At 50.2% G+C, this 226,796-nt stretch overlaps 5 protein-coding genes and 1 pseudogene across 6 annotated transcripts; 3 read left to right on the top strand and 3 right to left on the bottom strand.

Annotated features, from left to right (window-relative positions):
• Nucleotides 1-16,739: 16,739 nt before the first annotated feature.
• Nucleotides 16,740-93,965, bottom strand: BCO1 (beta-carotene oxygenase 1). 2 transcript variants are annotated; one of them, XM_062175840.1, is made up of 11 exons: nt 93,920-93,965; nt 47,902-48,030; nt 42,129-42,258; nt 40,486-40,633; nt 37,937-38,084; nt 34,740-34,966; nt 32,949-33,206; nt 25,251-25,356; nt 21,226-21,320; nt 19,330-19,441; nt 16,740-17,454 (listed from the first exon to the last, which is right to left on the bottom strand). In XM_062175840.1, exons 2-11 carry the CDS (start codon nt 47,978-47,980, stop codon nt 17,243-17,245), a joined length of 1,515 nt encoding a protein of 504 aa, XP_062031824.1. In that variant the 5' UTR covers nt 47,981-48,030; nt 93,920-93,965; the 3' UTR covers nt 16,740-17,242. The 2 variants fall into 2 exon arrangements, with proteins under 2 accessions (XP_062031824.1, XP_062031823.1); XM_062175839.1 differs by lacking the exon at nt 93,920-93,965 and adding an exon at nt 50,185-50,283.
• On the top strand, nt 61,880-161,778 carry LOC133747744 (polycystin-1-like protein 2). Its single transcript, XM_062176041.1, has 43 exons — nt 61,880-62,180; nt 64,511-64,675; nt 65,199-65,384; nt 70,180-70,290; nt 75,240-75,387; nt 90,670-90,899; nt 93,537-93,941; nt 96,027-96,104; nt 97,758-97,807; nt 99,463-99,580; nt 101,616-101,823; nt 102,364-102,484; nt 103,043-103,184; nt 104,114-104,290; nt 105,902-106,047; nt 106,710-106,901; nt 108,006-108,137; nt 110,194-110,376; nt 111,794-111,918; nt 112,913-113,039; nt 114,254-114,385; nt 115,695-115,917; nt 116,424-116,617; nt 120,694-120,924; nt 122,413-122,514; nt 125,715-125,893; nt 127,525-127,671; nt 130,814-131,013; nt 131,621-131,838; nt 132,380-132,585; nt 135,551-135,775; nt 136,590-136,794; nt 138,068-138,164; nt 139,746-139,883; nt 140,934-141,119; nt 142,553-142,880; nt 144,594-144,727; nt 146,229-146,356; nt 148,878-149,038; nt 153,937-154,147; nt 155,664-155,765; nt 156,234-156,365; nt 161,617-161,778. Exons 1-43 carry the CDS (start codon nt 61,880-61,882, stop codon nt 161,776-161,778), a joined length of 7,386 nt encoding a protein of 2,461 aa, XP_062032025.1.
• On the bottom strand, nt 82,330-84,589 carry LOC133748603 (bromodomain and WD repeat-containing protein 3-like; annotated as a pseudogene).
• A 5,456-nt stretch (nt 161,779-167,234) lies between the features above and the next one.
• Nucleotides 167,235-186,100, top strand: GCSH (glycine cleavage system protein H). Its single transcript, XM_062175841.1, has 5 exons — nt 167,235-167,458; nt 171,480-171,559; nt 172,757-172,820; nt 180,764-180,895; nt 181,692-186,100. The coding sequence occupies exons 1-5, from the start codon at nt 167,311-167,313 to the stop codon at nt 181,787-181,789; spliced, it is 522 nt and encodes a 173-aa protein (XP_062031825.1). The 5' UTR covers nt 167,235-167,310; the 3' UTR covers nt 181,790-186,100.
• Nucleotides 186,101-189,542: 3,442 nt separating this feature from the next.
• C19H16orf46 (chromosome 19 C16orf46 homolog) lies at nt 189,543-202,986 on the top strand. The gene is given in 5 exon segments (XM_062176584.1): nt 189,543-189,710; nt 190,297-190,535; nt 196,011-196,614; nt 196,617-196,948; nt 202,523-202,986. Coding segments are annotated over 4 exon segments (1,236 nt in total). The 5' UTR covers nt 189,543-189,710; nt 190,297-190,334; the 3' UTR covers nt 202,622-202,986.
• A 5,133-nt stretch (nt 202,987-208,119) lies between these two features.
• On the bottom strand, nt 208,120-226,281 carry ATMIN (ATM interactor). Its single transcript, XM_062176409.1, has 4 exons — nt 225,949-226,281; nt 214,635-214,760; nt 213,831-214,030; nt 208,120-213,163 (listed from the first exon to the last, which is right to left on the bottom strand). The coding sequence occupies exons 1-4, from the start codon at nt 226,279-226,281 to the stop codon at nt 211,369-211,371; spliced, it is 2,454 nt and encodes an 817-aa protein (XP_062032393.1). The 3' UTR covers nt 208,120-211,368.
• Nucleotides 226,282-226,796: the final 515 nt, after the last annotated feature.

Genomic DNA, 226,796 nt, shown 5'->3' with positions numbered 1-226,796 from the left:
CAGAGTGAATAGGCAGGTGTGTCGGTGTTAACACATTCTATTTGGAGAGTGAAGAAGCATGGGCTGCAGACCGGCATTTGGCTTTAATTCACTGTGGAGGGAATCGGGAGCCATCTGCTTTGCCAGTAAGAAGTGTTGAGTTGGGTTCAGGTGCCCTGGGGAAGGAAGAGGGCCCAGGTGTGGGAGGGAAGATTTGGGAGGCAGAGCCGGCCTCCCACTGCTGCAGGAGCCACTCCCATGGAGCCTGGGACTGTTTTGAAGCCTTTCTTGATATTGCTCAAACCGAGCCGCCCTTGACATTATGGCCAAGAGAGTGAGGAATATCATGTTATTGTTCCCCCACATTCCACAGGTATCAGAAATCAGGTGCCATTGTGCAACGTCATCTAAGTGATGTGATAACATCTTGGCAGTTTCAGTCTCAGAGAAAGGGTTTTGTTTTATCTGAAGACCAAAAAGGATGTTTGCAAGAGATCAACAGTAATCATTCACTCAACAAGTGTTTAGACACCTGCCATCTGACACGCTGCGGGTACAGGGACGCTGACGCCACCATGCGAGTGGTATTAGAGACTTTTGCTACCTTTGCACTTTCCCCCATTTGTATTTTCTGCACGAGCCATGTGCCCTTTTTACAACCAGGAAAATAAAAAACAAGAAAGCAGTTTCCATTTGCAGAAAGAAGAAGGTTCTCTTGCTTTGAAAAATGAGTCAAGAGACGGACGCCCTTGGGGATTTGGACTTTTACAATGAGAGAGAGTCCAGTAAAAGCCGTACTGAACAGCAGGGCAACAACTCACAGTTTGAAAACCTTTTAGAACTCTCACCTCAAATCCAGCATCCATTTGCGTGAAACCTGAGTGTGAAGGTCGCACACGCGGCCCAGCAGGGCCCAAGCAGACCGAGGCGCAGCCCTTCTGCCTTCCAGCCCTGTAAGCTTTTCCATGACACCAACCTGACTCTTCGTAAACATTAATTTGGTCGAGACCGTCTCTTCTGATTCATCTTGAGGTAGTCCTCAGACATTTTATTGGGTAGCTCTGTCATGTGTCCAAATCTAAATATAGTTCTTTTGTTTCCGAAAAATCAAAGCGCTTCCAAATTGCTGAGTCAGAGGACCTCTCTGTACTTACAACGTTGGCCCTGTATACAGTCGTCAGAGAGGTGTCTTGGGCACCAGTGCACCAATTAAATGGAGTGACCATCTCCGTCCAGACCCACGCACCCAGCACGACACCGGACACACACAGTAGGGGCTCAGTAAGTACCTGCCGCATACAGGGAGGAAGGACTCCTCTCTCAGAGAGCACCTCAGACGCTGCTGTCCCCGATTCCCCGTGGACCCTCCAGCTGCTGTGCTGGCAGCCTGTTGGCATCCCCAGGCACGTGTCCATAGACACCAGGAAATCAACTCCTGACTACCCCTGGCATCTCACCATTCCCCAAGTAAGTGGGAGCTCCATCATTGCCCCACGAACAGGAACCTGGGGGCATCCAGCCTTCATCCCATTTAGCAGGCCCTCCGCAGTGTCCAGCTGCTTCTAGAAGCCTCCACCAGTATCCCTGACCTAGCACCATTCGACTCTCCTGCAGCAGCCTTATCCTGCCCTGCTCTTCTCTTGCCCCCTTGTGGATTCTTCCTCCCCGTAAGGCAATAAGTCAAGCTGCTTCCTCGTTCAAAACCCTCCATCAAAATCAAGGGGAAAAAAAAGCTAAAGCCCTTATTGTGGCCTACAAAGGCCTATGGAATGTGACCTCCGTCTCATCTGTGACCTCATTTCCTGCCACATCCCCCCTCTCAGTGTGCGCCAATCAAACTGGCCTTGCTCTTCCTTGAACAGGCCTGCCACGCACACACCTCAGGGCCTTTGCACTGCCTCGTTTCACAGCCTGGAAGCCGCTTTCCTCACTCTCACAGCTGGTCTTCACTCGGCTTCCTGCACGGGGCCGCCCTGAGCCTGCTTCATCCTTCATTACGTTGAGTCACTGCCTAGTTACCTACGCTTGCTGGGGACTGTGTGTCTCCTCTGACTCTAATACGGGTTTCCTGGGGCCTGGCAGTGTGGACATTGAGCATTCTGGTCACACCCATTTAAAACAGCCGAGAGGCCCTGGGAAAACACTGTCAGATCTCGAACAACTGTTTCAGAAACTTTCCTGTTTGGCCAATGCTGCAAAACCCCCTGTCTGGTCTTAAGGACTCTATTGTTGTTATTAGCGACTGGTGACGGAGGTATCAATATGACCTACACACTAGCTTTATGCCGTAGCTGCAGCCACTCTCCAGAGCTCGCCAGCCCCCAAGGCACTGGAAGTGCCAGTAAACTTGCTCTCTGACAACTTGCCCATGCTTGTGGGTCCCAGGCTGCAGTCCTCCTCTTTATTCCCCAAATAAAGTCTCCTTTGCTGTATCTCTGTTTAGCTTTGACAGTAGTGAGCTTAGGGTCCAGTGTCCTGGGCCCTAAGACAAGACCTAGCAGATAGTATGTGCTCAGTAAATAGGAGGGTGCTTCAAAAAATTCACAGCACATGGCAATAAAAGATAAGTGTATTTTGGTACAAAAAAATTGAAATCCTATCTATGACCATCAAAAAGTTCATGGAAAATGCATGTTGCAGGAAAGCCACGTGAATTTCAATTTTTTTTTTTTGCACCAAGATAAATTCATCTTTTAATTTCCATTTTCCGTGAACTTTTTGAAGTGTGCTTGTATTTACTTATTGAACTAGTGATTGAATGAGTGAATCAATGAGCAAATGTCTTGTTGGAGTTCTCATGTCTTCCTGCCTAATGAGTCTGTTCCACCGTGGAGGAAGATAAATTATGAATGCTTCAGAGGCCCTGACATGAAATTTCCAAACCTTAGGCATTCACACTGTAACAGTCTTAGCACTGGTTGCCCTGATAACTTTCGTCAGTCTAGGTCTAGGGCCAGAACCTTTTTTATCCTCTCCAGGTTCACTGAAGCTTAGCCCTTCTTACCCGTCACATGTAGCCTGGGTGTTTTTTTATATAAATATATGAAAGCATATGGGGAGTTACCAAACTTTGTGCTCCTCCTAGAATCCCAGCTGATCTCTTGCTGGCTGTTAGAGCTGAATGGCTGACTGGTTCGTTTGTTTTCTGTAGGATTTACATCATGTAATTTGCCTGAACCTTAGACCTGTTTAAGCATCTGTGAGGTCATCCAGATTCCTTTAATCCACCGGATTTCCTAGCGGCATTTCTCCAGGCCTCTTTGTCTCAGCCTTGGCAACTGAGTAGGTTACATCAAATCTTCAGTTTCTCCCGCTTGAACATTGGAGTGATCACAGCAGGTCCCACGGAGTAGTTGTGAGATGACACTGAGGGTGTGCTCACACGGGGCCTGGCACACAGTAGGTGCTCAGGAAATGCTATTTGTTATCTTTGTTGTCATTACTACCACCGCGCCACCGCTGTCCCTGCTCTTAACGGCACCCGTGCTCAGCACCCCCTGGATTTCCAAGTACATATCCAAGTACAGCCAGGGCCCCTCCAGCCTCCTCCCCCCCTCCAGTCCTGGAGCAGCCACCTCCCCTCTTCCCCTGTTTGCCTCTGACATGGATGGTGGGTTTATGTGAGTGCCACCTGTTCAACTCCACCCAGCATTTTCATTTTCCATCCCATTCTGCCCCTTTTACTTCCTGCAGCATGTCTGTAATTTACTTTTTTAAACATCTAGATCCATTCATCTGTTTTTCTGCAATACTCCAGACTGCTCTGGCAAGTTTTGAAAATATATGTTAACACATTGATGATCTCTAAAACCCTGTATACTGAGCTGCAGCACACAGGAGGCTGCACTGATCGTAAGCCACGGCTCAGTGGATTGTGCATTGGCTGCAGCGGTGAAATCGCCATGCTGGTTAGGATACAGCACATCTCCTGCGATCCAGAAGACTCCCTCAGGTCAGCTCCCAGGCAGTACCTCCCAGAGGACCCACTGCCCTGACTCCATTGACTTGATTTGTCTGTCTCTTCTCAAACCTCTGTGTTTGGCTTCTTTCGTTCAATATGATGGCTCTGAAATTCTTTCATTTTGTTGCTACAGCAATAGTTATTTCTTTAAAGCTGCAAGTATACCACTGTGTGAATATGCCACAAAGTTTTTTTTTTTTTTTTATTTGAAAGACACTGAGAAAGAAAGAGAAAGAGATTTTCTATCTGCTGCTTCAGTCCCCCCGTGCTTGCAATAGCCAGGGCTGGGCAGGCCAGGCAGAAGCCAGGAGCCCAGAACTCCATCTGGGTCTTCCAAGTGGGTGGGAGAGACCCAACTACTTGAGCCATCATCTGCTGCCTCCCAGGGTGCACACTAGCGGGAAGCTGGATTGGGAGCAGAGCCAGGACTCAAACCCAGCCACGATGATATGGGATATGTGTTCCAAGCAGCGTCTTAATGGCTGTACCAAAAACCTATCCCAATATACCACAGTTTATTTATCCATTTTCTTACTGGTGGATATTTCAATTGTTTCTAGTTTGGGGCTATTATAATAAAAGTGTAATGAACACTCTTAAATAAGTCCTTGATGGGATTGGATGTATATACTTTACTCTCTTTGAGGTGCGTCCAAGGGTTTGTTCAATTGCAGGAGCACAGAGCAAGCATAAGCTTGGCTTGAGTAGATCCCGACAGGTGTGCCCAGTGGCTGTGCTAAATTACACCTCCCCCAGCAAGGTGTGAGGGAGCGAGTCCTCCAGTGATTGATGGCATGTCTTATAATCACACCCATCTACTGAAAGCACACTGCTTCAATTCGTATTTCTCTATGAGTAATGACATTGAGCATCTTCTTATATGGTTTCTGATCACTTAGAGTGATTTTGTTGTTGTTAGGTGATTATTCAGGTACGGCTTCATTTTTAAAAACTGGATTTTTAAATTAATTTTAGGAGTTCTCTGTTATAAATACGTAAACATAAATTTCTTTTGTCTGTTCACTTTTTAAATACTGCCTGATGAACAGACATTTTAAATTTTAATGAAGTTCAATTTATCAATGTTTTCTTTTAAAAATTTTATTTCCATTAGAAATGCAGAGAGAGAGAGAGAGAGAGAGATCTTCCATCTGCTAGTTCATTCCCCAAATGCCCAAAACAGCCAGAAGTGGGCCAGGCTGAAGCCAGGAGTTTGGGACTCTGACTCTCCCAAGTGGACGGTAGGGACAGTAGGGACCCAAGAACTTGAGCCCTCACCTACTGCCTCTTGGGATCACATTAGCAGGAAGTTAAACCTGAAGCAGAGCCGCTGGGACTCGACCAGGTACTCCGAGACGGAAGGCGCCATCCCAAGCGGAGGCTCACACAGCTGCTCTCAGCGCCCAGCCCCCGTCTCTTCCTTTGCGGCTGACACTGTGTTCTGTCCCAGTGTCCCTGTGATCACGATGACGTTCTGCTATGCTTTCTTCCAGAAGCTTTGTTCTGTTTCCCTTTCACATTCAGGTCTGTGAGTCGCCTCTCAGACATGCGATTCTTCAAACGCTGGTGAACTTAGATGAGAAATTCACTCAGGATCTTAATCACGCACGTAACGAAGGTTTAAGCACCTGCCATATGCCAGGACACCACAAGCAACTAAGGTCATCGTTTAATTATCGGAGCGCTGGCTAGCAAGGGAGGCAGTAGGGCGTATATGCGAGCGAAGTCTGGGAGCTGTCGCCTCTGTTGGAAGATGGGATGTGGCCTGATCATCGGGATACACAGCCCAGAGTCATCTCTGAGCTCATCCCCTCACACTGGTAGTCTTGTCTTTAGCTCCTTCACTGGGGCTGCACCTCCTCCAGTGAAGGTCCACGTACGTCCCTGTGCTGGCCTCTGTGGTGTCCCATCACCTGCCCACCCCTTCCTGCCTCATCGCCTATACCCTCCTCCCCCGTCCCTAACCCCCTGCACGGACTCCCCTGTGTGCATCTCATCCTGCGTGCGTCATGCTTTTCCCTCCTGCCTGGCCTCTACCTCTTGTGACTTCGGTGCCTAAAATACTCTCTCCTCCCCAGCATCACTGCCGCGTAGCCTGCCCTGGCTCCTCTCTGTCTCACTGTTTGTGTCTTGAAATCTATGCCTGGAGCCAGACTGCCAAGTCAAATCCTGCCTCTGTCACTCTCCAGCGCTGTGACGCTGGCTGGGCCACTTAAACTGCCCGAGCCTGAGGCTCCTCAGTGGGAAGAGTTGCGGCTGCTGCTGTGTTCAGTTTCGTGCAGAATGAGTGAGATTATCCAGGTACATGGTCTGCTGCAGCGTCTGGCACACAGCAAGTGTTCAGTGAATGTTAGCCTGAAAAGCAGTCACACCCATGGTGCTAGCGCCACTTCCCTGCCAACATATTGGTCTTTTTACCAGACTAGAAGTTTCTTGAAATCAGAGATTATTCCCTTAATTCTCCTATATTCACCACTTCTGCCAGTGCCCATTTGTGGTTTTTCCTCTATGTCTTTCCGTGTGCTGGGAGCTTCAAGTCTATGCCCCAACCAGTTCTCACAGCCACCAGCAAGCCAAGTGCTGGGCTCTCCACATTATGGATTCAAAGACAGAGGCTCAGGGAGGCGAGAGCCTGTCCCCCACCGATGTCCTCAGCGAATTCACGAGCGGCCGGGACTGTGAGTCCCTGCTTCATTGCGAAGTTTCTGAGCTCTTCATCACACGTCACCACCCCCCTGCATGCCTGGCACCTGCACCGTGAGCTTCATAAATATTTGATGAGTGCAACTGAATTAGAGAAGCCCAGAGCTCCCCACGCGTGTCCGAAAGCATGGGTTTGTTTGAGCCACTACAGGTCTCAGCGTGACCCTCCATGTCCAATCGATCAGAGAGTGAAACTTTCTGACAAAGCAGATACCATCTAGGGCAGGTGAATGTTTTCAGCGTCTCCCTCTTGGGAAAGGGCGATTTCAACATCAGTAATTTGTGCTTTGCGACTTCAAGGTGTGCTCTTTAATCGACACAATGCTGCCTTTCCAGAGGAACGAGTTGTCACTTTTCACAAAATTCGTCCTATTTAGTGCAACTTTTTGTTTGGTGTCTAACGACCTACCGCTTCTTCTAGTGCTGTTATAGCCCTAAGCTTTCAAAATGGCGCATCGAGAGTCTTGGGAAGATCCTGCTCCTGCAGATCCCAGAAGCTTGGCCTCTCCAGCTCAGCTGAGAGCAGGGACCACGTTGTAACTGTCTGAATTTCCTGCGCCACCTGACTCAGGCAGGAAATCAGTCCGTCTTTGCCAGATTCATTATCTGTGTACCAGTTTCATCTTGGGCACAGGGCTTGGCCTTGGGAGGGAGAATGGAAGAAGCAGGTTGGATCTTGCCCTCTGGGAGCTTCCAGTCCAACCCAGGAGATTAAGCCTCAGACACAATGCACATCTGATCTGGAGCGATGGTGCGTGCAGGGAGCGTGGGTGTGTGCCCTTCCCAAAGCATCTCTGGTTTACGGGTTGGTGGGAAATCCTTTAAAACCAGCACGGTTATTGCAGGCCATCCAGTGAAGCACATGCGAAAGTACAGTGAAACACAAGTGGAAGGCCAGCATCTCAAGGTCTGTGCCGGTAGACTCTCCTCCTGCCCGCCCACCACCTTCCCTGCCGTGTGGACCGTTTAGGTGGGTGCTGCAGAGCAACACTGCTTTGGGCCTCAGACAGAACCACATCTCCAATTCACGCTCTGCTCTCTCACTTTCTGGCTGTGTGGATTTCATGCGGGGGCCTGAGCTTTCTGGATGTGAGTTTATCTACGATTTTTGGAGGATTAATATTTGACACAGAGATTTTTGTCCCGTGCGTGGTAACTTTGATACTTACTGTGAGGAAGTGCTTGTTTATGGGGTGGATGGATCCGTGGAAGGGTGGAGAGATGGATGGATGGACAAAGGAGGGAACAAGACGGCCTGTTACCACATAGCAAAAACTGCATACTTGTATATCCCATTTCTCATATCATTAATACTCTGTAATTCTATAGCATTTTGGCCTTTTGAAGCCCTTTCATACTCACAGAAAAATCAAAGAAACTACAACGACCCCTGTTTTCCCTATGAGAAAAACCAAATCCTCAAGAAATGCCCAGAGTCTTACAAAAGTGGTCAGTCAACTTGAGATTTAAGGAGAGTCTGCTCAGCACCTTCAACCTAAGAGCTTGGGGCTGTGTCGGGGGGCAGGGACGAGGGAGAACAGGGGGACCCCCTTTCCACCCAGCTGTGCCCAGTCTGTTCACTGCAGCCATGCATCGGGAGTCACAGGCCCACAGGGCCCTAGAGCTGGGGCAGCGTCGAAGTGCTCGCTTTCCCGGTGAAGATCAAGGCCCTGATGCAGTCTGTGACGTCTCTGCTCCTTGAGGACATACTGACACCAATGGGTTCCCACAGCTGCAGGGAGCCCGTGGACACCCGGGCCCCTTCCACCCACCTCCCCAGGAGCCCAAGGCCCGCTACAGCAAGTGCCCTGAGCCTAATCAAACTCACTGCCTCTGGGCAGAGTCAACCCAACACAATGAATGCCAGCACTGGCAGGCAGGGACAGCTTGCCATCCCAACTCTTGCAATGCTTCAGTTCTACAGTGTTTATCCTTCAATAAACATCCAATGCCAAACCACCCACTTCCACTCTAGGTTAAGAGATGGAAACGGCCAGTGTGTTAATGGAATGGGTGGAGACCAGTGGGTACCCAGAGTTGACAGAGTTCCCAGCAGGCAGTGCTTTCCTAACTATGAAATCTGAGCTCAACCACGAAAGAAAACAGGATAGACCTGCAGCTGAGAGCACCTCCCCGAGTCCATTCATCTCCTGGGTCTGTGTTGAGCATCTGCTGTGTACCAGGCAGAGTGCTAGACCCCGAGGATACAGGGAGACTAAAGTAGAGAAAAGTCCTTGCCCCCACAGAACCTACCCTAGAGCAAGAACCCAATACTAGTGGATGTGATAAGTAAGGAAATTCTGATGCATATTAGAAGAAAAAAGGCTACAGGAGGAAAAGAAAACTTGGGTAGGACAAGGAGATTTGGAGTGGGAGTTGAATTAAGGTCAGGAAATACTGACCGGTGCCGTGGCTTAACAGGCTAATCCTCCACCTTGCAGCGCCGGCACACTGGGTTCTAGTCCTGGTCAGGGCACCGGATTCTATCCCGGTTGCCCCTCTTCCAGGCCAGCTCACTGCTGTGGCCTGGGAAGGCAGTGGAGGATGGCCCAAGTGCTTGGGCCCTGCACCCGCATGGGAGACCAGGAGAAGCACCTGGCTCCTGGCTTCAGATCAGCGAGATGCGCCGTCCACAGTGGCCATTGGAGGGTGAACCAACGGCAAAAAGGAAGACCTTTCTCTCTGTCTCTCTCTCTCACTATCCACTCTGCCTGTCAAAAAACAAACAAACAAACAAAAACAAACAAACAAAAAAACTATAAGGTCAGGAAATCCTGACTGAAAGAGAGCACACACTCCTGAAAGAGAAGAGCCAAGATGTAGCCAGTAGCAGCCTCGGTCAATCACACTCACTGGTCCTCTCTGGGTGCATTAAGAGTTGTAGTCACCTGAGTGATAGCCCCCAAAATACCCAGGCTCTAATCTCTGGAGCCTGTGAATGCTCCCTTATTCTAGCAAAAGGAACTTCGCTGATGTGAACCATTAAGGACCCTGAGACGGGGGGGGGGGGGGGCTGGGGGGGGGTGGGGATATCTGGGTGGGCCCAGGGGAATCACAAAGGACCCCCCCCCCGAAGAGGAAGAAAGGGGGGCATTTGGCTCAGTGGCTAAGAGGCCACTTGAGATGCCTGGGGCTCCGTTCCCGGTCTCAGCTTTCCGCTCATACGCACCCTGGGGAGCAGCAGTGAGGGCTCAAGCAGTTGGGTCCCTGCCACCCATGTGGGAGACCCAGATTGAGCTCCTGGCTCCCACCTTGACTTGTCCCAGTCCTGGCCTTTGTGGCCTTTTGGGGGTGAGTCAGTAAATGGGAATGCTCTCTGTCTCCCTCCCTCTGCCTCTCAAATAAGACAAAATTAAAAAATAAACAAATAACAGGGAAGCAGAAGGAAATGAAGGATGTGAAGAGGGAAGCAGAGGGGAGACGGTGGTGGACTGCAGAGCCACACGCAGGGACTGAGGGCGTGGAGGAACCAGGGAGGAAGTGAGCCTGTCCACACCTTGTCAGAATGCTCATGCGTTCAACTTGGACTGCTGACCTCCAGCACACATCTGGGTTCCTTTAAGGCATCTTCAAGCCTGTGGTTAATCTGTTCCCATAGCAACAGGAAGTTCTTGCCCGTGGGAAGGGATGCAGCAGCACGTTTAGCTCAGTGTGCACTGTCAACATGCGCACTGTTACTGTTTTGTCATTGTTCCTGCCCTTCCGTGGAGAACAGGCCCCACTGCCCCTCCCACGTGGCTCCCGATGGCAATGTAAAGGGTGCCGGACTGGGCTAGGGCTTGCTGCTTGCCCAAACCCCAGTGACAAATTGAAGACAAAATCAGAACACCAAGATCACCTTCAAGTAGCCCACCCCTCACACAGGTCCCCAAGGCGCCCGCCAGCTCCCCCTAGGATCTTCAGGAACAGCCACCACCTCCACTCTTCCCATGACGCAGTGCAAGCACTGAGATAAGGAGAACAGTGAATCCCAGCAGACTGTGCGACTCTGAGCTGAGCACAGCCATCCTGAACGTAACTGAACCTCACCAGGATCCAGTGGGAAAGAGGGGAAGTGGTTAAAATCTCCTTAGAAGAGGGGCCAGCGCTGTGGTATAGCAGGTAAAGGTGCCGCTTGCAGTGCCAGCACCCCATGTGGGCACCGGTTCAAGTCCCGGCTGCTCCACTTCCAATCCAGCTCTCTGCTATGGCCTGGGAAGTTAGTAGAAGATGGCCCAAGTCCTTGGACCCTGTACCCACATGGGAGACCTAGAAGAGGCTCTTGGCTCCTGGCTTCGAATTGGTGCAGCTCAAGCCATCGCAGCCAACTGGGGAATCAACCAGTGGATGGAAGACCTCTCTCTCTCTCTCTGCTTCTCCTTCTCTCCCTGTGTAACTCTTTCAAATAAATAAATAAATAAATATCTTTTTTAAAAAAAGACTACCTTCTGAATGGGGGAAAGTATTTGAAAATCATATCTGCAATATATTAAGAGCTCTGGCAACTCAATAATAAAAAGACAAATACTCTAGTTTAAAGATGGCAAAGAATTTGAGCATATATTTCTCCAAAGTAAATAACCACCAACAAACGCATGAATGAGCCTCCACACCATTAGTCACGAGGGAAATTCAAATCAAGGCCACCGTGAGAAATTATTTCATGCCCAGTAGGATGGCTGAAACTGAAAAGGCACACAATACCAAGTGTCAGGGAAGATGTGGACACACGGAAACCCTCGTGCACTGCTGATGGAACGAGGAGACGGGGCAGCCACTGTGAAAAGTAGTTCAGCGCTTTCTCAAAATGTTAACCACAGGGGAGCCATGTGACGCTGCGATCCCACTTCCCCATGTGTACCGAGAGAAATGAGAACTTTGGTCTGTACGAAACCCTGTCCATGAGTGTTCCTAGCAGCGTGACTCATGATAGCCAAGAGGAGGAAACAGGGAAATGTTTACCACTGAGGTCTGAGCAGGTGACCTGTGCTATATTCACACCATAAACAGCAGCCGTAGCAAGCAAGGACTGATACGCGCTACAACACGAGCAAACCCTGAAAACATCATGCTAAGTGGAGGAAGCCAGTCACAAAGACCAAATTCCACTTATATGAGAAGTCCAGAATAGGAAAACCCTCAGAGAGAACAGCTTTGTGGTGACCTAGGTCTCAGGCCCAGGGGCAGCTATGAGGCTGGGGAGTGATGGTAACAGGTACAGTGTTCCTTTAGGGAACATGATGAACATGTCCTAAAACGAGGTAGCGATAACAGTCATACAACTCAGTTCACCAAAAATCACCGAGTTGCACACTTTAAATGAATGCATTTGTATGTAAATTTGGTCTCAAAAGAAGGGATTAAAAATGACTCAGCTCTTGACTCTCCTTGAAGCCCCCACTAAAGACTTCTCTTTAGTCAGCACCAATTCCACCTCTCACCTGGGTGCAGACTCACTGGGATCTGCCCGCAACGTGGTCCCCTGCTCCACAGCACAGGTTTCCTAACCCTACCCTGTTCTCCCTGGCTGCAGGCCCAGGAGCACGCCCCCTTTGCTCCGCATGGACTGCCTACTTCTCCCGGCCACCTGCTGCCACCCTTTCCGCACCCGCCACTCCCGGCTCCCAGAGCAGCGCCGGGTGCTCCCTCGACTCACCCCCATCCCACTCCGTGGTGGCGATCTGTTCACTGTGCCGCGTGCTCCCTGCGGACAGCCAAGACACTTGGTTTCTTCAGCTCTGCTTTCTACACGGTCTTGGTTATCACTGACTAAATGCATGAATAAACGTGTGAATATACGCCTGAAAAAGACCAGTTATCTGTAAGGATCTGGGGAGAAGGAAGGCCCCAGGAAAGAGGAAGAAGTGGGGGAAAGGAAGGAGGAAGGACTTGGCGAGAGCTGTATTACCGTGTACTGTTTTTTCCTGTCTCCTGAGAAATGTGTTTTCTTGGCCTTCTTGACTATTTCAAACTCCAACATCCAAGAACATCTCAGTTGCAGTTCTATGAATCAAACCCAAACCTTTGGCTTTTCAAAAGCAACCCCCAGACCCTGGTTTTACCCTCCTTGGCTCGGAAATCCCAGGTTGGGCATCCAAAGAAAACCACCACCATCGGCAGCACCTGAACCCAGGGCAGGGGCAAACTCTGGGATTTTCTTTACCCAGACTGTGACTCGGGATGTTACCTGTCAACAATGGAAGCAAGGCCAAGGTACTGTACGTGATGCCATGCTCCACACAGGCAATGAGTCCCTCATTAAAAACATTAATAACTTGGGACAACACATCAAATGCCAAGTGCAAAAAGCGGGTTATAAAGCGATCACTAATAGGTAGCCGTGTACTGGGGAAAAAAACTGGATAAAAATGCTGCAGGGGCCAGCACCATGGCTCACTAGGCTAATCCTCCGCCTGCGGCACTGGCACCCTGGGGTTCTAGTCCCGGTTGCTCCTCTTCCAGTCCAGCTCTCTGCTGTGGCCCGGGAAGGCAGTGGAGGATGGCTCAGGTCCTCGGGCCCTGCACCCGCATGGGAGAGCAGGAGGAAGCACCTGGCTCCTGGCTGCATAACGTATCTAGCGTGTCGGCCATAGCAGCCATTTGGGGGGTGAGCCAACGGAAAAAGGAAGACCTTTCTCTCTCTCTCTCTCTCTCTCTCTCACTGTCTAACTCTGCCTGTCAGAAAATAAAACAAAACTAAAACACTGCAGAGTGACTTCAGAGGCTTTCTTGGGGCAGTGGCTATGGAAGTTTTTCTCCTGTCTTTAACGCATCCAAGTGCTCTACAGTGAACATACATAATATTTACAACCCAAGAAAAAAAAAGATCCCCTAAGTCTCCCGCTCTGGCTACTGCTCTGGAGTTGGGAAATCCCCTACACACCTGCTTTGTTCTGTCAGCTCACACCTGCCGCTGAAGCCTTGTCCCAGCTGCACACTCAGCCTGGCACTCCCTCCAGCCACTCAGGCAGGTCCTCAAGTCCCATCCCTCTGGGAAGCCTTTCCTGATTACCAGGAAGAAGGAAGCCTTGCTCATCCCCACCTGCCCTGAACACCTCGTCCCTGCATCTCGGCTGCTTGTCCCCAAGAAAACATCCTCCTCCTTGCTGGGGCTGGACCTCAGCAGGTGTCGCGTGATGGTGGCTCGGGAGCAGGTGTGGGTGGCCCTGCACGATTCTGTACACGCTCTCCGAGTCTAAATGCCCAGAAGGAAGGTGAGGCTGCGAGGCCCCTGGCTCACCACTGTTGGGTGATGAACACAGTGGTGATGCCTTTTTGGTCTGCGTGTCCTGCTTGGCTGGGAGGAAAGCCTCTACCGGTCATTTAAAAACCACACAGATGACCTTGAAACAATGTAAGAAGTCATCAAAGGTGTTTGTGCTCAACCTGGACCAGCAACCATCTCAAAGCTGTTAGCCCAACTTCAGGAACTCTGATGGGGAGGGCATGAAGATGAAGAAATCTTGCAGCTGTAGCTCAAATGCACTTGGATTTTTCACACAGTAAATATCAGCTATAGCAAGCAATGCAGTACCGATCCAGGCTACAGTATGGATGCTAAGTGAATTTGGGTTAATTTGCTCGTGTATACATCCAGCTAACTGGAATCAGATCATAGAAACCTTTGGTGGAAAAGGTTAGTGAGTCAGCAAACACGTGAACGCCTGCCACGTAACTGACCCCTGCGTCCCGGCGTGCTTGGGAAGTGCTGTGACTTCATCAAGGCAACATCGAATCGAGGGTGGCTTTTCCTGCACGGCTTCCCGGTCATCTTTTACACTCAGGGGAAGTGTACCAAGGACAGCTCAGGAAATCAGATGGCCCACCTTGCGGTTCCCTCAAGAAAGGAGCATTTGTCACAACTCTTGGAGAGCTGTGAGCTAATTTCTCTGGCCCGGGGATGTAGACAATGTGATGGAATAGAGCAGCCAGATAAATCAACTCTCCTGGCATCAACCTCTGGCGTGTTTGAAACTGGGAAAGACCTGGTGTGCCAGCCTCCCTCATCAGTCATTGCACCTGTCACCTTAAACAAGGTCAACAAACTGTGGACATAGTTCTCTTCCCTGCAGAACTGCACCCTTTTTGTGATTAGGGCTGGTATGGTTTGTCAACTGGAACTGAGTAGAAGGGAGGTGTGGAGGCATTTTTTAGTTCCACCCACTTCTCAAGTATTTGAAGTAAAAGAGCAAGTAGGTGAGTGGCTGCCACACTTGTCAACCCTTTCCCATTCCGGCCACCCGGAATCATGCTTTTCCTGGGGCACTATGGCCTACATTTCCCCCTGGTCCATACTATCAAGACTGGGGGAACAGAGAGTCCCAGAGAAAGCTCTGAGGAAGAGTAGGTGGTCTTCGTTCTGCCCTTCCCGTGGTGTGTGTTTTTGTTGAATGGGGTGTGGGCCGAGGGTGAAGTGGAAATGCTGGTGGTTTCGAGGGGCCAGCAGGGGAGGGGAGAGAAGATTGGGGGTTGCAGGAGAGAGCAACCTTAGCAGGGAATGTTGTACGTTGCTCTTGGGGTCCACGTGAACTGTCGTCCCTATTCCTCCAGGAGGGCTGTTGATGTGTCTGCTGGGGGAACTCATCCCTTTACTGAGCCAACCTTCACTGAGTTCCTGTGTTACCCAGGCAGTGTTACAGGTGCCGAGGGTGAAGTTGTGAGTCAATCGTGCCCAACCCACAACAACTTGGATGAGTACACAACACCTGGGTGAATGTCCAATAAAATTGACTGTGGAAAAAGCCAGTCCTAAGGCCAATGTGACTGCAGTGTTTGGAAATGACAAACTTAACAGTCAGTGGTTTTCAAAAGCTAGGGGTAGGGCCTGGGGTTAGAAGGAGGCAGGTGTGGGGGCCAGCACCGTGGCACAGCGGGTAAAGCCACCACCTGCAGTGTCAGCACCCCATATGGGTACCAGTTGGAGTCCCAGCTGCTCCATTTCTGATCCAGCTCTCTGCTGTGTGTCCCTGCACCCACATGGGAGACCTGGAAGAAGCTCCTGGCTCCTGGCTTTGGATCAGTGCAGCTCCAGTCATTGCGGCCATTTGGGGGGTGAACCAGCAGATGGAAGACTTTCTCTCTCTCTCTCTGCACACACACACACACACAGAAATGAGTACAAGTGAAACTGACCAATCTGAGTCCGATGGGAAGATGGGACCCACGTCATGTCCTGGTTGTGGTGTTGTGCTGTGTAGTTCAGCTTAATGTTGCTGTTTGGAGGAAAAACTGGGTAAGGTTCACACAGTTCTGTGGGATGTCACAGAACTGCCAATGCATGTGCAGCTACCTCAATAAAACACAAGTAACCCCTGGCCTAATGGAGTCTACATTTTGGTAGAAGCAAACTTCATGGTGATCGTGGGGCCAAAGCCAAGATCGCGCTGGCTTCGGCCTGCTCCCTCCAGGGTATTTAACGCATTGCCACCAGCAGCTCCTTCCCACCCCTTAGACACATGTCAAACCCCAGGGGTGACTCAGGGGAAGGCACAAATGCAGAACAACAGTGGGAATCCCAACTCCCCTGGCCCCATGACGTGGGTACCTGGGAATTATCCAACCTACCTTTGATTATTTTAACCACACTCCAAACACCCACTAGACTATAAAGATGAGGCTCAGATGCCCACGGGGCTCCCACTAATCACATGGCACCCTGCTTGGCTCATTCCCAACTCCCTCCATCCCCATCACCTCCTGACTCAGAGACCATCAACTCCTTCACCTCTGTCCAGAACACCTGGTCTATTCCAGCAGCCACTGAGCAGAGCTTGGAGACTCTCCTTACCCCACAGACATGGGCCTGGGCACAGCGCATGCTCTGCCTCTCTGCAGCAGTGGGCAGGGCTCCTGGTGCCAGCCCTGGCTCCGGACTCCACCCTAGACTCTCGTCCCCGGCTGTGGGTAGCGAGGTCAGTGTCCAACAGTGCAATGCCCTCCTACAACACCAATCTCCCACTGACTGCAACCAGGCATCTTGCTGGCTGTGAGCCACCCAGCAACTCCCTTTTATTGCCTCAGAAAAGCTTCAGAGAAAGAAGCCACAAAAAAACAAAGTAAGCACTGAACAGACTTGAAAGTTTTTATTCTTTTCTATTACACCAAGCCTTGCATGGAATGGCCACAAAGCAACATGCCTTCCTGGTCCCCCGACTTACTACCAGGGCTCGGGTGAGGCAGCTGCAACTCTCAGACCCACAACTTAGTCCATTAGAGGGAGGGAGGGAGGGTGGGGAAGAGAGAGATGGAGGCGGGAGCATGATAAATGTTTACGCTGCCCTTCCCTAATATGTGAGCAGTGGCTTGTTCTCATCACAACGATAATGTGATTTAGCACAATGTCTGATTCCCGGTCAAGGTCTTTATCAGGAAGGGAATGGCTTTCTTAGAGGTACTGGAGCTAGTCAGTAAACATGACTTTCAAATAGGGTTTTCATGGCTAAAATGAAATAACAGAAAAGGTTCTGACACGCTCTGTCTCCAGGACCTCACCAAAACATCCAGAGAAAGCTGAAATGAAAAGCCAAACCAGGAACTTCCCCTCCACCCAGAGAGGCGTCACCTCCGAGTACCGCAGGTCCAACAGCTGAGCTACCCCCCAGGGCCCGCGCCCCAACACCATCAGGCCTGTGGGGCCCCTTCCTGCGGTCCCTGGGAGGGGACCTGCTTCCGCGTGACCCAGTCTTTGTCCGGGATGAACACCCCATGGAGGTCCAGGTGCATCTCCACGTCGACGGAGGCGCGAGCCAATTCTGTAAAGCTTTTGGCATCCAAAATAAGTAGAAAAGGCGGCTTTTGGGCATCAGTAGAGACAATGGCTGATAAGATAACTCCTTTGGGGACACAAAAAGAGACGCTCTGTAAAGTGCAGCCTGGAACCTCCTCCAGCCACAGGGATACATTTCTCAGCTGTGTTTCTGAGTCTTCTTTGCACTTAGGTGGCTAATCCAGACACAGGGAAGCGAATTCCACAGCCACCGTGAGCAGAAGGGGAAGGCTGGGAGCTAGAGGGTGGCCTCCCCTAAGCCTCTGCAATGTCTTGCTTGTCACAAGGCCTGGTCTTGGCCTGGCTGGGCCAGTGCTTCACCTCTCTGACCCTCAGTCTGCTCATCTGCATAGTGGGATGATCCCACCCATTCTTACAGGGTTACACGGTGGGTTGTTCTTACATGCGGGGCAAAAGGGCTATCGTCCCACTATATAAAAACCTACAGAGAATTAGCTTCCGAGCTGCACTGAGGCCAGCACACGTCTCTTGGACTCACTGCACCCACGTGGCACTAAATGAGCCGATTCACCCCTCCTGCATGCAGCCACACCAAGGACCTCTCCAGCACTCACTCTCAAGGGACAGTGGGTTAGACGGAACAACACACACACCTCCAGGTGGAGGAAGCGTCAGACAACACACTCGCAACTCCTCTGAGGTTCCCGGCTGCACAGAGGTTCAGCAGCTGATGTCAGACAGACCTGGATGCAAACCCTACCCCTGCACGTACTGGGTGTGTGACCTTTGGCAAGTTATCTCCCTCTCTGGGCCTCTCCTTGGTAAAATGAAGACAACGATACTCCCTGCCCACTGAGGGAAACACAGGAACCACTTGCGCAGCCAGAAGGTGATGCCAATACCTCCCTCCTGGGAGATGCCAGTGACACCAGGTCCCTGGCCTGCTGTGCCACACCACGATCAGTAAGAAGACAAGGGCCAGGTGGAAAACCACTCCCTTCTCACCTGAGGGAAGAAGCTGGCAGGCTCAGTGGGGCAGCCCGCCCTCCCCTGCAGGTGTGGGCGGCCCCACCCATGGTTCTTGTCACCTTCCTTGGCATGCCCACAGCATGGGTGGGTGTTTCTAAGACCAAGGCAGAATCAAGGAGGGAGAAGACCACTCGGTTTCACAGATACCTAGCAAAGGGTGGTGGGCCCCAGATAGGTCTCTCTCACACACTTCCACCTGGAAACTTGGATTCTAGCCACTGCCAGAGATTTTAAAAGCCAGATTCTACACTGGGAGATTCACCCAGTGGAAGGACAATGGGCTTGGCCCATGGAGAGGTCCTGCCTTGGCCCTTGGCTCCTGGGTGGCCTCCCCTAAGCCCTGCAACGCCTTGCTTGTCACGAGTGTCTTCATTCACCTGGGCACTGACCGCATAGTCAGTGCTCACGGTGTGATTGGCAGCGGGTCCTTGGGCCACGTGGTGCAGGTGGTCAGCCATGTCTGTGTGGCTGAGCCTCAGCAGAGCTCTGGAGTCTGAGGCTCGAGGGAGCTTCCCTGGCTCACATGATCAGAGCACCCTCCCTGTCCCACTTCGTCATCAGGAGAAGCTCCCACCATCCATGGCTCTCAGGGAGAAGACAACTGCAAGTTCACACCTGCTCTCTCCTGGACCCCCCCTCCCATCGCCACTTCCCTTGGCTGCACTGACCCACAACCGTAGGAATCATGGCTTTCAGTGAGATCAGTGAGCCCTCTTCACGAATTGTCCAACCTGAAGGTGGTCTGGGGACCCTTGAACTTGGAGTTGGTGTCAGAGGGAGAGTGGTCTTGGGGACACCTAAGCCTGCAGCTCAGACTCAGACAGACCTGGATTCCACAGCGTGGTTCCCCCAGCTGTGCGAGCCAGGACTCGGCTGCTGAGTGACGTCTGAGTCTGAAGGGCGCCCACAGAGCAGGTGTCGTGTGCACCGAGTGGCACCTGCTCGTTCTTACCGTCGTCCTCGTCCTGTGCACCCGGAGCAGGCACGAACAGGGGTTCTGCCGGCCAGCAGCCCTCCTCTTCCCATTTTAAGGATGACTTTGTGAGAATGTCATACTTTAGAATCTGCATGCAGAAGGGAGAGACATGGGCATGATTCGTTTGAGAGCAGGCTTTTTCCCACGTGAATCACCATGAAGAGAAGGGAGATTCAGTCCTCCAAATGTAGACTTTTAAATATGTTTGTTTGTTTGTTTATTTATTTATTTATTTGAAAAGCAGAACTATAGAGAGAGAGGAAAGAGAGAGGAATTGATCTTCCACCAACTGGTAAACTTCCCAAATGCCGGCAACAGCCAGGAACTCCAACTGGGTCGCCCATGCGAGTGGCAGGGACCCAAGCACCTAAGCCGTCACCTGCAGCCTCCCAAGGTGCACACCGGCAGCAATCTGGACTGGAAGTGGAGGTGGAACTCAAACCCAGGCATTCCAATATGGACTGCGGTATCCCCAGCAGGGGCTTAATCTGCCGTGCCTCAACACCCTCCCTCCAACACAGACTTCTGCCATCACTGTAGATGGCACCCCCTACTTTGTCAGCACAGCAGAAATGGAAGAAGCCAACCTTCCTCCTCTGGCTTTAGACATGGACCACCACAAATCTGGTACTGCAGGATGAATTCTTCAAAAGGTAAAAATCCCAAATTAATTGGCACTCTCTTGGAATTTGTATGTGTATGTGTTAAGTCAACTAATGTATTCAACGCAAACAGTTAGTATACACTACAGTTGCTATATTGCTTTACTAAGCACAAGTCCCCAAACCTGTCTTAATACTCACAGGTCTATTTCCCTTTAGGGCATGGGATTAGAGAGGAGTGGCTTGGGGTGTGTGTGTGTGGGGGGGGAGAATTCTAATTTTTTGGCTTTGTATATTTCTGCACTGCTTGCATTTAAAAAAAATATTTTTAGGTCAGGCATTTGGCCTAGTTTTAAGAAATCTGTCCCACATGGGAGCACATGGTTTGATACTCGACTCCAGCTCCTGACTCCAAATTCCTGTTAATGCAGACCCTGGGAGGCAGAGGTGTTGGCTCAAGAAATTAGGTTCCCTCCACCCACATGGGAGATGATCCGGTTTCCTGCTCTCAGCTTTGCCCTGGCCCAGCCCCAGACCTTGCAGGAACCTGGGGTGTGAACCAGCAATTCTCTCAGTCTCTCCCTCCCTGCCTCCCTCTCAAATAAATAAATGAACATAGATTTTCCCACTGAATTTAAAAATAAAGCTCTTAAAGAAAGTGATGGGGCCAGCATTGTGGTGTGCTGGGCAATGCCAGCATCCCATGTGGGCACCAGTTTGCGTCCTGGCTGCTGTGCTTCTGATCCAGCTCCCTGCACATGCACCTGAAAAAGCAGTGGAAAATGGCCTGAGTTCTAGGGCCCCTGAGCCACGTGGGAGACCTGGAAGAAGCTCCTGGCTTCAGCCTGGCCCATTGTGGCCATTTGGGGAGTGGGCCAGCAGACGGACTATCTCTGTATCTCTCTGTAACTCTGCATTTCAAATAAATAAGATGAATTAAAAATCATTTTTAAAAAAGCAATGTGTGCCATCACTCAGTGCCAGGACACAGTAAGCTGTGCCCTCCGTGCTGGAGAGGGCGCAGGATTTGGGAGGTCCCTTGTACTCGGTCCTACCACATTGTGGCACACAGCTAGTGCTCAACGAAGACATCAGTGGGTAAATTCCAGCCCTGGCCCCTTCCCCAAGCTGTACCACCTTAGGCACGGCTCCCTTCCTTGGACAGTCCATGACGACTTCCAATTTGTCTTGTCCCAAACTGGCCTCTCCCTCCTGACCTCCTATTTTCCCATCACGGTCACTCAGTCTCAAAACCTCCAGGGCTCAGTACCTTGGTTGGGATGGGACTCCACTGAACTTCGGCAGCAAACACATATCGGTAGGGCTTCCCGTTGTATGAGTAATTGATTCGCGGTAGCTCCAAGCCTGGGGGAGAAATGATACGGCAGATGAAGCCCCCGCTAAGAAGCTTTTCTTTTTCTTTTTCTTTTTTTTTTTTTAATTTTTATTTTTTTGACAGGCAGAGTGGATAGTGAGAGAGAGAGACAGAGAGAAAGGTCTTCCTTTTTGCCTTTGGTTCACCCTCCAATGGCCGCTGCAGCCGGCGCACCGTACTGATCCGAAGCCAGGAGCCAGGTGCTTTTTCCTTGTCTCCCATGCGGGTGCAGGGCTCAAGGACTTGGGCCATCCTCCACTGCCTTCCCGGGCCATAGCAGAGAGCTGGCCTGAAAGAGGGGCAACCGGGATAGAATCCAGCACCCTCACCGGAACTAGAACCCAGTGTGCCAGCGCCGCAAGGCGGAGGATTAGCCTGTTAAGCCACGGCGCCGGCCTAGGAAGCTTTTCCACAGAGATAATTCCCAAGCCAGGATCCCTGAACTTGATTCTGACCCTGGACTGCCTCAAGGGTGGTCAAGGTAGGGGAGGGAACCCCTAATGACTACCCAGCCATTTCAGGAGCCAGGGACCAGAGACCCAGATTGCCAAGTGTACAAACATCCCTAATTATCCAAGATAGGAATCACAGAGAATTACGCGATTAAAATCAGAGGCTACTGCAATTTTTCTTAAAGCTCTTTTTAAAAAAGTACTAAGGTGTCTGTATGTGCACCCATGTGTGTGGGTGTGAAGCGAAACTTTGGAAGCCATGAGAAAGACCATCAGGGGGAATAAATACAACTAGTGAATTATTAAATAACACGTAAAAATAATGTCCATGAAGGAGCTTAATAAAGTTGGCAAGAATCCATATCTCTGCCACTTGCAACGCCAGCATCCCATATGGGCACTGGTTCAAGTCCTGGCTGCTCCACTTTCGATCCACCTCCCTGCTAATGCCCCTGGGAAAGCAGTGGAAGATGGCCCAAGTACTTGCAGCCCTGCCACCCACGTGGAAGACCTGGAAGAAGCTCCTGGCTCCTCGCTTCGGCCTGAACCAGCCCCAACTATTGTGGTCATTTGGGGAGTGAACCAGAGGATGAAATCTCAATCTTAATCTCAATCCCTCTCTCTCCCTCCCTCTCTCTCCCCTGCCCCCCACCTCTCTACCTCTCTGACTCTTTCAAATGAATGAATAAATCTTAAAAAAAAAAAAAAAAGTCCATGTTGAAGGTTAAGTGGAAAAGGCTGGTGTTAGGATGAGCTCCACTACGTCACAAATGAAGAGCAGAGGTTTTAAGGCAGGGCTGGGGTGATGGCCAATGGTTTGCCTTTCCCACTGTGCATTCTAAGCTTCTCACTACGCACCATTTTCACTCTGCTTACTACTTTCATAGCCAAAAGTGCTACATTGCCCCCTCCAGTGTAAACACACGTGGGTTTCCACGTGGCTGTGTGGCAAGTGGAATTTCTAAGTCCGCATACTGAACTGAATGTCCACCCCCCCGTGCTTATGAAATAGTCTATGTAGTGGAGCCAACTGCTGGGGAAGATAGAATATTCAAGAAAACAAAGGAAGCAGAGGGAGAAAGGCTGACCACAAGAGGGCCTCGTGGAAAGGACTCCAGGGCTTGGGTGGCCACTGGGTTCCACGGTGAGTGAAAGGGGGATGGGAGGGACCTGCCCAATCCCAGGTGTGAGTAATCGAGAACCTTCCAAAAGACAGGTCAAAGTGAGCATGAGGAGGGAGGCCACTCACCTTTGTTGAGAAGAAGGTGCCCATAGCTGGCCCCACTCCTGGGGGCCCCCTCTAAAGCCTTACCTGTGTCCCCCTACTCCTGTAAGTGACCACCTACAAGTTAAGTGTGTGGTTAAGTGGGGTCTGATTTTCTTCTGTGGATTCCTTGCAGCCACACTATTGAACAATCTTCAGACTATGGGAAATACTCAAGTGGCATTCACTCAGTGAACCAAGCAGGTCTGGAACACTCCAGACGGTTTGGCGTGCATTTTGTTCAAGTGTAAGAGCAGGGGTTAAGGGCTATGGAGTCAGAGGAGCTGGGTTCTGACCCTGGCTCTGCGGCCTGCCTGGTGGCTCTCAGCCTGACCACAAGAACAGCGAAGTCCCAGCACCTGCCCCTACAGTGGCTACCCCTTGCTGGATCTCCCCCCTCACCAGCCAGGTCCAGATGTGCATGAACCCCTTGCATGTCGACGATAACAGCAGACCCTTGGGGTGAGATGGGAGGACATCTGAGAGGTGCTACTGAGGGCCCGGCATGCCCCGCATGCGCCACACAGGAAGGAAAGATGGGAGAGCTGTGCTGGGGGGCGTGGTGGCAGATGAGCAGCGACTGTCTGTGGTTGCCGTTTTCAGCATCACACAACATTGCTGCAACCACAATGGACCAGAACAATGCAAGCCACCAGATCTGCCACGGGATGGGCTGGTGAGAGGGCGTGGAGGCCGAGGACCGAAGACCTGAGCTAAGATCTCCACCTGCGTGTTCACTTTCACACACACCAAGGCAGAGGTGCCACACAGCTGGGTACTGGATGCAAGGGATGCTGTTCGTACAACTGGATTCTCAGGACAAATCTGAGGTCAGCCTGGATGAGTCCCAGATGCCTGAGCCCAGCGCTGGGAAGCTGGCTGAGCCAGCCTGTGAGTTTAAATCTCCAGCAGTGTCCTTGGGCCAGCCTGCCCATTCTGCATCTTTACATTTTACTTACTGAGAGAGAGAAAAAAATGAATGAATGAGCTTGCATTTGCCAGTTCTCTCCCCAGATGCCCACCACAGCCAGGAAAGGGCCAGACCAAAGCTGGGAACTCAATCCAGGTCTCCCATGTGGGTGACAGGGACCCAATTACTTGAGCCATCACCTGCTGCCTCCCAGGTCAGAAACAGAGCCAGGACTCAATTCCAGGCACTTCGATAAGTGATGTGGGCATCACTTATCTGCAAGGCCAAACCCTCACCCCCACTCTGTACTATGAAGTTCAAGCATAGCCCCCTCGGTGCCAGACCTTGTCTCAGGTGCTGCCAGGACACCAGAAACAGCAAAGCAGAGAAACAAGGTCCTTGCCCTGTGGACGTAGTTTCACGGCACTGGCACCTACCCCGGGACATGAGCAATATCTGGAGACGGTTTTGGATTTTCTAATTCAGGGCAGGGGTTGCCACTGGCAGCCAGAGGGTGGAGGGGGCCAGGGATGCTGCTCAACACCCCAGAAGGCACAGGACGGCCCCAGCATAAAGAGGGACTTGGCTACAAACGTCCATGATGCCTGCTGCCGTGGGTGGGGCTGCCGTTCTGGGGTCCCATTCTCTGTGCAGCTCTGCAGCTCCCATGTCCCTGTTTCTGTGTGACATGGAGCTCACAACACCTACTCTGCAGGTACTGAGTCAGTGCAGAGCTGCAAGTACCAAGGTTTCATTCCTGTTCAGTAAGCCAGTGTTCAGGAAGCTACAGTATTTGTGGAAGGCAACCGTGAGCGTTGTTTAAGATACAGGGAAGAGGGGCCAGCGCTGTGGCACAGTAGGTTAATCTTCTGCCTGTGGTTCGAATCTTGGCTGCTCTTCTTCCAATCCAGCTCTCTGCTATGGCCTGGGAAAGCAGTGGAAGATGACCCAAAAGCTTGGGCCCCTGAACTCGCTTGGGAGTCCCAGAAGAAGCTCCTGTCTCCTGGATTTGGATCAGCTCAGCTCTGGCAGTTGTGGCCATTTAGAGAATGAACCAATGGATGGAAGACCCTTCTCTGTCTCTCCCTCTCACTGTCTGTAACTCTATCTCTAAAATAAAATAAAATAAAATAAAATAAAATAAAATAAAATAGATACAGGAAGGAGAAATGTCCCTAGATGCTTTCATGGGGGCCCCCACAAGAGCCTCTGATCTTCATCTTGCTACATCAGAAGCTTGGGGTTGCCATGACAACGAGCCCCTCCCTACACACAGACAGAGGGTGCACTTCACCTTTATATAGGAATTCCGGCTGGCAGTACACTTGGTCATCTTTCTCCTTCAGGGCTCTCGCTGTAGTGGATGTCAGCTTGATCAAATTTGAGCCCACTTCTGCATTCTAAAAAGAAATCAGCACAAAAATAAACAAATAAAGGAACACTTGTTATCCAAAGCAAACCTTTGCTTTTCCATGTACATTTCCAAAACACATTAGAGCACGTCACCTTGCTGGGCCTCCCATGAACCAGAGCAAGTAGCTATCTTACTGCTGGTAGTATCAATTTTTTTTTTTTTAATGTGGATAGACAATTTGAAGCCACTGCCCCAAGGTCACATAGCTGGTGGGTGGTCGAAGCAAGGCTCTTAGAGCCACTGCTCATCACTGTCACTCTGTGCAAACTTCGCCCTCCCGGAGAAAATGCCTGTGCTTCTAAGAGTTGCTTCTTAAACACTGGATGATTCACCTGTGAAAGGCAGCATCAGTCATTAAAAGGGTGTTTATAAAGTTTTGAATAGCATCAGAAATGCTTATGATATAACACTCGGTAAAAAAAACATCAGGACAAATCACACAGGCAGGCTGGGCTCAACCACATGAAAAATTGCATAGAGAAGACCTATGAGGGTGCTTCAAAAGTTCATGGAATTAAAAGATAGCTTTATTTTGTTGCAAAATTCTTTGAAGTCCGTGCATAGGAAAGAACTTCAAAAGGCTCATGAGAAGCATATGCTATGTGAGATATTGCAGATGGTGGAGTTATGGGGACTTTAATTTCTTCTTCTGTGTTTCTCCATATTTTCAGCATTTTCTCCTATGAAAAGTTACCACTGTTGAAATGAAAACAAATGCGCAATAAAAATTATGTGGGAGAGAGACAACTTTCAAGCCCATTCTCTGGGATCAATTCATAAGCAGACTTGGCTGTTCGCTACCTGACTGTCATCCTAACCCAGGAGAGGGATCTACAATGAAGTGTTTACTGGGCAGCTCCTGCTCCCTCTCCATACACGCCCCCACTCCTGGCCAACTCTAACCTTGTAGTTCTGCTTCCTTATTTGCATAATGTGGATAATAATAGGGTATGCATCTTCCAGCATCTGGGCTGATTAAAAGAGATCAGATCATCCACACAAACGGGTTATGAGAGTGCCTGGTTCACAAAAAGTGCTAGAAAACTGTGGGCAGCTGCAGTTGATGATGCCATCTTCACTGACCCCCATCCACAGTGGGGTGCACACAAGACACAGAGGAATGCTTGAAACCACAGAGAGCACCGAACCCCTTATGTGAGCACTGTGAAGCCCCAGCAGCCGATCTGATAACCATGCTCCGAGGTGAGGGTAGCAGTGGGTGGCCTATGCAGTGGGGATCCGCTGAACAAGAGGTGAATCTTGCCCTGGGCGACAGAGAGAGAGATGATGCAAGCCTTCATCCTGCTCAGCACATGGTGTAAAAGTCATGGATTGTTTATTTGGGGGATTTTCCATTGAATAATTTTGGAGCATGCTTGTTTGTGGGTAACTGAATCCACAGGTCGGGGAACCACTGTGTTATTAGCCGCCACCACCATGATCCTAATTATTATTGCATGGCTGCCATGGCTAAGAGGATGGCTGAAGCCCTGGGAGACATTGAGGACCAAGGCGAAAAAAATCATGGTTAGGGGGGATTTTGCATTCACATTTTCCAAAAATGGCTTTCAGAATCAAAACCAAGCTATTTTAATCATCCTGGTTCTTTGCTGGGAAGGGGTCAAGTTGATCGCAGTTGAGATTTGCTGTAGTTCAAGCCCTCAATTCACAGAAGAGGAGACTGAGGCTAGAGAAAGAGACTTGCCCAAAGCCACACAGACAGAGCAGAGCCTGGGGCCAGGCCCTCACAGTACAATTCCCCTGCCCAGAAGCAAGAGTGCCAAGGACAGAGGTCAAAGCAGGTGCAGAGGCCCTGAGGCCAGCTCCGTGGGATCCAGCAAGTCCCAGCTCACACATCCCTAACGACTCAATCCAAATCTGCAAGGTCTCCCAGGCACTCGTCCCAGGCTACAATCATCCCCTTTAGGAAGCTGCTTCTTTCTTTTATGCCTGTCTTCCCCATGAAGGCAAGGACCAGATTTTGCACAGCACATAGCAACTGGCTCCCAGGGAGTAACTGCTAAGAGAATGAGGGGAAGCATGACCCCATGAGCTTTTCCATCAACTGTCGAGGGGCAAAACGCGTGTTTCGCAGGCTGGCTGTCGGAAGCAGTGGAGATGAGGTACATGAACAGAGCAACCCAGTGCCCAGGACATCGGCGGTGTCCTAGGAAGAAGCTCCAGCCCTTGCACCTGCATGGCACCGCAGCCAGCGGGAGGCCTGTCCCAGCCCTGATGCTGATGTCTTATAGCTCGGCCTGAAACCTGTCAGACTGGTTGAGGGAGACACCCTGAATGCTTCCACACCCAGCAGCCACCAACATGACTCGGCTGCTTTCCGAGGCCTTTGGGAAGGAATCGCTTTCCAGCCAGGATTCAACAAGACCTTGCAGGCTGCTCAGGCACGGCTTTGTTGGGAGAACTCCCAGGAGAAGCAGCACTCACAGCGATCCCCCAGAAGCTAGCTTGGGTGTGAAATCTGACTCCCCCCCGACAAGCTTGCTGGGTCTGCTTCCTCATCTATGCGTTGTTGGGGGGTGGGAGGGTGGCCTGGGGCTGAGTGTGTCACCCCAAGGCCCTGTATCTAAGGATTAAGTTAAATAATGGGTGTGAAAACACCCAGGCCAGGGCTAGCTAGACCCAGCATAGTACCTGGGAGCCAGAACAACTCACAATCAAATCCCAACTCAAACCTCGCAGGCAACTCTTCTAGGTCGAGCAGTTTCTTCGCTCTGCCATTTGTGGATATGGGCTGATAAATAATTCAGAGTGTTGGGATGTGGTTTAACAAAGCCTTTGCCAGTCCCTGAAATGTGCAGAACCCAGGATGAGAGTACAACTGAAGGTTCGCCAACAAAATATCTATCCGACCATAGCAACCAAATAGACAGAACACTCTCTCCCCACCTGACTCGACACACAGACCCTTGCAATGTTGTGTTGAACTGCAGTGCCCAATACAGCAACCACCAGCCATAGGTATGCATTCAGATTTAACCTTTAACTAAGGATAAGAAAAATAAAATCAGTTAATAAAAGCACACATCGTTAAGTGGCGACTGTACTGCACAGAGAGAATGTTCCAGCAACATGGCAGGTGGTCTGGAAGGATGAGTGAACATGAAATCCTAGGACACCTTGGGGGTGAGCTGGAATAGTGTGGCTAGAAGTGGTCTCTGGCCCCTGGCTCTCTTTCTTTCTCACCCCAGGCTCTGCCCCCAATTCTATGGGTGATCCAGCCAGCACAGCCAAGACTTCAGCCAGCCCTGGCCACTGCATGGGCCCAGGGTGGGCACTCCAGTGGCTGAGTCTGGCCCTGGGAGAGCAGAAGCAGACATCAAAGCAGGACTGGGGTCCAGAGTACATTTAGGGGGGCAATGGGATACCCTTCTGGCTGGGCAGGATCCACAGGTCCTATGGACTCTCCACCTGAGGAGGAGGAGGGGACGTGCTGCAGACCAAAAGGGCAGAGCAGGGCCTCCTGAGTGCCGAGCCCAGGGCCGGGGTCCCTCTTTCCAGGGTCTAAGAGCAGAAGAGGCATTGGACACATGGCCCGGAACATCGTGATAAACCATGGCTTCTCTCTGCATCGGGAGACAAAACTCTAATGATGCAGGAGTTGGAAGTTCAAATTGCATCCTCTCACAGCCCCTCACGCATGGCTGGGAAGTGCTTCTGATCCCTGCTTCAAGGCAGCCAGGAAGACTGTAGGACAGCTGTCCCCTGCTGTCTGTACATGTCAGATGTCTCCCAGCCACGCCCCCTCCCCTGCCGAGCCCTGCCCTAGACACCCGCAGTCCCACATAAACAGGCCCAGCAGCCGAGAGGCCCTGACGGCCCTGCCTTCCTTTGACCCCAGTTGGCCCAAAGACCAGGGACTCTGGGGCAGTCTGGGGCTTTAAATCCAGCTCACTGCTGCTCACTCTACTGGACAGCACTCTCACCAGCACAGGTTCTGATGCCACGGGAGGACTTTGTGTCTTTTTTTTTTTTTTTTTTTTAAGACTTGTTTATTTAGTTGAGTGTCAGAATTACAGAGAGTGAGCAAGAGACAGAGAGAGGTCCTCCATCTGCTGGTTCACTCCCCCATACGGCTGCAATGGCCAGCACTGGGTCAGGCCGAAGCCAGGAGCTTCATCCAGGTCTCCCACTGGGTAGCCTGGGTCTAAGCACTTGGGCCATCTTCCGCTGCTCTTCCCAGGCTGTTAGAAGGGAGTTGGATTGGAAGTGGAGCAGTCAGGACAGGAGCTGGTGCCCATATGGGATGCCAGCATCAAAGGTGCAGCTTTACCGGCTGTGCCACAACACTGGCCGGCTTTGTGCCCTATTTAGAGACCCTGCTAAACTCTTTAATTAATCCATTACCAGTATTTAAGAGCTTAACAAGTGCCCTCCAAGTGCAACGGATGAAGTCACACGACAGAGTCTTGGCATCAAGGGACAAGGGGACTGAGATGGTGCCTGACACTTGAAAGAGAGGCGAGCAAATGGCTCCAGAGTGTGCCCTCACCCCAGGCCAGTAAGGAGGGACGAACTGAGGTGCTGAGACACAGGCCACCCAGCCAGGGAGTCGCAGCTGCGCTGGGACAGGACGGCAGGAGAGGGGACAGAGGGCAAAGGCCCCAGACGTGCAGGCCGTCTGACGAAGGGCAGCACCTGCTCGAGCTGGCCTCACAGTGGCCTTGGGGCAGGAGGGAGCCGGAGCTGGGGCTCTGCACACGGAAGGCGGTGTCTGCCTCCTTGACTGTGCAATTTCCAAAGGCAGGTGTAGCAACTTGAAAGTGAAGAGGACATGTTTAAGGGACCATAAACAGCCATCCAGTGGCGTGGTCAGAGCTGCCCAGCCCAGGCTCTGCTGACCTTTGCTATTTCAAAGCACTGGATAGCTCACACGACGGCTTTTACAAATACACACTCAACTTCCTCGCATGGCTCCATGGAAACCAGCCACCCCCCGAGGAGGGTAAAGGTGGTAAAAGCTCATGGTGTGTAGGCCGTGGGAGGGAGCGTGCACCACCATGCACATCACACATGGGCTGAGCTCAGCCTGAGATTTGCCTCCCTGCCCCCAACCCCGCCCCACCAAGCTGCTTCCTGGGCGAGGGTTCAGGGGCCAGAGGCTTGGGTGTAGCTCTATGGGGGGGGGGGTTGTCACGTGGAGAGAAAGTAACCCTGATTTTTCTCTCAATCCTTTCAAATGGTCACGGAAAGCATCTTGGATGCCATGAAGTCTTTAACACTTCATGCTTTCAGAAATTGCTTTTTCAGGGCCAGTGCTGTGGCGTAGCAGGTAAAGCTGCTGCCTGCAGTGCTGGCATCCCCTAAGGGCGCCAGTTCAAGACCTGGCTGCTCTACTTCTGATCCAGCTCTCTCCGATGGCCTGGGAAAGCAGCAGAGGATGGCTCAAGTCCTTGGGCCCCTGCACCCACGTTGGAGACCAGGAAGAAGCTCCTGGCTCCTGGCTTTGGATCAGCACAGCTTCAGCCATTGTGGCCATCTGGGGAGTGAACCAGCAGATGGAAGACCTCTCTCTCTTTGCCTTTCCTTCTCTCTCTGTGTAACTCTGACTTTCAAATAAATAAATCCTTTTTTAAAAATTGCTTTTTCACAAACTTTGGTCGTGGCTTGGCAGGCCACAGCCCCTGGTCCCAGGCTGAGGACCCCTGCTGCCCGGCCCTGCCTTCTCACCCTTGCCTTCTCTGTGCAGCAGGCAAGGCTGCTTCCACCGGGGAGCCAGACGCTCCCTCTCACCTGAGTCAAGAAAGCAGCCGGTTCACGGAAAGCAAAAGATGGCTTTGGAAACGTGAAGCAGAGGTGATGTGAGACGTGGTAAAAGCCACGGCAGAGACACCAGACAGACAAGAGAATCCAGCTGTGGCATCAGATAAACCTGGGAGCAAATGCTCACTGCTGGGAACCTGGCTGAACCCTGCCCCAAGGATGGGGCAGGAAGGGTGGGACTGAACACCCCCCCCCGCCCCGCCCGGGGCACTGCTGGAGTCCCTGTGACCCATCTGCGCTCCATCCAGGAGGCCCGCTGGGGGAGCAGCGGCCATACTACCCCTTAGCAGTTACAAACGTGGGTTTAAAGACCATTCCGACCTTGGCTCTGCCACTCTGGGCTGTGTGACCTGGGGCACGGTCATTAACCTCTCTGAGCTTCCATTTCTTTCATCTCTAAAATGAGGCTAATTTGGGGACCTCTCCCACAGGTTGTTTAGTTCATTACATGAGGTAAGGAAAATAAAACGCTTAGCAAAGTACCTGGCACACGCATGCAGCTGGTAAATGCGAGCTATCAAAACTTAATTGAATCAAATTTGATTTGATTTAAATTAATTAAGGCATGAAGTCAGTGGGATCTGGAGCCTCACTCGGAGCCCAGAGCCGCAGTAGATCTACAGTGACCACATGGAGCATCGCATGCAGGAACACAGCTGCCCAGCATCGGGGGACCATGGGGGCAGACGGCGACAGACTCCTGCCACTAGGCGGGTACTTAAACTGACGCCGTCGCAGGATGCTTAATACTAGGGAGAGATGTGCAGACGACACATGGGTTAGAAGAGTGTTTACTTAGAGGCAGACAGAGAGAGCGCGAGACACAGCCCCCATCTGCTGGTTCACTCTCTGAATGTCCACAATAGCCCCAGGCCAGGGCTGAAGCCAGGAGCCAGGAGCCTAATCCAGGTCTCCCACATGGGTTGCTGAGGCCCAATCACTTGAGCTACCACCGCTGCCTCCCAGGGTCTGCATTAGCAGGGAGCTGGAGTCGGGAGCCAGAGGTGGGAATTGAACTTGGGTACCCCAGTGTGGGCTGTGGACACCTTTACTGCTGGACAAACATCTGCCCCCTGCTTTGTTGACTTTGGTGCAAGAAGCTTTGAAATCCTTGCGTAGTTTTCTTATAAAAACACTTTCTAAGACCCTTTTGAATCCTCTGAGACAGAAGGTAGATTAGGAGCTGCTCGGGAGGTGATGCGGGGAGGAGCAGGGGGCCATGAAGAGGTGATGGTGAGGGTGTGGAATTCCTTTTTGGGTGATGAAATATTCAAAGTTGACTGTGGGGTGGGCATGTGGCACAGCAGCTAAGATGCTGGGTTCGAGTCCCAGCTCCCAGCTTCCTGGCAATGCATCCTGGAGAGGCAGCAGTGGTGGATGGAGCACTTGGGGTCTCTATGGATCTATGTGGATGTCCCAGCTCGTGGCTCCAGCCTGGCCCAGCCCCAGCTTTTGTGGGCATTTGGAGTATGAACCAGCAGATGTGAGATCTGTCTCTCTCTGCCTTCCAAATAAAATAAATAAAAATTAAAAAAAAAACCACTTTTTTTTTTTAAACAAAACTAATTGTGGTGGTAGTGGCATAGCTCGGGGAATTTTACTTTTTCCTTTGCCTCGACTTTCTAAAGATTCTGCCACTCATCTGGACCACTTTTGGCAAAATCATGAAGATGTTTTTGGTTTTTCCGTAAATACAGTTCACTCTGGATTGTGATGCCAATCAAATGAGCGCCCGCAGAACTTCCTGCCTGGGCTCAGGTCTCCGGATGGGAAACGGGCCTTCTGGGAAGCCCTTACCTGGTCCCCGTGGAGGGGCAGGGCAAACCTCCGGAGGGTGGGGGCCGAGGTGAGCCTGGCATTTTGCTCGAAGGCCTGGTTCAGGTTGGCCAGGTAGAAGAGCTGGTAGAGGCTGCTGTCGTCATAGGCGATGATGTCAAACACGACGCAGCCGTCCTCCTCGTAGGCGTTGACATGGTGGAAGACCACCAGGGGGTCCGTGTAGAACTTGATGGGCACGGGCTTCCGGGTCCTCTGGTCGATGATGTGAATGTAGGTCTGAAAGCAGACGCGCAGTTGGCACTGGGCTCTCCCTGTCAGGGCCAGCGCTGTGCCCCCACGGGCCAGCCAGCACCCCATCTGGCGGGTACTAGCCTGGGCCTACTGTGTGTCTGCTCACAACAGCGCTCGGTAAGCGGAGCTGTCTAGGATGGGCAGGAGGGACGCTCGCTGCCAAGGCCTCTGCAGCCACCAGGGGGACGCTGCTTGTGGGGCTGCTGAGGCTGCACCGCGCCCTCATCCCGCTGCCTCCTGGGCCTGCTTCGCCTCTTGCTCCCCCTTCCCCATCATCAGACTTTGGAAATCAAGAGGGGAGCCAGGAAGGGGGCTTCAGCGGTGTGGTGGGGGGCTCGATGCAGGAGGCAAAGACAGGGGTGAACATCCAAGGCCCTCTCTTCCCTCAGGACCCCAACCCTGAGCCAGCCACATGGAGTCTTCCAGAAGTCCTCTTCCAAACGCATCCATGAGCCTGTCCCAGGGCTCCAAGTCTTCTCACTTTCTAAATGCCAGGGAATCCCTGGAGGTCTGGATTGGAGGCCACAACACCCCCTCCACTCCCCGCTACCTGGAGTTCCCTCCCCCTACCCAGCTTCCCACACTGGGAGGCTCTGCTGCAGGGCAAGCTCCAGTTCAGCCGCCCACCCCTGCTGTGCATCAGGCACCGCTTTGGGAACCCGGAAAGACAAAGGAATGCCACTCCCTGCTCTCATGGACCTTACATGCCAGCAGGGGTGAGGCCAACAATAAATACCAGGCATGTGAGATGTCAGGGACGATGGGCTCTCCTGGGAAATGAGCAGCACGGGAGAGGGAGCCAATGCCTTCACTCCTTCAGCCACCTTGCTCTCCTCCCAGAGGAGAGACGGCCACAGCAGGACCATCTGTGCGAACGCACAGAGAACATGGAGGGATGTCCACTGGGAAGCGGTGGCTCCCTCCAGAGTGGGGAGTGGGCAGGGCACGGGAGGAGAGTGGCGGGGTTAGGGAGGAGACTTTATTATACACGTGTGTTACCTGAAAACAAAACACTGTTCCAAAGGTAACAACAGGAACTCAGTAACTCTAGTCACGCACACACATCCATATGGGAGTGTATGCACACACAGTGCACGTGTGCACACACACACCTGCACACACGTGCTGGGAGCACCCAGGCATAGCTGAATTACAGGAGATGTTTCTGCTGGACCTCTGGGTGGAAGTCTCTAGCATCATGACGTGGAAGGAGCCTCCCGCCCACCTCCTCTTGCCCCTGCCCCTCCCCGCCCCGTCTTTGGTGGCAACAGAGAGGCTGGAGGTGTGAGGAGCCCTGCTCGCCCTGGGGACTGAGGACAGGGCCCCTTTGCTGCTGGGCCAGTGAGGACTGCCTTAGCTGCTGAGGTTACCCAAGGTCACACCCCTTCCTGGGACTGTGTCCAGCGACGTGCAGACAAGGGGCTACACAGGCAGGGGCCACTGTGAAGGACCGCCCAGCTTCAGACACCTTGGGGAGGCTGATGGCTGCCCTTCCCTTAACCCTCCCCCAAGCCGCACCTTGTCCTCGGGGTGGAAAGCCATGCAGGACGCCCAGCTCACGCCCCGGATGTACGCCGTTGCCATCTTGAGGATATCCAGCTTGAAAGGCTGCTCCAGGAACACGAGGTAGTTCTCGGTGATGCCGAAGCTGTGGTAGTAGCTCGGGGAGAGCAGGGAGCGCGAGGGCATGGAGCAGAACACCTCGGCCCGTGTCAAGGGGCTCCGCTTCCCCTTCCCCTTGGCTTCTGCAGGAAAGCAAGGGCCGGGAATCGCACAGGAGCTGGGCCCCCAACACCACCACCACCCCTAGAACCAACGTTGTTGCTAGCGAGATGAAATTTTCAACAGCGGCCAAGAAGGAGACCAGACAAGGATCTTACTGCCAAGGTCAGTGCAGGGCCCGACACCAGCCCCTGCAGGTGCAGCTGCCACAGCCCACACTGGCTGCCCGAACTGAAAACCATGGAACCACAGAGAAAGCCTCTAGGCCAGGGGTCTATGACACAGCCTGGGAGCTAGACCCAGCAGCCACCTGCTTTTGTGAATAAAGTTTTATTTGGGACATGGCCTGGCTCACTCCTCTTTGTGTTGGCCACGGCTGGCTTTGTCTTCCAGTTCCGGGGTGACTTGAGCCACTGCGACAGAGATTGCGTGTTCTGCAAAGCCCTAACTCATGCCATCTGGCCATTTGAAGGAAAAGGATTGCTGATTCCCATTCTGCACTGGTGCCTCTCACACTTTTACGAGTGAGGACCAGCTAGGGATGGATGGAAGGTGCAGTCTGACTCCGTGTACTGGGACAGGGCCTGGGGTTCTGCATGTCAAGCTGTCTACACAGGCTTAAGCTCTGCTCTTGTGTCAGAACCATCACTGGACATATGTGTCACAGTCTTTCCTTGAGGTTCTCTTGATACTGTCCATTCTGAAACACCTGGGCGAACGGGGCCAGCTTTGTGGCATGGCGAGTAAAGCCACTGCCTGTGACACCGGCATCCCACATAGGCACTGGTGAGTGTCCCAGCTGCTCCACTTCCCATCCAGCTCCCTACTTGTGTGCCTGGGAAAGCAGTGGAAGATGGCCTGAGTGTGTGGGTCCCTGTACCTACATGGGAGACCCAGAAGAAGCTCCTGGCTTTGGCCTGGCCCAGCCCTGGCCACTGTGGCCATTTGGGGAGTGAACAAGCAGATGGAAGACCTCTCTCTCCCCACCACCCCACACCCCCCTCTAACTCTGCCTTCCAAATAAATAAACCAATCTTTAAAATAACAAGCAAAACCCAAAACACCTGGACATGGGGCCGAGCACCTACAGTGACAAGGGGCTTTTACACAGATCTTGAGAAGGAAGTGAGGATGTGGGGTGCCCATGTGACCAATGGGAAGCTGAGGCTTGATAGAACATTCTAACACCGTAGCCAAAGCCACAGGGTTATGCTGAGAAAACACACGGCCCCCGAGCCTTGACTTCCTCCTCTGGTAGCGAAGGCAGAGATCGGAATGAGACCGCGCAGCTCGGCAAGCAGCTTACCCGGCACCCGGATGCCAACGGTGCTCAGCACACGTGGGCCCTTCCCGTCCTCTGTGGGGATGAGTCAGGCCCTGGCCGAAAGGCCTCCGCACCCATGCCTGGGGCTGCTCCACCATGAGCTGTCTGCAAACATCCCCGCCCCTCTGGAGGCCACCTGTGCACACTGTAATCAGCTGGCTGGAGGGAGGGACGCTCTGGGGTTATGGGATGGTTCCTTTCTTCACAAAACAAATGGAGCACAACGCACACTGAAACAAAAGCACCCTGGCCGGGGAGCGGGAGGCGCTCCAGTGTGGAGTCGGTACTCAGAACGGCCACCTCCGTGTCAGTGGCTCCTGTAAACTTGGGACCATGGCCATGTCCCCTTGGGCCCCACAGTCCTCCTCTGGAACATGAGAGGGCAAACTCGGATGCCCAGACGGTCCCCAAGTCTGACCTTCCTGGATTCTGAACTTGACCCTCGATCCTCCTATTGGCCTAACTACCGGGAGTTCCATTTAACAAGGACACTCATTGTATATTCTGACCTCAGGGGCTCCCAGATCCTGGCAGAGCCTGGCGATTCATTCGGGAGTTTCCACAGGACAGTGGGGGAAGGGGACCGGCAGGGAGCCCAGATGCAAACAGCAGTCCTAAACCAGAAAGGCAGGTCCGCGAGCACTCTTGTGGCTTCTTGCGGCCTCCTAAGCCCTGTGCAGCTGCCCTCTGAGGCCTGGTCTCCTGGGTGTGGTTCCCAGGAGGGTCCTGGACAAACATGGCCTGGTCTCCTGGGTGTGGTTCCCAGGAGGGTCCTGGACAAACGTGGGCTGGGAACCTCACCCTCTTCCCCCTCGAGAACACGCAATCTCAGCCGGCCTGGGCTGTGCTCCAGGAGCCTGGCCCAAGCAGAGGAGGCTCAGAAAGCTCAGGGAGCAGGGTGGGGCTCTGGAGTGGATCCCAACAGGCCAAGCTCCCTGACCAACCCTGGGAGTCTGGCTGCAGGGGCTGGGGAACATGTGGGTGGCACAGCCGTGGTCTGCAAAAGTTTGTCCTAAGGTGAAGAAATGGATGGAAGGCTAGGGATGGGGTGATGGATAAATGAATGCAATAAAGTACTAGAGCCTAAAGAAAAGGCTAGAATAGATGGATGGCTGGATGGGTAGGTGGCTGGCTGTCTGGACAGATGGATAGATGGTTGAGTGGACGGGTGAATGGATGGATGGATGGATAGGTGAGTAGGTGGGTGGGTGGGTGGACAGATGGATGGATGGATGGATAGGTGAATAGGTGGGTGGGTGGGTGGGTGGATGGATGGATGGGTAGGTGGGTGGGTAGAAGGGTAGATGGGTGGGTAGGTGGATGAGTGGGTGGATAGATTGTTGGGTGGATGGATAGGTGGATGGTGACTCAGTGGATGGGTTGGATGGTTGGATGGGTGGATGGAAGGATGATGGGTAGATGGGTGAGTTAATAAATATATAAACTGGGACCTAAAAATGGGGGATTAGGTTAGAATAAAGGGAGACCCTTCGTCCAAGAGAACTCCCAGCAACTCTTCCTTTCTTCTGCAGGAGAAAGCTGAGTTTATGGTCACCTGAACAACCTGTGGGGGAAGCGTCACCCTGAGTGTTGTCATTAATGAGTTGAGGGTGTTAGGAGGAGCCACACTCAGCTGTTGTGCTTGGTGGCATTCCTGGGGATGACCCACCTGGTACCTCGGCAGGGATCCTAAACATCACATATTTTGTCTTCCCTTTGTCCACGATGGATGTGCCCATGTTGAAAACATTTCCAGCCGCGTCATAGTGAGGATGTGCCGTTGCCATATTCACCGCCACATATTTACGATAATCAACCTGCAGAACACAGCAGCCACATGGTACCAAACAGCGGGGAGGGAGAGGTTCTGAGAAGACCCGACTCGCTCCAGGTTCAGAGAGAGGAAGGATGTTTTCAGCACATTGCCTGATTGGAAACTACGGCAGAAGTTGCACCTCCAAGGTTTGCTCTGGGGACCTCACACCTCGCACTGGGTGGGGTGGGGGATCCTGGAGTGAGCAGGCTGCAGGGAGTTGGTGAGCTGCGTCGTTTTCTGTGGCTGTTGCCCCCGTCCTGTTGCCTGGCCCTGCCACGTGTCTTAGGCCTGGAGGTTGATGCCTCACTACAGAAAGCTCTGAGTTATGACCCGGGCAGAGGGAGCCAGAGAGTGGCTCTTGGTCTCTGCCCTGTGAAGTTCTGGTTAAGTCCTTTAACTATGTTGTGTTTGCACTCCACAAAGCCCTAGAGCTCAAGACCCCTCTCATAGGATTCTTCTAGGGACTGGGAGATTTCAAAACCATTTGGTCAAAGTGAGACTCCAATAACAAGTGGGAAAATTAGCCCCTCTCCCCGTGGAAATACAGGGTGGCTAGAAACCAACTAGATGCCCTTCGTCCCCCAGGACAACACAAGCTCCAGTCAAGAGCCAAGGAATGCTCTGCTCTGTCCCAGTGTTTTCTCTTTTGTGGAAAGCATACATCAGTTGGACCTATGCCTCCTAGCTTAAAAGGAGCTGGACATCATTTCCCAGCTAAGAAAAGCACTGCCTTTACCAGATCGTTAGAGGGCATTGCCAAGGCTTCAGGTTTTGAATGCCAGCTGCAGAAAATTGCAAGTGGGTCTATCGATTTTCATGCAAACGTTCACTGAGCCTCCCCAGGAGTGGCATCTGTGAGGGCCTTGCTATCTGCCTCATGCCTCCCTCTTCAGGCCAATACAGGGTAGGACTGCTAGGAATTGCAAGTGCTCCAACTCATTCATTCATCCACCATCCAAATACTCACTGAGGTCCCGCAGGGCCAAGAACATACTTATGGGTAGAACTGTGTATTCAAATATATATATATATATATATATATATATATATATATATGTATATATAAATACATATATACATATATATGCTGAAGTCCTAATCCTGAGACTTACAAACACGAACTCATTTGGAAATATGGGTTTTACAAATGTAATTAAGATGAGGTCATGGGACCAGCACCGTGGTGCAGTGAGTTAAGCTGCTGCCTGCAATGCTGGCATCCCATACCAGAGCACTAGTTCAAGTCTAGCTCTCTGCTAGTGTGCCTGGGAAAGCAGTGGAAGATGGCCCAAGTACTTGGACCTCTGCCATTCATGTGGGAGACCAGGATGGAGTTCCAGCCTCCTGGCTTTGGCCTAGCCCAGCCCTGACTGTCGCAGCCATTTGAGGAATGAATCAGCACATGGAAAATATTTCTCTTTCTCTCTCTCTCTCTCTGGCTTTCAAATAAATAAGAATTTTTTTTAAAAGATGAGGTCACAATGCATTAGAGCAGTCTCCCATCCAACCACCTGTGCCTTTACAAAGATGGGGAGTTGGCAGGCATCGCGGCTCAATAGGCTAATCCTCCGCCTTGCGGCGCCGGCACACCAGGTTCTAGTCCTGGTCGGGGCGCTGGATTCTGTCCCGGTTGCCCCTCTTCCAGGCCAGCTCTCTGCTGTGGCCCGGGAGTGCAGTGGAGGATGGCCCAAGCCCTTGGGCCCTGCACCGCATGGGAGACCAGGAGAAGCACCTGGCTCCTGCCTTCGGATCAGTGCAGTGCGCCGGCCACGTCGGCCATTGGAGGGTGAACCAACAGCAAAGGAAAACCTTTCTCTCTGTCTCTCTCTCTCTCACTCTCTCACTGTCCACTCTGCCTGTCCAAAAAAAAAAGACGGGGAGTTGGACACACAGACCCACAGGAAGAATGCCACGTGGTGATGGAGGCAGAAGTTGAAGTGGCATGTCTCCAAGCCGAGGGGACACCAAGGATCGCTGGCAGCACCCGAAACCAGAAGAGCAAAATGTGTCATCAGGTGGTTTGTCACTGTGTGGACCTCGTCAAGGAACTTGTGCACACTGAGAGCTTTGGTGGCTGCCACCAGGCAGTCCCATCTCACGGGACACCAGCATGTCCTCAGGCCACCAACCATCAAAAGGCCGTTATACAGCGGCAGCTTTGTTACCAGAGCACAAGAAAGCAACAGTCACAGTGAGGAAAACGACTCAACCCCCACCCTCAAAGGAGCCTGGAGTTTAGTTCCACGGGCTGTGCTAGGGGAAGCCTGGGATGGAACTGCATTAGAGGAGGGGACCCTCTGGGGAGCTCCCTGCAGGCAACACGGCCACACACACACACACCCCCCCCCCATGAGGTCCCTTTCTTGAGTTGGGAACGATGCTGGTCATAGATTCGCCCAAACCTTCTCCAGGGTTTCCAGGGTCTCTGGGTTGATTTTCCTGATGTAATTTGTCTCGGAGGTCGCGTAGAAGTCTTCCCCACACTTCATGATGTTGATCAGGCAGTTGTCTGTGAAGTCGGGGATGGTATGAGACAAGTAGGAGAAAGCTCTGTGGAGAAAGCAGATTGGCAGGGTGCATGGCCATGTCTCTCCAGAAAGTTCTGCCCTAGGGTTTCCTACCACTCCAAATGTTAGGAAACTAAAAGTGTCGGTCCCAGGGGGTCACTTGAGGAATTCTGGGGACTTGGGCATCAGGTTCCCCAAAGATACGACCATGTTGAGTCCCCAGGACAATACGGGTGACAACTGACCCCTCCTGGACTCACAGATCCCCATGTCTCCCCCCTCCCCAGAGCCAGCAGGCGTTCGGGGGTGGCTTTAAAGCAGCTCTTTGGAAACCTGCCTGCTACACTTCATGGCCCCCAAAGCCCAGCAAACTCCCAGTCCCTACTATGGCAGTAATGTGAGCCCACCCTGGTTATCTCACATTTGTCCAAGAAAGTAGTTCTTTCCAAAAAGGAAAACAAACCATGGATGAGTGCACCCATTCAACCTGAAGGCAAAGTCAGAGTAAGAGGAAAGAAAACCCAAAGGCTTTTGGTGAAATCAGCAGACAGGATTGAGTACTGAGCAGTACTCCCCCTACTGACCAATTCTGTAACTACAAGGGTGCTCCCCTGGTTGAGGTTTTTAGTTCATGGCCCTCCCCCACTTTCTCACTGGCTCCTCCCCTGTTCCCCATCTGCAAGAGAGTTCAGGGCTCGCCCTGTGCCAGCCCTAGGCCCAGATACCGGAATAGGCAAGGATGTCAGTTCTGGAAAAGCAGGAGTAATCTTCCATCCCTGGGCCAGTCCTCCCTAACCCTTTCAGAACCCTTCTACGTCTAAAGAGGAGAGAACAGACATATTGCAGAAGCTCCAAGTCCCGGCTGAGAATTTAATTGTTGGATCACAACCAAGATGATTTATAATGGATACAGTGAAAGATCTCTCCTCTCCTTGTCCTGCCAGCTTCCCACCGCCTCAAAGCATCCTTTCGCAATCTCTGTGCCTACATAAGCAAATACGAATCCAGAGTTTCTGTTGGTTTTCTGCACAAAACAGAGTAGATAAATGCTCTTTCTACACCTTTCTCTTCTTCCTACTTAATAGTTTATCTTGCAAATATTTGCATTCAGGTCAGAGAGCACCCTTGTTCCTTCTTACTTCTGCATGGCAGATTCTTGCACACTTTTAGTGTTATTTATTAGGCTGTTTTCAGTTTCTTCTTCTGACAAATGATGCCGCCAGGAACACCCTGGCACGTCTGCCATCTCAGACACGAGTGACTGTGTCTGTAGACCGAAGGGACCATGCGTCTGTAATTTTGATAGAAAATTCCAAACCGTCCTCCCACCAGCCACACGGGAGGGCATCTAATAATTTGTCAAACGCCCTTTGCCTCTCTTGCTGTGAGCCACCAAGATTTGCCTGACATCTGGGGTCGGAGCCCAGGCCCGGGGGCTTCTGCTTTGCCGCTCTGAGAAAATCGTCAGAGGACTGCTTTGACCGTCACAGACATCAAAAAGCACGGGATGCAGTTTCAGATGAAAAATGAGCAGTTACTTGGAAAAGATGTTTTTGCAGGGGTCCGGGTAGGCCATTGTTCCGAACTCCGACACCACGATCCTGTTTGCCTCGATGTTGGTGTTGTACGTGTCACTTCTCAGGTATTTGCTCCTGTAAGAGACTTCCCCTGGAAAAGAAGCAGCAGATCAGCCCCGGCCTGACACCTTCGCGGGCTTTAAAGCCCACTTTCCAGGGGCCTGGGTGCAGGAGGGGGGAGGTTAGTTTGCTAGGACAGGTGCCACTGATGTGTGTGTGCATGTGGAATACGACATCACATGGATTTTGCACTCGAGATGAGTGTGCCCTTCTTAACCCCATTGTCCATATGTGGGAACGGAGGCTTAGAAATACATTCAGTCGTCTTGCTCATTAGTGCTTGCTAACAGAGGCAGGCCCAGGCCATCGGCCGTATCTTCCACCACACTGGTGGCCCTTGGGGAAGGCCCTTGGAGTGCTGGGCCAGAAGCACTGGGCCACACTGCCTATGTGGGCTGGGTTCCCTCAGGGTTCCAGTTAGTTCGGTGAGCCCCTCCTCAGCACCTCATTGACAGTGCCAGCCCCCTGGTTTCAAATTTCTCACCAGAAGAAATGCAAAGGGCTTAGGTACTCGTGGCCCTTGCACACCCATTTCTGACCTAATAAAAGTGAGCTGCAGAGAGGTTAAGTATCTAGCACAGTGATCAGTAATCTTGATTCAAAGGCCGGCAAGGGAAGTGGGCTCTCTTAACCAGGAAAAATGATCAGTTTCACTCTCCTGTCCGTTCCTCAAAACATGCCAGCACAACCCTCTGGCCTGACTGCATTTCCCAAGTTCCCAAGTTGGACTGAGTTATGTCAACCACATCATATCAAGAAGCAGAAGTCTTTGGGGTGGACGTTGGGAGCCACTGCTAAGACTCCACTTAGGTGCCAGCATTGTGGCACAGAGGGTTAAACTGCTGCCTGCAGTGCCAGCATCCCATATGGGTACTGGTTCAAATCCTAGTAGCTCTGCTTCCAATCCAGCTTCCTGCTAACATGCCTGGGAAAGCAGCAAAAGATGGCCCGAGTCCTTGAGCCCCTGCACCCATGTCGTTCTTGGCTCCTTGCTTTGGCTGAGCCCAGCCCCAGGTCACTCCCCAGCTGTTATGACCATTTGGGGAATGAACTAGCAGATGGAAGATCTCTCTCTCCCTCTCTCTCTCCCTCTCTCTCTCTCTGATTCTGCCTTTCACCCACATGGGAGACTGGGAAGAGGCACCTGGATCCTGGCTTTGGATTGGTGCAGCTCCAGCTGTTACAGCCATTTGGGGAGTGAACCAACAATGGCAGACCATTCTCTCTGTCTCTCTCTCATTGTCTGTAACTCTACCTCTCAAATAAATAAATAAAATCTAAAAATAAATAAATAAATAAAAATAAATAATATGTAGGAAAGAGAACACGAGCAGCCCCTGGAAGCCCCTTCATATGTTCGTCTGTCACTGCCTCTACCTCTGGGCAGGGGTGGGAACTTTTTCTGCCAAGGGCCTTTGGGATATTTATAGCATCATACAAAATCATCACCTTAAAAATTAGCTTGCTACCCACTAAACTAGGGTCTTTTTGCTTTTTACTTGTTAAACTTTTTTTTTTTTTTTTTTTGGACAGGCCTAGTAGACATTGAGAGAGAGAGACAGAGAGAAAGGTCTTCCTTTGCTGTTGGTTCACCCTCCAATGGCCGCTGCGGCCGGTGCACCGCGCTGATCTGAAGCCAGGAGCCAGGTGCTTCTCCTGGTCTCCCATGGGGTACAGGGCCCAAGCACTTGGGCCATCCTCCACTGCACTCCCGGGCCACAGCAGAGAGCTGGCCTGGAAGAGGGGCAACCGGAACAGAATCTGGCACCCTGACCGGGACTAGAACCCAGTGTGCTGGCGCCGCAAGGCGGAGGATTAGCCTATTGAGCCACGGTGCCCGCCAAACTTTTTTTTAAAGATTCTTTTATTTATTTGAAAGTAAGAGCTACACACAGAGAGAAGGAGAGGCAGAGAGAGAGAGAGAGAGAGAGAGAGAGGTCTTCCATCCGCTGGTTCATTCCCCCAGTTGGCTACAATGGCTGGAGCTGCACTGATCTGAAGCCAGGAGCCAGGGGCTTCCTCCAGGTCTCCCACAAAAACGGGTGCAGGGTCCCAAGGACTTGGGCCATCTTGTACTGCTTTGCCAGGCCATAGCAGAGAGCTGTATTGGAAGTAGAGTAGCCAGGTCTTAAACTGGCACCCATACGGGACGCCAGCACCACAGGCAGTGGCTTTATCTGCTACACCACAGCGCCAGCCCCATTGTTAAGCTTCTTATCCAGTGAAGTATTAAGCCTTTTCATGGTAATATAAAATATGTTATCTCAAATACTAGAAAAAGACAGACAGGGAGAAGGAAGGAAGGAGGTAGGAAGAAAGGGGGAGGGAAGAAGGGAAGATTATAATGTTCTTCAAAATTACATCATAATGAATCTGTTAAACTAATTAAAAATTTAAAAAACAAATAAATCTTATAAATAACTAAATATTACCTCTATTAAAAATTAGCCTGCTATAGATTTATTGAATTTCAAGTCCCTTCTGCGGTTGCCTTGGCAGGGCTGGACCAAATGATTTTGCAGCTAGTTGTGGCCTGCGGGCCGGAACTTCCCCACCCCTGCTGGAGTCACCACTGTGTTGACTTCTTTTTTTTAATATCTTGGTTAGGTATTTTTTTTAAGATTTATTTATTTACTTGAAAGTCAGAGTTACACAGAGAAGGAGAGGCAGAGAGAGAAAGGTCCTCCATCTGCTGGTTTACCTCCCAGTTGGCCACAAGAAATAAGTTGGAGCAAGAAATAAAATCCACGTGGAAACCTGAGTCTCCCCGGGGTGGGGACCTGGCTGCTGGGCTCCCTCCTTGCCCCCCACCTCCTGGCCCTGGTGGGGTTTAATGAATACCGATTAAGGCACAAACTCAGGACCTAGTCAACCGGAAGTGCAGACTGCTACCCCTTCCTCTGTTTTCTGCCTGGTGCCCTCAGAACGGATCTCCCCCAGCCGAGCTGGCTCAGTGACACCTGTTCTCACAGTTGGTACCCAGGTCGGGACACACAGTTCACCTCCCGGAGCCTGGGGAGGAGCGAGCAGGTCTTCAGTGGTCTCCTGCAATTTTATTATGAGTCGAGTCACTGGCAGTGTCATTTTTTCCACCTAAGTGCATGGGGAGGGGACATCTTGAATGTTGAAACACGCACTCATCCTCGGAGTTGGACAGGAAAACACAGCGCTGCCGTTAGAAGTCAACACAGCTGGGGCTGGCACTGTGGCCTTGTGGGTGAGGCTGCCGGCTACAGTGCCAGCATCCCATATGGGCGCCAGTTCTAGTACCAGCCACTTCACTTCCAATCCAGCTCTCTGCTTTGGCCTGGGAGAGCAGTGGAAGATGGCCCAAGTCCTTGGGCCCCTGCACCCACTTTGGAGACCTGGAAGAAGCTCCCGGCTCCTGGCTTTTGACAGGCCCAGTTCCAGCCATTGTGGCCATTTGGAGAGTGAACCAGGATGGAAGAATTCTCTCTCTCTGTAACTCTGTCTCTCAAGTAAATAAAAAAATCTTTTAAAAAGAAAGAATGAAAGGAAGGGAAGGGAAGGGAAGGGGAGGGGAGGGGAGGGGAGGGGAGGGAAGGGAAGGAGAGGCAGGGAGGGAGGGAGGGAAGGAAGGAGAGGGAGGGAGGGAGGGAAGGAGGAAAGGGAGGGAGGGAAGGGAGGGAGGGAGGAAAAAAGATGGCTTCTGAGACTCCGGATGGTCCAACAAAATCTGAAGGCAGAGAGACTCCTGGGGTGGCTGAGCCCACACACACTGTTGCCCAGCTACATGCCTCATGGAAGTGCCACCATGGTGTCCCCGCAGCTAGCCTGTCCTCTACCGGCCACCCTTCTGGGGAGTCACCACCCTGAAAGCATTGGCTAAGTGCTTTGCACCCCAAATGCTGAATGTTGTTCCCTTGAAAAGTAAGCAGGCAGCCCAGGCTGGCCGTGCACAGGCCTCCCGCTCCTGCTGCACACCCAGTCCCAGAGCCCGGGAAGCTGTCTCTGGAATCACTCACAGCTGACACCCGGCTTTGAGACTACGGTTAAAGGAGGGGCCCCCAGGCGGTCTCCATCCCCTGCCTCCTCCCCCCTGCAGAGACCCGGTGAACAGGCGTGCTCCTGCCCCAGGGACTCCGAGGATGGTGAACAGGACGGTGAACAGGCGCGCTCCTGCCCCAGGGACTCCAAGGATGGTGAACAGGACGGTGAACAGGCACGCTCCTGCCCCAGGGACTCCGAGGACGGGGCCAAGCGTGATGGTTTTGGGGGCAGGGCAGCAAGCGAGGACAGGCACACAGAGATCTGTCTGGAAGCCTTCAGACCCTGCCCTTCACCCAGCTCCCTCCCCTCGGCTCTGCTCTTAGCCTTGCTGCCATTTTAAAGCCTTGGTTTCTGCCTCTGGGCTTTCTTGCCCTGGGCTGTGCACCAGACTCACCCCGAGCCTGTGAGAAATGACAGAAGGCTGTGGCCCAGCTGTGGCCTCTCTGATGCGCTCGGTCCTGGGGCCACCTGGGCAGCTCGGCAGGGGTCTGGCGTGGAGGGATTCTCATCCCACAACGGGAAACAAGTCAGAAGCATGGTGCTCTGTCACACTCACTCAAACCCTGGGTGTGCCATGGGTTTTACAGATTTAATGGGTGGGCCAGGGGATCTTGCTGGGTTTTTCATGTACTGAGCATGCACTGGGTGTCAGGAGGAGGAAGAAGCCCATTTTACTGGTGAGGAAACTAAGGCTGGCTTGGCCACAGTTCACCATGCCAAGCCTGGAGCATCCAGTCCAAATTCTTCGTCCTGGGACCCAGCCCCACTGATGTCACCTACAACCCAGCAGACTTCCTTAGGAACCCACCTTGTGCAAGTCTCAAGAGTGACAAGAGACAGCCCAGGGGCCAACAGAGGCTTTGCAGCCCTTCTCCTAAGCCAAAATGTTGCCTCATTTGTGGAATTCCCACATTCTGCCCTAGATCCAGCTTTCTGATCCTGCCCTGGGCGACCTGCCCAATTTACTGCTCGCCCCTGCCGGGACCACACACTCAGCTGCGTTCTTTTCAGCCCTGTGGTCTCCCTGCTTTCACTGTGTCTGACTCCACAGTCCGTGTGCTGCCACCCGCCCTTGCCTACCTTCTTGAGGACACGTGTCACTCTGCAAGGCGAACCCCCTGAAAAAGAGCCAGGGACACCTTTCCTGGGAGGTTTGTGCCCAAGACAGGCTGCATGGTGCCTCCTCCCCACATCCAGAGATGTCCACGACCTGATCCCTGGAACCTGTCACCTGACGTGGCAAAGGGACTTCGCAGATCTGGAGATGGGGAGATCGCTCTGGATGACTAACGTCCCCACCAAGGTCCTGATGAGAGGGAGGCAGGAGGGTCTGAGTTAGGGAAGGAGGTGTGAGGATGCAGAGAGAGACAGGCAGGGATTATAGGAAGCTACGCTGTTGGCTTTGAGAACAGAGATGGAGCCACAGGCCAAGGAAGGCAGACGACTTCGAGGAGCTAGAGAGGCATGGAGTCAGATTCTCCACTGGATCCTCCAGCGGGAAGGCAGCCCTGTCAGAGCTTTGATTTTAGCACAGTGAAAAACCCGTCGTAGACTCGTGACCTCTGGTCCGGCAAGAGAAGAGCCGTGTGTGGTGCTAGCCCCTGAGACCCGTGGTTGTGAGCCACAGTGGCCTCAGTGGACCCCCCCAACCCCTTGCTCTCACCGTCCCTGATGGTGAAGCTGTGCAGGAGTGCCAGGCCGTCGAACCAGTGGTTGTATCTGCTCTCCCCGATCGTGTGCATGCCGGGCCCGTTGCGCAGCAGGGTACCCTGCAGCCATGGGGGAATCTGGCCTGTTGGGAGAAAGAATCTTTAGTCGCCAATTCCACATCCAAACCTGAGAAAGGGAAGATGCCACCATGGAGAGGATTGGGGCTGTGGAGGGAGCCCCAGCACCACTGGCTGCACCATTGGTCCACACTGGCTTGTTTCTACACGATGTATAATCCGCCTGGCATTTTGCAGGCACCGAACAGCTGTCCCCCAGCTGTTCATGTCCATGAGGAGAGAGAGGACAACAGGCACTCGGCACACACTGTGATGGAAGCTACGATCCAGACTCAGCCAAGGGGGCCGCAGAGAACAGAACCTCACTCCCATGTGGGCTGACAACAAGAACATGAGGTAGCTTCCTGGAGGAGGATACCTGGCCAAGTTTCTTTTTTCTTTTTTAAAGATTGATTTTTTTTTTTGAAAGGCAGAGTTACAGAGAGAGAGAGAGAGAAGGAGGGAGGGAGAGAGAGAAATCTTCCATCCGCTGGTTCACTCCCCAAATGGCTGCAACAACCAGAGCTGGGCCAGGCTGAAGGCAGGCACCAGGAGCTTCTTTCAGGTCTCCCTCGTGGGTGCAGGGGCCAAGCACTTGGACCATCCTCCACTACTTTCCCAGGTACATTATTAGGGAGCTGAATCAGAAGTGGAGCTGCCGGGACTTGAACTGGCATCCATATGAGATGGTGGCTTAACCATTTCACATGCCACAATGCCAGCCCCGGGCTGAGTCTTGAAGGAGAGTGGGTTCTTGCTTCACAGAGCAGTAAGGCAAGAGCAGGCCAGAGCTGCACTAGGCAGCGAGGTGGCCAGCAGGGCCTCGTGGTGACTGAGCACCTGCAACATGGCTGTCAGAAATGACTTGAACCAGAGGAGCGATACTCAAACACACAGCCGATTTCAAAGACTGAGTAGGGAAAAGTAAAATATTCCTGAGCAACTGCTAACATGGGTAATATTCTGGAGATGTTGTATGAAAGGAAACACACTTTGGAGATTAAGTTTGCCTGTTCCTTCCTTCTTTTTTGAACGTGCCTAGCAGAAAATTTAAAAATACACAAGAAGTGGGGGAGGGGACATTTTGCCCAGCAGTTGATGTGCCCATGGCCCACATCAGAGAACCTGGGTTCATTTCCTGGCAGCACCTTCTGATTCCAGCTCCCTGGTGGTTCAAGTCACTGGGCCCCTGCCATCCACAAGGGAGACCTGGGTTGAGTTCTAGGCTCCTGGCTTTGGCCTGGCCCAACTGTCTGGACATTTGCAGAGTGAACCAGCAGGTTCTCGCCCTCTCTTCCCAGTAAAGATGAATTTTTTGTAAGTACACAAGTGGCACACACTATGTTTCTGCTGGAGAGCTCTGGCCTGAGATGGGACTGGAGCAGACACCGTGGTCCCCTCCGCGTCCCCTCAGCGTTCGTGCCTCCCTGCAGGCTCCTTGCTGCTTTCCTGTACAGCCAGACCCCAGCCTGGCCTCCCTGGACAGACATGTCAACACACACACAATCAGCGCCTGGCACCTGAGCTTTATCCAAAATCAGAAACACCTGTGGGCCCGAGCAGACTCGTGAGCAGTTCTCAGACCGGGCGAGGGCGGCTCCGGGAACCAAAGAGCTCAGGGCCTGTGACTGCCCGCTGGAGCCTAAACTGGACAGTGACAGGAAGGAGTCCACCCCAACCAGGAGAAAGCAAGAGAAATCGACGGAAGAAACGAAGCCGGAAGCCGGCTAACGGATTGTGCCTGAAGAGAGGCTGCTCTGGTCCAGCTCATTGGCCCTGCAGGTGTTTGTGAGCCGGAATCACACCTGCGGGCACCTGAGAGAAACCCACGTGCACCGTTCCACGCCCCGGCAAGCATGCATGAGCATACTAATATTGAATTTACCATGCACACATTTGAACAAATACATCCTACATTTGCAGTGGGCTGCCTCTGCACACAGTTTCATTGTCCAGGAGGTACCAGTGGTGGCACTGGTGACACCGTCCTCCCATGAACAGGGACAACTGATGTCTCCCTGGTGAAGTGACAGCTTCACAGCAGATGTGTCTACATCACGGGTCACTCCCCCCTCTCCCTCCCCCGACAATAATGAGCAGCAAGCGTGGCTTCTGTCATCAGAAAGAGGGTGTCCGTCTCAGCATGGAGGAAGAGCCCGCCTTCCATACCAAGTGCTCACCTCTGACTTTGGCCTTCACCGGCTCCAGCTGCTCTTTCTTATTCCTGCCGAATAGGACGTCCATTGCTGGGGTGCAGAGTGACAGTGGGAGCAGCCGCAAACTCGCACGGCTCCGCCTTCTCGGGAGCTGCCCCTCTCCCCACGCCTCTCTCTAAGCTGGTCACAGGGCGATTCTCAGGACTGGCTAATCTTTAATCCCCTGCACTCTCAGGTTTCACTTTGGGCATAACCAACTGAAGCTCCTTCCTGAGGTAGTGGAGAGAACTCGGAGCCTTTTGCTTGGGCGTCCATTTCAGGCACTGCAGACGCTCACGATCAGAGCACACAGGGAAGACAGACGGGACTGTGACAGGTGCCCGGAGCCGGGGGAGCCTGGAGCTCACGCCCCCGTGAGCGGCCCTGCACCTCGCAGGGACAATGTCTGTGGTGACAGGCAGCGTTTTATGTTTTATGTGTCCTAAACATCAAATGTAAAAAGCAACTGAATTCATTTTCTTCCTTCCTTCCTTTAGCTGTTAACACCCACGTGGGTGCAGGGACCCAAGCACTTGGGCCATCTTCTCCTGCTTCCCCAGGCCACAGCAGAGAGCTGGACTGGAAGAGCAGCAGCTGGGCATGAACTGGCCGGGATGCTGTACGGGATGCTGGTGTTGGAAGTGGTGGTTTAACCCACTATACCACAATGCTGGCCCCATTTGTTCCTTTTTGGGAGAAGGAAACATAAAATGTTTCATGTACCCACTTGGGAAAAAAAATAGGGAGAGGAGTGGGCATTTGGTGCAGTGGTTAAGATGCCACTTGGGAACAACCGAATCCCCCACTAGGCACCACGCACCTCGAGTCCCCAGCTCCACTCTGGATTTCAGCGTCCTGCTAAGGCTCACCTGGTGGGCAGCAGGCTCAAGTACTTGGGGTCCTAGCACCGTGAGGGGTGCCTGGATTGAGTTCTAGGTTCCTGGCTCGAGTATGACCCAGCACCAGCTACTGCAGGCATATGGAGGGTGAACCAGGGAGTGGAAGATCTCTCTCTCTCTCTCTCTCTGCCTTTCAGATAAATAAAATTAAAAATAAATAAATAGCAGGAGCCCAGACTTTTCTCAGGAACTCTGGAGAGTAGTGAAAAACAAACTTTTAGTTCAACTTCCTGGCTGAACAAGAGGGCAAAATGGTGGCTGCCTTTGGTGAGAGGGCTCCCCAGGATTCTCGTGTTAGGGGAGGTCAGTGCCCGAGACCCACACTCAATCTGCCAAGGGAGTGCGGTGAAACGCTCATGAAGGCATCACGTCTCACGCCACGGGAACAACAGGGTGGCCGTTCTCTATGGGGGAGGAGGAGGGAGAGGCTGTGGTGAGGTCTGGGTGCAGGCCAGCTGAGCACAATGACTGTCAGCTCTGGGCTGCGCCCACGTTCCAGAATCTCAGAGCTGCTTAACAGGCTGTACGCCCACCCCAGCTGCTCACTGGAGCCACCTGGTGAGGGCCAACGTTCCAGACCCAAATCTCTGTCAGTGGAGTTCAGCCACCAGTACCTCCAGAAGATTCTGCCGTGGGCGGCAGGTGCCAAGAGGCCCAGACCCAGGGCAAAGAGCTCTGTGTTTGAGTCGATATCAGATTCAAATTCCAGCTCGTCCGTCTCTGTGCCTGCCCTTGGTTACCCCCTTCCTCACCTGCACATGGAATGACAAAATCAGACCCTAAGGCTGTGGCTATAAGGGGCTGGCAAAGGACCTGGCTCCAGACAGGCACCCACCAAGGTCACTACCCTCTCCGTTTCCACAGAGGGCACTTCCCTTTGACCCAAATTTCCTGGAAGCCCTCCCCCCAGTCTATCCACTGTCTGGTGTAAACACGTGTATCCACATTGGGGTTACGTATTCTCAGCTGTGCGATCTGTGTCCTTGTGAGGATTAAATAAGAATGTCTGGCATACACGAAGGCTTGGGAAAAAAAGTGACACCACCTGGGGTGGGAGCGAGCGCTCAGGGCTTAGACATCAGAGACTTGAGTCTGAGGCTTAACAACCCTGGGCCTGTTGTCCCCTGAGCCGTTGGTCACTGGTGGGGACGGCACCAAGTCAGGGGGTTTGCGGGGTCATGGGCTGGTCCTTGTGATGCCAGCATCCTGTATTGGAGCATCCACTAGAGTCCTGGCTGCTCTGCTTTTGACAGATTCCGGCTAATGTGACGGGAAGGCAGCAGCAGATGGCCCAAGTCCCCAGGCCTCTGCCACCCACGTGAGAGTCCAGGATGGAGTTCCTGGCTGCTGGCTTGAGCCTGGCCTGGACCTGGTTGTTGTGGCCATCTGGGGAGCGAGCCACTGGATGGAAGATATCTCTGTGTGTGTCTTTTTCCACTGCTTCGGCAGCACATAGACTAAAATTTTTCCATTGCTCTGCTTTCAAAATAAATGAATACTTTAAAAAAATCCACTACGCCTGGATGCTTGATCTGTCCAAGCACCATGCCCAGCGCTGTGTCAGCAGTGTCTGGTCAGTCCCTCTTCATCCCTGTAAGGAAGTCGTTTGCATCTTGCATTCCCCCAGGCTCAGAGATGTGGGGGGGTGGTCAAGGCCAACAATGAATCAGTGCACGTCTTCCCCGCTGCACGATGCAGAACTGCTGGTGGGAAGAACAGTAGGTAGCAGAGCAGAAGTGCGTGTTTGGCAGACAATTTCAACAGCACACCCACTGCCTCAAAATCAGACGGAAGCCGGCCAGTGTGTGAGACGGGGGAACTCTGGGAAGGCAAAGGACAACATGAGTGGTATTAGGAAAAAACTGCATGGATTTCGATTGCACAAAACCAAACATCTCTTAGTTCCATTTTCCCACAACCTTTGTGTTCTTGAAAGGCACAGAAAATGGTAGGGGAGAAAGAGAAAGGGCAGCGAGAGAGCTCTCATCTGCTGGTTTACTCCCCAAAGGCCCACAATGGCCTGGATGGGGCCAAGCTGAGGCCAAGAGCTGGGGACCCAGCCCAGGTCTCCCACGTGGGTGGCAGGAACCCAGCCACTTGAGCCATCACTGCTGCCTCCCAGAAGCTGAGACTGAGCTCGGAGCTGAGCCTCAAACCCAGGGGCTCTACAGTGTGAGATGTGGGCACCCCAGCCTGAGTCGCAATCATTAGACCAGACGCTCTCCCACGCATCATCCCTTTCAACTCTCATGCACACAGTGTTTCATGAATACTGTTATTATCTCCATTTTATTTCAAATGCTTTTTTTTTTATTTGAAAAGCAGAGCAACAGAGAGAGAGAGAGAGAGAGAGAGAGAGAGAGAGAGAGAAAGAAAGAAACAGACCTTGCAACCACTGGTTCACTCTCCAAAAGCCTGCAACAACCAGGGCTGGGCCAGGAAGCAGCCAGGAGCCAGGAGCCAGGACTCCATCTGGGTCTCCCACGTGGGTGACGGGGACTCAGGGACTTGGGCTGGATTGGAAGCAGGGGTGGGACTCATCCCAGGCACTCCCACATGGCATGCAGGCAGCCCAAGGCTTACCCCGTTGTGCCAGACCGTGCTCCCATTCCCATTTTACAGATAAGGCCACTGAAAATGGGTGACGTTGGGCCACATGTGGTAGGAGTAGAACATGTGACCACAGAATCTTCCTACTTTGGTAATGTGGGGAAGGGGCAGGGAAAAGTCAGCGCCCCTTCCACAAGGGCCCTGGATCCATAGAATCAACTGATCCTAAAAAAACAGTCACGAGGGGCTGGTGTTGTGGTGTAGCAGGCAGAGTGACTGCCTGCAATGTTGGCATCCCATGTAGGCATGAGTTTGTGTGCCGGCTGCTCCACTTCCAATTCAGCTTCTTGCTGACGGCCAGGGAAGAGCACCAGATGATGACCCAAGTGCTTGGGCCCTGTCACCTGTGTGGGAGACCTGGAAGAAGCTCCTAGCTCTTGGCTTCAGGCTGGCCCAGGGCTGGCCATTGTGACCATCAGGGGAAGGAACCAGTGGATGAAAATCTCTCTCTTTTTGTGTATAACTCTAACTTTCAAATAAATAAATAAATCTAAAAAAAAAATCAGTTGTGAGATTAAGAAGTAAAAGCTGAAAAGGGGGATATTTTTATGCTAGAAAAAAAAAAAAAGAGATGGACATTTGGCACAGTTGTTAAGTCACCGCTTGGGCCACCCACATCTCATGTGAGTGCCTGGTTTGAGTCCCAGATCCTCAGCTTCCAATCCAGCATCTTGTTAATGTGCATCCTGGGAGGCAGCAGGCAGTGGCTCTAGCACCTGGGTCCCTGCCACCACAAGGGAGACCCAGATGGAGTTCTTGGCACCAGGCTTTGGCCTGGCCCAGGCCTAGCTGTTGTGGGCTTTTGGGGAGTGAACCAGTGGACAGAAGATCTCTCTCTCTCTCTTTGAAATAAAATGAAAATACACAAAAACTTTAAAAACCTGCCAGCACCGCAGCTCACTTGGCTAATCCTTGGCCTGCGGCACTGGCACCCCAGGTTCTAGTCCCAGTTGGGGTGCCGGATTCTGTCCTGGTTGCTTCTCTTCCAGTCCAGCTCTCTGCTGTGGGCTGGGAAGGCAGTGGAGGGTGGCCCAAGTGCTTGGGCCCTGCACCCGCATGGGAGAGCAGGAGAAGCACCTGGCTCCTGGCTTCGGATCAGCGCAGTGTGCCAGCCATAGCAGCCATTTGGGAAGTGAACCAACAGAAAAGGAAGACCTTTCTCTCTGTCTCTCTCTCTAACTCTGCCTGTCAAAAACAAACAAACAAACAAACAAACAAAAAACTTTAAAAACCTAACAGCCTTATTTTGTAATTCTTTATCTCCAATGACAAAGTTATTGCCTAAGATAATATTTCCCTTTTGGAGAAAATGTCATCCTATCTAAATTACTTTGCAGTTTTCCAATTAAACTCACTTCTAAACGATGCCTCTAATTAGCCCAGCTGATAAGTGGGGCAGATAAGGTTGAAATCTCTGCTCACAGGGTTCAAGATGATGGGCAAAGTCTGTATGGAGGAGGGAACAGCCACCCCAGCCAAGAGTGAGCAGCATCGGTGGCCAGAAAGCCCCGCTGGGGCTCCTGCAGGGGAAACGTCACCACTCAGTGAAAGACCATGGGTGCCACTGCTAACATCCCAGTGGATGCACCCACACCACACGGCGCTCCGAGCACACAGGCCAGTGTCTAGCAGAGACGGCGAACGCGCAATCAGGGCCCAGAGGAAGTGATGAAGCTGAGACACAGGGGGCCTTCGTGGCAGAAAAACAAGTGTCTTCTAATGCCTGAGCTGGGAGAGTTCAAGTTTCCTCCACAGAGGCCAGTGCTGTGGCGCAATGGGTAAAGCCATCGCCTGGGATATGAGCATCCCATATGGGCGCTGGTTTGAGTCCCAGCTGCTCCACTTCCAATCCAGCTTCCTGCTGAAGCACCTGGGAAAGCAGTGGAAGACGTCCCAAGCACTTGCAACCCTGCACGCACATGGGAGACCCAGATGAAAGCTCCTGGCTCCTGGCTTGGACCTGGCCCAGTTCCTGCTGTTGAGGCCATTTGGGGAGTGAACCAGCAGAACGAAAGATCTCTCTCTATCTCTGTAACTCTGCCTTTCAAATAAATAAATACATAAATTTCATGATAGTAGAATGTATCTTATTTTTCTTTATATTCTTTTTTTTTTTTAAGATTTATTTATTTGAAAGGCAGAGTTACAGAGAGGTAGAGACAGAGAGAGGTCTTCCATCCACTGGTTCACTTCCCAGATGGCTGCAATGGCCAGAGCTGTGCTGATCTGAAGCCCGGAACCAGGAGCTTCTTCCGGGTCTCCCACATGAGTGCTGGAGCCCAAGGCCTTGGGCCATCTTCCACTGCTTTCCCAGGCCATAGCAGAGAGCTGGATTAGAAGTAGAGCAGCTGGGACTAGAACTGGCATCCTTATAGGATGATGGCACTGCAGGTGGCAGCTTTACCCACTACGCCACAGCACCAGCCCCTAAATAAATCTTCTTAAAGATTTATTTATTTATTTGAAAGACAGAGATAGAGAGGTAGAGCCAGAGAGAGAGAGAGAGAGAGAGAGAGAGAGAGAGGTCTTCCAGCTGCCAGTTCACTCCACAAATGACCACGACGGCCAGAGCTGAGCTGACCCCCTGATAGTCACTAAGCCAAACGATTTAGAAATGGGAACAGAAACGTCTAGAAAGGGATGCATTTTTCACAACCGAGTACTTATGCTTCCTCTTGCCTCATCTCTTATTCTCTTTGTAATGCTTATGGCTACCTTTCCATGGTGCCACAATGGAGGGAGACGAAACTGCTGTGAGGCTGCAGCCGGTGTGGCCGTTAACTCCTGGAGGAGCCAAGAAAGTAATACGCGAGCTATTCACAAAAACACAAACGCACAATAAGCAAGTACAGGAGAGAAGGCATTCCCGGGGCAGGAAATAGCACGTGTGTGAGTATGGAGGTGCGACCAGGCTGATGGCCACTCAGCAGAGCACATCAGCGGTGGTTGCAACAAGAGTCCCAATGCACACGTCCTGTGGCCTCAAAGCAAAAAGTTTCTGGGGGAGGTGAATCTAAGAAATGCCAGCCAGGGAATGCGAAAGTGACTCAAGGGAGACAGGAATGATGGCATAACAAAAGGACATTATGAGATGATACATAACCCTCGTAGGATGGGATACAGAAGACTATACGGACAAGACACCATGCAGACCGGCTGAAGACTTGTATGACTGGGTCACTCCAGAAGACAGAGTGAACAGCCCTGAGCTGTCTTGAGGGAGGAGGGTATTGGCCAAGCAGGGTTGAGTTTCTCCTGAGAGGCGCTAACTTCTGGGCACTCCCTCCTGTGGCACATCTGCAGAGGGTGACGCAAAGCCATAGGAGCTTGCATTTAAAGGCCCAGCACGGTCAGTAGGAGGGCTGGGGGTGGGGCCTGGCAGTGTCTACTATAATCCCCCAGAGATAATTCAGCCCGGGCAAAAGGGGACTTGTGAGATGTTCAGAGGGGCAGGTGGGGTGCTACAGTGGGTTAGACCATTGCTGGGGACACCTGCATCCCGTATCAGAGTGCCAGTTTGAGTCTCAGACACTCTACACGTTCCCATACAGCTTCCTGTTAACATGCCTGGGAGGCAACAAATGGTGGCCCAAGTCCTGGAGTCTTTGCCACCCATATAGGAGATCCGGATGCAGTTCAGTTCCTAGCTTCTGACTTCAACTTGACTCAGCCCCAGCTGTTGTGGGCATTTGGGGAGTGACTCAGCAGATGGAAGATCTCCCCCACACACACACCGCTCCCTTTCCCTCTCCCTCTCCCTCTCCCTATCTTCCTTTCAATTAAACAAATAAATCTTTCAAAAACCAAAAATCACTCACAGCAGTGTTAAACAGATTAAGTAAAAACCACACAACATGGGAATAGTTTGGAAAATGTCCATTCAGGAACAGGAGGCTAAGCCACTCCCACGCCAATTCCAAAGCCCACTGGTGACATGGAGAAGTTTCACCATGTGCACTAAGTGCAAATGTGGGCACAACATGATCTGCTTAAATACACACCCAACCACTGTGCCTGGGAAGGCCCGTCTGCTTGCCCACGAGCCCATGAAGGACCCACGAATGTGTACGGGGGACGGGGTTCACAGAGCTTTCACTTGGTCGTCTTGCCCACATAAAGGAGGAAAAGACTGGGTAAGACCAGTAGAGACGGCATTTCCTGCAGAGCGATGTGCCCCCTCCCTGCCAGTGTTCCCTGGAGCCCCTCCCAGATGGCCACCTGGCACTGAACTTTGTTTCCATCAGCTTCTGCCTGGCCCAGACTGAAACGTCTGGGCCACAGGGTATCAATATCCTGTGTGGCTCCATCCACGGGCCCCAGGCCCTTTATTTCAGCCGAACTTGCTGCCTTTCTGCTCTCGCACTGCCTACCCCACAGGGAGGCTCGGCTCGGCCAGCTGGGTCAGCTCACCGGGAACACACTCTCTCGGGGAGCAGTCTGCAGTATCAGAACAAGAATGCCAAAGTGGAATTTGGCCTGCAGATTTGCTCTCATTATCAAACGTCTCCAAGCACGTCCCACAAGGGACATGAATTAAGTCTTTACCCAGGAGATACCTTATCTCCACGTGCTTCTTCCACGGGGCTTTCCAATGGAAGCCAGGAGAAGTTTGGCCTCTTGAGATAACAGCCTGGCTCTGCCCAGCCTGTGAGTCAGCGTCCTGCCCAGGCTCTCCTCTGTCAGACAAGGGCACTCTGGATGGTTCAGAGGGACTTCCAGGAAAAGGCCGGAGGCCACGGGGTCAGCCCCAGGGACCAGGGAGCGGGGCTGGACAGGCCAATGTTGCTGAATCCTACTGTGACCTAGCTGTGGAGCAGACAGAGCTTGAGATACTGTTTTTCCCCACTACAAGAAACTCATGGAGCAAAACAGCCCAAGTGCCGAGAGATGATGGGTAAATAAAATGTGGTCTGTCCATCTGACGGGATGTTTGGCAACAAAGAGGAGTGAAGTACATGCTACAGTGTGAGTGAGCCTTGAAAACACTGGCACAACCGAAGAAGCCAGACCCAGAAAGGCCGCCAGTTGTATGATTCTGCCCATATAGGAAGTGTCCAGAATAGACAAATCCGTAGACAGAAAATAGATTAGTGGGCTCTGGTAGGGAAATGGGTGCACATGTGAGTAAGAGTGTGTCAGAGGAAGTCAACAAATTAAAACAACAGAGGGTAGGGCCAGCACTGTAGCACACTAGGCTAAGCCTCCATCTGTGGCACCAGCATCCCATATAGGCACCAGTTCATGTCCCGGCTGCTCCTCTTCCAAGCCAGCTCTCTGCTTATGGCCTGGGAAAGCAGTGGAAGATGGCTCAAGTGCCTGAACCCCTGCACCCACGTGTAAGACCTGGAGGAATCTCCTGGCTCCTGGCTTCGGATCAGCTCAACTCTGGCCATTGCGGCAGAGAACCAGCAGATGGAAGACCTTTCCCTCTCTCTGTCTGTAACTCTAACTCTCACATAAATAAATAAAATTAAAAAAATAAAAAACAGATAGTAGACAGGATGCCACAGGAAATTATTTACCTGACACTTTTAAATACATATATTTATATATATATACACACACACACACACACACACGCACACACACACATGTATTTCTTTCTTTATTCGAAAGGCAGAGTTACAGAGAGGGAGGGAGAGACAGAGATCTTCCATCTGCTGGTTCACTCCTCAAATGGCTAAAATGGTTGGGGCTGGGCCGGGATGAAGCCGAAACCAAGAGCCAGGAGCTTCATCCAGGTCTCCCACATGGGTGCAGGGGCCCAAGTACTTGGGCCGTCTTCCACTGCTTTCCCAGGCGCATTATCAGGGAGCTGGATCAGAAGTGGAGCAGCTGGGCCTTGAAGCAGCGCTCATATGGGAAGCTGGCTCTGCAGATGACACTTGACCCAATGCACCACAGCATACCAGCCCTTACCTGACACTTTTTATGAAGGTCCCACACTGCGTGAGATCAAACCTCAAAATACATGCTAACTTCTTCTTTAAAAAACTTTTTATTTTTATTTTATTTGAAAGGCACAAAGATAGGGATACAGACATAAAGAAATCTTTTGTCCACTAGTTTGCTTCCCAAATGCCTGCAACAGCCAGGGCTGGGCCAGGCTGAAGCCAGGAGCCCAGGGCTCCATTCAGGTCTCTCACGTTGATGTTAGAGACCCAAGTACTTGAGCCATGACCTGCTGTCTCCCAGGGTGTGAGTCAGCAAAAGCTAGAATCAGAAATGGAGCCAGGACTAAAACCAGGGATGGGGGTGTCCCAGGTGGTGACTTAACTGCTGTGTCAAACATGTACCCCAAATACTAACATCTCATGCGCCCTTTCATCCGGCTCTGGGCTTTAATTGTATAAAACACGCTCTTAAGTGTCTGCCCCATCCCAATTCAAATGAGCTATAGAGGTATTTCTCTAAAGAGAAAGTTTTCTTAAGAGGAACAGTAGTGCTAGCAGTTAGAAGGATGTTTTCCCACCATTAAAGTAGCCTAGTCAAATTTAATTACTTTTAAAATCTATCATGAACAACTACATTTTTCAAACAGGCAAATAAAGACCTAAGGTGGGCATGTGTGAGTTCTATAAAACCCTTTGCTTGAATTCTAGTCAATGAGCTCTTATCGATGGCACACATGGTACCGAGTGGAGGTCCCTGGCAGAAGGCTACAAGGTCAAGGGCACAGAGAGGTGATGGAAGGCCCCCAGAAAGAGTTACGAGGAGCAGGAAGAGCTGTGATACTGAGCTTGTGGCGGGGGGGTGGTGGTGGTGTGTGTGATGGAACCCTGAGATTTAAAAAAACAATAATAACTTATGATTTTTGAACTGGTATTAGGTTCACGTGGTACAAAAGGGAAAAGGTGCAAAAGGTGAGGGTGCCCCAAAAAACTAAAGTCTTCCTCCTTCCTCTGTCTCCCAGTTCCCTTGTTCCTCTCCCAATCACTCTTGCCACTCTCTTGGACGATCTTTATGGGCTAGATTATACACACACAAATCAGTATTTGCATGCATTTTATGCAGATGGGACTGGACCACACATCACGTCTTGTCCTTTTAACAACAGCGAGAGTCTCAGCAATCCTTCCAAATTCGTGGAGGAAGAATCTGCTGATTATTTTGTGTGTAGGTGGGTTGTGCCACATCCAGGTTCCTACCAACAGACATTGAGGTTGTTTTATCACGAAATTCTGCAATGAGTTTCCTTGTACATAGGACATTCTGTGCGATTATTAACGTATCTGTCAATAAAATTCCTACAAGTTCAACTGATATCCTATAGTTTGTGCTTTTGATTCTGATAGATATTGTCACATTGCCCACAATGGAGGTTGTGCCAGTTTACACTCTCATATGCGTGGAGTGAGACAGCCTGTTCCCCCAAATATGGGGGATCTACTTGGAAGTACTCTTAGGGGTCAAACTACACAGAGCCCTGCATACAAAGCTTAAAAGTCTGAACTTGAACCACAGACCACGGACACCCACCTGAAGGTTTAGGTACTGGGTAAAGATAGCCAGGTCCGAGTTTCGAAAGAAAGCTTCTTTTTATGATGACATCAGATCAATTTTGTAGGGAGCCTTTATTCCCCAGCAGGCATGAATGATAATGGGATGAATCAGTGAGGGGAGCAGATGTCCACCAGGATTCCAGCCATGCTGGGGACAGAATGATTACCAATGGGCCATGGCTGCCAGCTCCATTGTGTAGGACCGGACATGTGTGGAACTCAGCTGCTCCAGCATCCCATAACTCTAACTTTCCTGACAGTTTGGTCTTATCACACCCTTCCCATATGCTGATGACTTCTCACAAAGCATTTCGGCCTCAGGGTAATAATATAAAATCAGCAAGGACTTTTTATCGGATGCTAACAGTTGACCAGAAGACAAGCAGCTTTATCTCACTTCTGAAGACCAATTCAAGAATGAATTGGCTTTGGAACAGGCACTGAACAAAGAGCTGGGTGAAGCAAAAACACAGACACATTCACCCTGAGCCTTGCATTTCTTAAACAAAAGGGTGATGCTATTATTTGATGCAAAGAGAGAAAGGAAGATGAATGGCAGATGGATGGATGGATGGATGGTGGATGGATGGATGGGGGAGGGGTGAAGTCACCAGTATATGGAGGACCTGAGAGCAAGCTTCCTCCAGAGGCTCCAGCTGTGGTTCGAGGATGAACGCAGTGGTGCTGGCACTCTTGGTGCTCTCCCTGAGGTCTGGAGCCACCGTGGCTAAGCCAGTGGAGGGCAGCATTTGCCCGAAGAGCCAGGTGGCCTTCAGAGATGCTTGCTATGAGTTTGTATCACTTGGACACACCTTCCGTGATGCCCAGAGCTGGTGTGAGGGCCAAGGAGGCCATCTGGTCTTCATTCGCGATGAAGACACCCAGCGGTTTCTACAGAGGCATATCTCCCAGGACACGGAATGGTGGATTGGACTCAAAGGGAGCTTGGAGCAGAATGGGACCTCAGAAGGTAGGTGCTGGGACAGCCATGCATGATTTATGGGAAACTTGTGAGTGTAGTTCTCACCCAGAGCTCTACGGAACAAATTCCTGTGTCCCAATCCTCATGGCAGTAATGATCTCCGTTTGGGTGTGTCTATGAATCAAATGAAATAATTCATGTACAATCCCTGGCACACAACTTGGAACACAGCTGGCATTCTAGAACTGTCCATTGCTTTGCAAGGACCTAATGATAACACCAGCTGGGATTTCTTTCATTCTTGCTGGAATAGTACCAGGCACCATTCTGAGTGCCTCCTGGCCATTATCGCGTTCATCCTTACAGCAACCAATGAGAAAACGGAGTCTCATAAAAGCATGACTAAGCTGTTTCCAAAGCATGTCCCCATGTCTTTCTGCACTTGTTAGGAGATAAATGCAGATCAAGTGCTTAGCGCAGCCCCAGTGACATTAGACACTCTCATTTTAATGATCTTCCTGGAAACCCCGACTTACCCTTGCCTCTTCCCCCAACCCAGCACAGCCAGATGAGCCCTTCTGCACCCAGGGGGCTCCAGCCATACCTCCATTTATGCAAGGCTCTTTCCTCCCATGTGGACTGTGAACCCTCCAAGGCAGAACCATATCCACACCTCTGTTTCCCTGGTGTCTACACACAAGGGAGAACAGCCAGCACTTGTATTTAATTCTCATGCCGACCCCACAAGCTAGGCACGGCCACTCTTATTTTGCGGATGAGGAAAATGCAGAGAGGAGCCGGCTTGCTCAAGGTGAGGTAGCTAGGGAAGTGCAGTGAAACATTGGGTCCACTGAGAACAATTCTCCAGCCTGACACTTGCCATGTCACAGTGGTCCCAGGGGTTCTCACTGTCCCTGTAGAAGCTACCAGGTTTCAGAAATGAGTAGCTCGGTGTGAACTGAGCTCCACAGAAATCTGCCAGAGTGGATGGGGATGTCTTAATGAACAGGCATTTGGGGAAGCACATTTAAGGCAGCTCACAGCCAAGGGAATTTGAATTCTTATGATGCCTCTTCAAGCAATGTCTGTTGAACGCTTTCCAGACTAGTTGAGGTGACAGCATCAAATTTTGGCATATGGAGCATCTGCCTGTGCACAGCTAAAGGATTTCGGTCTATCAACACCTCCCCTTGGATGCTGTGCAGCCGTTACAGAAAACGAGGCAGGTCTAAGCTGGCTGATATATAGAAGCCTTTGATATTTAATGGTTTTTAAGAAGCAAGAGCCAGAATAGTACTCAATTAACAAAGCATTTGTGTTAATAGATTTCGGGCAGTCATAAATACTGGTATATGGAGGGCAACTGTTGTGGTGCCACGGGTTAAGTGGCCACTTTGGATGCCCATGTCCTATGTTGCAATTCTGACTTGAGCCCCAGATCCTCCACTTCTGATCCAGCTCCCTGCTAAGGTATTCTGGGAGGCAGCAGAAGATGGCCCAACTGCCTGGGCCCCTGCCACACATGTGGGACATCCAGATGGAGTTTCTGGCTCATACCTTTGGCCTGGATCAACCCTGGCTATTGTGGGCATGTGGGGAGTGAACTAACAGATGAATGATCCCTGCCTCTCTTTCGTTCTTTCAAGTAGATGAAAATAAACCAAAAAAAATTTTTCAAAATGCTGGTATGTGCATAAAAGTCAGCCTGGAGCAATTTACAGAAAATACAGCAGAAGGGGAACAGCTTAAAGTTTGAGAGAATTCAGAGGAGGTTTCCATTCTATACACTTTTGCACCATTTGAATTTTTAAAAACATTTGCATAAATTTCTTCTTGTAAAAAAAAGTACGAATTATTTTTCCAGTCCCAACCATGCATTTGTATGTCAGGTGTCTTCCAGCTCCCTGCTGCCCCTGAAATGCTGCACACACAGGCACGTGCGCACACTCTCTCCACCTCTTCAAAAGTGACGTCCTGGGCTTTCGGGGGTCTGAAGGGGCCTGAAGCAAGGGGAGCTGCTCGCATCTCAGCTCCCCACTTGTGTGTGACAAAGACCCCTGTTCATGGGTGGAGGCCTTCCAAGAGCCCATGACCCATTTCTGGTTCTGGTTCTGCGTGGACACAGTTGGAAGGGTCATCTCTTTAATCCAGACACCCTCTAGGGCTCTCTGACTTGGGGTCCCAGTCTTCATATTTGGGCATTTAAAGACAATGGTAGGAAGGGCTCCTTCGCTGGTGTGCAAGAGAGAGGCCTTCAGCCCCTCAACACTGGTTAAGCACCTAGTGCACACTGGGGGCAGAGCTGAGCCAAGCCTCACGTTTCTATAAAAGGGGTAGAAAGAGAGTTGCCAGGTCCTGGGGGAGTGTTCCCATCCCAGGGCCAGGGACCTGGTTGGACACCTCGAATGTGAGCTACAGCAACTGGCACAGCGGACATGCAGCACCTGCCCCCAACACCTGCGGCTACATCGGGAGAGGCCCTGATTCCCAGTGGGCTGCCTCGGGGGACTGTACACAGGCCTTCGCCTTCATCTGCGAGTTTGGTGAGCCGGCCCATCTCAGGGCCTCCTCTCCCTGCCTGCCTACCTGCCCCACCTCCCCCACTCTGCCTCTCGCCTTTTTCTGTTTCCATCACTCCATCACTTTCCCTTTCTGTCCCTCTCCCTCTCTTTCCATTTTCTCTTGATCTTTCCTCCCTCTTTCTGGTTCTTTCAGTCTCTCTCTCTCCCCCTGCATGGCTCTCTGTCCATGTCTGTCTCCCTCCCCTCCCTCTATCTGTGACTCTGTTCACGTCTCCGTTTCTTGCTCAGTCTATGTGTCTCTCCCCGACCACGTGATGCTGTCTCTCTGTCTCTCCCTCTCTCCCTCTTCCCCTCTCCCTCTCTTTCCCTCCCTCTCCTCCTCCCCTTCTCCTCCCTCTCTCTCTCTGGTTCCCATCCCCTCTTCCCTGCCACGTTCTTGCATCTCACAACCCTGAAACCTATGGCCACTCTGCTTCCTGCCAGTGGGGCACCTGCCCAGCTGTACCCGTGAGCCCCCTAAGGTGTCGCCTTCCCTTGTGCACAGGGGTCGGCTGGCACCTGGCCTGTGAGGGCCTCAATGCCACCCTGCACTGTGGTTCCGGGGAGGTCATCCAGATTCAGGCGGCCCTCTACGGGCGCCAGACCCCGCACTACTGCACTCGGAACACCAGGCGGCCCTCGCCTCTCGAAGAGGAATGCACCTGGCTCAGCGTCAAGGACGAGGTGGCAGGTGGGCCCCAGGGCTCCGCGGCTCGGGCTGGGACGAGAGGTCGGTGTGGGAGTGCTGGGCCCAGCAGAGTGTTCTGGAAGGCCCTCACCATCGTCAGGTCTGACCTCAGTGCTCCAGCCTGCAGGGAAGTTGGCCTGGCTCTGCCCACAGCAGCACACAGGGATCCAAGAGGCTGAGCCTACCCCACCAGCCAGCATCAAACCCACCCTGGGTAGGGGGCCTTCAGCTCCCCACCCTACTAGGGTGTAGGAAACATTGCTTTGAATTTTTTCTTAAAATTATGAAATATTTCAAACCTAGAGACAGGAATAAAAATACTGCATGGACCCATGGACCCATTGCTTAACTCTATCCAGTCTCAACATTACACAGCGTTCGCTTAAAGGTCCCTCATTTTAAAAGTGAACCTGTGACCGGCGCCGCGGCTCACTAGGCTAATCCTCTGCCTTGCGGCGCCAGCACACCGGGTTCTAGTCCCGGTCGGGGCACCGGATTCTGTCCCGGTTGCCCCTCTTCCAGGCCAGCTCTCTGCTGTGGCCCGGGAGTGCAGTGGAGGATGGCCCAAATGCTTGGGCCCTGCACCCGCATGGGAGATCAGGAGAAGCACCTGGCTCCTGGCTTCGGATCAGCATGGTGCACCGGACGCGGCGGCCATTGGAGGGTGAACCAATGGCAAAAAGGAAGACCTGTCTCTCTCTCTCTCACTGTCCACTCTGCCTGTCAAAAAAAAAAAAAAAAGTGAATCCGTGACGAGGCTCCAGCGCAGCCCCTTGGGGTCCTGTGCCTGTCAGGGATGCAGCGTCCGCGGGTCGTGTGCCCCGCTTTCTGATGCTGCCCTATTTCTGTGCACAGCCCTAGCATCACATGTGCTGCTTTGCAGGGTTTTCACGTGGATGAAAACGGCACGTGTGTGTCATTCTGCAGTGTGGTTTTTTTTTCTCTCTGTTTTGCTGTTGGTTTCTGTGCTTTGCTCTGCATGATATTTTTGAGACGTATTATCCGTCTTGACACGCGCTGTTCCGATTCACTGGTTTGGCCTATTGTATGCCTGCACAGTCATTTGTGTCCTCTCCCGGTGGGAGACGGATGAGTTGTTCCCCAGTGCCTGCTGTCTGAGTGATGCTGAGGCAGACAGTGCCGGTGGCAGCTCCTGTTCACGGGCGAAGACTCTCTCCAGGGCTTGTTTTTCTAAATCAGGTCAAATCTGCCCCCCAAGCCCAGAGTGCAGGATTTACTTTCAAGGGGTGGAGGAGGGGGTCCCTGCACTCTCCTAGGAAGTGCACAGCCCTCTGAGACTCCCATCATCCTGGACACTGGAGAGTCCTCTCCCCTTGGCGACAGTGACCACTGTCCAGCCTGCAGGGTTCTGGGAAGGGTGGTGCACAGCTTCTCAGCTAAACAAGGACATAGCAGTCTGGGCCCAGCCTCCCACACAGGGCTTTTGGGATTTCTCCTTGCAGGCTCAGCCTCTGCCCTCTGACTCTTCAGGGAGGAGTGTCTAGTACTCCAGAACCTTCTATCTGCCTCCCCCACTTGGGGAAGCATGTCTCATCTTGCACATGTTGCCCTGGCTCCCTGGAAGCATGCATGAGGCATCAGCTGGCTGTTCTTTCCCACTCTCCCCAGGGCTCCTGTGACCCTAAGCTGTGGCCATGGAGGAAGGAGGGCCTGGGCTGGACAAGTCTGGATCCTGGGCCGGCTGAGTCTCCATCACTGAGGAGTGCTGGGGCTGTAAGGCTCAGCTTCAGGTGTCAGAGCCATGGCAGCCACAGCCCCAGAGAGCACACAGAGGGGAGCCCTGCCCCCACTGGGTGGGATCAGAGGAGCATATGTGGGAGTGGAACCCTGGGACCACTCATTCATTCAGTCGGCCAACAGACATTGATTGAGCACCAACAGTGTGCTGGGCCTTGTGACTCCATCCGACACCGGAGGGGAGTCAGAACTACAACTTCACCGTGCAAAACTAATATTGCACCTACTGTGTGCAGGGCAGAGTTCTGTGCTGGGCTGGAGATGCACCCGTGAGATTGTTTTAAACTCTTCCACCATTTTGGAGATTATAGGCTAGTGCTATGGAGCACTTAGTAGGAATACACAATCAGGAAACAACACTAAGTCTTTCAACAGAGAGAATTTAAGGCAGGGGATTGGTTTCCCACGTCTGGGAAGAGCTGAGAAAAATAAGGGGTGCAGCTGCAGCCCCAAGACGAGCAGTGATAGGAAGTCACCACACCCCTAAGCACAAGAGGAGACGATCATATCAAAACCAGAAGTCAGAGCCATTCAGTGGGTGCCAGAACCATGGCAGAGGTTGTCCTGTGGGAGACAGGAACAAGGTGGGGGGCCTGCCCAGAGGCAGCTGGAGCTACAGAGGAGCTGCTGGGAGAGACAAGATGAGGGCATATGTGGCATCCACCTCTTCCTGTAGGGGTGGGCAGGCCTATGGCATCCAAGCTTCCTCCCCCTAATCCCTAGCCCAGGGGTGTGATGAGATGCCACGCCCCTGTATTAACTCCCATGGTGCAAGGCACCCTGCAGGTGTAACGGAGGATGCCAGTCAGCTGGCTTTAGAATAGGGAGATTATCTGGGATTATCCGTCTGAGCACAATCTAAACATACGATCTCTTAGAGACAGAAAACTTTCTCTGGCTAAAAGCAGAAGAGATGTGGGAGGGAAGTCAGAGAGATTGCCAGGGTGAGACAGGTTCCATGCGCTGACTCTGACACGCAGGGGCCACAGGCAAGGAGCTGAGAGCTGAATTCTGCCAATAATGGGAATGAGATGGGAGGCAGATTCTTCTCTGAAGTCTCCAGGAAGGAGGGCAGCCCTGCCAACTGCCTGACTCCAGCCCTGGGGTACCCTGAGCAGAGCCCGGTCCAACCCAGCCAGACTCCTGACCTCCAGAGCTGTGAGATTATATATCCACACTGCTTTTAGGTCCCTGAGTGTGTGGTTGTGGGTTACAGCAGTGATTGGAAAGCAGCACACTGCCCTCCTGTCTTCTGCCAGTGCCTACCTGAGAGCCAGGGGACAAGGGAGCTTGAGGAACCCAAGTCCTTGCAGGGCCGAGTAGAGCATGGGCTGATGATCCCACGGTGGCCAACTTCTCCGAGAGGGGAGTGAGGAGGCAACCAGGGAAAGCACAGAGGTGTTCCGGAAAGCAGGAAGGACCTGTGCAAAGTCCCCAAGGTGAGAAAGAGCCTGGAGGAGAGGGAAACAGCCCAGCACTCGGAGCGGCTCCTTTGCCCATGGAGCAAGGGAAGGTCCCCGTGACCTGGACTTTATCCTAAGTAACTGGAGGGTTTGAGCATGAGAGAGACCTGGCCATACTCAGGCTGCTATGAGTCCAGCCTGGGGCTGAAAGACAACTGGGAGGCTGGCATCCGGGACCCAGGTGGGAGACACTAGTGGTGCAGTGGTGGAGAGAAGTGGGAGGGTTCCAGAGGCAGAGGAAGGCTGGTCGGACTCAGTGACTGGGGAGGGTGCAGGAGGTGCAGGTGCTGAGACAGCAGCGGCAGAGCAAGAGCAGCTACCGGGGTGGAGGGCACACGAGTGTCCCAAGGCTGCCGTGATACAGCCCTGTGAGCTGGGTGCTTTACACAACAAAACAGCCTTCTCTCACAGTCTGGGAGGCCAGAGTCCAAGATGCAGGGGGGCATGGTCAGAGAACCTTCCCTTGCCTCCTCGAGCTCCTAGGGTTGGCCAGCTCAGTGCCCCAGGGTTGTGGATGCAGCGCTGGTATCTCTGCTCCACCTGACACCTATCAGGCTGGATTAATGACCTCATCTTAACTTGATGTCACCTGCAAAGATCCTATTTCCAAGTAAGGCATGCTCACAGGTACCCGGTAGGATTTCAACATATCTTTTGGGAGGGACAAAATGTAGCTCAGATCAGAAAGCAAGACCTCAGTTTAGAGCACAAGGAACCTGGGGCACCCAGTGATATCTATGGCAGATAAACAATCGGACAGGTAGGAACTCCAGAGTGAGCTGGAGAGGAGGCGAAAACTGTGGAATTACCAGCATCTGCGTAATAACAGGAAGTAGGGAACAGAGACGGTGGGGAGGAATCTAGTCCTGGAGGTTTTCAGGGGTGGGGTGGAGGCCTTGTCTGGCTAAGCAGCCACACAGGAACATTGAAATTGATCCAAGAGGAAGTCTGGTTTGCTGAGAGGTGAAGGAGAATAGAGACCATGATGTCCAGGTGCTGTGGGCAGAGCCATGAGGATGCTCTGAGGCCACTTCCCTGGGCGCCTTCACAGCAGACGGGTAGAGGGAGGGGGTTGGGTGGCTCTGAAGCCTCTGGGTCTCCACGTTCCTCCCTGCTGGGGGCACCTGGCAGCCTTGAGAGATGCAGGATTCCTCCGCTTGCCCCCTTTTGCTGGTTCGGAGGGTGCAGGTTTCCCCTGCAGTCATTTGAGTGGATGCTCTGTGCCCGTGGTTCTCAAAGTGGGGTCTCTGGAAGATTGAGAGACAGGCTCTCGGCTGCTGCTTGCACCCACTGAACTGGACCAGCCCCGCTGAGGTGCGTGTGGAGCCCTGCGTCTTCACAAGCCCTCCAGGGGAGCTGGTGCATGCTGTGGCTGGAGGACCAAGTGCTAGACCCGGAGCTACTGAGGGCAGAAGTCCCACTTCCCCATCCCCTTACTGCCTAGTCCAGAGCCTGGTCCTTGGTGGTGGGTGGACAGTGGACAAATGAGGGAGGGCTCGTCCCTGAGCAGCTCTGCTAAACGTGTCTTCTTTTGTCCTGCACATCGCTCCTGCTTCCCCTGGTGTGGGGCTCTCCAGGCCAGTGCCAGGGACTGCAGGCGTGCCAGGTGGCAGCAGATGGGAGCTACTTCGGAGACCTGTGCCCGACTCGGGGCAGCTACCTGTGGGTGCAGTACCAGTGCCGGGAAGGTGAGTCCCCAGTTTGCTTGGGCCTTGGGATTCCCTTGTTGTTTCTGCCAGCCTTCCCAGGAGCAGGGCAGCAGCCGCCCAGGTACCCAGCCACTCTGTGCTGAAGCTCTCGGCAGCCTGGCCTCCCACCCACGTAGCCTCCTGGGGTTAAGAGTTTGAAGTTCCTACTGCAGAAGTTGAGCCAGAGAGAGGGTAAAAGAAAATCTGTTTAACCCTAGCCCCTTCACATTAAATTTCATGGGGCTGACCTGATGCACATAGCAGCAACAGCCAGGTCACCCAAATGGGAGAAAACACAAGACTGCTTACCCTCCCCTACTGCCGCTCACCACTGGGGACACACAGAGGCTTCAAAAAACACAAATCTTACAAGTCATAAAAATAACCATTACTGCAATTTATAAAAGTTTTATGGGGGGATGGGGAGGTGTCGTGGTGTAGCAGGTTAAGCGGCTGCTGGCAGCACTACAGCCCACGTTGGAGTGTTGGTTCAAATCCTGGCTGCTCGGTTAATGACCCAGATTCCTGCTACTATGCCTGGAAAGGCAGTAGAAGATGACCCAAGTACTTTGGCCCTGCCACCCACAGGGAGAAAAGGATGGCATTCTGGGTTCCTGGCTTCATACTGCCCCAGCCCAGGCCACTGGGGCCATTTGGGGAGTGAACCACCACTGGAAGTTTTGTTTTGTTTTACTTTTCAAAGGCAGAGTCACTGAAAGAGAAAGGGAAAGGGAAAGACAGAGGCGGGCAGCAGGGGAGAGAGAGAACTGATCTCCCATTGGTTGGTTCACTTCCCAAATGGCCACAATGGCCACGGCTGAGACAGGCCGAAGGCAGGAGCCTGGAACTCCATCTGGGTCTCCCATGTAGGTGACAGGGGTTCAAGGACTTGGGCCATCCTCTGCTGCTTTTCCCAGGCACAGTATCAGGGAGCTAGATCTGAAAAGGAGCAGCCAGGACTTGAACTAGCACCCATACAGGATGCTGGCAACACAGACAGTGGCTTAACCTACAGTGCCACAATGCCAGCCCCACACATGCTCTCTCTTTAACTAAATCTGTAAAATGTTCTGTAGATTAAGAAAGGTACTTCCCTTTAATTCAATAATTCTATTCCGTATAAGGAAACATTTATTCTGCCTTTTAAAATGCTTGCATAGACATGCCTATGTGTGAAATATATATTATTTATAAAATTATGGTCATATTAAACACATTGGTCTACATCTGAACTTCCTTGTCACTTACAAATATATCCTGGACATCTTCCCAAGTCAGTATGTTACTCTTTCAATGACTACAACATATCCTGTTAGAAAGTATTTAAAATCTAATTAAAAATGAATTTTTTTTTTGACAGGCAGAGTGGATAGTGAGAGAGAGAGAGACAGAGAGAAAGGTCTTCCTTTTTGCCATTGGTTCACCTTCCAATGGCCGCTGTGGCCAGCGCACCGTGCTGATCCGAAGCCAGGAGCCAGGCGCTTCTCCTGGTCTCCCATGCGGGTGCAGGGCCCAAGGACTTGGGCCATCCTCCACTGCCTTCCCAGGCCAGAGCAGAGAGCTGGCCTGGAAGAGGGGCAACCAGGATAGAATCCGGCACCCCAACCTGGACTAGAACCTGGTGTGCTGGCGCCACAAGGTGGAGGATTAGTCTGTTAAGCCATGGCGCTGGCCAAAAATGAATCTTAATAAAGAATGGGATGGGAGAGGGGGTAGGAGATGGGATGGTTTGTAGATGGGAGGGTGGTTATGGGGGGAAAAACCGCTATAATCCAAAAGTTGTACTTTCGAAATTTATATTAAATAAAATTTTTCTAAAAAAAAAAAAAAAAAGAAAGTATCTAAGATCTATTGAACCAGTTCCTTACTGATGGACATTTAGGTTGCTTCGCATTTGCCTTCGTTACATCTCACTCTACAGTGTTCATTCTTGAGCATGTATCTTTCTAAAAATGTTTTTATTTGTCTGAAAGGCTGGTTCATTGCCCAAAGACTCACAATGGCCAGGTCTGGGTCAGGCTGAAGTCAGGAGCTTAAACCTCAATCCAGGTCTAACACAGTGGGTTACAGGGACCCAACTACTGGAGCCGTCACCTGAGCTTCCCAGGTGTGTACACTAGCAGGAAGCTGGACTCAGAAGAGGACCCGGGACTCAAACCCAGGCACTCTGCGGAGGGATGCAGGCATCCCCGGTGGCACTGGGATCGCTGCCCAAATGCCTGCCTCTTGGGCATCTGTCTTGACAAATGCCTGGGATTATTTTTAGAGGCGAGATCCCTAGCTGTGGAAACACTGCGTCACAGGCTGTGTGCGTGTTGAATGTTAACAGACAGTGCCAGATTGCCCTCCAAACTAATGCATCCAAGTGCCCTCCTACGAACAGCACCCAAGTCCCCGTAAGGCTGTGAAACCGCACTGTGTTGGCATCTGGCAAACTGCTCAGAACAGCAACTTCCACTGAGGTCGTGAGCAATAGGGCCAGGCAGCTCCGCAGGAAAAAAGATGAGTCAGGGAACGCTGGGATCCCCAAGGCCATCGGAGAGAGCAGGATCCAGGGATCCTGGGGAGGATGCTCAGAGGACGGCGTGCAGGAGGGGGAGGGTGGCGGCAGGCACAAGCTTGACCACTGGCTTTACCGTGCTGGACGTGCCTGGACTAAGGAAGCGCCAGCAGGCCCTGCGTTCTGGGCAGCGATTTCTATTTTGTGATTTTGCCAGTGGCCAAGGGGAGCTCTGGAGATCTGCCACCCCTAGTGCAGATGTCTCTAGGCAAAGGGGCTTGGTGTCCACTGGGACTGGATTTCCCGCTGCTTGTGAGCCTGTGTGCTCTGAAGGAGGGGCTTACCCAGCCCCTGTGGGCTGTGCCAGAAGCCGCCTAAGTGCCCAGGCACCCAGAGGCAGCTGGGAAGGCTTTCCAGCTAGCTCCAGAAAGGTTTTTCCATTTGTATTCAGCACCTCACAGTACTTCAAAAAGTTAGCAGGAACATGGGATTAAAAGGTAAGCTTATTTTGCTACCAAAAAAAAAAAAGAAAGAAAGAAAGAAAGAAAGAAAGAAAGAAAGAAAGAAAGAAAGAAAGAAATCTATGTACTTTTTCGTAATACCCACTTTCCAGGAACCTTTTGAAGATCCTTACTCAGTATGCACACATTTCAAATTTTTTTGCACAAAAACAAACTTTCAATTCCATTTTCCACAAAGCTTTTGAAGACCCCTTACATCTTTTCCCTTCTGATTTGTGCTTGGAAACTGAAGGATGGTGCTGCACAGTTGAGCCCAGGGCTGTGTGAAGACCCAGAAGATTCTACTTCTCTCACTTCGCCCTTCAACTCCTGAAGTTCAAGGTCACGATTTTGTAGACTTTAATGGACCCTAAGAGGATTACAGTGATTCACCACACTGTAGTCCAACAGAGTTTCTTAAAGTTTTGCCTTTTGTCTTTTTAACTACAATAAAACTATACTTGAATAATCAGTAGAACCCTGGCTAAATAAATGAGGTCAAAGTCAACAGCTACTAAAAATAACAGTAGAAATATTATTGGATTTAATATTGCTGTTCAATATCTTTTATTTTTGTTCCTTTATTCTAACTAATCTGTTATAGTTACCCATTGTTATGAAAAGTATGTAAATAAAGATGAGCCCTCCCTGCAATCCTAAAAAAAATAAAATAACAAAGCTTGGTGCTTTGTAGCACAGCAGGCTAGGAGATCAGCGACACCAGCACCCCACATGAGCCCTCATTCAAGTCCTAGCTGCTCCATTTCCAATCCAGCTCCCTGCTAATGCACCTAGGAAGGCAGTGGATGATGGACCAAGTGCTTGGGCCTCTGCCACTCACATCGGAGACCTGGATGGAATTCCCAGTTCCTTTGGCCTGGCCCTGAAGCCATTTGGGGAGTGAACCATTGGATGGAAGAATTACATAGAGAGGTAGAGACTGAAAGAGAAAGGTCTTCCATCCTCTGGTTCATTCTCCAAATGACTGCAACGGCCAGAGCTGAGTTGATCTGAAGACAGGAGCCAGGAGTTTCTTCCGGGTCTCCCACATGGGTGCAGGAGCCCAAGGACTTGAGCCATCCTCTACCACTTTCCCAGGTAGGTTAGCAGGGAGCTGGATCGGAAGGGGAGCAACCCAGACTGGGATCAATGCCCATATGGGATGCCAGTGCTGCAAGCTGGGGGTTTAATCTGCTGTGCCACAGTGCCAGCACCTAAATAAATCCTAAAATAATAAAAATATGGGCTGGTGTTGTGGACTAGTAGTTAAACATCTGCCTGTGGCACCAGCATCCCATATTGGCACTGGTTCAAGTCCTGGCTGCACCACTTCTGATCCAGCTCCCTGTTGAGGGCCTAGGAAAGCAGTGGAGGATGGCCCTGTACCCACATGAGAGATCTTAAAGAAGCTGCTCCTGGCTCCTGGCTTAGGATTGGCCCAGCTCCAGCTGTTACAGTTATTTGGGGAGTAACCAGCAAATGAAAGGCCTTTCTCTCTGTCTCCCTCTCTCTGTATCTGTCTCTCAAGTAAACAAATAAATCTTTAAAAAAAAAAAAAAGGATAAAAATAACAAGGAAATTCTAATTCTAGTCTTATAAAGCGATACCCAAGATAAGCAAAGTGCCTATGGCGAATGTAGCACGCACCATTTGTGTAAACAAAAAGGCACCTCTGTGCTTGTGTGTGGTAGAAAGTTCTGGAAGGGGACCAGGCTATGGTGACAATGGCAGGTTCTACGCAAAACTAGGGAAGGGGAGGAGGCTGCTTGTCACTCCAAACCCTTTTGGACTCTAAATTTTGTATCATGGTTGTGTATTACCTACGAGTGAAAAATAAAATTCCAAAGAACTTAAAAAGTAAAATTTTAAAGGCTTGGAAAGGCCCACATAAAAACACTGGCCAGGAGAGCAAAGGAGCTAAAAAGAAACGTGCCACTGTGTTTCTCCAGGCCTGCAGCTGGCCGTGCCCCCTGAGAGTGTCGTGTTTGACAATGTCACCATCTCCCTGACATGGCTCCTCACTCCTTACGTCGGAAACCTGTCGTGTATCATTAGCATGGGAGATGGCCACACTGTGGATCCCTACTACCCCACCAGGTAAGAGGCATCTCTGAGGCCTGAGTGGCGTTACCTCGGTGCTGCCGCGTAAGAAGCCGCCCTACAATCGCGTCATAGCGTGATTCCTCATGGTTCTCTGCAGAGCGGGGTGGCTTTTCGTGTCTGGATTGACCCAGCTGGGCTTGCTGGTCTAGGAAGTCCCTGGGGCTCAGCTGGGGACACTGTGCTGGCTCATTACCCAACAGGTGGGGGCTGAGGCTTATCCGCAGGGTGGCAGAAGGGTGCCTAGCATGAGAGTGAGGCCCCCATGTGAAACCCTTCTCCAGTATCTACTTGCATAGCGTTTTCTAGTATCTCGTTGGCCAAAGGAAGAGGTAGAGAAGCAGACTCCACCTGTTGATGGAAGCAGCCTGGAGCCACAAGGCCGAGGGGCCCACATGCACAGGTGGGAGGGACGATGGCTGCTGCTTTTGCAGACACTCTGCACACAGGCTGTCTCCTCCTGGAGGCCACAGAGAGCATCAGGACACAAGAGTCGGCTCCTTCTGACCTGGCTCTGCAAGGAATCTCAGCTCAGGGTGTTGCTCCCACAAGAGGGCAGGAAGGAGGCAAGAAAGGTGCCCATGTGGGCGTGGGGGACATTTTTGTTGCTGAGAATAAAAATGGTAGTAGTAGTATTGATAACTGTCCAGCTATGCAGTGTACACACATAACCCACCCAAACCCTCACAACAGCCCTCTGGGCTGTTGTCCAAGGCAAGGGGGGACTGCAAACAATTCATGGAAAATGAAATTAAAAAGTAAGTGTGTTTTAGTGCAATACATTTTTTGAAATCCATGCATAGTTTTCCCATGACGCATTGTCCATGAGTTGTTTGTAGACCTCTTATAGCAACCATGAGCCACTGAGCCATGGAGCACCTGAAATGTGGCTGCTCCCAGCTGAGATCTGTGGGTATCAAACACACAGGAAGGGAAAGTTTACTCCCCACCCCCCAAAAGTAAAAATGTGAATATCGCACAATTTTTAACATTGATTATATGTTGAAATAATATGTTTGAAATATTGGGTTAAGGAAATCATTAAAATTGGTTGTACCTGTTTCTCCCAACTTTGATGTGGCTGAGAAACTTTAAAATGACACATGTGGCTCCTGCTGCATTTCCATCAGATGGTTCTGCCCTAGGTAATTATCACCTAGGTTTTACAGACAAAGCAACTGAAGCACAAAAGGGTTAGGGCAGTGTTGCCAAAATCACACCACCAGGGTAACGAGTGGCAGGGAGGTCACTCAGGTCAGGACTACCTGGAAGTCAAGGCCAGGTGCTTGGGCCCTGGATGGACATAGCATAGGCACCCTTGGGGCCTGGGGACACTGTCACTGGTATCTTCCAGAGATCAGAGTGACCACCCATCCTCAGAGATGCTCACCCCAATTCACAACGTTTCAGAGCCCTCCCTGAGCCTGCAGCAAACCCCATTCTGTCCTGCTGGATGCCCCAGCATCCCTGTGTCTCCAGCCCTCCTTGGGTTTTGGAGAGAAGAGATATGCATTGGGTTGATGAACTGGTAGAAAACTGGAAGAAACATGCAGAACAATGCCACAGGCATATGCATCATATCAGCATTTGCTCCCCAATTCAGTATGAATCTGCAGGGATGTCAGGGTACCCAGGTAGGATGCTCCTCTCCCAACCTCACACACCTCCAATCCTCTCCTGCAGGAGCTGTAGACTCTGAATCCAGCCCCATGGGAGCCCAGCACCAGGCAGGGTGGGGCACACAGGAGCCACCCTGGCCCAGCCCAAGTTGCCCCAGTGAGTGCAGGTCTCAACCTCAGCAGCCCTCTGAGGCTGCAGCTGCATTGACTCCAGATATTGTGGGCTCCCACCCGAGGTCCAGAGGCCAGGGTTCCAGTCCAGGCTGCTGCCCTGAGACAGCCCTGGCCTTCCTGTTTCTCTCCCTGCCACACCTAAGCAAGTGCTGCCTTGACTGCTTCATGCAGTAAACTGAGAAATGGTAAGAGGTGATGCTTTACAGGGAAAACATCTAAGTGACCCAGACACCCCTGGCATTGTCCCACACCTTTCTGTTTGCTATCATCTTGTGAGGAAAGCAATGAGTGCTAAGTTGCTCAGTCTCGCAGCCCCCAAAATCTCATGCAACTTGAATTTGGCGTGAGTCAAAATTGAGAGTGGGTAGCTTTGCCTTAGTGACATCAGGACTTTCCAGTGATAAACTCTGCTCTAAGCCAGAAGTAAACGGAACAAAGGCTAACACTTGTCCATTCTTATGGTGAGTCAGTGGGATTTGTTTGGCATGTTACTCTCTGGAACCGTCTGTGATTAACACCCGAGAGAATGATAAGCGAGGCTTTACATTTTCAAACTCTCTGGACGTTCATCCTAAGCCCCTAGCATTTTATTTCCCTCTTTCAAAAGAAACAGATGGGGCCGGCGCCGTGGCTTAACAGGCTAATCCTCCGCCTTGCGGCACTGGCACACCGGGTTCTAGTCCCGGTTGGGGTGCCGGATTCTATCCCGGTTGCCCCTCTTCCAGGCCAGCACTCTGCTGTGGCCCGGGAGTGCAGTGGAGGATGGCCCAAGTGCTTGGGCCCTGCACCCGCAAGGGAGACCAGGAGAAGCACCTGGCTCCTGGCTTCGGATGAGCGTGATGCGCCGGCCGCAGCGGCCATTGGAGGGTGAACCAATGGCAAAAAGGAAGACCTTCCTCTCTGTCTATCTCTCTTTATCCACTCTGCCTGTCAAAAAAAAAAAAAAAAAAAGAAACAGATGGTATCATTCCCCTGCCCAAATTATCCGATTTTGCTTAAAAAATTGTTGCTCTATTAAAAAAACACCAGAAGATAGGATTTTGGATGTTTTCACTATGAAGAAATGTTAACTACTTAAAAGGATAAATGTTTACCCCAAGTGGGCAGTATACAATGTATTCATATAATGCAGTATCACACAATACCCACAAATATGCACCATTTCTATATGTCTGCTAATGCTTCCAATGCTGCCTTCCAATGCTGCCTTCCCAACCCCAGAAGACCCAGTTCTCAATCTGTAATACAGAAAATGGCATGAGTTTTGAGTATACAGAAGACAAAGCTTTTGTGCAAATATCACTGTGCTTTTCTTATAGGCCTACAGGTGGCATTTTTTCCTATCTCCTCATTACTCTAAGAGGTAGAGATTTTTAAGCTGGACCCTCCACGTCCATCCTAGGTAAATGCCATGAGCAGATGGGGGAGAAACCAAGGTCCAGGGACTCTCCCTTCGCAGCTCCTTCTCACCCTGTTTCCTCCTTGCCTTGTGTTTGTTTGCACGGTGAGCTATTTTGCTTCTCTGACCTGGGAAACTTTCTATTATGGGCCCCATGGGATGATTTACACAGGGTGAAGTTTATCTAGGCCTGGCGTTGGGTGACTAAGCGCCCCCTGCTGGCAGATCTGGGGACTGCGTCACTGTTGCATCATTCACAGCTGCTTCTGTGCAGTCAAGTCCTGGAGGCGGGGCTTGCTGAAGACCAAGGAATCACAAAAAGACCTGGACATACCCAGGCTGCCAGGAGGCACAGAGAGGACTGGGCCGGAGGTGCTGGTCAGAAAGGAGCCTAGAGCACAGGCCCTTACAGGGGTCACTGGAGGGACAGGGCAGGGACCCAGGGAAAAGGGAGCAGCCGGGCAGAGCCTGCTGTCCTTGGATGACTGTGCACACCTGGGTGCGTCTGCAGTTCAGGGGTCTATGGGAAAATGAGATGCTGGCGAGCTCAGTGGTGGCCTGGTCAAGAAGAGTCCGATGCCAGTCAGTGGGAGGAGACTCTGCTAGGGAGAGTGCTCCTAGTGGGAGCTGGGAACAGACCCTGGTGGCAGAGGGAGAAGTGGAGGAGGGTGCATCTGTCAGCTATTCACCTGTCACCTGTCACCTGCTCAGCTGTCCAGAAGGGAGGCCAGAGGGTGGGACCTTCGGACCCCAGCACCGAGCACCATCAAATGTGGGATGTCCCTGGGCCGGGGTTGTGGCCTTGGAGGAAGAGCTCCCTTTGGCTCAATTCCTGGGTATGGACTCAGCTGTGAGCCTCAGCCACCACCAGGTGCTTCAGTCTTGCAGGGTGGAACCTGGGAGAGGCTCCACAGCGCCCACTACAGAGAACCAGACTCTCGGGCCAAGGGTTTCCATGGTCTGTGTTGATTACCTTTCTGCTCGTACTACTGCTAATGTTACTAATACCTGTTGAATGGTTTTAAGGAGTATGAGAGCCTACAAAGGAGAAAATAACTGTCTCTGAATTGCCTCTAAAAAATTAGGAATTAATATTTATATAGAAGTATGAGAATATTTCAAAAAGTTTGTGGTGAAAAATGGAATGAAAAGATAAGCTTATTTTGGTGCAAAAACATTTTGAAATCCATGCACAGGCTTTTCTGTAATGTGATTTGTTTGTTTGTTTCTTGTTTTAATTCGAGGCAGTCTACTGAAATGTCCTGAAAACACTGTATCAAATTCATCTTCTGCAACTCGGGCTCCTTTGGCTCTGGTGGCTCCTGTAGAAGCACCTCTTCCTCTTCTGCCTCTCCCTTGCCCCCTGGTGCCACCCCCACCTCTTCCTCAACCCCCTCGTCCCCTGCCTCCTCTCCCTCCGCCTCCTCCACCCCATCCTCTCCATCTGCCTGTTCCTCCTGTGCCTCCTGTCTTCCAGTTTCTATTTCCATTGGCATGTTGTTTTCTGAGTTTTCTTTTGAGGTCTGGTTTCTATGAATGTGCTATAGTCATGATCTCCATCTACATAATCTTGGTTTGTTCTGGAAGTTGATTTGGATTCAGGATCAGCACCACAGGTACGTTCAGAATTTGAACTGGATCCCAACTCTTCGCTCTCTGAGGAGGACAAGTGTGATTTTTCTCTTGTTTCTTTTCTCTCTTTCTCTTCTCCTCCCACACTTTCATCTTCTTCTGATGCACTGAGTAGTTTTCTCTTGATCCCTGTCTGGGGCTCCCTTCCAGATGAAGTCCCTGGGCCTTCTGAATCTAAATCAGCCAGTTCTGTATCCCGCTCTGCATCAGTGCTGTTGAGCTCTTTATTAGAAGTGTCCAGTGCATCAGTACAGCTCTGATCTCCAATAAATCAAAGGGAGGCATCAGTCACAATGTTAGCTGCTTTAACTGTAGGACTGCCTGGCTCACTGAAAGTCCTAGCATTGTGCTCAATACAGCATACTTCCCTCAATAATACTGATATTCTGTAAAAACTATTTTCAAATCTTTGCCTGATGGTACTGAGGTCAGCTGGATAAGCAACTACAGTACAGTACAAGGGGTGGGCACTGACATCTATTGGAACAGCAGAAGGGCCGGCAGAATCCAGGCAAAGGTGGTGGATGCCCTGAATAACCCGTTCACATTCCTCATCTCTGGAATGAGCCCCCACTCTCCTTCCTGGGGTTCGTATAGCAAAGCAGTCAGTTCCTCCTGGGATACCGGAACGGCACCAACTTCATCTGGAAAGGCAGTCCCTTGTGGACTCGGCTCCATATCCCAGGGGCTCATCTTTTCTCTCATTATTGTCCCAGTGAACACTGTAACACTGCAAAGAACTATCTGGACACTCTGGTTGAAAAGCCTGCTGACTCTTCACAGTCTTGAACCAACAGGCATCATCTATTATTCTGCAGAATCCATCACCAATCTGCCAGTTCCTTTCTTTAGCTTCATTATAAAACTGATGCAGTACTAGCAAATCAATGGCATCTGGCATGCCATAATACTTAATAGAAAAAGATTCTCCAGTCATTTTGCCTGAAATCAGGTCGAGAAATGCAAGCTTCAAGAAGTATAGCGTAGGTGGTCTAACCTCATATCTGACTCCTACATTCTTTTTTAAAAGATTTATTTATTTATTTGAAAGTCAGAGTTACACAGAGGAGAAAGAGGAGAGAGAGGAGAGAGAGAGGGGGGAGAGAGGGGAAAGAGGGGAAAGAGGGGAAGGAGGAGAGGGAGGGGAGGGAGGAGAGGAGAGGGAGGGAGAGAAAGAGAGATCTTCCATCCATTGGTTCACTCCCCAATTAACTGCAATGGCCAGAGCTGTGCCAATCCGAAGCCAGGAGACAGGTGCCTCCTCCAGGTCTCCCATGCGGGTGCAGGGGCCCAAAGACTTGGGCCATCTTCTACTGTTTTCCCAGGCCACAGCAGGAGCAGCTGGGTCTCGAACTGGTGCCCATATGGGATGCCAGCGCTTCAGGCCAGGGCGTTAACCCTCTGTGCCACAGCACTGGCCCAGATTCCTACATTCTTAACAAACTCTTATTCCCTGAGATCCACTTTGTTCCATGGCTGTTTCTGTAAATTAATGCTGTATATTTTAGATTTCCTTACAGCCCGCATGTAAGCTTCATGTCCTTGCCTAAAATAAATAAGCTCATCTCCCGTCTGTGGAACAAATGGAGGATGTTGAGATATGGTATCTAAGATCCACTGAGGGCAAACCATTCTTCACCAAGCTCACCTGCCATAGAAACCAGTCCATTCTTCTTTCTAGTCTGTTTAGGTTTCTTCTTTTATCTAGTGACTTCAAATTCTCTTCCTCAGAATTGGTGCAAAATTTCCATGTTGCCTGTCTGGTTTGTCTTTTTGGAGGTTGCAAATTTATACCAGCATCTGCTATCCACTCAGAATATTCACTTGTTGAATCTGTGGAAGAACTTTCACTTTGCCATTCGTTAACAGGATCTTCTACAGAAGCATCACTTGAGCCAACAGTTTTGAATCTTTCCGTACACCTGAATTTTGACATGATGCTTGTGAATTATGTTCCACGTTGGAACGTGTTTGATAAGTATGCTGACGCTTGCGCTGTGTTCTTCGTAAAGATCACCCACAGCTAGGCTGATAATCATTCCTTTGAGTAGTCTAAGATGGCATTTTCTTCTTTTCAACTGCATATAGACTAATTTCTATGTCACCTTTTGTAGTTCAACATTCTCCTTGTACCCTACTAATCCCATTATTTAGTTTGTTGACCACCATTCTTCTGCCCCATGCCATGAGATCTCTTTCAGTGGCCACCTGGCTCTGGGGAGCATTACTATGCATTTTCTGGACATTTTCAATTTGGCCACTGTGTCGGAGCCCAGTATTTGAGGAAGAAGATGTGTCTATATTTGGACTTCTCAGAGCACCATTAACAGAATATGATTAACTGGAAAATGTGGAACATCACTTTCATTATTTAGTCTCAGATCTTGTTCTCTCTGTAGCTCCCTTATTATTCCATCAAGAATGCTTTCATCTTGGTCACTAGTTTGCTGTCCATGACCTGTTCTAGGACCTCACCATCACCAATAGCCACATATCCCAGCTATGGTCTAAGTTGTTCATATTTACAATTTTCTCATCCCAGTACTAGCCATTGAAATTTGGCAGGATGAGGATTCCCATCAACATCCACCAAGAATGGGGGAGGCATAAGGTGAGGAGCCTGTAGGGTCTGTTCATCCAATACATAGTTATGGGCATCACAGATAAGAGAACAATGATCCATGTAGAAGAACATCTGATCTGGAATCTTTTCATTATATGTACTTCATCCAAAACCAAAAAGCAGCAAATGCCCATAAGAATCTATGCAGGCAAAATGGTTTCCATCTGGTGAAGATTTACAATCAAACGCTGCACCATGGCCTTGGCCTTCAATCATGTTAAAATAATTTCTAACTTTGGTCCCTTTGTCAAGGTCCTAAATAAAAACATTCCCATCATGACCTGCTAAAGGTATGATCCTTTGATAATGGATGTGCTTCCAAAACAAATACTCCATCATCATGTCCAGATGAAGCACGAAGAAGCTGCCCCGTGAAACAGCTCCATACTTTCAAAAGGAAATTGTCCACTGCATAATGATCCCAGGCCACCACAGTCACCTTCAGTTCAGTGACCTTGTCTTCTGCAGATGGCATATTATTCCCAGTCATTTTAGTAGCCATATCTAGCACTATAGTCTTCCATTCTTGCTACTAATTTTGCCAAATTCTTGCTGTTCCATCTCTACTTCGACTAACAAATCTTAAACTGTTACAGAACTGAGCAGTAACGACTTTATCTGCACATGATTCTAGTTCAGCAATTTTCTCAGGGATGTCAGAACCCAAATAATATATTCTGATCACATGGTCAGTGCTACCTGTCATACCAGCAGAGCTTAAAGATGGACAAGACATCTGAAGTCCAGGGCTGGACCTCTCAGTAGATTTTACTGGGCGAGCCCTAAATTTCACTGTTTTTACATGCCATGCCAGAAACAAATTGTTCCATCAGTGCCACCAGAAGTGAGGTGTCTGGTTGTACCTTTAGATGGTGGACAAAATTGTCTGGAAGTAATAGAAGCTGGATGTCCCTAAAGGACTGTAACTAGTGCACAAGTTCGAAGACAGCATACTCTCACAACCTTATCACAGCTCCTGCAGCTATGGGAGTGTTTTCATGGCTAACATCCATGTCAGAAATCTCAGCAGTGTCCTCGAACTGTAGTCAGAAGGCATCCATCATCTGTAGCCCAGATTTTCACCAATCAGTCATCTGAACCTGTAAAAATTCTTCTCCCACTTCAGTCAAATGCTACACAGTATACAGATGACAAGGGTCCCAGAATTCTCCTATGCATCTTACTGTGCTGGTATGCAGACGAAGGAAAAATATGGCTGAAGCCACTCCATCTGGTTAATTGCCTGGCAGAGGTGATATTCACCACATTTGGAGGTTTCACATAATTTACAGGTAGCTCTGGAGGTCTGCCTCTAAGCAGACCCACTCCATAGTGTACTCTAACCGGCTTTGGCATCCCGGGACAGAGACTGCCGACTGACACCTGGGAATGTCTGTACTCCAGCAATACTCTGAGGGATTTCCTTATCTAGGAAGGGATCAACCCACTCGCAAATTTTAAGGAGGTAGTCTGGAAGAATGTACATTGGCCACCTTAATATTCTTAATTATTATTCATTCTTAATATTCTTAATATTCTGGGCACATGAGGTTAAGCAGTACAGTCAATTCAAAGGGAAATACGCAGATCCTCCAAGCTTCTTTGTGCTCTTTCCCTCCCAATCTAAGTGGCGCGGAATCACCAGATGCCCCTGCACAAGCACTGAGCAGATTTGTTACAAGGTCCAAGCTGCAAGAACCTGGCGATTATGTAGTACAGCTCGGCTTCTATCTGAGTAGGTGCTGCCGCCATCCTTTTCCCGAGAGGATTTGGGAGCTTCACTCTGGAGAGGCTGGGAGGGAGGCGGTTGGGGGCACTGCCTCCATTGTAGTAGAGCCCCCATGCCCAGGAGTCCCGCCGCTTCCGCCGCCCTCCCCGTCCCAGGTTCAGTCTCTGGGATTCATCGCATCACGTTTCTACCATAGCTATTCTAGCCCAAGAGCCGAGGAGGCAGAGGAAGGAGAGCCAGAGAGAAGAGGAGGGAGGAACAAGGAGCCGAAGCTGTAATGTGCATTTTCCATGAACTTTTTGAAGACCCTTAAGATGCAGAGATTTTTTTTTTTAAGATTTTATTTATTTATTTGAAAGTCAGAGACACAGAGACAGGAGAGGCAGAGAGAGAGAGAGGTCTTCCATCCAATGGTTCACTCCCCAACTGGCCGCAACGACCAGAGCTGTGCCGATTCAAAGCCAGGAGCCAGGAGCTTCTTCCAGGTCTCCCATGAGGGGGCAGGGGCCCACGGACTTAGGCCATCTTCTACTGCTTTCTCAGGCCATAGTAGAGAGCTGGATTGGAAGTGGAGCAGCCAGGTCTCGAACCGGCACCCATATGGGATGCCAGCGCTTCAGGACAGGGTGTTAACCCACTGTGCCACAGCGCCGGCCCCAGATGCAGAGATTTTAAAAAAATAAAAAAATAAATTCTATACCAAAACAAACTTTCTAAATTCCATTTTCCATGAACTTTTTTGCAGTACTCTCATATATCAATGCTCGTATTTCAACAGACTAAATGGCACACTGCATCATCCTATTAGAAAAGCTACAAGATTTGGGTTTATGGTACACCAGATACTCCCTGAGCTGTTGTCTCATTTAAACCATCCAAGGTTGGAGAGGCTTTTGTCCAAGGGCTATTTCGATATTTATGACATCATTTGCAGGCTATACAAAAATGATCAACTTAAAAAACGAGCCTGCTATGGATGCATTTCGAATCCTGCCTACAGCTGCCTTGGCAGGGCCAGACCGAATGATTTCAGGGGTCCCCCACCCCTGCAACAACTCCGACTGCCAACACTGGGGCTGCCCTCATCGTGTGGAAGGGAAATAAGGCAGAGAGAGCTCCGCGGAGAACTTGGATCGTGCAAGTAACCAGAGGATCCCCGGGAGACGAGCTCTCCGGTTTCCTGAAGCCCTGCTCAGTCTGAGGTTTCATCACACAGCTGGCTGGCCCCTCATGAGTGGCAGAACAAAGTGACACAGGCATTCCCGATGGCCGGACTTTATGAGAGAAGACCAGCAACATGAGCTTTCCCTTTAAGGAAAATGTGCAGCAAATGGAAGTCAAATATCAAAGCCATGAGGGCGGATCAGCGGGTGATGGAGTCCGGGACTAACTTTAAACCTTTTTATCGAAGGATAATGCATGGACAGAAAAGTGCAAAAAAAAAAAAAAAAAAAAAAAAAAAAGCTCAACAGATTTTTACACAACGAATTCACATACATACCAGCAGTGCACAGCTGAGCAATAAAACATGAGCAGCCGTACAGAGACACCCCCCCCCCCAAGCCCCTTCAGCACCTGTGACGGAACTGCCAGACTGATCTAGCATCATGGGATTAAAACCCCCAGTTTGAGAGCCTTTACCCTTCCCTTCAATACCATCCCCTGGCTAAAGTTCATTCCAGAGGGGATGCAGATTTGGATGTAATCTCTCTGCCCCAGGCATTGCAGAAAACTGCTGGCTCTGCTTACACCAGGGACCCTCCCCCCCCCCCTTGCTGTTTTCCTGCCGCTTAATGATACCCTTGGGTTTAATAGCTCTGTTAATTGCCCTCCCGTACAGCCTTTCCCTGTCCTTCCTGTTCCAATGACCTAAAAATGATTCCTTTAACATTAATATGGCCTATACCATTTTACCGGCAAATTGGACTAGTAGCTGTGCAGATGCTATGCTTCTGCCCAATGTAGACATTATTAATGGAGATACCCCTGTCCTGATTCCTTCCTTCGATTATATTGCAGGAAGACAAAAACGAGCTGTACAATTCTTTCCTATATTGGCTACGTTGGGAATTTCCACAGCTATGGTTACAGGATCCGCAGGACCTGTAACAGGTCTGGGAGTTGCGGTCCAAAACTATAAAGATTTGTCCCAACAACTTATTAATGATGTACAATCCCTATCTTCCACCCTTCAGGACCTCCAAGACCAAATCGATTCCCTAGCGGAAGAGGTCTTACAAAACTGTAGGGGCTTAGACTTGCTTGCCGCCGAACAAGGAGGTATTTGTTTGGCTTTGTAGGAAAAGTGCTGTTTTTTTTTTTTTTTTTTTTTGACAGGCAGAGTGGACAGTGAGAGAGAGAGACAGAGAGAAAGGTCTTCCTTTGCCGTTGGTTCACCCTCCAATGGCCGCCGCGGCTGGCGCGCTGCGGCCAGCGCACCGCGCTGATCCAATGGCAGGAGCCAGGTGCCTATCCTGGTCTCCCATGGGGTGCAGGGCCCAATCACTTGGGCCATCCTCCACTGCACTCCCTGGCCACAGCAGAGAGCTGGCCTGGAAGAGGGGCAGTCGGGACAGAACTGGCACCCCGACCGGGACTAGAACCAGGTGTGCCAGCGCTGCAAGGCGGAGGATTAGCATAGTGAGCCACGGCGCCGGCTGGAAAAGTGCTGTTTTTATGCTAACAAATCTGGCATAGTTCGCAACGATCTGAAGCGTAGCCGCCATGCCATGGCTAAAAACCCCCTGTGGACAGGATTCAATGGACTGCTTCCTTACTTGCTACCACTTCTAGGCCCCATTGCTGGTTTGCTTGTTACACTATCTGTGGGTCCTTGTATTTTTAATAAGCTGATGTGGTTTGTTCGTGAACACCTTTCAACCGTTCAGGCTCAGAGCGCTAAAAACCGCGGAATCTAGCCTGTAAATTTTAGGATTAAAATTTGTACAAAAACAAAAAGGGGGGAATGAAGGACTTCTGAAAATTTACCTGCTAAAAAAAACTAGGAAGTTTCAAGAAAGGTCAGTTAGTTTCTGGGAAACTGCAACTTAGCAGATAACAGGGAATAGCAGTTTGGAAACCCCCCTTGTGCAATGGTTAAGATAAGTAAAACTGATGTGTACTGAGATAAGCAGGAATGCTGTATACTAAGATAAGTGAAATTACTGTAAACAAAAACCCCCTTCCCCTTTGTATTCACTTGCTTAAGATAACTTTGTGGTTTTTGCCTTTAAATACTGCCTGTAACCCTTGTCCAGTACCTCACTCTCTCAGGAGGGAGGGGTCCGTTTTGCGCAAAACGTAAATAAAGCTGCCTCTTGCATTTGCAAAAATAAATAAATAAATAAATAAATAAAACCCCCAGAAATGGCACCATAAACTATATGCTCTGGATACCTGACTTATGCTTGAGTTGCTGGGTCTTGGGGTCATAGAATGGGTTTTTAACTTGTTCTCTCTCATTCTCTCTCTCTCTCTCTCTCTCTCTCTCTCTCTCTCTCGTTCTGCTGTGAGTATATCTCTCCTTTGCTGGTATGGTTTGTAAAACTACTTTTCAGTCTTTTCCCTTGGGTGAGATGCCTGGGACAGAAACCAGCAAAGAACCATTTCTCTGCCTGTTGGTCCTGGGCGATTTCATTTGGCACAGAGTTGCAATTGCCTCTTCCAGAGATCTCTGGGAGACAGATCGAATTTTGCTATTTCCTTAGAGAATGACTATTCCCTTGTTCTGTAATCTACATGGTCTGATTTGACAATGCCCACTCCAACTTTCCTTTGGTAACTGTTTGCTGCTATATCTCCACTCTTTAAATCTGACTATATCTCTATATTTAAGGTGGTGCTTTGATAGGGTTTTAGTTATTTAAATGCAGGCTGGCATAATCATTGATGTGTTTAAACCACTTATAATTAATGCAGTTGTTAACATAGCTAGATGTGGGTCTACCGTTTTGTTATGTTTTGTTTGCCTCCTCCATGTATTTTCCCTCTGCTCCCTTTTCCTACCTTCTTTTACATTATGTGAATGTCTTTAATCTTGAGTTTCACCTGATGCATTGGTTTGGGCTGTGCCCCTTAGCATTCTCTCTCGGGATTCGCTGCACGGATTATAACCCATGTCCTCAGCTTTTCAGTCTGGGCAGAGGTGAGGTTGTGCCACTTCAGTGAAATAAAATCCTGAAGGCTGACCTGCATCCAGGTTCCTTTATCGCCAGCTGTGTGTTACGACTGTCACACACAGTCATGTGCGGTATTCACGTGCCTCGTAAAGCCCTTCTCAAAGTCATACAGATTTTACAGAATTCAACGAGAGTTTACCCACAAATCTGCTTTCTCCTGCTCTTCCTGCATGTCCAGAGCTCCAAGATTCCTTCACGTTTGTTTCATTTCTCCTCGGTTCGAAGAATTTCCTTTAGCATTTTTTCCGGAGTTTTTCTAGCTACAGATTCTTCTAATTTTCCTGAGAACATCTTTATTTTGCCTTAACTCCCAGAAGACATTTTTGCTGGGTCTAGAATTCAGGGCTGATGTTCCTTTCGCAATGTGGAAATGAGTGATGTTTCACTGTCTCCCGACCTCCGTGCTATCTGGTGAGAAAGCTACAGTGGTTCAGATAACTGTTTTCCTGATGTGTCATTTATTTCTCCCTAATTTTAACCTTTTTTTTTTTTTACTTCAGCTTGGGTTTTCAGCAGTTTGATCTGGTGTGGTTTTAAGATTTTTCCTCCCTGTTTAGGGGATCTCTGAGCTTCTTAAATCTGTTCTAAATTTGTGTATTTTGTCAAATTTCATAAGTTTTTAGCCATTGTTTCCTGAAGTATATTTTTCTATACCAACCTCTTTCCTCTCTCTAATGCTCCATTACGTCTTTTCCTTTTAATATTGCAGCTGAAATTCTGTTCCTTTTATTATTTTGATATTTTTATTCCGATTCTCCAGGCAGGTAATTTGATCTATCTTCAAGTTCACTATCTTTTCCCCCACCATCTCTATTCTGCTATTGAACCCATCCAATCAATGTTTTATTTCAGGTACTGTGTTGTTAATTTTTTTTTTTTAATTTGGGAGACTGATTTCTCACTTTTTATTTTTAAGAACTATTTATTTATTTCAAAGCAGTTACAGAGAGAGAAAGAGAGAGACAGAGAGAGAGAGAGACAGAGAGAGATAGAGGGAGAGAGATCATCCATTTGCTGGTTTACTCCTCAAATGGCCACAATGGCCGGAGCTGGGCTAGTCTGAAGCCAGGAGCTTTTTCTGGGTCTTCCATGTGGGTGCAGGGGCCCAAGCACCTGGGCCATCTGCTGCTGCTTTCCCAGGCACACTATTGGGGAGCTGGATTGGAAGTAGAGCAGCCAGGACTCGAGAGGGTTTATTTTTACTTTATGAAGTATCGTTATCACCAACTTAAAGTCTTCAATAATTCTAACATCTGAGTCATCTCAAGGCTGAATTTTATGAACTATATTTTCCCTTGACATTTGGTATATCAAGAAGTTTGGATGGTGTTTAGACATCTTGAATAATATGTTCTGAAGGTTCTGGGCCTTGTTAAAATCCTCCAGAAAAATGTGGGATTTTTAATGAATTGATTTTTTTTAACAGGTGACCAGCCCAGTCAGATTGGCAGCAGGTGCTCTGACTTGCCGTCTTTGAGCACGGCTCCTGGTGTCAGTTCAGTCTTCAGAGCTGCCTGTGTGCCATTCAGGGTCACAGCACGTGTGGCAGTTTAGTGCACAAAGCCTTTGCCATGTTAAAAATGATCCCATTTTGCAGAGGGGGAAATACGGCTGAGAAAGATAGTACTTTACAGATGGAGCACGAAGGTACAGAGAGGGGAGGCTGTGTGGGCCCCAGAGCGAGAAAATGGCAGAAAAGGGACTTGGAGCCAGTATGTGCTCGCCTGGCTGATGGGTGCTGTTTCTACCAGTCCCCATCTGCTCCCGCCCGCTCTGTGCAAGCCTCACTGTGGGGAGAGCTGGGTGTGTCTTTTCCTTCATCTCTTCAGCTTTGCACAGCCTGGGAGGTGGGAGGGGTGTGTGTGTGTGTGTGTGTGTGTCTGCATGTCCCTAACACTGGCCTTGCTTCTCACTGTGGCCCACAGTCTGTCCAGCAGCGTGACCCACCAGTTCACATCTCCTGGGGAATTCACAGTGTTTGCCGAGTGCACAACCAGTGAGTGGCACGTGACAGCTGAGAAGCAGGTGATCCTGAGAGACACGACCGGGAGGCTCAGGGTCACGGGCTGTTCTGGCCTGTCTGAGTCAGGAGCCGTTCCTGTCTGCAGGACTGTCTTTGGGGACCCTCTGTGGATCCAGGTGGAGCTTGATGGAGGTGAGTATGTGGAACTGGGCCACCTGTCTCTGAAACCCCTGGGCTTTCGTCAGTAATAACGGGGATCTCTTACTGAGTTGGTTTTTTAGCTACCATTGATTCATTTATTTAGCATCTAGTGTGTGGCAGACTCTGTTGTAAATGTTTTATATCTACAGACCCACTCAGTACATACAAAGGTACTTCCAAAAGATCATGCAAATGGAATTTAAAGGCAACTTTAGTGTTTAACATGTGGCCAGTGGGTTAGGCTGCTGCTTGGAATGCCAGCATCCCATATTAACGTGCCAGTTTGAGTCCTGGCTACTCTGCTTCCAATCTGGCTTCCAGCTAGTGTACCTGGGGAGGTAGTGCAAGATGGCCCAAGTACTTGGGTCCCTGCCACCCACAAGGGAAACCTAGATGGAGTTCCTGGCTAATAGCTACAGCCTGGTCTAGATGGGACTGTTGTGACCATTTAGGGGGTAAACCAACAGATAGAAGCGCTCGCTCTCTCGCTCTCTCTCTCTCTCTCTCCATTCCCCCCTTAAAATAAATACATTTTATTTTATAAATAAATAAATTTTATAAATAAATACATTTTATTTTATAAAATGTATTTATTTACCTATTTGAGAAGTACAGAGACAGAAAGAGAAAGAGAAAGAAAGACATGGCTAGAGAGAGACAGTGGGCTCCCATCTGCTCATTGATCACTCCCCAGTGTGTGCAACACTCCTGGTCCAGGGGCTGAAGCCGGGAGCTGGAAATTCAATCCACATCTCCCACATGGGTGGCGGGAACCCAATCCCAAGTTAGCACCACTGACTCCATGATTCACACCAGCAGGAATTGAGAGACGGAAGCAAAGCCACGTGTCAAACACAGGCACTCCAACACAGGATACAGGCAACCCAACAGCTGGGCCACACACCTGCCCCCTACTTTTCCATAAGACTCATTCTCTGTGAACTTCTTGAAATTCCCTTTGTACACATGAATTTCAAAGTTTTTCGCACAAAATAAACTTATCTTTTCATTCCAGTTTCCATGAACTTTTTGAAAAACACTTACACCAATTCCCAGTTCATTGATGAAGACATGGAGGCACAGGAAGGTTCAGAGGTATTCTCAAAGTCACAAGGTCAGCAGCTTATAGTAAGAGCTCCTGGCTTTCCCAAGGCCCTATTGTGTATGCCCCCAGTACCATCTCAAGGATCTGCTTGTGGGAGGAGTTTGAACAGAATGAGGGAGTCCAGGAGTGCCACCAGGGAGGCCTGAGCTTTTCTTAGAGCAGCCGGTGGCAACCAGCTTGGCATAGCCATGGTGTCCCAGTAAGGGCTGATATTGGGCTAAACACACTGGTATAGCTGTACCAGCTCTTATGGTGAGGGGTCATTCTGATTGGCCACAGTGTCCTTTCTGATTGGTCATGGCATCTTTTTGATTGGTCAGTGTCCATTCTGACTGGCCAACAGTGTTCATTCTCATTTCATTAGAACCTCCATTCTGACAGTTGTTGCCCTGCCATCTCCATTGTTATTTTAAAAACCACCCCCTCTCTCAGTGGAGACCCTCCTGGCTAAGAGCCATCCTCACCCAGCACAGCATCTTTCAGTGAGGCAGAGGTCCAGTTTGAGATCTGGACAGAGGCCTGTTGATGTCAGAGGTACAGCACAGAGCTGTGGAGTCGAGGATGAGACTCAGTTGACCTCACTCACCACTGGGAGCCTCACTCTGGCACCGACTTAATGGAGCCATAATTGTTGTTTCACCTGGTGCTTATGGGACTTTTGTCTGTTCCCACCAGCTGACACATGCATCTGGGGTAATATAAAATAGTCCTCTGGTTATTTATTCCTGCTGCAAATATAATTGAAACAGGAAAGTCAAGGTTTCTGACCTCAAGGGGCTAATACCATCATCACCATCACCACCATCACCATCATCACCATCATCATCATCATCATCATCACTGTCATCATCACCCCCATCATCATCCAAACAAGAAATATTATCATCATGGATCTATTTGAGAGAGTCCTAATTTGCTGGTTTAAATCAATCTTCAAGAGTCAACCACAATAGCTGGCCTCCAGTTAGACCAACCATTTCCAAACTATGACGTAGGCCCCATCCTAAAGTGGATGGCGGGTGGGGAGAATGTTGCTCATGCTAGCGGGGTCTCGGCAGTCACCAGCATGGGGTGAGGAAAACAGCTTCCCCTGCAGCCCCACTAAAATGAGGTGGGGGTTAATTCCTGGGCATCGTGTCAGCCCCCGCCCCCATCCACAAGGGTGGTGCCTTTCCCAACTCTCCCCCAGCCTCCCACACCTGCATTGCAGGATAGCCCTGCCAACCAAAAGCTTTGTTTTTAACACAAACTTTTAGGTTCACCAGAGATACATGACCTGTATAAATAAACTGCAATACGCAAAGAAACAGAGGTGATCCCAGGAAGAAAAAAAAAAAAAAAAAGTCCTTCATTAACTCGATCTTCAGAGATGCTCACTGTTAATGCCTGGGCAGAGGCTCAGTAAGCGCTTACATATTGCCCGATATCTGTGGCCGCATCCAAGTCTACCTCCGGAATCTGCACCAGCACAATCAGCGCCAGGACTGTTACTACCATTCTTACGTTTTTCTTATCCCACCTAGGAACAGAAATGACTTTCGCTGTGCTTCTGGGTAACGAAACCCTGGCTGAATCCAGCACCCAGAGCGGCTCACTACCCTACAACCTGACCCTGGACAGGGACGCCCAGGCGCTGCTGGGCCCTGGGGTGCACCACCTGGAGCTCCGAGCCACCAGCAATGCCACCACCTCTGCACCCTCTAGAAACATCACTGTCCACCTCCTGGAGCCGCTGTCGGGGCTGCAGGCCTCCTGGACTTCCGACCACCTGGAGCTCGGACAGGACCTAGTGATCAACGTCTCCGTGGCTCGTGGCACCCCCGAGGAGGTGACCTTGGAGGTGGCAGGACCCAGTGCCACCTTCTCCCATGAGGAAGAGAGCTTCGGGGAGCCACATGGCACTTACCGTGTAGCAGTTCCTACGGCAGGTACTTGGGACTGGCCGCTCCCCTTCCAAATCTCCCTCCTCTTCCCGTTCGGGCTTTATGTCTGTCCATTACCTAGTGTGTCCCAGACACGCACATGGCTCACAGCATCCAGCCTGGGTCACAAAAGAGGAAGAATCAGAGATGGCTTCCTCCATGGGACTTACAGTGTCCAGGGTTCTCAGCTTCCGCACTTCTGGCATTGGTGGCTGGATGATTCCTTGTTCCAGTGGGGCAGTCCTGGGCACTGGAGGACATGGGCTCTTACCTATTAGATACCACTAGCACCAATGCCCCAAGTCATGAGAGCCCAAATGTCTCCAGACCTTACCAAATATCCCTGGGGGGCGTGGGGGTTGCAAACCACCCACTGAGAACCAGTGGGAGAAAGCAGGTGTGTTCCGATTTCCCCCAACATCTCTAGAGGAGAGTGGTAAGGGAACTGCAGTCCTTGCCCTGGGTGAAGAGAGAGGTGAAGACAGAAGGGTGAGGGAGAGAAAGACAGAGTCCCCAGTGCTGGCTGGGGACAGACTGACTGGCACTGCCAGGGGAGGAGGTCCCAGTGCACATGTACATTTTATCTGGAAGGACCAGTGTGATGGCGTCAGTGGGCAGGAAGGTGGAGAGGGTCTCCAGCCTGCTCAGGGCTCTGCTGACAGATCCCCTGCCTCTCACAGGTGTGTCAGAAGGGGAGTAAGACTGGGCAGGTGTGGGCATCCCATGCTCTCAGCAGGGACCTGGACAAAAGACACAGCAGCAGGGATAACGGATGTGAGGAGAAAACCATGGGACCTTTGCCAAGTACCAGTGGGTCCAGCTTGGGGCAGGGAGAATACAGAGGTGACCAAAACTGGACAGCCCACACACCATGGAGGCCATAACCCATGTGTGGACGGCTTTGTCTCCCACTGCTCAGATAATGGTAAGGGGATGCCCTTGCTACTGGCTTCTTTGCTCACTCTTGGATGATAAGCAGACGCTACCCCTTATCCCCTGAGACCCAGAGATTTGAATTACTCCAGGGGCCAAGGAGTGGAGAGAGGGAAGGAAAAAGATGGGCCAGGATTGTTTGCACTTGGTGGTTTGCACTTGGCTCCCGGGGCCAGCAGGTGTTTGAAGCTGCCTCTCCATAGCAGCTTCTACCGGTTCCTGAGGCCCCCTACTGGGGCTCTTAAACAACAGCCCTTGGGATAGGGATGGCGTCTCTCTTCAGCTGCCTACTGCCTTCCAGATGCTGCTTCTCTTGGACCACCTCCCACTCAGTGGGAGTCCCATTTTCCCCAAACCTTCTCTCTCCAAGGCCTCCATCTGGTCCATAGAAAACTCTCACCCATCCCTAGGCTTACAACCAACCAACTCTCATTCTCCCAGGTGCAGAAATGCAGCTCTTTGCTCCCTCAGGCTCTTTGTCCCCATCCTCCACCTCCCAAGCCCCCAGCCCCTGGCCCTAGATCATTCCTTCAAGGGTAGGCGTTAAGTGACCTGGCCACGGAACTCCGCAACCTTGAACTCACACCAAGCTTCCCAAGGAAGGGTCTCCTCTGAGGCCCTTCTCTGGGCTTGAGACAGAAGAAGGCAGTGCCCGCCCACTACTGCTTTGCCACAGGGGAGAAGGGAAGGGAGACCTAGGTATTAGCAGCACCTGCAGAGGGACCTTCTAACCACGCGTCCCCCTCCCTCTCCACTCTCTTCATCCTTTTACAGATCTGACCTTGTCTTGCCCTCTGCTGGAATCCCCAATCTGATCTGATTCCTAGCTCTTAAATTTAGTTCTAGCCCCAGCTCCAGCCAATGAACGGTTGAAGTGAGCCCACCCCTGGCCACAATGCCAGGGTTCAGCACTTACTGTCCTATGTGTCCATGTGTGTCTACTGGACAACAAGACCAGGACAGGGGACAGGGACAATGCTCCTTCACCTCTGTAGCCCCAGTCTTGCCCTGAGCCTGGCATACAGTGGGGGCTCATTAAGTGCTGAGGGTGGAAGGTCCAGACCCTGGCATCAGGGACCTGGAGAAGCAGAAGCCAGGCGACTGGTCTCAGTACAGGTTGGACAGCAAGGCCCTAATCGTCTGCCTTTTGCCCTACAGGCACCTTCCTGGTCACTGTGCTGGTGAGGAATGCCTTCTCGAACTTGAGTTTGGAAGTCGGGAACGTCACGGTCACAGGCAAGGTGTTTCTGCAAGGGGCATAAAACCTCTCCCCAGGATTCCAGGGCCTTACTCTCACTTGGGACCTAGTGAGGGGCCCATCAAACAGGGCTTTGAAGATGTGCCTTGCTCCCTGGTTATTCTAAGGGGGAACAATGCATGCAGTGAAATTATGCTGACCTTCTGTATCTGTCAGCCTTTCATTACTTTAAAATACCCGAGAGGGACTTCTTAGGAAGGAAGAAGGTTTATTGCAGATTATGGTTTGGAAGTCCACAGGACAAGGTCAGGTGCCCCATTAGTCTGGGGGCAGAACACAGCAGATGGAGGCCTGCAGGGCTCATCCATCCAGCCCTGTTGTGAGCATCACTTTCCAAGTGCAAGGCCCCAGCGACTTCAAAACTTCCCAAGGGCCCCGGCTTCCAGATGCCCAGATCAACTCTCCACCTTCAATCCATCATCATGAATCCATCAACTGTGACGTAGGCTTTAGCATTTAAATGTCTGCAGGAGTTTGGAAAGCCAAATCCTATTCAAGCCATAATACCTTCAAAGTTACAGTGTGCATGAGAATTCACTGGGAAAGCATTCTTTAAAACTCAGTGGTAGGCCGGCGCCATGGCTTAACAGGCTAATCCTCTGCCTTGCGGTGCCAGCACACCAGGTTCTAGTCCCGGTTGGGGTGCCGGATTCTATCCCGGTTGCCCCTCTTCCAGGCCAGCTCTCTGCTATGGCCCGGGAAGGCAGTGGAGGATGGCCCAAGTGCGTGGGCCCTGCACCCCATGGGAGACCAGGAGAAGCGCCTGGCTCCTGGCTTTGGATCAGCGAGATGCGCCGGCCGCAGTGGCCATTGGAGGGTGAACCAACAGCAAAAAGGAAGACCTTTCTCTTTCTCTCTCTCTCTCTCTCTCTCTCTCTCTCTCTCACTATCCACTCTGCCTGTCAAAAAAAAAAAAAAAACAACTCTGGTACCCAGATCTTAACACATCCAATTCACTAGGCCCTAGTGACTCACATGGAACACCTCTAAGAGCCAACTTAATCGAAGCACTTTAATTAGACACTAATCATACAACTTAAATATCTTAATATCTTCAGAGCATATCAACTGAGTGTGCCTTTCCCTTATTTCTTGGCACACTCCCACTCTTCCCAGACGCATAGTTTACAGAGCAATAGTGCACATGGCACAGCAGGTGCTCCTCCAGAAGCTGAGAAACAGAGACAGCCTGCCATCTTTCACACAGATGAGGCAACTCACTCAGAAAGAATCATCGTAACTCTTCTCCCCTACATTCGGCTACACAGGCAGCTTGCTGTCCACCTGGGAATATTTACACCATGGGAATTACAAATGCTGCCCGCTGGGGCTCTTAGCTCACCCCTCAGTCTGCAGTCAACATGAGCAGCACACAGGTGCACCTGCCTGACCCCAGCCTTGTGTTTTCCCTGCAGCAGCTGCCACTTCCTCAGCTATTAATGAGCTCTCTGTTTAGCCCTGGCGGTGGACGTGTTGGTTTTGCTTCTGACTCATTCCCTATGACCTAAATATGCCCTCTGTTCCCCCTAAGCCATTTCCAAAGACAGGCTGAGACTCCTGGGGCACCCTCAGTATGACTGCTGGCTCTGCCTCTTGATGACTTTTCTAACTCATTCTCACTGTGTTCACAGCGCCATCCGGTCTCCAAGAACCATCTCGAATAAGTACCAAAGAAGAGAGTGTGAGTATCTTTCTTAAACATTTACCGTCACAAGCGCAAGATATGCAAGCGCTCTGGTTTAGCTTTGAGTCCTGGTGTGTCTGTACTGATAGCCAGGGCACTAGGAACTCCCAAGGCTTCTTCCACTTGAAAAGAAGCCCAAAAGGATTGAAGTGAAACAAAACACATTCTCTACCTGTAACAGGATTGTAAGTCGATAACAAGCCATCAGCTTATGCAGTCAGCTCTTAGTCATTGTGCAAATGAAACAGCACATTAAAAAAAAAAAAAAAAAGTGAGTCAAAGAGGAGAAAATTGGAAAATATTTCTAGCTAAATGATGACAGGACAAGCTATTGACATTTGCTGCAGGCAGCTCAAACAGTGCTGAGATGGAACCATGTAGCCCTTAGTGCTCATGGGAAACCTGCACAAGTACTTTCGTTTTTAAAACACAACTGAGTCCTTAGCACTTTGCTGTTGAAATTGTCCATGCGTGCATTATTCAATGACAGAGACCTACTCTGCACCTACTGCACTCACAGTGTGGTCTTAGGGCTGGGAATTCAATGGTAAATAACCAGACGTGGTCCTGTTTCTGGGAGCTCAGTGGGTGAGGTTAAACAAGCAAATTAGCATAAAGCAAGCATGTCTTCTCAGTATCTAACAGAAACCAAAAAGATAGTGCAGGGATAGCAACTTACAGAGGGTGGCCTGGCAGATGTGGTCTCAAGAGGTGACCTGTATATGGGGACTTGAAGATAAAACAGAATGAGAGCTTCCTGGCTGGACAGGATGAGAAGGGCCTGTGGCTAAAAACCGCCCAGACTGGAGCCTGCTGGAGGCCCAGTTACATGGCTTTCAGGTTTGCATTTTTGGGGAAGCCATTTCAGGTTGAGTTTGCATTATTGCAGGCCAGGCCCTGCAGGCTCGAGCAGTAGGCCTGAGCTGCTTGATGGGTCCCAGCAGAAGAGTCTCCGGTGTATACCACCACTCCCTCTTCCTAGAGCCTGCGGGCTCTCTGCTGTCCCCCAGCTAACCCTTGCTCCCCTCTGGTCTCAAGACCATCCTCTGCGGGAGCTTCCCGACTCTGCCATCCCATTTGTGAGACACACAGCTCTGCTCCCTGCCTCTTCAAGATACTGCCTTAAGCAGATTGAATCCACAGCATCTCCAGGCACCAGATGCTCTCCAACCCTGGGAGCCACAGTTTAGAGGCCCAGGAAGTGGCTAGAGGTTACAGAGTGTGGAATGTGGGTGGCCCCAGGCTTACATTCCTCACCTTCTGCCTCTCTGTTCCTGTTCTCATAAGTCTCCTCACTCCCTGGGTCCCCCTCTGCTGTAGCAGTTAACACCTTTGGCTCCTGGGCCTGTCTTCCCTATAGAACCTCAGGGCAGGGTCTGGGTCTCTATTCCTGTATCTGTAAGCATCACGCACAGGGCCTGGCCCCAGATGACCTCTATTGGTGCACTTGAATGCACGGTGGACCCTGAGCCACACTTGGTATAAAGTTACTCATGTAGAGATCCTGATTCCACAGCCCAGGAAGGGGAGTCAGGTGGATCAGCAAGGGTCTGTCTCCTCCAGGCCTTGTGCTGTGGCCACTATTGATGCCCCCCTGCTCTACAGCTGAGTTAGCCCTGGAGGGTGTCTCACCAGTGCATGATTTTCTGCAGAATGGCAAGGAGGGCATGGAGGTGTATGTTCAACCTGGTGTATACGTGGATCCTTTCACAACAGTGACCCTGGGCTGGCCTGACAATGCGGAGGATTTACACTTCCAGTGGTCATGTGGTAGGTGTGTGGGAGTTCTCGGCATGTCCTGTCTCATAGGGGATCAGATTTTGCAGTTTTCTTAATCTTCACAATGACGTGACTTAAGCCTGGCACTTTGTGTAGCTTGCACCTGCCATGGCATGGCAGGTGCCATGGAAACAAGAGGATGCCAACCACGGGGGCAGGGTGGCCCTGAGCTTGGGAGACAAGGGATTATAGAGAATTTTTAAAAATAAGAAAACTTTAAAAGTCAGCCTGCTTTTTTATGACCATCATGCGCTGGTAATTCCAACAATGCCAGCTATCAAATGCACCACTCTGGGGTGGCTTCCTCCCTTCCCCCACCCTGTGATCCATCACTGGGGTGAGCAGAAGAAGCAAGGGGCCGGGCACTTTCCAGTGACCAACATGGCAGCACTGCTGCTCCTCTTTTAGAAACAGGTGTCCTGCTTGTTATAGGGATACATCCTGGCTACACACACAACTTTGGGAAATAAAATGTCATACACACAAAAAATGTCATACACACTACATATTATTTTTGTTATCCTTTTTTTTTTTTTAGTTTATTTATTTGAAAGGTAGAGAGGGAGGGAGAGGATGAGCTGGAGCAGGGCCTAGCCAGAGCCAGGATCCAGGAACTCTCTCCTGGTTTCTCACATTGAGTGGCAGGGGCCCAAGCACTTGGGCCATCATCCACTGCTTCCCAGACACACTAAAGACAGCTGAATAGGAAGTGGAGGAGTTGGGACTTGAACCTGCACTCTGATATGATATGGGATGCACACATCTCCAGTAGAGGATTTACCAGCTGTACCACAATACCCCCCCCCTTTTTTTCATTTGCACACTAAGAGTACTTTTAAAAGTTCGTGGGAAAATGGTATTAAAAGATACACATTTTTCATTAACTTGTTGAAAATACCTCATATATCCTGCATATTTTATTGTCACGGTGTATTTGATTTTCATGATTGCTGCATAACAGACCATCGGGGATGTATGATCTTTAATTTATGTGTGTCGTCTTCCTGGATACTTGTTTGTTTGCCTTTATAAACAATACTGTCATGGACATCCTTACAGTTCAATCTTTATTTCTATCTGTGGTTACTTTCACAAATAAATTTCCAGAGACAGTGTGTCACAAGTCATACAAAATTTCAGGGCTTGTGACATTAACTGCTGCATGGTGATGACATTTCTGAATATTAGTTCTTATTATCTGAATACAGAGAACACAAGAGCAGAGTTTAGGGCTGGGCATTTTGCACTGCAGTTAAGGTGCCATATCAGAATGGCTGGGCTGAAGGCCCAGCTCTGCTTCAGCTCCCAGTGTCCTGCTAATGCACACCCTGGGGGTCAGCAAGTGGTGGACACAACGTGGGTGCCTGCCACCCACACGCAAGACCCAGATTCAGTTTCCAGTTCCTGGCTTCAGCCCAGCCTGGCCCAGCTCCAACTGGTGTAGGCACTTGGGGAATGAACTAGCAGATAGGTAATCAGTCTCTCTCCACCACCCTTCATGACTTCTTTTTCCCTCTCTCTGCCTTTCAAATACATAAAAATAGGAATAATTTGTTTAAAAAAAAGCTGTGTTTAGGTGACTGAGCTGATGGGCCTGACTCCTGACATACCTTGGAGGTGGTAAGGAGTGAGGTGTTAGTGGATAAATATCAACTAATAGAGTTGTAGAAATTTGTGGAGCTGCTAACATAAGCAGGGGATGACCTTGTAGTAGCCCTCAGGGACACGGGACCCTAGACAGAGAGGCAGTGGCACCAGGCTGAGAAGCCGCATGGAGCTCTCTCCTGCTACAAGGCCGCCCCAGCACCAGTGCCAGTCACCAGCCAAGCCCCCCTGCAGGTTCTCCCTGAACAGCGACCTGCCCCCAGGGATCCTCTCCCAGCACTCCTTAGAAATCAAGATATCCATTTATAGCTCCTTTTGGTATTTCTGACCCCTGTCCTCTAAAGCTCCCGAACCAGAAGGTAGCCACGCATGCAAAACCTGGGTTCCTGATGAGAATGGTGTTTGCCCGTCTCCCTCTCAGGGAACTGCTGGGCTCAGTGGAGAGACTGCATGAAGAAGCGCCTGCTCCATGTGGACCAGAGGGAGCTGGTGGTCCCGCCGCCCTGCCTGCCACCACCTGGCTCAGCTGTCACCCTACACCTGGCCATCCAGAGGGGCCAGGAGGTGAAGCACAAGGTGGAGCAGTGCCTCTACGTGTCTGCTCCCCTGGAGCTAAGGCCTCAGATCAGGTGGGGCACAGGACACAGTCCTCTGGGGTTACTGCCATTTGCAGAATGGGCAGAGCAGCCCCATCTCTGTAACCGCAGGGCTCCTCCCTGGGGATCAGTGACGATGCACAAACGAATGAAGGGAGAGAGCTTGCTCCTGGGCCCCTGTCCAGAGAAGACTCCCCTCTGGTGCTGGGCTCAGCAAAGATGGGGGGGGGGGTAGTGGAGAGGGAACAGAGGGAGCAAAGGGGACGGGCAGCGTAACCAGGAAGTGAGGGCATCCCGGAGGATGAAGGAGGAGAGGGGCAGGAAGGAGCTGGAAGCGTGGGCAGGGCCTAGAAGTGAGTAGGACGGGAACTTAGGGCACAGCTCACACCCTGGTCACGGCCAAGGCTACACCCAGCTTTGGCTGGAGCAGGAATAGTGGTTTTTACTCCATCTTCCGTTTAGGAAAAGGACATGTCCTGCTCTCTCACAGGACTTAGAGGAACAGACAGAGGGCCAGGCAGTGGTCCCCACACCCGAGAGAGATTCCTCACTCTGTCCTCTGCCCCCTCGCAGCTGCGAGCACAACTGTGGGCCAGTGGATGCCAACGATGACCTTCTGCTCAGGGTCACCGTGGGAGATGACGCCCCGGTGGTCACGTTCAGCTGGTATTTAGACCGCACCTCGTTGGAGCAGGTGAGGACATGCACAGCCACTCAGAATCAGAAACCTTCTCCTCTTTAGGGCCCAGCTATGTCATGTGCCCAGTATTGAGCCAGGGACAGGTCAACTCCCCTCTGAGCCGTGCCCTGGGGGTGGGGACTGGGGTCCTGCCACAGAGGAAGGGAGCAGGGTCCATAGGGAGCCACTGCAGCTGATGCTGTTGGTGGCCCAGCCGAGTCCCCCAAACCCCTTGAGTGGCCATTGGCCAGCAACCGATGGACATGGCGGTCTGGGAGCCTAGACGCCTTGCTCCTGTGTCAGCCGAGTTCTGTGGTGTGACATACACTCCAGGGCTCCCCAAGGCAGGCTAGACACCTCTCCAACCCACCTCTTTGCCTTCCCTCGCTCCCCTAATGAGCCCGCTCACCTCTCACACGCACCTTAAAGAGGCTGGAGATGTGCTGTTCCAGCCGACCTACAGGGAAGTACGTGTTGCCTTCCTGTCGCTTGTCTGTCAGAGTCCATCTGAATGGTCGGCTAAGAGGTCGGCAGCCCGGTCCTGCTGAGGCCCTGGGCCATGTTCTCTTTCAGGCCAAGCCCCTCCCCGCCGCCTGCAGACTGCGAGGATTTTGGCCGAGATCATTAACCCTCCTTCAGAGCAACACCTCCACACTGCAGCTCAACAGCTCGGTCCTGCAAACCTGGGGAGAGGTCATCCGGGTCAGAGCCACAGGTGGGAGCCGAGACATCGCGTGGGGACAGGGGCAGCCCTGGCCTGACTCCTACCCCTTCCACTCTCCACCAGGGAGACTGTAAGCACAGGGGTTATGCTCTCTGTGCCTCTCATGGGGTATAACAGACACCTGCCGCAGAACCGTTATTAACGCGGGATGAGGAACACCGGGGCAGAGGCCCACACCTGCGCCTCCTGCCGGGCTGACTCGGCACTTCTCATTTAATGCAAGCTCTGCTTTGGGGAAGGATTGCCTCTCTGTCCCAGAGTGGCCCTAGGCCACCCCCCACCGCGATAACTGACTAGTTCAGCTCACTCCTAGGTCCACCCCAAACCTTCTGAGTCTCTGCCACAGAATTAACTATAACTGATGGAGATTCTCTTTATTCCTGGCTCTTCCAGGCACCCATGCCTCTTGAAAACCCAGGTGATTTGGGTGCTGTGCGGGTCACCTGTGGGCTCACCCCAGGGTTGGAGGGGCCTAGAAAGATAAGTTTATTTTGGTGCAAAAAATTTTTGAAACCCATGCATATGAGGGGTCTTCAGAATGTTCGTGGGAAATATACAGTATTTTAAAAATTTTCCACCAAATTAAACTTTTAATTCCATTTCCCACCAAGTTTTTTAAGTACCCCCGTACTGCCTCCTCAGGACGTTATTCTCAGCCCTGTGTCACAGATGAGGAACTGACTCTCAAAAAGGTCAAGTGTGAGGTGAAGGCAGACCTGGGATTCAGGCTGGACTCTGATTCTCTTCTTTGTCACTTTCTCAGAGACCCAGGGGCCCTCTGCATGGGGGTGTTGCATATGCAGATGTCTGGGCCTGCCTCAGAGCTCCCAGAGAGGTTTGAGGTTCCAGGGCTGGCTAAGGGCCTGGGAATCTGCACTGAGCAAACAGCTCGCCCAGCTTGACCTGCCTTCTTGCCCCAGCACTGAGCAGGAGCGCCTATGGGGAGGACACCTACGTGATCAGCACTCTGCCTGCCCCCGGGGTGCCCGCCTGTGCCATCGTCCCAGAGGAGGGCACCGTTCTGACAAGCTTCGCCATCCTCTGCAATGCCTCCGTAGCCCGGGGCCGCCTGGAGTACTGCTTCTGCCTGGAATCAGGTACCGGCTGAGGACTCTGCTCTCCTCAGCTCCTGGGCATGTCCCACCCTCTCTGGAGCCGCAGAGAATGTGTTCTATACATGGGCGAGGGTCCAGGACGGGGGCTCCCCAGCCCTCACACCCTAGACAGGAGAGGTAGGTCCTAGCAGCTCCTCCACAGCTGGAAGCCAATTGAGGGACGTTGTAAGGGTGAAAGAGGCGAGAGTGCCTAGCAGGATCATATGGGCCACTGCAGGACAGCATCCCCCATGCACGCACTTGGAGTGACCTTGACCCTCAGAAGTCTGGAGCTGCCCAGGGAGATGGAGATGGGTCTGGTTCATAGAGCCTTCAACAATTTGATGGGCCCTGCTTTGCCGGGAATGGGCAGTCTCAAAAGTGGAAAACATGAAAGACCACATTCACGTAGCACAAAACCCTGCAGTCTTCTCCACATACACACACATCCCGTCCCTGTAACAACACACAGCCCAGGAGAGCACTGGGGCACAGGCGGGAGGCGGGGCAGTAGCCCGCATGGTGTTTAGTCTCCTGTGTGGTGGTGGCAAGGACCTGGAGGGCTTGTGGGAGTCTCTCCCTCCTCCTGCAGGCTTGGGCGTGTGGTGACCCTCACGCAGGCTCTGATGGGTTCTGGCCTGATCAGAACTCTCCTCCAAACCTTGGCACCAGGGGTGCTGCCGGGAGTCCCAGGATCCAGCCTCAAACCCCACCAGGACTGGGCACCTTGAGCAGAGCAGGGAGGACGGAAGCTGTTCTGAGACCCGAGGGAGTGCAGTTGCCGTGGGGGACCCTGTGAAGGAGATGTGGAGAGGAGTAGGAGCCTGGCAGGAGAAGGCTGAGGCAGAGAGAGCAGCGAGCAGCTTCCACTTCAGACCTGCAGGGCCTGGGGGAGAGGCTGCGGCAGCTGCCTCAACTCCAGCTGGCCATTTCCCCTTCAGTAACCCCACCCCAGGCCAGCCCGAAGCGCTCGTGTGACCACAGAAAACCGAGTTTTCCACTGCAGACCAGTCCCTGCAGCATTGCTGCACACTCCAATCACGGATGGCTTCCGCTTAAAGACGCACAAGATAGTCACCCACTCACTCATTAATACTCACAGAGATGTACTGAGTGGCAGGCTCTGTGCTGTGCGCCTGCCCTTGACCCTGTGGAGCAGTCTAGAGACAGAGACAACTGGTAAACAAAGACAGAGATGTCAGGGCTCTGATTTAGCCAGCGCAGCCTGGGAAGGGCTTTGCAGGAACCTGGCTGTGTTTCAAGTGGATTTTTCGGTTGTTTTTGTTGTTGCCCTGTAGTTTCCTTCTCCTCCCCCCACCCTGTCTTTTTCTTCTTTTGGTAACATGTTTTTGCTTTTTTTAATCTGCAAATGTGGGGAAGAGGGTTCTCTCTGCAGTTCTCCATGGATTTTAGTAGAATTATTCTGAAGTTCCAGCCCGGCCTGTTACTTAGGGAGGACAGTGGGTCAGGCCCCGTGACTGTCTTCTCACTGAGAGTTTGGAAGCCCCTAGTGCCTGCCACACCTGGAAGAGCCGACCTGGCTCTATCTGTGTGGGCTGCAGTCTGCCTGGGGCGTGGAGATGCCGCCTCACTGCTCGGTTTCCATTTTGCCAGGTTCCTGTCTCCACTGCGGCCCTGACCCCACCCTCCCATCAGTGTATCTGCCACTTGGAAAAGAAGACAATGGCTTTGTGCTGACAGTGGTCATTTCTGTCGCCAATCAGGCTGGGGAGAGACAACAGACACGTGCCACAGTTAAGGTGGGTGATGACAATGGCCACTGTTTCTTGACAGAGGGAACTTCTCAACCCATCTGAACTTTCCCAGAAAGATGCCTGAGTGGAAGAAAAGCAAAGCCATGGCCAGATACACCAGTGAGTCATTCAACAAACACTTGTAGAGCAATCTACTACGTGCCTAGTCCTGGAGCTACAGCCATGAATACAAGGGACACAGTTTTTACCTTCAGACCCTGTGACTCAGTAGCTAGAGTAGGAGTAGGGAGCTAGGCTCGGGGAGGAGGACTTGGGGCAGAGCAGGAGGACCCTGCCCTGATTAGTGTCACATCTTCAGAGAGCCCAGGAAAAGAGGACCAAGATCAGTCAACAGGAACGCCAGACAGAACCTGGATAAAACCCCGGGCAAACGCCATGGGGCAGAAAGCAAGCAAATGTAGACAGGGCTGAGAACAAGCTGAGAAGGGCAGTGAGGGGGGGCGGCCACAGATCACCCAAGGCACGGTTTTGGTGGCCATGGGGGCCTGGTGCCGACAGGTCCAGCGGCCCCCTGGCCTCTGGATGCTCTGAGAGCCACTGTGCCAGGTCCAAGGCTTCTAGCCCCCTCTGGCTCACTGAGAAGACCCCCAAGTTCAGGCAGCAGGGTCTGGAGTATATTTCTGAGCATATTTCTGCTTCCCCATCAGGTGGGTCTCCGAGACACACGGGTAGAGGAGGACGTGGCTTTCCCGGCTGCTGTGTCGGAGAGAATCACTGCCACTCTCCAAGACGAGGGCGCCCCTGAGCAGCTTCTCCACCTGGCCAAGTCCGTGTCCTCTGTGCTGAACCACGAGGGCCAGGGCTCTGGGCAGCTGCTGAGAAGGGACGCCAGACACAAGGTGCTGAGGCGGCTCCCCTCCTGCTCTTCCCCTGGGCCCCGGGGTCTGCCTGCCGCCGTGGGGGAAGGGGGAACGGGGCAGGCGTGTGGATGGTGGTGAAGCCTTTAGTGTCTCCCAAGTGCTCAAGATCATCGTCCTCACAGTGAGTGACACACAGAAAATGCCTTCTTTGTTGATAACCTGCTTCCTCTGCTCATCCACATCCCATCACAGGCTTCTGGGGCTGGAAGGAATTTAGAAGATGTCAGTCTGGCCTCTTCCTATTTTTGGAAAAGATTTATTTATTTGAAGGGGGAGGAGAGGAGAGAGAAAGAGATTGACCTTCCATTCACTCCCCCAAATGGCCACAATGGCTGAGGCTGGCCCAGGCCAAAGCCAGGAGCCTAGAGCTCCATCTGGGTCTCCCACATGGGTGGCAGGGGCCCAAGCACTTGAGTCATATGCTGTTACTTTCCCTGGTGCGTTAACAGTGAGCTGGATCTCAAGTGGAGCAGCTGGGGATGGAGCCAGCACTCGGATGCAGGATGCCCGCAGTGCAGGTGGCAGCTTAGCTCACTGTGCCACAATATCAGCTCCTGGCCTCTTCCTGTTAAAGATGATGAAACCAGGACTCAGAGGGGGGAAAAGTGACTTGGCCTAGGTCAAGGGTGCCTGGGCAAGGCTGTGAGAGGGCTGGGGGCTCTCGGGAAGAATCACCTCCTGCTTTTCCAGTGTTTAGGGGCCACCTGCCTTCCTTGACCCTTGGCCCCTTGCTCCATATTCCATATTCCCTCTTATAAAGATGCTTGGATTACATGGTGGGTTATGCTGGCCTCACCACGTTAATCCAGGACAATCTCCCCATCTCAGGATCCTTAACACAATGAAATCTGCAAAGTGGTTTTACCACCTGCATAGCCACAGTTTGGGGGGATTAAGACAGGGGCATCTTCGGGAGGCCATGACTCTGCTTCCCATGCATCCTTTGAGGCAAATGGATACCTACGGAGCTTGGGAAAACCCCAGAAGAGCCCAGCACTCCTCTGACCCAAATCTTTCTGCGATGACTTCCCTGAGACATTGTAATTACATTTCCTCTCTCTGCCTTTCTCTCCCTATGCCAAGGTCAGAGAGAGTGTGCTGAGGTCACTGTCCACGGTCACGGCCAGCCTGGAGGACATGCAGAGGGTGCAGGGGCTGGCTGAGGCCCTGAGAGAGGTGACCCACCATAGTGAGGAGCTCACACCTGCAGCCCAGGTGAGTAGTTCCCAGCCACTGAGCCAGGCCATAGGTTATGCAACTCCCAGTGGGTGGGTAACAGCCCAGCTGGGCTTGGATCAAAGGGCCACACAGTCAGAGACCAATGCCAAATACCTCTGCCACCTTTGTTCCAAGGGTCCTGTGTGAGTGGTGCAGGGAAGGTGCCCTTCCAGCTGCTCCTTGTCTCCTGCTAAATGTGACAGCCTCTCTGCCCACACCCCCTCATTCCCCCAGGAGTGTACTCCAGGGAGTAACTGAATCTAATTAATCCTCTGTAGCCAAGTATGTGTCCAGACCTTCCCATGCACACCCTACCCCCTCCTCCAATTCAGTGCATCCCGGCCTGTTCTTCAGCTGCCAGCTCCTGCCTTTGTTTCTTTCTGGGGGTTTCCTCTGACCCTCAGGGGTCACTCTACCTGCCTAATTGACCCAATGCTCAGTGACAAATGGGGCTGCAGTACCTATACCCCAGCTCCTAAGCAGGATTGAGCCCTAGCAAAAGACCTGATCCTTCTCTCTGTGTTGGCTTCTTGCCCCTCCGTTACTCTCTCCCCTACTCCCTGCCAACATTTCCTGGAATCAGCTCCAAATAAACAACTTTCTCTCAAATCCTTGACTCAACCTCTGCTTCTTGGAGAACTCAAATTAAAACACTGCATTCGTGGGCTTACGGTAGCAAGGATTAGAAAGGAAAGCCATAATGACAGGAGGAGGGGAGAACTGCCCTCTATCCACACCCCCAGGCTGGCAGGAGGTTATACCCCTCAAGTCCTCCCATCGGAAGCCAGGGACCATGGTGCTGTTGATGACATCTCTGTTGTACCCACTTGCTCACCTGTTTCACCTGCAGACCTACTGCCTGTACCTGTATATACCCTCACCTCAGTCCTTCCATTTCTTTATTCATTCATGCAACAAATGTTTCCTGGATATGCTGTTTGTGCCAGGGGCTGTGCTGCTCATGGAGAACTCAGCAGGAAGACACTCAGTCTCTGTCCTCAGGGAACTTTCAGACAACTGGGGCAGCCACACATTAAACAAATAATGACACAAGTACATATATGCTCACAAAGTTGGAGTCAGTGCTGTGTCCATCCACCCTGCATCCATCTGTTTGTATTAGTTAACCTTTCATCACTCTAATAAATACCTGATAGAAGCTACTTAGCAAGAAAGAAAATGTTTCCATTCACGGTTTTGGAGATTCACAGTCCAAGGTCGGCAGCCCCATTGGTCAGGTGTTGATGAGGGCCAAGAGTGGCAGAATGTGTGTGGAGGAAGAACAGGGAGGTGAGACAGGAAGCACAGTCCTCCCTGTGGTATCTCCTGATGAAGCCACCATGAGTTGGTCATAGAGCTCGACCCTAGCAATCTAACCCAGTCTAATCACTTCCCAAAAGCCCTACCATCATTGCCTTAATTCAATTACATTTCTACCCTCACAGTACCATTAACATAAGACTTTGGAGTTTAAACATCTCTGTCAGCAGGGGAGTTCATGTTCAAAGTGTAGCACCATTCATCCACCCTCCACCCACCCACCCAACTACCCTCTATTCACCCATCCACTTATCCATCTACCCACATACCCTCTATTCACCAATTCACTTATCCATCTACCCACATACCCACCATTCATCCATCCACCATCCACCTATCCATCCTCCATTCACCCATCTGTTCACCTACCCTTCAATCCATCCATCCTCCATCCACCTGTCCACCCATCCATTCATCTACCTGCCCATCCATCCCTCCAATCAGCAAATGCTATTGAATCCCTACTATATGCAGGGCACTGCACAAGGCACTCTGGAATAGATTCAGAGATGGCCAGGCTGCCCTCTGGAAGGCAATTAGAACTTTGTAATGGGGGGACTCTGACCTCAAGTCAGGGACGCAGGCAGCCTGTGTGACGGCTCTGGCCCAGTCTTCTTTGGCATGCGTCCCTGTCCTGCTCCCCTACACTGCAGCCCCTGTCCCTTGACTGAGACAGGCAACCCCAATCCCAGGCAGGGGCTCACGTTGTTTTTCCTTCTTTGGGCGAATCCAGCGGGAGGCCAGCTGGGCTCTGCAGCAGGCCACTGAGGCCCTGTTGATGGTGAGTGCCAAGGCCCATGCTGAGGACCAGAGGCGCCAGGCAGCCATCCAGGACCTGTTTCAGGTGGTGGGCAGTGTTCTGGAAGCTTCCCTGAGCAACAGACCGGAAGAGACCACAGCATTCACCAGCAGCCAGGTCAGTGTCCCAGGTGCAGACCCCACCCCACCCCACCCCCATTTCTCAGTGTTTCCAGATGGATCTTTGTCTCATCTTGTAGGCGAGGAAACTGAGGCACAGAGGTTAAAGTGTTGCCTGGAGAGCTGGAAAAAGTTGCTGAGACCAGAGCTTCCGGAGGCAGTGTGGTAGAGCAGGTAGCTCGTGCCCTGGAACGAGTCAGCCTGAGTTCAAACCCTGCTGCTGTCACTTGCGAGCCTGTGACTTGGGCAGGTCACACAACTTCCCTAGCCTCATGTTCTGATCTGCAAAGTGGCACTTTCTGCCTCATCCCAGATCGGCCAGCAGTCGGAGGGGTCTCACGTACCCCCTTCAAGGCTGGGTACCCCTGTTTCACTCAGCCAGGAACACAGAACATTGTTAGAAAAGAGGTGACCACAAGGGCAGCACAGCCCCAAGCAGCCCCAGCACCCGGTGGGGCCCAAGGACGCGGCATCCTGGGACAACATCATGTTGGAGCCCAAACCCACTTCTAGATGCCACTTTATCACGGGGCCACTGTCTATTTGGGAAGAACTAAGGGCACACGGGATTGAAGACACGTGGGTGCACACTCACATAGTCACATGGCCACATGTGGCCACACTCACCCACTTGTACCCTCCCTCAAGCACATTCACACACTCAATCACAGACACTCCCATACAAACAACACACTCAGATGCACACACATACAATCGCAGGCACACCCTTGCACACTCACACTGTGCCCTGATTACACACCTCAGAGTCCCCTACACACACTCATACATGCTCAACACTCATGCTCCCGACCTCAACTCACATTCACATTCATTCATACACACTTTCATGCACTCAAGTTCACTCACATGCACACACATACAGTCATACACTCACATCAACACACTCACAGTCACACACACACACAAACACTAACTGTGCCCGGAGAGCAGCTCTGAGCAAACATCCACCCTTCCTGGGTCCTCATAGCAGCCCTGGCAATCCCAGCGATGTATCTTACCTGGGGCTTTAGACGGGCTAGGGAGCAGAGTCCAGGGCAGGTGACGCCTCCAGAGCAGCCTTGCTTGGCCATTTCCCCTGGAATCAGACGTGGGCCAAGGGAGGACATCAGCTCAGGGCACAGACCCAGCTGTGACCTTCATCAGCATAGCATCCCTGGTCACCCATCCTCCATGCTGCCACTTCCCCGTCTGCCAAGGGCGATAATGAAGACCCACCCCATGGGTTTGTCATGAGAACGACAAGGTTGGCAAGAGGCAGGCGTCTGACTTTGCAAGTGCCCGCTCTTCATGCTCCCACCAGGGCTGTGTTCCGCCTCACTCCCCTGATCCCCCTGAAGGCCCCACGTTGGCCTGGTGTCAGCACCCACAGCATTGTTTCCTGTCTCCCTTTCCAGGCTGCCACAGTACCCGAGCTGCTCGGGGTCACAGAGCGTATGCAGACTGCCCTCCTGCTGGGGACGCTGCCCGGGGGCCTTCCCGCCATGCTGGCCACCCACTCCATCTCCGTGTATACAAACAGGTAACTGGCTGCATGGGTGCACCCAAGGAGGCTCCTCCCCCAGCCTTGCACATCCACACCCACATCCCGTAACCCTGGGACAGGCAGAGCCCAGGTGCCTACTGTGGGAATCAGAGAAGGGAAGAGACCTAAAGCTGGGAAGGACTGCCCACCCGGGGAAGTCCCCCGCCACACACACAAACACAACATGATGGCAGTTTACACAGAATAGTCGAAAGCCAAGCCCAGTGTCAGAGCCACCTGCGAGACCCGGAGTGACAGACAGTGTCACAGCCGTGCAGAGGCTGAGTGATTGGGATCAGCCCACAGCAGGCCATGCCCTGGTGTGTTTGCTCAGCCCATTGCTCCATGGGCCTGAGGATTCAAGACACACTGGCCAGGGGACTTTCCCTCCCAGAGGGCTTCTCCCTGGCTGAGCACTCACCCAGCACCTAGAGATGTCATCCTCCCACCACCCCTCCACCTGACCACCAGGGGCTGGACTGTGCTGCAGGCACTGTGGGACCCCCTCTCCACCCCCACCCCAAGTCTCAGTCCCCGGCTCCTCATGCCAGGGTTGCCCTCTGCAGCCCTCGGGCAGTTTTCCAAAGTGGCATCTTGATCAGAACTAGGCCCTGAAAGCAGGTCCCCACACTCATCAGATAGGACAAGGTCAAAGGCCAGAGAAGGTGGGGCTGTGACACCAGAGGTCGAGTGGAGAGAGATCAGCCTGGAGAAATGTCTTCGCCCAAGCTCACTTATTCACTCAGCACCTGTTGAGTGGGCAGCTGTCCTGTGGTGTCTGGATGATCCAGAGATACAGCTGTTTGAGCAGAAGCAGCACTGAGGGCAGTGGATGCCCTGTGCTGCCCCGGAGGCTCCGTGAGGACAGCATTTTCCAGCTTTGTTCACCGCTGTACCTCCTCTGGTGGCAAAACCAGGACTCCCTGTAGTGCGGGGGTACAGCTCTTCCTCCAGCTCTGACTTTCTTCTCTCTGTCTTATCCCATGGCCAGAATACAGCCACAGAGTTGGCGAGGCTGCTCCGTGCACATTGCTCCTGCTGGCTCTGCGACCTTCACTCTGCCTGCCACCTTGTCCCTTGGCTCTGCAGAGGACGGCCAGGAGCCTGTGGACATCAGGGTAACAGCAGTGATCACCTCTGCAGGGACAGCCCTTCACAGTTTGCAAAGCACTGTCCCATGTATTTGCTCATTTCTGCTGATAGCATTTCTGCTGACCACATGGTATTGCTGTGCCCATTTTACAGATTAGGTTCACTGACTTAGCCAAAGCCACGGTTAAGTGGCACTCCTGACATCCAAACCTGTCCTATTCATACTGAGTTGCAAAACCTCTCCAGCAGCCTTGAATCTACTGGGCAGTAGATGGAAAGCTCTTTCTATCAGTTCCATGACCAGGAAATGGAAACTCAGGCTCTTTCCACCCTCAGATAAAGGCACATTTTTTTAAAAGATATATTTACTTATGTGAAAGGCAGAGTTACAGAGAGGCATAGGCAGAGAGAGAAAGAAGGAGATGCAGAGAGAGAGAGGTCTTCCATCCACTGATTCACTCCCCAACCAGGGCTGGGCCTGTCCAAAGCCAGGAGCCAGGAGCTTCTTCCAGGTCTCCCAAATGGGTGCAGGGGTCCAAGGACTTGGACCATCTTCTACTGCTTTCCCAGGCCATAGGAGAGAGCTGGATCGGAAGTGCAGCAGCTGGGTCTTGAACTGGTGAAAGGAACATTTTTGACTATTGATTCCTTGAGCCCAAATAAAAGTGACAAACATCTTTCTCTTGGAGACTTAAGGTCAGTCCTCAGCATCCATGGGGAATTCATTCCAGGACTCTCCCAGACACCACAGCCCCAGGTGCTCAGGGGCCTGTGTTTGCACGTGGCCTGCCACGTACTTTAAGTCCTCTTGAGGACCCTCACAATGCCTGATGTGGAGTAAAGGACATGTGAATAGTTGTTACGTGCTATTCTTCATGGAACAATGACAAGAAAAACTCCCACGTTCAGTGTAGATGCAGTTTTTTCCCAAGTGTTCTCCATCAGCAGTTGGTTGCATCCATCCATGTGGAGCCACATCGGCTCATTGCACAGAGACATTTGCACAGTTGCACCATCCTGTAGGTGCTCAGCCAAAGCAAGGCTGACTTGGGTTCCACAGGGCCCATTCTCTGAGGCCCAAGGGTGGAAATGCCAGGAAAACCAGCAGCAGCTGAGAGTCTGTCCCACCCTCCTTCTAGCAAGGCTCCTCACCCACCCCTCTTAGGACCTGTCATTCATCCGGGCACCTGTCCACTTCCAGCCCCAGGGGTCCGGCCAACACTCCCTGCTCTTGTTGCAGATGATGAGTTTCCCAAAGAGCCCTTTCCCAGCTGGGAGCCACTTTGATGTCAGTGGAACCATTGGTGGCCTCCGTCTGACCCATGCTGATGGACAGCTCATCCCTGTGAGGAACCTGTCGGAGAATATCGAGGTAGCATCTGAGTGTTGTCAGAAGTCGGGGTGCTTCTGGCCTCCTTTTCAAGTTGGTTGGTACAACAGTCAGTCATGCATCGGTCCTGACTCTGCCTTATACATTGCATTTCATGTAGAACTATACATGTGTCAGTTTAACCAATCTCTGGGTGCTTAACTGAGAAGCTTTCCTTGTTATATTATAATTCTGTCAGTTGGACTTTTAATCATCTTCATTGTGTAAACCAACCCATGATGCAGCCTCTAAATGTGCAGTTGAATTTTCTCTATATATTTCTTTAAAAAAAAAAAGATGTATTTATTTGGAATGCAGAGTTAAGGAAAAAGGGAGAGAGAGAGATCTTCCATTTGCTGGTTTCCTCCCCAAATGGCTGCCATGGTTGAATCTGGCCTAGGCTGAAGCCAAGAGCCTGGAGCTCCATCCTGGTGTTCTACTTGGGTGGCAGGGGCCCAAATACTTGGGCCATCATCTGCTGCCCTCCTAGTCACATTAATGGGGAACTGGATTGGAAGTGGAGCATCAGGGACTCCAACCGGTGCTCATATGGCCACAGCCAGTGGCTTAACCTACTACGCCAAATTGCCAGCCACAGATTTCCTTTAAAATTAAGCAAAAACAGAAGGAAGAATGGGGGGGGGGCAGGAAAAGACAAGGTATTTTCATTTAAAAAAAAAAGTTAAGCTAGGACATGAGCTCACAGGTGCACATGTGCCCACATGCTTTCATGGCTTTAATGAGTGTTCTAGCCTTCTCCAGTTTTCTCTCCAAGGACCGACTCAATGACAGCTTCCGCTGCTGTCTGTGTCCTTGTCCTGGAGCTGATGAATGTCTCCTTAAATACAAAAAGAGATTTTGCAGCTGTGGTTGAATGAGGGTCTGCAGATGGTCCTGGATGATCCAATGGGCCTGTTGCAGTCACAAGGGTCCTTATAAGAAGGAGGCAGAGAGTGACCACGAAGGAAGGTGATTTGATGCCAGAAGCAAGAAGTTAGAGTGGTGTGAGGAAGGGGCCGTGAGCTGAGGACTGCAGGTGGCCCCCAAAACAGGGAGAGGCAAGGAAGCAGGTTCTCCCAGGGATTCCAGAAGGAACCAGCCCTGTTGATGTTAGCCCTCTGACCTGGCTCTGGACTCCTGGATTCCAGAGCCACCCAGTGAGAGGGTGTCACTTACAGAGGCCGCAGGCAAGCAACACAGGAGCAAAGCTCAGCTCCCAGCACTTGCCTTGGATGGCTCTCGGCAGCAGCTGGACACTGCCCAGTGGCATCTGCTTCCTGGCACACCTCTGACTTGATTGTTCTGATGACAGATCCTGCTGCCCCGGCTTTCTGAAGGAAACAGCGAGCCGACGGTGTTGAGCCTGATCAGTCCTGGGGCCTTGTGGGTGAACGTGACCTCAGGGGAGGCGGCCCTGGGGATCCAGCTGCACTGGCATCCTGGCATCCCACTCACGCTCAGCCTGGGCTACGGCTTCCACCCCAACACGACCCATTATGATGTCCAAACTCGCCTCCTGCCAACACCTGCTCCAGGTAGCCCTGATCCCCAGCCTCTTTCTTGAGCTGCCTCCTGGGGTGTGACCCGCTTCAAACTTGAGAATCAGAAGCCATAGGAAGAAAATCAAAGGAAAAAACCACCTGCCACACGCAGTCGCTTCTTTTTGTTGGTGTTACTAGCACTAATATTTGCCAATCTTATTTGAGCACCTGCTGTATGCATGCCCTGACGAAGCTGATAAGCACTTAGGGAACTGACCCCATTGTGGTCTTCATAGCCCTCGAGGGTAGGAAGTGTTGAAATCTCCACTTTCCAGGTGAGAAGACAGAGGTTAAGAAACAGCCTGAGATCACAGAGCCAGTAAAGGGGTAGAATCCACCTTTGAGCCCTGTCTGGTACACTCTGCATGCTGACTGAGTCGTGGCACTTCTGTGTCCCTGGGTCCCGGGGGAGAGGGCACTCCTAGCATGTCGGAGTCTGCTTCCCTGCCAAGCCACCTCAGTCCCCGTTTCCCAACTGACCTGGTGCCCGCTCCTTGCAGAGGAGCTGTTCACGTGGATCCTAGGCCCCGAGGACCTGCGCTTCGGGGAAGGTGTCTACTGCTTGACTGTGGCCCCCGAGTCGGACCTGGAGCTGGCCCCCCGGGGGAACCTCACAGTCGGCATCACCACCTTCCTCTCCCACTGTGTGTTCTGGGATGAGGTCCAGGAAACCTGGGACAACTCTGGGTGCCAGGTAAGGAGAGGGACGAGAACGGGAAGTCAGGGCAGTGTAGTGGTCGTGACCGGTTCCTGTGGAGTCCCCTCTTGGTATCTCTGGGTCAGCATCTGTGTCACTTAAAGGGCCTTTGCATATGCTGTTCCCTGTGCCTGGAACATCCCTCCTCCCCCTGCCCCAGCCTTAGCAACACTTCCAACTCGGTCAGACTCCCAGCTGTAAACCCCAGAGCACACATGCCCCCTGCACAGCACTGACCTCTCTACAGAACGCTTAAATGGTGGCTGCTCTCGGGCATACTGAGGGCCCTCAAGGCAGGGACTGTGTGCTTTGTTGCTATTGGAGCCCACGATCATTCCACGAGTGGACAAATGACTAGGAAGCCCTGCGGACTCCAGTGGCTGAGGAGGCCGGGGCGTCACTGCCAGGGAGGTGAACTCACCGTGGGTCTGTCATGCTAGGATGGGTGCAGCATTCTCTGCTGGATTTGTGCTTTCTTTATAAACCCACACCATGGTCTCCAGGGTAGCTGTCTTCCCGCATTTTACAGGTGGTAAAACAAAGGCTCAGGAAACTCAACTAACTTGTCCCAAGTCCCACACCTAGTAAGATGGGGAGCTAGAACTTGAAGCCAGGTCTGTTTTGTGTCTAGAACAAAACCACTATGCTAGGTGGCTGCCTCTGCAGAGCCTGGTACTGTCCCACTGAACCCTGGAATGCCTCTTGGCTCTGTTCATTGCAATCAAAGCCATCTCAGGTCAGCTCAGCTCTGCCCCCAAGGAGCCAAAGCTTACGGTAGCATCCTACAGACAGACATTGGCCTGGAGGTCATCAGACCCCACTCTAGGGCATCACTGTCCCTTCCCCTTCCTTACCTTTGCCAAGTGCCATCTCTTTCCAACACCCTTCTTATACCCCCAACTTGTAAAACTCCTGCTCCCCTCTAGTAAAACTCTCTTGCTCTTCTCAGGGAGCTCCCACACATCTGGGGTCCTGGGGTCTCCCTCCATTGGATTTGTCCTACATTTTCCCCTCCCTCTTCTTCCTCCTGCACCAGCCTCCACTTGGAATTGAAGTCTCTCTCCCATCTGTCTCCTCCTAGCCCATTTATTTATTTTACACATCTTCACCGTGTGCCTGGTGATGGGGACAGAGCACTGAGAAAACCCAGTGTGCTCTCAGCCTAGCAGAGGACCAGACAGGAAGCAAATGGCACACAATGGTCCCAAGGCACTGGGAGAAGCCAGGTTCCAGCAGAGCCAGAGGAAGAGGAGACTCAGAGCTGGCTCCCTCTGTGTTCACTTCTGCAGCTGCCTCTGTTGTCTGGTCAGGTCACGCCCTGGCTTCTGGCTGCCACACACAGGGAACTCCCCCAAGTGCTGGGAAGACTCACCTGGGTGTGTGGAGGCAGCCAGGAGACAGCGAGTTCCCCACACTTGCAGCACCAGCCTTTGTACCTCGGGAACAAAAACCCTGGGTGTGTGGTCTCCCTCTCCTGCTCTGCTCTCCCGGAAGCCCTCTTATTCCCAGGCTCCTGGCACAGAATGTCCCCAAGGTCTACTCAGCAAGTGTCAGGGTGGCATCAGGCTGGTTCATCCCATTTCATCAAATGGTGGCCAAGTCGCCCCACCTCTCTGAGCCTCCTCATCCTACCATGGGGATACAGGATGGCTACCACAGATAATACAGGGGGTCTTGGATGAGGATGAAGTACTTAGCCTGGAGCCTGGCAAGTGGGTGCTCTTTAGGCTAAAACCATGCACCTACGAATGCAGACACATGTAAGTGTAGGATGTGCAGAGCTCATAGGCAGGAATGCATCAGGGACCAAAATCTATGGCTAGCCCAGACTTGTGCACTGTATACTCATCACAGGTACAGGTATAGGTGCAGGTACAGATACACTATGGACACATAGAAATTGCTGAGGAGCCATCCACAAGTAAATAAAATCATCTGGCCTAGATGGAAAACCACCACTCCATTCCCTACACAGCAAAAGTCCCAGGTCTCTGGACCACAGATTCTTATCAAAGAGCAAAGTAGGAATTATTGCAAGAAGTCTGAGAACCCATATTCTTGCATATGTTTTTTTCTCCAAGAATGCTGAAGGTACAACTACTGTCAAGGTGGATCCACAGGTTAATTCTCAATATTCAGAGGACCCCCCCCCAGGCTACAAAAGGTTGGGAAAGCCACTGAAGCTCATCATTGTGAAAGTCCAGGAAGACACAGGTGTTGGGTCTACATCCAGATTGGCCTGAGCCCCAGCACTCGGTCTTGTTACAGGCACCTACTTAGGTCTCTTGTCTGAACCAGCCCTACTCTTCCAGGCATGCCTGGTGTTCCAGGAAGCTCCCCAGCTGTGTAATGAACCACTGGCCCCATGCCCGGGGGTGGAGCGGGGGGAATGGATGTGTATGTGTGTGTTTGTGCTTGTGCATATATGTGATGGGGGAGCCTTGCTGAACAGCTCAATAGGGTAAACAGTTACCTGCTGGGACATGACTGGGCTCCCTGAGGTTCTTCCCCAGCAGGTGCTAGACCAGAGAACTTTCCAGAATTCTCAGAATTTCTTTGCTGCTCCATCCATCCTTACTGCCTCGAAGTGGACCCTGGAATGGAAAGGCAATGCTGGGTTATGGGATTGAATTAAATCTCCTTTACCCACCAACTGTCCCTGGGAGATGACTGTTGGCTGGCTTCAGGGCTTGGAGATGGCCTGCCTGACCACATGGGGGTAAAGCAAGGCACAGGTGGAGGTTCTGGTTCTGGTCCACCAGTCTCTTTCCTATCCCAGTGTATCCCCTTCCTGGTGTTGAGACACCAGCCTGGGGTTTAAATCATTAATTTATGAGGCAGACACACACAGAGAGAGAATAGAGAGAAATCTCCCATTTGCTGGTTCATTCCCTAAATGGCTATGACAGCCAGGGCTGAGCCAGGGCTAGAGCCAGGAGCTAGGAGCTCCATCCAGGTCTCCCACATGGGTGTCAGGGACCCAACCACTTTAGCTGCCACCTGCTGTCTCTCAGGATGTACAATCCCATGAAGCTGGGATCAGAAATGCAGCTGAGACTCAAACACAGGTAGTCTAATCTGGGATGCTGGCATCTTTTTTTTTTTTTTTTATCTTATTTATTTGAAAGACAGAGTTAAAAAGAAAAAGAGAGAGGTCTTCCATCCACTGGTTCACTCCCCAGATGGCTGCAATGGCTGCAGCATGGCTGATCTGAAGCCGGGAGCCAGGAGCTTCCTCCAAGTCTCCCCTGTGGGTACAGGGACCCAAGAACTTGGGACATTTTCCACTGCTTTCCCAGGCCATAGCAAAGAGCTGGATCATAAGTGGAGCAGCCAGGACTTGAACTGGTGCCCATGTGGGATGCTGGCGCTGCAGGCTGGGGCTTTAACCTTCTGTACCACAGCGCTGGCCCCTGGAAGCCGACATCTTGACCACCAGGCCAAATGGTCACTCCCAGTTTAGGATTTAAACACTTGTTCTTCTCTTTTTACCCCTGTGACTCCCCAGATGGTATTTTGCTCTTTGGTATAAGTTGACTAACATCCAGTTTGCCTGGTACTGAGGGAATTTCTGGCACTCAGGACTTGCTGTTTGAAAAACAGGGAAGTCCCAGGCAAACTGAGATGGGCTGGTTGCCCTGGGTGTCCTCTGGCATCTGGCCCATTGTGGGGCACAGAGTTAGTGTCACACAAATGCTTGCCCTGTGAGTGGGCCTTAGGCGTGCAATGGACACATTGAGTCTAGGGCAGTGCATGATTCAGGAGTAGAACCAACAGGACCCCAGCATTACTCTGCACACTTCTCTAAAACTGGCGAGGCCAACCACCAAGATACACAGAGGTGCCCACTAAGAACGATGGGTAGGATGTTGGCTAGAAATAACTTCCTCTGCATTTTAAAATTCATGCTTAATTAAATGAAAAAGCTCAAAGGGGCCCCCTGCCAAGGCTGGCCTCCCAGCAACCTCCCAGCGCACCACAGGGCAGCGCAGCCAATGTCACTCTCCTGCCTTGGGCTCAGGGAGGTGGGACGTGCCCCAGAGCATTTCCACCTGGCTTCTCTGGGGTTGCAGGTGGGGCCGCGGACCACCCCCTCCCAGACCCACTGCCTCTGCGACCACCTCACCTTCTTCGGAAGCACGTTCCTAGTGATGCCCAATGCTGTTGACGTTGGCCAGACTGCCGAGCTCTTTGCCACCTTTGAGGACAACCCCGTTGTGGTGACCACTGTGGGCTGCCTGTGTGTGATCTACGTGTTGGTGGTGATCTGGGCGAGGAGGAAGGACGTGCAGGATCGGGCCAAGGTGAGCTTGCATGGCCAAGGGGGTGGGGAAGAGAGGACCATGGGAAGTCCCCTTGCAGGGGCTACAGGGACCAGAGCCAGGCTGGGCAGCAGAGAGGCCAGCTGCCAGTTCAGGCCTGGACCCTGGATGCTGGGACCTGTCTCAGGAAAAATGTCTCTTTTCATATAATTATCAGGAGGCTTGTGCCACTGACCACTTTCTAAGAACTTATTATAGGCCAGGAGTTATCCCACTTAACAGGGCTCACAGCAGCCCTCAGGGACCAGTCCAGAGGGTGCCCCAAACCACCCTCAGGTTCAGTAATTGGCTGGAAGGACTCACAGAGCTCGGGAAGGCGGTCAGCCTCGTGGTTATAGTTATAGTCCTCAAAAGGACGCAGGTTAAATTCAGCAAAGGAAAGAGAAGAGGCCTGGAGCAAGCCTCTGGCTTTCTCCCCAGTGGAGTCGCTTAATCCTCCAGCCACAGTGAGTGACAGCTCACAGGACCAGCATCTGACTGGGCCTCATCACACAGGTGCGGCTTGCAAGGTGTGATGTGCCCGCCTGTCTTCCAGTGCCTCTGTCTCCAGGCTCCCCAGTGTGCCTGGGGCTCCCATCGTAAGTCAGCAAGGCCCAAGGCCCCGGGTCTACAGATTCTCAACACATGGGATATTCCCAGGCCTTAGAGGCTGCCTCCCAGGACCTAGCCAGCAGCCAGGATTTCGCAGGCACATGCAGGGTTTGGACCCCCATGCTTGCTGAGTTTTCCCTTTCCTGCACAGTACTTCTGAAGTCTTAAATAGGAGGCAGCCCAGGACCCAGAGGGCCACTGACTGGCCTCAGGCCCTCTAGACAGAGCAGGAATTCAATGCCAGGTGTGCCTGAGCATATGACCACTCTGAAGCTGCACGTTTTGATTTTTCTGAAACATGCCCCATGGCTGACACACAGAAGGCCTTCAGCAAGTGCCTAGGAAAGTTGGAGGGAACACACGTGCCAGGCTGCACAGCCACAGGGCCCTGGCACGCCCTCCCACTCTCACCCTCACCTCTCAGGATGTCAACACGGGATGAAGCTCCGGGAGGCTGCCTTGGATACTGCAGAGCCTCAGCCAGACTTTGGCTCCTTGGGAGCCCCTGACCAAGCCCTGACAACTGACATTATCCCAGCACTTCATTCCTTCCAATTCCCTCATAAGCACTGTCTAGTTATGGATCTTAATCCAGGTCAACAGCGTTTGTGTGGCTCGCCATGTCCATCAACAAACACCAAGTCTATTTCCAACATAATAGCAGAGTCATGTTTAACAGACAATGCATTTGTGCTTTTGTCAATAGTTTTTATCCAAAATGCTTTTTTTAAAGAGCAGTTTTCACCAACAAAATGAATAGGTCGCATATATAATTTTGCTTTTGCCCTTTAATTATCTTAAATGCCCCTGTTGTTCTTGGCTGGTGTGATGGGTGAACGCACTGAGCAGGGCCCTCCCTAATGCTGTCCCTCTGTCCAGGTCAAGGTCACAGTGCTGGAGGACAACGATCCCTTTGCCCAATACCACTACCTGGTGACAGTCTACACAGGACACCGGCGAGGGGCAGCCACGTCCTCGAAGGTATCTGTGCAACACCCTTTGGTTGATCAGCACATTCCCCCTCCCCCCACAGTGAAGCACTGCTCTGCCACTGGGGACTCACTTAGTGGATTCTGTGCTGTTCAAGTTGTTGTTGTTTTTTTTTTTTTTAATTATTATCTATTTTGAAAGACGAAGTTACAGAGAGAGGTAGAGACAGAGAGAGAGGTCTTCCATCTGATGGTTCACTCTCCAGATGGCCGCAATGGCTGGAGCTGCGCCGATCCGAAGCCAGGAGCTTCTTCTGGGTCTCCCACATGAGTGCAGGGGCCCAAGGACTTGGGCCATCTTATACTGCTTTCCCAAGCCATAGCAGAGAGCTGGATGGGAAGTAGAGCAGCCGGGACTAGAACCGGCGCCCATACGGGATGCCAGTGCTTCAGGCCAGGGTGTTAACCCGCTGCGCCACAGCACCGGCTCCAATGCTGTTTAAGTTTTATTTCTCTTCTGGTTTTTGTGTTTTAGGGAGTCTTTTCATCAAACAAAAGAGGACTGTAATCTCAGTATCACTGAGGTAAAGGAAGAGCAGTTCAAAGAGGGTTAGGGCCAGCCTCGTGCCCGTCGGTCATCTCTCTTCTCACCAAAGAGTATCACACACATTTAGAGCACTGCCCACAGCAGGTGTGCTCACAGGTACAGCAGAGCCTTCAGGAAGCTGCTAATACTGAAAAATGGGGACAACAGAATTGATAGGAGAGGGAGGAAAGAAAAAGACCATTTGAAAACAAAGAGTCCTGGCCGGCGCTGTGGCTCATTTGGCTAATCCTCCGCTTGTGGCGCTGGCACCCCAGGTTCTATTCCCGGTTGGGGCGCCGGGTTCTAGTCCCGGTTGCTCCTCTTCCAGTCCAGCTCTCTGCTGTGGCCCAGGAAGGCAGTGGAGGACGGCCCAAGTGCTTGGGCCCTGCACCTGCATGGGAGACCAGGAGGAAGCACCTGGCTCCTGGCTTCGGATTGGCGCAGTGCACCGGCAGCCGGCCATGGCAGCCATTTCGGGGGTGAACCAATGGAAAAAGGAAGACCTTTCTCTCTCTCACTGTCTAACTCTGTCTGTCCAAAAAAAAAAAAAAAAAAAAGAAAGAAAAGAAAAAGAGAGACCATTTGAAAACAGAATCTTGAGTTAGATTTTCTGGTGGACTGATTCGCAGAATCTGGCTAAGAAGTCAGGTAACGCCGTCTGTGCTTAAACAGGTTGACCAGATGGACTGAAGGCAATACTTCAGTTTTAGACCCTCTGAGATCCATGAACATTTCTCTGTGGAGCACAGCAGGACATCTCTATGGTATCTTGTGCATGCTACATCCCTCATCAGGATACACGAGAGTCGTCCCTTGAAGCAGCCTCCCTTATTGAAGCCAAGGGCTCCATGGAACACAGTTTGTCTTTTTTTTTTTTTTTTTAATAGGCAGAGTGGACAGTGAGAGAGAGAGACAGAGAGAAAGGTCTTCCTTTGCCGTTGGTTCACCCTCCAATGGCCACCGCAGCTGGCGCGCTGCAGCCGGTGCACTGCGCTGATCCAATGGCAGGAGCCAGGTGCTTCTCCTGGTCTCCCTTGCGGGTGCAGGGCCCAAGCACTTGGGCCATCCTCCACTGCACTCCCTTGCCACAGCAGAGAGCTGGCCTGGAAGAGGGGCAACCGGGACAGAATCCGATGCCCCAACTGGGACTAGAACCCCGTATGCCGGCGCCACAGGCGGAGGATTAGCCTAGTGAGCCACAGCGCCGGCAACAGTTTGAGAACCATCTGTGCTTTTACCAGTCCAGAAGAAAATTCCATTGTTATCCAAAACAACATCAGGCTTCTCAAGAACAGGGCATTCGTCTGTTCCTTTTTTATTATGTTACTTATGCATATTATTTTTTAATTGAACATTTTAATTTAATTATCACCATGTCATAGGCCCTAGGCACCTGCTAACCCAGAGTAAGTCCTTGGTAACCATTTGTTGGATAAATGAGGGTATCACTTTTCTCCATCCAATGCAACACCTCACTCACTCCCATTTGACACTGAAGAGCCAATGACTACAGGAAAGGAGTGGGACACTGATCCCAGCCTTGCCGTCACATTTCACTTGATCTTGAGAGGTTCTCAGCTAGGCCCAGTGTTAGCACCTCTGCAGACAGTTGGCCAAGATGCAGGCATATCTGGAGGTCACAGATGGGGCAGGCGGTGCCTTTGGCATGTGGCAGGTCGAGCCCAGAGATGCCAGAAAAACAGCCCCAGTGCATGGGACAGACCTGCCCACAAAGAATGACCTGGTCATTCAGCATCAGCCGTGGAGCTGGAGAAATCCTGCTAGAGCTGACGTTGGAACAAGGATTTGAGCACAAGGGTTGATCCGAGATGGGACCCCTGGAAACCCCTGCAGGAGGGTAGGGAAGCCAGACAGGGACAGGAAGGTGCAACAAAGTGAACATGATCAAACTGGTTACCCCCAGGAGCTCAACAGCAGAAACGCGTGCCTCGAAGTCGTCCAGGCTGAGGGGTGAGGGAGCTGGGGTAGGCATCCACCGCTGGCTTAGAACAGCAGGCTGGAGCCGTCAGTTCTCTGGCACTTCCAGCCTGCTGCTCCAGCAGCCAAAGAGAGCTCCCAGGGCAGGAGCTGTGGTGGCCGGCAGCTGGACACGGATGCCAGGAGCACTGTAGTGGTGAGGCAGAGGGGTGCAGGCGGAGCTCAGAATCTGCCACACAAATGCTGCTGTTGACTCAGAAAATCAGGTGTGTCTATCATCACCACGGGAACAGAATCAGAACAACAGGTTCCTGGACCTGATTCCCAACATTCTTACTTGGAAGAGCTAGGGTGCACCCTTGGGATATGAGGGGATATCAAAAAGTTCACAGGAAAATGGAATTTAAGGGTAAGTTTATCTTGCTGCAAACACTTTTGAAATCCATACATGGTTCACATAATATACGTTTTCCATGCACTTTTTGAAAACCCCTAGTATTTTCAAGGTAACAACTGTTCATTATTCAGTGCCAACCACCGTGTGAGGCCCTGGAAATGAGGTTGTTAGTGGGGGTGCAGATGGTGTCACCCTAAACCTGCACATGACAGAAAAAATAACAGCAAATAACCTCCAAGATGCGAGGTGATGGTTTTGTCTGTTTCTGGCCCCCTCCAATGGAGCAAGGCTAGTGGGGCTCAGTAGGTCACTTGTGGTCTCTGGATTGCAGGTGACCATCACCCTGTATGGATTAGATGGAGAGAGTGAACCCCACCACCTGTCAGACCCCAACAGTCCAGTTTTCGAGCGAGGAGGAGTGGATGTCTTCCTGCTTTCTACCCTGTTCCCCCTAGGGGAGCTGCAGAGCCTCAGGCTGTGGCATGACAACTCAGGGGACCAGCCATCCTGGTGAGTCGGGGCCAGACCCTGGGCTGGGCATTGCACATCTGCTACTTCCTGATCCTCATGATTGCAAGGTATGTGGAACGGACCTCCATCTCTCAGATGAGGAAACCAAGGGTCAGAGAGGGCGCCTGGTTGATGGTCTACACAGACAGGTCAGTAGCGAGGAGAAGGACTGGAAGTCGCAACCATGGGTCCAGGGCCAGCCCCACCATTGGTTTCTTTGTAGCACTGACCTGTCACTTGCCCACAGTCACACAGCTGGCAAGTTCAGAGCCTCTGTATTCTGAGACCAAAGCTAGTGATCTAAATGAGCGGTGTCCAGACTGGTCATGCATTAGCAGCTGGCCGCTTTGAAAAATAAATCACAGCATTTATGTGCATCTTTAATTCTTCGGGAGTTGCACTTTTGTACTGTAAGTGCCTCAGATGCAGGCTGTGCCCAGGAAGCAGACTCCAGGAGGGTGGGAAGCAGAGGAAGGTTTACTGTGAGCCCTGGTAAGGGAGGACGGGAGGGAGCACAGGCAGAGGGAGGCAGCCAGCCGCACAGCAGCCCACTGGCCCTTGGCAGGGGCTCTGGGGCTGGACTGAGCTGCCCAGGTTTCCATGAGCACATCAGGCACCACATCACTGGGTGTCAGCCACCCCAGGAGGGCCCGTGACCTCGACAGAGGTGGCTTTTTCATCCTGAGGGACCGCCCGCCCTGAAATAAGGACATGCACATCAAGCATGTTTCCACTTGACAGCATGGCGCATGCTCAGTGAAGAGCAGCTGTTGACTCTGCGGCTGTTCTTACTGGTTGTAGAGGGATGGGGAATCGGCTGCAGCGTAGGAAAGAGGGTTTCCCCTTTGCCCAGGTCTCGAGGACCCAAATTAGGTTAGGTGGCACCCTAAATCCCAAGCCCCACATCAGTGATGGCCTCACTGGCTGGGAAATAAAAGAGGGTCCTGCTCTGTGGACTCCGGCCTGCACCTGCTAGAGCACACACACTTTCCACAACCCGGCTTCACTCACTTTTGACTGGATACTGGCCCTGGGCTCGGAACTTGGGGGCGGGGAGCCTTCCATAGCTGGCTTTGTTAAAGATTTTTTAAGTTAGTTGAAAGGCAGAGTTACAGAGAAAAGAGAGAGAAATGAGAAAAGAGGTAGAGGAGGAGGAGGAGGAGGAGAGGGAGATAGAGATCGTCCATCTACTGGTTCATTTCCCAAATGGCCAAATGGCCATGGCTGGGCCAGGCTGAAGCCGGGAGCCTGGAACTCCATCTGGATCTCCCATGTGGGTGGCAAGGGCTCAAGGACTTGGCCTACACCTGCTGCCTTCTCACGTGCATTCACAGGGAGCTGCATCCCAAGCAGAGCATCCAGGACTGGAACTGGTGCTCAGGGCATGCCAGCAACACAGGTATTGCTCCACAGTGCCGGCCCCAGAGCTGACTTTCTGACAAATTAAATTCCACCACGGGAGACAAATTTTGACCAGGGACCCAGGAACAATGAAGAAAATACTCATAGAAGTCTGTTTTCCGGGAGTACTTGTTCTTGGGGTTCAGGTTTGCAAAGATGTTACCTCCATGTGCCCAAGAAAATCTCTCCTCTCCCACAGCCTATTCTCAAAATCATGGTCCCTTCCCCAGGTACGTGAGCCGAGTGCTGGTCTATGAGCCGGCAATGGACCGGAAGTGGTATTTCCTCTGCAATTCGTGGCTGTCCGTCGATGTTGCAGACTGTGTTCTCGACAGGGTGTTTCCTGTGGCCACCGAACAGGACCGAAAACAATTCAGGTGCTTCTTCTCCTCTTTTTAAGCAAATGCTTTTTACTTTCTTCTTTGTGCGATCACGATCCAAACAGAAGCCCATTTCAGCAAGCAGGCCTGGGCAGCCCTGGGTGGGGGCAGCCACAGCAGATCACCTTGTCCTGTTGGGACTCAGGGTCCCAGCTGGGGAGACGTGGCAGGCCATGACAGAATCATCTGCTGGGGGGTGGGAGTGGTGGCAAGTTACCCTATTTACTTATGAAGGTTGCAGAACGGTGTGTTGTTTTTCTGTATCAATGCACAGACCGAATAAGTGAAAATTCAATACCCGGCCACTGGGGCTCCTCTTTCATGCTGTTTTACCCTCCAGGGTTTTTCAGTATACGCTGCCCTTGACTTACTCATTCCCTGTCCCCTTGCCTGTTGTATGGCCTGCTCTCTTAGTGGTCTGCAAACACATATGAGCAGGTACAACATACACATGCATGCATACACTCAGACACACCCTCAGGGCCAGCACTGTGGCACAGTGGGTTAAGTCACCACTTGCAAGGCCGGCACCCCTTAAAGTCCTGTGTGATCCACTTCCAATCCAGCTCCCTGCTAATGCACATAGTAAAACAGTGTAAGATGGCCCAACTGCTTGGGCCCCTGCAGCCACGTGGAGAGCAGAATGAACCTCCAGGCTCCTACCTTTGGTCTGGCCCCGCCGTGGCCATGTGGGGAGTAAACCAGTGGAAGTGGAAGACTTCTCTCTCTCTGCCTCTGCCTCTCCTCTGTAACTCCGCCTTTCAAATAAATAAATATTTTTTAAAAATATTTATTGATTTATTTCAAAGTCAGAGTTACACAGAGAGAGGACAGGCAGAGAGAGAGAGGTCTTCCATCCTCTGGTTCACTCCCCAGCTGGCTGCAATGGCCGGAGCTGCACCGATCCAAAACCAGGAGTCAGGAGCTTGTTCCAGGTCTCCCACGTGGGTGCAGGGGCCCAAGGACTTAGGCCATCCTCCACTGCTTTCCTAGGCCATAGCAGAGAGCTGGACCAGAAGAGCAGCAGCCAGGACTAGAACCGGTGCCCATGTAGGATGCTGGTGCTTCAGGCCAAGGCGTTAATCTGCTGTGCCACAGTGCCACCTCAATAAATAAAATCCTTTAAAAAAAAAAAAAGACACAGATACCCACAATCTCACACGTGCACCGCACACTCACAGTCACACACATGTGTGCATACACACACACAGTCATACACACACAAGCACACACACACATAGTCAATCTCACACACACTCACAGATGCGTGAACATGCATGCACACATACTCAACACCATAGATGCTTATATCTTTCTAAAAGCTAACCTACTATAAATGTGTTGCTTTTCTTCTGTTTTTTAAATTTTTATTTTATTCAAAAGGCAGAGAGAGAGAGACATCTTCCATCTATTGGTTTTCTCCCCAGAGCAGTCAGGGCTGCTACAAGCTGAAACCAGGAGCCTGGAACTCCATCCAGGTCTCCCAAATGGGTGACAAAGACCCAAACTTGAGCCATCACCTGCAGCCTCCTGCAGTGCGTGCTAGCAGGAAGCTGGATTGGAAGCAAAGCCGGGACTTGAACCCAGGCACTCTGATTTGGCATTCCAAGCAACAGCTTAACTACCGCATCACAGTGCTTGCCCTGCCTTTCTTCTTTAACAATATATCACGAGCATCCTGTTGGGAGAGTGTGTTTGAGTCATACCATTTCCTTGTTGGTTTTCAAATATTTCATAGAATGGATATCACACTACAAATCCCACCATTCTCCTACTGATGGGCACTAGGCCTATATCCAGCGCATTTATTCAGAAGATCTGGGCCTCCAAGAGGGAAAAAGTGTCCATCAGAAAGACATGGACCCTACAAGAGGTTGAACACAGATATGGGCAGGGAACTGTGGGTCTCACACACCTGCCACTGACTTGCTGCATCACCCTGGATCTTCAAAGGCTTAGCATGTGCATCTGAAAATGAGTTATTTGGTGTCCCCTACCCCCAAAGGTCACTGAAGCAAACTCCATGAAATGACATCCGTAACACTCTCGGCATGGGACATGGCTCAGAGTCGGGAGCAAACATTGTCACCAAGTGCATCAGAACGTGGGCTGCCTGCAAACAGCAGGGAGCTCCCTGAAGGCGGGGTGTGTCTTCCCCTGTGAGTCCCTGGTGCCCATCAGAGCATGTGGTGTGAAAAGGGCAACGTGGAAAGTCACTGTTGCTGGCAACCTTTACTCTAAGGCCTGCCTCCAGCTCCCGGTGCTCCAGAGCAGCCGTCAGAGCATGGGACAGCCCTGGAGGGTGCTGGGCTTGACCAAGCAGAACAGGTGCCAGTGAGGAATCTCAGCTCTGCATGCCCTCTGGAGAATCAGAGCCCTTATTCAGATTATTCTAACATTACATTTATATTAATGTATTAAAATACATTACTACAATGACAGCAAAAGGAGTGCCGGCTCGCCCAGTTGTTAAGAGCGTTATGTCCCACACTGGAGTGCCTGGGTTCGATTCCCAGCTTTGGCTCCTGTCTCCAGCTTCCTGCTGAAGCAGATCCTGGCAGGCAGCAGTAACAGCTCAAATGACTGCGTTCCTCCCGCACACTGCGCAAAAGCTGGACTGTGGCCACGGCTCCCACCTCTGGCCCAGCCTTGGCTACTGCAGGCATTTGGAGAGGGGACCAGTAGATAGCAGTTCTCAAATCAATAATAAAATTTCTTTTAATCCCAGCAAAAACAATACTGCTAATACCCATTGACAACTCATCTATTGCCAGCTACTGTCCCAAGTGCTTTACAAAACGTTATCACTTTTAATCCTTGCAATAATCCAATGGGGTAGGCTGCTCCCCATCTTCCAGACAAGTAAACTGAGGTACAAAGACTACAGTCACTTACCTGGGGTCAGAGCGCTAGGAAGAGGGCAGTCCAGGGTCTCAACCCAGCTCTTTCCAGGGTGGCCATTTCCACAGCTGCTATGATGCAGTGTCTCTTTTGCAACATTAAAAATATGTATGACAATCCTGAGAAACAAATCCTTCCCTCTCCTCCTCCTCCTTATCCCGGGCTGGCTCCACAGAGGCCAGTGTCTCTCCATTCCTGTCTCCCTAATGCCTGCCCCTCACTCTCTGCCCGCTCACAGCCACCTGTTTTTCATGAAGACCTCTGCGGGCTTCCAGGAGGGACATCTCTGGTATTCCATCTTCAGCTGCTCGGCTCGGAGCAACTTCACCCGTGTGCAGCGGGTGTCCTGCTGCTTCTCCCTGCTCCTGTGCACCATGCTAACCAGCATCATGTTTTGGGGCATCCCCAAGGACCCAGCGGAGCAAAAGATGGACTTGGGTAATTCTCAGTGTCGCGGTGGCTGGGGCTTTCACCTCCCTTGCACTGTTACTGCCATTCCAGAGCCCCCAGGACCACTCTCAGCTTTAATCAGCCACAGAAGAACTCACATAACTAAGAAAGTGCATGGTACTCACAACCATGGCTTATTGCAGCAAAAGAACATAGGTGAAAATCAGCCACAGACAGAGGTGCGGGAGCCAGGGCCCAGGGGAGGCCAGGCATGGAGCTTCTGGTTGTCACCTCCCAGGGTGGCCAGGGACAGCACTAACTACTCCTGACAAGGTAGGGCAGCAAACGAGAAGTACTGCCAGCCAGGAAAGCCTGCCCAAGCCTTAGTGTCTAGGGCCAGCATGGCTGACCAGCCACCCCAGAGGTCAAGTTGACACCATAAGACCCTAGACCCCACAATAAGTTACACAGTCCATACAGATCATCCGTGTGGCCCACGGCCCCCGATAAACAAATAGATAGTCTTATCAAGCAGCACAACCCAAGGGGTCAGAGGTGAGCTCCCAGGTGCTGGGCCAGATGCATGCTTCAAGGCACAGCCACCTCCTGGAAGGGTGACTGCCCCTCCCCGTGACCTGCTTCCTGCCTTTCCCAGGTAAAGTTGAATTCACCTGGCAGGAAGTGGTGATTGGGCTGGAGAGCTCTGTCCTCATGTTTCCCATCAACCTCCTGATCGTTCAGATCTTTCGGCACACCCGTCCTCGGGCCACGCAGGCGCAGAGCCCTGGGAAACGAGACAGCGTGACCCCCAACCTGACTTCTACACCCCAACCCGTGGAGGATGGCTTCCTGACACCCGAAGCGGTGACCAAGGCATGTCTTCAACCTCAGCCCGTGTGGGGGTGGCTGTAGCCATGCAGACGTGGGTGCACAGCCTGGGACTTGGGGCCCTGCAGCCCTGTTTTGTCTGACAGTATCAGTTGCCAAAATTCATGAACTGAGTATAATCACACACATGCATACATCCATGTACATGTACACATGTACAAGCATGTATATACATTTTTTAGTACATACTGCATGCAAAATAGTCCACCCTCACTGTAATCTCCTAGACTGGAATCTGCTCATAGAAAAGATTCCCTCTTCTATGTTCACGAACTTTACAAGCTTTTATTGAGCACCTATTATGAACCACACTTCCAAAAACACAGCCTGGAATGAATCAGTTCAAACCATCAAAGAGGGATTTTAGAGGTAACAGGACAAATGCTCGGGAGGTCAATATCACATCTCAGTGGGCAGAGCTGGGCTTCAAATGAGTCTACCCAGGGCAGGGCATATACTGTTGACCCCTAAACCGCACCCATTACCCATGGCTCACGTTCTGTTACCGACCTGGGCTGCCTTGCAGGATATGAGGAGACTGGTCAGCTCACTGTTTAAAGCTCTGAGGGTGCCATCCCCTGCCTCCAGCTGCGACTCCATGAGCCTGATGGACATCAACAATCTCCTGGCCTTGGTGGAAGACCTCATATGTCCACAGAACGTGACAGGCCAGGAGTTTGGGGAGGAAGCCAAAAAGCCACTCGCTCTTGGATCTGTACAGGTGGAAGGTAAGTCCTGGACATTTCAGAGCCATTTTGGATCCAGGTTTGTATTACTAGGGGGTCAAGAGGCTGTGCTGGGGTCTCCCTCACTAGCTTCTGCCTCAGCCACTCATTACCCCCTCTCTGTACCACTTGCACCTGTTGTCTACATGGCCCCCAAGTTCTCACTGCAACATGCAGAGGCCCCTGCTGACCTGGGGTCTCGTCTCTTACTCCACTCCTCCTGCTCTGAAGGATGTGCCCCAGAGAGCCAAGTATGTGCCATGCATAGAGGTCATCCAAGTGCCTATCCTATGGACGCGTGGAACCACATTTGGCGCCTTGGCACTCACCATGGACGTGCTAGAAGGGGCTGACTTGAAGACCACAAACTCTGGAGTCGGCCATACTCTGGGGCTCTTCAGGCTGCAGTAACAGCTGTGCAAGTTGCTCAACCTCTCTGAAACTTAGTTTCTTCCTCTATGGATCCACCTAGCTCTTTGGCCTATCATGAGGACTGAATGAGATCGTAAGATAGGTGCAAAGCTGAGGTCCCAGCCAGGCACAAGGCAGGTGTTCAGTGAGTGGTGTTATAACTGGCCATGATGGTATCTTCCAGAAACATGAGCAAAAGCCTTGCAGCACGAGGGTGTCGACACTGGGATCTTTAGTGGAGGGAGGCACAGTCAGGAGGGTGAGGGAGGAGGCTGCCAGTCAGAGGGAGGTGGGGTTGACGTTGCCCCAGGGGCATACCCTGCCTCCTGGCCTGGTCTGCAGCAGGGGCAATGATATCACAGTCATAGCCTTCTCCCCATGGAAGTGATGTTTCCTTACTCTGGTGACCAGTGAGAGAGCACAGGGCAGAGGGACTCCACTTTGCCACTCACATACCCATCTGCACGCCCCATGAGGAGATGGGCACTGCTCAGGGCCAGGAGAACATGTCCCTGGATGCCGCCACCTCCCAGCTCAGGCCCAGGGACCAAGGCCTGGCTCTTCCTCTCTAGAAGCCAAGTGTCTCATTAAAAGGCAAAGGGAGGGGCTGGCATCATGATGTAATGCATTAAGACACTGCTTGCAATGCTGGCATCCCATACGAGCATTGGTTTGAGTCCTGGCTGCTCCACCAATGCAGTTGCCTGCTAATGCACCTGGGAAAGCAGCAGAAAATGACCCATGTCCTCAGGCCCCTACACCCACATGGGAGACCCAGATGGAGTTCCAGGCCTGGCCATTGTGACCATCTGGGGTGTAAGCCAGTAGATGGAAGCTCTTTTCTCTCTCTCTGCCTCTCTAACTCAGCCTTTCAAATAAACAAATAAAATTTTTTAAAAGGCACAGGGAATAGTGGAAATGTTCAAATTTTGTTTCTTCTTACAATGAATGTGTTACCTCTGTAATTTAAGAAAAAAGACATTTAAAAAATTTTTTTTAGAACTCTGAAATTCGAACTATAGAAAAACATTCAGAAGGTAAATCAGAGGAAACTTGACCACTGATGGGATATTTAGTGCTGTGCAGAAGTTATTTGTTGATTATTCATCATTATCATTAATCATTTTTTTTTTTTTGGACAGGCAGAGTTAGACAGTGAGAGAGAAAGACATTGAGAAAGATCTTCCTTCTGTTGGTTCACCCCCTAAATGGCTGTTACGGCCGGTGCGCTGCGCCGATCCAAAGCCAGGAGCCAGGTGCTTCCTCCTGGTCTCCCATGCGGGTGCAGGGCCCATGGACTTGGGCCATCCTCCACTGCCTTCCCGGGCCACAGCAGAGAGCTGGACTGGAAGAGGAGCAACTGGGACAAAATCCCGCGCCCCAACTGGGACTAGAACCAGGGGTGCTGGCACCGCAGGTGGAGGATTAGCCTAGTGAGCTGTGGTGCCGGTCTATCATTAATCATTTTAAAGATTGATAATGGGTGGCAGCATTTTAAGCTGCCACCAGCAATATCAGCATCCCATATCAGATCGCTGGTTTGAGTCCTGGCTTCTCCACTTCCAATCCAGCTCCCTACTAATATACCTGAGAAGGCAGGGGAAGATGGCCCAAGTACCTGGACCCCTGCCACCCACATTGGAGACCCAGATGGAGCTCTAGGCTATTGGCTTTGGCTCAGACCAGCTGTGGCTGTTGTGACCATTTGGGGAGTGAACCAGTAGATGGAAGAGCTCTGTCTCTCTATCCCCTCCAAATAAATCAACCAATCTTTCTTAATTAAAAAAAATTTGATAATGCCATCAGGATTATCTTCTTAAAAAAAGATTCTTTATCTTCTATAGAAATGCTCTGTCTTTTTCAAATGATCCACGTGGAGAGAGTGGGAAGGCACTGGCAAAGACATCAGGAGCTGTTAGGTTTAAAGCCAGGGCAGTGGGTGCCTGTGACTCCACCTCATCACCCCCTTTATTTCTGTGTGTTTGAGAGGGCTCATAACCTAAAGACAGCTAAACTATGGCTCTATATTAAGTGGACTGTCTGCTTTTGGTGGAGCCTTAGAGGCTTGAGATGAGTGTGGACTGAGAGCTGTGTTTGGTTCCTCAGGGCTGAGGGTGTGTCAAAGATGACACTCCCCCTAAAGACAGCTAAAAATGTAGGATGCTATCTTTAGCGCTAGGCTAAGCAGGATTTCTGTCCGCATCTCACTGTGTTAAAGTATGTGCAGATGAGACGGTACCACGTCTAGGACTCGCTTTACAATCCTCCAGGAGGGCAAAACGCTGGGGCCGAGATGAGGCAAGGTTAGCCAAATGCTGGTAAGTGTCCAGCAGTGTGGCGGGGGTGGCGTGAATGTCTGTGAGAAAGGCTGAAAGAGAAACTTCCAGATCCTGGCTGGCTGGGCAACCCAAGAACCTGCCCCCATGGGTTAACCCCAGACTTCTCACCTGGCAATGGCAAGTGCTTGCTACCCAAGGTGCCTGCTGTTCCTGTTTGTTCTCCTTGGCTGGTTTGCTGTCGTTCTGCCCCAGCTGATCACTCTCCCCTGGTTCCCCAGGGAGAAGGCAGCGCCCCGAGCCTGAGATGGCCCTGAGAGAGCCTTGGAAGGACGGCCTCTATAGGCAGTGTCTCTACCTTCAGCTGGAGCACGTGGAGCAAGCACTGAGGCTGGTTGGGCCCTGGAGCTTCCCCCAGCGCCACAGCCACGCCCGGGCACTCAGGCAGCTGCAGACCCTGAAGGGCTGCCTGGGGGGACAGCAGGACCTCCTGGTCCCAGCATGCACCAGGTAAGCCAGTATGCTGGGGCCTGTGGGAGAACATCCCCAGGCCTCCCCAAGCAGAAGTGACTCAGGATTCCACACACACTCAGGGAAGTGGGTTCGCACAGAGCTATTTGCTGACAGATGCTTATAGCCCTTGATATAGCACTTCACAGGTCATAACCGTTTTCATATGGGCTGCCTCCTCACTGTGCACCCTCCAAACAGTCCCTCACCCTCTCTGCACCTCTGTTTCTCCATCCGTAAAGCAGGAACGATGTCTATCTCCTGGCTCAAATTTACAAGACACACTTCAAGATGACCCGAGAAAGGTGAACACAGACAGGTTTTAGATGGCATTAAGGAATTACCACTAGCTTCTTAGGTTTGTCCCTAAGTGAGAAAGAAATTTGATCAGAGCATGACCATCTGAGGCGTGCGTTCTGAAGTGGTTCGGAATGACTGATGTTGTGTCTGCGATCTATTTTTAAATATTCCAGCAGCCCCTGCCCTGACAAGGAGGGTGACAAGGTAACAATGGCTGTTGAAGTCCAGGGGTTGATGAGTGTCTTGAGTTTCCTTCTGCTCGCTTGCTTTTGTATCATGACACATTTTCATACTGAAAACAAAAAGCTGACGCAGTGCCAGCCTTCTCGGCTCTCCGTAAGGAATAATGGAGCCAGGCCGTGCAGCTGGTGCTGCAGCTGAGCATGGCTGCTAGACCCAGGTCACAGACGAGATGAGAGAGGCCTGAGAGCTCAAGAGCTCGGCCAAGGTTGTGCAGGTGGTGGGGTGGAGTGGGATTTGAACTCTGACTGTGTCCCTCCACTTTCCTCGGCAGCGCCCTGCGGGCCAGCAGGCCTCCACGTGGCCTGCCTTGGTGGTGCGTCCTGGTGGGCTGGCTCCTGGTGGCGGCTACCAGTGGCGTGGCAGCCTTCTTCACCATGCTCTACGGCCTGCACTACGGGCGGGCCAGCTCCATCAGGTGGCTCCTCTCCATGGCAGTCTCCTTCGTGGAGAGTGTGTTCATCACCCAGCCCTTGAAGGTCAGCACCCCACCCCCACGTGGCTGCCCTCCTCCCTGCTGCCAACGCTTGCCTTGCTTGGGCTACAACCATTCCTTCCTTTATTCACTCAACAAACCTACAGGGAGCACCACCTCTGTGTGGGCCCTGGGGCAGGAGGGCTGACACAGTAATAGCCCTGGTCACTGGGCACTCACTGGGCCAGGCTTAGTGCTGTGCTAAGACGCTTGTGTTTCTTCATCACAATCACCAGAGGAGGGTTCACACCCCCATTTTACAGGTGAGAAACCTTGAGGCAGTGTTAAAGTCACAAGCAAGTACAAGGGTACTCCAAAAGTTCCTAGAAAAATGGAACCAACAGATACTTTATTCTGGTGGAAAAAACTGTGAAATCCATGCATAGTTTCTTCATGCTACATTTTCCATGATGTTTTTGAACATCCCTTGTGTAGATCAATGTGGATAATACTCTATCTACTGGGTTTTCATTGACAATGTATGTGTACATCAATTAGAAGCTACACTCCTAGCTCTGAAATGTAAAATCACATATAGAACATGGGAGAGTCAAAGAGAGGCTGAGCCCAGGCCAGGAGCTTCCCCTGGGAGGCGTCAGGTGGAGGTCAATCCCTGGGGGCCCCCTGGAAGAAGCAGCGCTGAGTGTGGGAAGCTACAGACAGGACAGGGAGGAGGGGGACATTCAAAGTGAATCTGGTTGCCTATGGGATGCCACCACATCCTGCGCCCCCACCCCCACCCCTCTTCGCCCACTCTGCCCTTTGGTTTCCCCCATTCCACCTTGATCAGCCTTTAGCATACGAGCAAAACAAACCACACAAAACTTGCGACCCTCCCCCAGACCAGGCTCAGAGAGTATCATGAACAGACAAGTGTCCCTGTCCCCAGCCCTTGTGTTCCCACCCCAACTGCAGACTCCTGCGTAGTAGGTGCAGGGCGAGCTGCGTGTTTCACCTAGCACCAGAGGGCAGGCATGGAGGGAGGCAGGAGCTGTAACCCAGGGAGGAGTGACTGCCCACCTGAGAGGTGAGAGACCCGTCAGGTAGGCAAGCAACGGGTGAGACGGCGCCAGTGCATGCAAGCATTCCCTCTGCTTGGAGGAGGCCCTCACTCCTCACAAGCCCCCACCCTCCTGCAGAGGAGGGAATAGGAGCCATCCCACTTTCCCAGAGCCTGGCCCCGCGCCCAGAACAGAAATGTGGCCCCAGTCCTGGACCGGACCCTGGCAGTGACCAGCACAGGCACAAGGCCAACACTCAACACTCGTGTCTTCCAGGTGCTGGGCTTCGCTGCTTTCTTCGCACTGGTGCTGAAGAGAGTAGAGGACGAGGAGGAGGCCATGCCCCCACTGCTGGGACATCTGTCTGGCCCAGGTAACGGGATCTCGGTGGGTAGAGGCAGGGGCCTGGTCTCCTGGTGGTGCTCAGGAGCCCTCAGGGATTCCTGGGCTCCCCCACCAGCCTTCCACCCAGGAATACCATCCCTGTCTCCTGTTGCTCCTCTCCTTGCAGCTCCCCACCAGAAGAGGCACTGGGCTCTTCCCTGGCTGTCCTCTGTGTAACCCAAGCAGGCAACTTCCTTCCCCCAGGCTCAGGGCCCTGGGCTTGAGAACAAACTAAATGAAGGAAGAGAAATAAATAAGTAAATGCAGCAGCAGGTTGCAGGCAGGCTGTAGATTAGACTTCTAGGACCAAGGTCTGCAAACCTGAGCAGACAGGCAGAGCTAGCCCACCAGCCATGTCTGCAAATAGTTTTATTGGAACACGGCCGTGCTGACCCCTGGCCTAGGTGGCCGCTGATCAATCCCTTCCTGCCAACCTGACCTCTTGTTTCCCACCCCAAGCTTCTAAGGGCACTGACAGTAAGAGAATTAGACAAAACAAGCAAGGCAGCCAAATAAAATCAAGCTGCTACTGCCTGCTGCAGAGAGCTCGACTTTCTCGGAAAATAACCGAGGAACAAACAAACCACGCCCCTGGGCGCGCATTGCTGTACAGCACGGCTACTGCGTCACGGCCCTCAAGTCTTCTATTCCAGGACAGGGTTTTGGCCTTGAGATCCAAAAAGTCCATTAAAATATTCTCTCAAGACAACAGAGACGCCAGCCCCCAGAGCAGTTAAACAGTCATTCCCCTGGCAGTTCCCCAGAGAGGGCGGGCCCTGCGCCAGGCAGTGACAGCGCAGGAACATAAGTGACATGAAATCTACCCATTGAGAGTGCACTGTGTGTTGACTGTTGTAACCATCACCACAATCCAGATGCAAACACCACCCTACAGGGATGCCTCCCCCCTCAGCCAACACGGCCTTGAGCGGGCGCGTGGAACAGGCTGCTCACTTCCCCCGGGGTGAACGGCCCATTTGCAGAAATGACAGTAAAAGCACAGGTAGCCATCCAGGTGTGATCTGTGCAGAGACCCAGAGGTGGGGCAGAACGAGAGAGTGCAGACTTAACTGAGGTACTGCCCAGGCTTGCTCCTGAGGGATGGAAGGAAGGGATTGCACACGGGGCTTGTGCAAAGGCCCTGAGGCAGGACAGAGCTTGTCGTTTTGTGGCAGTTATTGTCAGAGTGGATGGAGCGTGGCGAGCTGGGGATCAGAGAGCGTGGTTCAAGATGAGGGGAGAGAGAGGGGTGGGAAGCAAGTCGTGCTGGGATTCACGGAGGCTTTGAATGGGAGAGTGGCATGGTCTGTTTGGTGAAAGATGTCTGGTGTTGCTCTTAGGGGCTGGAGGAACTGGGTCAAAGTTGCAAATGGGGAGACCAAGTAGGGAGGCCCGGTGGAGTAGACAGAGGGACGGATCCGCAAGACCGTTGGGTCAGTGCACACCTATCAGAATAGCTAGAGGGAAACAATACAGTAACACCTGGTGAGAGAGGGGTCTCCTGGTTGCCAACAGAGAGCCTGGAACCCTGCCTGCTTGGGGCACAGCCCTGGTGTTCTTGCTTCCACAGGTCCCTGTGCCTTGTACCGGGCACGAAGACGCAGCAGCAGGGACATCTACCACCCGCCTCTCGCCGCCACTGTTGAGAAGCTGAAAACCACCCGCCTCCAGGAACAGAAAGCATTTGCCCTCATCAGAGAGATCCTGGGTAGGCGGCCTTGTCCCAGGTCTGAGGGCAGGTAGCTGGCCTGGGAAAGATCTGAGGAAAGCCAACAAAGCCATCCCTAATCTCAAAATCTGAAATCCGAAATGCTCCCAAATCTGAAAATTTTGATCCATGCACAGTTACTGAAGACATTGTACAGTGATGCCTTCAGGCTAGGTGCACAGGTGTACACAAAACAACAGCACATTTCCTGGTCGGACTCAGATCCCATCCCCAACATATCTCATTATGCATATGCAAATACCCCAACGTCCAAATAATCCAAAATCCCAAACAATTCCGGTCCCAAACATCTCAAACAAAGGGCACTCAGCCTGCATAAAGTGTGACCAGTGAGTTCCATGTGAGCAGTTCAGATGGTCCTGCCAGAGACCTCAGGGACAGTGCAGTCAGCAGCCGCAAGCTGGCCCACCTCTGCTCAGCATCCATCCCTGTGTCCTCCAGTGGGCAGCTCTTGGAATGCAGATCCTCAGGCCCCAGCGCCCAAGGTTCTGGTTCAGGAGGAACGTGCATCTACCGCATGTGGTGTGCAGACCCCTAAACTAAGTCTTCTACACTCAGGGGACCCTTCCAGTGCTCTCACCTGTCTGTCTCCCTCACTGTTATAGCCTCAGCCATTCGACGTGGCAGCTGCTTCACTTGTTAAACTCTGCTTTCTAATGGAATCTGCCCAGGCACTGTTAAGTGCTTTGTAGGTACCAATGGGCCCCCCAATACAACCCAGCATCACAGAATTATCCCCATTTCACAGATGATGAGAGTGAGCCAGAGAGAGACAGAGTCACTTGCAAAGGGCACATGGGTGGGAAATGGCAAAGCTGAAATGTGAACCCAGACAGGAAGCCCCATGGTCCGTGATCTGCACTTCTCCCTGTTGTGTCTGTAAGGATTGGTTCTACTGTCACCACAGGGGCGAGGGGCTGGGCTGAAGCCTCAACTGTTCCAGGCCATCCACCACCATTCCATCTCCTGCCCTGGACTTGGTGGGAGTCAGGGATCCTGCCTGACCCAGGGCTGTGCATCCCCTCCCAGCAAATGTAGGCTTCCTGTGGATGCTACTGCTAGCTGCCTATGGCCAAAGGGACCCCAACGCCTACCACTTCAACAGACACCTCGAGCACAGCTTCACCCAAGGCTTTTCAGCTGTGCTGAGCTTCCAAGAGTTCTTCAAGTGGGCCAATACCACCCTCATGAACAACCTGTTCACTCATCACTCAGGTACAGTCCCGGACCCCAGGACTGGGCTTCAGCCCCCAAGCGTGTGCTCCTACCTAGGAAGAGATACAGGTCACAGTCAACATCAGCCGAATGCCTGGAACCAGGCACAGGAGGCTGTGCATGCCCAAGGAAAGGGCCCCCACCCTCCCCTGGTGCGTGCTGCAGGATGTCCCAAGTGACAGACAATGGGGCAAGAATCCACTGGGCAATGGCAGTGTGCCAGGTGGAAGGAACAATGTAAGAAAAGCCTGGCACACCACATCATGTGTACCAGGAACCACAAGCACTGGGCACGGCTACAGCATAGGCTCAAGGAGCAATGAAGAGCAGAGCAGGAAAGATCAACAGGGGCCACATGATGAAGGAGCTCCCCAGTTAAGATTTTCCCTGGAGGAAATGGGGCACCTTGGGGTTTTCCTCACTAGGGAGGAACGTATCTCTGTTAAGAAAGACCCCCCTGGGGCCAGCGCCACAGCTCACTAAGCTAATCCTCCGCCTGCAGCGCTGGCACTCCGGGTTCTGTCCCGGTTGCTCCTCTTCCAGTCCAGCTCTCTGCTGTGGCCCGGGAGGGCAGTGCTTGGGCCCTGCACCTGCGTGGGAGACCGGGAGGAAGCACCTGGCTCCTGGCTTTGGATCGGCACAGTGTGCTGGCTGTACCGGCCATTTGTGGGGTGAACCAACAGAAGAAAGACCTTTCTCTCTGTCTCTCTCTCTCACTGTCTAACTCTGCCTGTCAAAAAAAAAAAAAAAAAAAAAAAAGACCCCTCTGTAAGAATGTGGCAAGTGGAGTGGTGGGTGGGCAAGTTAGGATGCTGGGGCAATAGGATGGAAGCTGATACAGGGACAGGGGACAGCAGTGAATGGGAGAAGGGGACAGATGCAAAACAAAACATGAAGAGGTAGGGTGGATGGGACATGGTGACCATTAGGAAGTGAGGGTTGTACGTGGGAGACCCGGAAGAAGCTCCTGGCTTCAGATGGACTCAGCTCCGACTGTTGGCAGCCATTTAGGGAGTGAACCAATGGAGGAAGATCTTTCTATCTGTCTCGCCCTCTCACCATCTGTAACTCTACCTCTCAAATAAATAAATAAAATCTTAGGAAAAAAAAAAAGATAGGAGTTTGGAAGAAATGAGAGAAAGGGAATATAACTAAAAACCAACCAAACAAAAAGGGTTGAGGTCAAAGGGAACAGATGATGTCCCGGTCCATGAAGGAGTGTAGGAGCGGCACTCCCCGAGGGAGCAGAGCGGTCTGTGAGGGTAGAGAGGCAGCTCAGGTGGGTGATGGAGGCCTGTGGCTGTCCAGAAGCTTCTCTTGGCAGTCTCTGAAATGGGTGCACTGGCGTTCACATTAGCACTGGGACCAGGCAGCTGGGAATGCGTTACGATCACTCCGAGTTCCAACTTCACCCACGTGGTTTTCCTCTTTAGGCTTTATCACCGATGGGAACTCCAAACTGGTCGGCAGTGCCCAGATTCGCCAAGTGAGGGTGCGCCAAGGCTCGTGCCCCCTTGCTCAGCAGTTGCAGGCTTCTCTCGATGGATGCCGTGCGCCATATTCCCTGGATGTTGAAGACCTGACAGACTATGGGGAAGGCTGGAATGCCTCTGCCCTCAATAACAGCAACAGCTTTCCCCAGGCTTGGCAGTACCTGAGCCAGAGCCAGCGTCAAGGGTATCCCACGTGGGGGAAGCTCGCTGTGTATGGAGGAGGGGGCTATGTGGTCTCCTTGAGCTCTGATCGCCAGAAAGCATCAAGGTAAGTCTCACTTGACTCGTTTGAGGCTTTAGGAAAGTCATTTTCTGGAGTCTGTGTCTGACCCGATGATGTATCTTCAAAATGGGGCTAAGCCATGTTCATTCGCCATCGTGGGAGGGGCTGAGGGACTCAGAATCAGGTCATATTTCTGGATGCTTGGAAACCGTGCCATCTCAGAGTAGGAAGGGAAGTCCCTTTCCGGCATTCTCAGCCTGGTGCTCTGAGCTCAGTCTCCTCTGCCAGAGCCGGCCCAGGGACGGGGAGCTCACTACCACATGGAGCAGTCCATCACCAGGCAAGAGGCAAGTGCTTAGGGCTCAGCAGGACTTGTACAAGATCTGAAGTTTACCCTACTTGTAAGCTGACAAGCTAGCCTGTTCCTGTTCCCTGGATGCTCACAGAAGATGCGAGCCTCCTGTGTCACTTTACAGCAAAAGCCGCCGTGGAACATCATGCTGGTCTGAGTCAGTTTCCTGCTGAGGGCTGTGACAGATGCCGGCCAATGCCTGCAACGCTGAACTTGCTCTCACCACTTTTACAGCAGTACAAACCAGTCTTCTCTTTGTTGGCAGGAAGACACCCCTCACCCCTCGTGGCAGCTCACTGCAAACAGCCCTAAGAAATGGCCTGGGCCTTGTGTCCCTGGAGCACAGAGTGAATGTGCAGGGATGCTCGGGGCCCTGGTGTTCTGGGGTCTAGGGGTGCTCTAGGGTCTCTGCCAGCACATACCCTAGAAGCAGGGAACCAGTGTATGTGTCCCAGGCAAATGAGAGAGCCCACCAGAGCGTCAGCTTCCTCCTTTGTAGAACTGTAACACCAAGGCTCCAGGTGCAGCCTGCACCCTGCCTACAAGTAGGGTTCCTTTTCTCAAAGGGAAGCAATGGGCAGGGGCCTCCTGGGCCCAGGCTGGAACCTCTCTGTTATGCTGTAGGCGTGTTTTCCCTGCCACTTGGGGTGACTGAGACATTCTCTCATTCTGCTTCTGGCAAGAAGCAGGATGCAGGCCCACTGGGGATTCCACATCCTTTAAAACAGGCCCATTCTTACTGCTGGTGGTGGTAACAGCTGTCATGACTACACTCACACACACACACACACACACACACTAATACACTCTTCCACCTTCTCTTGACAATGAACCGTTGTGAACAAGGAAGCCAAGGCTAGAGACATTATGAGCAGCCAGGATTTGAAGCCATTTCCCTCCCAGGCACACGCTGTCGCCACACCAGGCTGGGACTCCAGGAGCTGGTCTCATGTGAGCTGCCAGCCCCAGAAAGACTTTCATAGCTGCACCTGCCACCTAAGCCCCGGATGTTTTATGAGGACATGTATTTTATAACACCACGGTTTGCAGACTGAAAAAGCACCAGACTCCCATGGAGGGCTCATCAAAATGTACCACCCTGGACCCCAGCCACTGAGTTTCTGATTCAGAAGGCCTGGGGCCTGAGAATCTGCATTTCCAACAAGTTCCCAGATGATGTTGCTATTGTTGGTCTGGAAGCCCAGCTTCGTAATATCCTGGAGACTGTGGGAACCAAGATACTGCCCTGAGAGCTAACGGGGGTGACCACTCCTCAGACCTGCCCTGCTGGCCCTGGGAGCAGAGCAGAGGCAGGGGAAGTTCAGTCAGGTGGCCCCAACCCTGTCAGGGGAGTGAGGGGTCAGGGAGCCTGCTGGGATGGACCCTCAAAAGCCCCTCTTTTCCAGAGTTCTCCAGTACCTCTTCGACAACACCTGGCTGGACACACAGACCAGAGCTGTGTTTGTGGAGTTCACCGTGTACAACGCCAACGTCAACCTGTTCTGCATTGTCACGCTGACCCTGGAGACCAGCGCCCTGGGTGTGCCACCTTGCCTCAGAGCCTCTTCCATCCGGGCCCAGCTGTCCCAGGGCCAGAGCTGCCTGGGAAATCTAGGCCTGGGTCTTTGTTCTCCCTGCAGCTGTTCATCCCTTGCCTTCCCAGTTCTCCTAAAGGAACCCCTTGGGGTCTAAAGGTGGCTCACCCCCTCTCCTGGGCATTGGGGTGGGAGCTGGCAGGGAGGGGCTGGAGAGAGCGTGACTTGGTAATGGGTGATGCCACCTAAAGCAAGAGTTTTCAACTTGTACATCAACCAGAGTGTGAAGTCCATTTTACATCACAATCCAATGCACACACACACAACTGGGGTGAGTCTCGCAGACACCACTGTCCTTAGCTATGTATTCTGTGTTCTCTTTCTATCCCTAAAAAAAAAAAAAAAAAAAAAGGGCTAATCCCAAACAATTCAAGATCAAGAACACTAGAGCCTGCTCAGTTAATAATCAACTAATAATCAATCTGCCTAAAACTTGACCTCTTCTCCTTTAAATACTAAACACCTAGAAAATATTGTTTCATATCTAATTATGAAAGGGACTATATAAGGTGAAAGGCAGGTCTTCCATTTCCGTTGGCATTCTCCACTGGTATCAGGTCCTTTCAAGTTCTTTGACATTTATTTGTAGATCTTTGGTTCTATTTCCTTTTGCCACTTTTTGGGTTAGGGGGCGGGGCTTCTGGCCTGGGCAATCAGCAGCTCCTGGAGTGGTCAGGCACTCTCTGTTCTGTCATCCCTGGGGCTGACTTGGGACACAGAAGACTTACTAGTCAAATTGGCTTACAATATTGTTGCTCAAAAATCATTACAATGCAAAAAAGAGGGGGGCGGGCAAAGAAAAAGCAAAACAGAGAAACAACTCAGAAGAAGGCTGAGGGATGGACATGTAGCCTCATGGTTTAGGATGCTGGTTAGAACACCTGTGTCCCACATCCAAGTACCTGGATTTAATCCCCAACTCAGGCTCCTGACTCCAGCTTCCTGCTAATGCACACCCTAGGAGGCAACAGTGATGGCTCAAGTAGTCAGGTCCCTGCCACCCACAAGGAAAACCTTGTTTGAGTTCTTAGCTACCAGTTTTGCTCCTGGCCCAGCCCGGCTTTTGTAGGCTTTAGGGGACAGTGAACCAAGGGATGAGCTGCTTATCTGCCTCTCAAATAAGTATCTTAAAAGAAAGGTAGAATATTAGGCACATTGGCCATCAGGTGAGCTGATCTTCAGTGTAGTGTCTTTAGAGAAAGGGCATTCATTGAGCCACTTTGGGGTCAGTTGATGTTCAGTGGGTGGATGTGCTCTGGCTGGAGGTTACTGTTGCCCAATGGCCCACAGCAGTGCAGGATAAGGACTGGGTCCATTGTCTTTGGTGTCCACAGGCTTTGAGGGACCTCTGCCTTTTCCCTGGCCCCACCAGCATTTGGGAGGGCTGGAAGCACCCCCCTGAGCAGGCAGGTGGCTGTGCTGAACAGGTCGTGTTTTGCTTCCCAGGAACCTTCTTTGCACACGCGGCCCTGCAGAGCCTCCGCCTGTACCCCTTCACGGATGGCTGGCACCCCTTCGTGGTGGCGGCAGAGCTCATCTACTTCCTCTTCCTCCTCTACTACATGATAGAGCAGGTGAGGGGTGGACCTGTGGCCGCATGGGCAGGGATGGAGGTTGTGTGAGTAGGGTGTGGGGTGGTCCTGGGACAGGGCCTGAAGAAGAGGGAGGAGAAAGACTTTGTCTTGGCTGTTTGTGTGGCTCGATTTGGTCTATAGCAGTGATCTAGGCTGCTGTGGACAGCCTCAGCCATGGCAGGGCCCAGCTGGGCACTTCTGGGGACAAAAGGTAAAACCTCTACTGAGCTGAAACCTTCCAGAAGGCCAGGGTTGGGGGTAGACAGGGGTGCCATCTCCTCGACTGGGGGTTCTCTGAACTTAGACTGTAGGGGTTCTTAACATCTTGGTGTCATTGGTGGACTATTTGTGGCTTTTGCTGCCACTGCTGCCCTTGAAGGGTGCAGGTGCTGGTAACGATAAAGCCTGAAGATGCTGGGAACCCAACTGAAGCAGGTTGGCGCCCCTCTCGTCCCCCCAAGAAAGGCCAACCAGATACCTAGAAGGGGTCCTCTGCTCCAGCCATCTCTTTGAAGGAAGAGGGTGATATTTTCACATACTCCCACACAGCAGGCCTCCTGCTAAAAATCTTACGGAGGCTTTCCTTGGCAGGACAAAGGCCTGGTGAGCTCCATTTTGCAGAGTAGGAGAGTCAAGTCCAAAGGTGCTAAATAACGTATCCAAGGTCACAATTTGAACCCAGGGAGTCTGACATGTTCACCCTCAACTCCTATGCTACAGGGTCAGCCTTGCAAAGCAGGGGACCTGAGTGGTCACCCTGAGCATGGCCTGTTCACGCTCAGCCAGGATGGCCCTCTTGACGAACACCACCAGGGCGCTCCAGATTCAGGCCCCAGAATCAGTCGTTGTCCAATAGCATCTCCAGTCATTGTATTTGTCTGAGAACCTCCCAGGAGAGCTGTCCACCACCTACTTCCATGCTTCACTCCTCTCCTCCCAGTTCAGAATGCCACACTCCCAATTAAATCTCTCAAAACTTTGTTCTTGCTCCGCAGGTTTGAAAAACCTTCCTCTCGCCATCCCTTTGCAATGGAGGTGGACCTAGCCTTTTAACCAGGCAAACCAGCAAGCCCTTCCTCCCTAAGAATGCCCGGAGGGAAACTGAACAAACCTTAGACAGTTCTCTTGGCGGGGTGGGGGTGTGGGGTGTGTGTGTGTGTGTGTCCCAGCACCTGCCCAGAATGATTCTCTTTAATCTGCGGCACCTGTTGGGGAAGTAGAATTTAAACACCTGCCAATCCAGATAACCTCTCCACGATAATAGGAAAGAAAGAAAATAACTTTTTTTTTTTTAAGAAATTTTTAAAATTGTGGTGACTAGACAGAGCGTTTACCATGTGGGCCACGGGTCAGAGCAAACTCATTACCTGAACACCCCTCTGCAGCTGTTGCCACCACCCCTCTCAGAACTTTCTCATCTCGCATCACCCAAACGACGTACATTAAACAATTCCCCAGAACTCCTTATGAGAACCACTTTTATTATTGGGAGCATTAAACTGGAAGGTGATGTGCACCACAGATGACAAAGCTAGGACTCCAGTCCTCTTGGGGAGCCGAGTAGGTGGCACCTGGCTACACCTGTTCTTAATAGGAAGTGCTGGATTCTTTAAGTGAGAGGACGCCACCACACCCACTCATTACCCTGTCCTTCCTAAATTCACCTGGCCATTGGGGTGGCCACCTTTGTTAATTGGCTTTGTCAAAAGGAAAAATAAACTTTGATCTTTATGACAGGAGTTTTGCAACTTGGAGCCAGGTGCCTACAGAAGAAAGAAGGCATGCTATCTTCCCTGACAATTACATTTCAGACAGGACTAGGGGGAGAGGTCAAGGTGTCTTTGAGAAAAGTATTCCCAAAACCCGCTAAAAGTTACTTTTTCAAAAGACTTATCTACATCTCAGAGGCTGAGAAAGACCTCACAATTGCAGGCTTTTTTTTTTTATTTTTTTATTTTTTTTTATTTTTGACAGGCAGAGTGGACAGTGAGAGAGAGAGAGACAGAGAGAAAGGTCTTCCTTTTTGCCGTTGGTTCACCCTCCAATGGCCGCCACGGTAGCGCGCTGCGGCCGGCGCACCGCGCTGATCCGATGGCAGGAGCCAGGTGCTTATCCTGGTCTCCCCTGGGGTGCAGTGCCCAAGGACTTGGGCTATCCTCCACTGCACTCCCTTGCCACAGCAGAGAGCTGGCCTGGAAGAGGGGCAACCGGACAATTGCAGGCTTTCTCAAGTGAGGCGGGTGGGGGAGAGTCTCTGATCTTGCCTGCTTTTAACTAATTTTCTTTTCTTACTACTTCTACAGACAGTATTTACTCTTATAAGCACTGCAGCTGGGGTCAGTGGTGGGGGCAGATGGAAGCATCTACCCCCAAGCCCCTCACTGCACTCCCTGCACACGAGGGCATGAGGAGGCTCCTGCTGGGGGTGGAGGGCCCGTGGTGGGCAGGGAGCAGCCATGGGGCCAGGTGATGGGGCGGTTGTCACCACAGCCTTTGGCAGAACCTTGCTCTCCTTCCCCAGGGCAAGCTCCTGAGGAAGCAGAAGTGGGGCTATTTCAGCAGCAAGTGGAACCTCCTGGAGCTGGGCATCATCCTGGCCAGCTGGAGCGCCCTGGTGGTGTTCGTCAAGAGGGCCATCCTGGCTGAGCGTGATCTCCGGCGCTGCCGGAAGCACAGGGAGGAGTAAGTGGCCGCCGTCTGAGATCTGGGGTCAGAGGGAGGCTCTGGAAACCTTACTGACCCTTCGGCAGGTCAAAGTGCAATTCCAGCAGAAGTGATAGCAGGGTTGGGGTCGAAAGCAGACACAATTGGAGAGGGTTCGTGAAGACAAAATGGAATATTTTCCTGCTTTTGCAAGTCTCACCAAAACAGAGGGCTACCTGGTACCTGCTCAGGGCTCTCTCAGTGTTTTGGGGGAGACCTTTGCAAATGTCAGCGACCACCTGTATTAGTGAAATTGGAAGTGACCCCCTAAAATCTACACGAAAATGTGGCCCTTTAGAGATCCCCAGAAGTGCTTTCTGGGGTGCCACATATGCTACCAGAATTTGGGGTGCCATCCAATATCACTATAGGCTTATTAATAAATCCCCAACATTAATAAGCATGAGAGGATCCTTGCCTAATATTAAGAGAAGAATTCTAACTAACGGCACAGATAAACAAGGCAGCATGGTACATTTTAGGCTTCTATTTAGTGTAAAAGGTGCATAGGAAAGTGAGGGCTTTAGTTCAATTTAAAGAGAGGGGAAAATCTAGAAACCAGGGTAGCATCTATGCCAAGCAGAGAGCAGGCCAAAAGCTACATGCAACAAGCACCTTGAGCTGCTATCCACCGCTTATCACCGGCAGTAAAGCAGAGGCAGAGAGCCTTTTGGGACGCTCCTTGCATGCCTACTTCATTAGCACTGACCGAGGGTCCACTGAGTGCCGGACTCAGTGAGTCCTCCTGGAACCGCTGAAGGTGGAGGTCACCATCGCCCTGACTTAACAAGAAACTGAGGCCCAGGGATGAGATGTGACTTCCCCAAGGCCCCACAGCTGCAATGTGGTAGAGAAGTCATTTAAATCCAGCTGGTATGGCTCCAGGTTCCTCTCCTTCACTCTGAGTGCTTGTGTGTCTCTGTTGTAAAGATGCAACTAACATATGTACGCTATTGCTGGCTGTCATACAACACCCCCTTTTAAAGCACTATTTCCCCTACTTGAATCTTGCAACCTCTAGGAGATGGTGTTAAAAATTTTTAATGTCATTTTACTTGATAGGCAGAATGAGAGAGAAAATAAATGTCTTCATCCGTCGGTTCACTCACTCCCCCTCAAGGCCCCCATCAGCCAGGCCTGGGCCAGGGTGAAGCCAGAGATGACATGATCATCATTCCTTTTTCACAGATGAAGAAAAATCTTTTTTTTTTTTTTTAATTTTTTTGACAGGCAGAGTGGACAGTGAGAGAGACAGAGAGAAAGGTCCTCCTTTTTCCGTTGGTTCACCCCCCCAATGGCCACCACGGCCGGCACACCGCACCAATCCGAAGCCAGGAGCCAGGTGCTTCTCCTGGTCTCCCATGCGGGTTCAGGGCCCAAGCACTCAGGCCATCCTCCACTGCACTCCCAGGCCACAGCAGAGAGCTGGACTGGAAGAGGAGCAACCGGGACTAGAACCCAGGGTGCAGGCGCCGCAGGCTATTAGCCTATTGAGTAACGGTGCCGGCCCCAAGAAAAATCTTTTGTAGTAGGCTCAGAGAGGCTGTTTGTAGGGGTCACACAGCAAGTTCATGCAGCACTCGGAATGTGAACCCTATTTCTAACCTCTACCATGGGTCTCACTCAGTCTACAAACCAGCAGAAGCTCTACCCTCTCTGTAAGTTCCCCTTAATAACAGTGTCTCAGTATCAGCACAGCTCTTTGAGTTCAGAAACTGTCAGAAGCACTTCTATTTTTATTTGAGCTGACTGTAAATACGAAAAGCATTGATTTCAAACACTGAAAAGTGCTTCGGCTCTGGAAGGGGTGGCACATCCAGAGCTCTTGCTGTTTGTAAATTCAGTTTCACTGCGACACTGCCATGCCACTTCGCTGATGTGTTGCCCAGGGCGACTTTTCTGTGCCACTGTGAAGCAGCAGTGGAGAAAGATGACATCAGTTCTTTGTCTCACATGAAAGAAGAATTTCCATGTGGACAAGGCAGAGAGAAAGCAACAATGGAGGGGGAGGGGAGTGCCTCCAAGAAAGGCAAGCCCCCAGGACTATAGTCTTTTAAACACAGTTTTGGGAGGAAGAAAAAAAAAAAAAAAAAAAAGCAGTGGCTAACAATCAAAAGGCCTGATTTTTAATCTTGTCTGTCCAGTCTAGTTTGCCCATAATAAAACAAACAAACAAAATCATCAGAAGGGTGGAATCTGTTTTCATGCTAAGCTGGGAACTCAGAAGAATGAAAAGCCACTTGGTTGCTATTCTCAGGATAAAACTAGAAGCTTCTGAGGAGTGGGATAGGCACTTTTGTCTTGCTAAAGGCAGCTTTTGGAGAGAAACCTGCAGTGGAATTCAGCACTTTGATCTTGCTAAAGATAAGTTTTGGGTTTTGCACCCTCTTGGAGGAACTTCTCTTTCCCTCTTTATAACTGGGAGCACCTAACTGCCTATTAGCCTGTGTGACAGTCACACTACAGTGGCAGAGCTGAGTCACGTGACAGCAAGCGTCTGGCCCACAAAGCCTCAAATGCGTAGCCTCTGGCCCTTCACAGCAAGAGCCTGTGGATTTCTGCTTAGAGGACAAAGGCTGAGCTCTGGGCGGGAACAATGGGGAGCTGTTCCAGGTCAGACGGGACTGAGGTCACTGGCAGACCCCAGGCTAGCCAGGCCTTCTGATTCCTCACAGTGATCCAACACAGACTTCATTCTTGACATCCACACAGACGGGGTCTTGTTTTTATCAAACAATTTTAATTTCGTCAAACAAGAGAGCTCTCTCTTTACACGGAACGTCAGAAAACAGAAAAGCAATCTGCCACTTTGATAGACATCCAAGCATAGTTAAATCTGAAACTTCACTTGAGTCTCTCAGTTGAATTTGATGAATCAATTAACCAAAATTCTGTGTTTGCTTTAGAAACTTGTATATCTCACTTTCTTGTTGAAATAAGTCATTCTGACAGCTAGGCCCTGGGTTTAAAAAATGCCTTGTAAGCCCAAATGATTTAGCTCACAGTGGCTTTAACCCAGTGGTTCTCAGCCTGGGTCAGAGGCAGAATGGCCGGGCAGAGGACACGCCCCTTTGGCCACATCCACATCCCAGACCTACATTGCTGGTGCCCCACACAAGCTGAAAACCTTGCTTAATTAGAGCTGACTGCCATTACAAAGGAGGGTTTACTCATTGTTATTGTTTCCACATACAAGAGCAATTGAATGGCTCCAGAGTGGATGCGGTATTTTTAAAGAAAGGAAAAGGGGGCTGCAGGAGCCCAAGGAGGAACTGCCAACCATCCCAGCAGCTCCAAAGGGGAGGAAGGTTCTGGAAGGCAAGAGGTTTGGATAGAAAGGTAATTATCTCTTTGGCGTGGCCAGGACCTGTGGTGCCCAGTGAGCCCAGTGTCTGCTCCCTTGGAGTAGTCCTGCAGAGAGCTGACCTGCAGGATGGGTACCTGGCAAGTTCTCAAGGCCAGAGGGCTTTGGGGAAGGTGCTCTATCCTCCGGCCTGTTCTGACAGGCTTCTCCTGCAGACTGGAAGGCAGACCTCACAAACCTTTCAATTCACAAGAAACATGTCTGCATTAGAAGGGAAAACCTTGAGTCCAGTAAATATCCCTGAGAAAATCACATGTTGGTCTTCTTAGGAACATATACACGTATGTGTGTTTATGATTATGACTGTATTGGTCAGCTTTTTGTTACTATAACAGAATACCTGAGGCAACTTGCCTCTAAAGAGGGTTATTTTGGTTCATGGTTCTGGAGGTTCACAGCCCCAAGACTGGGCAACCCCCAAAGGTTCAGCCCCTGTGTGGGCAGCTGATGGCAACGGCAGAGCAGAAATGGAGGAGGAACCATACGGTGAGCCAGGAAGCAGAGAGTGGGTAGGCCCAAATGCAGGCTTTGATAACAGCCCTCTCACAGGATGCTCCCAAAATTCCATAGCTACCTCCATTTCCTCCTAGTTAGGACCACCCTGGGAATCAAGCTTTGAACATATAGGCTTTTGGGGGACATCCAACATCCAAATTAGTATACAAATCGGAGCAATTATATTTATATTTCTTATACTTACATTACATCCATATTACGTATGCATCTCTGTATCACATTTATTTATCATGTGACATTAATGGTATTGCCACTTACAAGGAAATACACTTGTATTTGGGATGGGATGGTGGGCAGAGACTCTGAAATCACACACACCTGGATTCTAGCTCTCACTCTTGCACTCATGAGTCAGATCACTGCTAATGTCACTGGCCGTGTGCCCTCCCACCAACTCTCTGTGAAACAGAGCTGGCCAGGCTTACCTCATCTAGACGTTCAAATGAGACCATGCAAATCAGGTTCCCACTTAAACAGCACCTTCCATTCTCCCTTCAAATACAAGCGTACTTCCAATAGTCTCTGCAAAAAAGGAATTAAAAGAAATCTCTGCATAGTTTTGTCATAATTCTCATCTTTCATGAACTGTTTGAAGTGCCTGCACCTTAAGCAGCACTGGATGTAGCAGACAAGTGTGCTGGGACAGGTAGCACCAGTGAGCCCAGTTCAGGAAGAGGAAGACTCACAGAAGCCCCTGGCTCTATCATCTTCCCGTTGTCCACAGCTCCGCAGCCATTAATTAGGAGTGCTAGTTAGTCGCATGAACTAGCCACCGAGGCCCCATAACCGTGTTGTCTTTGTCACCATCACCATCATTCTCACCATCGCCATCACAGGACTATCATCACCATCACCCGGCTGTGGGCATTAGCCACAGCTCTGTCTCCCAGACCCATTTCTGGACATGATGGCCTCCGAGTGGCTGATGAGCCTAAGCCTGCCTGTATGAGCTCCAGCTGGACTGCTCACCGTCTCTGAACTCATATCTGTCCCATAGGGCCATCAGTTTCAGTGAGACAGCAGCCGCCGACGCTGCCCTGGGCTACATCATCGCGTTCCTAGTTCTCCTGTCCACAGTGAAGCTCTGGCACCTGCTCAGGCTGAATCCCAAAATGAACATGATCACCGCAGCCCTGCGCCGTGCCTGGGGTGACATTTCGGGCTTTGGCGGCGTCGTCCTCATCATGCTTGTGGCTTATTCTGTCGCGGTGAGTGGCTCCTTTGGGAAGATCTCAGGGCTGGACTCTGGAAGCCAAGGCTACTCAGTGTTGGGAAGCAGATGGTGAGGAGGCATTGGGTCTAGGACGAACAAGACCCAGCTCCCCTCAGTGAAGGATCCCTTCCTGCATTAGACCCTACTTGGTTGTGTGGTTCTCCTGATGTCCCCACTGCTCAGAGCCTCGGGGCCAGTGTCCAGACAAGCACAGAATCAGGGGATGAATTGGGTCACCCTGTTCCTGAGCCAGGGCATAGGAGGGGGCATGAGGGTAGGTATGCCCACAGGCCGACACTTGGTGCCCTAGACATGAGGCATGATTCATTCACTCAGCCCCTCAACACACAGCATTCTGGCCATCACATGCCTTTTGTGACGGGGGGTGGTGGGTGTGGAATCTAAAATATTAAACTTTCAACTCTTTATTATCAAGTAACAAGAGGATCAAAGAGTCTCTTCCACTGTGGCTCATCTGCCACATCTTGATCTCCAACCAAATATGCACCCCATGCAGGTGCTCAAGTTCATGGTTCCTACGAACCCTGGACCCCACTCATCTGTACCCTCTCCCCACCCCTCCCCATTCTCACCATGGCCCCCTCCAGGCTCTCACTCCTCCACTCTCTGATCACACCATCTGGCAGCCCATCACCAGTCACCTCCATCCCTAACCCTCACCCATCCTCTATCCCTCTCACCTCAGCCCTGACCCCCTTCCATCTCTAGCCCCACCCCAGCCTCCTGCTCTCCCACCCTGGAGTGCTTTGATGGAGTGAGGTGGGAGACTATGTGCTGAAAAGTCACAGTCTGTGGGTTTGTTGAAAACTCTCTGTCCCAACACCCTGATTTATGTAGATCCATGCAGTACTTGGGCTGTGGGGATAATGCAGTGTCCTCTGGGACCACAAGTCACCCACTCAGAGCCAAAGGTGCTGGGTCTCCCTGTCATACCACATCTCTAGGAAAGTCTTGGGAGGGGGATTGTGGTGTGGTGAGGGGAATTGTGGTGGTGGTGGGAGGAGATCCCTGCCCAGGCAGAAGCAGCCCATTGTCCATCCACCCCAACTTCTCCAGAGCAAAAAGGCTGTGGCCTCCGACACCCAGTTTCATAACTGAGTTTTTGAGCAGCCACCTGGTGAGTGCAGCAGTGGCTGGGCGGGTGGGTACCTGAGCTGCAGAAGTGTACTGAGCTCTCCCTTGTGCTGGTAGAGGCACATACAGATACCATCGGAGCCTGTGGACACAGCCATGGTCCTGGACAAGGTCACTGGGCAGGCACTTGTAATGCATAACACACACGCATATACACATGTGCGTGCGTGTGCAGATGCTGATGGCCACAGGTGCACACACGCACAGGCATGGGGAGAGAAACGCATCCTGTACAGACCCAGCTTGTGCGCACACCCACTTTCAGGGCCCTGTACACAGACCACCTACTCTATAACAGTGGGCTCTGTGGGGCTTCACAGTTTCCTCTCTGTTCATGAGGACTCTTTCCACAACAGTCAAACTTGATATTTGGTTGGAAACTCCGTTCCTACAAAACTCTCTTTGATGCGGCAGAAACGATGATCAGCCTTCAGCTGGGAATCTTCAACTATGAGGAGGTAACAGGGCTGGGGGAGAGGGGCATGGACACGGCCATCCACGCTAAGCCTGTAGGAAAACTAGAAAATGCACCCTGCACCCCCCATACCCCTCTCAGGTCCATGGCCTGGCGAGCGCTGGGCCACTTTGCACAAATACAAAGTTCCCCTTCCTCCAGACAGACAACCTCATGTTAGAGCCCACAGCATCCCCCTGCAGATCCCTACTCTGGGAACATCGCAGGTCCTGCTGACTCAGGAGAGCATCTCCTAGCCTTGCCAGAAATGGCACCCATCTTTCAAGGGGGTTATACTGAGGGGCCAGGGTGCTGGCCATTCCCTTTCCAGGCTGGCTCTGAGCACTTCTTGCACACTCTCAGCCCCCACCCCCCCAACAGAGGGGACCCTCAGGCTCCAGGCTCTGCCCAACTCTGAGGGGTGGCCTTTTGGACACAGGACACAGGGACGACTCTGGCTTTCCTCCTGCAGGTCCTGGACTACAGCCCTGTGCTCGGCTCCTTCCTAATCGGGTCCTGCATTGTGTTCATGACGTTTGTGGTGCTGAATCTGTTCATCTCTGTCATCCTGGTGGCCTTCAGCGAGGAGCAAAAATGCAATCAGGTGAGTCCCTCTGGACTATTCTACATCCATGGTTGACCCTGAACCATGAAGAGGCTGGCTGAGTAGCCTGTGACGTTAGGTGGACCTGAGATTTCCATTTGTAACCTAAAGCCCTCGTTTTGTAGGAGAGGAAACTGAGGGAGGAAATCACAAGTGAGGCGCAGAGCTGAGACTAGACTGGGTCCTCGAGAGCTCCGTTCACTGCCCTGTGATCTTCCACCCTGTCTGCACTTTAGAATCACCCCCAGCCTTCTAGAAACTACCACTGCCACACCGGAGACCAACAAAAACAGAATCTCTGGGGCAGGACCCAGGCACTGGTACTTCTGTCGTCCCCTCAGCTGAGGCTGAGAGGCCCTGCACTACGCCCCACCACCTCGACCCCCATCACACAGGCACAGAGAGGAGCCAGGGGGAGGGCAGTCAACTTCCTCCCCTAGGGAAGACGGTCTGCTTGCCATGCTCCCGGCAAGAAGTGGAAGTTTAAACGTAGACTCCGCACAGAACAAAGCACCCCACCTCTTGCAGAATGCTTCCTTCACGACACTTGTGGCACTAAAAGCTTCACACATTTTTATTTTATTTAATCCTAAAGACAGCTCGCTGGAACAGGTGTACTGCACTGTGGTTTGGAGTGGAAGTCATTTACTGTGGATCACAGAGCTAGAAAGTAGGAAAAGTGGAACTGGATCCCAGGTCTGCCTGATTCGGGTATGAGTGGTTTACCTAGTGCTTCTGGAGCTGCAGTTGTGTTAAGGGAGAGCCTAATGGGAGCTCACCTGTCTCTTCCAGGCTGGAAGATGCCTTAAAATCTGCACGCCTAACAAACCCTATGATGCTGTTGTTTTTGTTCCTTCCCAGCACCTTCACCTGCTTGGCAGCCAGGAAACTCATCATCAGATCTTGTGATTCCAGGCACCCTCCAGTCCCCTCCCCCAGGTAGAGTTTAGGTGCTTAGGCAGAAGGTTCCAGTCCACTGGGTCTTTCTGGTGATCAGCCCCAATCAGAAGCTATCTAGATGCCCCAACTTAAGTTGTTTCATTAGCATAAACTCAAGTGTCTTTTTTTTTTTTTTTAAGCTCATTACCAAATAGCGAAAGACACCCCTGTTACACAGGGCATTTCAATGGTTTAGGAGCTTTAGAACAGGAAGCGGTGACAAAAACCAACTCTACTTCCTATTGTACCACAGTGCCCTTGGTATACTGAAAACAGTTTTGTAGTGTTTAGGAAGCACATTTTTCATGTTAGCACAGAAGCAGAGAATATTGCTAGGTTTGACCCAGGTACTCAAATTCCATCAGTTAGACACTCTTAACTGAAGTTAGAGCTCCTGCAGGCTTCACAGCAGACTAAACCCATCCATCTACAAATGAAGGTGCAGTCCACATACTGTAAAATCCACCACTTGAACATGACCAAGGCCATGTTTTTAGTATATCTGCAGGGCTGTGCATCCACTGCTACTACCTAACTGCAGAACATTTCCATTGTTCCAAAAAGAATCTATACCCACTCATAATCATTCCTCACACTCCGTATCTCCAGCCTCTGGAAAGCACTACTCTACTTTATGCTTCTCTTGATTTCCCTGCCTATTCTGGACATTTCATATAAATGGTATCATACACCATGTGGCCTTTGGTAAATGGCTCATGTCACTTAGCATCATCCACATCATAGAGTTATAGGTCAACCGGCAGTGGAGAAAATATTACCTTGGTTCTTTGTCTCACATGGAAGAATTTAGAAGCAGACAAGGCAAAGAGAAAAGCGAGATTTAAAGGTTTAAAAGCAAGGTTTATTAGTCAGAGATCTCCAGCCACAGTGACCTGGAGGGGGGCTCCAGGAAAGGAAAACTCAAAGGGGCTGGTGGTAGTGGGGTTTTAGGCACATTTTAGAAAAAAACTTGACAATCAAATTGACATTGAGTTATAAGGCGGGGACAAAACTCCTCAAAAGACCTGATTCGTAATCTCTTATCCCATCTGACTTGTTCATGATAAGACAAATAGCCATCAGAAGGGTGAGATAGGTAAGTTGTTTACAGAAAACTGTGAGCTCAGGAGTCTGGAATCACCACTCCTTGCTATTCTTGTGATAAAACTGGAAGCTCCCAAGAAGTGGGCAATCAGGTGCTTTTGAACTTGCTAAAGACAACCCTTGGGGGAAAGCAAACACTCTGCACCGCCTCTTAACCCATCTGACTCCTCACAATAGTGTGTATCAAGACTTGTTTCCTTTTGATGGCTGAATAATATTCCATTGTGTGTATAAGACACAAATGTGGTAATCCAAACATCAGTTGATGGCCATTTGGGTTGTTTCCATATTTTAGCTATTGTGAATGATAATGAGCCTCAGGTACAGATTTTTGCATGGACCCAGGCTTTCATTTCTCCAGGCATATTCCTAGAGGTGAAATTTCAGGGTCATAAGGTAACTGTGTCTCACAGTTTGAGGAACGGCCCATTGCTTTCCAAAGAGTTGCACTATTATATACTCCTAGCAGCGACTTCAGGCATGTAAAGTCTTGTACCCGAACCTGAGATCAGGCACTTGTTGCAAGAGAAGCCAGTGACTCAGGAGATGACAGTCTGGGGGAAAGTAGGGGAGAAAGATGCTAGCAGCCAGGGATGTGGTAGGCTAGTGCCTCAACATCCAACTTCTCTACCAAAGGGAATCGGGTCAAGTTTACACAGGGAAACACAGATTTAGCTACCTGGCTATAATCATGCAACGGGTACTTAGCAGGTGAGGTCTTCCATATGCCCCATTGCTAGCTGGGTCCCTATCTTGCTGCCCCAGAAACCTGGGGTGGGGCCGGCACCTCGGCTCACTTGGCTAATCCTACGCCTGTGGTGCTGGCACTCGGGGTTCTAGTCCTGGTCAGGGCGCCGGATTCTTTCCCGGTTGCTCCTCTTCCAGGCCAGCTCATTGCTGTGGCCTGGGAAGGCAGTGGAGGATGGCCCAAGTGCTTGGACCCTGCACCCCATGGGAGACCAGGAGGAAGCACCTGGCTCCTGGCTTCGGATCGGTGCAGTGCGCAGACCGTAGCGGCCATTTGGGGGGTGAACCAACGGCAAAGGAAGACCTTTCTCTCTGTCTCTCTCTCACTAACTCTGCCTGTCAAAAAAAAAAGAAGAAAAAAAGAAAGAAAGAGAGAGAGAGAGAGAGAGAGAGAGAGAGAAAGAAAGAAAGAAAGGAAGGAAGGAAGGAAGGAAGGAAGGAAGGAAGGAAGGAAGGAAGGAAGGAAGGAAGGAAGGAAGGAAGAAAGAAAGGAAGAAAAAAGAAATCTGGGGTGGGAACACTCCCTGCGTTCAAGCAGGCACCGGAGACAGTGGAAGATTGAAGCAGTTTAGTAACACCAGCGGGCTCAGCTGGAAATGATTCCAGAAGACTGGGCAACAATCCCAAGTTTCTTACAATATCTACAGGTTCATCAGCATCACACCTTAGCTGCTACAGCTCTGGGGTTTAAATTGCAGCCTATGTGACTTAGGACCACACTTCTAACAGTCCATGGGTCCGGTATGTTTTTAAAAGAGATGCTAGGGGTAGATTCGTTAGGACAGATGTATGACTGGAGTTTACAGAAGCAGAACTTAGGACTTCTTTCCTCCCTAGACAAGATCACAGTGGGCAGCTGCTTCACTAGTTAATTGTGAGCAGCCACTTTTCAAGGTTAGTGCTGGGGAGGTCCCCTTTTCTTTCTCTGTCTCTGGTTGAGGCTGTGATTCCTCGACATTGTGGCCAGGGAAGTGCAAACAAAATCATCAGTGAAAGAGTGGGTGGGGGTCCCAGGTCAGTTCCGGGTCACTCAGGTCTCTGAGTCCCCGAAATGTTGTGTTGTTGGCCTCTGCTGCAGTCCTCTGGGTGGCCAAGGACACTTTCTGACCGTTTACTGAGTGGGACTCTTTGGTAGCTGCACTCTGCCTTCCCTCCTTCAGAGAAATTGTTTTTTCTTTGCTTTGAGTTGTTTATGAAATACATGTAGGTGGTTGTGTTACAGGTGAAATGGCAACGGAAAAAGATTTATCTCAGTTCTATGTCTCACGTGAAAGAATTTCCATGTAGACAAGGCAGAGAGAAAAGCAAGATTTATTTAAATCAGGAACTGCCTGCCAAAACTCTACAAGTGGGGCTCCAACAGAGGCAAAACCTGAGGGGCTGGTGGTAGTGCGGTTTTAAGGACTAATTTTTTGGGGAAAACTGATAATCAGCTAACAGTCAGTTGCAAGGCAGGGGACATAACCCATCGAAAGGTCTGATTTGTATTTGCCTTTTTAGCTTGCTGCCTGAAAGAGGGCATAGGTAACTTCTGTGTTCACTGTAAACTGGGAACTCAGAAGGGTGGACTCACCTCTCCCTTGCTGTTCTCATGATAAAACTGGAAGCTCCAAGGACTGGGACAGGCACTTTTGTCTTGCCAAAGGCAGATTTTGGGGAGAAACTTGCAGTGGGAGTCAGCACTTTGATCTTGCTAAAGATTACTTTTGGGACCTGCGCTGTGGCTCACTTGGTTAACCCTCCACCTGCGGTGCTGGCATCCCATATGGGCACCAGGTTCTAGTCCTGGCTGCTCCTCTTCCAGTCCAGCTTTCTGCTGTGGCCCGGGAGGGCAGTGGAGGTGCCAGGAGGAAGCACCTGGCTCCTGGCTTCGGATCGGCGTAGCGGCCATTTGGGGGGTGAACCAACGGAAGGAAGACCTTTCTCTCTGTCTCTCTCTCTTTCTGTCTATAACTCTACGTGTCAAAAAAAAAATTACTTTTGGAGGAAGCAAGCCTTCTGCACCCTCTTAGGGGGACTCCTCTTGCCTCATTTTGCACTGGGACCAATCTGACTGTCTATTGACCACCTGACTCTTCACTAAGTGCAATGTGAGGTAAACAGCACAAGCAGAAACCATAAAGCATGCAGAGTCATTATCAAATCTGCCCTAGAGGGAAATGGGTGACAGCTGGCTCAGAAGTGGCCCACGTGCTGCCAGTGCTGCTGAAATTCAGGTTCAGTGCCAGCCCAGGCTTTTCTGCTCCAGTTTGGGGATTTAAAATTCTGCCAGGAAAACCCAGGCATGCTCAGGCATGGGAAGCAGGAACACAGGTCACCCCAACCCCTCAAACAACTTTAGGTAGCAAAGTGACCTCCCACTGGGGCCAAACTGGATGATAAAACTGTGGTTTCCCCTTAGAAAGAAAAGCCCCAAAGAAGGTGATATTATGTATATCACTCTGTTCTTTTTTCCTTGCAGCTGTCAGAGGAAGAAGAGATTATGGATTTGCTGCTGATGAAAACACTCAGTTTCTTGGGCATTAAAGGCAAAAGGGAGGAGCTTCGGGGCAGCTGTGAGCAACCTGAGTCGCTGCCCAAGGCTGCAGCCTCTCACCCAGTACAAGCCCCCTCCAGGGTTTAAGCTGTTCGTTCCTCTCCACATGCCATCATCTTGGAGGCCAGAACTTTGGGCTGTGCTTATCAAGGACTGCTGTAGTCTCACCAGGGTGTTGTTGCTTCTGTGCATAGGAAAGTTACCAAGCTCAACAAGTAAGCAAAACTGCCACTACTGTGAAAACCTGTGTTCAAATGTATATCTTCCCAGAAATTGAATAGATATTGGATGGAGTTCAGTTACAAAAATTAAAAAAAAAAATTCCTTGTAACTGGCACTATGCCCCTGCACCCATGTGGGAGAACCAGAAGAAGCTCCTGGCTCCTGGCTTTGGATTGGCCCAGCTCCGGCCGTTGTGGCCATTTGGGGATTGAACCAGTAGTAGATATAAGACCTTTCTCTCTGTCTCTCCCTCTCTCTGCTCTCTCTGCAGTGACTTTAGTGACTTTGCCTCTCAAATAAATAAATAAACCTTTAAAAAAAATCATCTAAAGTTTCATCTCCTTGGTTGGCCAGGGGTTGCCTTTGAATGACGTTTCACAAGGTCTGAAAGATGCTCATTGGCAGTGTGTTAGCGTCCCTGGGCTGCAGAACAAAGTGTCTGAGCCTGAGGCCTGAGATCAAGATGCCGGCAGAGCTGTGCTCCCTCCATGGGCTAGAGGGGAGAGTCCCTGCCTCTTCCAGCGCCTCATGTTTCTCAGCAGGCCTTGGCTGGTAGGTGCCCAGTTCCCATCTCGTCACTTGTTGTTCTCCACTTCTCTGTGTCTCTCTCCTCTTCTCAGGACATAGGTCACGGTCACAGTCACTGTCACAGTGGATTAGGGGCTCCCTACTCCAGCAAGACCTCCTGGTAACTAATTACATCTGCAATGACCCTAGTTTCCAATTTGATTCTGAAGTACTGGGGGAGGGGGCCCACATCTTTTACATATCTCTTTAGGAAACATAATCTGATCTATAACAGGTATTACTCCCCACTGCCCCCCAGGTTTGTGGGGGTTGGTGTTATGCCATAGCAGGAAAAGCTGCCACCTAGTTGGGCTTCTGTCACCCATGTCGGAGATCCGGAAGAAGCTCCTGGCGCCTGGCTTCAGCCTAGCCCAGCCAGGCTGTTGCAGTTATCTGGGAAGTAAACCAGCAGATGGAAGATCTCTCTAATTCTCTCAAATAAATAAATAGGGGCCGGTACTGTGGCATAGCAGGTAAAGCTGTCGCCTGCAAGGCCGGCATCCCATATGGGCACCGGTTCCAGTCCCTGCTGCTCCGCTTCTGATCCAGCTCTCTGCTATGGCCTGGGAAAGCCCAAGTTCTTGGGCCCCTGCCCCCGTGTGGGAGACCCAGAAGCTCTGGCTCCTGGCTCCTGGCTTTGGATTGGCACAGCTCTGGCTGTTGTGGCCATTTGGGGAGTTAATCAGTGGATGGAAGACCTCTCTCACTCTCTGCCTCTGCCTCTGTAACTCTGCCTTTCAAATAAATAAATAAATTTAAAATAAATAAATAAATCTTTTAAAAAGTTTGTGGATCAAATATAGAAAATACTGGGTTATAAACTATTATACTGGCTCTTTTAAATTAATTAATTTGAAAGGCAGAGTTACAGAGAGATGGAGAGTCAAAAAGAAAAAGAGAGAATCTTTCATCTGCTGGTTCCCTCCTCAAATGGCCACAATGGCAGGGCTGGGCCCGGCCAGAGCCAGGAGCCAGGAGCCAGGAGCCAGGTGCCTCTTCTGGGTCCACCATGTGGGTGCAGGGGCCCAAGCATTTGGGCCATCTTTTGCTGCTTTAGCAGGCACATTAGCAGGGAGTTGCATCAGAAATGGAGCAGCTGGGACTGAAACCAATGCTCACATGGGATGCCAATATCTCAGGTGGAGGCTTAACCTGGTGTGCCACAATGCCAGCTGCTATGCTGGCTCTATAGTGTAAAATTGTCAGAACTTTTAACATGGTCAGTGTGTACTGCAGAGTCTCCATGAGCATGAGAGACAAAGTCTGCAGTGACTCCTAGACCTCTTTGATCAAGGCATCGCATACTGGAGCCCCTCACCAGGGCTGGTGTTCCTCAGACAATGCTCTGTTCACCAAAAAACACACCAAACACCAGAGTAAGGGAGGTGTATTGTCAGGTGGGGGAAACCCGGCAGGCTCCTCCCCCGTGCATGAGAGAACAGCAGCCTGTACAAGTAGAACAGGGCTTACCTAGGTTTGCAGACCTAAGGAAGTTGGAGCAGCGAATCCCATTAGGAGAGTGGTGGAGCTGACACCTGTGATTGGGGCATTTGGTCACTGACTTCTAGGAGGCCAGGCCAGGCTTAGGAAGATGCTGCTGCCATTTTACTAACACTCTGGGAATTGTTAGTCTGCACTGGTGATTCCAAATGTGAGCCGCAGGCTAGCTCCCCAGGCCTCCTTCCAATGCATTGCATTTTCTGGGTTGGAACTATTACTGGTGAAACGGCAGCAGAGAAAAGAATACCTCAGGTCTTCTTTGTCTCACATAGAAGAGAAGAATTTCCAAACAGACAAGGCAGAGAGAAAAGCAAGACATATTTAAAAGCAAGACTTATTTAAGTCAAAGACTTCCTTGGTGGAGTGGCCAGGAAGAGGGGCTCCAAGAGAGGCAAAACTCAACCCAACAGGGCTGATGGGAGTGGGGTTTTTAAGCACAATTTTGGGGAAGAAAAAAAACTTGACAATCAGTAACAAGGCTGGGGCAAAACACATCAAAAGACCTGATCTATAATCTTATTTGCCCCTTCTGGCTTGCTCATGATAAAACAACAATGCCATTGGAGGCGTGGGATAGGTAACTTGTTTTTACAGTAAACTGTGAGCTCAGAGGGTTGGAACTGCCACTCCCTTGCTATTCTCATGATAAAAATGGAAGCTCCCAAGGAGTGTGGCAGGCACTTTTGAACTTCTAAAGATAACTTTTGGGAGAAGCAAGCATTTTATACCCTCCATTTCCACGGGGACCAATTGGACTGCCTGATAACCCATCTGACTCCTCAAAGAACCACTTTTATATGCTCCCCAGGCAATTCCAATGTGCAGTTAGACTAGATAATCAGGTGCTCACTTCTGAGAACCACAGATCCAGACAATAAGGGGCCCCCAGGTGTTGGTGTGGATGCACGTACGCTCCCTCCACGTTGAGAACAAAGCTGTAAACAGTTTCCTGCACACCCCATCTTGTCCCTCCTCACACACCCGTTGGAACACATATATATGTTCCCTGTTCCAAATCCATTGCATCCTTTCCTCTTGGCTATGAGAAACCTGACTTTGTTCAAGTAGCCATCTACCCCTCTGCCCCATGACTCATGGGATGGTGACCTCCAGGGAGACCTTATTTCATCTTAGGAATAGTATTCCATATTCCATGGCATTGGTTCAGCATAGCCACATGACCCAGTTTTGCCCAGTGACAAATGAGTGAAGGTCTGAAGGGCGTATTGCTAATGAAGAGACTCACAGAGAGAAACTCAGGCTGCTCACAGTTTCTGGACTAAGATGCCTGGAACTTTAGCAGCTACCTTGACACTATGTGGGAATAATCTAAAAATGGCTGAGAAGAAAAATAAGAGAAACATAGGTGTTTGATGAGGTCTTTAAAGAGCGGACTGAATCAACGCTGATGATTAAAGACTGGATGAGACCTCTGAAATCCTTTTAAGACAACTGAAGCAGGATCCCACCCTCTGCCCTGACAATAAAACCCCATAGACCCACAAAGCCACATGCCCCAGACGGGCTGGTGTTGTGGTGCAGCAGGTTAAGCCGCTACCTGCAATGCCAGCATCCCATACGTCTGTAGGTTCAAGTCCCAGCTGCTCTACTTCTGATCCAGCTCTCTGCTAATGTGCCTGGGAAGGCACTGGAAGATGGCTCAAGTCCTTGGACCCCTGCCCCAATGTGGGGGACCTGGAAGAAGCTCTTGACTCCTGGCATCAGCCTAGCCTAGCCCCAACTGTTGTGGCCATTTGAGGAGTGAGCCAGCTGATGGAACATATCTATATCTGCCTTTCAAATAAATATATAAATCTTAAAAAGAAAGCAAGCAAGCAAGAAGGAAAGAAAGAAAAGAATAAAGTAGGGGATGGGCCAAGCTGAAGCCAGGGTCTAGATCTCAATCCAGGTCTCCCATGTGGGTGGCAAGGACCCAAGCACTTGAGCCATCACCTGCTACCCCCACCCCCAGCTCAGGGCACCCATTAGCAGGAAGCTGAGGAGCTGATCAATGATCCTGCCAGCATGCCACAGTCAGTCAAGTCTACCACTGTCACCCAGCAGCTCCTTAGGCTGTAAAGTCTGGGGTGAGCAAAACTTGCCTGGCTTCCAGAGCTTCCTCTGTGAGATGAGAGCAATACCTTCCAAAGAGGGGTTTTGAGAAGATTTAAACGACAATGTTTGCCTGGTTCAGGTCTTAACAGGGGCTCAGAAGGTGCAAACTAATTTATTCGGGATAGGAGGGAGCGTGATAGCCTTTGTGGCCATTGCACAGATGTGCCAGCAGCACCGGATATAAGCCAGGCAAGTCAGCTCAACACTGGGCCCCCCCACACACACACACCTGCCCTGAAGGGGATCCATGCCAAAGGTGTGCAGTCTGAGGCATTTTCCACGCCAGTTTCTCAGCCCACTAGTGCCCATTCCATAATCCTGCCCTGGACATGAGGTCTTTCCTGGAGCAGGGTGCTGCCCTGCCTCATTGGATCGGGATGGCGATTTAGGCTTCCCTACGAAGGCCTCAGCCAGCGGCTGGCCGACTGAGCACGGACCGGTCCACGCTGGGCCTCACCTCCTGCTTGCGGGCCTGGCTCGGGTCCGTATGCCACACTGACCCCTGGGCCAGTCCTCCCCTTCCTGTTCGCTTCTTGGCTGTTTCTGTCACGTTTGGGGGTCCCTGGGCCAAGTCTTGGGAATCCGTGAAGCTATAGAAGTGGGCTCGTGGCCTGTTCTCGGTATTTCAAAAGTCGGACGAATTGCATTTGTGTCACCCTGACTCTGGTGGGTGCCCACCAATCATCTTTGGGTGGAGCGAATTCTGGCTAGAGCTGGCTTTGAATCCGGCTTGGAGTGATCCTGATCCTCCGTAGAGGGTTGGACCGCATCAACCAGGAGCCCGGGGACTCAAGGGCACTGGAACGCGGGACCCCAGGAAAGCCACCCTGCTAGGCAAAGTTGTCCCAGCGGTCAGGTCACGCAGCTCTCCACGCGCCTCCCGCGGCTGCTCACCCAGCTCCTCCGCCCCGCCCCCGGCTCCTGGCATCCTCGCCAGGCCCCGACCCGCAGCGCCAGGCCCCGCCCACCGTCCTGCTCCGGCCACACACACAGGTTCCCTGCGCGTGGCCCTATCCGAGATCGCTCTCAGGAATCCCCGCCTCCGAGCGCTACCCAACCAGACCGGGCCCCGCCCCTCGCCCGGGCCCCGCCGCGCGCGTCCATCCAACCAGCTCGCTTTGGCCCGGGCCGCCCCGCCCCGCCTCACCCTCCCTGTCCTTCCCGCGGGTCCCGTGGCCCGGTCGCAGCGCGGAGACCCTCGGCACCCCTGCGAACATGGCGCTGCGAGTGGCGCGGAGCGTGCGGGCCGCGGCCTGCAGCCTGCTCGCGGCCTCGGCGCCCGCTGCACCCTGCTCGCCTCTGCCCTGGCGGCTGCGGGCGGGCGCCGTCCGGACGCTGCGCACTGGACCCGCTCTGCTCTCGGGTAAGCGCGGCGGGCACGTGGGGGGCGAGCCGGGCACCTGCCAGGCAGCGCCGGATGGGGACCAAGGCGGGTCGGGTTGCTGAGCCGCCCGGCGCTGGGAGTCCTCGTTCTGCTGCCGCTTCCCTCCCCCGCCCCCTTAGGCGGGCGTGCGGCGACCCTGGCGCCTGGTGCCGGGCTGGGCGGAGGGGCCCGCGGCCAGGCCCGGGCGGGATCTGGGGCCGTGGCTTGTCTCGCATGCTTGCGCCTCGTGAGGGCGAGTGCGGGGCTCTGGTTTACTAAACGGGCTGCCTCTGAGAACTGCGAAGGAGCGTTAGCACAGAACCACCGGCTAAAAGTGCAGTTTGCACGAGTCCGGCCAGGCATGACCTCGTGTAGGACGAAGCCGGGCTCTGCAGAGGAGGTCCTGCCTCAAGCAGCCTGAGTGACCGGGAGACCTGCCCGTGGGTGCCCCTGCACAGTCAGCGCAACGGAGGAAGGAAAGCACAGTTGGATGCTCGAGACACCAGCTGCCCCTGGAGAACTCGGGCTCACCTAGATCTGTGTGGCTCCATCATTGTTCAGAAACCTGTTCGCAATAAACTGCCGTTTATTCAAAAGTTTGAAGCATCAAGTTTGCTTCTCCTCTCTTTCTAATTTCAGCTCTATTTATGACAAATATCAATGAATCGCCAATTGGAATGCAGGAGTAATAAAAGGGTTTTAAGTCGGTTTTGTTATTCAGCCTTACACGATCTCTAGCTGTCTGTATTCCTTAGTTAAATAGTGCCCAAAATACCAATACCCGTGATCTAGTTAGTCACTTAGGGTTTTGTTTTTATATAGCTATTTTATAATTGATACATGATAATGCTATCTTCTATGGGATAGAGTGCACTGATTTATTTATTTGAAAGTCAGAATTAGAGAGAGGGAGAGGCAGAGGCAAAGAGAGGCTTCTGTCGGCTGGTTTGCTCCCCAAATGGCTGCAGTGGCCAGGCTGAGGTCAGGGGCCAAAAGCTTTATTGGGGTCTACCACAGGGGTTCAGGGGCCAGGTACTTGGGCCATCTTGGGCTGCTTTCCCAGGCACAATGGCAGGGAACTGAATTGGAAGCAGAGCACCCAGGATGCCAGCAGTGCAGGCAGCAGCTTTACCCACCTTCCCCCCCCACTGCCTAGTTTTTAATAGCAGACTACAGTTCTCATTCTGGTTCTGCCTCAGGAGCTGTGTGATCTTGGGCACAGTCATTTAACTTCTCTGAATTCGTTTTTTTCATCAGAAAACTGTAAATAAAGCTCCACCTCACAGAATTGTTAGGATAAATGAAACAATGTAACTGCTACCTGTATAACCTGACCATAGTAAACACATAATAAATGTTACACTAGATAAAGGGTAAGAAAAGCAGGTCAATATTACTATGAAATGTATTTTGTCTAACTTGTAACTTTGAAAGAGGAAAATGCAAAATTTTTATTAATTACAACTCCTAGGTTTCTGAGGCCCAAAACCATGTTTTTCAAGGCCGAGGAAGAAAGTAATTATTTACCTAATCTGTCCACTTTTTTCTGTTGGGTCAAGGGTTAAAGGAGAAGCATACTAATCATTGTCTTTAGTCTAGCATGACTAGTTAAAAAAAGACTGAGGCACTCATTAGAAGCTGAGTGGACCTCTACCTGAGCTTAGTAATGCTGTTGCCATCTCTATGTGGTGGTCACTCACAGACCAAGCTTACTCCTAAGATTATCTCTACAAGTCAGCAAATGGCAAGGCCAAAATCAGGGCCATAGTGTCCTCAAAGAGGTTTTTTTTTTTTTTTTTTTTTTTGACAGGTAGAGTTGCAGACATTGAGAGAGAGAGACAGAGAGAAAGGACTTCCTTCCATTGGTTCACTCCCCAAATGGCCGCTACGGCCTGCGCTGCGCCGATCCGAAGCCGGGAACCAGGTGCTTCTTCCTGGTCTCCCATCCGGGTACAGGGGCCCAAGCACCTGGGCCATCCTCCACTGCCCTCCCAGGCCACAGCAGAGAGCTGAACTGGTAGAGGAGCAACCTGGACTAGAACTTGGCGCCCAAATGGGATGCCGGCGCCACAGGCGGAGGATTAAACAAGTGAGCCACGGCGCCACCCGCCCCCCCCCCTCCTTTTTGAGATTTATTTATTTGAAAGTCAGGGTTACACAGAGAGAGGAGAGGTAGAGAGAGAGATCTTCCATCTAATGGTTCACTCCCCAATTGGCTGCAACAGGCATAGCTATGCCCATCTGAAACCAGGAGCCAGGAGCTTCCTCTGGATCTCCCATGTGGGTGCAGGGGCCCAAGCACTTGGGCCATCTTCTACTGCTTTCCCGGGCCACAGCAGAGAGCTGGATCAAAAGAAGAGCCGCCGGGACTCGAACCAGAGCCCATGTGGATGGGATGCCGGCACTGCAGACAGTGGCTTTACCTGCTTGGCCACAGCGCTGGCCCCGAGGTCATCTATTTATATGACCTACTTTCAAAAGTATATTTGCTTTTACATAATCACATTACTACATTGGTAATGTAATTATGGGTCCTAGAGTATAACAGAAAGAGGGAGAACTGAGAGTTGTAGCCATATACATTTGTTTGCTCAGACCCCCCCTTTGCTCAATACGATTTAAAAAAATCTCACTCCTTCCACTTCTGAGTGCTTGTATTTCCTGAGCACTTTAAAGTTGGGACTACAGATGAGAATCAGCCAAACTCTGTTGCTGGCTATATGAGCAGTCTACTTCCTTGGAGAAATGGATCCCTGGGCTTTATGCTGTTTGTGTTGTGTTGTGTTGTGTTGTGTTGGCAAGGGAAGTGCTATTGCAGGAGCATGCTGGATGGCCCAGGAACCCAGAGGCAGGGGAGAGTTTCTCAGCTGAGATCAGAAGTAGTCAGGTGGTAGGTAGAATGTTTCTGTCAGAATGCACTGTACCCATCTTAACCTAAAGTATTCAGTTCTTTGAGGTAGAATGAAGCAAAACAAGTTTCCTTGTGACAGATTTTGCAACTTCTTCCACCGAGGGGCTTAACATTTAGCATTTGATAATAGCTGGGGGAAAGAGGGTGAAGTTATACAAATTTCCATTCAGCTGCATCAGAGCTGTGACCAAAGCAACTCAATACTATTTTCAGAACAACTATCTTACGAGAAGGGGGAAGATTGAACAAGCAAGGTATACCATAAAATAGTATTTAACGAACATTCTCCTGTTAATTGCTATTGGGCTGTTTCTAGAAAAATGATTGGCTTTCAGAATATGATATACATTTAAGTATAAGACTTTTTAAAAAATATTATTCTTCCAAAAAAAGTACTTTTTTGACATCTTTCCAATGTTGGGCAGTCTTTGAAGAGACAGAGCTCATAAAGTTAGTCAATGTTGTACAGAGCTTGACTTTACCAATTAATGGCTTGGTTCTGAGGTGACTGCTAAGTTGGGATTTTAGTTTTCTTCTTTAATTGATGATAGTTACTTTCTTCAAGGATAGACTTAAATTTGGTTACAGCAGAATTTCAAGAATTTAATCAAGTTATTGTTCCAGGAGGTCAGTTTCCTTCTTGTGAAGTTTCACTTAACATCCAAGTTGCAGCAAAGCTTTTTTAGGTCAACTCTACCTAAGGGGATGTTTCTTCTATTTTAATTAGATCATTTCTTATATGAGTAGTCTTTAAGCTGCCTCTCAATCCTATCAGCTCCATGTCTATTATCAGAGGGATGTTCTGCATTAGTTAAGAATACATTTGAAATGTGCTTTTTTTTTTTTTTTTATGATTCAGGTTAATGTTAAAGCAAATAATTCAATCTTCAAAAGATGCACCAGGTGTTGAAATCAAGCCATCTTTACCTAACTGTTACCACTGTTTACAGGATGTGCCATCTTGACACATGATCCTTGTTCTTTTCCTGGGCACAGTCAGAAAGTTAAACACAACAAATGGGCAAGTCTCACCTTTTGATAGTAGTGATTTCAAAAGTGCTTGTCAAGAAGTGATGCCGTTTTTCTGAAATAATTGTTTTTCTGTTTTAGTGCGTAAATTCACAGAGAAACATGAATGGATAACAACAGAAAATGGTATTGGAACAGTGGGAATCAGCAATTTTGCACAGGTATTGGATTGTCTTGAAATATTTATGATAGTCTGCTCTCACGTAATTTTGGATTGTTATTATGTTTTAAAAATTATTTATTTTGCCACAGTACTTTGTGCCCCTTTAAAGACCCTTAGAAAAAAATCAATCAGAGGTCAACTAAGTAAAACATTAGTTAGGAAAGTGTGTGGTAATTTAGGAGACAATAAAATGTTAACACTTAGAAGTAGGAAACATGTTATTCCATAAAGAAATGTTTGTTTTATCTTGGGTAATTAAGAAAAGAAAACCAGCAAGCCAGGGGATGAAGTGTCGCCAGCATTTTGTGCTTTCATTAAAACACTCGTGACCAAGGAAAAGAGAAAACCTAAACAAGCACAGATTACACACAGGGAAAACTTATATTTATCCTGCTTTTCTCTGAATTCCCAGTATGTCCACTGATCCCATACTGACACACTGTACAACAAGGCAAAGCTCAATATAGCATGAGTCACTGGTTTTTCAACTGGATCTTTATGTTGATTGAGACAGTGTGGTAAGGGGATGTTAACTGATGGGAACAAGTAAAAGTCCTCAGCGATGGTGGGTTCCCAGGGGTTGAGAATCATGGAGAGTTACAAACTGTGAGGGCCAGTGCTGGGCATTTGTGATTCGTTGTCCTTGCCTGTTAGAGTTTATCTGGGAAAGGATCACCTCTATGGAAACAACACACAACATTACAGAACAGTTGTTGTGGGGGTACAAGAGGTTGGAATGCACACCTGATGGAGAGGGCACTTCCTCCTAGAGTCCAGGTCTTCAGGGGCTACAAGGCCTGAAAACCCTGACTTACAGAGCCAGTGAGTAGGATCTCAGCAAATGCAGGACGGGTAATGGCAAGTGCAGAGGAGGAAAAGCACAAAGTGTGTTTGACAGATGAGCTAGGAACCTTGATGAGGCACAGTGTTTGTGAAAGTGGGATGGGTCACCACAGCTAATGGGCCACATCTTACCAGTGGCCCATTTCTTATAGTTCCTAAGTTAATAATTTTTTGGTTGGATTTTGTTTTTTCTTTTTTTTTTCTTGACATTTTTAAAGAGTTATAAGGAAAACCAAAGAACAGAGCCCTTCAAGTATAAACCATGTACTACTTGAATTATAGGGGACACCATGTTTGACTTGTTCTTGTTTATTGGAAGGGTTTGACTTAAGAGTTTTTTGTTTTTGTTTAGGAAGCTTTGGGAGATGTTGTTTATTGTAGTCTGCCTGAAGTTGGGACAAAATTGAAAAAACAAGGTAAGTGTTTTTCTTACCTTGGGATATTGTGATTCATGCTATGAGTTTTCTTTACTGGATGTTTGCCTAGAATCATAACTTGTTTGCATCCAGGATCAGTTAGAGTGCTTTTGTATCAAGTAAAAGAATATTCAAATAAAGGTATTTTCAAGATACAGGTTGACTGTTTTAACAAAAGCAGTTTCAAGGTAGGTAAATCCAGTGTAGGTTTAAAGTCATCAAGGACACAGCCTCTTTTCCTGTTTTCTGCCTCTGTCAGAGGTTACAGATGGCGCAGAATCTTTATATTCTCAAGTGACAGTGTCGTAAAGTAGGAAGGTAGGGATAAGTCCTTATCTCAGGAAGGAGCATCCTTAGCAGAGGTGTAAGACATTTTCATGTAAACTTTACCAACTAAAATTCTTTGGGGAGCAGGCATTTAATTTAAGATGTCCGTGTTCCATATTGCAGTACCTGGCTTTGAAACTTGGCTCCTCACTCCAGCTTCCTACTAATATGGACCTTTAGAGAAAGTGGCGATGGCTCTAGTGGTTGGATTCATGCTGTCCATTGGGAGACCTGGATTGAGTTGCTGGCTCTCAGTTTTGGCCTCAACCTGGCCCCCAGCCATTGCAGGCAGTTGGGGAGGGAACCAGTGGATGGAACATATTTCTAACTCTGCAAATGGGAAATTTCTGTGCCTCTTGTACAAAAACAAAACTCTTCAGTAGACAGATGCTTTTTTTGATTTCTATACCTTAGAGTTTTTGGGGGGAGAGAGGTGCTAGTCTTTAACTTCCTTTAAAAACAGTCACACAGTTTGTGTCATCATTGTGAGACCCATTCATGTTGAGTGATCAGTAGTTTATTCTTATTACCACATAATATTTTATTGTATGGCTAGACCATATTTTAGTCACTATATTGTTGGATTTTTTGTGTTATTTCCAGCTTGTTGCTATTATAAAGCAAACTGCTATAGACATTCTTATGTCTTTTTTCTGAGTGTATGTCTTCTTTTCTGTTGGATAAGTAAGAGTGTCTTCAAAAGTTTGTAAGGAAATGGAATTAGAAGATAAAAATAAAATACATAAGCTTCTCTACATAAACTGCATCAAGCTCAAGATGCTTTAAGTGATGATTTAGTTCATCCCTGAAATACTGTGGGTCCTGGGAATTTAACCATGTGAAAGCAGTCTTTTTTACATTAATTACTGAAGAAAAATGGGTGTCTGTTAAGTATATTTTAAGATTAGGAAACAAAAGAAGTCAGAGGAACCAAGTCAGGGATGTAAGGTAGACATCTAATGATTTTCCATTGAGACTATCACAAAATCACGCCCTTGGCTGGAGCTGCGGCTCACTAGGCTAATCCTCCACCTTGCGGCGCTGGCACACCGGGTTCTAGTCCCGGTCGGGGCACCGATCCTGTCCCGGTTGCCCCTCTTCCAGGCCAGCTCTCTGTTGTGGCCAGGGAGTGCAGTGGAGGATGGCCCAAGTGCTTGGGCCCTGCACCCCATGGGAGACCAGGAGAAGCACCTGGCTCCTGCCATCGGATCAGCGCAGTGAGCCGGCCACAGCGCGCTACCGCGGCAGCCATTGGAGGGTGAACCAATGGCAAAGGAAGACCTTCCTCTCTGTCTCTCTCTCTATGTCCACTCTACCTGTCAAAAAAAAAAAAAAAAAAAAATCACGCCCTTGTTCGATGCAAGAAATGAACAGGAATATTGTTGTGGTGAAGGATTCTGGAATTTTTCTGCTAAACCTTTAGCTTTCTCAAAACTCTCATAATAAGCAGTTGTTACTCTTCTTTGTCTCTTCAGAAAGTCAAAAAGCAAAAGACCTTGAGCATTCCCAAAAACCTGTACCATGATTTTCTGTTGACCTGTCCATTCTTTTTTTTTTTTTTTTAATTTTTGACAGGCAGAGTGGACAGTAGAGGGAGATAGAGAGAAAGGTCTTCCTTTTTGCCATTGGTTCACCCTCCAATGGCCGCCACGGTAGGCGCATCGTGCTGATCCAAAGCCAGGAGCCAGGTGCTTATCCTGGTCTCCCATGGGGTGCAGGGCCCAAAAACTTGGGCCATCCTCCACTGCCTTCCCAGGCCATAGCAGAGAGCTGGCCTGGAAGAGGGGCAACCGGGACAGGATTGGTGCCCCCACCGGGACTAGAACCTGGTGTGCCGGTGCCGCAAGGCGGAGGATTAGCCTGTTAAGCCACGGCGCCGGCTCATTCTTTTTTGACTGGACTAGTTCAACCTCTTGGTAGCCATTGCTTGGATTGTGCTTTGTCTTCAGGGTCATACTGGGAAAGCCATGTTTCATCTCTTACAATTCTTGATTCCACTTGTTTAAAATTTCTATTGAAAGCTATGCCCTTGTCTGCAGCTGGTCAGAGCACAGCAGTTTTGGCACCCATTGAGTGGGAAATCTCTAATTTTTCTATCAGGATCCTATAAGATGAACCTGTTGAGGTGTCTGGTGTTTGCTGTTGTTATTCATCAGTCCTTTTCTACTACAGCATGAACAAGATTAATTTTTTTCCTTACAAATTAATTTGGCTGGTCTGCTGCTATGAGCCTTGTTTCCATCATCATCCTGTTCCTTCTTAAGATACATTACCCATGGCCAGCGCCGTGACTCACTAGGCTAATCCTCTGCCTGCGGCACCGGCACCCCTGGTTCAAGCCCTGGTTGGGGTGCCGGTTCTGTCCTGGTTGCTCCTCTTCCACTCCAGCTCTCTGCTGTGGCCCGGGAAGGCAATGGAGGATGCCCCAAGTGCTTGGTTCCTGCACCCGCTTGGGAGACTAGGAGGAAGCACCTGGCTCCTGGCTTCAGATTGGAGCGGTGCGCCGGCTGTAGCAGCCATTTCAGGGGTGAACCAACGGAAAGCAAGACCTTTCTATCTCTGTCTCTCTCACTGTCTTATCTCTGCCTGTCCAAAAAAAAAAAAAAAAAATTATCCATTTGTAAACTGCTGATTTCTTTGAGGGCACTGTGCTATTATACTTTTTGTAAAGCATCAGTGATTTCACCATTCTTTCACCCAAGCTTCACCAGTCATTTTAATGTTTGTTCTGACTTCAGTTTTAGCAGAATTCATATGCTCTGATAGTGGCTCTTTTCAAACTGATGTCTTATTTTTCTTAGTGCCTCAAACTATGTTCTGGCAGATGTATTATAACAAATTAGTATGGTTTATTTTGGTGAAAAAAAATAGTGACATCTATGTGTAATTCTTTCATAGTACACACTTTCCACATGAAATTTTTGAAGACTCCTCATATGTAGGAGTACAGTTTTTGGGTGCTGTTTAATATATGTTTAACTTAATAAAAACATTCTATTTTGCAAAATGGTTGTACTATTTTACATTCTGACCAGTAATATGAGAGAGTTCTAGTTGTTACAAATCTCATTTGGTTTTAACTTGGATTTCCTTAGTGTGAAATTGTTGCAGACTCTTCCATGTCCTTTTTGCTACTCTCATCTTTTTCTGGTAAGTTTTCTATTCAAAGCTTTTACCAGGTTTTTTAACTGGATTGTATTTTACCTTTGATTTTTAAAAAAATACATAAAATATTCTTAATTCAAATCTTTTGGATATACTTGTATATTTTGTTGTAGTTTGCAGTTCTGCCTTTTCATTTTTTTAGAGAAGATTTATTTATTTACTTGAAAGTCAGAATTACACAGAAAAGGAAAGGCAGAGAAAGAGGTCTTCCATCCGATGGTTCACTCCCCAATTGGCCGCAAGGGCTGCAGCTGTGCCAATCCGAAGCCAGGAGCCAGGAGCTTCCTCTGGGTCTCCCATACGGGTGCAGGCGCTCAAGGACTTGGGTCATCTTCTACTGCTTTCCCAGGCCATAGTAGAGAGCTGGATCAGAAGTGGAGCAACCAGGACTCGAACTGGCACCCATATGGGATGTCAGCACTGAAGGCGGCAGCTTTACCTGTTATGCCACATCACCGGCCCCATTTTTTTTTCTTTTTTTTTTAAGGTTTATTTATTTGAAAGTCAGAGTTACACAGAGAGAGAAGGAGAGGGATCGAGAGGTCTTCCATCTGCTGGTTCATGCCCCAATTGGCCACAATGGCTGGAGCTGTGCCGATCCGAAGGCAGGAGCCAGGAGCTTCTTCCAGGTTTCCCATGCGGTTGCAGGGGCCCAAGCACTTGGGCCATCTTCTACTGCTATCCCAGGCCATAGAGAGCTGGATTGGAAGTGGAGCTGCCAGGAGGGGAACTGGCGCACATATGGGATGCTGGCACTGCAGGTGGTAGCATTACTCACTACGTCACAGTGCTGGTCCCTGCCTTTTCATTTTTTACAATGATTTATCTATTTATTTGAAGGAATTGCAGAGAAAGAGAGAGATCTTTATCTGCTGGTTCACTCCCCAGATGGTTGCAATGGCTAGGGCTAGGCTTCTTCCAGTTCTCCCACGTGGGTGACATAGCCTCTTGGGCCATCTTCTGCTGCTTTTTCCAGCCCATTAGCAGGGGTCTAGATTACAAGTGGAGCAGCCAGCACACAAACTGACACCCATATGGGATGCCAGTATTGCAGCTGGAGGTTTTACCTGCCATCCCACAATGCTGGCTGCCATTTATCTGTTCTTCAGAAACTTTTAGTAAGTTCAACCTATTAATGTTTTCGTTTATGTATAGAACATTTTCTTTAGGAAATCTTGGTCTAGATTCACATTTCCCAGCTTCTCTCCCCAGTGGCATGGGCACTGTGGGATATTTAAATGTGCAAGCTAATTGCTCATTGGAGTTCACAGTTTCAGTATTAGATTTCACTATATTACTTTGGATTACTTTTGAATAATCCAAAGAAAAAAAGTGGAATATCAGATAGTGGTAGTTGTGTTCATTCTGAGGTTTAATCTTGTGTCATTACTTTACCTTTAGCATTTCTCTCTGTGACTGATTATTTATTTGAAAATATCTTTCATTTATTTCATTTTCATTCTTGAAGGATTTTTTTTTTGCCATATAGAGATTAGACAGACTCTGCTTTTTCTCTTTAGTCCCCTGCTCTGGCACTTTAAAGTTTTCCTTCCATTGGTGACTGGCCTTGATTTTTCCAGATAAGATGCTGGCCATCCTCCTTGTCTTTCTCAAGCATATGTTATTTTCCTGAGTGCTGAGTTTTTAGCAGTTTGACTATAACTTTTTTTTTTAATTATTTTATTTATTTGACAGGTAGAGTTACAGACAGTGAGAGAGAGAGACAGAGAGATAGGTCTTCCTTCCGTTGGTTTACTCCCCAAATGGCTACTATGGCCGGTGCTGCGCCAATCCTAAGCCAGGAGCCAGGTGCTTCTTCCTGGTCTCCCATGCGGGTACAGGGGCCCAAGCACTTGGGCCATCTTCCACTGCCTTCCCGGGCCACAGCAGAGAGCTAGAGTGGAAGAGGAGCAACCGGGACTAGAACTTGGCGCCCATATGGGATGCTGGTGCCGCAGGCAAAGGATTAACCAAATAAGCCATGGCGCCGGCCCCAGTTTGACTATAACTTACGTAGTTGTGATTTGCTATCTGTGTATCTTGATTGGGCTGTGCTGAGCTTCATTTTTGTTTACCAAATTTGGAGATTTTTTTAGTCGTATTCCTTCAATTTATTCCCTTCTCCATTCTCTCTTCTCTGATTCCAGTTTGTTAAGTTGCTTGATACTGTCCCAAAGACCCAAGATTCTTTTTATTCTTTTTTCTTAAAGAAATTTTAAGAAAAGGCAGAGACAGTGAGCAAGTGTGCTTCTGTCTTCTATCTGCTGATTCACTCCCCTAATGTCTTCAACAGGAACCTGGGAGCTGGGAGCTCAACCCAGGTCTCCCATGTGGGTGGCAGTAGCCCAGTTGCCAGAGCCAAGAATTGAACCCTGGGCATTCTGATCTGGAACATGGGCGTCTTAACCACCAGGCCAGACACCTGCTCCAAGTCTGTCTTTAAATTTTTCTTTAGATCAGCTAATTTTTAGTTAATCTTTCTTTTTTTTTTTTTGGACAGGCAGAGTGGATAGTGAGAGAGACAGAGAGAAAGGTCTTCCTTTTTGCCGTTGGTTCACCCTCCAATGGCCGCTGCGGCCGGCGCATCGTGCTGATCCGAAGCCAGGAGCCAGGTGCTTCTCCTGGTCTGCCATGCAGGTGCAGGGCCCAAGCACTTGGGCCATCCTCCACTGCACTCCCGGGCCATAGCAGAGAGCTGGCCTGGAAGAGGGGCAACTGGGATAGAATCCAGCGCCCCGACCGGGACTAGAACCTGGTGTGCCAGCGCCGCAAGGCGGAGGATTAGCCTGTTAAGCCACGGCGCCGGAGTTAATCTTTCTTAACATATGCTGATCCTTTCTTGTACAGCTTACAGTCTGTTATTAATGCTGTCCACTAAATTTTTAAAGATATTATGCTTTCCAGTCCTGGAATATCCATTTAAAAAATTATACAGGGATTATCTCAAATGTTCACTCATGAAGATGATCTTTTTCTTAAAGTCTGTGAACACATTTATAATAACTACTTTAAGTTTCCCTATAATTCCAGCATACAGGCCATCTGAGATTTGTTTCTCTGTACTTTTTCTCTTGACCATGGCTCACTTATTAGTATTTCAGTCCTCAATTTCTAGCCACTGTGGCAGCCCCACACTCCATCCTATAGCTCCTTAAGCAAGGAAGGGTATGGTTTTCTGTTTGTGTTCTAGTTACCTTGTGCTCTTCAGGTGGGACAAAACTGTCAGGACAAATTGTATAATGAAGATCTCACCCAGTTTACTTCCCATCTTTCAAGGATTGGCTGTGACTACCACCATCTCTCTTTTAATTTACAGACTGTTTGCCAAGTTGCTTTGTTTTCTTTTTAATATGCTCCCATGTTTCCTTTAAACAACAACAAAAAATTGTTGTATTATTTTCATTTCCTTTGAAAGGCAGAGAGAGACAGGAAGATGTTTCATCCTCTGGTTCACTTCCTAAATGGCCAGAACAGCCAGGGCTGTGCCACATGGAAGCCAGAAGCTTAGAACTCAATCTGAGTGTCTTATTGGGTAGAAGGGACCCAAGTACTTGAGCCATCATCTACTCCCCCTCAGGGTGCATGCTGGTAGAAGGCTGCAATCAGAAGTGAAGCCAGGGGCCCATGCTGTGGTGTAGCAGTTATGACCCTGGCTAACAGCACTGGCATTCCATACAGGCGCCAGTTCTAGTCCTGGCTGCTCCACTTCCGATCCAGCTCTCTGCTATGGCCAGGGAAAGCAATAGAAGATGGCCCAAGCCCTTGAGCCCCTGCACCCGTATGGGAGACCTGGAAGAAGCTCCTGGCTCCTGGCTTCAGATCGGCCCAGCTCTGGCCGCTGCAGCCATTTGGAGAATGAACCAGCGGATGGAAGACTTTCTCTTTGCCTCTGCCTTTCAAGTTAATAAATCTTTAAAAAAAAAAAAAAGAAGAAGTGAAGCCAGGACTGAAACCAAGCACTCTGATATGGGGTACAGGTGTCCCAAGCAGCACCTTAACTGCTGCACCAAATGCCGAACCCTTGATTCCTTTTTGGTCATTCTACAACACCATCATATAATTGTTTTTTGTATTTTGCTCAGATTTTATCTTTGTTATTTGCAGGAAGATGTTCTGATATGAGGTACATCATCATTACTGGAACCTTCTAAAGTTTTCATTTTTTTCTGAGCCATAGTAAGTTGAAAGTTGAGTTTCACTGAATGTAAGCATATCTGATATATTCAGGGACATCACACACATTGTTCATTATGTCTAGAACAGACAGGGCCACATTACTGAGGATAGTTTGTCCTTCTCATAAGCGACATGAGCATGACAAAACCTATGGTTTTATTTTTAAAGACATTTAGAATTTCTTTTTATCATGACTGGATGAGAAATGCCCAGTTCTCCATATTTTGTATTTTTTAGTCATTGATTTTTATATTTTCTTTAAATTTTCCTTTTAGATGAATTTGGTGCCTTGGAAAGTGTGAAAGCTGCTAGTGAACTCTATTCTCCTCTATCAGGAGAGGTAACTGAAATTAATGAAGCCCTTGCAGAAAACCCAGGACTTGTCAACAAATCTTGTTATGAAGATGGTAAGTTGTTGCCAGGAATTTTTCAAGGGATTACTGCTATAGGTCACATTTAATCCAGAGTTCAAAGCATGCTTAGTTAATTGTGCTTTCAATCTCTATGTCTTAGTTACTAGAAACGTTCTTTAAAAAACAAAACAGAGATTAGCTCAGTACTAAGATCTGAGAATAAAAGCTTTGGTTTATATTGCAAAATTCTTAGATCCATAGTTTTGGGTTCCTTGGTTGTTAGGGTATAAACACCTGAAAAGTATCTCTTCAGACATAAAGCATCTGTTCAAGTCGTGTAAAATAGGGGGTAATGAAGTATGTTGCATTGATTTATGGTTTTCATACATTTTCATCCTTATTATGACTTTGTGAGGTAGGCTAAACAGCGGTTGTCTCCATTTTTCTTTCTCTCTCTTTTTTTTAATATGAATCAAAGCCTCCAAAGAACTTATCTGTCAGGGTCACAGCCAAGAAATGACTAAACTGGTATTGATTGCAGTTCTTTTGTTTGTCACCTAACCCTTGTAACTCTTTCCTGTGGTTTCTATGACCTTTAACCTTAATAGTTACAGTGTTGGTATTCCTTTTGCTAAAGAAAGATATACCTGCTCTTGTATCTTTTGTATGTTTGTTTATGTCCTATTTAAAGATTTAAATGCCATTTGTTGATGCTTGTACAACCTAAGAGTTCTTATTGTATTGGGGCTGTAATTCTTTTCAGACACTAAGGAATTTGTTTTACATTTTTAATAAGTTTAACTTATTTTAAAATGGTAATTCGGAAAATAAGATTATTTTTTGGTTGCAGGTTGGCTGATCAAGATGACACTGAGTAACCCTTCAGAACTAGATGAACTAATGAGTGAAGAAGCCTATGAGAAATACATAAAATCTATTGAGGAATGACAGTGGAACTCTTACATGAACTAGTATGGAATAACTTAATCCAGCACAGTTTTCTCTTAAATTAGTGGCGGACAGGACTTAAAATAGCAACTTTTAGCAATCTTGATGGAAGAAATACTACTTTCAACTCTGCTACTGGAAGAAAATATACCCTAACTTTGTAATGAATGCAGAAAAACTCAATATGCATCTTTTTCACAGTACCTTGTGATTTTTATACTAGGCCCTAGGCACTGGTATTCAGAATACATGAAGTTATCTGTGGTAAAAACTAGTTTTACAAATAATGTAATTCAAGGATAACATTGTTATCTTAAGCCTTATGTAATATTGTAACTTGCTTATACTCATCCCTGGATTGGGGTCAAAATATGTAATGATCTTTCCGTTGGAAGTAACTGGGAATACACAACAGTTTTTGTTAGTTGTACAGTGCCAGAGAAAGAACAATACTATCTTAATTTTTGCAATATACTGCATTTGCTGGTGCTGTTTTATGCAGTGAAGCAGCAGCTCTACAGCAAAATAAGAAACATAAATAAAGTTTCAACTTCCTCATATCATGTTTTGATGTTAATATTTGATTAAGTGACTTGGCTAGTATCTATGAAGATGCTAATTTTAACTTATAGAAAGTTATGTTTTAAAAGAAAGTTTAAACTGTAACAATGAAAGGTTCCAAGAAATGTTTCCTTTTAGTTGCAAATTAATTCTGGTAGAATCAAACACTTGTCATCTTTAATACAGGCAAAAAGAAATCACTGACTTTTTCATCACGCTAGATTAGAAATGAGAAGAGGAAAAACAAGGAAATGTGAACCTTTTTTTGATCAGCATAGTACATGGTATTCTTAAGAAGTGAAACCATATGCAGGTTTCTACTTAAGTCATGGGAACAGAGGTGGCCATGCAGCAAGGGCCTGTGAGCTGCAACACTAGTCAACCCCTGCTTAGTTAGGGTGCCAAATGTTATTTTCAAGTGGTTAATATGTAGGGCATACTTACTGTCTCTAAGTTAGTCAACCATAACAGTTTTAGGGGCTGGGTTAAATACATGTACAAATAAGTAGATATTAATACACACAAAGCAGGAGCTAACTCCTGTATCATTTTCCTAGTTACTATAGAAAAAGGGTAATATTCAGATATTACTACCTCTGGTGGTAAACAAACAGCAAATATGAGAACTTGGAAGTAGGAAGGTAAATAACATGCAATCTTCTCAGCTCTTTAGCAAAAGAAAGCATCTTTCCAGGAGTGTCCTAATGGCCACATCACAGCTGGAGTGTACATCTGTACTCTTTAACAATAGAGTATCCAGATAATTGTCTCCCTATTTGAGCAATTATTAATTGGGTTAACTAATCTCTCTGCTTTAGAAATACACAAGTCACACATAATCTGTCCCCAAAATCAGCATAATAATTATATAAATTTACCTTTTTGTTTTGAAGGTGATCTCTTATATTGCTTTGCCCAAGCTAGGTAAGACATCCATTGCTACCACCATTTCTCAGAAAGGTGATGGGGACAGTAAATGATTTAATAGTTGCATGTTAAATGTGGAGTGCTACATTTCCTAGTCTACTCTTTATCATCCCTAGGCATATGTTACTCTAAATTAAATAGGAGTGTTTGGCACTGCACTTAGAAAATTAGGTTCCCACATTAGAGTGCCTGGGTTTGACTCCCTGCTCCCAACTCCAGCTTCCTGTCTCCCTGGGAGACAGCAGGCCAGTTGTCAAGTTCCTGCCACTCATGTGGGAGACCTGGATTGAGTTCCCACTTTTGGCCTCCTGGCTATTGTGGGGATTTCAGGAGTGTAGTGAACCAACGGATGGGAGATGCTCTCTTTGTGTCTCAATTTAAAATTTAAAATAAATACCTCTAAAAAAATACTTAAGTATTCTCCCTTTTTTTTTCTGGTTAGTTTATTTTTTCAAAAATCCAGCTCTTCATTTTATTAATTTTTGTTTCAATTTTGTTTCTTCTCTAGTTTTAATTATTTCGTTTTTCTACTAATTAGGGTTTGGTTTGTTCTTATTTTTTTAGGTCTTTGAGGTACACTGTTAGATCATTTATTTGATGCCTTTTCAATTTCTTGATGTAGGTACTAATTGCTATAAACTTAAACACTGCTTTTGCTGTATCCCATAGGTTTTCATATGTTGTGTTGTCATTAAATTCATTTCTAGGAATTTTTTATTTCCCCTTTGATTTTTTTCTATGACCCACTCTTCATTCAGGAGCATGTTCTTCATTCTCCATGTGTTTGCACATTTTCTAGCTTTTTTTTTTTTTTTTTAAGAATTTAAGTTGTTAATTTCTAGTTTCAGTCTACTGTGGTCAGAAAAGATACATGGTAAGATTTAAATTTTCTTGAATTTATTGAGACTTGCTTTATGGCCTAGTATATTGTCTATCCTATATAAAGTTCCATGCAATGATGAAAAGAATGTGTATTCTGTACCTGCAGGATGAACTGTTCTGTTGATAACAATTAGGTCCATTTGGTCAGTAGTATAAACTAGCTGTTTCTTTGATTTTCTGTCTAGTTGATCTGTCCGTTTATGAGAGTGGAGTGTTGAAGTCCCCCATTATTGTATTGGAGTCTGTGACTTTTAAATGCCCAGATGCACTGGCACTGGGTGCATATATGTTTACTATAGTTGCATGATGCCCTTCTTTGTCTCTTTTAACAGGTTTTGTGCTAAAGTCTATTTTGTCTGATATTGACATGGCTATTTCTGCTTGTTTTTGTTTTCCGTTAGCATGAAATATCTTTTTCCATCCTTTCACTCTGAATCTATGTATATCTTTTTGGTGAGGTGTGTTTCTTGTCTTTTAATCCATTAAGTCAGTCTGTATCTTTTAATAGGAGAATTCAGGCCATTTACATTCAAAGTTATTATTGATAAATAATGACTTGGTCCTTCCGTTTTTCCTTAAGTATTCCTGTTGTTTGTTTTGGATTTCCTTTGTATTTTTACCAGGAGATTTTCTGCCTTCACATTATTTCATAATGATGACTATGTTCCTCTATTTCTGGGTATAGTACATCCTTAAGTATCATTTGTAAGGCTGGATGAGTGGTGACAAATTTTCAATTTGTTTTGGAAGGTCTTTATTTCACCTTCATTTATAAATGCTGGGTACAGTATTCTGGGTTGAATTTTATGGTTACTGGTGAATTAAGCCTATGATTATAGAGGGGACTGAAATTATGTCTTTGCAAAAATGAAAGAAAAAAGGAAGAGGGGGATTGAGGGAAGAAAAGAGTGAGGGAAGGAAGTATGGTTATCATCTTATAAAAATTAAACAAATACTTAATGTTTTGGGGCAGCGTTATGGTGTAGCAGGTAAAACCACTGCTTGCAATGGCAGCATCTCATATGGTTGCTGGTTTATGTCCAGATGCTCCATTCCTGATCAAGCTTCCTGCTAATGGCATGAGAAAGCAGCAGAGGGATGGCCCAAGTGCCTTGGCCCCTGCACCCATGTGGGAAACCTGGATAAACTTCCTGGCTCCTGGCTTCAGTCTGGCCCAGCCCAGGGCATTATAGCCACCTGGGGAGTGAACCAGTGGATGGAAGAGCTCTCTCTCCCTCTCTCTGTAACTCTGACTTTCAAATAAATAAATCCTTTTTAAAAAGTACATAAGTGGGAATTTTGTGGTGGAAAAGACAAATGTTCTAAAAGTGGGAAGCAGCAATGACTTTGGAGTAGAAACACAACAGTAGTTGGAGTTTCTGAAAGACACAGGCAGTTTTTTTCCCCTTCTCTTCTCAGACACTTGCTCTGTAACACCTACTCTAAGACCTAACAAAAAGCAGACTGCGCCAACTTGGTCTTTCACTCCTGGCTCCAGATTAGCCTGGATCTGGCCACTGTGGCCATTTGGGGAGTGAACCAGTGGATGGAACAGCTTTCTCCCTCTCTCTGTAGCTCCACTTCTCAAAGAAATAAATAAAATCTTTAAAATTATGCTAACTCTTAAGTCTGCTTTCCATACTGCTCTCAGCAATCACTGCAATTGCTCAGATCCAGCCACTCCTAGGAGCCATCCATCCTCAGAGAGGGCCCTTTGCACTGACATTGAATCTCTTCCTCCCCTGCAATAAGGCTGTACTACTGACCATCTACCCGCCTATCTTTTTTTCCCTTTAAGTGGATTTTATTAGATCATTTGGTATGTGAATTAATTCATCTCTGCATAGGCTAGTGCCTTAACTCTAATCCTCTTAATTAATGAAATGTAAACAGCTATGTCTTGTAATTAATAAAGTTGCATCTTGCCTTAATACAAAAAAACAGATTTTATTTGCCAGAGCAGTTTAAGGTTCATAGCAAAACTGACTATGAAGCAGAGGTCTCATATACCCCTCCCCCTTATCTTTATATTTTTGAAATATTCCCTTTTGCTATTTGAGATTTTATTCTACTAGAGTTTCTGTTAGCTTTGCCCAGTCTATATTGGCTTGCTTTATAAACATGACTGGAAGGGGCCAACGCGGCTTAGCAGATTAAGCTGCTGCCTGTGATACCAACATCCCATGAGTGCCAATTCATGAGTCCCAGCTAATGGCCTAGGAGAGCAGCAGGAGATGGCCCAGGTACATGGGTCTCTGCACTGATATGGGAGACCTGGAAAAAGCTCCTGGTTCTTGGGTTTGGAACGGTCCAGCTCCAACTGCTGTGGCCATTTGGGGAATGAATGAGTGGATAGAGATATCTCTCTTTCTCTGTGTGTAAACTCTGCCTTTCAAATAAAAATATCTTGAAACAAACCATGACTGGCCAAACATGTTTGTCCTTAGCATTCCTGCTCCCAGGCTATCAGACTTGAACTGCTAAATGTCAACAGTGATTACCAACAGATTTCAAACTGGGATGAGCTGGCAACTTCCACATGTACTTACAAGAGTATACTTTCAGTCAGCCTCTTTGATAATTGTTTAGGAAAACATTTTCTCAGTTTTATTTGCAGTTCCAGAATTGGGCAATGTTTCATTCTGTAAAGCAGAATAAGTGGTTCACATTTAGTAAGTCTTAGTTAAGACTTTCAGTAAACTTCACAGACACTGAGAAATTAGCATTATGACTTGCTACCAAATTCTGCTAGTTGGGTGGTATGAAATCCTGTTTTCAACAATTGGAGGACCCAACTAAATGGTAAGCAGCTGATAGAATGTGAGGTATTTTTAGTGAATGTTTATGGGGTTCCGGTATAAAAAAAGTTTTAAAAAGCTTGGGAGACTGCTGTAACTAAACCCTTTAATTTGTATCCTCATATGAACAAAGGAGCTTATATCTATGAAAAAATTTGCAATAAAATTATAGTGGACTCTCATTTCAGCAATATGTAATATTTAGGCATAGATAACATGAATTTAGGAGGCTGGAGGCAAAGTCTCATTCTGTTATACTTTAACATTCTCTTAATATTTACCAACATGTGTAATACGTTTCTACTGGCAACTGAGTAGGAATAAAAGTAATTATGTGTGGGGCCAGCGCTGTGGCATAGCAGCGCTGACATCCCATATGGGTGCTCATTTGAGTCCAGCTCTACTACGACCTGGGAAAGCAGTGGAAGATGGCCTAGATCCTTGGGTCCCTGCACCCATGTGGGAGACCTGGAAGAAGCTCCTGGCTCCTCGTTTTGGATCAGCATAGCTCCGGCTATTGTAGCCACTTGGGGAGTGAACCAGCAGATGGAAGACCTCTCTGCCTCTGCCTCTCTATAACTCTGCTTATTTGAAAGGCAGAGTTACACAGACACACAGAGAGATAGAATCCACTAGTTTACTCCCAAAATGGCCACAATGGCTAGAGCTGAGCCCATCCCAAGCCAGGAGCTAGGAGCTTCCCCCAGGTCTCCCATGTGGATGCAGGGACCTAAGGACTTGGGTCATCTTCTACTGCTTTCCCAGACCATAGCGGAGAGCTGAATCAGAAGTGTGGCAGCTGAACTCAAACCAGTGCCCATATGGGGTGCTGGCGCTGCAGGACCTGCTACACCACAGCACCAGCTCTCTCTTCGAATGTTTTTAGAAGAGTGATATAGTATTTAAAATGTCAACATTGGGGCCAGTTAAGCCGCTACCTGCAATGCCAGCATCCCATGTGAGCACCGGTTCAAGTCCTGGCTGCTCCACTTCAGATCCAGCTCCCTGCTCAAGTGCGGGGGGGGGGGGGGGGGGGAAGCAGCGGGAAATAACCCAAGGCCTTGGGTTCCTGCACCCGCATGGGAGACCTGGAAGGAGCTCCTGGCTCCTGCCTTCAGCCTAGCCCAAGTTGTTATGGCTACTTGGGGAGTGAACCAGAGGAAGGTCTATCTCCCCTGTTACCTTTCAAGTAAATCTTTTTTAACAGGTCAACAACCATAATATTCTGGGTATTACACCCTTTGCTACTATTTATGACGGAAATTTTAACTAGAGAAACTTGACTTTGGATGCATTTTACAGGCAAAACTTCTTTGCAGGTTGTGAAATACATTCGGATACAAAAAGGAGTATTTTAAGTAGGAAAAAAAAAAGGTAGTCATAGTTTAGAAAAGTCCTTTGTTCCGACATACTAGGAGGGTGCGACACACAGAGCTCATGAGGGAGCCTTTCCACAGCCCCCGTGGGCTGGGAGTTAATGAGGAGCTGTCGCACCGGGCTCTCGGCCAACGCCTCTGTCACAGCGCTGGAAGGGACTTACGTTGTTTTTCTACAGCAGGAATGATCCGCTTTCCAAACCAGAAAGCAGAGCTGTGGAAGAGGCGGGAGGTGGGGTCGCGGGCCGCTCGCAAGCGCTACCACACAGGGGTGAGGGGCAGGGCGCTCTGCGAGGTCCTCGACGAGCCGCAGGCTCACGAACGCGGGATGCGCCCCCTCATTCGTATAAAACATGCCGGTACCCCTTCCAAGGGGTGCCCCGACCGACACCAGCCGGACCCCAAGCCGACGGCGCACGGCTGAGGAGCCCCGTCCCGCCAGCAGCAGCTGCGCACGGCTGTGAGGAGACTCGGCCCCCGCTGGGCCCGCAGCCCCGCGCTCACTTCCCGACAGCGCTCACTTCCCGGCCTACAGGTCCCGCGGCGGCGGACCCCGCACAGCCGCCTCAGGAACCCGCGGCGCCGCCGGCACGCCGCGCGGAGCCTGCCGGGAACGCGTGGCTCTGCCTGGCGCTCAACTTTGTCGCGTGAGGCCGCCTACGTCACTTCCGCAGCGAATACAAACGGGCCCGCCCCCAACGCGACCGTTACCCCGGGAGACGGCCCCGCCAGCCGCTGTCCGGGTCGCCCTAGTCCACCCTGGGTCCTTCCACCCCGCCAGGCCCCACGTGAGGGTGTGAGCGGCCGCTTCTCCGTCCCCGGGGTAAGGTCCCTGACCACTCGTTTCCAGAGGAAGCGACCCTCTGAGGCGAAAGGGAGCGGCAGCGCGGACTTAGGCGCCGGGCGAAAAGTGGGCAGGACTTGGGAGAAGCGGGGCGGAGCCAGTGGGCGGAGCCGTTGGTGGGGCGTTGCTCTTATGGGGCGGGGCATGGGGGCGGAGCTTGGTGCGGGGGCAGCCACTGGAAGAAGGGCAGGCGTCGCGTGGCGCGGTAAGAACAGCTGGAGGAAGGGGAGGAGTTAGGCGAGGCGAGGAGAACCATGGGAAAAGAGGAGGGGCCCCGGGAGAAAGGGCGGGACTTCGGGCAGGAGGCGGGGCTGTTCGGGGAGAGGGCGGAGCCGAGAGGGACGCGCTCCGGCTTTGGCAGGGACACGTGGACTGTGCCTTGGAAGACCTGTGCTTTCTCGTATCTAAGCTGTGTCAGAGCTGACACTCTGCTTTGCCATTTTGTTCCCGGTGTCCGGCACTTAGTGAATTAATTAAGGAAGAGCTGGCGATGGATTGGTTTAGCTGCTGTGCCCTGTAGGCATAATAATACGGTACACATTTTTAACATGGAGAGGTTCGACTCTTGGAAATGCGGACCGATTGTGCACGGGTTTAACGTTGAGACAACCGGAGAGAGAGAGGAAGGGAGATTTCTGCTTTCCGGCCTTGACCCGGTTACTCCCCTGCACAGTGGAAGCTGGATGGAGGCCGAGGTTTGACCTGGGAGGCGGGTGTCTGAGTGGCGCCTAACGCTATGCCAGACACCAGCGCCACAAGCCAGTTCAGAGGGGTGTCGGGGCGGGCGGAGGAGGCCGGCTGGCGGTGACTGACTGGTGACTGCGCCTGTCCCTCACTGCTATGTGGCCTGCAGTTAAAATGGCCTTGTCTTTTATAAAGTCAGTAGTTGGTAGTAGCTGGTTTCATCTATTGCAGTGTTTGCTCTCAGTCTGTTTCTGAATGTGCCTTAAAAACATTTCACCCAGGTATTGAATTTCCTTTTTTTTTTTCTTTTTATTTATTTATTTATTTTGACAGGCAGAGTGGATAGTGAGAGAGAGAGACAGAGAGAAAGGTCTTCCTTTTAAATATAAATTCATTTGTAAAACTCTGCTCAGTCTGCATTTTTTTAAACTTCAGAAAGAAGATGTTAAAAACTACAAGCAACCTTCCTGGTAATGGATCTTTGTCAGAAAAATGAGGCTGATTTAGACAGCAGTGAAATCCAAAGTACAGAAGAAACAGAGCTGAGCTGCTCTTGTCCAGACGAAAGGAGTGAGAGGAGCCATGTGTGCTGCCTTCTCACTATCAGTGACCTGACGCTTGAACAAGATGGAAGAGCCAGTGAGTTTGTTATTGGAACTGGCTGGGAAGAAGCAGTGAGTATCTTTTTCTTTTCTTTTTAATTTGATTTTCCCCAAAGAAGCCTTTTATTTAAGGAGTGCAAACTTCATGCATTTCCTAAGTGCAACTTTAGGAACACAGTGATGTGAGTCTCTTAGTTAGATCTTGTACCTCTGTTTTGACTGCAGACGTTTCCCCTGAAACAGTTAATATTACCAGAAATTGTGCAGTCGGTGGAAAAGAGTAACTTCTGGAACAGAGGTAAAATAGCACTGATGACATAGCCATGCCTGTTATTATTATGGGGACAGCATTGTACTCATTGCTGTAATTGCTCATTCAGCCTTTCAGTAGCCATGTGAAGCAGCTATATAACAACCTTACTTACTTTTTTGTTAAAAGATTTATTTTATTTATCTGAAAGAGTTACAGAGAGAGGGAGGAACAGAGAGAGAGAGAGAGGTCTTCGATCCGCTGGTTCACTCCCCAAATGGCCGCAACGGCTGGAGCTGGGCCAGTCCAAAGCTAGGAGCTTCTTCCTGGTCTCCCACACTGGTGCAGGGGCTCAAGGGCTTTGGCCATCTTCTGCTGCTTTCCCAGGCCATAGCAGAGAGCTGGATCAGAAATATAGCAGCCGGGACTTGAATTGGTGCCCATATGGGATACCGGCACTGCACGCTGGGCTTTAACCCACTACACCACAGCACTGTCCCCCATTTTTTTTTTTTTTTTAGATTTATTTATTTATTTGAAAGTCAGAGTTACAGAGAGGGGCATGGGGATAGAGAGATCTTCCATCCTCTCGTTCACTCCCCAGATGGCCACAACAGCCAGGGTTGAACCAGACCAAAGCCAGAAGCCAGGAGCTTCATCTGGGTCTCCCACATGGGTGCAGGGGCCCAAGCACTTGGGGCATCTTCTGCTGCTTTCCTAGGCACATTATCTGGGAGCTGGATCAGAAGTGGAGCAGCTGGGTCTTAAATTGGCACTAACATGGTACGCTGGCATTGCAGGTGGCGGCTTAACCTGCTATGCCACAGTGCCAGCCCCCAGGCATTACTTATGAGTGTGTTGTGCGTGGAGGGCTGAGTGCCTAAGACCTACCGTCACTGTAGGCAGACTCCTTCCAATTTGCTGGCGCCCAGAGAGAATAAAAAGGCAGAGAAGGGGCAGCGTCCTCGCTGTCTCCCTTTGTTCTCCTTCCCTTGGACATCAGAACTCCGGGCCTCACACCAGCAGCCCCTCGGTTCTCAGGTCTGTGTCCTAAAGGCTGAGGATTACGACTGGCTTCCCTCTTTGGAGGCTTCTGGTCTTGGATGAAGCCATGATACGGGCATCCCAGGGTCTCCAGCAGGCACAACTCCCTGTTGTGGGACTTCTCATGCTCCCAGCTGCTTGAGCCCTCACCAGTCCCCTCTTATTTATCTGTATCTCTCTGTTTACCCTATTGCTCTGTAGCTTTGGAGAACCCTGATTAAATGTTACCTCCTCTTTGAGTGTCTCAGTAACCCCATCCAGAAAGTGAGCAACGTTGTTGGGCCAGTGTTGTGTTGGCAGGGAAAGCGTCTGCCTGCAACACTGGCATCCCATGTGGGCACCAGTTCGAATCTTGGCTGCTCTGCCTCTGATCCAGCTCCCTGCTAATGGCCTAGGAGAAGCAGTGGAAGATGGATGGAGCTGCAGGTTCCTGCCTTTGGCTTGCCCCAGGCCTGGCCACTGTAGCCATTTAGGGGGTGAACCAACAGATTGAAGATGTCTGTCTCTATAACTCTGCCTTTCAAGTTAGTTAATTAATTAATTAATTAAAATAAGTAGTGCTTGGCTGGTTCTCCAGGTTGTCTTCAGTCCACCTCGACATCTGAAGTGAACCAGCATCCCAGGTGTGCTGAGGATAGCCAGTAAGTGCCCGAGGCAAGGCTGAGATCCAGGTCCCAGATGGGGAACCTGATGCCCTAACTGTTGTGCTAACCCCTCTGCAAACCTCAGGTTCCTCTCTGGTGATTTTACTCAGAACCCTGTGGTTTATTCTTTTTCATTATTTTTAGAGAATACTTTATTAGTTCTGTAATCAGAGCCATGTAGATAAGACCTTATGTATTTGATACATTGCATTACCCTTGTACAAATGAAAAAAAAAATGAACACTTCTAGACCAATATGGCTGTTAATTTCTGTACAATGCAACTTCACCCTGTGAACTGGGGTACTTTTCTCAGAGTTGACAGCACAGCTAAAGTTTCCAAAAATTCAATTATAAACATGTGTGTGTGAATGAAGACCAGTAATAGGGGCTGGCGCTGTGGCATAGTGGGTAAAGCTGCCGCCTGCAGTGCTGGCATCCCATATGGGCACCTGTTCAAGACCCAGCTGCTCCACTTTCCGATTCAGCTCTCTGCTATAGCCTGGGAAGGCAGTGGAAGATGGCCCAGGTCCTTGGGCCCCGGCACCTGCGTGGGAGACCTGGAAGAAGCTTTTTGCTTTTAGCTTCAGATTGGTACAGCTCTTGCTGTTGTGGCCAACTGGGAAGTGAACCAGCGGATGGAAGACCTCTCCCTCTCTCTGCCTCTCCTTCTCTGTGTAACTCTGACTTTCAAATAAATAAATAAACCTTAAAAAATAAAGACCAGTAATAGTAGTACATTATGTATCAGTAGCAGCAATAGATTTTCCAGGTTCTACAGACATCTAAACAAAATTATGAAGCCATCCTGCATACTCCATTTCTTTAAAAAAGGTAGAAAAACAAAACCCCCCAAAATAGCAAGGTTGTTACTGTTGTGGTACCTAGCACCACATTTTTTTTTTTTTATTAGCTTCTCAATCATCTGGAAAGGAAACATTCTAGAATAACATTAAAAATAGTGTTGCTATGGGGCTAGTGCTGTGGCCTACTAGGCTGAGCCTCCGCCCGTGGCACCAGTATCCCATATGGGCATCGGTTCTAGTCCAACCCAGCTCTCTGCGATGGCCTGGGAAAGCTGTAGAAGATGGACCAAGTGCCTGGGCCCCTGTACCGGTGAGGGAGACCCAGAGGAAGATTCTGGCTCCTGGCTTTGGATCAGCCCCGCTCCTGGCCAATGTGGCCATTTAAAGAGTGAACCAGTAGATGGAGACCTTTCTCTCTGTGTTTACCTTTCTTTGTCTTTAACTCTACCTCTCAAATAAATAAATACAATCGTTTATTATTTTATTTTTTTGACAGGCAGAGTTAGACAATGAGAGAGAGAGAGAGACAGAGAGAAAGGTCTTCCTTTTTCCTTTGGTTCACCCCCCAAGTGGCCGCTACGACCGGCACGTTGCAGCCGGCGCTCTGCACTGATCCAAAGCCAGGAGCCAGGTGCTTCCTCCTGGTCTTCCATGTGGGTGCAGGGCCCAAGGACCTGGGCCATCCTCCACTGCACTCCCAGGCCACAGCAGAGAGCTGGACTGGAAGAGGATAAATACAATCTTTAAAAAAAAAAATTAGTGCTGTTAAGCCGGCGCCGCGGCTCACTAGGCTAATCCTCCGCCTGCGGCGCCGGCACACCGGGTTCTAGTCCCGGTAGGGGCACCAATCCTGTCCCGGTTGCCCCTCTTCCAGGCCAGCTCTCTGCTGTGGCCCGGGAAGGCAGTGGAGGACGGCCCAAGTCCTTGGGCCCTGCACCCCATGGGAGACCAGGAGAAGCAACTGGCTCCTGCCATCAGATCAGCGCGGTGTGCTGGCTGCAGCGCGCCAGCCACGGCGGCCATTGGAGGGTGAACCAACGGCAAAAGGAAGACCTTTCTCTCTGTCTCTCACTGTCCACTCTGCCTGTCAAAAAAAAAAAAAAAAAAATTAGTGCTGTTGGCGGCTGGTGCCGTGGCTTACTTGGTTAATTCTCCGCCTATGGCGCCAGCATCCCATATGGGTGCAGGATTCTAGTCCTGGCTGCTCCTCTTCTAGTCCAGCTCTCTGCTGTGGCCCGGGAAGGCAGTGGAGGATGCCCCAAGTGCTTGGGCCTCTGCACCCGCATAGGGCAGGAGGAAGCACCTAGCTCCTGGCTTTGGATCGGCGCAGTTCTGACCATAGCGGCCATTGTGGGGTGGACCAACAGAAGGAAGACCTTTCTCTCTGTCTCTCTCTCTCATCGTCTATAACTCTACCTGTCAAATAAAAAAAAAAATAGTGCTGATAAAGCACGGTCACTACTATGCATCATAAAGCAGGTATGAGATATTTTACCTTCATAGAGGTATGCTATAGTTCTGTCCTACATCTGCAATACTGAGGACACAATTTAAAGTCATTATTTGAAGCCGGCACCATGGCATAGTGGGTAAAGCCACTGCCTGCAGTGCTGGTATCGCATATGGGTGCTGGTTTGTGTCCTAGCTCCTCCACTTCTGATCCAGTCCCCTGCTAATGTGCCTGGGAAATTAGTGGAAGATGGCCCAAGTGCTTGGGCCCCTGCACCTATATGGGAGACCCAGAGGAAGCTCCTGACTCCTGGCTTTGGATCTGCCCAGCTCTGGCCATTGTGTCCATTTGGAGAGTGAACCAGTGGATGGAAGACCTCTCTCTCTCTCTCTCTCTAACTCTGCCTTTTAAATAAATTAAAAAAAATAAAGTTAACAAAAAAAGGCATTATTTAAAACTTGATTCTACTTTCCCAGCAGAGGCCCAAAGGATGGTATGACACGGCTCTGTAAAGAAATGAGGCTTCGTAGATGAGATTACCTTTCATTAGTGTCACAGTTCTAGGTACTCACTGTGCTTCCTGGACATCAGCTAAAAAATTTTTAAAAAATTGGATTCATATAAAGATGACCAAGTGGGGGCAAGCAGGATTCACCCTACTAGTACTTTACCAAATGTAGGTTTATTCTTAAAGCATTCTTAGAATCAATGGCAGAGTCCTAAATGTGAAGCTATAAGGGATCTTGGTCTAATCCAGTGATTAAAGATTGGGTTGCCAGACTTGAGTAAATGTGGATTTCAGATGAACAACGTCTAATTTATTTAGCAGTAGACCTCAAATGTGGTCTTTTATTTTAATGTGGCAACCCTGTTTTAACAAGTGACTTCTCTGGCTAGGTCAGCCCACGGGGGCTGTGAATGGCATGGTGTGGGTGTGCTTGGGGAACCCAGCCTCTGCTCACTGCTCTTCCACCAGATCCTCCCAGCCACAGACTTCCCCACATGTGGGAAGCAAGACCGAGAAATCCTTGGAGGTGGGACAAGTATGCACAGTCTTGATTTTAATAGTTCTGAATTTAATGTGTATCTTAAAAGAAATACAATCAGTACATAGAGTGACCATTTATACATATTGTTGCTTAGTATCTTACTGTTAACCATACTGTTGCTAGTATTTAGGGTTAATAAATACTCGTTACTATGATGCTAACATAGGTATTGAAAGTTTGTGAAAAGTGAGTCAGTTTTAAGAGAAATATTGGCTCAACAGGCCTTCCAAAGGGAGATGTGTTCTGACTGGGGCCGCTGGAGGATGGGCCACTGGTGTGAGGGTAACATGCTGCTTTATTTGCAGGTCCAAGGCTGGGGAAAGATTTCTCCAACTGCTTGCATCTGGCCACGGAAGAAGCTAAAAAAGACAAGGGTAGGAGAAAGTGCCAACAGCAGCTGTTTACTCTGTCTCAACCTCCCCCAAGGAAGCCTCGAGGCCAGGCCTCCCGCGGGACCCGGGAAATTGGAGGCAGGGGCTGTAGCTGAGGTAGGCTCGGAGAAGGATCAGAACAGCCCCTCCCAGAGTCAGGGGCCTTCCCAGGGCCCCAACACTGCTTCCAGGGAGATTAGCAAAATCTACTTTCCCACCTACATTCATGGAGAAAAAAAAAGCCTGCAAATCAAGGAGTTTATTTGGTGCATGGAAGACTGGGCCGTCCCCAAGACTGTTAGGGGCAAGGCACCCAGGAGTCCCAGCGGAGGCGCCGACAGAGGGCTCTCCATCTCAGACTCCCTGACTTCCAAGGCCCTCTTGGTTCTGCCTCCCCTGAAAGCTTCACCCCCAAACGGCTTGGATAAGAGTAAGAACTTTTTGTTGCAGTTGGGAGAGAAGGTGCCGAGTGTGGAAAAGGATGAGTGTGTGGTTCGTGCATATGGGTTGAAAACCATTGGTGGGGAAGGTGAAGAGAGACCCATAAGCTGGCCAAGCACCTGAAGGTCAATGACGTGCGGCCTTTTCTATCTCCAGGGGCCCAGACGTCCCTGCTGTCCGATCCCGAGCCGTGCTCCCTGCCTGAAAACAAGCAGATGTGCCTGCCCAGCCCCAGCAACGCTCACTATCTCACCACCTTGAAGCTTTTGCAGAAGCAGGGAGTGCAACACTACAAAGCCAAATTCAAAGCCAAATTGCAGAAACCTCCCGTAAATACTCAAAAGCACATTGTCACGGGGGCCCAGGAGGACGACAGGCCCCAGACGCTGGACAGCAGAGTTTTGCCCGGAGCTCTCCTGCCGTCCCTCACAGTGAGCAGAGTTGTCATCCCCGTGTCCTCTCACAGGTTCCTCTGAGCTGTAAATAGAATTCCCTGGGCACGAGCATGGCTGGCATTTATTCTCTTCCTTCTCTCCTCCACTGCCTGCCCCCACCCTGCTCTTTCTCTCACTCCGCTCCCCCATACTCTCTTTCCTCCTGCCTTCATTCCCTTCCTCCCCCCTGCTCCCCTCTTGCTATTTTCACTGTAGAACCGGCAGAAATTGAGCCTCCTCGGATGAGTTTGGATTTTTTCCTCTGGAACACCAAGTGTATGTGATGCCTACTTCTGCCATTTTTCAAATGCGAACTGGTCACCCGTCTTGCCTCTGCAGCCTTCAGCCTGCACTCCCAGTAGAAGCTCGGGGGAAGGTGGGGAATCCCAGGGCCTCCCTCCATGCTGCCCTTCCCCATTGCAGGGGTGTCTGCTAGGTGCTTTTTGTTCCCCACCCCAGTGCCTTAGCTATGTACCTTGTTTCCCACCGTTGAACCATCTTGAACTGATGGGGCCGATAGAATTTCACTGTTTCCCACTCTCTAATGGACTACCTTGTTTCCCACTCTTGCCTTATTTTCTCTTGCAATGAAGATTTGAAACATTGTTTTTATAAAATTTTAAATTACATTTTATGTATTTGAGACGCAGAGAGATAAAGAGAGAGGAAGGAAAAGATAGCAAGAGCAAGAGAGAGAGGTCTTTCATCCAGCTAGTTCACTCTCTAAATGCCTGTAGCAGCCAGGGCTGGGCTAGGGCTGGGCTAGGGCTGCAGCCAGTCTGGGTCTCCCATGGGTGTGGGTTGCGGGAACCCAACTCGAGCCATCACTGCTGCCCCCAGGGTCTGTATCAGCAGGAAGCTGGAGTCGGGAGCTGGAGCTGGGACTCAGGCTCCGCTCCAGTATGGGTCGTGGGGGGTCTTAGCCACGAGGCTAAATACCCATTCCCCGATGCCTTGTTTTAGTAGAAAACCCCAGCCTGTGTCTGAGTAAATAGGCTTCTTTCCTAAGTGCCCGGGATAGCACCTGCTCGTGTCACGTCTGTGGTAGTCACTGTCCGTCATCTGTGCTGATGTCCAGTTGGTCACATCCTCACACTGCAGCCCGACACTGATCTCTGTGTCTGGAAGTTACAGCCACAGCGTCACAAAATCCATCCTGAGAAACCGGTTAAGACTGAGTAGCTGTGTAGGGAGTGAGCCCTGTGATTGCCACCACATGACATGCTTGCTCCCTCCTCACCTGGCATCAGCCCCAGGCACTTTTGTAATGCGGCTGTTATTCCTCCCTTCTGCCTGCCTTTTACTCCAGTGCATATTTCCCGAGGCTGTACATAGATTAAACTTTTATAAATGCCAAGTGATGTTGTTACATAGACAAATGTTCTGACATTGCTGTTGTGTCACATGAATAGCCATTAAGCTACTTTTAATTGTATTGTTTGAACTTGCTTAAGGTGCCTTGTACTTGGATTCTGGACTTTCCATCCAGAATTGATGGGGCAGATAGAATTTCACTGTAAATGTTTGCTTTCCATACTTGTAACTACGTAATGTCCTGTCTGTTAGCCCAGGTCTCTTTCTGTTGGTATGCTTCTAGAAAGCACCAGAAATGCTGAAATGACTGTGGCTTAACACTCGTTAGAAGGGAGTTTGCCTACTGAGGTTGAACTCACCTTTACAGTCTAGAATCAACTCTGGGTTTCTTTCCCTCTCTTTCCTGCATAAAGGAACCGTTTGGATTCTGTACGGAGGAGGAGGCCTGATTGCCCATTGTTTCTGGACAGTGTGGTGTTGGACTGGGCCCTGTTTGAGGACCATCTGGCTCCAGCAGTCTGCCCAGCTAAGGCTGTGGATTTTTGAAGGCACCCTCTTTTTTTTTTTTTTTTTTTTTTTTTTTTTTTTTTGACAGGCAGAGTGGACAGTGAGAGAGAGAGAGACAGAGAGAAAGGTCTTCCTTTGCCGTTGGTTCACCCTCCAATGGCCACCACGGCTGGCGCTGTGTGGCCGGCGCACCGCGCTGATCCGAAGCCAGGAGCCAGGTGCTTTTCCTGGTCTCCCATGCAGGTGCAGGGCCCAAGCACTTGGGCCATCCTCCACTGCACTCCCGGGCCACAGCAGAGAGCTGGCCTGGAAGAGGAGCAACTGGGACAGAATCCGGCGCCCCAAGCGGGACTAGAATCCGGTGTGCCGGCGCCGCAGGCGGAGGATTAGCCCAGTGAGCCGCTGTGCCGTAAAGGCACCCTCCTAAAACAGCAGATGAATGCATGAACTCAGTCTCAGAAGTGTCTGAGTGAGGGTGTGTCCCAGCTTAGGCGGGGGGGGCCAGCCCACTCAGCCTGATAGAGCTACCTTCTGAGGTGAGGCAATCTGAAAACACTGATCGAAGTTACAGTGGATTTTTTTGGTTGTTCAGAAAAGTAGTATATTCTACAGACTTAGATGTAAACATAAAATAACGAAGAATGAAGCGGGGGTCATTCTCAACAAGGCTGGAGACCCAAGTGTTCTAAAGATGAGTACGTTTTAGTCAGACTCATTTAGATAAACATCATGCATGATAAAACTTATTTTCAAGAGGCGTCATCTGGGGGTGCATGCTGTGGCACGACAGGTTAAGCTGCTGCTTCCATATTGGAGTGTCTGGGATTCTGGGATTGAGTCCTGCTCCAACTTCCAGTCCAGCTTCTTGCTAACATGCCTAGGAGGTTGCAGATAATGGACCAAATGCTTGAGTTCCTGCCAACCATGTGGGAGACCGGGATGGAGTTCTAGACTCCTGGCTTTGGCATGGCCCAGCTCGAACTGTTGCTGGAATTTGGGAATTGAACCAGTGGATGGAAGATCTCTCTTGGTCTGCTTTGCAAATAAATTAATTAAAAAAAAAATCAGAGTTGCCATCCTGGACATTTTTATGGGGTAACAGAAGGAAATACTTTTATTTTTTAGTAATTATGAAATTAAAATGTAGCCAGTATCCTAAATCACAATATTTAGGCAAATAAACTAAATTGTGTTGCAGCAAATTTTATTTTTAGTATTCAGAAATATCTATATGCTTGTTAAAAGTAGGAAATGGGGGGCTGGCGCTGTGGCTCACTTGGTCCTCCACCTGCGGTGCTGGCATCCCATATGGGTGCCGGGTTCTAGTCCCGGTTGCTCCTCTTCCAGGCCAGCTCTCTGCTGTGGCCCGGGAGTGCAGGGCCCTGCACCCGCATGGGAGACCAGGAGGAAGCACCTGGCTCCTGGCTTCGGATTGGCGCAGCGCTGGCTGTAGTGGCCATTTGAGGGGTGAACCAATGGAAGGAAGACCTTTCTCTCTGTCTCTCTCTCTGTGTATAACTCAACCTGTCAAATAAAAAAAAAAAAAAAAGTAGGAAATGGAAAAAAAATGAGTTAACTTCAAAAAGGAAAAGATTGGTAGCATCGCTTTTGAGCACATAATTAATATGGTTAACAAAATATTTACTTGAAAATTCCTCTGTGAATGGATTAAAAAAGTCCTGCATTAGGGCATCTCTTTGCTCCAGTAGCCTCTCAAGTCATCCAGGAAGCCCCTTGGAGTCTTCTTGGCCTCAGCCTATGTTAGCCTGTTTCTCTGTGGGTGAAGTCCCTTCAGGCCGGGGTGGGGAACCTCTGGCCAGTAGGCTGTGTAACAATGCAAAATCATTTGGTCTATTCCTGCCAAGGCAACCACGGGCGAGACTTGAAACTCAGTAAATCTATATAGCCGACTAATTTTTAGGTTGATAATGTTGTATGGCCCATAAATGGTGTTATAAATATCCAAGTGGCCCTTGGCAGAAAAAAGGTTCCCCACCCCTGCCTTGTTCCAGTTTTTGCTCAGATTCGCTAGGGTATCCAAACTGGTCCTCAGCTGTGCTGGCTATGTCGCCTGCAGCTATGTGTCGTGGAATGTGTGGGTGAGTCCTGGAGGGGCGAGCATGTCACAAGGTGGGTGCTGCCAGCCTCATCTACCTCAGGCCTGCTCACCTCAGGCCTGGTTTTTGTTTTTAAGTTTTATTTATTTGAAAGGCAGAGAGAAAGAGATCTGTTATCTTCTGGTTCACTCCCCAAATGCCCTCAACAGCTGGGGTTGGGCTGGGCTGAAGCAAAGGAACAGGGAACTCCATCTGGGTCTTCCATGTGGTGGCAGGGACCCAAATACTTGCCATCATCTTGTGGCTCCCAGAATGCACCGCAGCAAAAAGCTGAATTGGAAATGGAAAGGGGACTTGAACCTAGGCACATACATGGGATGTGGGTGTCCCAAGCATTGTCTTAACCACTGTGCCAACTATGTGCCCCCTTCACTCCAACCATGGAGAGCTCCCTGTGTCAGTCTGCAGTCTATTTTTTTTAAAAGATTTTATTTATTTATTTGAGAGGTAGAGTTACAGACAGAGGTAGAGACAGAGAGAAAGGTCTTCATTCCATTGGTTCATTCCGCAAATGGCTGCAACTGCCAGAGCTGCGCTGATCTGAAGCCAGGAGCCAGGAGCTCCTTCCCAGTCTCCCACCTGGGTGCAGGAGCCCAAGCACTTGGGCCATCTTCTACTGCTTTCACAGCCCACAGCAGAGAGCTAGAGTAGAAGAGGAGCAGCCGGGACTCAAACTGGGGCTCATATGGGATGCCGGCACCACAGGTGGAGGATTAACCTACTGCACCATGGGTGGAGGATTAACTTACTGCGCCACTGCACCGGCCCCCAGTCTGTTACTTTCTGAACTCTTCTATTTGTCTCAAAATCTTAGAAAATTACCATGTGGATTTCCGACAAGATTTTCACAGGGCCTGAGGTCACCCTGGGTGACCTGGGTGAAGTTGGGGCTGAGACCTAGAGAGGAAAGGGAGGGGCCGGAGGAGCTGTACCCCCACCTCCGTGGACTGTGGATCTTAGGGTGAGATGGAAGTGTCACTTTGGAAGGACAGAGGGAAGACTTTACATCAGAGTAAGGCCTGGCTGTGTTTGGACAAGCACATAGACCTCTGGTCAGCCACCCCTAAATTTAGTTCAGCTTTGTTCGTTTTACTTTCTACTCTGCCTTCTATTGTGAAATTTGCCTGTACCTCAAAGACCATGCTGTACCGTGATTCAAACCAAAATGATTCGAATCAAATTTGCTTTCACTCCCTCCCTCCAAATTCAGGAGCTTTAGGGCTGGAGTCCAGAAGCCCCAGTCCTCTCACTGTGGGCATCCCCAGCCGGCCAGGCAGGCACAGCCACGGGCCTGCGGGCTGCATGGGGTGTCGCATGTTCAACTCCAGCAGAGACGTGACTTTCCTGCACGTAATGATCTGATGCAACGTAAATAGCTGGGTAACTGCCCTCTAATGACTGACTGTTCAGAAATCATACAGAATCCTCTCATTTGGACACTCAATGAGTCTTTGTTCTTTAACAGCCCTCAAAACAACGCCTTGCTTGGTCCCATCCAGCAATCCTTGGGCCATCTGAATTCCCTGACCCTGTTATTCCTCATCTTGCTTTGCCTGACCTTCCACTACAGGACTGTAAACACCATCGCTATGGGGATAAAGACCATGACTCTTGTACTGATTTTGTGTTTCAGGAAGAAGTTCACTTTACAAGTTCAGTCTCCCAGATCAAAGCTACAGTGTATATTTGTGAACAGTCTCAGAGTAACTCCAGTATCCACTGCACTAAGTAAAAGTGGAAGCATCTTCCCATTTCCTGGGAGCTGAGAACTGCTAGGAGACATAGCTGTTTTCCACACCCACACTTTGACACTGGGCTGTGCTGCCTCTGCCATAGAAAAGGAGGGGATTATCTAATGGTATTTCCCAATTCTGTCACTGTCGCACCGTTGACTTGCCTGCAGACATGAATGGAGACTCCAAACCGTGAACAGTTCCTTCTGTCCCAGTTTTGATCAGCCTTGCTCTGGTCACCGGCAGTACGAAGTGAATTTCAAATTATACATTTCAGAAGTTGCTGATAGGGCCAGCACCACGGCTCACTTGGCTCATCCTCCACCTGCAGCACCGGCACCCTGGGTTCTAGTCCCGGTTGGGGTGCTGGATTCTGTCCCGGTTGCTCCTTTTCCAGTCCAGCTCTCTGCTGTGGCCCAGGAAGGCAGTGGAGGATGGCCCAAGTGCTTGGGCCCCTGCACCCGCATGGGAGACCAGGAAGAAGAACCTGGCTCCTGGCTTTGGATTGGCACAGCGCTGGCCGTAGCGGCCATTTGCGGGGTGAACCAATGGAAAGGGAAGACCTTTCTCTCTCTCTCTCTCACTGTCTAACTCTGCCTGTCCAAAAAAAAAAAAAAAAAAAAAAAACAGTTGCTGATAGTAAAAACCCTACAAAGAGATCTTTTAAAATCTCCTACCCAAGATAACAAGAACACAACATTTTCTCCTTACACATACTTTCTTTTTTTAAATTTTTTTTTTTTTTTTTATTTTACAGATAGAGTTATAGACACAGAGAGAGAAACAGACAGAAAGGTCTTCCTTCTGTTGATTTATTCCCCAAATGGCTGCCACGGCTGGCGCTGTGCCGATCCGAAGCCAGGAGCCAGGTGCTTCCTCCTGGTCTCCCATGCGGTGCAGGGCCCAAGCACTTGGGGCATTCTCCACTGCCCTCCCGGGCCACAGCAGAGAGCTGGCCTGGAAGAGGAGCAACCGGGACTAGAACCCGGCGCCCATATGGGATGCCGGTGCCATAGGCGGAAGATTAACCAAGTGAGCCACAGTGCCAGCCCCCTTACACATACTTTCTAAGTAACATAATTTCTTACATATAGAATTACGTTTGAGGAACAAGTGGCCCAGCTTGATACTACCCATGCAGCAGCTTGGAGCTCCACTCCACCCTGCAGCCATCTGTTGGCAGGGCTTTTCAACCAAGGCACTATTGCCAGTTTGGGCTGGGTCATTCTCTGGGATGGGGGCTGTCCTGTGTATTTTGGCATATTGAGCAGCACCCCTCGGCTCCACCCACCAGCTGCCAGCAGCACTCCCAGCTCTGACAACCCACATTTCGAGATACTGCCACATGACCCCCAAGGGCAAAATTGCCCCCCATTGAGAACCACTGCTTTTTTTTTAAGATTTATTTCATTTATTTGAAGGACAGAATTACAGAGAGAGGTAGAGATAGAGAGGCCTTCCATCCACTGGTTCACTCCCCAGATGGCCTCAACGGCCGGAGCTGCACTGATCTGAAGCCTGGAGCCAGGAGCTTCTTCCGGGTCTCCCACGTGGGTGCAGGGGCCCAAGGACTTGGACCAGCTTCTACTGCTTTCCCAGACCATAGCAGAGAGCTGGACCAAAAGAGGAGCAAGCTGGGACTAGAACCGGTGCCCGTATGGGATGCCGGTGCTTCAAGCCAGGCTTTAACCCGCTGCGCCACAGCGCCAGCCCCGAGAACCACTGCTTTAGGGAATCAGTGATTCTAGGACAGATGGTCCTTGTTGGCATCTTCTCTGACAGCTTTACTTAGAGGGGGAGGCAGAACCCTCAACACACATGGGAAGGGAAGGCAGGAAATTCGCACCTCCTGGAATGCACAGCTCCTCTGAGTTGTAGGGCTTCCTATGGTGTGCTCTGTTGTGCTCTGGTCCCTTCTTGTTTTTGGTGGTACCTGCCTACATGCCCCTTAGAAGTGACCACAAGCCTGCCTTTGTCTGGGACATTCTGTCCTAACAGCAGTGCAAGCAAGAGCTGTTGCTTCCCTTATCCCTCCCTCAGAAGAATAAGTGTTGTTGGTCTGGCAAGATTTTCAAGATAATTTTGTGAGTGTGCAGTTAATGCCATTGTCAGAATTCTCTTTCACTGGCCTACACAGCCAGTAGTGTGCTGGATCACCTTTGTACCCATTGGCAAATCTACCCCTCACGTGTATGTATCAAAGTGACACACATCCCCCACCCCTTTTGTTTAGCTTAAACCAGGAACCTTTCTTCCCCGTGCATCTTCTAAAACGAAAGTTTCTCTTCCTGTTAAAACGTGAGGACAGTGAAGTTGAAAACATACTGTGGTCTCTTTTTCAGCACCACAGAACTGATCTCCATAAAACCTCTATATATTTTAATCTGCACATGCTTTTAACACTGAATTTGGGATAAAACCACTTGGCCCTGTTACTGTTCATGGCTGTCTTTGGCTGTTCACTCAAATCTTCAGACTGATTTCTCTAGTGTAAATTTCATGAAAGCAGATGTCAGAGAGACACATCAATATGGTAACTATTCCAACAGCTTTAAGCCTGAACAGTTTTTACTACTTAGAGACATTTTGTTACAGAACAGTGATATAAATAGTTTAAAGATATACAACATCTTAACAGATAAGGTGCACAAGAAACAAAATACTAGCTTGTAATTCATTAATAGCATTCAATTCTCAAATATAGCTGAAAAAACATTATTTCTGTGAACTGAAATAATATATTTTATTTTTTATTTTTTTTTTGACAGGCAGAGTGGACAGTGTTGGTTCACCCTCCAATGGCCGCCGCAGCTGGTGCGCTGCGGCCAGCGCACCGCGCTGATCCGAAGCCAGGAGCCAGGTGCTTCTCCTGGTCTCCCATGGGGTGCAGGGCCCAAGCACTTGGGCCATCCTCCACTGCACTCCCTGGCCACAGCAGAGAGCTGGCCTGGAAGAGGGGCAACCGGGACAGAATCCGGCGCCCCAAGTGGGACTAGAACCCGGTGTGCTGGCGCCGCAGGCTGAGGATTAGCCTAGTGAGCCGCGGCGCCGGCCGAAATAATATTTCTAAAGCATAGTTTGTCAGTTTAGATGGCTTCTCAAAAATGTAATGTAAAATATTGATTTTTGTATGCTTTTTATAATTTTGTTTTTTAAATTAGAGACAGACAACATGTGTTCCCTCAAGCTGGCGCCCCTCTCATGTGTCCACGATGGCTTGGATTGGGCCAGGTCAAAGCCAGGACCTGGGGTCAGGAGACAGAGACATGGCAATGGACCAATCAGATATCGGATGCTAGGCAAAACACTTATCCCCACTTAGTAAATAAGGAAAAAATTCTTGAGGGGAGTTTTGATGGTTAAAAATAGCCTTTTGTGATATCAACTCAGAGGCACTGACTCCTGCCAAATTTCTATTGTAACATAGGCTCTCTGTTTTCTGAAGTCACTAAATTTCTCGTTACAGCACTGGAAAAAGAAGAAGATAAAGTAGGAGAGGGATCAATTTCAAATTCAGTCCTAAGCAGCTGCATGTTTGGGACGCAATCATAAAACCAAATATTTTACCCAGGACCTGGACAGAGCATGGATCACCAGGAAGCAGAGTAGAACACTCGGGCAACACAGCGAGAAGATCCAGAGCTGGCAGCAAGGTTTCACGCAGACATTCCGGGTGAACAGCTCTCTCCTTTAGCCCAAAAGGAAAAATTTCGTTTGTGTAGAGGTGGTATATGTACTTCTGAGAGTAACAGAGTTGCTATGGAGATATTTTTTCAAAAAGTTTTTCCATTTTCAGAAATATTTGTTTCACTGATAAACTAAAAAGTTATCACTTTTAAACTTTTGTTGTTGTTGTGGTTTCTTTTGTGCAGCTTTACGTCCTGTAATATTTACTTGGTACATAGTCCCTACATTTTTTTAGAAGATTTATTTATTTGAAAGACAGAGTTACAGAGAGAGGTAGAGACAGAGGGAGAGGTCTTTCATCCGCTGGTTCACTCCCCAGATGGCCGCAACGGCCAGAGCTGAACTGATCTCAAGTCAGGAGCCAGGAGCTTCCTCCGGGTCTCCCGCAAGGGTGCAGGGGCCCAAGGTCTTGGGCTATCTTCTACTGCATTTCCAGGCCACAGCAGAGAGCTGGATCAGAAAAGGAGCAGCCAGGACTAGAACCGGCACCCGTATGGGATGCCAGATATTCAGGCCAGGGCATTAACCCGCTGTGCCACAGCGCCGGCCCCAGTACCTACATTTAATGAAGGATCACGGCAACAGATTTGCCTTATGGGTTTTGTGGATTTAGAATAGTTAAAATTTTTTTTCATTATTTATTAGTAAGGCAATATGTATTTTCTTCTGTCGTTGAACGAATTGAGTAGTATTGGTCATGTCCCAGTTAAGTGTTACATAAACAAGGCTGCTTTTATTCATTCACACAGCCTAGGCCTTGTTCCGTTCCAACACACTTGCTTTTAAATGTGGCACTGATGTGGTTGTTGAGAACCACAACCCAAGGATCTGTTTCTCAGTCTGCTTCTGTTGCTGTGTAAGCTACTGTACACATGGATCTGCTAATAAACACAGTTCCAGCATCTCAGACAATGTCCTGGATTGAAGCATGACAAAACTACGCTTCTTCTTTGGCCTTAAGAGCATTTTATTTGCCAATATCTTGTTCAAGACACCAGATTAAAGCTGAACAGTTCAGTCATTTCGATGCTGAGTAGAAAGGAGGTGTATGTTGTGCTCTCCTAGTGTTCGCACTAGTCAGTGGATGTCAGCACACTTCTGATGACAACAGATAATACTGTGGGACACAAGGAAGACAGAACTCACAACTTCATCCCTAAATCCCCCCAAATTACTTGTTCTTCTCTGTAAGTCTGAGAAGCACCACTCCCGATGGACCAGATAGCAAGCGCTCTCTGGAGGCCGTATGAGACAGCACTGATGAGAAGGTTTGGAGTAGAATTAATCTAGACGTTCTAAAATGGAGGCCCTATAGGACTAAACAAGAATATAAGCTCATCATTTGCTAGTATTAATAAAAGAACCTATATCACTAGTTCATTTTCCTCAGATCAAAAGCATCTTCAAATTTCAGTGTCTGATGTAAGCCTATCCAGTTTTTCAGTAATTTCCCCTTGGTCTTGTGAGAATCAGAAACACACGGATCTGGCTTTCCTGAAAGAACAACTGACATGAGAGTACTTCAAAAAGTTTCTGGAAAATACAGAATTAAAAGTTTATTCTGGTGAAAAATTTTAAATGAATTTTCATTTTATTTGAAAGGCAGAGAGGACAAAGAGATACTGTCCATCTGCTGGTTCACTCCCCAGATGCCCACCTTAGCCAGGGGCTAGGCTGAAGTCAGGAGCCTAGAATCAGTTTGGGTCTCTAACACGGGTAGTAGGGATCCGAGCACTCAAGCCATCCCCTGCTGCCTCCCAGGGGTGTGCATTAGCAGGGAGCTGGGATCGGAAGCAGAGATGGCATTCAAATCCAGGCACCGCAAGTAGTGTCCGAACAACTGCACCAAGTGCCCACCCTGGTGCAAAAAAATCTGAAACTCACGCGTTGTTTTTTCTCACATTTCCCTTAAGCTTTCTGAACATCCCTTGTAGTCTAGCCTTCTTTCGCTCTTAAGCCAGAACCACATTATTAACAAAAATAAAGGCAGACTGCTAAAAAATGGCCACATTTGGTGAATGCATGAATTGGAGCCAGGGTGAGGAACATCCAGCCCTTGGGCCATACAGGACCCGCAGAATCATTTAGTCTGGCCCTGCCATGGCAGTTGAAGGCAGGACTCTAAATTCAATACATCTAGAGCAGGCTAATTTTTAAACTGACAGTTTTGTCAGCCATGAATTGTTATAAATAACCAAATGGCCCTTGGTAGATAAAAGCTTTTCCACTCTTGAATGGGAGTTAAGTCATTTAATATGTACTCTGAATAAATTTTCAAAAACAATAAATTTCAAGGAATATATAGGTTTTTTGGTCAAAATAGAATCTTGGTGACTGTCTTTTCCATGAAAAGTCAGTGTATTTTCACAAAATGATAACAAAAATAATCGGACATAATTATTCCATCATGTGGCCTCCAGAAGACAATGGGTTTGTGGAGAGGTGAGGCGACAGATGTCCCATTATGAGTAGGTCGAAGAACGCACAAAAGAAAGGCAGAATGCTAGCTTCTCTTTAATCACTGAATTTCTGGTTTTACAAATAATCTCAGGACAATTCAGCTCCTGTCCATGAAGAACCATCACATGCTCCATGTTTCTGTAAATAGCAGACTGGCTGAATTAACAAACAAAACATTTTTAAGCCATAGATAGATCACTGCATTTTTATTTACAAAAAGCCATAAACAAACATGCATTTCTCCTTCACTCAGAGGACTTCAGATGTCTGGACATTAAGGCAGTGATGATTCTAAAACATAATGGAATTCTAAGTTAAGGCTTTATATTCTGAAACTTAAATTCATAGGCAACTGTGACCAAAGCAAACTTGCACCTATCAGGTTGAGTTCATCTGCCCAGGAGGTGTTACTAACCCATCACCAACAATTCTGTATCTGATGTATGGGACGACACCATCAAGCGAACGAACCGTTAGTTCCCTCAGTGGCACAGGGCTGTGCCACAGAAAAGGGCAGAACATTTGTATATTTGTTGTTGCTGCTGTTGTAAACTGGAGAACGTAGAGGCTCTGCACCGAGTCTTGGCTGCCTGAAAGTTGGTGAACATGAAGAACTCAGGTTCTCTCCTCGCAGCAGACACACCCCACCCCGCCCAAGCACGCTCCCATCTCAAAACATAGAAAAAAATGCTTGATTCTTGAAGCCAATACATCTTTACTGTCTGTGTTTTCTTTGGAGAAGACAGTTTTGTATCACTCTTCTTTAAAAAAATAAATAAAATGCAGAATACCATATTTTAGGCAGATATGTTTTTGCCAGCCTCAAGGCACAAATAATATCCTTGCTAGACCGATGTGTTTCCTTCTTGAAGGAAAAGATGAGGAGTGGTGGATGGAAGGAAAAGACACTTTAAAATGATTGCAGATCGCACTCTCGCCCTAACAGCTTATTGAAGTCTGAGGGGGCAGGTTTGTCCTTTGCTCTTCTCGCTTTTTCTCTCCCTTTTTAACATTTCTTCCAAGGGACATAACTCTGATCCACCCCCTGGGTGCACTTTGGGAAGCAGCTCCAAAGCTCTATGGAGAACAGGATGTTCGCAGGTGTGGTGTTGTGATGTATTTGGTTTCCTGGCACACAGTTCCTAAAATCCTTGGACTTCCCAAAGGGATGTGTCTTCTTGTATACTGAATAGATTGGCGGCTGGCAGCCCCCAGGTAACTTCAGGATGGGGACTGGGCTCAGCAAAGATCAGAGGCTTGGGACTTTGCAGCCCCATCTGCTGTAACATCCAGGGAGGGGCCAGGGAATGAGCGTACAATTGATCAATAATAGCTTCTGCTTTAATCCATCGTGCCTATGGAATGAAGTCTTCATAAAAACCCAGAGGAAAGGACTAGAGAGCTTCCAGACAGCCAAGTGCCTAGAAAGGGCAATGGTAGCTCAACTGCCCTTCTCCCATGCCTTGCCCTATGTTCTCTCCATCTGAATCTTTCAGAACATCCTCTGTGTTAAGCCAGTGCAGGCGTTTCTCTGGGTTCTGTGAGCTGCTCCACCAAATCAATCAAATTCAAGGAGGGAGCCGTGGGAACCCTAATTCAAAGCAGGTTGGTCAGAAGCTCTGGAGGCCCAGATCAGTAATGGGGGGGTGGGGGGGAGAGCAGTCTTGTGGAATGGAGCCCTCAGCCCGTACGAGGTGAGGCGGCCTCCAGTACAGTGTCAGACTAGAACTCAAATAGAGGACGACCAGCTGGTGCTGGCTGCAGAACTGACGGCTTGCTGGAGAAGAACTCTTACACATTTGGTCACAGAAGCCCTCTGTGCTGACTGGTGTGAGAACAGAGGAAAAACTGTTTGCACAGCAGGGCACACCCCAGGACAAATGAATGGGTTATGACCACAATCCCAGGTTCCCGAGGTCTGGATGAGTTACCTCTTAGAGAAGGATCACTACTGATATGAAGTGCTTGCTGCTCTTTCTCTAGACAGTATTTTACAGCAATGAACGTTCTGTGCGGGAAGTGCTGTACACTTGTGTTGCTATCATGTAGGACAGGGATGGCACCGGCTGACAACTGTTTCAAAAGCGAATGACGGTTTCAGTCGTCCTCGCTGTCTTCAAATCAGAGACGAGATGTCAAAGCAGCTGGGCGCTGCAGGCAGAGGAGTCACAAACCAAGGGGGAATCGTCGACAATATTTCAGGAGCAATTTAAGTACGTTACACTTTGGCTGAAAGAGTTTGAAGATTTGAGAAGTCTGTCCCTGCTAAGCTCGGCTTCAGCTATAATGGCCGTAGAGGTTTTACAGGTGTGAAACACATTTTGCTTTCTAAAGATGGAAAGACTATTTGTGAACAGGCAAATGTAGGCAACACAAAAGCAGACTTTTTAGCTAGACATCTTACACTTTATAATACACTCACATTTATACACAATTTTCATGTTTACAAATACAAAAGGCAAAGAACCACACACAAAGAATCAAAGCAACTGCATCACCACCTGCACTTGATCGAGTTAATACTGTTGTCCCTGTTCCCCATTTTCTAACCCCAGAGGGAAATGGTAAATGCCGTCCGTCCCACACGTGGACTCCACCGTTAGAAGTCGGAGACTGCGTGCAGTTCAGCACATGTCTGGGTTTCCACAGAGCTGAACTGAGACTCCATTGTGTTCCAGGCCAAGTCAGCCAGAAGAAAGTCGTCCATTGCCGTTTGAGTTTCATTGCTGGTGAAGAACAAGCTCCCCAGGGTTTCAAAACCAGAACTCATGGTCTGTGTTTCTGTGCTGTTCAGCTCCACCTTGCTCTCCAGGGCAGCTATGTTCCTCGAGGCACAGATTCCCTCGGTCTGGGTCTCCGTGTCAGAGGAGTCAGTACTCATGGAGAAGCTGGAGTGTTTCAGAACGCTTCCCAGAGGCAGGTGAGGGCCGCTGTCTAAGAAGAAGTTCAGGTCTGTCTGTGTCTGTGTGTCAAACATCTCAAGGCCGAGGAACTGAGAACTTGCCCTGCACCCGTAGGACGTGGTGGAGGAGTCGGCAAGGAAGAAGTCAGTTTGGGTCTCTATGTCCAGTGACTCCAAGACAGGTTCAGGGTTCATGGTGCTGAGTTCACTTTCTTCAGTTTGTGTCTGGATGTTTGAAGCTGAAAAGAACTCTTCAATATCAAAATCTATTCCAGGGTTCTGGGTTGGGCCAGAGGGGAGCTGGGTGTCAGGCCCAGGATGCGTGTCAGGCAGAAGACTACGATTATCCAATGTCTGTCCAGGCAGATTGCTCGACAAGATGTTTTCTAAGTCACTTAGTAAGTCCATGGTTTGGGTCTGATTATCCGTCATGTTCTGTGAAGGAAGCATACTGTTCTGAGCGCTGAAGTGTAACATAGGTGCCGATTTCTCAATATCTTGATTTAAAGTCTTAGGGTCATTCTGAGGCAGCAAACCATGAGTTACTGTCTCTATCATATTGTCTGTAGGGACACTGTATGATGACTGGACACTCTCAAAAATGCCCCCGCACATCCCAGTGTGGACCATCTGCACGCAGTCCTCCGTCGGAGCTGGTATCCCACTGGTTTGAGTTTCTCTGGAGACCCCACCCGACTGGAAGCAAGGATCTAGAAACACATCAGTCTGGGCAGCTATAGACGAAGTTACCTTAGAGCTGGGCACGAACGTCTGCGTGTGAACGCTGATGGGGAGGGACACTTGAGCGTCAAACGACAAGTCAGTCTGAGAACACGAGGACACAGCGGAGTCGGGGCCAGCCCACTGTGCAGAAGGCAGAACGCTCGGTGAGGCGTAAGACAGGTCTGTCTGCACATTGGTTGAAGACAGGCTGTTCTTCTGATCTGTGTTCCCCAGTTCTTGTAAAACACTGGATGGACCTTTACCCAAGTTCACTTGAACACCTGTACTAACTGGCTCAACAACAACAGGATTTATAATTTTTGGGAGAGGGAAGCTCTCTTTAAGAGAGCAGGCCTCCGAATCTAGGCCGAGGATCAGGGTTCCTACTAACAAGGGCAGTAAGTGCACAGCCCCTGCAGCAGAGCCCTGATCCACACCTAACACCACAGGCTGGGCCGAGGAGTCGGCCATAGGCACAAAGACAGGCACGGAAGAAAACTGCATCACAGGTAGTTTAACCAAAGCCACTTTGGGCTTTGGTAAAAGCAACTTCTGAGGATACCTTGGAGGTGCTGTCAGAGTCTGCTTTGTGGCATTAGAGCCACAAGAGTCTTCCAAAGAGGCTTCCAGCTTTGGCTTTGTTTCTGAAGTTTCGACTTCAGGGGCTGGCCTGGGGGTTGGCTGGTTGCCTAGCGATTCAATGGTCTTACTGGACAACTTCTGGTTTTGTAACCAGTTTTCCATTTTCCTTTTCTTACCAGGTGGATCCCTGAAAACAGTGACAGAGCAGGAGAAAAACAATCTGAAAATTCAGCTGTCTCTGACGATGACACTGCACCTCCACTTCTTCCCAGCCCCATCCCCCACCTACAGCAGCGGTCACAGTCAACTCAGAGAAGGCAGATTTCTTCTGCAATGCAGAAAACTGGGCCTAATTATGGTCGGCAGACGTTCAAAAACACAGACAGGAAGGAAGCAGCACACTTATTTTAAAAAAGTAAACTCTAAACATGAGAACTACAACTCAGGTCTTCAAGTGCAAGGAAGTTGAAGGATTACATATAATGTAAGTTTTATCATTTTGAAAACAGGTGGCTATTATATCAAATATAAACTGACCTTTAAGGTGAAATACAGTTTCATGAAAAAAAAAATTTATTTTTTCAGCAATTTGATATGCCTCTGATAGCTATTTTCAGATTGAAATTGGGACCCTCAAAGGGGGTTGAAAAGGAGAAAGGGGAACAACCAGGTCAAGGGCCCAGGCCGAGACACGGGTCCTTTCCCAGTACTGACGCTGTCTGCAGAGGTTCCCTTTCCTATGGCACAAATTCTCTTCCTAATCCTGCCTTCTCCCCAGACTGCCAGCTCGCCGGGACACCGCACTGCACTCTCCCCAGAACTTGACTTAGCTCTACCATCACGCTCCCCTTCACCTGTGCTCTGCAGGGATCTCGTGGCCAGTCCGGTAGATGTGGGACTGCAGTGCCGTTCTACTGGCGTAGGGACAGCCGCAGGTACACTGGAAGATCTTCCCACAGTCCTCTGCGTGTCTCTTCAAGTCCCACTCGGTACCGTACGAGTTGCTGCACTTACTGCATTTATGCTTCTTCTCAGCATGCATCTTCATAAAGTGCTAGGAGAACAGAGAAGGGGCTGGGGTGATCGCACGCTGCTTCTCCTTGCTGCCTCTGCTGGGTGCGGAGTGGGGCGTCTGTCCTAGAAACAACCGCACAGCCAGCAGGGGCAGCCTTTCATGTACAAGTAAGTGCTACAGGGCAGGCATCCGTGTGTGCCAGCAGACCCCGGGGCAGCATTTCAGAGCCAATTTCCTACTGGCTCAATTCCCCTGTCCTAGGAGGCAGCTTCCAGATGTTCTCCGAGGCTGCACAGGCGCTTCCTGGGAGAACAGCACCTGTGTGCCTGTGTCTGTGCCCTCTGCAGGCTCACAGATCCACACAGGAGCATGTTTTCTCATTCTTGGTTGACCTACACCAAGTTTGAAGAGTCTCTTCCTCTCCAAACTCACTTCTGGATGTTTTCCCCCAGAATAAGCCTTGTTTCTCTCCACTGGCATCACAACCATACACACACCATGGTCAACAGCTGGGAGAGGCCTGGCCATCTGCTCTCCAAAGAGCGTTCTGCCCAGTTCTCTGGTTACATCTGCTCAGTAATTAGAATGCACGCTAGGTTTGGATCACATTTCATCCCCAGAGAAGTATACTTAAGTAAAATACCTGTTTTACAAGGGAAAATTGAGAAAATGGTCTGTTGGGGCCTCTGGGGCATCCTTTAATTGGACAACAGTAGAATTTCGGTACAGTTTTCAACTCTTTTCTTATTGTTGGATTTACTATGCCATCCTGCAAAAGGAAAATCAAATAATTATTTTCAAAAAAACCAACAGAATAGGCTGGTAGCAGAAATAAGGAATAACTGAAAACAGGCACGAGGGATCTTTTTTTAGGGTGATGAGAATGCACTAAAATTCAGTCATGATGATGATTATACAACTCCATAAAGATAAACAATGACTGACTTACATGAAATGGGTGAATTTTACAGTGTGTAAATTATAGCACTATAAATCATTCAAAATTATCAAGAAACCCACTAAACTGCGTTTTTTTAAAAAAAATAATACTTCTATTTCTTTCTTTTTTTCCCCAAAGATTTATTTATTTATTTGAAGGTCAGAGTTACACAGAGAGAGGAGAGGCGGAGAAAGAGAGAGGTCTTCCATCTGCTGGTTCACTCCCCAGATGACAGCAATGGCCGTAGCTGCCCCAATCTGAAGCCAGGAACCAGGAGCTCCTTCTGGGTCCCCCACACTAGTTCAAGGGCCCAAGGTCTTGGGCCATCTTCAACTGTTTTCCCAGGCCATAGCAGAGAGCTGGACCAGAAGTGGAGGAGCCAGGACTCGAATCAGCGCCCATATGGGATGCCAGCACTGCAGGCAGCGGCTTTATCAGCTATGCCAAAGTGCCAGCCCTGATAAATAAATCTTCGAAAGTTATTTGGTCTCAAGATCTGGGTATCATCTTTGATCTTCCCTTTTATTTCACCTACATGCATCTTAGTCTGAGCACCTTACAAACTTGCTTTGATTGTGCCCCAGGGCCTTTTTGATCCATAGCACTGTGACTTCCTGGATCACTGCACAGTCCCTGTAGTTGCTAATGCTACCTGGAGTAACTTCCACATGGCTGGGCTATGTTGAACCTGAACAGTCATTACAACGGCCGGGTACTAACCATAGCTTTACTACATCCCAGGGATTGTCCTAAGCACTTTATATACATATTAACTCACTTAATTTTAATAACTTTGTTATTAAGTAGGCAATTGACTTTTTAGCTGGGAGTTTTAAAATACCAGGTGAGGGGCCAGCGCTGTGGCACAGTGGGTAGAGCTGCTGCCTGCAGTGCCGGCATCCCATATGGGCACTGGCTCAAGTCCTGGCTCTTCAACTTCTGATCTAGCTTTCTGCTATGGCCTGGGAAAGCAGAAGATGGTCCAAGTGCTTGGGTCCCTGTAACCACATGGGAGACCAGGAAGGAGCTCCTGGCTCCTGGCACTGGAGCAGCTCCGGCCACTGTGGCCATCTGGAGAGTGAACCAGCGAATGGAAGACCTCTCTCTCTCTGCCTCTGCCGCTCTGTAACTCTGCTTTTCAAATAAATAAATAAATAAATCTTTTTGTTTGTTTTTAAAGATCCATTCATTCATTTGAAAGTCAGAGTTACACAGAGAAAGAAGGAGAGGCAGAGAGAGAGAGAGAGAGAGAGAGAGAGAGAGAGAGAAGAAGAGAAGAGAGAAAGAGAGGTCTTCCATTCGTTGGTTCACTCCCCAGTTGGCCGTAACAGCCAGAGCTGTACCAATTTGAAGCCAGGAGCCAGAAGCTTCTTCCGGGTGTTCCACACGGGTACAGGGGCCCAAGGACTTGGGCCACTTCCACTGCTTTCCTAGGCCATAGCAGAGAGCTGGATCGGGAGTGGAGCAGCCAGGACTTGAACTAGTGCCCATATGGGATCCCAGCACTGCAGGCAGCAGCTTTGCCTGCTACACCACAGCGCTGACCCCATAATGCATCTTTTTTTTAAAAAATTAAAATATCAGGTGAGTCAATTTAACTTGAGATGCTCTGTTTTGTTACCCTTGGTGATTGCTACACTTCAGCCAAAGGCCCCAGAGACTGCAGCGAATTCTTGCCTGGCCCTCCACAGCTGTCCCTAAAGGAAGGAGTGGGAGATGGACCCCTCTATGGGTCACCACAAGCTAGGGACATGTGTGTGTCTCAGCTGCTACTGCAGTACTTAGGAAAGTGATCCTCAGGCACTCTGCAGAGAAAGGGCTCCTTACTTTTGGGACATGCTCACTGCTGCTCCATTCCGTGTATACCCAGAGGGGTGAGAAATCACTCATCGCTTTGCCCAAGACCCCTTCGTTCGTCCTTCCTATTGGCTCTCAAGAGCACGCTGATCTTGCCAAGTCTGTGGCTGCTCATTCAGGGGAAAAGAAGCTATTGTTTGATTTTGAAACTGCATAATTTATCTTGGCTGGTATCACATTCAGTCAGGTATTGTTCCATGTTTTCTAGGCTGGGTCACTGTTTTTTAATTCTACTGCACTAAACCAGCTATTCATGTTAATTTGGATCATTAAATTGGTCTCCAAAATATTTACCTTTCTCTTCTAATGTTATAAAATAGTGACATTCCAGAGAAAGCATTTTTATGTCACTGCCTAACCCAGTCTCCTTATTATGCCTCAACCTCCCCTTGCATCACATCTCTGTCCCGTTTGTATGCCCGCCCCACTTGGCGGAGCACCTGCTCCACCTCCAATCCTGTCTTCTGGGTCCATTCTGGGATGACTCTCCCTGATGGCCCGGCTTGAGTCCCACACCCTCCAGCTGCTTCAGAGAGAAAAGGGTGGTGGAGAGTAGATACATTGTATCTACTATTCATTAGTGGTGTGACCAAGGCCGAGGTATTTTACCTCTCTGAGCCAGAGGTAAAATTTTACTCACTTCCAAAACCACCTTTCAGGATTACGTTGCAGTTTAAGAGAGCACTGCTGTTTGGATTAGCATGGAGCCCGGTCAGGTCACACGTTCAGTATACATTGCTCACTACACCCCAGGCTAAAGGTTGATTCTTTGAATTCCAAGACTGTACCTCACTTAAGCTACTGAGTATACTGTCATTCTGTAGTTCCTGTCTCAACTAACTTCTCAAAGACAGAAACTATGTCATATACCTCTTGGTACTGTTCTCCTCTTGAAGAAGGTATGCTTAGTCAAATGCTCTGCACTTAGTGGGTCAGTGTAGGGCAGTGGCTCTCAACCCTGCAGCCAGAGAATCACTTGAGGCACTTGAAAAATACTCAGGGTTAAGCTGCCACTTGTGGCATTTTGAGTCCTGGCTGCTCCATTTCTGGTCTAACTTCCTACTAACGCTCCTGGGAAACAGCAGAAAATGGCTGGAGTGCATGGGAGACTAGGACGACCCAGTTGATGGAAAAATCAACTGATGGATCGATTAATCAATTTGTCTCTGTGTGTGTGCGTGTGTGCGTCTCCCTGTCTGCTTTTCAAATTAAGAAATAAATACTTGGGGCTGGCGCTGTGGCACGTAAAGCCACCGCCTGCAGTGCAGGCATCCCATATGGGCACTGGTTTGAGTCCTGGCTGCTCCAATCCAACTCTCTGCTATGGCCTGGGAAAGCAGCTGCAGATGGCCCAAGTCCTTGGACCCCTGCACCTACGTGGGAGACCCGGAAGAAGCTACTGGCTCCTGGTTTCAGATTCGTGCATCTCTAGCCGTTGCAGCGAACTGAGGAGTGAACAATTTGGATGGAAGACCTTTCTCTCTCTCTCTCTCTCTCTCTCTCTGCCTCTCCTTCTCTCTGTGTAGCTCTTTCAAATAAATAAATAAATCTTTAAATAAATAAACAAACAAATACTTAAAACAACAATAAAAAGCAACACTCAGGCCTGGACCCAACACATATTTTAATGCAATCGCTTTTGGGTGGGAATCAGGGATCCATATTTGGTTTAAAATCTCCCCAGGCAGTCATGGGGCGCAACCATGTCTAAGAACCAGTTATTAAACCTGTGGGCTTCAGACCTGGACTGCTGCAGTTTGAATTCTTCACTCCGCCCTCCAGCAAACGCACCTAATCACTCTCCATCTCTTCCTCTCCTCTCTGTAAAGCAGCCATGATAACCATGCCTGCTGTAGGGTGGTTGTAGGCATTTGGTTAACACTTATAAAGGGCTTACAGGACAGTGCTCATCACGTGGTAAGCAGTTAGGGTTAGCTGTCTGTTAGTTACTGTGGAGGTTCTGGTTTCTTCTTCTGCTTTCTGCCAGCCACCTTCATGCTTCCTAAGCTGACACAGACGGGTACTGTGCAGGTACTCCCCTCCAAAGGGTAACCAGATGCCGCTGTGCTCAAGCACTGGCCAGCTCTAATGACCAGTGACGCCGTCCCTCGTCACCAACCTCATTTCAGTGGCCAGTTCACTTAGTGTTTTCTTTTTTGTCATACTTTTAATTAACTTATAGTTTTTCTATCTGATATTACTAGCAAGAGAAAAAGTGTGTTTGAGTAGATAAAGTAAAATGTGGGACAACTACTAAAAAAGAGTTTAAAATTCATCATTTGTCAACTTGCTCTCAGCCAGTGTGTGTCCCAGGGAGATGTCTTCCTGATCTCGTCCTAGGCTGTCAAATGCCCATAACCCTGACTGCGTCATGACGAAACTCAGGCTCGCCTGCATCTCACACACTCTCAGATGTCCTCCTGCCCCCCCGGGTGCTGCTCCCTTCTCTATCAATTCCTCCCACTAGCTTCCAGCCTTTCCCTGCCTGCTGCTTTCCCGATGATCCTTAGGTTGAGTCCTCCTGACTGTTTGCACTTTCGGAAGCCTCTTACTCAATTCCCAGACCTCCCACATCTTTTCCATGCACTTTGCCAGCTTCATCTCTCTGATTCGTATTCGTCGCATCATTACCTGACCCAGGCACTTTCAACAGCACCTCAAGACCAGCAAGTCCAAGTTTCTCCAGCTAAGGACTCTCCAACCTCCTTACCACACAGCTTCTTCACACTACCCCTCTCTTCTCCTGCAATTCTGTGACACTTAATAGAACTCCAGGATGAGCATTGCTTACCCAAAATGCTTGGCATGGGAAGTGTTTTACTGGCTGAGCATAATACTAGAAGTCTAAAATGCTCAGATTTCAGACTTTTGTTAAGGATGCTCAACATGCACTTACAATTTACCAGAACTTTTCACAGGCTGAGATTTACTTGTATCTCCTGTTGCATTTGGGAGTGTTCTGCACAGAGTAAATGTTCAAAACAACTTTGTGGCATTACACCAAATAAGCTCAAATGGCCAGCTAAGCCAAAACTCAGGACCATGTGTGTGAAGAGACCACTGAGGACAAACTGGCCAACAGCCGCTGACCCTGCGCACGCTCCTGCTCCCGAGGGCCACCTCTTCAGCTCGCCTCATCACAGCAGGGTCCACCCCAGTATTTGGGCGTTCTTCCCATTCCTGTCCTGAGACAACATACCCAAGGGTGCACTGGGATATAAGAAACGCCAAGGGGGCAGTAAAACATGAATTGCCTGAGAAAGTGGATTTGTTTTGTTTAAAAGTATTTGAGAGGCAGAGAGACAGAGAGAGACAGCGAGCTCACATCCCTTCATGCACTTCCCAAATGTCTGCAATGGCCTACCAGGGACTGGAGCCAGCAACTCCATTCAGGTCTTCCACGTGGGTGGCAGGGACCCAATCACTTAAATCATTTCCTGACCAGGTCTGGTGCTATGGCACAGTAGGTAAAGCCACCATCGGCAGCGCTGGCATCCCATATGGGTGCCAGTTCGAGTCCTGACTGCTCCACTTCCAATCCAGCTTCCTTTGAATGCGCCTGGGAAAGAAGTGAAAAATGGCCCAAGTGGGAGACCGGGATGAAGCTCCTGGCTTTGACCTGGAACAGCCTGGGTCATTGCGGCCATTTGGGGAATGAACCAGTGCTTGGAAGATCTCTCTCTGCCTCTGACTTTCCTTCTATGTAGCTGTTTCAAATAAATAAATAAATCTTAAAAACAAAAACAAAACCCATTATCTGTGCACATCAGCAGGAAGCTGGATAACATTAGAAGAGAAAGGTAAATATTTATTATTTATTAGAAAGTCAGAGAGAGGAGAGGCAGAGAGAGAGGTCTTCCATCAGATGGTTCACTCCCATTTGGCTGCAATGGCCGCAGCTGCGCCGATCTGAAGCCAGGAGCTTCTTCTGGGTCTCCCACACGGGTGCAGGGGCCCAAGCACTTGGGCCATCTTCTACTGCTTTCCCAAGCCAGAGCAGAGAGCTGGATCAGAAGTGGAGCAGCCAGGTCTCGAACTGGTGCCCAAATGGGATGCTAGCACTTCAGGCCAGAGCGTTAACCTGCTGCGCCACAGTGCCGGCCCCCTCTGCAACGTTTTAAGTGATAGAATTAAAAGAGAACTTTTGAGAGGAACCACCCAGAAGCAAGAAGGGAAAACACACACACGCAGAAAAGGTGAGTTAGAAGAGTAGAGTGAAGGCCAGCGCCGCGGCTCAATCCTCCGCCTTGTGGCGCCGGCACACTGGGTTCTAGTCCCGGTTGGGGCGCCGGATTCTGTCCCGGTTGCCCCTCTTCCAGGCCAGCTCTCTGCTGTGGCCTGGGAGTGCAGTGGAGGATGGCCCAAGTGCTTGGGCCCTGCACCCCATGGGAGACCAGGAGAAGCATCTGGCTCCTGGCTTCGGATCAGCGCAGTACACCGGCCACAGCGTGCCGGCCATGGCGGCCATTGGAGGGTAAACCAACGGCAAAGGAAGACCTTTCTCTCTGTCTCTCTCTCACTGTCCACTCTGCCTGTAAAAAAAAAAAAAAAAAAAAAAAAAGAAGAGTAGAGTGAAAAGGCAAGGACTTTTTTTAATTTTTATTTTTGACAGGCAGAGTGGACAATGAGAGAGAGAGAGACAGAGAGAAAGGTCTTCCTTTGCCGTTGGTTCACCCCCCAATGGCCACCGTGGTCGGTGCACCGCGCTGATCCGAAGCCAGGAGCCAGGTGCCTCTCCTGGTCTCCCATGGGGTGCAGGGCCCAAGCACTTGGGCCATCCTCCACTGCACTCCCGGGCCACAGCAGAGAGCGGGCCTGGAAGAGGAGCAACCGGGACAGAATCCGGCGCCCCAACCGGGACTAGAACCCGGTGCGCCGTGCTAGGCGGAGGATTAGCCTGTTGAGCCATGGCGCCGGCCTAAGGCAAGGACTTTAAGAACTGTCGAAAGGGAAGGAAAGGCAGCACAGCCACTCCTGCACCTGAAGCATTCCCAGAGGGAAAACGGCTTGCTCTGCTATCAGCAGTCTTTGCACAACAAGGTCTGTGGGGGCAACGTGGAGCCTTTCCTTTTCTTTTTAAAAGGAATGTTCTGGCAAATCATTAAAAGCAAACCCCTGGACTGAACACAACGCAAAATCCTCTAAGCTATGTCTTAAAAAATACCGATGTTGCTTGGTGAGGTTAAGGGGCCCTCCTGCCCCTCCACGGCTTTCAAAGCTGAGGAACAAAACCTGCAGCCATCAAGAAATGCCAGTGACTCCCGCTCTTCCCTTCCCCGCACCACGACAGCCTTCGTTCCAAACAGTCAGATTTCGTTTCTCCATGGGTCCTCTGTAGGTCAGGCTGGGCCAGGAGATGTCCAAGTTTCCAACAGGACATAGAATTTAGACACAAAACCCACATCCTATATGAAAGAAAGGCGACACACTCTGAACAGCTTACAAGTCAAATCCCTGCTGACCCACCCTCCTTCAGAAGGGTTTGTGTTTTTTCCTCTTTTTTAATGAATTTATTTTACACCTATTACACTACATGGCTTGTTTTAAACACTGACGTATATCTCCCTAGTAAGATAAAGAAAAAAAAAGTTTATCCTACCGAAAACAAGACATGCCATTTACTTAGTCTCCAAACATTACTGCACTTCCGTTTTCAAAATTTAACTAAGCACTCTTGAAGTCCTCTGCATGACGGTTTGCACAAACAGCACCTTTAAGCACTGTTGACTGGGCAAGAATTTTACAAGCATGACCTGCATCAGCCATAAGTGTGCAGCTGGAGGGCACTGCAGCCTCTCCAGGCTGCACAGGGAACTGTGCGGGGGAACTCGTGGCCCTTCCAGAGCCTACAGATGTGCCTGTGCACTGGTTTGGTGATCCTCTGGGTGTCAGGCTTCCTCCTCTATCAGAGCCCCACAGTGGTGTCCACCTCATTCCTTGACAACACACTGCAGGTATTGTGCCAACTTTAGCTGTCTGACACCATGAAGGACAGGCTTGTGATAGGCTGCACCCTTAGGAACGGAGCACTTGTGGCCACCACGGCACACACAAATCCTAAATATGACGTAACCTTGCTTGGCTGCATATCCCAATCTGCACACTGTTGGGCCAGGTGGTGTGAGGGGAGCCCCATGGAGTGCAGCAAGCTGGCGGTACTGCCAGCAGTGGACCATCAGGAGAAAGCAGACCAGACTACTTCCCTCTGCGTAGCTCCTGGATACATTCATATCCACCCATCCTGGCTTACCTCTGATGGCTGCTGGTCAGAAGGGAGAGGAAGGAGCCTCAGGTTTGTTAATCATTTATATTAGGATGGGAAAATCTGGTTCAAGCAGGGTAAATGTGGACAAAGATCAGAATAACAAAAGACAATACAGTAACAAATGGGAAATGGAATAAAAGATTTTCATAGTCCAGCAAATACAAAAGCAGGGAAAGAAATCAGAATTACACAAATAGCTGTACCCCCAGACAACAAAAAGTTCCACTGAACACAAGCAAATTGGCTGACCAGATACACCTGGAGCAACTTCAGGGCAGGAAGTAGGTGTGCACACAAGTGACCAATCACCCAGATTCTGGTTAGCACACAGATGACTCTCAAAACCAAAGAGGGGGCCGGTGCAGTGGCGTAGTTGGTAAAGCCACTGCCTGCATTGCTGGCATCCCATTTGGGTGCTGGTTCAAGTCCCGGCTGCTCCACTTCCGATCCAGCTCTCTGCTGTGGCCTGGGAAAGCAGTAGAAGGTGGTCCAAGTCCTTGGGCCCCTGCATCCACGTGGGAGACCCAGAAGAAGCTCCTTGCTTTGGATTGGCGCAGCTCTGGCTGTTGTGGCCATCTGGGGAGTGAACCTGTAGATGGAGGACCTCTTTCTCTTTTCTCTGCTTTTCAAATAAATAAATAAATCTTAAAAAAAAAAAAATACCAAAGGGGTTTTGCAGGCAGTCCTTGTCCCCATACCTCCTCCTCCTCCTTCTTCTTTTTTTAAAGATTTATTTATTTATTTGAAGTCAGAGTTACACAGAGAGAGAAGGAGAGGCAGAGAGAGAGAGGTCTTCCATCGGCTGGTTCACTCCTCACTTGGCCGCAATGGCAGGATCTGCACCGTTTTGAAGCCAGGAGCCAGGAGCTTCTTCTGAGTCTCCCATGTGGGTGCAGGGGCCCAAAGACTTGTGTCATCTTCTACTGCTTTCCCAGGCCACAGCAGAGAGCTGGATCGGAAGTGGAGTAGCTGGGACTTGAACCAGTACCCATGTTGGATTCCAGCACTGCAGGCGGTGACCCTACACCTCCTTCTTTACCCTCCCTCCTTCCGAAAATTTTGGTAACATCAAGGTCAAAGTAAAAGGTTTGAACTCAAGAGCCTTCTGTGCAGGTGGAGTGTGCCAACCCGCCATGCTGGGGCGCCACCACGTGCACACAGCTGTTTTGTCACGTGGGCCACTCTTCTTGTCCACCAGGACCACAGATCCTCAGAGGCTGCTGGGCTCCAGGCTTTGAAAGGCAGAACAAGACAAAGTGAGCCTGCCTGAGAAGAAAAAACAGTGGGGGCTCTAGTGGGCTTCGTCAATTCCTGCTCTAAAAGGTCGTCCCGGTGACTCCGGGAGGAATCTCAGTGTGCTGGGCTGTCTTCATCGGAGAGAGCTGAGAAAGGAATCTGATCTGGACCACGGGAACGACTGCACGCAGGTTCTCAGTGAACCTGAAAAGCGGCAGCCCAAGTCAAGATTTCACCGTCCAAGTCTGCACCTGCTCAGAGTCCTCCTTAGGTCTCTTAGATCTTATATAGCTTCCCAGTGTCTGGCAAATTCCTGAACTTTGGCTGTTTTAAAAATATAACCAGAAATAAATCCATTGTATACCATCAAACCAGCCCTGGAGAGTGACGGCCCAATGACTGACAGGTGTTTAATGTTCCTGGCATAATATAGAGCTGCTCACAGAAACTCAAGACAGAACAAAAGTTGTTAGGAAACGCTTGCTGGAGTGATGTTCAGCCAGCACGCAGGAGGGTTCTGGATGGACCGGCAGCTTCACCGTGGGCTCCGGTGTCTGCCGCAGCAGGTGTCAGTGAGGGGGCAACACTGAAGGTAGCTGACGGCTGGCATGTGCCAGCCACAGAGAACCAAGGGACCAGGCAGAATGAACCCCTACAAACCCATCTCTCACCCACCCAGTGAAGGCCCAGCTAAGGAAAGGAAGCATTTCAAACAGCTTAGCCAGACTGGAGACCACTCCAGGGCTGCACTCTGCGCTGGCACCAAGACCCAGTCGGGGACTAGCGCCGCCCACCTCCAGGGTCATCCTCCGCCCGCCACCCACACTTCCCAACTGCTTTTCCATCTCGGCCTTGCTCCGCTGATGGCAGCGCGTGCATGGGCCCCACTGGGGACCAAGGCAGTTTCCAAGGACACGCGGAGCACGCACTACTCCTGCGTCAAGGAAGACGGTGCAAAGCGCCACAAAGTTGCTGTGGGTGACATAAACGCTTTCGAATGACGTCACCGCTGGCACTGGGACTCCAGGTGCTGGGTGGCCACTTCCTATTGTCACGACTGAGACACTCTGATCGAACGGGTCTGCACAGCCCGGTTCTCCTCGGCTTCCCGCAGACGCGCACCCCGCACGGAAAACGCGTCCCCTCCTACACAAACACGGGGCGGGGGCTGTTGGCACGCCTGTCATGTTCACCCCGCGCTCCGTCTAGAGAAGACCCCCCCCCCCAAACACCTCCCTCCGTCCGCTGTCCTAGGCACAGCTGACCCCGACCAACGTCGGGGGGCTTGCAACTCGGTGTGTGCAGCCGGACCTGCGGCTGCTCTCGAACAAACGCGAGGGACCCAGAGGCGGCCCCGAGGGTGTGGAAAACACAGGGGCTCCCCGACGAGGCCCGCGCACCGCCCCGGGGCTCCATCGTCTGTGTCCAGTCCTCCCCCCAAGGAGAAGCCCCCGTCAGGACGCCGGGGCCAGCGCCCGGCACCGAACCCGGGGCCCGTGCGGGGCTGCGCGTCCGAGCCCTCGCCCGGTGCGCGACGCGGGGCTGCCCAGGTGCCTCTCCTCGTCCACTCCGGCCCAGCCCCGACCCCCGCACCTGCCCGCCGCGCGCCGGCCCCGCGCCCCGCGCTTTGTTGCGCCAGGCCCGGCCGCGTCGCCTCACCTGCAGGCGATGGCTCTTGACCAGGTGCATGTTGAGCGCGGGGCTGTTGGGCAGGATCTTCCCGCAGCCGCGCACCGTGCACAGGATGTTGGTCCGCACGGCCCGGGACAGCTCGCTCACCGACGGCTGGATCAGCTCCCAGGCCGGCGGCGCGGGGGCCGCGGGCGGCGGCCTCGACGCGGCGGGCCGCGGGCGGCTGCCCAGCAGGCGGGGCCCCGGGAACCCCCACGGGCCCGAGGCGGCGGCGGCGGCTCCCCTCACGGCCGCTGGGACGGCCGGGGCGCCCGCCGCCAGTGCCGCGGGCCCCGCCGCCGCCGCCTCCGAGGCCGCCATAGCTCCCGCACGGCAGCGGAGCCCCGCTCGCAGGCACCGCCGCCGCAGCAGCCACTTCCGGCAGGGGGCGGGGCCGCCTGGCTCATTAGCATCCGGCCGGGCGGGCGGCCGCAGCGCCCCCTGCAGGCCGCCGAGAGCGCATTTTGACGGGAGCAGCCGCCAGGTGAGAACAGGTGGAAGATACTGGTCTCCATCCATCTATTCCTTGCATTTCTAGGAAATTGGCTCCAGGCAATAGATGGATAGAAGAAAAAAGCAATGCGTTCAGAAACTTTACTTCTCAAAGATTAGAAACAATCCCAGTTTTCAATAAGAAATAGTACACTGATTTCTGCATTTATTGAACACTTGCCATGGACCAGGCTCCAGGGGGACACATAGTCCACTATCTCATTTCCTCTTCAAAACAACCCAGCAGGCGTGTGCTGTAAATTCCACCTCTTTGTATAGAAAAGGAGCATGCATTCCCTTTCGCCTTTGCTTCTACAAGCTGCCTGCATCCCTTGTCTTACAGC

Source organism: Lepus europaeus, chromosome 19 (genome assembly GCF_033115175.1).
Source record: "Lepus europaeus isolate LE1 chromosome 19, mLepTim1.pri, whole genome shotgun sequence".
Lineage (NCBI taxonomy): Eukaryota > Metazoa > Chordata > Mammalia > Lagomorpha > Leporidae > Lepus > Lepus europaeus.
The sequence above is the reverse complement of the archived record's forward strand: the minus strand, read 5'-3'. Positions and strand labels throughout refer to the sequence as shown.

Coding starts and splice junctions, on each gene's coding strand:
- BCO1 (XM_062175839.1), bottom strand. CDS start 50,248: ATGGACGTCCTATTCGGCAGGAATAAGAAAGAGCAGCTGGAGCCGGTG. Junction 48,031..50,184: donor GGTGAAGGCCAAAGTCAGAG/GTGAGCACTTGG, acceptor TTCTCCCAACAG/GCCAGATTCCCCCATGGCTG. Junction 25,357..32,948: donor TGCCCCTCCACGGGGACCAG/GTAAGGGCTTCC, acceptor ATTTCTTTTTAG/AATGCAGAAGTGGGCTCAAA.
- LOC133747744 (XM_062176041.1), top strand. CDS start 61,880: ATGAACGCAGTGGTGCTGGCACTCTTGGTGCTCTCCCTGAGGTCTGGA. Junction 70,291..75,239: donor GCAGTACCAGTGCCGGGAAG/GTGAGTCCCCAG, acceptor GTGTTTCTCCAG/GCCTGCAGCTGGCCGTGCCC. Junction 114,386..115,694: donor ACCTGTCGGAGAATATCGAG/GTAGCATCTGAG, acceptor TTCTGATGACAG/ATCCTGCTGCCCCGGCTTTC.
- GCSH (XM_062175841.1), top strand. CDS start 167,311: ATGGCGCTGCGAGTGGCGCGGAGCGTGCGGGCCGCGGCCTGCAGCCTG. Junction 167,459..171,479: donor TGGACCCGCTCTGCTCTCGG/GTAAGCGCGGCG, acceptor TTTCTGTTTTAG/TGCGTAAATTCACAGAGAAA. Junction 180,896..181,691: donor CAAATCTTGTTATGAAGATG/GTAAGTTGTTGC, acceptor TTTTGGTTGCAG/GTTGGCTGATCAAGATGACA.
- ATMIN (XM_062176409.1), bottom strand. CDS start 226,281: ATGGCGGCCTCGGAGGCGGCGGCGGCGGGGCCCGCGGCACTGGCGGCG. Junction 214,761..225,948: donor TCAAGAGCCATCGCCTGCAG/GTGAGGCGACGC, acceptor TTCCTTTTGCAG/GATGGCATAGTAAATCCAAC. Junction 214,031..214,634: donor AATTTTCCCTTGTAAAACAG/GTATTTTACTTA, acceptor CTGTTCTCCTAG/CACTTTATGAAGATGCATGC.